Below are 288,358 nucleotides of genomic sequence, written 5' to 3' on the forward strand. Positions count from 1 at the left end.
CATACATGCAACAATGCAAAATTTCTCCTAATGTTTCCAAAACTCAACTAATAATATTTCCACATAAACCAAAAGCTCTTTATTTGAAACCTTCAAGTAGACATGTTGTCACTATGAGAGGGGTTCCAATAAATTGGTCAGATGAAGTTAAGTATCTAGGGCTTATGCTAGATAAGAATTTAGCTTCATAAATTGAGGGCATTCAAGCCAAATGTAATAAATATGTAAAATGTCTTCATTCCCTTATTAATAAAAAATCAAAACTTTGTCTTAAGAACAAGCTTTGGATATTCAAACAAATTTTCAGGCCAGCCATGTTGTATGCTGTGCCAATATGGACTAGCTGTTGTAATGACTCTATAACATTACCCCGAACACCACTACCCCGAATGCCACTACCCCGAATGGGTCACTACCCCGAACGGCATTACCTCGAATCCATAACATTTTGAGACTAATTATAATTAGGAGGTGGGGAGAAAATTGTATGATTCCTTAAGAGTATTAAACAAGTTTGGCTTAACAATGAATTTTTCAAATAGTAGAAGATAAAAAAGGAGCTAGATTTTCATAAAACAACTTTTACATACTAAGTTTCGTTTAGATTTGTCCTCTTACTTTGATGAGATCAACACAGCTACACTGCAATGTTCTGAAGAACAGCCTTTTTCGAAAAGAAGGGTTATTTTATTATGAAAATGATAGCTATAATATGCACAATAAGAATTTAGTGGAATTTCGTTTTGGACGCTGCTACCCAATTCCTTCATTTGGATTTTTTTAGATGTCGACTACTAGTATTGAGATCTTCTAAAAGATTTTGTTTAATAAACGATGGTAATAGAAGATCACCAAGATATTATCGCTGCAAGTGTTGTTGTATGGAGCCCGTTTGAAGATCAACCTGATAGACAATTGTTCCACGGTGGCATAGAAACGCCAATACACTTGTACATGTTAAAAAACCGTGGCGTCTGATCACCGTTACAGTAAAGCAATTTCATAAGAGATCTGAGTTTTAATGCAAAAAAAATTTAATTTATTATTAGATTCAGCAGGATTAACTTCAATGAATGCCTTGAGGATATCTTGCTTTCAAAAAATGAGCTGATCCATGTGGAAATATTTGTGCCTAGCATATCCAACGAAAATTTAGAAGAACAGCCTATTTCAGAAAGAAGGGCAAATTTGTGGTAGAATGCTTGCAGCAAGACCAAGCTGAGGGTTGTGGGTTCGAATCCCACCGGTCGAGGATCTTTTCGGATTGGAAATTTTCTCGACTTCCCAGGGCATAGAGTATATTCGTACCTGCCACACGATATACGCATGCAAAAATGGTCATTGGCACAGTAAGCTCTCAGTTAATAACTGTGGAAGCGCTCATAAGAACACTAAGCTGAGGAGCAGGCTCTGTCCCAGTTGGGACGTAATGCCAGAAAGAAGAAGAAGAAGAAGAAGAATAAGAAGAAGAAGAAGAAGCTTGCAGCTATGACGTGAACAATCACTGTAACAACGTGATGCTATCACACAACCTGTATTCATAAGAAAGGAAAATCTTTGTTAAAAACAAAACTTAAATATTAACACCACCAGGAAATCCAAATACAGGTGAGCACGCAGCTGTTCAGCAAGACCATATTGAGGATATGGGTTCGAATTCTTCCGATGGAGGATCTTATTGCATTGAAAAATTCCTTGACATTCCTGGGCTTAAAGGCACATGTACAAGAATGGTACATTGACTAGGAAAGCTTTTAAAGGCTTGTTTTGTTGTTTTGTTGTTCACAAATTTCATAACGCTGAAGGGGGTTGTGGGTGGTTGTCCTAGAAATGTTACACCTCATACAAAATTTGTATAATTTCCATATAAACTGGTTACGAGGTTGTGTAAAAAACGGCAATTCTTGGCGTTATGAAATTTGTGAATGAACCCTTGAACTGCGAAAGTGCCCACTGAACTGAGAAACAGGCACTGTCTCAGAAAGAAAAAGAGGAAGATACTTGCCAACAAAATATTTCGAAAGAATAGCTGACATATGAAAGAAGGGAAAATATATAAAGAACATTTTACCGACTAATGTTACACACCATTGATTACCAGTTTATATTAGAGGCGCAACAACAGTATGGTCATCATTTTTGCATGCAAAACAAGATACTGCATTGTATCTCATACTATTCGAGGTAATGGCTCATTCGGGGTAATGGCTTTCGGGGTAGTGACCCATTCGGGGTAGTGGCGTTCGGGGTAATGGGATGGAGCCGTTGTAATACCAGGAAGAAAGCTCTGCAGATAATTCAAAATAAAATTTTGAAAATGATTCTGAAGCTACCTCCCTGGTATAGTACCAATGAGTTACATAGAATATCCAATGTTAAAACATTGAAACAAATGTAAAATAAAATAATTAATAATTTTAGACAAAAATCAGTGCAATCTTCTATTGCCACAATTAATGCGTTATATATTTAGGTTAAGTTAGGTTAAGTAAATTGGAAACGTGTTTATTTTTCTCTAATAAGCAGGTGAAATCAACTCACCTGTAAAAAATCTGAACTGCTACGGCAAATGAAATATAATATGTTGTTAAAAAAATGTTAATAAAATCTTAAAATTGTTCTACCAAATTAGGATGATAGTGTTGTCTAATAACACCTAGACATAAGAAATGAACGTAATGTTTGGAATAATACTAATAAAGAAATAAAAAAAAGTAAAAACAACAAAGAAAAGTACTGTACCACACTCAGAAGTACTGCTTTATTACTTTGAGTAGTTTTTAAAACATCCGAAAGCAGAAAGAATGTGTGTACGCACAGTACGAAGGGGAAGTCAAGAAACTTTCTATTACTGATATCTTTTACCGGCCAGATTCAAACCCAATACCCCCAAGTTGGTTGTGCTGAATAACTGCGCGTTTAGTGCCACGGATATTTGGGCTCCTAATTCGTGAGTTCTGAGGTGAATAACATCACACAATAATCGAATTACGGTATTATTACATTTGTTGCGATACGGATTGAAACACAAATCTAAATCCATTTGATCCAAATTTTCTCATCATTACTGCTCGACGTATATGTATCAATACAATAGAAGATACATTGTTATTGCTAACTGCTTAAGGGGTCCAAACCGTTTTTAATTTGTCAAAAGGAATGCAACATGACCTTACCTTTGGCATTGATCCAAATTTCTGCGAAGAATCTAAACAGCAGTAAGAAGCTTAATTACTCCAAATTGTAGTTAAATGACAATTCGATTATATATGTACACTACAAAAAATAACCGTCAACGTAATTTGATCATTTATCAATCGATCATTTTCTCTAATTGATTCGATCGCAATTCGTCTCTTCGATCGATCATCTTCGTTCATCACAGAGAAACGATGGAGCGAATAAGCAACAAAATCGCAAAGAAATTTGGGGGTAGGGGTATGTTCATGTTTCTTCCAATTTGGTCATCCAAATTGTGCATCGCCAATCGGTGGTCAGTTCTGTTACAAGATTGTATATATAGCCAAGCTGGATCCCCAAAATGTATCAGTGTGCATTCAACCAGCAAATTTGTAGCGTGTAACCAAAATCTTGAAAACTTTCAGAAAAATGAAACTGGTGAGTGAAATAGAAGCTTTTGCAGATAGAGGTGCCTGTTAGAATGTAATTAGAAGATTTGTGCTAATAATTTCAAATTTTGTGTGGCATGGGTGATCTTTGTGCAATAACGAGTCTAGAGTGGTTTCATTAGTGGATCAATACCAATTAAATTTCTTTTTTTTCTTGTGTTTCTGACAGTTCATTACTCTGTCCGCTTTGATGGCAGTGGTGGCTGCCGGTGGTGATCACTATGTGGAGCACAAGCACATTCCCATCGTGCACAGTGAGTTGGCTCAGAGCAACGATGGTACCTTCAAGTTTGGATACGAATCGGGCAATGGCATTGTCGTCCAGGAGGCAGGACATGTCAAGAACTTCGGCAGCAAGGAACAGGCCAACGTTGCTCAGGGATCATACTCGTACGTTGATCCCCATGGTGAAGTAGTTTCTGTGAGTTACGTTGCCGATGAGAATGGATTCCAGGTCCATGGATCGCACATTCCAACGCCACCACCACTACCAAAGGAGCTGGTTGAGGCCTACGCTAAGGTGGGCAGTCATCCTGAGGCCCATCACGATACCCCAGAAAACTACAAGGGTCACTGAGCAGATCCGGTAATGTAGCAGCATGTTGCAGAAGAAGATCTCTCTCGATGAGTACATACCAAAATGTGATAGTCGGGTATTCGATTGTCAGCCGGATAGTGCCAAGTGATATTAGTTTTGATAGATAAATATGTTTGAAGAGATTAATATTGATATTGTAAATAAAAAATATGATTTTATTCACCTTTGATTATTTGTTTTATATGTAACAAAAATGTCAACTACACCCCTTTGCGTTGGACTCCTGATTTGTGTTGACATTTCTAAACATTATAAAAATAACAGTTTAGGCACTGAAGCGTCTTTGAACTATAATTTGAATTGTCAGTCAATTGGGTTTGAATCAAACTCTTTTATCTGCTCTCAACATAACGTGTAAATAGATTTTGTTGGAATATAAAGCCATCACTTTGGTGGGAATAAACCTAAATCTTGTCCTCTACTTTTTGTGTATCCTGCAAACGACACCGCTCTGCTCAACAGGCGAGAATAAAATTACTAAATCAATAATATCCAAACACTGAGAATGAAAATGGAGAAGATGGTACGGTTATCGCTACGTATTAGGGTGGTTCTAAAATCGTATTGCTCATTCAATTTTTGGTCAACATCTGAATTATAATAACACCGACACTGAAAATCTGACTATCAAACGGCTGGGCGATATTCATTCAAAACGTTGAACCACCCTACCAAGCATGCTGTAGCCGTCCAATTTTGTACGAGAAACGTTTATTTGCAGTAACCTTAGCTGAAAATGTGTTTTTTTATTTGACCGTTTTCTTCTCTTGTACACATGATGCTTAGAATATAGACGCTAAGCCAACATCAACAGGTCCTGTTGAGGGATGAAAAAAAAAAGTACGACCGAGAGTGTATTGCTAACCGGCGGCGCGATACAGAAGTGGCAATCTACGATTATTATCGAAATTCAAGACCTGCCTGATTCGGCAAAAGCAATTTTCGCTCAATTCTTTGATGCTATTTTACGTCGATGAAGCTACGTATAACCACGTATGTACGGTGGAAAAATCTATCAAGTTTGTTATTGATGACATCAATGTACGGGTATGAGAAGGTTGACATTTAAGATTCTCTAATATCTGAAGAGACACATTGATTTCTGATCTGATAAATGTTTATTTTGGGTACCGTGGTGAATCAAAATCCGGACGGTACCAATATCCGGACACTCTAGTTATATTAGTCAATTATAGTTAAATTAAATGGCAATATGTTTGGGTTTTATTCACTCCGTTAATCATTAACAATGCTTATAACTTTACATTTATTTTTAATCTAGTAACCGTCGTCAAATAATTAATAAAAATAAAAACAAATTATTTGTTCGTGTTGAACGTTATTTCGCCGCGGTCTGACTCCAACTCAAGTTTTTACGATCGATGACCGCGCGAACATCGTTTGATTGAAAGAAAAGTTTGTGTACTATATTTTATAGCAAGTTTCAACCAGAAGTGTTTAAGAAAAGATATTTCAAAAGTTTGGTGACTCCTTTGTGTGTGAATAAGTTAGAAATACATATTTATCGGTGCTTCTAGAGACGGTCCGGGATTACGAGCCAGTGTTTTAAGATCCGGACATCTTCTAAAAGACCCTGGTTTAATTAGTATAAGTGAGTTTTGTGCAAGAAAAAATAAGAGAAAACTTAAAAAATAGCTATTTGTAGCTTTGTGAGTATTCAAAATTTAACTCGATGTGAAATAAATAGTGCTAACTTTTATAATAACAGTTCGAGCCGCAACGATTGCAGTTCAAGTCACACGCTCCTCGGCTCAGGTAATCAAACCACTAATATTACAAACGTGCTATTCTTTTTGACATTATAGGGCAAACGCAGACATCAAGCTTTTTATATATCTATATTTTATTGTGTATTAATATGATGTTCATTAAAATGAAACGGATATTATGTGCAATTACACAGATGTCCGGATTTTGATTCATAAGTGTCCGGATTTAAAGACATCGTTTGCATCAGTTGTCTGGTTTTATGGACAAGACATGCTCAAGTATTTGAATGGTTTTCATGTTAAAATCATGGTTTTTACGAAAAAGCTCATCAGTAGCGTGAAGATTAGGGCGATTCAAATTTTAAAAATGTTTGAGAATCCAATCTCCCATATGCTCCTTACCATCCTTACCATAAAAATAATGTTCTGTGAAATTTTCAGCTTTCTAGGTGGTGATTTAAAGGTGGCCCAAAGACAATGTAGGTTTATATGGAAATTACTATGGAGAAATTTTGAGAAATGTTCCAAACACGCTAGTAATTGATGTAAGTAGAAACTTATCATCCCATATTGAGAACTCATTCTCCAAACCCTAATGAAGGATGTTGCTGAAGAAACAAATCCCTTTTGAGTTGATTTTGTTTGGGATTTTTGGACATGTTTGCAGGGCTATACTCCCATATTTAGCTAAATAATAGCAAACAAACTCATGAATATCTCTTCTGCTATCTGTCGGATTGAATTTCTCTCTTCAGCAAATTTCTTTATTATGGTTTGAAGAATGAGTTTTTACTATGGGATAATAAGTTTGTACTTACATTACAGTACTAGCGTATTTGGAACATATCTCAAAATTTCTCCATATTAATTTTCATATAAACCTACATTGTTTTTGGGCCACCTTTAAATCACCATCTAGAAAGCTGAAAATTTCACAGAACACTATTTTTATGGTAAGTATGGTAAGGAGCATATGGGAGATTGGATTCTCAAACATTTTTAAATTTTGAACCGCCCTAGTGAAGATCTTGAGTGAAACATGGTTTGAAACAATATTACATTGAAGGTATTCTAAAACGGTGGTAGGTCATTTGGCATAAAGTCGTTTGGCATAAATCCGTTTGGCATAAAGTCGTTTGGCATAATGGTAATTTGGCATAAAGTCGTTTGGCATAATGGTCGTTTGGCATAATGGTCGTTTGGCATAATAATCGATTGGCATAATGAGTCTTAAACCAAGAATTTCTTAAGATGACATTCGTTTTTACGTTTTTAATGAATCTTTCTGATGGCATCAGGCTTGTTTTGGAGTCAATTGAAACAAAATGACACTTTATTCAACAATCATATGCTCTTGAATAAACTAAGGCATATTAGGAAAGTTATTGCCAATAGTATTTTATTATTTATCCAGAAATTACCCTTCTTTCAAATATTAATGCTCCTTTTGAGTTTCGCTATAGGAATATTTTCTTGCACTGAAGATTTTTATATATTTAGCACAAATTTACCCTTCTTTCCAACATTATATGTTTTTTTTTTCTCTAAACATGATATAACCATAATTAAAAGTATAAAGGGTGTAGATTTAAAATTTAAAATAAATTTCACCTTCTTTTATACATAGGCTGGTCTTTGGAGCTATGTTGTAGATATTTTTTGTTTCCAACTGATAGAAGAGCGGCAATCGATAACATTGAACTACTCAAGTTATTGGCGAAAAGAGAAATCGATTACTGCAGTAACTTCGATGGGTTGTGTTACTTTTCCCCGAATGTCGTTTCTCTTAAGGCGGCATCCACAAATTATGTAACGCTCTAGGGGGAGGGGGGGAGTAGGCTACAGCGTTACGGCTCATACAAAAATTTGAAATTTTTCATACAAAAAGCGTTACGGAGGGGGGGGCGGGGAGGTGGTCAAGAATTTCAAATTTTAGCGTTACGTAATAAATGGATGCCGCCTAATGTCAGTTCCCTGAATATCCCGTTTCCCTGATTAGCCCACGTCCCTGAAAAGTTTTTGACACTCATAATTGTCGTAACTTTATACATTTCAAGGTAGTGAACGAACTAACCATCTAATATGCACCCTTCTTTATTTAATTGGCGGTTCTTTCGAGTTCTACCGTCCTCAGAATTTTTGCCAACATGTGTATAGCCAAGCATGTCAGAATACCTCCTTCTTTTGATTGCTTATCGTTCTTTCCGTTCACTATCCAGCCACTAAAGACTATTATAGCTTCTATTTAAATTGCACCACTTTTCGGGGAAACCGATCATTTGGGGAACTGGCATTCGGGGAACCGATGTTCTGAACGCAATTTTCGATGACTTTTCGTTATATTATGCCGCGATTGTTTTTGGCGTCCAATCTTCTATTGGTTGAATCATAAATTTTGCCTTCTTTTAAAAATAGGCTGTTCTTTATATTTATACTGTTTTAAATTTTTATTATTTAGTGAAGTTAAATGTAAATTGTTTTTATATTTTGCTGTATTATCAATTCTTGCTAGACGTGCTGTGAGAATGATAATTACTTTAGAACCTGCCATTATTCAACATATTTTTTTTCTTTTGAATATATGATTATATTTACCATCTATGTGTTTTTGACGTACACTTCAAAAATTAAAATTTATATTGAATCATTCAGAAGGTTTTCCACACTTTTTTTAATGTGTTGTTCATTTGAGTTATGCCGCGGAAACATTTTTTTTGCGTTAGAGCCTCAAACATTTTGAACGTAAAATTATATGCATTCGTATATAGGCTATTTTTGCATTATACTGGTCTTTGGATTAGAGTTTTAAATGTTATGCAAATAAATTTTCCTTTCTTTTATCAAGTAATTTTCATCAAGTGTTACGTCCGAATTGGGACAGAGCTTGATTTGCAGCGAAATATTCTACTGCGAACTTTCTTTGCCAATTTTATATTTTCAAATATGTATATCGCAACAAGCTCAAAGATACTCTATGTTCTGAGATGTAGAAAAAATTATCATTCCGAAAAGATCTTCCACGAGACCCATTACGAGTTTTATTTAGTTATGCTCGCTAATGTCACAACAATTTTTGACATTCATAGCTTGGGAAATCTCTGAACGAACACCATGCTTATTGAAAACCTACCAAATTTGTTTGCTATGGGCTCAATGGTGTTGATCTCTGTAAAAGCTTAAAAAATGCCGATATTCATTCTAAGTCAATCATTATGCCAAGCGACCATTATGCCAAATGACCATTATGCCAAACGTCCATTATGCCAAACGACCATTATGCCAAACGGGGTACAATCTTCTAAAACAACACCTTGCTATTAGCATTTGAACATTTGTGTCGACTTAAGCGTCCGGGTATTGATGCACCACGGTAATGTACCTCTCTACTTTTCGAGATATTTGATTGTAGGAAAAGTTGACCAGAGTTTTCTGTTTATTTTAAATTGTTATTCGTGGAGAAATATATAAGTTCAAAACTATGTTGAAAAACATGCGTTGTATTGAAAACTTTGAATAACAAACCATTTTTGAAACTAGGCAGGATCATGACGTAATGAAACAACCCCACAATGGTACATGGCATACATATTTCATTTTATCACATAGTCCGGACACACTATGACATGGAATGTTATTTGCCCTTTTCATTTCAAAATATGAGTGTCGTCAAATGGACAGCTCAAATGCTGTGTTGGGGAGCCGGGGAATATGACTCCTTCGATTTGATTTGGGCTGCTCAACATTCAAACGGATTGATGATGGGTGGAATAAGGGGATCAGGTTGAGCATCCAGACCCTAATCCGGGTAGTTGGGGGTTGTGCACAATTCTTACGTGGCAATAGAACGGTAACCCACTTGCGGTACATTAATTTGCAAAAAAAAAAAAAAAACACGAAACTAAACGGATCACATTTATTCAGCTTGATAGTTGAATAAATGTGGTCCGTTTAGTTTCGTGTTTTTTTTTAAACATGAAATTCTTAACACTATACACATGTGACGAATAGAGGGGCACGTGAAGGCCTCTACAATGCCTATATTCGCATAGTCAACGTAAGCGCCATTGAAGTTTCTAGCACATTTTTGTAATTTAAACGACAAATAAAGAATACTTTAAGATTTGTTCCAAGCAGGCATCTAATTAAAGGTTAGAACAAACACTCTAATAATATCACAGCATAGTATATGCAAACATACTCTGAATAATGTAGTTAAAATGCTGCAATTGTCAATGGCGCTTACATCGACTATGTGAATATGGGCAGTACAGACGCGCACGTGATCGGTTTGAGGTATCGAATCCTATCGAATCTAACTGACTGTCTACAATTATCTTCAAGATACCGAAGATCGCATCCAATGCACTATGGGCCAGAAATCAAAATTTCGCAACAAAATTCCAAACACCTTCAAAGTGAACAAAAATCAACCTGAAAGTAAACTTAAGAAAACATGAAAAAGTCGTGCTTGGGACGACTATGATGCATATTGAATTGATTTGAGAATATTTGTAAGGATTATGAACATTTGGAAATCTGTGTTGGTGGTGACGGGGTTGGTGGTCTAATGGCTACCGCTTCTGCTTCTTATGCAGAAGGTCATGGGTTCAATCCCAGGCCCGTCCCTTTCCTCGTACTTTGTATTTGTATATTTCACTTGCTTCTATCTTCCATAATTCTTAATCTATCACACTCACACCCTATCCGTTCATAGCAAAACGCTAGAACCAGTGACGGACAAAAAACCATTTCCCTACGCTTTCACTCTATCATCATTATAGCATGCCTTTCCCTACGCCTAATACAAAGGCAGTCTGCTAACCAAAGAGCGAACCTCTCTGCCATGCCTTTCCCCCAACCCCATACACTCCCGCGTGAACTGGCGTAGATGCAGTGGTATATACGGTCTACGTGGGAGCCAATTTAATGCATCATCATTTCCTCCCCCTTTCCCTCATTGGTCTGCATTCTGACGTGGCAGGCGCCATTGTTGTCTAAAAATAGAAGATCACCAGCACTTATACACTGAGAATGTCTGTTAGTCCCAAGCAGTCATTCGGTTGGTTTGTATTGTTAATACAAAAATCGATTCCTTGGTTTTAATTGTACATTTTAAATGTATGTGCATCCCAGTAGGCTTTGAAATCGTGAAAATAAAAACAAAAATATATTGTGTGCCAAATCGTCTGCTGGTTTTCAATTCGGGTTAACAGTTTCTTAAGGTTAGTGATTGGGGTTGTTTTCAAAGTTTTGAGGGCTTATGTTCGCACTTGTTCCGTGAAACATGATGAACAGACCGAAAAAAGTACATTTTTTGACAAATGGTGAAATACTCTAGAAAATAAAATAAATTTTAGTTAATTATGGTGAAATATCAGTGTCCACGATTTCAGGCACGGTTTTCAGCTGCTTCAAAAGCCGGACATCCGTGAATGTGAAGTGAAATGTGCCTTGATCTGAAACAAAAGAAGCCTAAACAACTATTAAGTAGCCGCAGAAGTGTTTTCTAAAATCTACGGCCGAATAAATGCAATACCGTGCTGCATCAATACCCGGACACTTAAGAAGCGGCTAATATTCAATCTCTCTTTTAAACAAGTTGTTTGCAAATTAAAACGAAGTTCATTTTGGAAACACGCTGTTTTATATATAAATTTGACGAAAATAACAAATTTTATCTTGAATTTTATGATAAAATTATGAAAATCATCGAAACAATCAAACTTTTTTCTCAAATATTCACTCACAAATGTAAAACAAAGTGCATTGAAATGATGTCCGGATTTAAGGCCACTTGCTCGTAATCCCGGACACTCTCCTTCAATCCCTTGTACACAAAATTAAGTGATTATTCACGACAATAGTGCTTCGGAATACTTAAACTTATATTGGTTTCACTATTCTATTCAAAACACTTTCTGAATATTGCAATTTGAGCAAACTGTTGGCAACTAAATGTTGTGCAGCGTTCGTAGCCGCTCATTTTAAAATAACTCACACTGAAGAAAAACTGAGTCCGTCAAAAACAACTTTTGTGTTTTTATTTTTATTAGTTATCAGGCAATGGTAATTAGATTATGAATGATTGTTAAATGATCATCAATGTTGAAAGTAAAAGTTATCATTAAAGTTTAGCACATTATTTTATAATTGACCCTTTAATTAATGAATAATATCAAAGTGCCCGGATATTGGTACCGTCTGGATTTTTATTCACCACGGTATGTCCTTGTAAAATGGTTTAATAATTCTAAAAGAAAGTGGTGTCTGAAGTGTGTTATGTTGCATGTCGCCGATACAAGAGAGTTGTGTAAGTTATTCTCATCTTTCACATCACATTTGAACTTTTAGTAGGGAATCTAACTTGAATTGAAATTTGGTGGAATTACCTTTAATAAAGTGTGTTGAACTCCATTTATTTAAAATACTCACCTAATGTTATAATCAAATGAAAGTGTCCGGGATTCGAAGCAAATGTGTTCAGAATTTGAACCAAAACTTAAATGCTGTCCGGATTTCGAAGCAAGACTTACCATGAAGAATTAAGTATTTTAGTGTTTTTAGCTTCATATGTTGGAATTTTCTTTGCATTACAGCAAAAAAGAAGCTATTAATGTTGTAAAAATACATTAAGGCTCAAATTATATAAGAAAATGCTGATAATATTGAAGTTCGAAGTTGAACTTTTTCTTAACTGTCTGAATTTTGAGGCAAAACGGTAAATTATAATGTAATTCTAATTAACATATCGGTTCTTTGGATCAATCTAAGACAAGACGTGTCAGGTCATAGTACAAAAACGAAACCAATTGCCTGTCAAAAAAGACCACTTCTCATTGGTCGATTTGGCAATGTGAAAGTAGGCCCATCGTTGAGTTGGATAACAACAGGGCACTTTGTTGCTAGCCTGGCCGTGTTGCTAGTACATTAATTGAAATTTTTATCAAAATTTTGGAAATTTTTCATGAAATCTTTTGCTTTAAAAATCTATTTATATTCGATTTAAGCTTTACCACATGTGCTCTAACAATACTAAAATGAATAAAAAGTACCGAATTGAGGGCATTATAATAGAAGTGGTATCATTTCTCTAAACATATCGACGTTTTTTTTTTGAATATAAACCTGATTTAAAAAAATCTATCATCCTCTATTGCACTGAATGAATGTAGCGTGCAAAACACAACCAAATTATGAGCCTTGATATATGAATTTACACCCGATTCTGTTTTTGCACGGTTTTTTTTTTACACGGCCGTGTAAAAAAAGTTTCCATACATTTTTTTCTGCCAAAACCTTATTTTTGCATGAAACGTCGAGAAATGGTGTTACTTTTTTTACACGGTTTTTGAAATTTTGAACTGAAAACTTTTTTTGCACGGTACGCATCCCCCGTGCAAAAACAGAATCGGGTGTACTCACAAGATTTACTTAAAAAGGATACTGGTACCACTGGCTTTTGTATCGTCAAGGTTATCGACTGAAAAACAACGGGGCAGTTTATGTTGAGCTGTCACGTCCTGTCCAAGGGATTAGCAAGTTCATTGTAAATGTGGATGCTTCGCAGTAGGCTGTAATGAGTAGTAGTGAGTTTTGAATCATCCGTGGATATTAATCTCTGGTAAATAATTTGTTAAGATTGGTGCCCGGTCGAAATAAAATTACATTTGATATATACTATTCGCTCCTGATTATTGAACGTCATAAAAATTTACCGTTTATTTTTTAAAACAGTTGTGTCTGCGTCCGGAAAACGAAACATGATTCTCAGCTGCTTCAAAGGCCGGACATCATTGGACATGGTGTACGATGTGCGTCTAAATGTATCAAAAAATGCGTGAAACAGCTATTCGGTAGTCTCAGAAGTGATCATAAAACCCTCAACCATAAAATTTTTGTCTTTGTTCTAGTTAAACAATCATTATATTATATTATTATATTAGTTTTATTCATTATTATTTTTCAATGGCGCGGTAAATGGCTGGGCATGGCGTACCATTGGTACCTCGCGTACCTGCAGGAATAAAATAGACCCCTTTGTGCGGTCCTTAGCACCTTGCCCAGCAAATCCTATCCTTACCTCCTCGTGGTACTGGCCGGGGTACGAGTAACCTTGGGGAAGATCGGGTAACCAACCCCCGGTGGGAACTTTGGTCGTATGCTGACAGGGAAGGGGGGGGGGGGGTTTGCAAACCTGGAGCGTCTGTACTCCACGTTAGGAGCGGCTCACAACAGCGTCTGTTCCCCATGTCAGGGGCGGCTGATCATCGTCCGAGTGCCAGAGAAGGACTCTAAGCTAAACTGCGCACTATGGCCCTCCGAACATTTAGGGGGAATGGTCCTCCGGAAATCTAGGGGGTTGGTGTCAGGCCCTGCAAGCCAGCCGTAAAAATACACCAGCACAGGAACGTCAACGAGAGAATACGGACCGGAACAATCGGCAAAGACCACAGCGACGAAAATGGACTAGCGATTGGAAACTCGGTACGTGGAACTGCAAATCTCTCAACTTCATTGGAAGTACTCGCATACTCTCCGATGTACTGAAGACCCGCGGTTTCGACATCGTAGCGCTGCAGGAGGTGTGCTGGACAGGAGCATTGGTGCGAACGTTTAGAGGTAATCATACTATCTACCAGAGCTGCGGCAACACACGCGAGCTGGGAACAGCTTTCATAGTGATGGGTGATATGCAAAGGCGCGTGATCGGGTGGTGGCCGATCAATGAACGAATGTGCAAGTTAAGAATCAAAGGCCGATTCTTTAACTTCAGCATAATCAACGTGCATAGCCCACACTCCGGAAGCACTGATGATGACAAGGACGCTTTTTACGCGCAGCTCGAACGCGAGTACGACCGCTGCCCAAGCCACGACGTCAAGATCATCATAGGAGATTTGAACGCTCAGGTTGGCCAGGAGGAGGAGTTCAGACCGACGATTGGAAAGTTCAGCGCCCACCGGCTGACGAATGAGAACGGCCTACGACTGATAGATTTTGCCGCCTCCAAGAACATGGCCATTCGTAGCACCTATTTCCAGCACAGCCTCCCGTATCGGTACACCTGGAGATCACCTCAGCAGACAGAATCGCAAATCGACCACGTTTTGATCGATGGACGGCACTTCTCCGACATAACCGACGTCAGAACCTATCGTGGCGCCAACATTGACTCCGACCACTACCTGGTGATGGTGAAACTGCGCCCAAAACTATCCGTAATCAACAATGTACGGTACCGACGCCCACCCCGGTACAATCTCGAGCGGCTGAAACAACCGGATGTCGCCAATGCGTACGCGCAGCATCTTGAGGCAGCGTTGCCGGATGAGGGCGAGCTCGATAGGGCCCCTCTTGAGGACTGCTGGAGGACAGTCAAAGCAGCCATTAACGACGCTGCCGAAAGCGTTGTCGGATATGTGGAACGGAGCTCAAGAAACGATTGGTTCGACGAGGAGTGCCAAGAGGTTTTAGAGGAGAAGAATGCAGCGCGGGCTGCAATGCTGCAGCATGGTACGCGGCAAAACGTGGAACGATACAGACTGAAGCGGAAACAGCAAACCTGCCTATTCCGGGACAAAAAGCGCCGCCTGGAAGAGGTGGAATGCCAAGAGATGGAGTTGCTGTACCGTTCTCAAGAAACGCGGAAGTTCTATCAGAAGCTCAACACATCCCGCAAAGGCTTCGTGCCGCGAGCTGAGATGTGCCGGGATAAGGATGGGAGCATCTTGACGGACGGACGCGAGGTGATCGAAAGGTGGAAGCAGCACTACGATGAACACCTGAATGGCGCAGAGAACACAGGCATAGAAGGTCAGGACAGCGAAGGCGATGGTTACGTCAGCACAGCGGACAGCGGAAATCAACCAGCTCCCACGATGGGGGAAGTTAAGGATGCCATTCAACAGCTCAAGAACAACAAAGCCGCTGGCAAAGATGGTATCGGAACCGAACTCATCAAGATGGGCCCAGACAGGTTGGCCGCTTGTCTGCATCGGCTGATAGTCAGAATCTGGGAAACGGAACAGCTACCGGAGGAGTGGAAGCAATTATCGTGCAATCACCATCCTAAACGCCGCCTATAAAGTGCTATCCCAGATTCTCTTCCGTCGTTCGTGGGAAGTTATCAAGCAGGTTTCATCGACGGCCGCTCGACAACGGACCAGATCTTTTCCGTGCGACAAATCCTCCAGAAATGCCGCGAGTACCAGGTCCCTACGCACCATTTGTTCATCGATTTCAAGGCGGCATACGATAGTATCGACCGCATAGAGCTATGGAAAATCATGGACGAGAACAGTTTTCCCGGGAAGCTCACAAGATTGATCAGAGCAACGATGGACGGTGTGCAAAACTGCGTGAAGATCTCGGGCGAACACTCCAGTTCGTTCGAGTCTCGGCGGGGACTACGACAGGGCGACGGACTTTCGTGCCTGTTGTTCAATATTGCGCTTGAAGGTGTCATGCGGAGAGCTGGACTTAACAGTCGAGGCACGATTTTCACGAGATCCGGACAATTTGTTTGCTTCGCGGGACGACATGGATATTATTGGGAGAAAATTTGAAACGGTGGCAGATTTGTTCAACCGCCTGAAACTCGAAGCAACAAGAGTCGGGCTAATGGTGAATGCGTCGAAAACAAAGTACATGCTGGTTGGCGGAACTGAGCGCGACAGGGCCCGCCTAGGAAGCAGTGTTACGATAGACGGGGATACCTTCGAGGTGGTGGACGAGTTCGTCTACCTCGGATCCTTGTTGACGGCTGATAACAATGTTAGTCGGGAAATACGAAGGCGCATCATCAGCGGAAGTCGTGCCTACTATGGGCTCCAGAAGAAACTGCGGTCAAGAAAGATTCACCCCCGCACCAAATGCACGATGTACAAAACGCTCATAAGACCGGTAGTCCTCTATGGGCATGAGGCGTGGACTATGCTCGAGGAGGACTTGCAAGCTCTTGGGGTTTTCGAACGCCGAGTGCTAAGGACGATCTTCGGCGGCGTGCAGGAGAACGGCGTGTGGCGGCGAAGGATGCACCACGAGCTCGCTCAACTCTACGGCGATCCCAGTATCGTGAAGGTAGCTAAAGCTGGAAGGATACGCTGGGCAGGGCATGTTGTAAGAATGCCGGACAACAACCCTGTAAAGATGGTGTTCGCCACGAATCCGGTCAGAACAAGAAGGCGTGGGGCGCAGCGAGCTAGGTGGATTGACCAGGTACACCAGGACCTGGAGAGCGTGGGTCACAGTCGAGGATGGAGAGAAGCGGCCATGAACCGAGGGAATTGGCGAAATATTGTAGGCGAGGCTTTATCAAGATAATTGATGTAAAGCCAAATAAGTAAGTAAGTAAGTTTTATTCTAAATACTGCATGTTGCTGAATCAGAAGCAGAGATAGAAGAGAGTTGTTCATTATTTCTTCAACTTTCACCTTTTACCACTTTTGAATGGTTATTAACAAACTGGAACTTGTACGGAAAGCTGGTGTAAGTACCTTTGATAAAGTGCATAAAATTAGTTATTTCAATTCGATTTTAATGAAATACTTACAAAATCTTTGAATATCGTAGGTAAAAAATAGTGTGTTGCTGTCTGGATTTTGAAGCAAGAGTCACCATTGAATTTTTAATATTTTAGTGATATTTGCTTCATATATTGTATTTTGTTTGATTATTATTGCAAATAAAAACCTACAAACAATGTGGAAATACAATTTTGCTTGCGTATGTACGAATTGCCTATAATATTCAAGTTTGAAAATAAACTTCTTCTTAAGTGTCCGGATTTCGAAGCAAAACGGTACAAAGCAAAATGCGGAACCGAAAAACAAAACACACTCTATGTGACTGTCAAAACTCTTAAAGCTTAGCTTAGCTTAGACTGACTACACATATCAATGGTTGCAATTCCGTGATTGACCGAAGTCAGTGAAAATGCACAAAGAATCAACTAGAAGTTCGGCTGGGATTGGCCATAATCTTCTTCAGTGTGCATAATTCAGTGCCTCCATTTATACAGGGTCAATAACGGCGCCGGCCACGTCCTTGCAGTCAGGTGGGATTGGGGGAAGGAATGTTAGTGTGTAACCTTTGCTATTTGGAGACCGTGTTTGCCTCTGCATCTCCACAAAGGTTTTTGGAAAGGATGTTTGTTAATGGGGAGGATCGTTGGGTCAAAGGATTCACTTTGATAAGTGATTAGACCATGATAAATAGTTTTTTGTCAAATGTAAATATGCTTTTATGAAAATATAATATTTTCATTTGATATGAACAATTTCTATGTAAAGGAAAATCATGCCGACACTTGAGGTGACGAACCATTCAAAGTTTGTTGAACAAATATCTAAATGTAACATTCCTACAGCTGTCAGGACGAAAGCATGTGTTATTATATTTTACTTATTTGAAAAAAAAACAAAAACTCGATTGGTTGGAACATCATAGAACACTCTTATTCTTATGCCGACACTTACAGAACCATCCAAAGTTTGTTGAATAAAGTGAACCTTTCGCAAGTCTACACTTGTAGTGTCGAACCATTCAAAGTTTTTTTTTTATAATTACAAAAATAAAGATAAAAAGAAAGGGGTGTTTTGAAAACAAAAAAAAAGTTGAACATAAATAATTCATGAATTAGAGTTTATGTCGACACTCACAGTGACGAACCATTCATAGTTTGTTGTAAAATCATATTTACGTCCTACCGTTGTATCGATTAAATGTGCAGTCATACATATTCTATAGATTAGAAATAGTAGCATGAAACGAGCTCACCAATTGATCCGTCATCCTTGACTGAGCAGCAACAATCCACATTCAGCTTAACTCGTTTGCTCGGCTATATAAAAGCACTCAGAGAAAATAGGCGCACGACCCGAGAGGGAAAACAACTGACGACTGCTCGGGCTTTCTTGACGCACTGCCAAGGAGCAATCGTCAAGGTCGAAGATCAAACAGAACTCTCTATGTGACTGTCAAAACTCTTAAACACGATTAACATAATTTATTACCACCTTATGTCTCTGACTTGACCAAATATATTAAGATTCATAACTATAAATTTTGTGCAGCTCGCTTATTAAACTTGCACGCCTTCAAAGCATATCTTGCTGAAATTTTCCTAGTATGATTTTTTCTGCAGGAACTAAAGAGATTGAAAGTGTTTTTCTTTGTCTCGCACAAAAACAATTTGTCTCCTGCACCTTGATTTGAGTTTATTTGCAAATAAGAGTAGTGAAAAAAGTGCCGTGATAGTTTGATAGTTTGTGTTTGACCGTTTGACCTTGACGCTTGCTCCTGCGGGGGCGGGCGATGAGGACCGGATCAAACATATCGCGCGTTGTTCGCGTAGTGAAATGAAAAAAGCGCCGCGAATCGTTAGTAGTGTTTGATCTGTTGATCGTGTCGCTTGCTCTTGCGAGGGCGAGTGATGAAACACTTGTTCGGCGTACAATGCTCATGCTGTAATCTGTATAAGGTACAGTAGGGTAAGTGTATCAGTGGTGTAAGTGGATCATTTGTCAATAATAAACATAAATACTTGAATATGTTGAATGTTTTCGCCACCATTGCTTCGTTATAGGTTATATTCCTACACCCACACTGATACTATTGCAAAACTAGTACTACACGTACACTAACACAAGCAAACTTGTTAGCAGCAAAAATAATTAGAAAATTGTTCTCCATCAATCAAAAATCTATTGTATCTCTGTCTAAAGTCGAAAGCTATTAGTTTGTTCGACACATGGTGAGCATTTCAGTTCTAGTTGAATGAATCACAATGAAAAATATGTGATTTCTATAAATAAATACAGATATATTGGACATGGTACACTTACCCCTACTTTTTAATGGGGTGGGGTAAGTGCATCAAGTATTATTATTATTTATTGGCAGACTGCTTACGATAATTTTAATAAGTTTTAATATCCGCAAATGTTGTTTTCCCTTAACTTTATTCATTCCCTGCCTAAATTAGTCAAAAAAAAAAAAATTATTCCACCTAAAAGTTTTTTAACCTTTCTGGTATAAACAAATATATAAGAATATTAATTTTTAAATTCACACGTAAATTTCCGTGGTTTATCTAAGCTGAGTTGTAAAAGAGCAAAATATATTAATTTTCCAATTGAAAGCATATAATCTTACCTTATTTGACCATTGTTCTAGACAGATGATACAGATATATTCATAAATAGAATAAGAGTATTTCAGTTTGTTATTCAAAAGTAAATGTAGGTAATATTTTTAAATTACGAGTGTTTTTTATAAAACATCGTCATGAATAATCCTACAATACTTCTATATTACTTATGTGTATAAATGGATGAGTTTTCTCCAAATTATTCCAGCTACAATATATTGTTCGAATTAGTGTGAACTAATGCAAATATGTATATACATACATATATTTTGATTAAATAAAGATACATTTTAATTTTAAAGCATTATCATGTAGCATTTCTAGCACTAATAACAAGAGCGAGAGTTATATTATTCGTACTATACATAATTACATCACATTTATTTTGAGAACAGATATTTGTTATTGGGGATCTACTTACCCCACCATGGTGGGGCAAGTGGATCATTTGGCGCAAATTTTCAAGTCCCTCATTTCTGTTTCTGTTCGGGATGAACCACTGCGATCAGTTTTCATTGATCTTTTGTGGTATACCCGTGTCCTTTGATTAGCGCATGTCGTTCTACTCCATTACTATTGAGAAATAATGAAGTAGTTGTTTTTTATGCAAATATCATTCTTTACCATTTTGCATAGAGCCTCTTTAGAAAAAGATACCGCTATTTATACCTTTTGGAGAAAACAGTTTGTCACCATTAAACTCTCAAAAGCGCGCCCCTTAATCAGGTTCGGCCACTAAGCTGGTTGAATGATACTGATTTTGACCATGCATCGATACTCTAGCGTATCATCACTTATAAGGTTCAAAGTCGTTTTTTGAAACAGTGAACAGGTTTCATCCCATGAAACATTTAGATTCCTTGAAACAAAAAGCTTATTTTAGAAGTTAAGAGGTCTGCTACTCCACTGATTCGGAATCGTTTCCCTCCTAGATATCGAAAGATAAACTTTTGAACTTGGAAAGAAATTGTCTCATGAGTTGAAACCAACCTCAGATGCTGATTGAGCCATTTTTTCACTTCGACCTCCTCATTATCTTGGACAAATAGGTGGGTCTTAGTGCCTTGTTACTTTCTTATACTCTTCCGACCGTAACTAATAAGTATTCACAAGAACAGATACAACAAGAGTACAATATGGTAGATCTTACCCCGTAACGCACCTCGAAAAGGTGATCTACCCGCGTTACGGGCACTGAAGTCCCTCATACTCAATACATAACAATCAGAAAAATAGAAATAAATGACGATTTGAGGAATATCAGTCCCTCATTTCTTATCCACAGAAAAAAGTTTGAATAACATTATTCACGTTAGCTGTACATAACAATGAAGTTGACTTTTGATTTTTCTGTATCCACTTACCCCACGCTACCTTACACAGATTCTTGGTCAAAAAATATTCAAGAAAAGCTGTAAAATACAGATAAATCTGTAAGGGGGCTGGGGGCAAGAAGGACACCTTAAGATATGTAGGTTCAAATCATGGTTGATTAGCACATTTTTTTGAAGATTATTCCAGTGTAGGAGCAAGCTCACCTCTTGTTCTAAATGATGTCATTGATAGATTTCAAAAATATAAGAAACACATGATGATTTGAGATTTTTGAAAATGTCCCTTCTTATGAGGTTTTTAAACGAGGCACGAGGCAAGAGTGCCACTCATATGGGGCAAGAAGACCACCAGAGCAAAATGCCACAAATTTTGTATATTATTATTTCCCCGCCTAAACGATAAGTTGTAGAGTAAGTAAAGATAAAAACTGAGGGTTAAAAGATGACTTATAGTGAAAAAGGAATTTTACGAAATTAATTTAGTTTTCATCTTATTTGACTGTAACAATAATAGTAAAATTTTTCAGAAACCATTTTGAATGTCCAAGATGGTTTATTTTGATTTTATTAAGTAGGAAACATTGATTTATTGCAATATTAAACAAGAAAAATAAAAGTACATTTGATTGAGAAAACTGCGGTGTTCCTCTTGCCCCATAAGGCATGTTATACAGCATTCCATGTAAAACCGGTCTAGTGGGTCACCGAATTCCGTGAAAATTTGCTATTTTGTTCCTTATCCGAAATAAGGATACACGTATTTTTGGATTTTTGATTAGGGTGACCATTTCCAAAATAGGGTGACCAGAAAAATCGCGATTTTGCAAAATTTTAATTTTTAAAATAATTATAACTTTTGAACCGTTCGACCGATTTTCAATCTTTTTGGACGAAATGAAGGCTATTTTTAACTGTAATATTTACACAACCCTCAATTAGTACTCAATTTATACTCATCCTGAGTTAACATCAAAATATTGACTTGAACTACGTGAAATTAGAGGTGGCTCTTTTGCCCCGGGTGTCCTTCTTGCCCCATGTCCCCCTATATGAGGCAACCCTGCTGACGTCGCTGTCGGTACATCTTTTGCTGGTGAAAATAGGCGGGCCTATAAATGTCACCGCGAAAATGTATGCGGTTTGACACTTATGTACCCAACGTGTTTTCGAGCGAGAACAAATGGAACATCAGCGACATTCGCCCTCTACAGTTTGATGTCTCTATTAGCACGCATGTTTTTTTGCAGATGTTCGGTTCAAAACCGAAGTTTAGTTTTAAGTATTTTTGTAACCGTTGAAGAGTAAACATCGAAATAAAACGCCAAGTAAAGTAGAAGCCAGCAGTTTTCGTTCCTTCCACCAGAAGAGCATCCAGTTCCCGTCTTCCACTGCCAATCGTGCCGATCGCTGCTGCTGCCAAACCACCGACCAGATACAGTCCACCGTTTGACGCTGGCAATTGATTTGTCCGTTCGTTCCTGTCCACAAATTGATCCCACCCGAGGTAGTCGATTGTGGACACGGTTCGTTTGCACGCGGAAAACCAATTGTCCAGCAGCATTCGAGTTCCGCCGCTTCTGGAACAGCAACAAGGGTTCCATAGTAGCGTTTGTCCCCTCGATTCGATCCACAGTCAGGCCTTTCCGGTAATCTGCTGTGGATACCGTTTCGACTGCACACGGACAACCTACTAGCCCTGGCCGGTTGTTGTTAGCCAGTCGCTGGAACCGATTGCGCACCCGCAAGGATCCCGTTCCCTCCCGTTTGCCACTTTGTGCACCGCACAGCAGACATTTCCTAGATCATATGAGAACAACCAGGTACCGTAATCCGGGGTAACATTGATCAGCGGGGCAACATTGATCGACATGACCCTTCTCGTTAGAAGTTCGAATCATCATTTATTGATGAAACATTTTCAAAGCATGAATGGTGCCACTCGTTCTTACATTCATTAGCTAATAAAAATTGAGGTGTGTGCGAAAATTAAATTTAGAGCATGCCTAAATTTGTGAACTTTTTAAATTAATGATTTTTATCATTATGGATGACACTACCGAAGAATCATGTCTTACGTGATTTCTGCAAATGGTAAGAGCAAGGAAAATGTGGTTATTATAAAAAATGGCATCGTCGAAAACGATTCCGTTGTCAAATCTTTCATAAGTTCATTCAATTAAGCTACATTAACGAACTACTATTAAGAATGCAGGATTCCCTTAGGAAATTGCCTACCTTTAGGCGTATTCCGTAGTTCGAAGTGTTTTTCTTTTTGAAATAACTCAAAAAGTAAATGCCTTGTAAGAGTTTGGTCTTCATATTTGGCTTCGGGGGCCATGATTTATGTAAGTAACGACATTTTCAACATTACCGAACGTTGTTTACATGAGTGATCAATGTTACCCCATATCAGCTAAATCAAAAAATCACTTTAAACATTTATTTAAACATACTTAAATCTCTTGAAACCCAAAATACGGTATATAGTCACGAGCGGTGGGTGCCAGTACTTGTTTTAAAAATATAAAACTTGCGACATTTGAATTTTCAAATGAAAAATTTGAGATATATTCCAAAAAGTGATCAATGTTACCCCGGATTACGGTAACACGTTTCTTTTGAATTTTTGCTGTGGATCCTTACCAGGGGCCATGTTGTTCTTGAGTTTTGGATAGTATGTATGTATGTGTATGTAGATAGCCACCAATCCTTGCTTGAGTCTTGCTCTGCATGCGGCTCCACTCAACAGTAAGGTCAAATTTTATTACCAATCTGCATTCAACATATCGCTGTATGAAGGGCCAAAAGGGGGGTGGCGGACCCGTAAGCAGAGACACTTACGTGAAACCCGCGGGAAATAGAGAGTTTTGGATAGTATCCAGAAAACCAGAAGTTGCATGAGAATTTACATAAAAAGTTGTTCACGTGTTCGCACTAACACAACACCGTGAATGAAATCATTTTATTAACGACGTTCGTCGCATAGAACGCTTTTTCTTTTGAGTTCAACAGTGCATTTTTTTGTTCCGTATACACATACAAACCCCTGTGTCCTTTTTGTCGACTAAGTGAACGCCACGTGTCAAGGTTCAAATTAATACCCATTTTTTTAAATTTAAGTTTAAATATGATATAGCCGTTATTTGAGCGGGAAAATTTGCCAAGTAGTAACAAGAATACGTTCTATCGTGTTATTTAATAAAATCAAAACTTTGTCCAAAATTTTAGGACCCTATTGGCAAAGAAAGCCTTCAGTCAATAACTGTGGAAGTGCTCATAAGAACACTACGCTGAGAAGCAGGCTCTGTCCCAGTTTGGACTTAACGCTAGATAGAAAAAGAATAACGCAAATGGTGATTTCATTTTACGTACATTCTGTTGTCAGGGTATCCTTAAGGTAGAGATGAATCGAAGCCAGACCTCAAATTAAAAAAAACACAAATCTAGAGAACCAGACCACCGGTCAAGCTGAAAACTTGATCGAATGTCACTCGCTGGTGATGATCAATCGATAAAATATTCAGCGTGAACGTCTACCTGGTTCTCTAGATCTGTGCTCCTGAAAATTTGAGGTTTGGTTTCGGTTCATCTTCACCTTAAGGTGAGAGTGATATTAAAAACCTCACGCGACCACTTGGTTTCACGAGTTTGTTCTTTTTCAAAGCGATAGACTTTTCCACCAAATGATGGATGAAGTTTCCAAAACAAAGGAGAAAGAAACTTGTATAAAAATATCAATATCAACATTGTCATCGTTCCACAAAAAGATCTTTCGCCGTGCTACATTCGCAAAACTTGAGTGCTTGCGTGCGCGTGAGATATTGAAACTCACTTCCCACTTGACTTCCCTTGGGAGCTGGTTGGTTTCTACTTACCGTTGTCCTTACGTAGTCAACACCTTCACTGTCGTGGCCATCTGTGTTCTCTGTACCGTTCAGGTTCTCATCGTAGTTCTGCTTTCACCTTTCAATTATCTTGTGTCCCTCCGTCAAAATGTTGCCGATCTCCATATTTCGGATTTCGGCTCGAAGCCTTTGCGGAATGCGCTTGACCTCTTAAAGAGATTCCGTTTTCTTGGAATCGATGGGACTTTTTCTTTCAGAAGAGCCGTTTTATACATAACGATTTAGCATGAAACCACCAAGCACCATATTTATTCATCTCCCATACACCTAATCTGGCCAGGCTATTCATAATTTTGCCACTCTTATAAGAAATGCATGTGATTGAGCAATTTAGGAAGCGACGTTCAATATCTGGCCAAAACTGGTGCTGGTGGCCTATTTCAAAAACGAGGTTTTCAATGTAAAAAAGGTTTCTGGGTCGATAGCTCCCATACCTAAAATTGATTGAACGCTTTCATTTGACATATTTGGAGTACATATTATATAGTAGGCCTTGCTATATTTTTTAATCATATTTTCTCATATGCTGACCAATACTACTACCCAATACGAATTCATGGAAAACAAATTTAATTTTCCAATCTAACTTTTCAATACGTAGTAGAAGAGTCGAAAGAATTGGATGCCAAAAACACCTTACATCGACAGCAGTGGATCAAAGTGTTCGCATAATCGAAATATGGTTCGCACCGGATCATTTTTCACTTTGTACCTAGGGAGTTTCTTTCACGCAAATATACAGTTGTTTTTTTTGTGTTTGAATTTCAATTGACAGTTTTATTTTTGCATTTATTTGGCGTCTTGGGCGCTGAGTTGTGATATCTTTTTTGTGGTCGAATGGCACCAGTAATGTTTTTTTCCTTTTAAATATAAAACACTTACGATTTAATGTAGCTATCTCTGACTTTGAATGGATTCACTACTTTGTATCTTACTCAGTTTGTCTTCTAGACTCGACATGCTTTGGTTAACGGCTTTGTGTGGTGTTTCCTCTGTTTCGAGGTTATTGATTGCATTCTGCGTGTGGATAACTGAAAATTTGTTTCACGCGTGGAAAGCTATGTTATGCGAAATGCTCGTTCTGGAATAATGTATGATGTGTAAATTATGACGATGAGGTAACGATGAATTATTTGCTGTTGAAGGAAGGCATGTAAAGAGAGTAAATAAGGGGGTTTCACTTCAATTCAAATCATGAGGGATAGGCCCATAAATATTGTTCTCAGTTCACTCCAAGTATTCACGTGTATTATGTACATTCGGTTTATGTTTACATTTCTGGTATTTGATTTTGTTGAATGGTTCACAACTTACTTGTTTGTTAGTGGAAGTTACACAGCCTCTATATATTAAAAATTGATAAACACGAATAAATTCGTAACTATTTTTGTGTGGTTGGCTTCTGGTGTTTTGATTTGTCTTTACTGTTTTATTTGCTAAACTACACCATGATCTTTTTAAAATACTACTTGACCTACTCACTCACCCACATCCATAAATAAGTTGTCGATTTGTTATTTTAACTTGAATAATGCCATCTAATCATGTAAATATAATTGTGCATTAGGGTAAAATTGAAAGGCAAGCAGATTCATGTAAAATTGTGATTTGATGAAAGTTGGTAAATTATTATTGAAAACTATTGAAATGATTCGAAAATATTTTCTAGTTATTCCCCGATTCGAAGAAAATAGCAAGATTATAAACATCACATAGCAAACTGAGCTACAATCTCTTGACCTATTTTTGATTTATAACTACTATATCATAATTAGCGAATGATAAATTATTCTTTTTGATTTTTCTTGAAAAAATATGATTGAGAATGAAGCTTTAGCAGTCTTTCGAATATTACGCAAAGAAAGGCTTTTTATTGATAATGCTTTTGAAAAACAAGCCTTTCTTGAAAATCAAAAATAAAGATTGTTGAATTTCGCGTCCAATTTCTGATAATAAAAGATTTTGATAACCTTTAAAAGTCGTCCGTTATGAACGTTGTTCCTTATTCGAATAAAATTTGACTAGTTAGCCACCAAACTTATTATTACAACATCGTTTAATATAACTCCAACGACGTACAGAAAACCGATTGTGATTTCATAATAAATTAAAAAGATAGATCAATTTCATATTAATGTTACAAAGTTTTTGATAATTTCTTGCATTTTTGCATAAATTTCATCAATTTGAGGCGTAACTCCGAAACCATAACTGGAAACTTCATCAAAATCGAACAAATGAGGGCAAAGGCGAAATTCTGCAATTTCGAATCTTTGATGTTGACATCCGGTACAGTAAAGGTCAATTCATGAGTAGTTCGTAGGTCTGTAGCACTGTATCGAAGACGTGTAAACTTCGCTAGACGAGTTTGGCCTCACAATTGTTTGCACACCATTAACACTCAAGCTCAGCTATGCTGTCATTAGTCCTGCTACGCCCGTTCTAAACTCGCTAGGCCCTGTTTCAATGATTAATACTAAGTTACTCACTCTTCTTACAGAAGTAGCGCTTAGCTTGCATACCACCAGTCCTACTGATGAGATTGGTAATTATATTCGTTGCCCCTTCCGGTCGGTGCCTTCCATGCGGTCTGGTCCGTAGGTCGGTAGAGTCTTTAAATCTTTTCGTCGAACGGTGTCTTCACGTAATACGTTGTGAGGATGCCCTTACCTTTAACGGGAATGGGTCCACGACACTCGCAAGAGTATCCGGCTGCCATCAGAACTTTGGCCGTGTTCTCACTCACCTGGGACAGATACATAGGAAGATAGAAACAATGCCAGAGTTAGAAAGAGAGTACCGTAATACGGGGTTACATCGATCATACATTGGTTACGTTGTTGTACTTTGCACAACACGCTTGATTTTTCATGTTCAACAAGAAATATCTCGTGATCTAGATTAAATATAGAAAATCCATCTTCGATAAAGTTGTTTATGAAATCAAGGCCTCACATGTGGTGGTCATTCAGATACAGAATTCCACCACCAGGCGGCGCTACTGTGCATGAAACTTTTGCTTTTCGGATATCTCAGGATTCTGACCACTTTAAAAGATGACGTCTTGGGTAAAGTTGTTCAGTAGCTCAAGGGCTCTCATTATTTGAGCCAAAAAAAAATCGAAATTTTGCCACTAGGTGGCGCTAGTGAGCATGAATCTTTTGTTTTGCGGATATCTCAGGATCCTGACCACTTGAGAATGATGTCGTCTTTGGCAAAGTTGTTCTGTAATTTAAGGAATTTTATTGTTCGAACTGTGATGCCGATATCGTCTCATGGAACTGTACTAGAAACCAAATTTAATAATTGCTATGAGCATCCCTTGAACCAGGTTTCCAAAGGATTTTTGTTCTATGATTTGATATTTGCATATAAGAACAATTCTCGCTGAAACCAGGTCGCCATCGGCACCCATCGTTAGAATTCCAATTTTATGTCACTGATCGTTAGATTTCGATAAAACTTAAGGGTGGGCCTTTCGGTTTTCTCGAATTGGTGGACCCCTCGTACGCCAGCTAGCTGAACAGTTTGCGAAAAAGACAATTTTTTGTTGAATCTTGGGTATTTCTTCACGTGATATGTCTCATATTTTCCTTGGAACACATAGCAAACTTAGTGAAATCGTATAGAGAAAGGATATAGCTTTCATTTGAAGTTGAAAAAATTTTGGCGGCCAATTTCAATTTGGCTGCCATCTTGAATTTTATTAGATAAATCGTTTATCGCCATTAGCGCACCGCTCGTTTAAAATTCTGAGATCACCATCAAAAGCTGAGAAAAAATGCGTAAGATAGGCTACAAAAACTAGGTGAGCAATGGTACCGTAATTTCGGGTGAAATTGATCACTTGTCACCGCTTTTCTGATCTGTTTTCTATAATGTTATTAATGCCAAACCACTTAATGCAGGAAAACAAGTACGACGATGAGCCTCGTTGGCTCATGTAATGAAATTTTCTAACAAATGTAATTTTGGTGCTAAATATTACCTTTAAAATGAAAAATCGGGGAAACCCATTTCGGGGTGAAATTGATCACTTATCAATGTGATTATTATTGGATTTGAAAACTGTACTTCCTTAATTTGGGCTCCCTGAGTCCGAATATGCTTGTCGAATTCTTAACAGTACAATATTTACGGAAACAATGAATAATCAAATTTTAAGACTACCGCGTAAAACGCCTAAATGTAGGCAATTTCCAAAGGAATTTCAAACTATCTAAAAGAAATTCTATTATTTTAACCAAATGAGCGAATTGGTACGAATTTGGATGATAAAATCTGTTTTGCGGATATATTTTAAGCATCCTTAAAAACTTTCAGGCTGCCATCATGCTTAAATCCTTGTTTACAACTAGAAGTTTGTTAAAGTCTCTCAATACCACATCTTACATGATTCTGCATTTTTATATTATTTTCATAGAAATAAGCATTCTGTAACCCCAACAATTTCAGAACACACAATTTAACCATTGTTAAGACAAACAAAGCTCATTTACTACAGGTGACATTGATATCGGTGCTCTATTAGTAAGAAATTAAAACGTGTGACACGGTGATAAATTTCACCCTACCGATCAATTTCACCCGAATTTACGGTATTTACCCTATGACATGAACGATTTTCTAAACCATATTCTACAGTTTTGACGTATATGGCGAGTGCAATCAATGCTAACATCATTTTTGTACAACAAAGATACAAGTATTCAATCGTTGATACGTTGAAGTTGAAGAATAATAGTATAATTTTGAGTGAAAACATCTGGCGGCCATCTTGGATTTTGACGCCATCTTGATTTTAAGTAGTAGAATGAGTTTTCACCTTGTTGGCACTCAACATGTTGAATCTTAATGCTAAGGTTACACTTAATCTTCTTCTTGTACTTCATTTTCCTGACGTTAGTCCCTACTGGAACAGAGACAGCCCTTCAGCTTAACTAGCTTTAAAAACAAATTTTCAAATAAGATTTTTAACGCTTATTTGCTACCTGAATGATTCTTTTGCATATCTTCGAGTTGAGGAATAGCATTAATTCTTTCATTTATTTGGTTTAAACCATTGATAGAAATGAACAATCAGTTGAACTGCTGAGATAAGATAAGAAAGAAATAATTTGATTGTTTTATTTTCAACGGAGACCTGCACATGATGAGCGATGAGATGGTAAAAATCATTCAACTACTAACAACCAAGATGGCGTCAAAGGTCAAGATGGCCGCCAGATTTTTAAACATTAAATGATACACTTGCGTTTCGGCATTGCGCCCACATTAGGACAAAGCTTGCTTCTCATCATTCAATATCGCTATTTTTCACATGTATGTTGGGCGGTAGTTAAAACGATACTCTATGGCTCAGAAAATTAACGATTTATTTTGCTTAAAAATTTAAGATTTCCATTCTAAGTTAATGTACTTTTGGCAATATTTTACGTTAAAACTACAGATATTACCCCAAGACTTATTAATGTCCCCACACGCAATCTATAAACTTCATTGAATGAACAACAATGCATATGGTTGAAAAAATGTTTGTTTCTTTCACGGACGGTTTTCATTTATAGAATTTATTTATTTATTTTTCTTGAATTCAAAGATATTCTATTATCAAAAATCGCATTACAAGAGAAAATTCCTATTTAATAACTTGTTTTTATAACTAATAAAACTGAGTAGCAGGCTCGGGGCCCAGATAGCCGTAGCGGTAAACGCGCAGCTATTCAGCATGACCATACTGAGGGTCGTGGGTTCGAATCCCGCTGGTCGAGGATCTTTTCGTGAAGGAAATTTTCTCGATTCCCAGGGCATAGAGTATCTTCGTACCTGCCACACGGATATACACATGCAAAAATGGTCAATCGGCAAAGAAAGCTCTCAGTTAATAACTGTGGAAGTGCTCATAAGAACACTAATTTGAGAAGCAGGCTTTGTCCCAGTTGGGACGTAATGCCAGAAAGAAGAAGAAGAAGCAGGCTCGGTTGGGGCCCGAATTTTTTTTTTGTTGGGAGGGTTAAGCCACTGCGTCCATTGGATTGAACTTTTGTGGCTTTTGGGGCCCAGATAGCCGTAGCGGTAAACGCTGGTCGAGAATCTTTTCGTAAAGGAAATTTTCTCGATTCCCAGGGCATAGAGTATCTTCGTACCTGCCACACGATATACACATGTATAAATGGTCAATCGGCAAAGAAAGCTCTCAGTTAATAACTGTGGAAGTGCTCATAAGAACTCTACTCTGAGAAGCAGGCTTTGTCCCAGTTGGGACGTAACGCCAGAAAGAAGGAGAAGAAGCAGGCTCGGTTTCGGTAGGGACGTAAGGACAGGAAAATGAAGAATAATAATAAGAAGAATATACGTAACCTTTATTGTCTTGATAGCCTCTAAATTCGACATCACTCACTATCAAGGTGAAAAATTCATTCTACTACTTAAAATCAAGATAACGTCAAAATCCAAGATGGCCGCCAGATTTTATTAATCAAAATAATTCTTTTATTCTTCACTCAACTCGAATAATACACCAACGATTGAATACTTGTTTCTTTGTTGTACATGAAATAATGGTTGCATTGATTGCACTCGCCATATACGTTAAAATCGTAGAACATGATTTAGAAAATCGTTCATTTCATGGGGTAAATATCATTGCTCACCTAGCTCAGACTCAGACTGATCTCAGAATTCAAAACGAGCGATTCAGAGAATTAAAAAAAAAAACGATTTTCGTAACCAAATGGCTGCCAATTTTTTTTTTTTTTACTTCGATGAAAGCTAAATCCTTTCCCTATACGATGCCACTAAGTTTGCTATGTCTCTTCTTCTTGGCATTAATGTCCTTATTGGGACAGAGCCTGCTTCTCAGCTTAGTGTTCATATGCGCACTTCCAAAGTTATTAACTGAGAGCTTTGTTTGCTAAAGTTGCCATTTTCGTATTTGTATATCGTGTGGCATGTACGATGATACATTATGCTTAGGGAAGTCAAGGAAATTTCCATTACGAAAAGATTCTGGGCCGACCGGGAATCGAACCCAGACACCTTCAGCATGGCTTTGGTTTGTAGGTGCGAATTCCAACCACTCGGCTAAGGAAGGCCCCATCTTGTTCGCTATGTGTTCGAAGTGAAATATGAGACATATCACGTCAAGAAATACCCAAGATTTATAAAAAAAAATTGGCTTTTCCTCAAACTGTTCAGCTAGCTGGCGTACTAGGGGTCCACCAATTTGAGAAACCCGAAAGGACCACCCTTAAGTTTTATCGAAAACTAGCGATCAGTGGCAATTTGGAATTCTAACAATGGGCGCCGATGGCGGCCTGGTTTCAGCCAGAATTGCTCATAAGGAACCATCGACCCATGGAGGTTTCACTGTACTTGATTCAAAATTTTGCTACTAGGTGAGGCCGGTGAACATGAAATATTTATTTTGAAAATATATCAGGAGTCTGAACACTTAGAAAGAAGGCAGAATGTAGCTTAAGGGCTATCATTATTCTAGCTAACAAACTCGAGATTGTGCCACCAGATGATGCTAGTGTGCTAGTTGGTGCATTTAGATCAGCTCAATTACAATAATACTAACTATAAAAATGTTGACAAGTAGTTTTGAGTACACAAATTTTTGAAGTTTTTGCTGGCATGCGCCTGTGATGTCGTATTCGAACTTTTTTGCAATATTTTCTTATTTATTTAGTTATTTCTGAAAAATATTCGAAACTAGCTTAAACCAGGTTGAAGACCACATGTTGTTATTTAAGTTGTAAATAAAGAACGTCAGTGTCCAAAATAGCCCCATCCGGCGGTATTCCCAAGTGTTCAGCTGAGCATGAAACGCTAGGCTAGTAAGTGGTGAGCACAGCTGTTTTGTCCGTGCACCTTGGAAATGATGTATGACTTCCAAGTTTTAAAGTGCAGTGAAATGGCGCTCCATTTCCACTGTGAGACAACATGGTCGTGAGTTCCAACGGTTGGCATGGCACGACAAGTGATAAAAAGAACGTTGTTGCTGTGTCAGTCGTTAATTAGAAAGTGCTTTCCTTCGGGCAACGGGGTTCTGGGCCTGTGAAGATAAAACGTGTGGGAGTTGTCATTGTTTCTGGGTTTAGCGGCGCTGTTGAATGGTTTGTAAGTCGTTCACAAGTTGTACAATTTGTCAAAATGTCAGTGCTTTGCCGAGTGTGGTTATTGTTATGAGTTGCGGGTAGGAGCGAACTGGCGATAAATCTTTTATTGCGAGCAGCTGTGAAAAGTGGACGTGTACTTTATTACAGCAATAAGTATTTATGCTGTTATGTCGTATGTATACGACTACAACCATACTAGTTGTACACTAATCGTGTCGAATCTATGAGAAGAGGTCGAAAGATCGTCCCACAGTCATGGATCAATGAGTTTCAAATCTAACTTAGCAAGCACATAATAAGCCATATAGAAAAATTCGATATATTGAACTCTCGATGTTGATGAAAATTTTATTCTTGTTACTTTTGTTAGTAAATGTCAATTTAAAATTGACAGAAACCTACTGCGTTTGGAAGTGATCCATAGTTGTGGAAAACTAATACTTCCTGGTCCATGTTATAGATCACTTGTTACTTATATTCAGAATTTAAAATCATGAATTGAGAAAATTATTGTTATTATTGTTTTATTAAATCAAAGTGAATTCAAGGGAACGAGCCATTTCCATTCCATAATAATTGAATTCTGCCATCTATGGGGGTTTATGAATATTGATGATACTTATCACAAATAATGACGATATTCTGATAGCTGCATAATACCGACTCAACAATTGCCAAAAACTCCATTAATTTGCAGTTGAATGTTATGCTCAATAGTACAAAAAATAGCAGACAATTAGTGTGATAATATACAAACATGTTTTTAGCCAACGCATAGGTTTCGAGAGAGATATCAGTGGTTTTCGACCTTGTTTCATTTCATGCATCCCGTTTAATACTTGTTCTAAACTTCATTGCCTCAACTGTGACAGAGCCTGCTTCTCAACTGGAAAGTCGATAGAATTTCCATTACGAAAAGATCCTCGACCAGCGGAATACGAACCCTCAGCTTGGTCTTGCTGAACAGCTGCGCGTTTAACGCATCGGCTGTTTGGGCCCCTTGTGTTCTACATATCTTCACAATTTTGCCTATTTTGGACTCATCTACTAACGAACATGTGATGTTTATGGTTACTCACCTGTATCCGACCCATAACGCCACAGGAATCCATCCGCGAGGCCACGTTCACCGTATTGCTCCAGATATCGTACTGTGGCTTTTGGGCACCAATTACTCCGGCAATCACCGGTCCGTGATTGAGGCCGATTCGCAGCCGGAACCGTTGGAATGATTCTCGATTGATTTGGTCCAGCGCTGTCATGAGAGCGATGGCAAAGTCCACCAACACCACCACATTGTGCTCCTCGGTTCGTTTTTCATCCTGTACGGTTTGGTCAGAAAAAGTGTGTGAATACAATTACTAAAATAATGGTCTCATTTGGCAAACCAACGGTTCGAAAATGGATTTTTAGGATTGCATTCAAATGGGAAATGCCGTTTCGTTTAACCTGAAGTGCTTTAAAGACATTTTTTTATCACAAAAAATCCCAAGAAGTGTTTTTTGCCGACAAAAGCTCCATTTTCTGCCCGTAGATTTGAGGAAAAGACGACAAAGCTGGCTTGCTGTCGGCCGTATTAAACTCGAGAGTACCTACCAGCTCATTATTTTTCTGCCCGGATGAACATGAAAGTAGAACGGAAGAGAGAAAAATGGAAAAGGTATTAGCCGCAAGAATGTCATTGAGATAAATTTATTTTATTTCGTACGACATGTGAGCCGAATAAAAGATTGATACCGACTGGGAAAGTGTTGAATCTGTTCAAAAACTGGCAAGAGTAGTCCTTGTCCTGCATCTACGATTGTGATTGGAGTGAGAAATGAAATGGATGAAAAATTGCTAAACACATTCCACGAAAAAATCAAAAAGGAAAAATGACTCAAATGGGTGATTGAGAATTTACTCTTGTGAAGTCGGTTTTCTTTTCAACTGACAGAAGATTGGTTTTCATCGTATAATTTATGTGTTGACCATTAAAGCATTCAGCTTGAATTGACTTTTTACTAGTACTGGTAAACTGGAGTCGGAGAGGAAGAAACACAACAAAATAAAACGTTTGTGAATACAGTTTGGGATACTAGTTATTGCATTTTCACGGTTATTAACTGTGACCTTTCATTACCGAATTTACCATTTAAGCATTTGTACGGTACTACTGCACGCCTCTTTAACTTTACAAAAAAAAAACATCAACATCGCTGTTACAAACAAGTTACCCCGTTAGTTACAGAGATATCTCAAGGTCAACCCAAGTGGAATTTGCTTAAAATATGTGGCTGGGTTTCAAAGTTAGGCTCTATTCAATTTCTACAAAAATCCACAGGTCTAGAAGCAGCTACTAGCCAAGGTGTACAAGCCACTCATGTCGTTTCCCAAGCACTTCAGTTCATCATCAGGAGTAGAACATTGGCAGGCCTCGAATTACGTTAACGCTCAACGCTCCGTCATCATCGAAATTTCAAAAGTAGTTATTCTGTTCAAAATCAAGAATTATTGGATGAAAATGTGTCCATTGTGTGAAGTTCAGAATCGTTGTTGGAAAGCGGGAGCACCACGAAGAACCTTGCATTCCATTCTGACATTACTATAGGAGTGAGGCGTCGAAGTTGTGCCATGCAAACTAGATCGTTTGATGTCCGATCCGATGTTACATTCTCGGAGTTCTTTCAACAGGCTTTTGATTGTCAACCATCATAACAGGGTTGGAAGACAAGATCTATGTCAATGTTCATTCAGTACCACACATCCTCCCTCTTCTCAGGAAAAAAAAAGTTTGAAGTGATGAGTTTTTAAAATCGTTTCCGTCATCACGAAAGCTTTCAGGAATTCATGATGTATATTTCACATCGCTAAGAACTTCACCGATGTATACTGTTTCATATCTCAACTGTTCACTTGTACATGCGACTTTGAAACTTTTTTCCGCTGTAGGATACCCACACAATCAGAACGGCATTGAAATTATTGATCGGTTGAATGTCGTTCCATACATTAGAAACGGCAAGCTAATTATATGAAATGACATATCTAAGACGAATTTTGGATAAAATATTGCTATTAATAAACTGACATATATGCGTTCAACAGAGTAGCATCAGTGTTTGACTTTCATCTTGTTGTACATTCAATCCACCGTACTTTCACAGAAATACTCACTCAAAGACTTGTTTGACTGTTGTTACTTGTTTTGATATAACATATCTACTAAGTTACTAGCCACCATTGGGCTTACATATCTTATTCTATAGATACAGTCGCGCATGCATGTGAACATCACTTTTATTAGGAACCAATTTGTGACCACTAGTCGCGATAGCAAGTGTACACCACCATTACTTAGAGCAAATATACGACCACCAGTCGAGTTAACAACATCGATAGCAGTTACTATGAACAAGTATGCGACCACTAGTCGCGGTAGCAAGTGTACACCACCATTGCATAGAACAAATATACGACCACCAGTCGAGCTTACAACATCAATAATACTTGCTAGGAACAAGTATACGACCACCAGTCGAGTTAACAACATCAATAGCAGTTACTATGAACAAGTATGCGACCACCAGTCGCGGTAGCAAGTGTACACCACCATTGCATAGAACAAATATACGACCACCAGTCGAGCTTACAACATCAATAATACTTGCTAGGAACAAGTATACGACCACCAGTCGATTTAACAACATCAATAGCAGTTACTATGAACAAGTATGCGATCACCAGTCGCGGTAGTAAGTATACACCACCATTGCTTAGAACAAATATGCGACCACCAGTCGCGCTAGCAATATCAATAACATTGATTGCTAGGAACAAGTATGCGACCACCAGTTGAGTTAATAACATATTGCAAGCATCTGTCGCGTTAAAGACAACCAAATACCAAACCAAATGCAACCACCAATCGCGGCAATAATATTTTTTAATTGCAACCACCAGTCACGTTAAGGACATTTTTTTTTTGCATTGCATACACCAATTGTGTTAAGGGCATTTTTTCCATAGCAAGCACCAGTCGCGTTAAGGATATTTTTATCAAACATGTTATTTTTTTTTAACATGGCATTTATTTAGAAATAATAATGAATTAAGTAGATTTGAATAGTTTGGATCTCATCGGTTATTGACACAAAATTCACAAATTTCACCGATTCAGTATGCTTCACACTTAACTTGTTCGTTAAACATTACGGGATACACAATGTACTGAAGCAAATAGGAAAGAAAACAATTATGTGCATTATTGGTCAAATTTGACCAAAACATCGATAATATTGAATCGATTAAAATTCGATTCGTCCTTTGTATCGATTTTATTTATATCGATTCGATTTCATTCGTAAGCAAATTTACAAGAACAACGACTCAAAATAAGATCAAATCCCTTGTATTAGGGTTTCATGTTGTTTCAACATAAAAAAATCGATTAATTGGAACGAAAAATCTACGTTTGGAACACCAATTCAAAATCGCCCATGGTTAGGAATATTTGCACACACTTACATTCATTTTTCACTTTATGTTATTTTATTGAAATTATTTTGTTTTTATTTGAAAGCAGGAGAGATAAGATATAGAAATGTGTGTATCATCACAGAAGAAACGATGAAATGATCACATACAACCAAAGCGAATTTTTATTATTATTTATATAGAAATTTGCACAGTTGATAAATGTTACGGGAGTTTTTTTTTTGAAATTTCTAATTGATAAGTTATACAAATTGATTAATATTCATGAAAACCACTAATAACTTTAACACTTCACTTCTCTTTTCCAAAATCACATAATTTTACAAATTATACTTAATTACACGATATTTTTTTTATACACGTTTTGTACGGATATGTTCAATTGACTTCTGCAAAAAAATAGTTCAGTTCCTAACGTTATTCTTTTTTCCGTTCAACCTATGCAGAAAATAGGTCCCTGATAAAAGCAGAATGCGCACTTCATAACTTAGATGAATCAGCTCGAAATGATCATAATCTTTGAATCGGATAAAATAGATGAAACACTTTCTATTACATTCAAATACTTCCATCGAAGCAATCTGTTTGAATTCAAATGCAAAACAAAATATTCACTTCAAAGCCTGTATCGCGCAACTCAAATAGTAGAGGTGATGCTGGTGTTCAATAAGAGCAACAACAAGAATAGAGAGAAACATTGCTGCTTCAGCGAGTAGTGAAGCGGCTAATGCATATTAATGTCTTATTTCCTCTTCAATCAGTTTTCTATTATTTATAGAAAATACCACATTGCTGTTTACTTACAGATGCCTTTTTTATTAGATTCAAACTTCATTCCATAATCACTTTGAATACATATTTTCACACGCGGTTTAAGAAGCACTCGACACAAACACATTTCCTAGTGGACACTCCCGCTTGCTATCGAATCTAGGCTCTCCAGGAAAAACGAAAATTTATTTAAAATTCTGGCAGGTTCGCCAAATGTGAAGTTCAGAACCGTTGTTGGCAAGCGGGAGCACCACGAAGAACCTTGCATTCCATTCTGACATTACTATAGGAGTGAGGCGTCGAAGTTGTGCCATGCCTACTAGATCGTTTGATGTCCGATCCGATGTTACATTCTCGGAGTTCTTTCAACAGGCTTTTGATTGTCAACCATCATAACAGGGTTGGAAGACAAGATCTATGTCAATGTTCATTCAGTACCACACACATTGTGTTTCAGTTGAAGAATAGAATACAGTGAACACATTTTCATGTTCCTTTTTTTTTTTTTTTTTTTATTTTGAACGAAAAACTGCTTTCGAAAATTCCGAAATTAGTTACGGATCCTGCCCCCTTAAAATCTCGTTACGTCAGTCGGTAGAGGTAACTTCTTCTTTCTGGCGTTACGTCCTAACTGAGACAAAGCCTGCTTCTCAGATTAGTGTTCTTATGAGCACTTCCACAGTTATTAACTGGGAGCTTTCTTTGCCGATTGACCATATTTGCATGTGTATATCGTGTGGCAGGTACGAAGATACTCTATACCCTGGGAATCGAAAAAATTTCCTTTACGAAAAGTCCCTCGACCAGCGGGATTCGTACCCACGACCCTCAGCATGGTCATGCTGAATAGCTGCGCGTTTACCGCTACGGCTATCTGGGCCCATAGAGGTAATACCAGATGCAAATTTCTGACAGTATAGACCTTTCAGTCTACAAGATACAACGGGCAAGTTTTTGGAGAGGTTGATCCTCAACAGGCTAGTACCGCGGCTAGTACCGCATACGAAAGGTGCGGACGGCCTGTCCAACAACCAGTTTGGATTCAGGAAAGGTAAATCTACTCTGACGCTATCCAGTCGGTCGTTCAGACAGCTGAGGTGGTAATCGAGCATAAAAGGAGCGGCATCCGTTACTGCGTGGTTGTTACTCTGGATGTGAAGAATGCGTTCAACAGCGCAAGCCCACGCACTTTACCAACTCTAGGTACTGGTGCAGTTGTGTAAGGTTCTAGAAAGCTATTTTGCTGGTAGGATTCTACTGTATGACACAGAGGAGGGGCAGAAAAGCATACAAATTACCGCGGGAGTACCTCAAGGTTCAATCCTGGGCCCGATGATATGTAATGCGATATACGATGACGTACTGAGGCTGCCCCTTCCAACGGGTGTTAAGATTGTTGGTTTCGTCGACGACGTCACATTAGTGGTATATGGCGAATCGATGGAGGAAGTAGAGTTGACAGCAACTCACTCTATCTCCATAGTAGAGGAATGGACGAAGTCTAGAAAACTAGGACTGGCCCGTCACAAGACTGAGATGGTGGTGGTCAACAAGTTCGAGCAACGGACGCTTATCTCGGTAGGTGATTGCACCATAGAGTCCAAGCGATCCCTTAGGCATCTTGGGTCAATGATCGATGAAAAGCTTAGATTCGCTAGCCACGTTGAATATGCCTGTAAAAGGGCATCTACCTAAAGTGATTGGAAAGCACGTATAGGATCATGTGCTTAAGAGAAGCGAGCGAAACTCTTGCATGCCCCAATTTTGCTGTTGTGGAGAGATCAGCAGAGCATGTCGTGTTCGATTGCCCGCGTTTCATTGTTGTGAGAGATCGCATGCTCGCTACATGACGAGGGGACACGTCCCCGGGCAATATAATCCAGATACCAAGTGCTAGAATGCAGTAACTACGGCTGTTACTCCGATTATGCTAGAGTTGCAGCGTCTATGGCGCACCGACTATGAGTTGGCTGTATAGGATTAGCCCTGCCGAGGCTGGTTAAGGCTTCGTAATCGCCAATATCAACTGTTTCATTGTATGCAGTTGTTATGCACCTCCAGTGGACAGAGGAACAGTTCAGCCAGTTAGCTGATCCACCTTCTGACAAGATGATCGGAAGGAAGCCGACACACATTGCAGGAGCCTTAACGAAGATGACGATTGTGCAATGAAGGCTCCGTTACCACATTTCGGAGAAACGGAAAGGAATCCATCCTCGACGTTACGTATTGCAGTCCTGCATTGTCGGTGAAAATGAACTGGAGAGTTTGTGAGGGGTATACCCATAGCAACCATCTAGCGATTCGCTACCGCATCGGCCAAAGAAACCCTGTGGCAAGAATGGGAAAAATAACAAGCGAGTGATAGTGGAAGACGAAATCTTTTAACAAGGAACTATTCGTTGAGGCACTTCGTCAAGACGGTGATAACGAGGATATCGACGCCACCGTGTTAGCACATACGATTATAGGCTTGTGACGCAACTATGCCGCGAAAAACAGAGCCGAGGAACAGATGGCGACCTGATTACTGGTTGAATGACACACTAAGCACGCTTTTCTTGTATCAGGGCCAGAAGGCGGGCTCAGAGAGCAGGGACGCAATACAGAGAGGGAGTGAAGGACTGCTTTTCGAGAAGGACCACACTCAAACGGGAGATCAAGCTTAGTAAATCCAATTGCTACAAGGAACTATGCCGATATACAGACACTAATCCGTGGGGTAATGCGTATTGAGTCGTTATTTATGGCAAATATTAAGGGCCCTTCGACGTCAGCTGAAATGTGCCCAGACAAGACCTTTAGCTTTAGATCGTGAAAGGTCTCTTCTCGAAACACGATCCAACATCCTGACCACTAACACAGAAGGGTGAAGACGCAGAAGCAATCGCCGAGGACCGGCAGGCGTCTAACGACGAGCTCGTAGAAGCGGCGAAACGCCTAAAATCGAAGAAGCCCCAGGTCCAGATGGAATACTGGAAATAGCGTTAAAAGCTGCCATCCTGGTATATCTGGACATATTGAGGAATGTGTTGCAGAAGTGTCTTGACGAAAGTAACTTCCCAGGAATATGAAAGATCCAGAAGCTAGTACTGCTGCCAACGCCAGGGAAGCCACTGGAAGATTCAGCCTCGTTCAGGCCCATTTCTCTGCTGGATACGCTCGGAAAACTCATGGAAAGTGTGAAGCTCAGAATCGTTGTTGACAAGCGGGAGCACCACGATGAACATTGCATTCCATTCTGACATTACTATAGGAGTGAGGCGTCGCAGTTGTGCCATGCCTACTAGATCGTTTGATGTCCGATCCGATGTTACATTCTCGGAGTTCTTTCAACAGGCTTTTGATTGTCAACCATCATAACAGGGTTGGAAGACAAGATCTATGACAATGTTCATTCAGTACCACACATCCTCCCTCTTCTCAGGAAAAAAAAGTTTGAAGTGATGAGTTTTCATATCATTTCCGTCATCACAAAAGCTTTCAGGAATTCAGGATGTATATTTCACATCGCTAAGAACTTCACCGATGTATACTGTTTCATATCTCAACTGTTCACTTGTACATGCGACTTTGAAACATTTTTTTCGCTGTAGGATACCCACACAATCAGAACGGCATTGAAATTATTGATCGGTTGAATGTCGTTCCATACATTAGAAACGGCAAGCTAATTATATGAAATGACATATCTAAGACGAATTTTGGACAAAATATTGCTATCAATAAACTGACATATATGCGTTCAACAGAGTAGCATCAGTGTTTGACTCTCATCTTGTTGTACATTCAATCCACCGTACTTTCACGGAAATACTCACTCAAAGACTTGTATGACTGTTGTTACTTGTTTTGATATAACATATCTACTAAGTTACTAGCCATCATTGGGCTTACATATCTTATTCTATAGATACATTTTCGACCGCCAGTCGCGCATGCATGTGAACATCACTTTTATTAGGAACCAATTTGTGACCACTAGTCGCGATAGCAAGTGTACACCACCATTACTTAGAGCAAATATACGACCACCAGTCGAGTTAACAACATCAATAGCAGTTACTATGAACAAGTATGCGACCACCAGTCGCGGTAGCAAGTGTACACCACCATTGCATAGGAGCAATTCTCGCTGAAACCAGGCCGCCATCGGCACCCATCGTTAGAATTCCAATTTTATGTCTCTGATTGCTAGCTTTCGATAAAACTTAAGGGTGGTCCTTTTCGTTTTCTCAAATTGGTGGACCCCTCGTACGCCAGCTAGCTAAACAGTTTGCAAAAAAGCCCATTTTTTGATAAATCTTGGGTATTTCTTCACGTGATATGTCTCATATTTCCCTTGGAACATATACCAAACTTAATGGCATCGTATAGAGAAAGGATACAGCTTTCATTTGAAGTTAAAAAAAATCCGGCGGCCATTTTGAATTTGGCCGCCATCTTGAATTTTGTTAGAAAAATCGTTTTTTCACCATTAGCGCACCGCTCGTTTTGAATTCTGAGATCACCATCAGAAAGCTGAGGAAAAATTGCGTAAGATAGGCTACAGAAACTAGGTGTGCAATGGTATTTACCCTATGAAATGAACGATTTTCTAAAACATGTTCCACGATTTTGACGTATATGGCGAGTGCAATCAATGCAAACGTCATTTTTGGTACAACAAAGATACAAGTTTTCAATAGTTGGTGTATTTTTCGAGTCAGATGAAGAATAGGAGTATTATTTTGAGTGAAAAAATCTGGCGGCCATCTTGGATTTTGACGCCATCTTGGTTTTAAGTAGTAGAATGAGTTTTCACCTTGATAACACTCAACATGTTGAATTTTAATGCCACCGTTACACTTACTATTCTTCTTGTTCTTCTTTTCCTGACGTTACGTCCCTACTGGAATAGAGCCAGCCCCTAAGCTTCAAAAATAAATTAACAAGTAGAATTTTTTAACGCTTATTTGCCACCTGAATGATTGTTCTGCATATCTGCGAGTTGAAAAATAGCATTAATTCTTTCATTTATTTGGTCTAAAACCATTGATAGAAATGAACAATCTGTTGAACAGCTAGAATAAGATAAGAAATAAAGAATCTGTTTGTTTTTTAACGGAGATCTTTAATTTATTAAACATGAAGAGCGCTGAGATGGTAAAAAACCATTCTACTGCTAAAAACTAAGATGGCGTCGAAATCCAAGATGGCCACCAGATTTTCCAAACTCAAAATGATTCACCTGAGTTTCGGCATTACGTCCACATTAGAACAAAGCCTGCTTCTCACCTTTCAATTTCGCTATTTTTCACATGCATATTGGGTGTTAGTAAAAACAACACTTTATGATTCAGAAAATCAAGGATTTTTTTGCTTAAAAAATTAAGATTTCCATTCTAAATTAATGCACTTTTGGAAATGTTTTACTTTAAAACTACAGATATTACCACAAAACTTACTAATGTCCCAACGCACAATTTATAAACTTCATTCGATGACAAAAAAAGCATATGGTAAAAAAATATTGTTTATTTCAATCAATGTTTTGGACGGTTTTCATTCATTAAATTTATTTATTCATAATAACTGAATTCAAAGATATGTCGAAGAAATATTCTGTTATTAAAAATCGTATTATAAAAGAAAATTCCTATTTAATAACCTGTATTTATAACTAATAAAGCTGAGTATCAGGCTCGGTTCCACTAGGGACGTAACGTCAGGAAAATGAAGAATAATAAGAAGAAGAGTATACGTAACCTTGTTTTTATTGGTAACCTCTAAATTCGACATGCTGAGTGCTATCAAGGTGAAAAATTCATTCTACTAGTCAAAATCAAGATGGCGTCAAAATCCAAGATGGCCGCCAGATTTTATCACTCTAAATAATACTCCTATTCTTCATCTGACTCGAAAAATACACCAACTATTGAAAACTTGTATCTTTGTTGTACAAAAAATGATGTTTGCATTAATTGCACTCGCCATATTGGTCAAAATCGTGGAACATGTTTTAGAAAATCGTTCATTTCATAGGGTAAATACCATTGCACACCTAGTTTCTGTAGCCTATCTTACGCAATTTTTCCTCAGCTTTCTGATGGTGATCTCAGAATTCAAAACGAGCGGTGCGCTAATGGTGAAAAAACGATTTTTCTAACAAAATTCAAGATGGCGGCCAAATTCAAAATGGCCGCCGTATTTTTTTTAACTTCAAATGAAAGCTATATCCTTTCTCTATACGATGCCATTAAGTTTGGTATGTGTTCCGAGGGAAATATGAGACATGTCACGTGAAGAAATACCCAAGATTTATCAAAAAATGGGCTTTTTTGCAAACTGTTTAGCTAGCTGGCGTACGAGGGGTCCACCAATTTGAGAAAACAAAAAGGACCACCCTTAAGTTTTATCGAAAGCTAGCGATCAGTGACATAAAATTGGAATTCTAACGATGGGTACCGATGGCGGCCTGGTTTCAGCGAGAATTGCTCATAGAACAAATATACGACCACCAGTCGAGCTTACAACATCAATAATACTTGCTAGGAACAAGTATACGACCACCAGTCGATTTAACAACATCAATAGCAGTTACTATGAACAAGTATGCGACCACCAGTTGCGGTAGCAAGTGTACACCACCATTGCATAGAACAAATATACGACCACCAGTCGAGCTTACAACATCAATAATACTTGCTAGGAACAAGTATACGACCACCAGTTGAGTTAACAACATCAATAGCAGTTACTATGAACAAGTATGCGACCACCAGTCGCGGTAGCAAGTGTACACCACCATTGCATAGAACAAATATACGACCACCAGTCGAGCTTACAACATCAATAATACTTGCTAGGAACAAGTATACGACCACCATTCGAGTTAACAACATCAATAGCAGTTACTATGAACAAGTATGCGACCACCAGTCGAGTTAATAACATATTCATTGCAACCATCTGTCGCGTTAAAGACAACCAAATACCACGTTAAGGACATTTTTTTGCATTGCATACATCAATTGTGTGAAGGGCATTTTTTCCATAGCAACCACCAGTCGCGTTAAGGATATTTTTTTCAAACATGTTATTATTTTTTTTTTAACATGGCATTTATTTAGAAATAATAATAATAATGAAGTAAGCAAATTTACAAGAACAACGACTCAAAATAAGATCAAATCCCTTGTATTAGGATTTCATGTTGTTTCAACATCAAAAAATCGATTAATTGGAACGAAAAATCTACTTTTGGAACACCAGTTCAAAATCGCCCATGGTTAGGAATATTTGGACACACTTACATTTATATTTCACTCTATTTTATTTTATTGAAATTATGTTTTTATTTGAGAGCAGGAGAGATAAGATATAGAAATGTGTGTATCATCACAGAAGAAACGATGAAATGATCACATACAACCAAAGCGAAGTTTTATTATTATTTATATAGAAATTTGCACAGTTGATAAATGTTACGGGAGTTTTTTTTTCGATTGAAATTACTAATTGATAAGTTATACAAATTGATTAATATTCATGAAAACCACTAATAACTTTAACACTTCACTTCTCTTTTGCAAAATCACATTATTTTACAAATTATACTTAATTATACGATATATTTTTTTTTATACACGTTTTGTACGGATATGTTCAATTGACTTCTGCAAAAAAAAAGTTCAATTCCTAACGTTATTCTTTTTCCGTTCAATCTATGCAGAAAATAGGTCCCTGATAAAAGTTGAATGCGCACTTCATAACTTAGATGAATCAGCTCGAAATGATCATAATCTTTGAATCGGATAAAATAGATGAAACACTTTCTATTACATTCAAATATTTCCATCAAAGCAATCTGCTGAATTCAAATGCAAAACAAAATATTCACTTCAAAGCCTGCATCGCCCAACTCAAATAGATGAGGTGATGCTGGTGTTCAATAAGAGCAACAACAAGAACAGAGAGAAACATTGCTGCTTCAGCGAGTAGTGAAGCGGCTAATGCATATTAATGTCATATTTCCTCTTCAATCAGTTTTCTCTTATTCATAGAAAATACCACATTGCTGTTTACTTACAATTGCCTTTTTATCAGATTCAAACTTCACTCCACAATCACTCTGAATACATATTTTCACACGCGGTTTAAGAAGCACTCGACACAAACACATTTCCTAGTGGACACTCCCGCTTGCTATCGAATCCAGGCTCTCCAGGAAAAACGAAAATTTATTTAAAATTCTGGCAGGTTCGCCAAATGTGAAGCTCAGAATCGTTGTTGACAAGCGGGAGCACCACGATGAACCTTGCATTCCATTCTGACATTACTATAGGAGTGAGGCGTCGAAGTTGTGCCATGCCTACTAGATCGTTTGATGTCCGATCCGATGTTACATTCTCGGAGTTCTTTCAACAGGCTTTTGATTGTCAACCATCATAACAGGGTTGGAAGACAAGATCTATGACAATGTTCATTCAGTACCACACAGAAAGAATCATCATCAACAAGCTTATGAAGTGTACGGGAGTGACCACGGGTTGTCGAAAATGCAGATTGGATTTCTCGCAAGGGGGTATCGACGATAGATGCAATTCAAACAGTACAGGAGTGTGCTGAAAAAGCGTCGAAGCAGAATCGAAGAGGAGATCGATACTGCGCCTTGGTTACAATAGATATATGTCAAAACGCATTCAACAGCGCCAGCTGGGAGGCCCCAACCGCTGCACTGCACAGGATTCAGGTCCTCGATTATCTTTGCAAAATCCTGAAGAGCTACTTCCAGAGCAGAATCTTGGTATATGAAACGGAGGGCAGAAGTCATTGCAAGTGACAGCAGACGTCCCTCAAGGATGGCTGCCCAGGATTGCTGGTTTTGCGGAAGATGTGTCACTAACGGGGAAGGGGCGGGAGACGCTGGAAGAAGTGGAGATGTCGGTGATGGAAACAATTGACGCAATCTAGAGCTGGATGAGCGGAGTCTGCAGATAGCTCACCACAACAGGGGTGCTTTCTAGTCAGCAACTGCAAGGTGGTTCAGAGAGAGATGGAGATGGAGGTCAACGTCGGAAGGTATGTGATTGCACCGAAGCGCGTAATGGAGCTGGGAGTAATGATCGACGATCGGATGAATTTCAACAGTCATGTTGAATACGCATGCGAAAACTCTGAGAAGGTAATGAATGCATTAGACAGAACCATGCCAAACTTGAGCTGTCCCAGCAGCAGTACGAGGCGTCTGCTAACAAATGTCTCGTCATCGATGCTGAGGTATGGAGTTCCTGCTTGGGGCGGGGCACTGGAAATAAAGCGGAACCATGGCTGATGACAGTGCGAGTTGCGAGTGCATATAGAACGATTTCGTCAGATGCTGTATGCGTTATAGCCAGTATGAACCCCATTTGCATCACTTTGACTGAGGATATCGAGTGCTACCCACAAAGAGACGTCAGAAACGTACGGAAGATGGTCAGAGTCGAATCTATGGCGAGGTGGCAGCATGGGTGGGACTGCGTGGAGAAAGGAAGATGGACTTATCGGCTCGTCCCAAACCTGTCGACGTGGATGAACAGGAAGCATTGCCAGGTGAATTTCTACCTGACACAGTTCCTATCGGGTCATAGATGTTTAAGAAAGCATCTCCATAGATTCGGGCACGCAGAGTCGCTACACTGCCTAGATTGCCCAAACATCGAGGAGACACCACAATAAGTAGTTTTTGACTGGAACGAAATGCTCGGAAGCAGCGACAGAGATCTAAACCCCGACAACATCGTGCAGAAAATTTGTCAACACGATTAACAGAGCGATAACGCAAATCCTGTCGTCGCTGCAACGAAAATGGCGAGAAGAACAGAGGGCGTCGAGCCGTGATCGGAGTAGGCTACATCGTCCGTCGGGGACTAGGCCAAGTAGTTCGAGCGTCACGTTGTACCTATGATGGGTAGTCAGGGCGCCTGTATACCGGAAGTCATTATCCAACCGGAAACGGGTGCCTGTGAACCGGAAGTTTCCCTCCACCGGAATCGCAGGACCGACCTCGGCATCTGCCCGGATAGTATCGGTTCGGGAGATCTTTCGACGTCGGGGAAACGGGTGACGTTACCGGTTTCAGCAGATTGCTTCGACGGGGGATTCTCCATCGGAGTAGGCTAGCTTCACCGAGTAGTATCGATTACGACAAATCGCCGGGTTTGGGTCGTCGGGGCGCTTCCAGACCCCTCAAACGGAATCGCAAGACCAACCTCGGCACCCAACCGGTCCGTCCGAAGAGCATGACGAACAGCGCAGTGGAGTGCAGAGAACCAACAAGCACAGGAGCATCTATCATAAAAAGTCTCACGTAGCCCAGACGTGTGGCCGGCCCCAAAATGTAGGTGACGTGACAGAGAAAATCAACAAGCCCTCAGTCCCCTGAAGTAATAACATGAGGTAGTTCCGGACTTGTAGCCCAAACCAAATAATGTTGGCGTGGTGCAGAGAAAAAATAGACGGCGACAACAATGTCCACACGGGTATAAAGCTTTATAGTCATAAGAATCCGGAATGCCTTTTTATCGGCGATGAAATTGCCAGGCAGAGAGGTAACGAAAAAGTAGCACAAAAGACAACAGAGTAAAATTACAAAATTACAAAAAAGAGTGCCATCGCAACTCCTCGGAGATTATCTTGTTCGGGCGGGACACCCAAGAGTTCTTTCAAAGCATGAGTAAAGGTGAGCATAGTCACAAGAAAGAAAGAGTACCCGAAAAAATCCTCACATTTTTTGCACTCTCACTCGTTTCGTTTAATGATATGTATTGAACATTTTCAGTTCAATTTTTACTTCTAAAAATAACGTTAAAATCGCCTTATTATTGCATTGCAGAGATGTTTCTGTCAAGCCTGCTCCTCCGTTATCATAGCAATATTAGGTGAACTTTTGAGATATCGAATTCTTGAGCACTTCCGTTGGAGTAAGCTAGGTTTAATAACGAGGTTTAGTCGAGTAGATCGCGAATTGACACCAGCAAATGATCATCGCGAATGTGAATAGGGAGGTACTCGACACCTGAATGACAGGACCGACCTCGACATCTACCCGGTTAGCATCGGGTATGAAAATCTTACACTTCCTGGGACTATTTCGATAAGTACGTAGCGTATTAAAGGCTTGAGTCATCGGGGACCATAAGACCCCATAATCGTGTTAGATTACATCGACACTCTCAGTAGTGAAAAATGTAACGTCATTAGTTTCGGGAGATATCCACCGGGAACTTTCCATTGAATTGGGCCAGTTTCACCGTCGATAATTGTTCCGGAGTACCGATTGTGACGACAGTTTCGGATTCCAAAATGGAATGAGAAATATATTTCTGTTATTTATGGAGCCTAATTCGAAAATATTCATTCAAAAGGGGAAGGGGTGGTAAAATGAACATCAAAAGGTTTCTAATAGAAAAATGATGAGTTTGTATTGTTCTACCGCAACACATCAAAAATAGGGTTGTTATCTATAGCAGCGACAGAAATTCAGACTAAAATAAATAATTTTCACATATTTTTATCGCCAGCAAAAAACGATGCAATTTTTTTTACGTGCACTACGTTGGTAAAATAAACAGCTGTTGGTGGCAAAATGAACATAATAAAAAATACGTGAGCAAAACAAATATTTTAGAAAATTTTCATTGCTTTTCCAAAAATATATCCATAAATGATTGTTACTCATTCAAAAAGAAATCTAGGTTTTAGATTTGACATCATATCATAACAATATTCACCTCACTGGAAAACTTCAGGACCTCCGAACTAAAAGTTACGTCTGTTCTAATTTTTAAACGTAGGTTTCTGAAATCATAGTTTTCGTTGATATATTCACTTAAATTGATCTCCTTATCAACCCGAACACTCTGATTTATACTCTAAATCGTCCGTGCGTGATAAAAAATCATTGAAATTTGTTTTTCCTCGGTAAAACGTACGGTGTTCGTTTTACCACCCCTGTTTATTTTTCCTCTACTTCCCCTACCCTTTTATTGGTGATTTTCCATGTTTATATAGACTCTTGATTTTTTACACATATTTGAAAACTTTAATATCACCATCGACTTTAAAATGCTATATGTGCATTTTTAATAAGCCATGCATATAATATAAGGCAGCACAGCTCTTAAGTTAATGCACGTACGAAAAACTATACCAAAATCCCCCCGTGGAAAAAGGTATGAAAATCACTTACCGTTGCACCTTCCTCCTTCCCTGGCCGCAGCCCGGACGCCACCATGTACGTGCTGCCGATGGTTTTTATCTTTTCGATTCCGCTAAATTTGGGCTTCAGCAGCAGCTTATCGAAGTCGCAGATAATCTCGTTCAGCAACCGCAAGCACTCCAGTCCCTGCTTGTTAACGTCGGTTTCGTCGTAGAATTCCTTGTAGTTGGGTATCGAGGCAAACATGACCGCCACCGAGGAGTAACTTTCGTGGTACAATTCCTGCACGGCACGTTCCTTTTTCAGAAAGTGCTGCGCTACGTGGGCCGGCAGGATGTTCTCCAGTAGAATCTGAAGTTACGCGAGATGTTGGTGGTGGGGGTGGTTAAACCAGCGGGAAAACGTAGAGTTTGTTCGAGGGTGGCAAGTAAATGGGAAAGTTATGATTGATTTAAACTTGAACTGCTGGGGCTTGGGTAGATGTCGATAGGGTTGAGTAGCTTTTGCTACCTTTGCGAGGGTTCTATCACGATTCCCTGAAAACCATTCGCCCGCATGTAACAAACACCAGAAATTCATAATATCTCAGAAAATATGGTAGTAAATCTGAGTTGTTTAGAGGAATACCTAAAAGTAACTGAAAACCGAATGCAGTACAATACTATTTTACTACAGTTTAAATCCTTTTTTATACCATTCTCCTAGAGTTCCTTCGACAGATACGTTTATTTCGACCTCAGCTGTAAGACCGTCTTCAGTGTCATGTTCGAGAAAATATATTTCTGAAAACCGAATTGACTGCTATGACATTTAACTTCAACTAGAATTTGTATGTTTTGACAGGTACGCGTATTTCGACCTCAATTGTAAAGCCGTTTTCAGTGTTGTGTACTAGACTCGACTTACAGTACATGACACTGAATACGCACACTGGGACAGGAACGAAAAAAGCGTGGAAAGCCTCTAGCTCGAATGACGAAATAGACATCTGATGTCTTCAATGAAAATGGTAATTTAAATAAGGCCGATATTTTGGAATAATGCTATAGTTTTAGTGCTATTCTCGTAAATGGCACAAACACAATCTCAGTCAAATTGCAATTTTGCTATATGGTCCCTTCGGTAAAATTGTTTGTTTTGTTGAAACCAATACTTGAAAACAAAAAAAGTTTCCGTGGCGGCCTGAAATCGAACCAAGCGATAGGCCCATGCGTACATCTCACGATTAGGAACTGAAAAATAATCAACTGGAACGAATTATTGTTCAGTATAAACGATCCAGATATCTTAGCTAATATCCCGAACAGCACTCAATGCACTGCATGAACAGTTCTTTCCATTAAAATTTCAATGTTTTCGTAAAAATTCGTGGTTGAACGATAGTATTTAGAAGGCAATAATGAACTTGCATTTCGTAAATGAAGTCGTAGTAGAACTGCAAAGCGTGGAACTATTTACAAGGGACTCATAAACAAGGTTAATTCAGTCGTAGTAAAAGCAAAAGCTGGGTTTGATAAACAGCGATTAAATGTAAACTTACCGAGTAAGCAGCTTTGGCAGAATGTGTTAAGCATGGAAATTGCAACCAAAGTTACTCGTCCTGTTGACAACGATTTCACTGAAGATTATATCAATGAATATTTTTGTCTAGTTTTTGCACTCATGACTCAAGAAGTGCTCAAATAATTGGAAATTAAGACGGATTCAAATTTCGTTTTGGATTATGAAATAATCAACGCTATATCTTCTATCTATCTTATATATATTACTGTGTGCGTTTGAAATGCAAATATCAAATGCGGGATCACCAAATGCCGTAAGATTTTTCACAAGAAATGTGGTGTCAAAGATCAATTTTTTTTTGCTAGGACGGCGGTGATTTTTATAACCGTTGCTAGGTGTGCTTTGATTATTTTGTGTTACCGCATTTGGAGGACGCTTAGTCAAGAATTGAATCTCAAGCGCAAACAGCAATACATAACAATGGAATAGTGTTTGTATCTCACGAAATAACTTCAGAACGGGACACCCGATTTGCACAATTCTTTCACTGTTGTCTTCTTGAAGGGTTCCGACGTGTTCGTGCGACGAAAAAGTTTAGTGAAGTTGTCGGAAAATTTTGTAAAACGGGGGAGTACTAATATGTCATTTTGTGTGAGGGATTCCATGACATTTTTCAACAGCCTACTTGATGGCAAGACGAAGTTTGCCGGGACCACTAGTTCGAAATAAAATCAAATGCTGTTGGATTAGACTGCATTCCTATAAGTTTTATCGGTACGGAGTACGTTTGTGCTACCCATGTTTGAACATTTTTACAGTGCTATAAATAAGATACCTAATTCTTCATCATAATTGGCAACCCGGACTACATAGTGCAGGACGATATTTTATGCTACCAAATGTCATGCTCCGCGCAAAATCAAAACAAAACGAACAAAAATAATCCCATTTTCGGTCATTTCTACGTTTTCATCCGGTTGGATTGAGTTTAAACAGTTCAACCTTGATGTTTCGGATAACCGAAATCCGAGTATCCTGATATTTGCTGATTACCAGAAAGCTAACTCATTAACAATGGAAAATCAAGAAGCTGGTTCTTCCCAACGGAAGCAAAACAAGGAACGTAGAGTGTGGTCAGCTCCACATATTGATTTGCTGTCAGATCTATGGAAAGAGAAGATAGAAGATCTCCGTGGAACACGGATGAACAGCTACGTGTTCGGCAAAATGCGGCATCATTTTGAAGAGCATGGCTACATTGTATAAGCGGCTGAGATTAAAATACGAATCAACAACTTAACCGAACGTTACAGGTAATTTGCTTCATGTTTTGAACGCTGTGTTTTTAAAAAAAAAAATTCTTTTTTTAACAAGAAAGAGCAAGCAGCAACAGGTCCTTCAGTCGAGAGAGTAAACCGCATACTTGGAAGTTTCAGGATTAATAACGTGTCTTCGGTTGTAGAAGACAGCGCGTAGATGACAGTACGTGCTAACTTATCTATTTAATTTTGATGTACTAAAATGTATATATTTTCCTCCAGATCGGTCGAGGAATTCCTCAAAGAGGATATGACTGAAGATATATCAGCAACCCAAATTACATCGTCTGTTTCGGATTCTCAAATGATTCCAGCTGAAATGGCTTCCATATCTGTATCTGACCGCCCACCAAAAATGAGAAAAACATTGAGGCCTCATGCTGAACTGGTTGTAACGTCCTTCGAATCAAATAAAAACGTAAATTATTCACCGAACTTGCTTCCACTCTTCAGCCAAGACGATTTAAAAGTGAGTAAAGATTTGAGAAAATGTAATCTTCATGCTTTAGAATGCTTAGTCATATATTCTGACAGTTAACACTTACACATACATTTAAACAATATTAGACGAGATTATTGAATTCATGGGCCATCTACATTTAAGTTACTTTACTACTAAGCTTTTATCCTAAAAAGCTTCTGTACAAAAAATATAAAATATTCGGCTGATATGTGAATGGTTCTTAAAATTATCAAAAGTTGCTATAAAATTATAGCAAACCAAAATTGTTGTACTGGTGCTTTTATAAATATTTCAAATCAGTTTGCATCGTTTATTTACATATTTACAGAAAAAAACATATTTTGAAATTTGATAAACAAAGATATATATAAAAAAAAACAAAAGACTTTTAGACGAAAAGACGGAGAACGTTACATGGTTGAGGAGTTCGGACGTACAAATGCCCGAATTGAAATACAGCTATGCGGAAAGTAAACGGAATGCTTCTGGAATTACAACGCGAAAGAATTTTTTGTAAGTTTGGTCAATTAATTAAAAATACAGTTAACCGAAAATATTTTTTTTCTCGGTGTCCATGCAAGTCCACTTGGGAAGTAGGGCACATTAGTGCGCAGGAAACCGTTTCTTTTTACCGCGCCAAAAATATATTTTGAGAGACAAATCAACACTTTCGTTTCAAAATCTGACACTTAACAATTTGAAGAACTTCTAGTGGAGACGTCAATCCAAAACGTCAAACGATATCACCGCGCTACAGTGTGAACTGTTTTCATGATAATATAGGATATCATCTCGCAACATTAAGTGATATAGAGTGCAGTATGAACATAGTATAGGTCATTTTTGATACTGGTTAAGTATGTTGTTTGACAACGCTAGCGCATGACGGCTCACCATAGTAGCAGGTCCGAAAGAACTTGAAACTATTGAGAACCAGAGCTACTGGTCCAAAGCCCTGATAAAGGTGGATGGTTGTTATGGCTATGACCGTGGTCATCATGTAAAGAACAAACAGACAATATTGTATCATGTCAGCACCAAGGAGGTAGTCCCTCTAGCACGATGTAGGTAGCGCAACCCTGGTTAGGTGGCCTACCGAAGACTCTTCACCAACTATGAAAGGCAACAGTAGAGCAAACGGAATTTACGACAACAGACCCGGCAACGAATAAAGGACAACGATTGGAAAGCTGGATTTAGGAACGTGAGAACTTTGAATGAACCCGCGCGTGTTGGCCTCCTGGCTCGTGAACTGCGCTAACACTTTATTCAAGTACCCATCGCTAACACTTTATTCAAGTACCACATCTACTACAGCGGTGGCGACAGAGCAGAACGTGGCTTCATAGTGATTGGGAAGCAGTTGAAGTGAATTAATCGGAGGAAACCGGTAAGCGACCGAATCTGTGTGTTGAGAATGAAGAGCAAATTCTTCAACTACAGCCTGATCAGCATATATGCGCCAACGAACGATAAGCCCGATGACATGAAGGATGAGCTCTATGAGAGCTTGGATAAGGCCTACGCAGAGTGACGTCAAGATAGTCATCGGCGACGCAAATGATCGGGAAAGAAGATTTCTTCCGACCCGTCATTGGAACGGAAAGCCTTCATTCCGTTCCAATGATAATTGCATGTGGCTAGTAACCTTCGCTGCTGCTAGAGGGATGGCAATCAGTAGTCATGGATATCAGGACCTTCCGAGGCCCTAATATCGACTCTGATCATTATTTTATTGTAGCTAAAATTCAAACGCGGTTATCCAGCGTCACGAGATCCAGAATAAACAGAAAGCTGCGCTTTAATATACAATGCTTGTCGACTGATAGGGTAGCTGCACAGTACCGCCAGCAACTAGACGAGCAGTTAGGAAGAATCAACGTTGCTAGAGATGTCGACAGCCCACACTGTAGCCGTCGCTGAAAAAACGTGATCGAAATTGTTTTGACCTTGAAAACATGATTTTAGTACTATAGTGTCTTCGGGAAAGTTTTTCCATAAAATAATCGCTATTTTATGAAAGTGTCAGTTTGGTGATTAATCCACCTATAAGTGAGAACGAAATTTTATTTTTCGTATTTATGAATTTAAAAATAAACTTTATTCGGGAAAGTTGTAGGTAATATTAGATGAAACAACTTTGCTGAAGACACCGTATGCATATTTTTTGATTTTCATGTACATTTGTGGAGTTTTTTGTGGAACACCCCTAAAAATCACTTTTTTCATCATAACTTGGTTGGATGATTTTGTACAATTTTCAATTGTTCTAGTGTTATTTGTTACTTGCAAAAACGCATAACTTTCTCCAAAAGAGCATATTTTTATCTCTCATACTTTTCGAGTTATTGAAGGTTTTATATAAAATTTTGCACCTTTTTGACACTAAAAATCATTTGGACGCGCACATTTCCGCAGTCTGAAACATGTTCATCCAATGGTTTGAAACTAATACTATGAAATGCAGAGAAAGCCGTTTTTAGCCTGCTTTAGCCTGACGGTCAAAAGAAAGTCTGAAAAAATGTTTACTTACATGCAGATATAATTTACACTTATTCACTACCCCCTATATTGGCTTAACTTGAATATCTGGCATCACTATATCGAATTTTATGCAATCAAATCAACAATGACATCAATCAACAACAGATCGGAATAATCTGTTCAGACAGGTTTACCAGAGACAAACAGACTAAATATCATACAATCTTTTCATCGTTCACTTTTCTAACGTTAGTTTCATTTATGAAGTAGGTGGTCAATTAGGGATTCCGGCTCCGACTACTTTTGCTGAATACCGATTCAACGGTACTACATCGATCAGAATCGGTAGGGTTCATGGACAAAAGGTCGAAAGACAAAACGTCGAAAGGACAAAAGGTCGAAAGACAAAAAGTCTAAAGGACAAAAGGTCGAAAATGATTTGCTTGGTGAGAAATTTTTCCTTCTTTGAAAAAAGATTTTCGACCTTTTGTCCCTTCTTTTTTGTTCTTCGACCTTTTGTCCTTTCGACCTTTTGTCCTTTCGACCTTTTGTCTTTCGACCTTTTGTCATAGATTCATCGGTATACTAGTAAAATACCGATAATGAAATTTTTTCCCACTAAACCAATAAAAAATGTTATAGTTTTCGTTTGTTCATAAGAAATCCCTATATTTTAGTTTTATTCACAATTATAACATTTATGCATTTTACAATAAATAGTTGATAATTTGTGGAGAATGATAAAATATACATTTGTTGAAATATTTTAGAATATTATTAATAGTTATCGTGTCATGTGATTTGCCATCACCAGAACCGCTTGATTGATGATACGATTGGCGAAGGTTATTTATCAGCATCATACAAAATAAAACAGCGGAATTACTGAAATCTTAAGATGATCATATTAAAGATCATGTAACAAAATTTGTTCATAAATTTTTCTATGATAACATTTTGTTGAATTTGTTCATTTGTGGTGATCGAACCCATGTATAAAAGGGACCATTAATAAATTACAACCTGCTTACACTGCTCATCTACACCTACTTGTCCCATTTTCTATGTAAACCTTATGAGCTGCGAGTCAAATATGCGTAGAACGGCAGTACACGAAGGCGATTGTGGATTGTTTCTTCATAATTGTGTAAATATGTTTTAATGCGAGAAAATCGGTAAGTATGCATTTCAAACTGTTTAATTGCTTCTTGGTTTATATGAGTGGCACCCAATATCAGCATCCGTACTAGCTTTGGCTGAGTTTAAATTGATATTTCGAATATTTGAGTTGTCATTACGATTAATCGATATTTTGAATCGATGTTTGGAGCATCTAGAATCAAATGAATTGTTTTTTTTAATTCGAGTTTTTGATTCGATTTATTTTCTAGAAATCGATAAATGTTTCTTAATGAATTGATGGGAGAGAAACCAAATTTTTAATTAGTGAATTTGTTGTATCGAATATGAACACTGATTTTATTGAAAGATGTTGGTGTCGACTGCTAATTCATTTGATCCCATCCCAAACTTCATAAATTTCAATTCAAATATATAGATGCAAAGGATTCGATTAAATCGATAAATAGATTCGACAGTTTAAATGTGAATCGATTCAGTAACATGGAGAAATTTGCTCAACGCTTTGTACACTGAATCCTTATACGAGGATGTGAGGTAATTGTTGTTGTTGTTGTTTGAGAGGGACTTTAACCCGAAGGTCATTCGTCCCTTTAATACTAGTGAGGTAATTTCTTTCTTGGTCTCTATTGGACAGTTGACCGAAGAGGCTCAAGAGGATGTAACAAGGATACCAAGAATTGCAGGGAGGATCTCCAGAATTGATACTGACTAAGAATTATTACACTGTTTGTTGGCGACATCAAATCCTGTGATTACATCTATTAGAGCATTCCCGAGAAAAAAGTGTTTCCTTTTCAGGATGGGAAAATCTTTTGGTTAAAAAAGATAACGAACAAACCAGTGATAGCGGAGCTAAAAATAATGATGATAATCTTAAACATTAATATTTACTGATTTATGGATTGCATATGAATTTTAAAGGAAAAAATAAATGTTTCATAGTTATATTATACATTTTAGTTTTTGCTGCGAGCTCCGAAAAATTCTCAAGAAAGGACTGAGACTTCCTGCAGAAAAATAGCAATAAGTGTTTTTCTGCACAAAATAAACAGCTAACGTTGGAAAGGTGAACGACGAAAAGTGTGTTGGATATGTTGTCTGTTTGTCTGTGATAAACTTGTCTGAATAGATTATTCCGACCTTTTGTTGATTGATTATATTGTTGACTTTATTGCATAAAATTCGATACAGTGATGCCAGATATTCAAGTTAAGCCAATATAGGGTGTAGTGAATAAGTGTAAATTATATCTGCATGTAAGTAAACATTTTTCCAAACTTTTTTTTGACCGTCAGGCTAAAGCAGGCTAAAAGCGGCTTTCTCTGCATTTCATAGTATTAGTTTCAAACCATTGGATGAACATGTCTCAGACTGCGGAAATGTGCGCGTCCAAATGATTTTTAGTGTCAAAAAGGTGCAAAATTTTATGTAAAACCTTCAATAACTCGAAAAGTATGAGAGATAAAAATATGCTCTTTTGGAGAAAGTTATGCGTTTTTGCAAGTAACAAATAACACTAGAACAATTGAAAATTGTACAAAATCATCCAACCAAGTTATGATGAAAAAAGTGATTTTTAGGGGTGTTCCACAAAAAACTCCACAAATGTACATGAAAATCAAAAAATATGCATACGGTGTCTTCAGCAAAGTTGTTTCATCTAATATTACCTACAACTTTCCCGAATAAAGTTTATTTTTAAATTCATAAATACGAAAAATAAAATTTCGTTCTCACTTATAGGTGGATTAATCACCAAACTGACACTTTCATAAAATAGCGATTATTTTATGGAAAAACTTTCCCGAAGACACTATAGTACTAAAATCATGTTTTCAAGGTCAAAACAATTTCGATCACGTTTCTTCAGCGACGGCTACAGTGTGCAACCTGTGGGACCCTATCCACAAAGGTGTGACAACAACGGCGCGGGAAGTGATTGGCACTGGTCAACGACGAAGACGAAACGACTGGTTCGATGAAGAGTGCCAGAGAGTGACAGACATGAAGAATGTCGGAAGAAGCCGTATGCTTGAGGCTGGTACCCTAGAGAACAAAGAGCGGTACAGGGCAGCGAGAGCCGAAGAAAAGCAAATCCACTGCAGAAAGAAAGGGCAGCACGAAGAAAGTGTGGTAGCTGAAGCTCAAGAAAGCATGAACCGGATGATATGCGGAGATTCTATGCAACGGTCAATGGTGCGCGGCACAATACCGTACCAGTGTCCGCCATGTGCAATGATCGAGAAGGGAATTTGCTGACCGATAAAACGGCGGTGGCTGCCAGGAAAAAGGAGCACTTTCAACAATTGTTGAACGGTGAAAATGGAAATGTAGCGAGGAACAGGATGAACATTGATGACGAAGATCAAGCTGTGGACCCATCGACCATAGGAGAGGTTAAAAAGGCTATCAGCGAGCTGAAGAGCTGTAAGGCTGCTGGGAAGGACGAGATCCCGGTTGAGCTTCTCAAGCACGGAATTTATTACGCAACTTTATCAGTCGATCCACCGAGTACTTCTGAAGGTATGGGAGGACGAAGAATTGTCCACTGGCTGGGTGGATGGTCTCATACGCCCAATCTACAAGAAAGGGCACAGACTGGAGTGTGCCAATTACAGTAGAATTACCCTGCTGAATTAGGCGTAAAAATTCTGTCACGCATCCTGTTTAACAGACTGAGATCGCTTGAGGAGTCCTACGTCGGTAAATACCAAGCTGGTTTTCGAGAGGGCCGTTCGACAACGGACCAGATGTTTGCGAATGATTCTAGACAAATTCCGGGAGTATAACTTACAGACTCACCATCTGTTTATTGACTTCAAGGCGGCGTACGACTCAGTGAAAATAAATTAGCTTTGGCAGATAATGTCTGAACATGGTTTTCCGGCGAAACTAATTAGGCTGATACGTGCTACGCTGGATGGTTCGTAATCAAGTGTTCGGATCGCAGATGAGGTGTCAACCTCGTTCGTGGCGCTAGACGGGTTGAAGCAGGGAGACGCACTTTCGAATTTACTGTTCAACATTGCACTCGAGGGTGCTATTAGGAGTTCTGGCGTGCAAAGAAATGGCACTATTATCACAAGGTCGCACATGCTCCTTGGCTTTGTGGGCGATATAGACCTAATTGGAATCAATCGCATGTCAGTGGAAGCGGCCTTCGTGCCTCTGAAGACGGTGACAGCGAGGATAGGCCTGACCATTAAATCTGCCAAAACGAAGTACATGATTGCAGGTTGATATAGAGTCAGGCTTGGTGGTGTAGGTGCTGAGGTAGCGTTTGATGGGGATGTGTTTGAAGTTGTTGAAAAATCTGTTTACCTTGGAACACGTGTGACAACGACGTTTTCGCGAAGTGAAAAGACGTGTTGGGGCTGCGAATAGGGCCTCTTACGGACTACGTAACCAGCTTGGGTCCCACAGCTTGCAAACGGAAACAAAATTCGCTCTGCATAAAACATTGATTCTCCCGGTGGCTCTCTACGGGCACGAAGCGTGGACGTTGAAAGAGGCAGACCGGAAAGCTTTCGGTGTTTTTGAGCGTAAAGTGCTGCTAGAAAATGTGTGACACAGACTAAATTACGAGTTGTATCAAGTGTACAAAGATGCGAATATTATCAAGCGTGTAAAATACGGCAGACTTCAGTGGGCTGGTCGCCTAGTGCGAATGTCGGAAGAAAGGATTGCGAAAATAATATTCAGCAGGGAACCAAGTAGAGGTCGGTGGCTTCCGGGAAGACCACGAATACGCTGGCTGTACGTAGTGGAAGAGGACCTGGCGTCCCTAAACGTTCGGGGCAACTGGAGAAGTTTCACAAAAAAACCGACAAAGATGGAGCTCTACAATACACCCGGCAATGGCGTGACGCTAAGCTGTAGCCATCAAGGTATCAAGGTAGGTATCTACTAGGATTCCTTAAGAGATTCTCAGACATTTTTACAGAAATTTTACTACAGAGTCTTCAAAACATGTTCAAGCAATTGGTCCAAGGATTTTTGCTAGTAATTCTTCAGATTCCTCCAGAAATTATTCTAGGGGGTTTCCAAGGAAAGCCTCAAGGAATTCATCCAGAGGAATACTACTTACAATTCCAGATATTCCAGCGACATTCAGAAATTCCTTGAAGCATTTATTCAGCCGTTCATCCCGGAATTCCTTTAGAGTTCATCCAGTTATAGCTCCTGAGACTACTTTAATTAATACGAAAGTTCATCTAGAGATTTATTAGGAAATTCCACAGGCATTACAGCGGGAATTCCTCTAAATAGTCCACCAAGAATTCCTTAAAGCATTCTTCCATTTGTTCCTTCTAGGATTGTTCCAGATACTCTCTCAAAGATTCCACCAGGAATTTACACAGTGATTTCTCAAGTAATTCTGCCAGAAATGCCTTCAAAAGTTCTACAAAATGTTCCAGATATTTGGCTAGTTATTCTCACAGAGATTTCTCTATGTGTTCTCCAGAGTTGGTACAGAGATTCCGTAAAAAAAAATCTTCAGAAATTCATCCACGGAATCCTGTGATAACTTTATTCAGGGTTTCCTCTAGTAATTCCTTCCGGAGTTATAATGCAGGAGTTGTTCCAAATATTCCCACATGGATTTCTCAAGCAATTCCTCCTGGGATTATCCAATAAGTACTCTTGGGACTACCTTAACATTTTGGGATTCCACAGATATTTCCCCAGCTAACTCCTCCAAAAAATACTTAAGGAATTCCTCCAGTTCTTACTCCTAGGTTTCCTTCAACCAATGTTTCTGGGTTCCTTTAGAAATTCCTTCAATGATTGTTGCAGAAATTATTCTAATCATGTCTATAAAAATTCGTTTAGACATTCCTTCAAAACTTAATCAATGAATTGGTGCCAGGATTTGTATGAGTTCCTTCAGGAATTTCTCCAAACATTACTTCATAAATTCCTCTAGGAGTTTACTACAAAAATTCCCTTATGAATTTTTCACAGCGGTTCTCTAGTAGTTTTCCCTAGGGTTGATCAATTTTTTGCTCCAAGGATGCCCTCAGAAATACTTAAATGATATCTGTAGGTTTTTTTCTGTGATTTCTCTTAGAATTATTCCAGAAATTCTGTAAGGATGGTGTAAGGATTTGTATAGGAATTTTCCAGCAATACTAGAACAGGTTGGACTCGATTATTCGGTGACTCGATTATCCAGGATTCGATCATCCGGAATTTCAGACTCGATTATCCGGAGTATGCTTTTATGTATACTTTAGTATAGCAATATTCAATATTGCTTTGGACGTAAGTAGGAAAAAAGGAATTTGAAAAAAGTATTTTTGTATTTCCCAGGAATTCCTCCAGAATTCCTCCAAACATTTCTATAGAAATTCCTCCAAAGAATTCTCCAGAAAATGTCCTTAGATATTTCTTCAAAGATTATTCCAGGAATTAGCCATGAATTTCTTGAAAATTCCTCCATTAATTTCTCCATGGATTTCTTCCAGGAGCTCCTTAAAAATAACTCAAGATAATCCCCTAAGGATTCATCCAATTATTCCTCCTGTGAATACCTATTTTTTTTTTTGGAAGTTCAACATACATTCCCTAAACCTAACCTAACCTTTTGGAATTTCTGGAGAATTTGGAACATTAGAAACATCATGTCTGAAAAAAAATAGTAAATTTATAAATTAATAAATAATTTTAATTCCTGTTTTTTCTCTGTTTCGGTCTTGTTTTTCAACCGAAAATGAGTCACATCAGATACATTCTGAACAGTCCGAAACTCTTCATTTTTAATTTTGAGTAGATCTGATAACACAGTGTAACAAAAATGACATTTTTGCGTGTTTCAAGCATCAAATAATGTGTCTCTAGTAGATTTGGGATTGCTATATCTGATGCCGTATGATCCATCAAACTTTTTTTGTGATCTAAGCCACCAAGCATGCAATATATGACTTAAACTTTCATTTTAGATATAATTTGGAAATTGCACGATTAAATTTATACTAAATCAATTTTCCTAACATGCTTGCAATCTCCATACTAAATTCTTTGTCTCTTTTATATGGCAAAATACAATAAGATCAAAAAACTACTTTTCAGCATCAAAAGTGTTATGAACTTTGTTGATAATAATTGGTATACACATGAAATTTGAATTCTGTTGAAAATTAAGCGAATAAATCGCCATACAACCTGGCAAACTTGCATGCAAGTTGGCTGAAAGGGTCAAATTTTGCATTTTTAGCAGTCAATAACTCGAAAACTGTACGTGCTATGATATTTCTGAAAACGGCAATGGGTTAACCCTTATTTTAGTGAATAGTGATATTATGGTGCTTGAGACAAAAACGTGTTCCGCAGTGTAATTGATTTATGCAAAGTATACTGACAAAAATATTTGAATCCGTTAAGTATTCGCTGAGCGGTAAGGGTTTAAGCATTGTTGGTTTCACTCAGACCTAAACGTGTTACTGAAATTACATCGCGAGATGGGCACTTTAAAGGAAAAACTAGTTTTTCCATACAACACTTTTTTGTTTTAAGTCATAACTTAGACCAGGCCTGCCCAACCTTTCTGAACCGCGGGCCAAATCACAGAAACAATTTCGTGTCGCGGGCCACATTTATAAAAAGACAAATATTCGCATAAAATCTGACAAAAGTTAATAAATGAAGTTTATAAAATCTGACAAAAATCAATGAATGACGCAAATTTCATTTGAAGAAATCGAAAAACAGATAATTCCTGCTGCATATTGTGAGAGTTGCTTTCAAAACTATATAATAATCTGTTGCACAATATTTTGAAGAGTCTACTCCAAAAATTTTGGATTCTGTGTGTATAATGCCCAAGATTTTATAAAAATCGTACTCCGAATTCTGTCAGAATCCGCCCCGAAATGTGCTAAAATCTTTACTTTTACGAAAATCTTGGTCAGAATGTCCAGGATTTTACAAGAATCGTACCTAGGTTTTCTTCGGAATCTCACTCAAAAATAATTTCGAAATGCAACCTTGACATCTTTGAGAGTGCTAAAAAGTATCTCAAAAGTAAGCTGCTCAAAATTGTATTATAAATTCGCTTAAGGTTCTAGAAAAAAGTTATAAAGTGGTATATTGTAATCTTGCCCAGGGTTTTAGAAAAATATGTATTGAATTCGAGACTAGAAGACTATGGATTTCTAGTGAAAATTATGTGAGAATCTTGCCAATGTTATCCGTAAAAGTCGTGCCCAGAATTATTTTTAAAAAATCCTGTTCAAGATTTTGCAAAAACCCTGTCTTTTTATAATCCTTTCAAGTAATCTGCGTGAATAACGCCCAGTTGTTAGTAAAATTTAATTCCAGGATTCTGTGAGAGTATTAGCCTATGGTTCAGTGTAATTACATATGAAAACATAGCCTTTCGTCCATAAGTTTTGTTCAGGCTGCATTTTCTAAATGCCGAAGGAAGTCATGGTAGAAACATTGTCGAAACACAAGGAATTTGAGATTAAGAATTTTAATCATTTATAAAATTGAGTAGCTAAGAAGATTTAATGAAAAAAAAACAATTTAAATAAAATATTAGATTGTAACTAAATTGAAAATTAAATAGTTTTGGTATGTTCTAACTTCGGGTTGGTAGGATAGGAACGGGACAAATATGAGAAGAATCTTCGAAGCCTCCGCGGGCCCCATAAAATGAGGTCGGGGGCCGGATGCGGCCCGCGGGCCGTACGTTGGGCAGCCCTGACTTAGACGGAAATTTCGAACAATACTATTTCAGTAGATACCGGAATTTGAAAGCTATTGCAGAAAACTTTGATGCAAGATTCTTTTCGGACGTTTGTCATTCGGGCGAATGGTTTTCCAGAAAATGTGATAGAACCCTCCGCGAGTGTTTTCCACTAGATAGGATGGCTAGCAAAGAGTTACAAAGTATTCACCTTATTGATTCCGCGCATCGTTTCCACCTCTTCCTGTTCGACCTTGAGTTTGGCTTTCCACAGGAAGTCGGTTCGCGAGACGTATTCGCCCTGGCGGTCCAGAGTATGTAGGACGGATGCAATCAGCAACAGAAACAGACCGCCTTGGAATGCTAGAGGCCACCTTCGCGGATGGAAAGAAGAAGCCAAGGGAGGGAAAATAATTAAATTCTGAGAATTGTTTGCTGTTATTTGGGGATTAAGCGTTTGATGTTAAAATGCATCGTTCGTGGTAAATTCTTTTGCACAAATAGCTGGGAAGATTACAACGGTTAGCGTCTAATAAAAGGCATTGTGAGATTATTGAAGAATGAATGCAAAACAAATGAAGAATGACTTGTAAAGAATTCGATTCTGGCTTGCAGTCTTATAAAGGGCTCACGAATTTATTTTCTTGGCTCCAACGTTTCGATCCCAATTTGGATCTTTTTCAGGGATTGAGATCCAAATTGGGATCGAAACGTTGGAACCAAGAAAATAAATTCGTGAGCCCTTTATAAGACTGCAAGCCAGAATCGAATTCTTTAAAAGCAAAAACCCAGTCGAATATCATTAGAAGAATGACTTGAATAAATTGATAATGTCTGCAGTTACTTACGAATTGTTCAGTATTTGATAGGTTTCAAACAGAGAACTCTGCCATAGTAGCGAGCACTGAACTCCGATGAAGAGCAACATCAACAGTAGCTTGATGATGAAGCCCGACTGAAGGAAGGCCGATACGGCTGCTAGACTGATGGCACACATGTATAAATAGACGGGAGCCAGCGGTGCGAACTGAACGTCGTACGTTACCGATTCCGTGCCATTGTTAACCAGGAGAACGTTTGCTATTACTAGATCGTCGAAGTTTATCTGAAAATTTTATCGTAATTTAACATATCTGTATTGTTTGATTTTAAGTAGATACTGTGTTCTGGTTCTGGTTTCAGGAATATTCGTTACAACAATCACGGTTTTCAAGAATTGCCTCATAAACGTAGATTAGATGTTACTTTGCGAAGTCAGTAAAAAAAATCTTATATAATGGTGTACAGTTATATTTAGAAATTCAAACGATTTAATTCTGAAATTCAATTGTAAATGTTAAAAATTCTCTGAGAAAATATCGTCAATAATTTTCGTTAAAACTCATAGACAGTACAAGTAAAATGTCTTACGCCTTCCAGAAGAATTGTTGGCAGCGTGCCAAGGAGAAACGAAACTCAGGGAAATTGTTGACGAAAATAAAGTTGCCTTGATGAAAATTGTATTGAAATGTATGCGTTAGTATTGTACCTATAGTTTACAATAAATCTCTGATGGAATATTCAGAGAATTTTTTTGGAAGAATTTAATTCAGAAATAATTTTTAAGGAAACGCAACAGATTTTTTTTTTTTTTATTTAACCATCTAATACCCAACCCCGCTTTTAGACGGGGTGCACTTAGGAATTTTGTGCATTTTTTCGTAGCTCGGGAATCAAAATGATTCTAGTTTTGGCTTAAACTTTGACTCATAACACGCATATAGGAAATGTTTTTTGTGACTTTTGAAGCTTTAATATATTTTTGAAAATTCTTTGAAAAATTGTATTTTTGTATAACCTACAAATGGCTGGAGTTCATTTAACGCGTAATATAAAAAATCGGACTTTTTATATTTTTATACGCTCAACCTATCACAGAAGAAAAGCTTGGTGGTATTAAAATAATTTCAAACAGGAACAATAGGTTAACTATAGGCGCAAGGGAGCTCAAATTTTAAGCAAAACTAATTATTTCGATCATTTTTTGAAAAAAATAATCAAGCTGTGTATAAATAGTACTTAGATTAATAGCTCCTGACCTTCATGTCAAAATATATTGTGAAAAGATTTATAGCAAAACGGCCGTAAAAAGTCAATAGTGCGACTATAGGGGACTGTCCACTAAGAGAACACCGACCCTAATGGTTTTTTTTGCCTTTTTTTAATTAATTCGGGGATTACTTAACTATTAGGAAAATGCATTGAAAATATAAGAGAAAAATTTGTTTTAATCTATAAGGGTGGATTTTGGACGGAATTTAGGTGGAATTTCTAGTGAAGTGAGTTCAGAGAAAAAAATAGAATGAGATGAGCGAAAAAAAATCTTAAAGAGTGCTGTACAAACTTCATTAAAAAAAGTTGGTAAGTTTCGATACATAATTTATTTTCAATAGTCAATATCTCAAAGACCTGAACTCTAAATTGAGCAACTAGCGTTACTTTAACGGTTGGAACAAAACATAATTGCGCTGAGTTAGTTCTTCTTCTTCTTCTTCTTCTTGGCATTAACATCCTTTGCCAAAGTAGCCATTTTTGCATGCGTATGTCGTGTGGCAGGTACGATGATACTCTATACCCAGGGAAGTCAAGGAAATTCCCATTACGAAAGGATCTTGGACCTGGGAATCGCACCCAGACACTTTCAGCATGGCTTTGCTTCGTAGCCGCGGACTCTAACCACTCGGTTTAGGAAGGCCCCGCTGAGTTAGTTATTGTTATCGAATCAAAGAAATTTCCATGACGAAAAGATGCTGTACCAACCGAATATCGAAACCAAAAACCTTCAGCATAAGTTTCCTCTGTAGCTGCTTAACACTAGGCTGAGGAAATCCCCTGTATACTTACCACACTAAATATGGCACACGCTGCAATGAGCGCTGTAGAAATAACAAATATTGCTATCCGAAGAGACCGATTGGCGGCAATTACCTGACCGGGGCCGTTGCTGGCAGGCGACGACAGGTCCGACATCTGACGGTTACTTAAATATAAAAATAGACCTAACGCTACGGTAGTCGCACTTAACGAGCCGATAACGACTACATTGCTGCGTAGGAAATCAGGAAAAAGGAAATGACAAAATATACAATATTGTAAACTCCTGTTTTTTCTATCAAATTATTCGCATCTTACCTTTTAAATACTACTATTTGAATCAGTCCAATTGATAAGAACAAAATAAACGTACAGATGAGATCGTACCGGAAGCTGCTGTCGGGCTGGGTGCGATACATGGCCTCGCGGGAATCGTTCCGGTACCACATTGTCACTGGCTGCAACTCCTTTGGTGGGCCCCAACATTTGCACTCGCCACAGTGGCCATCTTCCGGCAGTAGGTTGGACTCAATCATGGCTATACTCTGTGAAGATACGGAATTATTGCTATGAGCAGATTATATTTGTTGCTTTGAACAATCTGGAGTTGAAAAACCATCAGGGGTAGTACAAATGACCAGTTTTTAGTGTTACATGGGACGTCAAACAGAGCTGGACGGAACAGTACCATACTGGTATGACAGATAAGGTAAATATCACAACTTGCCCGCAGCACTGTTTCAATACATAGATGAGATCATGAATGGTTTTCAAGCATATAATGGTTTTATTTCTGGATTTACAGCATTTGCAAAGCTTTAACAAACGTCTCAGCTTCATGAGGTCGGATGTGTGATGTCATTCAAATCGTTCTGAAGTTTAGAACCTATTGATCTAAAACAGGGAGAATTAAAAACATCCGCAAATCTCGAATATATTTTTTGTCTTTACAGGCTTTGTTAAAATAAAAACTAATAACAAACAGTAACAATAGAGTAAGGTAGAGCACAAATTTGAGTGAGGAGAAAAATTCTTTTTGAGATTTCTACCTCAATTGAAATCAAATTTTATAGATAAGAGGTCTAGAGGCAAAGAGGTGTGGGTGACCTGGTTTTGAGAAAATCGACTTTGAAGTTTTACTGCATGTTTTCATTACATATAAATAGTATAGGAGCCAAAAAAAAGCCAATCTTCTACGATACATTAATGAATGTTTGCCCTTTACTGACGTATACCAGATTTGCTGGTATGTCTGAAACATACCTCTGGGGAACTTGTAATCAGAAGACACAGTGTGTTTGTTTGACAAATTGAGATATGAATTTGCGAATAAGTGAGACTCAAACTCGCGTCTCCGTGTACGCTAGACCGGCGCTTTAACCAACTAAGCTACAGAACACCTTATGATTCTACGGAATAGAAAGCCATACTGAATCTGAGTAACGTTTGTTCCCAAGCATCTCGAAAAAAAATCCGTGTTTGTTTTGTTTCAGAGAATTTTGGTAAGAATTTCTATCGTGATAATATATTTATATTCTTTTTTTAAAAAAATCATATGATAATAAATTTATTAATTCTACTAAAATAACTCCTTGAAATCCCTTATCTCTGATAGTTGTAAGAATGTCAAAAATGACTTCCGCAAGATTTACATTGGGATTCACTTCAATTTGATTCATCAAAAAGTATTTAGAACATTCCACTATTCTTTTGACACAGAACTGAGAGTGTTTTTAAACGAATTTGAAAGAATATAATGGAAATTTAATTATGATATATAAATCTCCCAAAAATCTCTGGGATAATTTAGAAACCAATAATTATAGTAATCTCTGTAAAAAATCATATCAAAATGTAAAATGAGTAAAATTCTTTGATACATTCGTAAAAAAAACTGTAAAAGAAACACTAAAACAGATTTCGTTAAAAGTTTTGTAAGAAACTTAGGATTTCTTTGATGAATCTCTGGAATATTACTTACAGAAATTACTAGAAAAATGTGTCGAAAATCTGTGCCTAAAAGAAACTTTGAAACAATCCTTGGCATAATCCCCAGATGAAGGAATCCATGGAGTAATTCTGAAGGAATTCGGAGAGGGATTACTGCAAAAGTCTTCTGAAAGAGTTCAAATCTAGAAATTGTAAAAATGCTCATAATTTAAAAACTGTCTTCCAAACGTCTTAACAAAATTTGAAATGTCTTCCAAAAAACTTCAGTCTTCCAAATGTTTTCCACACAACTCAAATGTTAAGAAAAAGATTAAATTCAATTAGCAATTCTCGCCCAGGTAGCCGTAGCGGTAAACGCGCAGCTATTCAGCAAAACCATGCTGAGGGTCGTGGGTTCGAATCCCACCGGTCGAGGATATTTTCGGGTTGGAAATTTTCTCGGCTTCCCAGGGCATAGAGTATCTTCGTACCTGCCACACGATATACACATGCAAAAATGGTCATTGGCATAGTAAGCTCTCGGTTAATAACTGTGGAAGTGCTCTTAAGAACACTAGGAAGGAATCCATGGAGTAATTCTGAAGGAATTCGGAGAGGGATTACTGCAAAAGTCTTCTGAAAGAGTTCAAATCTAGAAATTGTAAAAATGCTCATAATTTAAAAACTGTCTTCCAAACGTCTTAACAAAATTTGAAATGTCTTCCAAAAAACTTCAGTCTTCCAAATGTTTTCCACACAACTCAAATGTTAAGAAAAAGATTAAATTCAATTAGCAATTCTCGCCCAGATAGCCGTAGCGGTAAACGCGCAGCTATTCAGCAAAACCATGCTGAGGGTCGTGGGTTCGAATCCCACCGGTCAAGGATATTTTCGGGTTGGAAATTTTCTCGGCTTCCCAGGGCATAGAGTATCTTCGTACCTGCCACACGATATACACATGCAAAAATGGTCATTGGCATAGTAAGCTCTCGGTTAATAACTGTGGAAGTGCTCTTAAGAACACTAAGCTGAGAAGCAGGCTCTGTCCCAGTGGGGACGTAAACACCAGAAAGGAGGAGGATACCGAATGAATACCAAAGTTGAAAGAAGTGAATTGCAGCTTATCATACAGTCATCCGAAACACAAATGTTCTACTTAGAAAGATGGCGTCTTCGGCGAAGTTGTTCACTAGTTCAAGGGCTATCATTAGTCTAGTTAGTCAATAGATTCAATTTTTTTTTCACCAGGCGGCGCTAGTGAGCATGGAACTTTTGTTTTGCGGTTATGTCAGGGTTCTGAATACAAAATATTAGTTTATTGCATTACTAAAATGTAAAACGTTGGTGTTTTTTTTTCGCATAATCATATGTCGCTAAATCTACAAGGAATATGTAGTTCTTAGATTATTTGCCAATTTTTCTGTGAGAATAGATATGGCTCGAACTGTTGCCCCTCTGATTCAATATTTTGCCTCACTTCCAAGAATTACAATTTTCGAGTCTAAAACTAACAAACAGCCGTAGCTTTTGTTTTTTTTATATTTGCTGTTAAAGCATAAGCATTAGCATTCGAACCTCCAAGACCTTTCTTTATAATATTTGGTTAACATTAAGATAGAAACCATAAAAAAAAACTTTTGTTCCACTCAAAAGTTTGCCCAACCTTACTCTTAGGATAAATTCAAAACATTTTGTTTAGTATTGGTGCCCATTCAGGATAAAAATTATTATTTTTGTATTGTCAAAAAAAAAAAATGAAAATATATATTTGAGCACTGACTTTTGATTATGTTTTTTAGTACCAAATTGATCAATCTTTAAAAGAGGCACGCATTACCGGACACGATATGGAAATGGCCCAAATTTTGTAGATTTCTATTCTATCAGTTCTATTCTATTGTTTAATTCATGAAAAATAATGTCATATACTCAAATACGAGTAATTTGAAAGTTTCCAATCTGTAGCCTACGGGCTAGCTACATATCAGGCTGCACTGTCTACACACGGGAAGACCTGACGACCATGTGATAAATCTTACCCTCTCATGTGTTCGACATACGGTTCTCTTCAGTTCAATACCATCCAATGTAACGCAAATTGTTTCGCATGTTTTTGCGCCCAGCTTGCCCACTTACCGCCAGACCGATGTTTTTTGCCATCTTGGAGTCCGTAATGTTGGCGAACGGTTTGTCCGCACCCCAACACTCGACGTATTTGGTCATTTTCGAGGAGGGTCGGTTGCGCATCAGCGGTCCCGGCGTGGCCACCATCGGAGACCGTAGGCAGTCGATATTGTTAATCGACATTTTTCGCATGTCACCGAAAATAGAACTGGAAGATTTTCGGCGCTCGGCAAACGCCATCAAGCCTGTGGGAGTGATGGGAAACAGAGAGAGAAAAAAAATGAGATAATGAAAGAAAATGATAAAATTTCATTTGAAGCGTAATTACGTGTGGACGGGCAAGTGCAACGTTGCGGAGGAGAAAATTTCTCATTTAATGTTGAACACGTAATTGATTGTATCGAAAGCTCCATTGATTGGACAGCTGAATTTGTAATTGGTAATTGAATCATTCGTTCGAAAAAAGCCACAAAATCCATTTTGCCATTTGAAGAAATTTAGGTGTACGTGCTTTCTTGCAGGTTTAGCTAGTTATTACAAATTGTATTTGTGGTTGTTCGAAGGAATGTTCAAATAAATTATGTTAATTCCTAATAAATGTTAGGCTTTGCATCTTTTCTTTATTACATGGTCCCATAAATTGCAAAAATCACTTAGGTAGGTACTTTTCGTGCTCTGTTTCAGATTCTTTACGGTAGATTTGGTAGAAGTGCATCGGACCTCCGTCCTTATGAAAACTTAGATTCTTCCTTTACATTGCAGACACGTAATGATGTCAGTTAGATACTGAACTATGTTTCAAATATCAAAATAGATATTTGAATTTGGCGGATGAAAATTTGTCTTCTTAAGAAAAGGGCTTTTCAATGGTTTAGAGGTCATATCTATCAGACAAAAAATTTCTACCCCGCTACTCACCTTGCACGGACAGCTTCCGACTCCCGACACGTTCCGGTAGATGTCCATTGGTGGTGATGGGCTCGACCGGCAGCGTAAGACAGGCCTTTTTGCACTGGTCCTGCTCCCCGTCGTCGCCGTTTTCAGTCGTTTCCTCGTTAATTGTCTCGGTGGTGATTGTGATGCTTGTTTGTTTGATGAGTGGCAAGGGCGAAGGCGGCGGAGGTAACGGGCTCAACGGAACCGAAGACTGCCGCGGGAGAAGCCGTTCCTGTTCCTCCGGAATGACGCTCGATGCAATGGAAGCGTGAGACCGGCGCAAGTCTTCCGGTGTTTTGGGCGTTCGAGGCGTTTTGGGTGTTTTCGGTGGTTCACCAAGAGAAGTGGAATCGAGCAGATCCGGTTCGGTTATTTGTATGGTGGCCGTGGGTGACGGCGTGTGCGCATTTGACGAAGGCGATCGTTTCGGTGGATCATTGATAGATTGTTTCTGTGTTTGAATTATTGCGTGAAGAAAGGAAAAAATGATAAACACAATTTAGAAGCAGAATTATGTTATCGATATTTGGCATATTTGAAACACATTCAAGCATCTTTCATACCAGCCTAAAGCTACCAAATGTGTTTGCTCTTAAAGACTGCTCTTTTCATGAAGTGGACGCCTTTTTTATGATGTATCATTTTAATTTATTGAATGGTTTGCTATACTGCCGTGAATCGCTCGCAAGGAAATCAGAAGGTACTGTCCCTTCTGAATTTTGTTCAACATTGAGCAAACGGCTTATTTATTTGCACCACCGAATTGTTTTTTTTTCGGTTTTCGTATTTCATTATGCCAGCAACGAAATTAGAAGTGATTGGTAGTTGCCGAAGATCAACGATGGATTATCAATTAGTGAGCTCGTTCCATGCCTCTATTTCAAAGAGGTTATACTGCCGTGAATCGCAAGTCAGTCCCACATTTTTTCATATTTTTAGGGGTCACCCCACACTTTTGCACGGGAGTGTATGCTAACAAAATCTCAGTCTACGAGTGTCGAATATAAATTATCTACCCAAAAACGCGAAAAGAAAAATGAAATCAAATAAACCTTTAGTTCAACGGTCAGGTTTAGAGACGCGGAATTCCACGATTCTTGAATTTGCATAATTTTCGACGTTTACCATGAGGCAAACCTAATTGTGCTATGAGGAGGTGTGTGGTTACCGCGAAACCACACTGACAAGAGAAGTTTAATTAAAATTTTGCTTTATTGCTTCAGGGTAGCTACTCAGCCACTGATTGTAGACTTGGAATTTAATTTTGGCTTACAGAGTGCTTTCACTGGAGGAATCTGTTGTAAGCTTTAAGCATAACGGAATATGAATCGCTGAAAAGTTGTGTTGAAACTTTCCAATAATGCAAATACATTCGATGGAAAATTAATTCTATTAACTCCTTTTATTAGAAAAGGATATATGCGAATTTCAATAATGATAAGTGAAATAGATTTGATTTGATGACATTGCCACTTAGACAAGTTTTTTTTATGCGAATAACTGACACTGAAGAAGATTGGTAGTTGAAATCTGTCAAAGATAAGCAGTTAAGGCGAAATGGAAAGGTATAATACTCAAATCTACTGTTTTGAATCTATTTATTGAGATTTTGCTTAAAAAGGCTAAGAGAAGATTCGAATACGAAAAATAATGGTATTAATGAGGATGTATTGTAGGAATATCATATTACTGAGTGACCTTTAAAATTACTGAATCCATTCACAGGTTTAATTGAAAAAACGGTTGGTAACGCTTACTCATGCAACAATGTCTAGTTCTTACCTAAAATACAGAATTGATGGTGAATTTCGCGCTTTATAGGGGAGATAATCGGAGTACATTTTTTCGCGTGTGCTCAAAGTACGGCATCATCGTCGTAAGATTTGTAACTTGATGCTGGTCGGTTTGCTTGTTGCTTTGAGGTGGGAACAAGCAGCAGCCGCAAACGGTGGGTTTTACTGAGAGGATGTTGTTGCTAATACAACCCACGGTGCCATAAAAGGTTTCGTATCGATGATGTTGAACAAAATCATAAGGTGTGAAAGCTCGCATTAGAATGCTGTGCAAAGAAGCGTACAAGGGTGAGTGGATTCACTTTCGCTCCACATGAACCGCATATTGTCTCGACGGGATTGAAGGTCGCGGTTTGACGAGTTCATAAAAATATCGATTTAAATTACAGATACTGAAAAAGACGAAAAATCCTTTAAAAGTTGAACACGGTCTAGGATATGATTTACATCAAAGTTAAACACATCCTGTAAGTAATCTTCTTCTTCTTCTTCTTCTTGGCATTACGTCCTCACTGGGACAGAGCCTTCTTCTCAGCTTAGTGTTCTTATGAGCACTTCCACAGATATTAACTGAGAGCTTGCTTTGCCAAACTTGCCATTTTCACATTCGTATATCGTGTGGCAGGTACGATTATGCTCTATGCTCAGGGAAATCAAGAAAATTCCCATTACGAAAAGATCCTGGACCGACCGGGAATCGAACCCAGACACCTTCAGTATGGCTTTGCTTTGTAGCCGCGGACTCTAACCACTCGGCTAAGGAAGGTCCCTCCTGTAAGTACCGTAATTTCGGGTGAAATTGATCATTTTTCACGTTTTTTCTAGTCTGTTTTCTATAATGTTAACAAAGCAAAACAACTAAATACAGGAAAACAAGTACGAAGGTGAGCCTCATCGACTCATGTACCGAAATTTCCTAACAAATGTCATTTTAGTGTTAACAAACATATCTAAAATAAAAAATCAGGGGATCTCATTTCGGGGTGAAATTGATCACTTATCAATGCCATTATTGTTAGTTTTCAAAACAACTCTACATGATAAATTTGAGGTCCCTGAATCCGAATATGCTTGTCAAATTCTTAACAATGCAATTTTTATATAAATAACGAATAGTTAAATTTCAAGAATTACGCGGAAAACGCCTAAATGTATTGCATTTCCTAAGGTATTCAATTATATCTAACAGAAATTCAATTATTTCAACCATATGAGCTAATTGGTACGAGTTTTGGTGATGAAATCTGGTTTGGGGATATTTCTCAAGCATCCTCACAAACTTTCAAGTTTATACCATGTTCAAATTCTTGCTTAGAAATAGAAGTTCATAGGTGTTTGTCAATACTTCACCGTGCATGATTTTGAATTATTATATCATTTTCACAGTAATAAACATTCTTTAACGCAAAAAACTTCACAACAAACAATTCGACAATAATTACGACAAACGACGTTCACTTACTGCAGCTTACATTGATATTTGTGCTCCATTACGAATAAATAAAATCGTGTGATATGATGATCAATTTCACCCTTCTGATCAATTACACCTGATTTAACGGTAATAGAATAACCCAAAACCATGTATTGCAAGATAAATTATTGATGTAAATAGGTGGCTAACAAAAACATTCAGAAATTCATCATGCATAAAATTTATAGGAAAGTTGACCCAACAATTAATTACGTTGATCAGACTAAAAAATAGCCTACGGAAATGATGCATCGTTTCAATTGTATACTATGTACTGATAAAAAGACTTGCAAACAAACAAATAATTTGCAATTATAAAGTTCAAAAAGTAATTTGATAAAGTACACACGTTTGGCACGCAATGCGTATTCATATAATATAGCGAATCCGGCTAGGCGTGATTTTATCATGGATCTCACCTCATCCCATATCCCATACCAATATACTTTCCATGATAATTGTTGAGATGCAGTGGTATATTCGGTATCTAGTAACAATGGTTTTCTAATGGTTCTTTCCCTTCTCCGATGACCGCAGTGGGCGTGGCCAGCGCCGTTATAGACTTTTAAACCTTGAACTCTCTATTTGTGCACGTTAAGAATGGTTGGCTAATCCAAGCTCTATTTATTAAATCTCTGTGCAACTTCGATTGTTCTGGTTATTCTCGGAGTGCAACTGCGCAGCGGTGTTTGATAAAGCTAAGCAATGATAGATTGGAAACTACCATTGAAAATTATAGATATTACTATAAAAAAACAAATAAGCAATAGATCAATACAAAACAATCAATACCAGTAAAGGAGACTGTGGAGATTTCATCCTTTTTTCTTAATGCGGCTGTAAATCCGTAGGTTAATCATAATATGACAAGATGTTTACACATTTTCTCAAGTAAACTTGTATTGCGGGGTCGTACATTACGAAATGGTTTTAAATTGTGCTTAAAGCACTCAAAAATTCGTTTTTATTATGGCATGTCTTATGAACCATTTTCAAACGTTAGGTGAGACTTGACCTTACTACTTTATACCATTTCGTTTTAAAATACGAACATGACTCAAATTCCATTATGGTTCGAATTATTTCACATTCAAAGTAATCACCTGAATTATTTTTGAGTATCGATTTACAAAAATACCAAAATCCATACTGGAATCCTTGTATCCATACTGGAATCTCCGGATCGGTGCTGGGAATGGTAATAGTAGTAGGCTTGAATTTCGCGAAAATCACGTGGTTCTCTCACTACAGTAGTTTAAAATCGTGAATCTCATCAAGTACCCTATATTGGGTACATGAATTTCTCTAAATCAGTAGTGTCATTGAAGGCTCTAAATGCGGGAAATGCAGCGGGAAATAGAACATTTTTCTACAGTAATTTTGGGTTGCCCTTAGCAACGGGTGTTTTGCAATTTCCAAGGCATTTTGCCTACAGCAGCGATGGGCGTGAGTTTCACTGGCTTCGCTGACTGTGATTGGCTTTGTTTGACTACTGTAGAGTGAATTTCAGATTCTTTCCCAACCCTGCGCTGGATCAATACTGGAGTCCCAGTATCTACACTGGAGTCCCAAAATACAGGAGTTTCAGGATCCACATTGAAGTCCAAGAATCCACACTGGAATTACAGGAGTCACAATTGAGTCCAATGATCCATAATTAAATCGTAGGATCCACACTATAATCCCAGTATCTACATTGCAATTCCGTAATCCACACTGAAATCCTATGATCTAGTTCTAAAATCCATACTGAAATGCCAGGATCCACATAGGAGTCCCTGGTTCCACACTAGAATTCCAGCATCAACTCTGGAATACCAACATCTGCACTGAAATCCCAGATTCTATACTGAATCTCAGGATACACACTAGAATGCCAGGATTCACACTGGACTATAGGGATTTACACTGGAATCGCAGAATCCATAATGGAATCCTGGAGTCCAAACTGCGGACCAAGGATCCACACTGGAACTCCATGACTAACGCTCAGGCTTCCGAATTCTCACTCACTCTCACGATAATGGAGTTATCCCTCACAGCAATTTTCAGCGATAAGCTGCCTTGCGATTTTATCCGTCCACAAAACAAAGCGAAAATAGATAATTGCATACTTCCACAGCTGTGAGAAGTTTGTTTGCTCTTTCTCCGATCCATGGAGAACTTTTCCTGTGTCCATCGCCACGAGCAGCAGTTGCTTTTATGCACCAAACTAACCACTCCTTTCGTCTAGTTGGTGTGATAGCATGGTTAGCGTGCACGCATCGCGGTTGTTTTTAGCAATGTTCTAGGTTCGAATCCCATCGACGACACTAGTTTTTGTTTATCCACATAGTGATAATTCTCAGGAGCAGTTGGTGAGCGAAAATATGATGGAGTGAAAAATAAATTAACCCCAGAGTGGAGTGATTTTCGGTTATCCTCTATCGTAGCTCCAGGGAAAATTAGTGTAGTGTAAGCGATTAAAGATGTTCACGTGAGGAAGCGAAAAAAGCATTCTCCTTACGTGCGAAAAATCGTAGATTTCGCATCATTGATACGAAAATTCAGAACCCTGCTAACGCTACAATTTTAGGATCTATACTGGAATACCAGGATTCATATTATAATCCCAGAATCTACACTGCAATCCCAGGTTCCCCACTAGAATCCCAGCATCCACATTGGAATTCCTACATTCACACTGGAATTCCAGCATCTACAACTGGAAGCTTGGTGCCGGCTATACTGTCAAGCAGGTTGTCGGCCTCTTCTAGCAGGCGGGTTCTAGCATTTCCAGCAGTCTCCTCTGTAAAGGCGGCCGCCTTCGTACAAAGTGTCACAGTAATCAAGTAACGTTAAGGCAGAAGGCCGGCCTCGACGCAAGCTCATATGAAAAGTTACATAAACATGCTCTCAAAATAAGACCAAACATGATTATTAAATTCCTGCAAATAAATACCGTTTAAATTTGAACATTATACGTTAAATGATTCATGTCTCGTTGAAAACTTCATTTATGATTCATCAACCGAATAAAATATTCTAACCAATTTCATCTTTATGAATCGAAACAAAAAAATCGAATGAAGAAAATCGATTCACTTGATTTTGAGTGATCGATGAATCGGAGCGAAACATTCGATGTTCTGAACATCAATTCAAAATCGCCCATCGCTAGTTTCTAGACCGTTAAACAGCTGGCAAGTTTTTCCAGGACAAATGGTGTCCAAGTCCGGTTAAATGCCTTGGAAATGTCCAGAGAGATCATCTCACTGTGATGGTTCCTATCACTTGCCTCTTTCAGCACTTCGCCGAGAGCTGCAAAGTAGGCGTTTGAGCCATAACCAAGTCGGAAAGCGTGCTGCCGCTGGTCAAGTAGACAATATGCTGTAGATAGTGTGTTAGCCTGCGGTTTACCATTTGCTCTACTACCTTCGAGAGGCAGCAAATGAGCACAATCGGACAGTAGTTTGCTGGTTCCAGTATCAGATTTCCGGGTTTAGGGATCGGAATAACGAAAATCTCTTGCCACTCTGGCGGGTAGGTGTCACCCAGCCAAAGATTATTGATCTGTTCGAGCAACACTAATTTTCCTGGTCCCTGCAGTTCCTTTGCATTGGGTAGCCGATGTCGTCAGGGCCAGCGGATTTGCCATTACTTCGGCTCAATGCATACTATAGTTCTTCCGCTGAGAATGGCAGGTTAATGGGGAGCTGCAAATTGCTCGCAGGCACGTTAAAATTTACTATGTCGTCGGCGGTAGCGTCAGAACGACTTACGAATTCCGGGTCATAGCTACCAAAGGCAGCAAGGCTGGCAATGTAATCATCGTCACAAATATCATAACTCTAAGGATATAAAAGTTTCCAAACAAAGTTTTATTGCATATCACATAAATATAATTTCTGTATATTGGTTGAGGGATAAAGTGTCCCCAGACCATATCTTTTAACACACCAAGGACTGAGCCCCGAAAGGAAAACATGGAACGCCAAATTCATCCTATTATGTCTCAGCTATCGTTAGCCCGGATTACAAAATTTTGGCACCTACAGAAATTTATACCGTGAGGCATCAATATCCGGACGCCTAAGACAAAACACATATTTAAACACTATTTGCAGCATGCTCTAGCTCAGTTTTTGAAAAGTGATGGTATGAAACTATTGAAGATAAGGTACCCCGGGGCAAGTGAGAATACGGGGTAAGTGGGGCGTTTCGTCATAGCTCACTTAGGAAAAGTTTTTCATGGGGGTATTCTTCTAGAAAGTTGAAGATACAATGGCAAGGATTGTATTTAGTACTAAACATATTGTTATTTTTATTACCATGTGATTCATGTAACAGTTGTCAGTTCAGCGCCATTTTCAACTTGCATGATAAATTGTGACACGTTTTACGTCTTGCATTGACTCGAAAAAAATTAATGTGTTATAAATCGAATTTCCATCCTTAAGCTACAATTTTAAGTATTATTACAAGCTGCTAACGATAAACCAGTATTTTGTTTTCATTTCATATTAAATTTTCGATGGTCTATCTTACCCCAAAATATGTTTGTACCCGGGGTAAGTGGGACCTATCAAAATAAAAACCAGAATCAAAACTTTTCGTATACGTTTCATACATTTTCCTAGAGAATAACACTAAAACATTCAAACAAACGATTTTTATCGAAAAAGATCAATCTCAAATTACGTAATTGCATGAGAGAGAGAGAGAAGAAAAGTGTAATTATTCCTAATTTTTTAAATTTATTTTTTATTTTTGAAATACGACTTCAAAATTGAACAAACACAAAGATAAAATTTGAAATGCATCATGAGAACGATTACTTTTCAATTTCATTTGAACTTTATTTGTTATTTCAACCAAATTAAGAAGTGATAGAAAACTATTCCACCCCATTAAGTGATTTTCTGCCATGCATTTGTATAAATAATAAGAAAACATATTTATAATTTCGTCAATTTTTGATTGTTTATGTGCTACAATTTAACTAACAACTTATAAATGATAAGCTTTGAATATCCTCTTTACGCTTTTAATGAGGAATTTTCAGTTAATATTAAATAAGTGGTGATATATTATTAAATAAAGGTTTTCTTCCTAAAACGTTACGTATTTTATGGTTGATCCCTCATGTACATCAAATATGCACTTAAAATTAAAATTCAATGATTTATCAATCCTTTTATTTTAATGATTGACTTACTGATGTGGATTGACGTATGAAACTGGATGTGTCCCACTTGCCCCGTTTAGCGAGGTAACTGCGTCCAATGACTCATTCTAAAACATTCTTCCAAGGTTTTCACAATATCGAAATTATTCGATCAATTTCATGCACACACCAGCAAATATGTTGCCAAAATGTGATTGTGTTGTTGGATTTGAAAAATATTGACATTTAAAAATTTTATTGAACAATTTGTTTGAACTACCGTTTTTTTCGTTCCCACTTGCCCCGCGGTACCTTATATTGAGATTTGATGAATGTTACATCTTTTGTTATAAAAGTAACGTATTATTTACAAAAAAACATTAATTTATATCACTCGTCGTGTTTTTCAATCGGGACACATGAATCAAAATCCGGACACGCTGGAATCGAAATTCGGACATTGGAATAAATTATCCATTTACGAGGATTTTATTGTATACCTTATCCAATATCTTAATATTAAATCATTTTTACCGTAATTTGTGCCTCGGTAAATTTAAAAGAGCGCAACACATTTCATTAAACTTGAATTGCATTTCCTGAGTTCATGTAATCTGTTTTGTTATCTGACTTTTACTGCATTGCCGTAATTGTAGAAACATGCACAGTTATTTTTCTTAAATTCACTTCCTGTGCACTCTCTGTGCTTTAAGCAATATGTAGTCATTCAGTTTTCTTCCAAATTTCACGTTCAAACGCAGTTTCTCAGTATCAAAATTAAGCCCGATCATTCTTTGTCCGGAATTGAAAACATTCCAATGCATTGGTTTTTACTCCCGGACAGCCTTTTATACACATGAATTAACACAAATTTTCATTGTTTATAACATCGCAAATCTTCTAACTGTTGTTTCCAAAGTTGAGCACACTATTAACGTAATATAACACATTTTTTCATGTATTTCAATGTTCAAAATACGTTAACGCGTTAGTAGCAGATTTTGATAGCCACTGATGAAAAACGACTTCTGAAGCTTGTCATTTTAATTATTATCTGTTTATTACACGGATTACTAGATGATTTTCTAAGGCAATATGAGACCTTATTATTGATATTATAAGACAGATAAAAATTATATTGTAAGAAAAAACAATAACTATTAAATTTATGAATATTATTCGAATGTCCGGATATTGGTCCCGTCCGGATTTTGATTCATCACGGTAGGCTTATATAGATAGACCATCGAGATAGGGAGAGATCGAGACAAAGAACAAGTTTTCAATAAATACTAGATTGGGAACTACTCCGTTACTAAGAAAATAATAAACAATCAGACGTCATTTCGCGTTCCTAATTTGTTTTTAACACCAAAAATGTGGTCTAGTAACCTTTGATAATGATGATCATATCGACAATGGACCTATGCATGGGTTCACTATATGACGTTTTAGCGGTGCCGTGTTAGTTATGTTACCATGGAAACCAGTGAATTCGACACCGCTCAAACGCCAAATTAGTGAACTCGTGCATCGGTCCATAGACGTATAAAAATTAGACCGTTATGGACCAATGCACGGGTTCACTATTTGACGTTTTAGCGGTGCCGTGTTATTTATGGGACCTTGGCAACGCATGAATATGGCACCGCTCAAAAAGAGACGAACCAGCCAAGGGCTGAAAGTCTCTTTAATAAAGAAAATTCATTCATTCATTACCGCTCAAACGTCAAATTAGTGAACTCATGCATTGGTCCATTGATGCTGCAAACCTTGTGACCAACATCTAGTATGCGAGATTTAGAGGTGGTACTTAAAGTGTCAAATTTTCTTCAATTTAACCATAGTAACCTACTTTGGAAATCAACAAATAAACTTTGCCACAGTACCATCGTACACACACTGATAGAAAAATAGTAGTAAGTTCAACTATGCGACCGTTCTTGTTTTTACTATGCAATATGAATTGTTACCAAAACCAATCGTGACGATAAGCACAAATTTGTAATAATCGATATAGTGATCGTTACCATAAAACATAGTAGGCAAAAATTGTGTTGGCAGACTCCATTTTGTGCTACAGCTTCTATAACACCTACTTCCATTTATTCCGCTGTGGACAAAAATCGATTTTTAGTGAGTGTCGGTAAGTCAATATACACCAAATATAGAAACTATGTTAATGGGGCCCAGATAGCCGTAGCGGTAAACGCGCAGCTATTCAGCAAGACCTAGCTGAGGGTCGTGGGTTCGAATCCCACCGGTCGAGGATCTTTTCGGGATGGAAATTTTCTCGACTTCCCAGGGCATAGAGTATCTTCGTACCTGCCACAATTGTCACCTCATTCGACTCGTGTCACCTCACACGCCGCGCAGAATAGGCACGACAAAGAGTTCGCATGATACTTTGAATTTAAATAGAATAAAACAACAAAATTGCTATTGCTTTTCATATTGTTGACAGTTTGTAAACAAAACATCGAATTACCATACGATAACAATAATCGTTGGCACTTTTACCATACTCCAACCACAATTTACAATCCTCCAACCAGATTTTTGGTGAAGGTTCTGACCAGGTCCGTCCCTCTCGGGCTCAGATTGGGTACCACTTCTAGTACTGCATTTGGTCCCTCGGTAATGCAAAGCCATAAAATTTTGGGCAATAGCAAGGGACGGAGGTCTCTATTTGTCTCTGTTCTGACCTTGAATGAATGATCAGTTTTGCAAATTCGATCAGGTTTGAATCGGTCATCTCATATGATAAACACGAGAGAGAGAAAACAAAACAATCAGGTTGACACTTTGAGTACCAGTGGATCGTGTCTGGGGAAAATCAAGGCTACTGTGGTTGATTCATTTCTATCCCAGTCAATGTATGGAGGTAATAGCGCCCCTAGCGTTCTAAATCTAATATTTCTATTATATCGACATATGGAGAGAAAATTGAGAACTAAATATCAACAGGAACACATCGAGATATGGAGATATCGAGATAAGGAGGATATTGAGATATGGAGAGAGAAAATGTATGCAAAATGAAGGGACCGAAGAAATCATCGACATAGGGAGAGATATCGAGATATAGAACATCGAGATGTGGAGAGTCGACTGTATTCACAAAACTGCGTAAAATACCGAAAAAGTACTTTTCCAACTGTAACTTGAAATTTATCGCAATGACCCATTGGGCAGTGTTTCGGAAAGCCCAAGCAAGACAGTTTGTTTTCAGGACGCCAGGAGTTTGTTTTTGTTTTTAGTTTCGTGCGTTTGCGGGACGCCGGGAGTTTGTTTTTCGTTTTCGCGCGTTTTGCTGGGCAGTGTTTCGGAAAGCCCAAGCAAGACAGTTTGTTTTCGGGACGCCGGGGGTTTGTGTTTCGTTTTCGCGCGTTTTGCTGGGCAGTGTTTCGGAAAGCCCAAGCAAGACAGTTTGTTTTCGGGACGCCGGGAGTTTGTGTTTCGTTTTCGCGCGTTTTGCTGGGCAGTGCTTCGGAAAGCCCAAGCAAGACAGTTTGTTTTCAGGACGCCAGGAGTTTGTTTTTGTTTTTAGTTTCGTGCGTTTGCGGGACGCCGGGAGTTTGTTTTTCGTTTTCGCGCGTTTTGCTGGGCAGTGTTTCGGAAAGCCCAAGCAAGACAGTTTGTTTTCGGGACGCCGGGGGTTTGTGTTTCGTTTTCGCGCGTTTTGCTGGGCAGTGTTTCGGAAAGCCCAAGCAAGACAGTTTGTTTTCGGGACGCCGGGAGTTTGTGTTTCGTTTTCGCGCGTTTTGCTGGGCAGTGCTTCGGAAAGCCCAAGCAAGACAGTTTGTTTTCAGGACGCCAGGAGTTTGTTTTTGTTTTAAGTTTCGTGCGTTTGCGGGACACCGGGAGTTTGTGTTTTGTTCTCGTGTGATTCGGAAAGCCCAAGCAAGACAGTTTGTTTTCGTGACGCCGGGAGTTTGTGTTTCGTTCTCGCGCGTTTTGCTGGGCAATGCTTCGGAAAGCCCAAGGAAGACAGTTTGTTTTCGGGACGCCAAGTAGTTTTACGGTTCGCGTTGTGTGAGTGCGAAAAGATATCCGTGTTCAGTCGAGGATGAATTATTAACTGGTGAGCTCGTTTCATGCTTATAATGACACACTTTTTCATGGCAGCGTTATTTTTATGTATTATTCAAACAATCTTTGTTTGGTTCGTCACTCAAAGTGTCGGCATTATGCCTGTTTTACATAATTTCTATATACATATATTTTCTCTCTTTAACATTACTAAAAGCATCTTTTGAATGGTTCGACATTATAGATGCTGACGTATTCTTTAAAACTCCTACCAACAACGTTTCATCTCGAGACAAAAATGTACAGCGTTACTCTTCTGTAATTTTCAAACAAACTATGTATGGTTCGTCACTACAAGTGTCGGCATCATTCCTGTTATTATTATTATTATTATTATTTTTATTATTGTTATTATTATTATGATTATTATTATTATTAATATATACATATATTTTTTTCTCTTCACCATTACTAAAAACATCTTTTGAATGGTTCGACATAACGGATGTTGACGTATTTTTTAAATCTTCTACCAAAAACATCTCGAGACAAAATGCAAAACTAGCTTTAAGTTTAAGTCGTATTTTCCCTCCTTATCCATGGATCGCATCACTGACCAATGGTGACTCCCAGATCTTTTCCTCCCTCACTAATAAACACCCTTCCCGTGGTGATTGTGGAGATGCAGAGGTATTCTCGGTCTCTAGAAGCAACAATCATTACACCCTAACATTCCTTTCCCATCCCAACTGACTGTAAGGACTTGGCCGGCGCCGTTATTGATCAATAATATTAGATCTGCTAAAATTGTACTTCGAGAATAAGCGGAAACTCCCATTCCTTATTCATTTGGATCGTAGTGCAATTCTTACCATGTCCGATCAATCACAGAGTAGCAACCATTGACATGTACAGTCAGTCTATGCTATACTATGCTATGCTATGTAACTTGAAATTTATCGCAATGACCCATATCTACAATGTTACATGTACACACTAAGAATTGATTACCGAAGTCGGTAAAATTTTACTGGGTTTTTGAACAGCAGAGTTAACTCAGTAATTCACAAACGTACTGAAAACTCCGTAATTCGAAATGCTTCCCAGCTGTCAATAGTAGCCGATTTAGTCAGTAAAGTATTATGTACATTTTGAACTGAATTTCAGCATAAAATATTTGTTTACCTTAAATTGACGAGTTTTTCAGTTTTTAAAGCCCAGCCCTTCCGGGAGCTCCTTTAACTTTTCCCTACCATTCGGAGCCTTCCCACGGATAAACGAAAGATTAATGACTTCAAAGTACGGATCTTTGCTTTATCTACTGGAAAAATAATAAATCGGCAACAAACAAAGAATCAGGTGCAGAATTATATTGCCTAGGAATACCAAACAGGCAGCAAATTTCTATGGAAATAACAGCCCTAACCTCAATATGTTTACTCTGGGGGTTGTGCTCCCTAATCAGAGTAGTTTTAAAACAACGAACGCTTCACGAATTCAATCCACGTTTATTGAAAATACAAATCTATTGCCGATATTTGATTACTTACCACGTACAATAACAGGCAATAAGAACGCAGAAATCCGCTTCTAAAAAGCAAAATTTTTTTTCCGGAAAAAATCATCAACATCGCCGATCACTGCTGCTGGTTTATTTTTATTTCTTATTTCCATCATTTTACATTACCGAAAAAAATTAAGTAAAAAAAATAAGCACCGAAATTCAGTAATTAAATTTCGCTGACTTTTGAATCTTACTAAGTCGTTCCGGTAAAATTTCAATACAGCTGGGCGATCAGTAGTAATAGCTACCGAACTCAGTGAAATGGAAAAACATTTTGCTGTACATCGGTGATCTTACATCGAAAAGCAGAAAACTCAGTAGTTTTCGCGATTTACAGATGTACATCGGTAAAAAAAATTACCGAACAGAACAACTGAAATTAAGTGTGTACATATACATGATTTTGTAAAAATATTGTACTTATGTACTCGAGAACATAAAATCAGTTTTAAATTATAAAACTGATGAGTCATCGCGATATAGACCAAAATACAATAGAAAATGTGCATTTTTATTAACTTTTCACAATTTTGTGAAAATATTGTGTTGCAAACTTGTTGAACCTTAAATACGAGACTATTTGAAAACCATAAAATCTTTGAGTCATCGAGATGAATTAAAAATGTTTTTTTCTGTGTTCTATGCAGTTTTGTGAATATATTGTAGTTTTTTAAATGACTAACAGTCAAAATCTCGATGCTAATTGTTTGATTATATCCACTTGCTCTGGTGTTTGTAGTCTTACAAATCAAACATTAGATTTTAAAATAATTTCAAAAAGTCACATGAATCTAGAAGTTTAGAAATTTCTGTAGGTGCCAAAGTTTTGTAAATCGGGGTTAGGAAAACCGAGATATAGTAGAAATCCACTAAATTATTTAGCGTTTCAACTGATTTTGCGGCTTCGTCTTACGTGTAAGTGACGAATGTCGTAGGCGGACGAGTGTTAAATCAAAACATACTGAACAAAAACATATGAAAAAGAATTTAAAATTTTGCTTTTGATTCTATTTATTTAAATCGCTAATTTTTTAAAATATTAGTCGTTTTCATAAAATAAACAGAAATTATTAACTTTTTTCTTGATGCCGCTCATTTCTTAGAATCAACCATGCTTGAAAAAAATAAACTAGTCAAACGAAAAAAATAATAAATAATCACCTAAAATAGTAGGCAAAATAAAAGTAATAGTTGAAGTTTTGCACTTCAAAATAAAATACGAAAATTAAAACAAGCAGTAAAAATTTTAAAATTGGCTGATGAAGCAGTGAATCAGGTAGTTTTCATGGTTTATGTTTGTAAGCATTTAAATAGTTTTTAAATTATTTTGTTGGAATTATGTATGCTTTTTCAAATTTTTTAAGCTTCAAATCCGTGTTTGAAATATGCAACCGAAATGGATTTCAATATCATAGGCCTGATATTACGCAGTAACGAAAGGGCAAAGTTTGCAGAAGTTAATTGAATTTAAAACCTATTGGATACAAACGCCTGCAAACACTGGATCGTGCCAGATTGGATTGAAAATCAAATAATTCTTCACTACAAACACAACCCTGAGGCGGCTTTTTTCATATGGTGAAGGATAATCCCTGAACAAACACAAACTTTCCTAGCCCACACAATCAATCCAGCAACCTGCTTCTGAGTATGGTTTTTCCTCCTCGTCGTGAATTCAATCACTCCATTGCTCAGACTCATGCTTATATGTTGGTACCGTAAAACAGGGTAACATAAGTCAGATTTTTTGAGAAAATTTCAGTTCGATAATTAAATCTTCACAAGCTTTACATTTTTAAATAAATATTGGCACCCAAGATATGTTGGTACTGGCACTCATCGCTCGTGAATATAAGTAATAAGTGGAAAGTATTGTTTCGATAGTTTGAAATGTTTATTCATGATCAAAACTCTTTTCTAACAGAGTCTTCAATTTTTATTGGCTTATGAGAAGAAGAAAGAGAAACACCATTCGTGAATTGAAAATGTACCATCGATAAATGTTGGTTCGAGAGTAATTTCAATCAATGTTACCTCAGTTTACGGTACCAAAGAAGCGTAACAACGGATAAACCTTAAAAGAGAGAACGGGGTCAATTTACCTTCGGTGGCACAATAAGGTATGTTTCAATTTTATGATCCGCCAGGTATGACTCGCGGCCGGCACCTCCTCCCGGTTCCACCTCAAACCGATCGCCCAGATAGTCCAGCGTTGCCTTCGTGATGTGGACACGACTTTGTTGGGGGAAGAAAAAGGAAGAGAAAAGAATTGAAACGGTTAGTAGCGAATATAATCCTGCTTGTGACATAACGGAAATAATGACCGACAACTCTATGCTCCTTTGAAGTTGGCAGTATGTGTTGAATGTGTAGAAGACAGATATTCTTCAGATGGAGATATGTTGGAAAATCAGGACTTTATGTTTCTCGATCACAGGACAACAGTTTTCAAAAGCTTCGTTTCACTTCGATAAAATGTTTTATGTTAAATAGATAACATGATTTTGTCAAACCCTTCTATAAATTTATTTTCGGCTTTGCTTCAATGTGTAAACAATTAATTAGAATTGGTTATATGTGTTGCATATTCAAATGATCAATCATGGCTACGGGTGTAGATTTTGATGACTGGAATAATGTTGATTTTTACAACGAAGAAAGATACATATTGAAAATATGCACATTAAAAATATGAATAATATTTCATAAACTCCATCCTTATCAAAATTGAAAATCCGTGTCACATCCGTGAGCACATCGTTATGCATTTTTTTTTTCCAAGTGAATATGTCTTACCCAGCTACGCCTCCACTCTCCATGTGATTTGCTAGAGTGACATCGTCGCTCCACACGTCGAACTGCCATTTGCGCAATCCCAGCACTCCGCACAGGACATTGCCGGTATGGATGCCGATTCGCATGTCCACGTTGAATCCTGTCGCCTCACGGACGAATCTGTTGTTGGTATGACGAGAGCAAGAAAAAAGTAAAGCATTAAAATGACGATGCAATAATTGAATTCCGGATGCTATTAAAACTTGTTTTAACGAGCAAAATTTACATCGGCTGGAATAGAGCCTCGGCGAGGTTGCCTGTACTGCTCCATTCGATTATAGGAAGTCTGTAGTTTGGTAGTTGTTGCAAGTTAGAAAGTTGAACTACAGTATGCAAACAAGCAGATGACTAATGATTGGAAGCAGAAAATATCGGTCGTGGATGATGTTACGATGTTTATGTTGGCAAACAATCTAAACTGCACTGATGTGGTTCGAAAGCTTTTGCGTTTCAGTAGTAGACCGCCGTATATTTCGAAGTAACACACAGCAAAAAATAAGTAATATAGACCGACGTAAAATTCAGCTACCACATCCAATCTTCTACAATATTCCGTTTCAAATGTAAATGAGCGACATCGATATAAATGCCAACAAACCCCTCTCGACCAACAACACACAATGGGTTTCAAATTTATCAATCCTTCTTCAATGTGAAACCCCTTAGGGGGGTGAGGGGGGGGGGGGGTCGAGATAGGAGATGTTAATTTGAAGTTGACATTAATAAATTGTCAGGCAGGAAGATAGGCAAAACTGAAGTAGCTATGGACCGATGCACGGGTTCACTTGTTGACGTTTTAGCGGTGCCGTGTTATTTATGTGACCATGGCGACCCGTGAATTCGGCACCGCTCAAACGTCAAATTAGTGAACTCGTGCATTGGTCCATGGACCGATGCACGAGTTCACTACCTGACGTTTGAGCGGTGCCGTGCTATTAACGTGACCATGGCAACGAGTGAATTCGGCAACGCTCAAACGTCTTATTAGTGAACTCGTGCATCAGTCCATAAACAATTTATTTCCAAGTAAAGGAGAAGATATTAATCAAAGTATATTTTTTGAAAATTCCTGGAAAAAAATACCGAAAAAGTCACTTTAGGTGTTCCCGTAGGAATCACTGGAAAATCCATGGATTAAATGCATGCAAGCACCATAGAGGAGGAAATTGTTGAAGGCCATCCTGGATGAGTTCTTGGAGTAACTCCGGGAGGAATACCTGAATCCTGAAATTTAAGGAGGAATTCAGGAAGAAGTCCTTGACAGCAGTGTTGCGATGGATCTTCTTCGTGAACAATGATCGACGCATCTTCGCGATTCACCATTCGATCCAACAAAGCGAACGGATGCTACGCCGAAGAAGCAAAATGAACAAACCGATATGTGGTTCGCGAAGCCTTTCCACTCGTAGGATTCATTTATCCACGCGCTGTTCATTCTCGTGATTCATTGCAAGGTTGCTTCTTCTCGTAAAGTCAAGCAAACACTCCACGCTAAGCCAGCTCCACGCAGCGCTCGTGTTAAAACCAGTGCTGGGAATGGTACACTCAGGCAAAAGGAATATCGATAAACATAGGAACCCCTTATGAAAATTTCTACAGTACATTTTTCTACAGTAGTTTTGGGTTGCCCTTAGCAACGGGTGTTTTGCTATTTTCAAGGCATTTTGCCTACAGCAGCGATGGGCGTGAGTTTCACTGGCTTCACTGACTGTGATTGGCTTTGCTTGGCTACTGTAGAGTGAATTTCAGATTTATTCCCAACCCTGGTTAAAACTACACAGAATGAGGCAACCAATGCAGAACTGGCTGACTGAGTGAAAATTCTGTGTAGGTCGCACTCATTCTGTGAGTTGCCAACGTGTTGGCCTTCGGCTGTGCGGAGATCGATGGAAACGGAACTGTCAATGATATCCCGCGCGGCAGCAAACAGTTGGCCGTTGGTAAGATGGGGAGTTTTCTGAGATGTTTTCTAGCGAAAAGCCGGAGGATGGTCGCAAATGCGAAAGTTTTTTCCCCATTTGCTTCCGCTTCGGCTATTAAAATGAAAAAATCTCTGAAAACTCTTAAAATATGAATGTTTTTTTTTATGTTTTCAGAAGCAAAACAAAAATAGAAGCGAATTCCGCATTTCAAGCGTTCTTCTTTTGTGCGCATTTCAGTCATTCAGTTTTGTTTACCACCGTTTGCACAAAAGTGTATACAGACCCTTTGCACGATGCCAATTTTGTGCGCTCGGCACTCATTTTTGAGCGAAACAAGTTAAGCATGATTGTTGCGAGCCCGCATGAAGATGATCGAAATGAATATTTTCCTGCTCTTCGCGAAGAGCAGGCAGCGAGGGTTGTACCGTTCACACTACCGAGCGATGGAAAACCACCCGATAGCGTCGGGAGACACAACGATCCGAAAATGAAATACGAACGAATGAAGCGCCCGAACGGTTGTTTGTGTTTATTCACAGATTCTGTTTTGATGCTTACGAAAATTCATCGTGTCTCACGTTTCCGATCGTTGTTCAGCAACATTGCTTGACAGTAATAAGGGGCTGTCCATAAATGACGTAGCATTTTTTCACTGATTTTTTACACCCCCCCCCCCTCCCCCTCGTAGCATTTCGTCACAAACACGGGTACTCCCCCTTGGAAAATACGTAGCATATCAAGCACCCCCCCCCTTTTTTTCTGACGGGGTTGAAACAAAAAAAAAATAAATTCGGAAGTTCAATACAAAGTTTGATATTAATTAGTAAAAGTAAACAGTTTTAAATAAACATTTTCCTGTTTAAGTTACATAATTTTGGTTTCCAGTTTCATATAGGCTAAATTATATTACTTTTGCTAATGTTACCATGAAAAACAAGTTTAATATAAAAAATGTGAAATAAAATGGTTGATTAGATTGATGAAACTCGTTACTGTCGAGTTAGGGTGCAATATATTTCATAATATATTGAACAGAAATTTCGTTATATTACAGGATTGTTTTTTAGTTATTTTAGTTAGGAAATAGGTTTCAATGAAAATGATCAACAAAATATATTAATTTGAAATGAATCATTGTCATTATTATCCAAATTCAAATCCATTTAGCAATCAGTGGCCAGGTACATAAAGATACATAAAGATACGATTTATATACAAATTATTCATATCCATTGATATTTCAGCTGAACTTTATTATCGTTTCCATACTGAAATAATCTTGCACAACCTATAATGAAACAGTTAAATAATAAAAGTTGTTCAAATTACCGAGTTATTAGAAAATTTAACGATAGGGCAATTTTTATTATTCTTGTGATATGAATGTTTTGAAGCTCATTTTATAACCCAAGTTTATAAGTAAAAAACAAAAAGAAGTTTGATAAAAAACAATTGCATGCCATTTTTTTCAGCGCCTCTGTTTTTACCGACTTGTTTCAAAATGCTCCGTCCACTAGCTAGAAACCCTCCCTCCCCCTCGTCACACTTCGTCACAAATTCGTGAAGCCCCCCCTCCCCCCTAAAAAGCTACGTCATTTATGGACGACCCCTAATAGGCGGATCCCTAAAGGAACCATTGAAAATATTCCTGGCGATATCACCGATGCAATTCTGATAGGAACTCCTGAAAGATTTCGTGAAGAATATTCTGGAGGATTTTCCAGTAGATATCCTTGAGAAATCCCTGAAGAAACTCCTGGAGGAATTCCTGAAGAGATTTCTGGAAGCAGTCCTGGTTGGACTCCTGGAAGAATCCCTAAAGGGACTCATTTGAACAATCTCTGAAAGGACTCCTAGAAGAATCCATAAAGGGATTCCTTTAAGGTATTCTAGGAATCCCTGGAAGAATTTGCGTAGAAACTCCAAGAGGAATTCTCAGAGGATTTCTAGGTGCAATTCTCGGATTAATTCCTAGAGGAATTCTCGGAGGAATTCTCAGAGGAATTTCCGGATGAATCCTTGAAAAAATTGCTTGATGAACTCTCAAAGAAATCTCCGTATACAAATTCTCGTAGGAACCCTTGAAGAAATTTTCGTGGAATCATGGAAGGAATTCCCGTAAAAATCATTGATAGAGTTCTCATTGAAATTCCTGTAGAAGGTCCCGGACGAATTCACCTAAAATAAAAAAAAAATCCCTGTAGAAATTCCCATCACAAATTCACGAATATAAATTTTGAAAATTAATTTTGCTTCGGAAATTTATTTTAAACATTTCACTCAACATAATCAAAAATTTTAACGAGAAATTCCTCAAAGTACACATTTACAATTATAATGAGGTTTACACATGTTGTTCGAGTATTGTATTTGAGTTGCGTCCCAGATTACCCGGATTACCACAATAAATTACTTCGTGAATTATTTGAAGAGTTTGTCGACCATTTTCACATGATATTTTGGCGTGCATCTCAAATTCTTACAAAGATTCTTCTTTAAATGTCTCAGTCAAGTCAAGTCAAGTCAAGAAAATTTCCAATACTAAAAGATACTGGACCGACCGGGAATCGAACCCAGACACCTTAAGCATAGTTTTACTTTGTAGCCGTGGACTCTAACCACTTGGCTAAAGAAGGTCTCGTGTTATTAACCCCTAATATCTAAATTATTGTTTTTGATCTTAGTGTTTTAAACGATCTAAACACGTTTTTGGTAATGATTTATTTATATTCATGATTTGTGAATTTTGGTTGTTGATTTTTCTAATTCCTACGTCACAAGTTGGCGCCTATGTGAATCATCTATATTCACCTTTAAGGAAAATTAAAAAAAAAACTCCTAGATAAATAAACAAAATGCTGAAAAACATTAACATATCATTGAAGGAACTGCTCCTACCATTTATTGAATATTTTGGCCTAATTATCCATTCGGCCTCACATACTTCGGCCTAACGTACTTCAGCCTAATGCTTTTCGGCCTACCTTATTTCGTAAAGTACTTCGGCCTAAAGTACTTCGGCCTAATGACTTTCGACCTTATAACCGAACACCACTGAAGAATTATCAGAAAATATATGAATGACATCTGATGCTTTTGACCATCTCCTGAGCTATTCTGGGAATCTGGTGACCTCAGAGATGTGGTCTCTTCCGAATTCGAGCCATTTAAAACACAAGCGGGACGGCTTGTGGGCTTTTGAGGTTTAATTCTGCATTTTAAAGATGTTCACCGAAAAACATAATGATATTTCTTGTCGAGTTCTGATGCAGTGCTCCATATAAGTGTTGCAATACACGATTCCATGTTTATAATGGGTAGTGTGCTTAAAAGTGTCTTTTTTCTAAACGTGGTGATTTTTCTCTAGTTGTATTCTGATTCTTTTTATTTTTTATACTCAAATGATCATGACTAAACCAATTTATAAATCTCATGACTTTCTAATATGGTTTACTGATCTCGATTTTTTGTAATTATGAAAATTGTCATTGAATAATATGAACATAAATTGCACTATATATGCTCTAAAATAAAGTCATTTAAATTATTTGTATATTGTAAATATGAACCCAACAACATATCAAAAAAATATTGCAAAGTCTCATAAACTCTAATGGATGAAAAAAAAAAACAAATCACTTACCGTATCGCTTCAATCATTTGCAGCCCCATGTTGACACAGTTGGCAGCGTGTTGGGGCCTGGAGACCGGCAAACCGGATACACAGTAGTAGCAATCGCCGAGAATTTTTATTCGCAAACACTGATTTTCCTGGCGATGGATTGGGGACGAATTACGAATTTTACGCCGCGTTGAGTTTGGTTCGATGGTGCGGGAACGAGAGAAGAAACAACAAGAGAGGAAAAACAGATTCTGATGAGAAATGGGAAACTTGCTTGAAGCGCCATCAGTGCATGTCAGTGTGAACGGGTGTCGTTGACAGAGATCTCCTCTTCTTTTTTATGACGTTACGTCCCAACTGGGACAAAGCCTGCTTCTCAGCTTAGTGTTTAGCACTTCCACAGTTATTAACTGAGAGCTTTCTTTGCCAATTTACCATTTTTGCATTCATAAATCGTGTGACATCTTCAAATTTTCCAATCCGAAAGACCCTCGACCGGTGGGATTCAAACCTACGACCCCCAGTTTTGTATAATACAGCAGCGCGTTTACCGCTACGGCTATGTGGGACCCAGCGATCTTCTGAGGGCAATCTAATAGATAGAATAAATAAATAGAAAAGCATCAGCCCTGTTGGGGTGGCAGCAATTTGTTAGAAACGACCGGTGACAGCTTGTATGGTGTGATTGGATTTGATTTGATTAACGGCAAATTGGCTGACGATTATGTAGTTTCTGGCATGGGTATTCAGACGGTTGATGGCTTTAGAAGTGCACTCGAACAATTTACCTTCTAAGTGAATTCCAAGAGTATAACACGATTCTATTTGGGTTAAATATAATCTTAGAAACCACCAAGAATACAAATTTTCAATTTTCAGCGTTGTGCTACAGATTAGTCGACTATGGCTGCTGATGCCATTGTTTATCAAGAAGAGTCTCTGTCGTTCCACAAAATCATATGATGACATGCATGATGACAGCAAATTAACAAACGACCCTCCAAGGAAAGCATTTTTTCCCGTTTGGTGTACGGTGTATGCAATGCACAATGGTCCGAAATGAAAATTAAGCGAAAAAAAGCTGCTTTTTCAGCTTCCTTCGATTTGAGACGTTAGTCTTGAACAAAATTGTATATTATGAGATTTACTATAAGTTAGCTCAAGAACGCAACAACGAATAACGCCAAACAAAAAGAAATATCTTAAATTAAAATATAAATTAGGATAACACTATACAACTTTTCTTTGAGAAGATGCAAAATTCAATTATAAACCCTTTTCCGAAGAAATCGTGCGTCGAAAACCGACGAGAATAGAAAACATTTTTTTTCTGCTAAATTGCCTTTTAGGACCATTGTGCAATAACTACTTGTAGCTTCCATATTATACTTACTTGAGCGATTTGATCAAACCGTCCAAACAGTTCGTTGAGTGTCTTCACCAAGTCGGACGCCGTTAGCTGCTCTGATAGAGGCGTGAAGTTCACAATGTCGGCATACAAAATGGACACGTTGTTATGCCTTTGGACGTGCATTTCGTGAAATCTAGTCTGACTCTGACCACCGGCTGTTTGGCAAGCGTCGGCCATTTTCAGCATAATGCTGCGCTTCACTTCGGCTGCAATGTAGGCCGGTATCACACTGAGCAAAAGCTGCTCTTGCTGTTCTCGTTCGCATTCCAGCCGGACCCTTTGCTCAATTCCGATGCGAGTTCCGTCCACGGCATCGATGTGGGCTGCATCCGACATGATGCGGTAGTATAGGCCGGAGATGGACGCCGACGCCAGGAATATCATCTCCGCTACCAGCTGGGGGAAAAAGTAGGCAGGAAGGTCCTGCACTCCAGACCAAAGGCGACATCCTATGTGCACTAGACATAGAATTACCGCCAACACTACGGAAACGGGCCAGGAGATGGGCAGCATCGTGTGGACACCCTGCCGAGACAGAATGGAGAGGGAGAATTTGAATGAACGACGACAAACCGGATAATGGAAGGAAATTTAGAAGATGATTGCACGTAAATTGCACTGGCCATGGAGGAGTGACGACAATATATGCTGAAGATTGTGAGCTTCCGAAGAAGTGCTTGGCGCTGTGATAGATAGAGCGCTCAAAATGTATATGAATGTCTAGTGAATTGTACAGTGTATCATGTGATAAGAATACTATTTTAAATAGGGTGTCACAAAATTTCACCTTGTCAGGATACATGGAGGCTGAACCTCCAAATGGTTGATAAAGATGTTCCAAACATAAAAAAACTTTTGCATGATGACTCCGAAAAATAACGTTCAAAGCTTGCCCTGTTGAAAATTAAAAAAAAAAAGCCAAGTGCTGTAACTCTATTATGACCAACGAGTGGATATTTATAACGTATTATTGAAACTTGCCACATTGTATTCGTTTGTTGTAAAGATAGTGGCCCAAAGTCACCCTTATGACCCAATGTCAACCCGTACGAGGTTGATGTATAAAAAAATCCCTTGGATCCCTTGAAATCCAAATCATAAAATAAATAATTCACTGCGAATTTTTCATAAAAATTCAAACCGATTCGAATATTGGGGAATTACGTATTTTTAGAACATTCTAACTATTAACAAACTTAACGCTAGTACAAAAAATTACCAAGGAAAAGATGAAAAATTTCGAAAGGAAATTATTTAACATTTAATGAGCACAAGAATGTTATATGTTGTTAATATATGGATTGTATTTAGATAAACGAAATTTGGATTGTATTTAGATATTTATTCCTTCATCATGCAATCACCAGATGTATCGTAAAAAGGGGTATCTTTGATAATGCGGGAAATTTTGATAAATAATAAATTTAAAATGATGCGATTTTAGCATTTTTAAATCATACAAACAATCTATTTTACTATCACTATTTGATGAGTTTTTAAAGATATCGTCGGTTATTTTTTGACCATAGCTAGTTAAGGTTGTATGTGGTCTCAATTTTTTTTGGCGTAACGCATTTTTACAAATTGGGGCCATTTTTTAATCTGTCAGAAATTTCCATCTAACGTTTAACGCCTAGAAGTATGCAACGTATTATGTACTTCACGTGATTTATTCGATTTTGTTCAAAATGCACTTATTTATATAACAAAAACGATTGATTTATGCTCTAATAACAGTTTTGTATGTGATTTTTTTTGTATAAAATCATTACTTAAAATTGTACTCAAGCTCCCTACTTACATTCGTTAATCCAGTTCCAACTACCATGATCAGTAGTTTGGTTGTGGATTTCCATGTGTATTACCTCGTTTTACGGTACGAAAAATTTTAACAGTGTTGAAATGATGTTGACACAAAAGTCAAAATATCCAAAATAATTTATGTTTTTAAACGAATTCGAATGAAACCCGCATCTATTCAATTCCAAAATTAAATGTATTTTTTTAAACAACTATACAGTTTTTACATAGTATGACGGCAACAAAATTTGTGTCGTATCATATCATTTCTATTGATTAATATATTGTTTTTAAAAAGTAGATATTGAGACAGTTTTTCTGAAGGGTTACTAGCGAAAAATGAGTTTTGTTACTGATGATGTATATGGGCCACTTGTGTGATCAACTTTGAAAATCCATCATATATGCTAAAACTAACGTATATATGATTAAGGTACAGTGGGGGAAGTGTATCAGTGGGGTAAGTGGATCATTTGTCCATATTAAGCATAAATACTTGAATATGTTAAATGTTTTCGCACCATTGCTTCGTTTTAGGTTATATTCTTACATCCACACTAATACTATTGCAAAACTGGTACTACACATACACTAACACAAGCAAACTTGTTAGCAGCAAAAATCAATTAGTTTCAAAATTGTTTTCTACCAATCAAAAATCCATTGTATCTCAGTCTAAAATCGAATACTATTAGTTTGTTCAACACATGGTGAGCATTTCAGTTCTAATTTAATGAATATCGATGAAAAATATGTGATTTTTATAAATAAATACAGATATATTGGACATGGTACACTTACCCCTACTTCTTCATGGGGTGGGGTAAGTGGATCAAGTATTATTATCATTTGTTGGCAGAATACTTACAAGACATTAAATAAGTTTCAATATCCGCAAATGTTGTTTTCCTTTAACTTTGTCCATTCCTAGCTTAAAGTTGTCAAAGTGGCCATAGAAAATTTGAATAAATCCACCTAAAAGGTATATCAATCTTTCTGGTATAAAAAAATATAAAAGAATGAATATTGCAAAATTCAAACAAAACTTTTTGTGGTATATCTTTTGTTTAATTGCAAAAAAGGCAAAGTATACAAATTTTTCAATTGAAAGCATATTAAGGAACCTTAATTGACCATATTAATTGTTCTAGAGAGATGGAACAACTAAATTAATAAATAGAATAAACAGATTTCAGTATGTTAATCAAAGGTAAATGTAACTAATATTTTTAAATTATGAATGTTTTTCAAAAACATCGTTAGGAATAATCCTACAATACTTCTGTACAACTTATGAGTATTAAATGGATGATTTTTCTCCAAATTACCCTAGTAACATTTTTTTTTTGTTCGAATTAGTGTAAACTAATGTTTAAATATTTTTCATAATATTTTGATAAAATAAAGTTACTTTTTTATTTTAAAGGTATCAAAATGTAACATAAATATCACTAATAACAAGAATAATGTCATTCATACTATACATATTTACACAACATTTGTTTCGAGAATAGATTTTTTTTATTGGTGATCCACTTACCCCACCATGGTGGGGCAAATGGATCATTTGGCGCAAATTTTCAAGTTCATCATACTCATTACATAACAATCAAAAAAATCAAAATAAATGGTGATTTGAAGTATATTAGTCCCTCACTTCTCATCCACAGAAAAAAGTTTGATTAACATTATTAACGTTAGCTGTACATAACAATGAAGTTGACTATTGATTTTTCTGTATCCACTTACCCCACGGTACCTTATATAATTCAGTTTGCGGTATTAAGATATTATCTGAAGAAATATGTATAGCTGTTATTATAGAAAAAATGTTAAAACACACTGAAAAAAGGGCTCGATAAATTTGAACAAAACTATTGAACGTTAAAAAAGCAGTTGACATTTTATATGCTTACGTAGATAATAGTAGACATTTTATTTACGTAGAAATTTTATGGCAGCCAGGAGTAAAAAGCTGGATATGGAAAAAGTGCTGAAATGTGAAGCTTAATAGTTCACGATCCTTGACTTTACATCTAAAACTACTATATATTGAAAACAAGCTTTAGCCCGTGTTAACATGGCATAGAAAAGTATGGTATGTGTAAAGTACCTAGAAAAATATGAAACACCAGTGCAGTCTTGAATTTGAACGCTCTAAAATACATTCTTTAAATTTTATTATAATTATTATTATTATTATTTATTTATAATCAAAAATTTTGAAAGAGGAAAAAAAAATTCTTTAAATTTCATTTCTCTAAGACAGCTTTCTGTGTGTGTTTGTATGGAAAATACTATTTTCCTTACAAATCCAAACTGTAGTATCAAAACTATAAAAGATCTTGCTCTGATATTTCAGGGATACTTTAGTAGAAACATTAGCACTTGTATACAATGTTGTACGAGAAATGAGAATTTCAGAAAAAAAAAATCAGAGCACGTTATATTTTCGATCTTATGATATGTACGATAGTAGGGTGCCGGTACCAATGGTTGTAATGTACCAGTAGATTGGACTATGGAATAAAACGTACATTTTTCGATAAAAACGACATGTGCTATTTTTGGTGGATAGATCGCCTCTAGTTTAGTCGATTTGTCAAATTTCAGCTTTTTATCTTATCAAAAAGTCATATAAATAATTAAGTTTACGTGAAAAATGGGCTCCCTTGCACCAATAGTAGCCGTCGTGTTCCAGTAGTGGATCAACGGTTGGAAGCAGTTTTTAAAATGGATGTATACAAATGAAGAAAAGCCCTAGAGATGATCTTTATGCTTCATTCGAAAGATATTAATTGCTGTTCCGAGGGAAAAATGCTAAACCTATGTAAAAATTTACCATTTTGTTTAAAATTCCTTGTATCATTCCCGAACGTCTACTACTGGAGCACTAGCGCAACTACTGGAACACGTGTACCAATAGTGGCTCAAGCGATTTTATGTTTGAAAATTAGTTTTATCACTCTTTTTATATTTTTCCTATATAGTAGAGGTTGAAATCTTTCTGTTGATGCCAAAAGATCTCTGTTAGGGCTTTTTGTAATTTTGTTATGATTTTTTATAGCTTAGGTAGTCCACTAATGGCACCGGCACCCTAGCTGTAAAATAATTTTCATCGGAGCAACTCAGAGGCGCGTCCACGTTCGAAACCATGGGTAGGACAAACGTTGGCAAACATATATTGTGCATAGTGAATCGAAAAAAAAAACTTTAACCCTGGACTGGAAACTGAAAGTAACTATATTTGAGGGGCTACAAAGCAAAGTGTGTAAGTGACATTTTGGTCGCTTTTGAGTAAAGTAAATTCTACTATTTCTAAGCGATATAACGAGGGGCCCAGATAGACGTAGCGGTAAACGCGCAGCTATTCAGCATGACCATGCTGAGGGTCGTGGGTTCGAATCCCGCTGGTCGAGGATCTTTTCGTAAAGGAAAATTTCTCGATTCCCAGGGCATTGAGTATCTTCGTACCTGCCACACGATATACACATGCAAAATTGATCAATCGGCAAAGAAAGCTCTCTGTTAATAACTGTGGAAGTGCTCATAGGAACACTTATCTGAGAAGCAGGCTTTGTCCCAGTTGGGACGTAACGCCAGAAAGAAGAAGAAGAAGATAACGATATTTTTAGGTGATTTTTCCGCTCAGCAGAAAAACAAACATAGCTCTTAGAAGACTGGCTTGTTTTTTTTTGAACCCCCATATAATTTGTACATTTATCTTCTCATTTTCATACCAGTCGTTACCGCAAGACTAAGAAAGTTTATTGTCTTTACAGGGCTGATAGCGACCGAGTGTCTTAAAAATAGGAAATTGAAGACCTCTTGCCAGAATAAAGAGATCTAAAAGGAATCAAAAAGAGGCAAAAAGAGATCAATTAGGGACCATATAAGCAAAACGAAAACTAATAGAAGATAAAAGTTTGATTCTTCATAGCATTAGAGCAAACATTTCTCTAAGATCTAAGACTTTTTTAGAATATCCCATCACATTACGACAAGCTTTTTTCATGATTTTCTATACGAATTTCATCTGAAACTAGGGGTTATTATTCAGGAATTTGCCCAAATGTTCAGATATTAAAGAGTTCATTTAGCGATTATTTTTCAAGGAATTTCTCTACGAATTTGACTAGGGAATTTCTCCTAGAATTTTATATAGGGTACCTTACGAACCTGGATTTTTCCAAGGAGAACCACATAAATGGATTTTTTCCAAAGATTATATCTGAAACCATCTGAATACTCAAAACAAAATTTTTGAGAAATTTTTCGAGCCATCGATTTCTTTGGGATATCCTTCAAGATTCCCGGTCAAAACGTGTTTTAAAATTCAATCTATAACTTCTCCATAGATTCCTGGGAATTTCCTTCAGATTTCTACAGAAATTTCTCCAGTTATATTTTGAGATTTTCTCAAGTAAGTTTGAAAGTTTAATCTCAGGAATTCTTCCAGGAATGTCTCCAGAGAAATGCCAAGGATATTTTTCTGAACAATAAATCCGAGACGTATTTTTAAAGAAAAACTTATAGTTACTTCTGATAAAACTTGGGTAAGTTTTAAAGTCACACTTAATGAACAAGGAATTCTAGCAGGGTTTCTAAATAAGACCCTTCAACTTTTTTTTTCCAAAAACTCTGAATTAAATCTTTGTGAATTTCCTTGGAAGAAATTCTTTAGAAATCTTTGGAAGATCTTCTAGAGTAACAATTGTAATCAGTTGAAGGATTAGCGAAAAAATATCTGAAAAATAGTTTTGATAAAAAAAGTATCTGAAGATTTTTTTTTGGAGCCTGTACAACTTTGCATCAGTATTCAAAGCCAGCAGACTAAGGAAAAAAGAGACTTAGGAGACCATTTTGGTTAAAAAAGATACTCTTAACACCTTTCATTGCAAGTCTTAAAAGTATGTTTTTGCCATTACGTTCATATAAGCCTGGAAATGAATAACATAACGGCCTACTTTTGCTGACAATAAAAACAGTGCTGCTACTTTTCAGCACTCTTTTCGATACTGAAAAGTAGCACTTTTTTAGTTCTGTTTTGGGAGTCACCAACTAAATATCTGCGTCTCTTCATACGCCAACTTCCCTGTGAATCTCAATAGGTAATTCGACAATGCTTCTGCTTCTGCAACTATTTGGCGATTCGTATCCGACTAAAGGGAGCCCGGGGGCCATTTTTGCTTAAAATCATCAATAGCCGATTGATCTGATTCACGGATACTACAATGGCGCAGTCGGTATAATTTTGAGAATATTGTTACGGCGAACGGTTGTGTCGTAGCTTTCGGGCTCAATCATTCGGCTGATGGTGGAATCAGCCGATTGATCTTATTCACGGATACTACACCAGTGTTTGTGAAAGTTGCTTTAGAGTAGATTCCAAAAAGTCCGGAACCAAACTTCACGATGCTTCACGGTAGTACATAACAAATTTAATTCAAAGACATCTGTTCAATTTATAATGAAACAAATCGTTTTTAGGAGAATTAGGGCAAAAATAGCCAAAAAACTATATGCTCCCACTATCTCCTATCAATGAGGCTAATGGCGATCAATCATTTAGATCAATATCGAATCAAACTATTAACAATCATTTGGATCATATTTAGAATTTGTGATATAAGAAGGTAAATTATTCACAATAATGCAATAACACAGCCTAACAAAAATGACATTTTTGCGTGTCTCAAGGATCAAATTATGTGTCTCGAGTAGATTTGGGGTTGCTGAATCTGATGCCTTTTTCAGAAAAGTTCCAGCACGTCACAATTTTTAGCTACAGGTCTCCAAAGTTATATAGAACACTGGGTTCATCGATGTTCTTATAAAATTTAAAGTACAATTTATCGAACTTTTTTGTGATCTTATTCACCAAGCATGCAAATTAGGGCTTAAACTTTCATTTCAGACATAATTTGGTTGAAATTTCACGATTAAATTTAGATTAAACCGATTTTTTCAACATGCTTGCTGTCTCCATACAAAATTCTTCGTTTCTCTCAAATGGAAAAATACAAAACTTTTTTAAAACATCACAAAATAATTTTTCCGCATCGAAAGTATTCTAAACATTGATGATAAGTATTGTCATACGCATAAAGTTTGAATTCTGTAGCAATTTAAGCAAATAAATTGCCATACAAGCTGGCAAACTTGCATGCAAGTTGGCTAAAACAGTTATTTTTGCATTTTCAACAGCCAATATCTCAAAAACTAGACGTGCTATGATATTTTTGAAAATGGTAATGGCATGGTAATCAGCAGCCCTTTATTGAATGAATAGCGGTATTTTAGTGCTTGAGACAAAAACGTGTTCCGAAGTGTAATCATACATTTTGTACAAATTGCACTACAACTAATTTTTGCAAGCTATATTCTTGCTTATATGACTATTTTAGAATTCATTTCAATAAAAAAAAATCAATAATAAATAATAAATAAATAAATAATTTTCTAAAATATTTCATTGTACTTTTGGTCCCATAATCCTTTAAATTTCCATCTTTTTATAATGTTCTCTGTGAAACATTGTTGAAACGACTAGAAACGATGGAATTCATGGGAAATAATCTCCTAAGTAAAACAATTTTACACAAAACAACATGAAAATTCAGTTGTTATCCAGTAGCAGTAAGAGTCGGACGTATTTTGCATTACGTTCTACACGATCATCCAATTGTTTCGCTGCTCATGGCGGTGATCGGGCTTCGTGAGAACACTTTCAGAGTGGATTTTACGAAACTAAAACTCGACCTTCGTTTGAGAAAGTTCATTTCTTTCTGCATGATGTTGTCGGTCTACGCCGCGATCAAATTAAAAGACTGCTAATGCACCATGCACAAAATTGTGCCTTTGTTAAGTGCTTTAACCAGCAAACCGCCGAAAGAATAGTGAAGCGTCACAACAACCAGCACCATATAGAAGTTAATGGTGTTGACCTGGGAGGGAGAAACCAATACGAAATTTATGTACGTCAAGGTGAGCCGAGATTCTGCTGTCACGAACTGTCACTGTGAGCCCAGATCTAAAACAATGGACAAACATGATAAAAGCACGTAATTGATTAAAACTAATTTTTGCATTTTATCAAATGTGACAAAAAATCGATTGAAAAGCTATTCATGCTTATTCAAAAGTAATGTCACAATAACACCTTTTATCCTGATTGAATATAAAGTGTTCAAATTAGCATTATTTTACTTTTTCCAATAAAAACAACAATTAAATGCACAGAAAACTTTGGCCCTTTTTCCATGTTTGTCCAGAACGATCGAAGGAACACAACAAACGAAAACAAGCGATTTTCATCAAGTCTGCCTTGATTGTCGTTGGCAAGCTGGAGTTTTCTTGCAATTCATAATAACTTTGTGTCATATTTCGTGTGTAATATCGGTGCCTCCCTCCCAGGTGTTGACCTGGGAGGGAAGCACCGATACTACACACGAAATATGGCATGATTTTTTTTTCAAACTGCAAGAAAACTCCAGCCTTCCAACGACAATCAAGGCAGACTTGATGAAAATCGCTAGTTTTCTTTTGTTGTGTACCTTCGAACTTTTCGGACAAACATGGAAAAAGGGCCAGAATTTTCTATGCATTCTATTTTTGTTTTTATTAGAAAAAGTAAAATGATGCGTATTCGAATACTTTATATTCATAAAAGGTGCTATCGTGACATTACTTTTGAATCGGCATGAATAGCTTTTCAACAGTTTTTTTGTCAATTGATGAAATGCAAAAATATGGTTTGATCAGTTACGCGCTTTTTCCATGTTTGTCCATTGTTTAAGATCCGGGCTCACAGTGACAGTTCGTGACAGCAGAATCTCGGCTCACTATGACGTACAGAAATTTCGTATCGGTTTCTCCCTCCCAGGTGTTGACTACAAAGTGCGTCTAGCGTTAGACGACTCATGTATTGAGGTCAAAGTCCGCGACCTCTCGGAGAATGTTACGAACAACGATATCGCAGCAAATTTGCAGCAGTATGAAGATGTGCATGACGTGCAGGAGCTTATTTGGGGGTCTCCTACAAAGGCATTCCAACCGGGGTGCGAACAGTGAAAGTGACGCTTCATCGTCGCATCAAATCGTTTATCACCGTGCTTAGTGAAAACACACTAATCTATATAAATAAAAATGGAGTGGTGTTTGTATGTCACGATATGGCTCGAGAACGGGTGTATAGATTTGCATAATTCTTTCACTGTTGTATTCGACAGGGGATGCGACGTGTTCGTGCGGGGAAAAAAATTAGGAAAGTTTTCGGAATAATCAGAAAAACGCGTGAAAACTAATCTGTCATTTTGTAAGGAAGATTTCAGAACATTTTCCAACAGCCTACTTGATGGCAAGACGAAGTTTGCCGGGACCACTAGTTTCGTATAAAAATCAACCTAAGAGCTGCCGCTATTGTCTTCAACCTCTTCATCCAGGCAAATTCTGCTCGGAGAATAAGAAAGACACTAATACAACTACTGGAACAACTGAACGTGAGCCACCACCAGGCTTGGGAACTGTGACCACAATGCTGCGAATGCTAATGGACCCTTTTAAGCTTAGCAGGTGGTGGAATTCTTTTTGGAAACATTTCTACAATGATGTGGACCTTTTTTTCTATGGGAGGGGCATATTGCCCGGGTTGTTTTGAAACGTACACATTAGGACCGTTCACAAGAAAACATCTTGTACACATTTTTGAAGCAACCTGGAAAGAGAAAGTTGCGTGCAGAGCATGACAAACTAAATAAGCAACACCTTGACATAAAAAAAACTTTGGAAGTGATGCATTTGCCACTTCGATAGAGCAGTTTATCCTTAAGGGGGGCGTAGTACACCTTTTTACCTTAAGTCTTATTTTGCTTGGCGGATTAGATCACTAAATAATTTGATAAATTGTAGCGTAAAACAGTATTTTATTCAACTTCGGAGATTGATTGAAAGGGGTCCGCGTGGTCTGTAGGTATTTGAATTCTAAACTTGTAACCAACTCAGCAATTGGGTCACCAAGTGGCTCGGTAACTTAGTTGGTAAAGCAATCGTCTAGCATACAAGAGTCCTGGATTCAAATCCCAGCCGAGCATGTGGATTTTTTTTTCAAAATTTCACCCATAATTTGTCCATCTTTACCACGCGTAATGGGTTAATTAATACGGAGATTTGTTGTTCATAGTTGTGACGTGTTGAAACATTTTTTAGAGCGACATCAGTTTCAGCAAACCTAAATTTACTAGCGGCACATACGTTTTGATTCATATTGCAGACAGTCTCATTTTCCGGCCAATCTTCTTTAAGGTGTTTTTCCGTCACAAGAATTGTTTTAATTTTTGTCTTTCAAATGTTCTCATTTTCAGGGCTCGTTTTAATAAGCAGTTTTCATTGATATCTACGAAAATTAAAAATGCCCAACTAATTTAGACGCTTTTTTAGTGGTTTGAAGATTTTAATAGATGATTTGACCTTTCCAGGTATGACTATTATGAGCTGTCTGGACCTTGGACCTCAAACAACCCACATGAAAGCAACAGTGTTATCAAACTCTTTACTGTCCTGTATGTTCTATTGCAACTTTTGCATCATTGACTGCTCTTTTGCTGTTTGCTGCTGGCTTTGCCGGGAAAAAAAACTGAAAAAGGGAAATTTAACAGAAAATGCAAATTCATTATCCAACTTCCCTTCATTCAGAGGCGCACTGCCCACAGGCCAGACAAGGGCTCTTTCAACAGCTTGTGCCTATCTGTCTCTGTGTTCTTTTCCATCCTATGGGCTATGAGGAGGAGCAAAAAGTGACACAGTCAGTGGTATCATACAGCCAACAGGGGATCATGCTTCGAGGAAAAGCGAGATTGTTCGCATTGCAGCCAGCCTGTGGCCTTTCTCCGTCATCGGAGGGTGTAATGTGAATTGTAAACTTTGGCGGACGGGTCATTCCAATGTAGGGACTCTATCGTACTTCACTCAGAAGGCTTCCGGAGGAAAGAAGACAAACAGAACAATGAAATGCATCTGTTTGTTTATTTTTCCATGCGGATTGGAATATGCTACTCTCCTGGGCGTAGACGGTTAAAGTTATTGTCTAGTTTTAACTTATACTATGGATGGGCAAAAATAATATTAAGGTGGTGTATATTAGTGGTTTATTACTAAGCGAATAAGCTGAACACTTCAAGATAATTATCAAATCTACAAATCCCACAGACTTCCTATAACAGACGGTGTTAGCAATTTGAGATCAATATTGTAAAATATTTACACAACTGAAGAACTTCAGGGATCATAAAAATCTTCGCTGGCGGATAAATCAGGCCTCTCTGCCAAAAGACATCATAAATAGGGTAAACAGGTATAATACGCCCCCCCCCCCTAAGGAAAAACTGGTCTATCGCAGTGACAAATGCATTATTTCTATAGTTTTTGGTGTCTATGTGTTATTTAATTTATTTTCAGCTTTCTCTTGCCAGGTAGCTTCTAAAAAGAGTGCAAGACGTTTTCTGTAAACGGTTCAAATCTTGAAGTTTCAAAACAAACCGGGCAATATGCCCCTCCCGTAGAAAAAGTTCCGCAGCGTTGTAGAAATGTTTCCAAGGAGAATTCCACCACTTACTAAGCTTAAAAGTGTCCATTAGCAGTCTTTCGGTAAAAGTTTTTGTAATAAATACAATAGTAAAGGATGGGCTTCATTTACAAATAGGCTTGCCTATCGGAATTTTGCGCCAAAAAGCTGATTTTCGATATTTTTGGTATTTCTATTGGTTGTTTATACTTCCCAAAGATTTTATATGCGCAACATCATTTTTCGCGCATAGTTTAGGTATGTAATCATATTTACGTGTTAAAGAAGCCTCAATCCCCTGAAAATGAAATGGGGCGTATTGCCCGGTTGGGCGCATTATACCAATTTACCCTACTGTCTGAATTGGACGTTGAGCAGCTCAACTCCCAACATACTTTTGGAGTAGTAGATACTTGGAGTACGGTAACTCGGTGTTATACGCCCCACCCGGGCAATACGCTCCTCTTCGATATTAAATGAACCAGATTCAATATGAAATTGAAAATGATTGGGAATCCTTACTATTCATGAGACTGTCTCATTATGAAAAATTAGCAACAGAAATAATGCAAAAAGTATCAAAAGTCGAATTTTGACGTTATTTTTCACGTAGTTTGCTTAAGCATTTATTGAGTTAAATATTGTTGTTGCATCAAAGCAATCAAAGGTGGAAGGTCGACGCTGGAACTAATAAAAGAATATCATTAGTTATGACCAAAAAGAGTTAAATTATGCATATAGATCGAACACTTACCAACTTCTTTTTCTAAGCGCCATGGATATTGAACCGAAAAATATATTCCAATGCCACAATTCAATATCTAGCAAATCCGGAAATCTTGATTAGGTATCGAACATTTGAAATTGCTATTGCAATCGGTAGCACTCGGTTTCCATCATTATCATCGTCAATGTGGACCATGGTTTAGCAAGCTGTTTACGATGGATTGGTTCCCGTAATGTGTACTCACCAAAATTAGTGCAAACAAAGGTAGTGGTGCCAGCTCCGCTCCAACTGCGATGGCAACGGCTCCAATGGTCCCGGTGGTTAGCATGGCAAACGATAGGGCGGCCAGCGGAGAGTTCATCACCATGGGAAAGTGCAGTGCCACCGAAATGACACACAGCACCACCGAGGCACCGGTCAGCATCGTTAGGTCAGCCACAATCTGTAAATCAACTGGTTTTCAATTTGGGTTTATGTAACGACCTATGCCGGGGATACGGAGACTTAGAATAATTGATGTGCCGTGTGTCTGGTCCAAGTTGGGATAGGTACAGGTATATATACAGAGGTATCTATGTACAATAACATATCTGCACTAGGGCGATTCAAATCACAAAACAGTTTATCCATGAATTTGTTTGCTATTATTTAGCTCCGTGTGGGATTATCCCTCTAATACCCAAATTTTTATTTTCGATTTAAGTATTATTTTTCGTTATCTAAAATCGTTCTAAACACGTTTTGGGTATTTATTTATTTTTATTCGCAAATTTTTAAATTTTAGTTTTTGATTTTTATAATTTTTATTTTTGAACATCCCTAGCTTTTTTCATTTTTTCTTGAAGCCTTTTCTAGTTGTTGATTTTAGGCAACAATAAAAAATTTAATTGTTACGGTATTTTGAAAAAATATTAAATTTTTATTTTTTTTTCGGAGCGTTTTTTATTTTCCGTGTAACAAACGGAAAAACAGGTTTGAAATGATTTTAATACCACCAGGCTCTTCGTTTGTGATAGGTTAATCGTAGAAAAATATAAAAGGTACGATTTTTTACATTACACGTTAAATAAAGCCCAGGCATTTGTAGGTTATATAAGAATGCAATTTTTCAAACAATTTCTAAAAATACAAAAAAGTTTCAGAAGTCATTAAAAACTTTTCTTATATGCGTGTTATGAGTCAAGGTATAAGCCAAAAATAAAATCATTTTGAATTTCCGAGCTACGAAAAAATACACAAAATTCCAAAGTGTACCCCGTCTAAAGGCGGGGTTGGGTAATAGAGGGTTATAATTTAAATAGTCCAGTAAGCTTATGCAAAAACCTCAAACAGGAGTAAACAGCATTGTAAGAAATATTGTTAAAGATTTTTCATTTTATCTTCCATATAAACCTTCAAAGTCTATGGGCACTTTGAAATCCTCAGCATTATGGCTGGAAATTTGACTGAATTCTATTTTTGTCATAAGGTTTGTAAAATAAAAGATATGGGAGATAAAATTTCTAAACCTTTTTGAAATTCAAACCACCTTAATCTGCACATTCCCTCGTTGGGCGACAATTCATTGGATGCAGTGGATGCGTGTATGTATAGCCTCACGTAGTCCCACAAAATAAAAGGACGATGAAATACGTTCACCTTACCTCTTCCTGCAACTTGCACATAATGATTGATATCAGGCAAGCGAGTATCGATATTCCCAGGCCGGAGATGAATAACGACTTTCGAAGCCTCTGTCGATATCGAGTATACAAATCGTCCAGATGGGAGTTTTCTGTGGAATGAAAAAGAAAACAGTGGATGAGTGACATATTCATGTTTTTTCTTCTTTCTGTTGGTCAAATGAAATGGATGGTGTTTGATAGGATAAATTAGTCATATATCAATTGATAAACTGAAGATGTACCGAAGCCACACCTCAAGTCTTCAAAAACACGATGATAGCCTTCCGCTCCGAAAATTGGATCCATCAGTCACATTCAGAGAGTGGTTTTTCCTGGCGATCCAGTTTTTCTGCTTAAAAAAAATGTTTATTGCTTCTTCGATTTGTTTTTACTTCCGATTTTAACTATCACACTATTGGAATTATAAAAAAATCCCAAAATGTTCATAAAATATCTTAGAACATTACATGAAATTGCGTAAACAAAATTAAAATAACTTGAGCCATTCTAACTGCATTCAACTTAAGTAAATATGACAAAGTCTAGATTGTGCATTTTTTTTCCTACGTGTAGAGGTTTTGCTAAAGATGTTAAAATGGTACAGAAGAAAGGGAGAAAATGGAAACTCTCATCTTTCCATAATAAATTTTCTACGGTATCCACTATATATCCTCCTATGTATTTGCCGGAAGCGATTTCCTGTTATACCTTATCTCTAAAGAATGTGGAAAAAGCTGACTTTTTGACGAGGAAACCTATGAATAATGGTGGAGCAAACATGTTTAATCCCTACTGGCATGAAAACATGAGTGAACATGTCAGATTAATTTGAAATCGGCCAAATGAAAGACCACTAGAAAAATATAAACCCTGATTAAGTGTAATTCGATTAATCCCACTTTTTTGATAATGCTCGTCGACAATAAAATAACAAATATTATTAAAGAGTTGGCTTGGCTGCTAATAATAATATGGGAGAGAGAATCTGGTTGCGGAAATATAACCATGTTTCTTGTGAAATCGCAAAGTGATCACGAGCTACGTAAATAAATCAGGTCACAGATTTTATTTAACACGTTTTGTTATTTGCTCTTTCAATCTGCCACTGAATGGCCAAAATATATCAGTTTGATAACGTAGCTCAAGAATTACTAGTTAAGAATGAGTTGTTGTAAGGTTTCGAAGCTTACATGTACACGACAAACACGTGTTCAATGTACAAATTGAAATTGTAATTGCGAAAAGAAACCACGTGCTCTGGTAGGGATCGAACCCATGACGCCCTATTTGCTAGATGGGCGCTCCAACCTACAAAGCTGCGGAGCCGCTTGAGAGACCCCGTTGTTCAGAGGCCAACTGATCTCGATTACCTCAAAGCACATAGTATCACCATTTTGTAGTCTAAGGCATCAAAAAGCAATTCTGACGATTCAACTAGGAGGGGTAAAATTTCAAATTATAATTGGTGCGTTTTTAGCCTACTCAATAATTGGCAATTTACCCTAGTGGCTGGTAGTAGTACCTTATGTTTCTTCCGGTTTGATATCAAGTAGATCACTGAATATAACAGAATTTTCTCCCAATATTCTTGCAAGAATAATTTTTCTCCGTATGCTATGAATCAAATGTAAACAAAACCCTCTGCTAAACCACTTCCAGCGAAATATTCCAATCACATATTTGCATCTAACCGAGTCCCAAAATATCCCGGGAACGTCTTCTACACAATACTTCCGAGAATTGCCATGGAGAAGAGCATGGCAAATAAATCCGGTAGGCACTTGTCTCAAGACCTGTTTTCATCGCCCGTCTTCCAAAAGCCACCGGATTTTACCGAAAAAGATACCTGTTCGAGAAGTCTTGTGATAAAGCAACCAAACCTATACCAATCAATCATTTGTTAGGAATTATTGTTTCGTTGTACGAAGGCATACATGTGCTTAACGCAGCGGTGTTCAATCTGTGGTGCTCGAACTCGAAGCTCAAGAATGTGGATCGCGAAACAATTATGTTCTTCTTTTACCTGGAGTTACGTCCCTGCTGGGACAAAGCCTGCTTCCCAGCTTAGTGTTCTTATGAGCACTTTTACAGTTATTAACGGAGAGCTTTCTTTGCCATTGACCATTTTTGCATATGTATATCGTGTTTTGTTTACAAGGGTGAAATCTGCAAACAAACGCATGGAAATAGAGTGCGTTGCTGTCAATTATACTTCTTCCATCGACGAGTCATAGACCACTAGGGTGGTCTTAACAACTGAATAATCTTAACACCCGTCGGAAGGGGCAGCCTCAGTACGTCATCGCATTCCATAACAGCGGGTCCAGGATTGAACCTTGAGGTACTCCCACGGTAATTCGAACACTTTTCTGCCCCTCCTCTGTGTTTTACATTAGAATCCTATCTTCAAAATAGCTTTCTAGGAGCTTACACAACTGCATCGGTACCTTGAGGCGGTGAAGTGTGTGGGCTATCGCTTCCCAGCTTGCGCTGTTGAACGCATTCTTCACATTTAGAGTGACAATCGTGCAGTAACGGATGCCGCTCCTTATATGCTCGATAGCATCCAGAGTAGATTCACCATTCCTGAATCGAATCTGGTTGTTAGACAGCCGTACCTTCCGTATACGGCACTAGCCTGTTGAGGATCAACCTCTCCAGCAACTTGCGCGAAGTATCTAGTAGACAGATAGGTCGATATGCTGACGGGTCACGGCACTAATTTCCATCGCTTCCATACTTCCGGGAGGATTCCTTGGTCTATGCAGCGTTGTATCGTGGTTCTGAACATGGATCCGCGTTCACTGCCGCTTTTAAGGCAATATTCGGGGTACCATCGGGTTCCGTTGCATTGTTTGACGAGAATGATTTCACGAGTTCTGCCAGCTCTTCGTTCGTCACCCATGCCACTTCTTTTAGTTCATTTGCCATATACCGTGCTGGGGGTCATGGGCTTGTGGGATGATACGGAATAGAACATCGATTATGGATCGCAGCAACTAGTGCGACTTCTCTTGGGGCGATATGGCACCTTTGGTCTTAGCCTGGGAGGGAGGCATAGATACTACACACGAAATTGTGGGCTTCGTAGCCGTGCGATTTGCGGCGTCAGTCGTTTAGGCGTATTGCGCTACGGAGTGTGGGTTCGATTCCCGCCCCAGTCGTAGAAAACTTTTCGTCAAACGAAAAATTCTTCACTGGTCCACTGGTCGTTCCATGTGTCCGTTGTCTAATGTTAGTAATGTTAAGTCTGTGCAGCCTTTGGCTGAAGACGGTGTAAATTGCCTTTTTTAAAAAATATGACACAACGTTATTTCGAACCGCAAGAAAACTCCAGCATGCCAACGACAATCAAGGCAGACGTGATGAAAATCACTAGTTTTCTTTTGTTTGTACCTTCGATCGTTGTGGACAAACATGGAAAAAAGACCAATGTTTTCTATGCATTTCATTTTCGTTTCTATCGGAAAAAGTGTAATTATGCATATTTGAATACTTTATATTCAATTAGAATAAAAGGTGCTATCGTGACATTACTTTTGAATAAGCATGAATAGCTTTTCAATCGTTTTTTTGGCACATTGGATAAAATGCAAAAGTAAGTTTTGTTCAATTACGCGCTTTTATCATGTTTGTCCATTGTTTAAGATCTGGGCTCACAGCGACAGTTCATGACAGCAGAATCTCGGCTCACTATGATGTACATACAGTGAGAGGCAAAATAAAGTGCCCACCTTACCAGTTTTCGAATTTCTCTCATTGATTTGGTTCAAATTAAAGTTAACACACCTAAATCTTTTGTGATATTTTATTTTTGATGTTCTTTTAAAGTTGCACTTACGAAATTTTGATTAAAAAAAGAATTTTACTTAAAGAAAAAGAAAATCAATTTGTATTGAAAAAAAAGTAGTGACAAAAATAAGTGCCCACTTCCTTCTTGGCCCCAGAAAAGATGATTTAAGAAAAATAAAAAGCAAATGTGATGAAATGTGATGGTCTGGGGGTGTTTTTCATGGAGTGGAGTAGAAAACCTCGTGAAAATCGACGGAATAATGATGGCAGATTCCTACATTAACATCTTGCTGGAAAATCTGGAGGTTTCGCTGATCCAGACGGGCCTTGAAGAGAAATTCATATTTCTCTAGAACAACGACCCGAAGCATACTGGAAAGAAGACCAAGTCTTTTTTCCGGTCTTGTCGGATTAAACCGCTGGAATGGCCTCCACAAAGCCCAGACCTCAACCCCATCGAGAATTTGTGGGCGATTCTCGATGCCAGGGTTGAAAAAACTGGTGTTACCAACAAAAATAATTATTTTGAAGCCTTGGAGCGCGCCTGTGAAGAACTAGATCCACAACACCTACAAAACCTGGTGAAAAGCATGCCGAAGAGCCTCCAGCAAGTCCTTAAGGCCAAAGGAGGACACATTAACTATTAAATTGCTTTTTATTTTTCTTAAATCATCTTTTCTGGGGCCAAGAAGGAAGTGGGCACTTATTTTTGTCACTACTTTTTTTTCAATACAAATTGATTTTCTTTTTCTTTAAGTAAAATTCTTTTTTTTATCAAAATTTCGTAAGTGCAACTTTAAAAGAACATCAAAAATAAAATATCACAAAAGATTTAGGTGTGTTAACTTTAATTTGAACCAAATCAATGAGAGAAATTCGAAAACTGGTAAGGTGGGCACTTTATTTTGCCTCTCACTGTAAATTTCGTTCCACATTTCCACTCTGTAGGACTCGAATTGGCACTCTCGCATAGACTATCGAAGCATGCCCGTTTTCGAATCTTGCTTTCCTTTTTGAGAGCTAACGTTGCCTCCATGAATGCTGCACTGCTCATCTCTTTGTGCTTATGTGCGTGTGCGTTGCAATCTTCGTCTAGCCCGAAGGAAGAATTCCTCGAAGATTTGCAATTGATTCGCACCACTAGTACACCAGCGTACTGTTCTCTCTAAGAAGGGCCTTTTTCGGCATGGAAGCATCACAAGCTCGTGATATCACAGCAACTACCTCTTCACTGCTTAGGTCCAAAGTGTTCCGTTCGCGCCTCAGGGCTTCAGTGAATACTTCGCCGTCGAAGCGCGCTGTTTTCCAACCTCGGGCTTGGGTCGAGTTACATCGTACTGCCCTCCACCCGCCTATATATACTACAGCGAATCGATTGATTCTTGCTATGAGTATAATCGTCATCAACGCGCCAGTTCATAGTACCTTAAAGGTTAGGACTACAGAACATCACGTCGATAATCGATTCTGCTGATTTTTGCTATCGCAAAACCGTCATTTGAGATAGAGACTACTTCTTGGATTAGCTATCGTCCTGTTGTCCCTATACATTCCCGTGCATAAGTTTGGGTTCACCCCCTAAAAACATACAAAAGTGTTCATTCCATATCTCTATGATTACACGTCCAATTGAAACTCTCTAAGCCGCATTCGAAAGGCAAAGAGTTATTCTTACTTCGTATGTATTTATCCAAAAATATTTTTTGAATTTTGTGTACTAAATTTTTACTTAAAGTTGTGACATTTTTCAAAAAACACACTGAAAAATCATATCTAATTTCCTCAGAATTTGATCTACTAAAATTTTAAACCAAAGTGTCATTAGATTCGTAATCTTATATTCTTTGAAGAGCACTCGCAATTTTTTGTGGAAAAATCTTAAAACTATTCAAAATCAATGAAACAGTCATTCAAGTCATCGTGGGCTACGGGGCTGACAAACCAAATTTAAATTGCTCGCATTTGAGCATAACTTCATATTTTGTCATGAAATTTTGAGGATTGATTCACCATTAGTTGTAGTTTCATAAGTAATGGGAAGGTATAGCTCCGGAGTATTGTGGACAAAGTTATTCCAGAACATCTCTGGGTCAGGGAGGGTAAAAATCACATAAACGTCCTTTTAGAACTCATTTATCATTTGGAATGACTTCGAAGAATGGTTAAGAGAGTGTGCGATATAAGCTATCAATAGACCAGTCATTGGAGGTCCAAGTCCTTGGAGGTCCAAGGACATCGGTACATATTATTACAATACTCAGTATACTGATATGAACAGGCCTGTGTCATATAAATGACATCAAATGATTCTAAATACGCCATTCACCTGTTTACATTCCAGGTATATATTTCAGGAAGTTTTTGGATGAACTAGAACATCTGTTATACTCATCAAGTTATTCAAATGAGGACCTTGATGAAACAATCGATTATGCCGCAAAAAAAAACCTCTAGCGCTATAGGAGTGCATTTTTTCGGGTTGGTGTCAAAGAAGACTTATCTTGGATTTGTTTGTTCTTCAAATTGATGATAAAAGTTAGTTGGAAATTTCGTCGCATAGGTGGCGCTGCGATGCAAACTTTTTTGTTTTGCGTCTTAGAGCTTTTGCGTCTTCGGCAAATTTTTAGAACGTGTACAAATACGACAAGTTGTCGAAGAAACCAAAGTTTTAGGACTTCAAATAACAAAGTTATGGCAAAAAATGTGTATATCACTTAAGTTTTACGTTTTTCATACTTTTTACGTCAAAAGCGTAAAATGTTTCATTTTAAACACAATGCGTCGCTAAAATTCGATAAAATGCATGTACTGTATGAAAAAAAATCTTATTTTTATTTTAATAATTTATTGTTTGAACAAATTATTATAAAAATATTATAATTTTCAACATAACTTTACTTAAAAAGTTGATATATTTGAGATATCTGCATTCAATATAATTACCTTTTTCATGTAAATAGAATAGACTTATTACTTAATGATAAAATTACATTGTACTACAAGACTTTTGACACATTGCGTCAGTCAAGATTTATTCATCAAATACTTTTTGCTTGTCAGATGTTTCTGTATCTAGATATTTTAATATTGTTGTATGGCCCTTTTGTCATCTCCAGCAACTGTCTAATTAGAACTTCGCTGTGGCCTACTATTATTTTTTTTTACACCCTGTTATGACCGTGTTGAGACAGTTCTCTCTTACATAAATCACAATCCATAAATCACAAGTATCAAAATAAAAGTATTTAATTAACAAATCCTAACTGACGCAATGTGTCAAATATCTTGTAGTATAATGATAAAATTAATAATAAGTCTATTCTATTGATATAAAAGAGATGGTTATTTTTAATTTAAATATCTCAAATATATCAAAATATACATATGGCAAACTTTGACAAAGGAAATAAAGCGTATTTCGGAACATTGATAAGTTTATGCAAAAACTTGCAACTTTTTGAGTAAAGTTATGTGAAAAATTATGATACTTTTGCAATAATTTGTTCAAAAATAAAAATATTTAAATAATTCTTCACACAGTACATGCATATTATCGAATTCAAGTGACGCATTGTGTTTGAAATGAAACATTTTCCTATTTTGACGAAAAAAGTTGTAAAAACGTAAAATTTAAGTGATGTACACATTTTGTACCATAATTTTGTTATTTGAAGTCTTAGAACATTGGTGTCTTCGACAACTTGTCGTATTTTTACACGTTCTAAAACTTTGCCGAAGATGCAAAAGCTTTAGGACGCGAAATAAAAAAAGTTTGTATCGCAGCGCCACCTATGCGGCGAAATTTCCAACTAACTTTTAAGATCAAATTAAAGTACAAACAAATCCAAGATAAGTCTCCCTTGACACCAATTCGAGAAAATGCACTCCTAAAGCGCTAGAGGTTTTGTCTGGCTAAATTCTGCTCCTGGCCCAGTGTGCATTGTCAGATATGTGGAACGGAGCTCAAGAAACGATTGGTTCGACTAAGAGTGCCAGGAGGTTTTAGAGGAGAAGAATGCAGCGCGGGCTGCAATGCTGCAGCATGGTACGCGACAAAACGTGGAACGATACAAGCTGAAGCGGAAACAGCAAACCCGCCTATTTCGGGACAGAGAGCGCCGTCTGGAAGAGGTGGAATTCCAAGAAATGGAGTTGCTGTACCGTTCTCAAGAATCGCGGAAGTTTCTATCAGAAGCACATCCCGCAAAGGCTTCATGCCGCGAGCTGAGGTGTGCCGGGATAAGGATGGGAGCATCTTGACGGACGGATGGCTTGATGGCTACGTCAGCACAGCGGACAGTGGAAACCAACCAGCTTCCACGATGGGGGAAGTTAAGGATGCCATTCAACAGCTCAAGAAGGCCACTGGCAAGGATAGTATCGGAGCCGAACTCATCAAGATGGGCCCGGGCAGGTTGGCCATTTGTATGCATAGGCTGATAGTCAGAATCTTGGAAACGGAACAATTACCGGAGGAGTGGAAGCAAGGCGTTAAATGCCCTATTTACAAAAAGGGCGACAAACTGGAGTGTGAAAATTATCGTACAATCACTATCATAAACGCCGCCTATAAAGTGCTGTCCCAGATTCTCTTCCGTCGTCTATCACATTTAGCAAACGAGTTCGTGGGAAGTTATCAAGCAGGTTTAATCGACGGCCGCTCGACAACGGACCAGATCTTTTCCGTGCGGCAAATCCTCTAGAAATGCTGTGAGTACCAGATCCCTACGCACCATTTGTTCATCGATTCCAAGGCGGCATACGACAGTATTGACCGTGTGGAGCTATGGAAGATCATGGACAGCTTTTCCGGGAAGCTCACAAGATTGATTAGAGCAGCGGTTTTCATATCGTGCTATCGAGGCCTTGGCAGGTGCTCCGCGGCAGTTTTGAAAATGTGTACCATTCCTTGAAAAATATCAACATTCTGCTTTTAAATTTCGCTTTTACTTACCAAATCAAGACATATCTAGAATTTTCAATAGTTTAAATTTAAAGATGAGAAAACAATCGATTGCACTGAAAATTTAATTTCTTCGATTAGTTACTCGTTGGTTGCAACTAATCGATCGAATTTTAAATTAAGACTTCTGTTTTGTCCTCTAGATTTGTGCTAGTAACTTAATCTTATTTCTAAATTTTGACTAGAACGTGTCATATAATGTTGGTAGGCAAATGTTCATATTATGATTTGATTTATTTATTTTCCATATTTTTTATTCTGTACTAGCACGAATGTTATGAAAATAAGTTATGTTATTTCTTTAAGTTATGCCGAGGCGTCGTAAAGTCAATAGTTTCGCAATGCTGATTATATATGGTCATCATTCAATATATTGGACCAAATTTGGCGTAATTACGATTCTATACACACGGTATCAAAATCGCGATCATTATTGATGTACTTCGGATATTTTTACTGTAACGTTGAGCATTTGGGCTATGATTCTGTTATTAGAATGTTAAAAATATTCTGTCGTTGAAAATTTTCCCATTCATTTAGTTTGGGAAAGTTTTAGATGCCAAATTGGGGTTTCTAGAATTCAATATGGAAAACAATGCTTTTAGTTGAAGAAATCCGCTTTTCCCTGATAATAATTTTTGAAACCTTCAGGGTGTGAAAGTTTTGTTGGGATACTTTTTTCGTCAAAAAATCTGAGGTACAACTTCGATAATGATTGAAATTATGACACCGTTGTAGCACAGTATAAGACATATTTCACAACTTACATTTAATTTATGGTATTTTCCGAGAGTGCTAAACTAGTGGTTAACCAATACAAGCACACTACTAAAGGCTTAAAAAATAAATATTTCGCTACTGAAACTCGCTTACTTGTTCGAACTAACAACAAAAGGTAAACAATTCCTAATCATAACAATTCTGTTGTTTTCAAGCCGAAAATATTAAATACTTGATGAAAAACCAAACAAAGTTTCACATATTAGGCATATTTTTCCCAGTTTTAACCTTGAAATAAAAAAGTTTGCTCTATCAAATAAAAGAAATCTTTTTTAATAATAATTCAAATTAAAAAGCAAATTAATAAAAAAAAATGATAAACTTAAATCGTACTCCAACCCAAGCTCTAAGTAATTATTGAAAGACTGGCATACATTTTGGCTAACTAAGATCCACAAAATTAATAATATGATTAGCATACTTTTTTAATCTTAGGAAGCAATGTTCCTTGAAAAATTACCGTTGAATTTCTTACAAAAAGAGTCCAAAAGGCAAAAAATCGTTTTACGAACTAAATCCCATCGTTTTACGAACTGATTCAATCTACAAACCCCCGATCTAATTCGTAAAATGAGGTTACACTGTATATAACTTATCAATATTGGTCATATTTATCGAATCATTTCATCACCAATTCTGTGAATTTGAATTCATCAAAGTCAAATGCATATGCATTTCCGCACAAGGGGTAATCCAAAAATGACGTCCATCGTTTAGGGGAGGGGGGGTTTGCGAAAGTGTGACAGTGCATGTATTATGTATTGGAAAAAGCGTGACAGAGGGTGAAGGGGGGCTTAGAAATCCGTCATATTTGGATCTTTCCAACCCGCAGCTCTGATAAAAAACCGTGATTTGTCCCGCAACTTGAGCACCACTGGCCTTACGTGTCAATTCGGGTAAGCGCCACGCGGATCGGAACCAATAGGATTCGCGAAATTGTTTCATGTGGTGGGTAACCGAACTTTACTGTTTTGCTTGTTACCTTTGGCTGTCGTTCACTCTGTCACCTTCGAGTAGCTTGTCAATCAGTGCTCCCCCCCCTGTGAAATGTTGTCGATTGCCAAGGGAAATGGCAAATGATGACGGGAAATGTTTGTGTCAACAATTTGGAACACCACCGAAGGCGTCGTCGTCAGCGTCATCCGAACATCAGCCAAGCCGTTGGTCGATAGGTGGCAATGTTTGAACGGGAGAAATAGTTCGATTTGCTTTGATATTGAGCCAAGGTAAATATCACCGAAAAATCGTCCGTTCGACGAAGATGTGGATTTATTGGAATTGAAAAACGAGGAAGTGGATCATGCTTGAAATTTTCCTACACGATGGTCTATCTTTGTATGACTACGTTATGCAGCATACAAGCTAGCGATTCACATCTTAGAATAAGAATTGTAAAGAGCTCCATGGAAAAAAACAACAAAAGTCTAATTTGAAATTGGACTTTTAACCAGACATAGAATTATAATTTGTGACGATGTTGGGACATGTTCCTTGTTTAGTTTTATTCCACCTTTGCTGCATATTACGAACACTGTGATGCGAGGTAGCGCTCTGTGAAGGCCTTAGGAATCTAGCTCCATCAGTTTGTGGATGCTTGAATTTCCTGGTGAGCCCATTTCATACTTCTGTTTTGAATTAGTGAAATACGATAATACACTTTTTATATTCACAACGGTAGAAGATCACAAGTAAATTACAGATATTTGTTAGTGAAAATGGTTAATTTATTTCAAATTCAAGGTTCCACCAATTTTTTTTTGCCTTATTGCGTTTTAACTCGGCTATCTTCTGGCTTGCTTGTTCATTTAAATTTTCAATTGGTATTCTGATAATAAACTGATAATATCTCAATGTGTAAAATAAATATTAAAATTACTAGAACACCGCTAAGTGTACACACTTAAAAAAGTTTTTTTAATTTAATATTTTACTGAAAGCTTTTTAAACCTTTATTCAATTAAATGTTCTTGTATATTATTTTTTATCATAATTGAACGTCAGGAGGAAAAAAAACACATTGACAAAAGTTATTCATAGTCTCAAAATTGATAATTTTGTGATTTTATTAACAAAGGTCTATGATTATACTGTTACGCATTATCAAAACGAAAAACACTTATTTACAATATATCTCTGTATCTAATCAAAAGTACCCTCTTGTTGCTTTTCATTTAAATAAGACACGAGACTCTCTTGCTCTTGTTAATAAGTCCTTCTGAAAATGTCTTGATTTCAAAATGAATAAATAACATCTGGTTGTTTGAGGTGGTGTTTTACCGTTGATGCCCTTATTCGCTTATTGCCAAGCTGATCCAAGATGCTGCTGTGAGACGTGTGTGTTAAGAAAAAGCTACGACGAACCAAAAGTAAATTTTCATTATTTTCCATTTTCATGCCACATTTTCCTCCAATCACAATAAACACTAACCGAGCACAACACTCCTCAGGGGAACACTTCCAACAACCATTACCAAAAGCAAAAGTGTTTCACACATAAAAACTTGTTACCATGGCATGCATCGGTACCGTAGTTTTGAGTGAAATTGAATTTGAAATTGAAAAAAATGCAATTTAATAATTACAGTCCACGTAGTTTACATAGAGAGTCTGGTAGGGTAGGTGTTCCAGTTATGGACATAGCGTTTCCCTATTTCGCCATACAAGATTACTTGAATGTTTTCTCATTTTGAAAGATTTTGTGTGTTATAGTAGTAATATTTAAGATATATATTGATGTTCAAACATTCCAAAATATTTAAAATGTGAAAGCTTTCAAAATTTCCCGTATGGCCAAATAGGGAACCACTATGGTCATAACTGGTACACTTTCTCTACTCCATTTTAAGGAAACTAAACCATTTCACACATTGATCAATATAACCCTACTGAACAATTCAACCCAAATCCACAGTACGATGGAAACTGCGTGATTCGTTCCATTTGCGAATATCAAATGTAATTTTCTTTTTCCGTACAGTTTGATTTATGGCCCACCTACTCTCCAACCGAACTCCAACTGTCAGCGAGTGGAGGAAGTTTTCTTTCCGAAGAATATTTTCTTCGGTCGTGTTTTCCGTCCCTTCCTGATATAACATCTTCGTCTTATCCTCGATATGCTCCAGGATAATAAATGCCAAAAAGATAAACCTGTTGTAGCGAAAGTTAGTCATATTCTATTACAAGCTGCCGGTTGCATCCGAGTAGAAACTCTTCCACATCGAGCAAAACTTTCTCGCCAGATTTGTTTTTTATTCGATTGATTTATCAAGCATAACTGGTAATTGTTCTGTTCCAATCACAATGACTGAAAAATTGCAATCTCCAAAGACTGAACCAGATTACATGGATAAACTTGGAAGTGCGAAATGTGTCACAAATTTGGTCGAGATCCTCTGTAATTGATGGGAAAGGCAGCTGGCATGACACCAACTCTGTAAATCAATTACATTCTTAATTAACTTGGATTTTATGGTACATGAGTGTCAAGTCTGAATGTGCCAGGGTAATGGAAAACCTGAATTTTTCAAGCGCGACGTCAATGGAGCGAGAAAAACGTTTGCTGAAATCGTGCTTCATGAAAAAATAGCGTCATGGCTCTCTGAGTTGAAGGTGGACTGCACGCACTTTCTTCAAAGATCTTTTTCTTTTTGCGTTTTCTCGAGCACAAATCAGATCTATATAAATCTATAGAACGTATTGGACTGATATGTGGTTTTCTGTGTTTACTGTAAGCAACCCATCAACAAGTGCCATTTCCAGCATTGCAGATCGTAGATGAGCCATTTTAACACCCATATTTAAGTGCAAATGACCTTGCCCATAATTACTGAGTAGCTTGAGAGTTTTGTTGGAATTCAAGCAATAGTAGTTTATGGAACAAGTTGCAGAATGATGATTTTTACAGCACGATTCGTAAATTTATAGTGTTGTAAAAATCGAGTTCTGCAACGAGTTGCGTACAACATTTTTTGCAATTCCATAGAAGACCATTTGAGGGTATCAGAATCTATATCGGAGTGCATTGACCATCATTGTACAATTTATGAAAAACTGTTGTGTAATGATTCATTACGCAACTCAAATCAGTTGCGTAATGAGAAAGCGTTGCGTAATGAATCATTACAGCACTGGTTCCAGTTGCGTAATGACTATTCCCGCACGGCATACTTCAGTGCAGTAAAGTAGGCCGTTTGATGAAAAACAGCCTATTACGATGCGAAATTGCAAAAAATAATATACATATTCATTAGGGTGGTTTAGAAAATCGTAAATCATTTTTTTGCTTCAAACCATTCATTTAATTGTAGATCAAATTCTTAGTGACCTTCCATAATTTGAGCTCATTTGGATGAAAACTGAGATTACACAAGCCCATCAAACTTTGTATGAGAATTACTATGGGAAAATTAAGCAATTAATTCTATCTGTTTCTAAATAATTTTACAAAATTTTGTATGACTAAAAGTCTTTCTTTGTATATTAACACACGCTTAATAAAAATCTAATGGAAAAGATGTGTGATTACATATTTTGTTATGAACCTGTCAAAAATGTCTGTCCAGGACACAATGATAACAAATTTTGTTATTATTCGGTCATCATTGATAACAGAATATCAAAATGATAACAGCGATAATAAAAGTTGTTATCACTTTGATATCACCCAGTTATCCGACAAAGGGCCACGATTTTAGCAAGTACCGTTATGTGATGCTTTTGAAAATAAGGATGGTCCTCATTTTCATAGAAACAGCATCACTTTCTTATGTGTAGAAATTAAAGTATATAATGTAAATAGGGGCCCAGATAGCCGTAGCGGTAAACGCGCAGCTATTCAGCAAGACCAAGCTGAGGGTCGTGGGTTCGAATCCCACCGGTCGAGGATCCTTTCAGATTGGAAATTTTCTCGACTTCCTAGGGCATAGAGTATCTTCGTACCTGCCACACGATATACACATGCAAAAATGGTTGATTGGCATAGAAAGCTCTCAGTTAATAACTGTGGAAGCTCATAAGAACACTAAGCTGAGAAGCAGGCTTTGTCCCAGTTGGGACGTAATGCCAGATAGAAGAAGAAGAAGAATGTAAATAATACATGCTTCAGCAAAGTTGTAGACCACTCAATTTTTTTTGCAGCTCTTGAATTGATCGATTTAGAATTTTTTCCTATGGTGACATAGGGTGGTCCAATGAAAACTGTTTTTTCAGGATCCGGCTTTTTCAAATCTAATATCTCATCAAAGTAATCAAAAAAACACACGAATGTTTTTTTTTCAAAAGGATTTTCTCCCGAAATCCATTTTCCCGAATGTACTGTTTCCCCGAAAGCTTTTTCCACAGACAGTTTTTAATCATTTTTATAAAATTATGTTTTGTAATACACTATATTCAGCAAGTTTTATATTCGTTTCAAACGAATGAATCTTTTATAAATGATTTGAATTAAAGAAAAAAAAAAGATGTGATATTTGGATTGGAAATCGATGATAGTTTTTTACTGGTAGGTCTGCTTTCAAAAATTTGTTAAAAACTAAGTTCGGTGTTCAAATTTTATTATGCTAAGAATCTTAATAAAAATGCATAAAAGGTAGAAGGTAGGTTTTGAGATAATATTCAAGAGATGAACATATCTGATAAATAATGTCGTTTGTCCGAACATAATTAATCTTGACAACTGGCTGAAAGGCAACAGCAGAATTATAATATACCCAGACAACCAGAAGTCGCATAGCAGTATACGACAAAAGTCGCTTATTTGTACAAACTGCATCACTCCCGCACTACATGGTGGATAAAATTGTTTGATCGATGAGTTTTCTCGCATAAAACGCTATTTTATGAGTTCATATGTACATTCCATTTCGTCCCGTATAATTGTACAAAGTAAGTCGGATCAATCCGTAGCAGCTGTCAAAAATATTTTGTTATCATAGATTAAGTCGCATAAGAGTACATACTAATTCGCAAGAAAATCTACACACTCGCATTGCATGTTATGTTTCATCATATAAAATATGCACGTATATCGCCTCCACTTTTGTACGTATAAGGCCTTTTCGCGACATCTTATACGTGAAACTTTGCACATATTAACATCGCATAACGTAAAAGGTGATTTGGTTATACGTACATTCTGGTTGTCTGGGATAGTTTGCTTGGTTGAAAACAGTATGAATACTGCAAAGACGTGACCCGAATGAGATCTTCACTGCATGAAAGCTTAAAAAGAATAAATGAGTTACTAAGTTGAATTGGGATGCATCTCAGCTCATCGTGTTCAGGCTATCATTCGATCATTACATACACGTTAGTTTTTTATGTTTCTTAAAACTTGAGCAGATGGTTATTTTTTTTTTAACTACAATAACTAATAACATAAAAAGGCCCTCCCCTTGGTTATGCGACCTTGCCGCGATGGGAGGGCATAATCCATTAGCCCATAAGATGGAAACCAAAGGCGTAACCTGTAGTGGTGGTATCACATTTTGGCATTTTTTGCTTAAAGCCGCGTCATAATTCATATGGCATAGACGCAATAATATCTCGGATGTGATCCAACGGACATTCTGCGTCATTGATAGAATTGATGCCCATTTCAAATAATTAATCTATTTTAAGTGGACATTAATACTATTGGTGACGTTCAGTTTGCCTTTTGCTATCCAGAATGATCCATAGCCACTCTTACTATTAGCTAGCTAAATACATCGTTATCATATACGACGTAAGGAAAACTTAGGAACTTTTAGGAAAATTACTAGTAGATTCACTGAGTAGAAATAAGTGGCGACAATCTTATTTTAATATGGTTTTTACATTGCCATAATAAGAAATACCTCTTTTTTAACAGCGGTATAAATAATCTAATTCCAGCTTCATTTTCGCAACAATTACAAGTAGAAAGTAGGCGTTGTGAAGCATTGCATTTGCCACCGAAAAGTGAAACTTGTAGGAGACTGTAATAGAAGTCTAAGGTAACTTTACTCTTCAATGTTCACTATAAAAATGACTATGGAAGGTAAGACGCTGAGATCGAGTTTCGAAAAATTGTTGAACAGACAAGGAAAGCGACTTTTTTCTTTAAGGATATATGAACGTAATGACCAATAAATACTTTTAACAACCAAAAATGAAATTAACTAAAATTCTTACTAAACAGCCTACTTTTGTTAAGACTTGACGACAATTGACATTTAAGACTAATCTTACGTAAAAGACAGGAGTAATCAGAATAGCACTTGAATGACAAATTATTCAAAACCGTTTCGACTAGACACTACTATTTCAAACAAATTCTGATGGAACTGCTGATTTTCACAATGCTCCCTTTTCTCAGAAGCAAGGGAATATGGGTACTTTTCAAAAACTACCACGTCACAATAATAATAAAAAAAAGCAGTGTTCATGTGGGCGCCATTGCCTAGTCCGTCTGAGTATTGGTCCTGGTAGAGGGGAAACTTGGCAAAAGCCAGACCGAGGGTTCAGCCTTGACAAGTTAAGCTGTCAGGCAGCTCCAACTGAACACCATAAAAAAAAATTACGTAGAAAGGCTTGTTTTCAATTTAATAAATATCCCTTCTTTAGGACATATGTTGTTTTTACTTGTATTACTGGTCTTGTAATCATTGGCATTAAAATAGTTGATAGTTTTAAAGCTAGTTTCGCCTTCTTATCATCGTAGGCAGTTCTTTGAAGCTTTGCTGTGTTAATGTTGTTCAACTTGCAGCTGCTACTTATTCCATAATAAGTTTGCCCTTCTTTTATTAGAAGACTGTTCTTTAAAGATAAATATAACAATTAAAATTAAAAGAGCTACTAAAAATTCAATCAGATTTTGTTGTCTGGTTCCGCTAGAGAATAGTTTTAGTATTTCAATTTCATTGCGATTATTTCGGGAAAACAGTTTTCGAGAAAATAGATCATTCGGGAAAACGTCATTCGATGAAATTGCATTCAGGGTAATGGTTTTCGAGGAAATGTCGGACAATCGAGCTTTGCGTACTTTGGTAAGTAAAGAATCTCGCTATGTCTTTCCGTTTGGAAGTTATTGTTGTTTTTTTTTACAAAAACACACCTACTTTGAAATTAAATATCTCTGATTGGGGCTAACATAAAAAATATCGAAAAGCTAAACATTACATATAATTTGCAATTGGATTAGATGGACAAATTGATGTGAAGATTTGCGAAAAAGTTACACGTCTTCTCAGTGAGAATCGAACTCACGACTCCCCGATCTCTAGTTGGGGCGCGTTAACCACTACGCCATGAGAGGACTCATGAACGCAGAAGTTAACCTGAATTCGATTTCAGCTCAATAATCACGTGGTCCTCTTTCGCAAAGTGCACCTCTTTCGGAAGAATTAGATGCCCATCCAAACACAACGCTTTCTATATATATCCAATGCCTAGCCCGAGAGCGCATTGTTTTTTAGATATAGGAATAGCACACTACACTAGCCAGCAACTGCGCTGGCTGAGGATTCTATTGTGTGGGCTTCCAATGGGTCGCGACGTTCTCAAACGACCGGTTACGGAACATGAGTCCGTTGCTCGATAAATACTTGTTTTAATTATGAATCGTGGTTTACGGCCAACCAGCCGAGTGGAAGTTTAACAACTACCGAAAAGCTAAACATTACATATAATTTGCAATTGGATTAGATGGACAAATTGATGTGAAGATTTGCGAAAAAGTTACACGTCTTCTCAGTGAGAATCGAACTCACGACTCCCCGATCTCTAGTTGGGGCGCGTTAACCACTACGCCATGAGAGGACTCATGAACGCAGAAGTTAACCTGAATTCGATTTCAGCTCAATAATCACGTGGTCCTCTTTCGCAAAGTGCACCTCTTTCGGAAGAATTAGATGCCCATCCAAACACAACGCTTTCTATATATATCCAATGCCTAGCCCGAGAGCGCATTGTTTTTTAGATATAGGAATAGCACACTACACTAGCCAGCAACTGCGCTGGCTGAGGATTCTATTGTGTGGGCTTCCAATGGGTCGCGACGTTCTCAAACGACCGGTTACGGAACATGAGTCCGTTGCTCGATAAATACTTGTTTTAATTATGAATCGTGGTTTACGGCCATCCAGCCGAGTGGAAGTTTAACAACTACCGAAAAGCTAAACATTACATATAATTTGCAATTGGATTAGATGGACAAATTGATGTGAAGATTTGCGAAAAAGTTACACGTCTTCTCAGTGAGAATCGAACTCACGACTCCCCGATCTCTAGTTGGGGCGCGTTAACCACTACGCCATGAGAGGACTCATGAACGCAGAAGTTAACCTGAATTCGATTTCAGCTCAATAATCACGTGGTCCTCTTTCGCAAAGTGCACCTCTTTCGGAAGAATTAGATGCCCATCCAAACACAACGCTTTCTATATATATCCAATGCCTAGCCCGAGAGCGCATTGTTTTTTAGATATAGGAATAGCACACTACACTAGCCAGCAACTGCGCTGGCTGAGGATTCTATTGTGTGGGCTTCCAATGGGTCGCGACGTTCTCAAACGACCGGTTACGGAACATGAGTCCGTTGCTCGATAAATACTTGTTTTAATTATGAATCGTGGTTTACGGCCAACCAGCCGAGTGGAAGTTTAACAACTACCGAAAAGCTAAACATTACATATAATTTGCAATTGGATTAGATGGACAAATTGATGTGAAGATTTGCGAAAAAGTTACACGTCTTCTCAGTGAGAATCGAACTCACGACTCTCCGATCTCTAGTTGGGGCGCGTTAACCACTACGCCATGAGAGGACTCATGAACGCAGAAGTTAACCTGAATTCGATTTCAGCTCAATAATCACGTGGTCCTCTTTCGCAAAGTGCACCTCTTTCGGAAGAATTAGATGCCCATCCAAACACAACGCTTTCTATATATATCCAATGCCTAGCCCGAGAGCGCATTGTTTTTTAGATATAGGAATAGCACACTACACTAGCCAGCAACTGCGCTGGCTGAGGATTCTATTGTGTGGGCTTCCAATGGGTCGCGACGTTCTCAAACGACCGGTTACGGAACATGAGTCCGTTGCTCGATTTGAGAACGTCGCGACCCATTGGAAGCCCACACAATAGAATCCTCAGCCAGCGCAGTTGCTGGCTAGTGTAGTGTGCTATTCCTATATCTAAAAAACAATGCGCTCTCGGGCTAGGCATTGGATATATATAGAAAGCGTTGTGTTTGGATGGGCATCTAATTCTTCCGAAAGAGGTGCACTTTGCGAAAGAGGACCACGTGATTATTGAGCTGAAATCGAATTCAGGTTAACTTCTGCGTTCATGAGTCCTCTCATGGCGTAGTGGTTAACGCGCCCCAACTAGAGATCGGGGAGTCGTGAGTTCGATTCTCACTGAGAAGACGTGTAACTTTTTCGCAAATCTTCACATCAATTTGTCCATCTAATCCAATTGCAAATTATATGTAATGTTTAGCTTTTCGGTAGTTGTTAAACTTCCACTCGGCTGGTTGGCCGTAAACCACGATTCATAATTAAAACAAGTATAAAAAATATCCTTAAACGGAATTAAAAAGACAAAAAATGTTTATTATGACAAACAAAAATTACAGATGCGTTTTTTGTAGCTCAAGTTAAATGCTTTGAAACACAAAGAATTTTAATCAGAAAAAAATAAACAACTTTTGAACTAAAATAGATATTAAACCTGTTCACTTTTTGAGAAAAGTTTTCTGACTCTCTGTGCCACATCAAATTCCGAACTTATTTATCAAAACAAGTTATCTGTCAAAAAATGAGCCAATTTGGTAAAGTTTTGGAAGTGTATCAAATCGATTTTGTGGTTTTTTGGGACATTTTCACCGAAGTACGTTCCTGATACTCAGAAATATTATTGAAAATGGTTCGAACGCAACGGTCTTCCTCTTTGCCGACGACACTAGGGTGTTTTGACCGCTTCTTGTATTGCTTTCAACGTAATTAGTCAAACAATCTCGACAAAAGCAATATGTTGTTTCCAGTTTGACACAGAATTGCCGATAAAAATCGTATTATATTTTATATCCAATTAAACTATCTATTTCATCTGAGTGTTACGTACATACTCATGATTTATCCGTCATATCTTTGAACCCTACAGTCCATCACCATCGGCTCAAAATAGTGTTGATGCTAAGGTTTGGGGCTGAGGATCAGAAGATCCACGGTTCAATTTTAACGGATATTTTTTTTCTTTTTCTCAACATCAATCAAGCTACTAATTGTAACTATTTGACCTAAGTTTAAACATTTCCATAGAGATTTGTTTTTTAGTTTCTTTCACACGGTGTGAAATCTTTTGTTCCTTAATACAACACCGTCCTTAAAAAGCATACAGAACTACCTTGAAACATGTAAAGGTAACTATAAGTGATGTTTCAAGTTCAATCAGCATAACAACAGCCTTGAGAACTAGAGCTCACTCCTAGAAACCCAGCAATAAGAAAGCATTGATTGAGTACTAATTACGTTACAAATCTTCCAGTCTTTGTGGAGTTAACCAGCATCGTACTGAAAACCTTCTTCTTATTTTTGACATTAACGTCCTCACTGGGACAGAGCCTGCTTCTCAGTTTAGTGTTCTTATGAACACTTCCACAGTTATTAACTGAGAGCTTTCTTTGCCAAAATTGCCATTTTCGCCTTCGTATATCGATATCGGATCGTGGCAGGTAAGAACATTACCACTGGTTTTTAGGTATTTTAAGTAATACATGACGAACATAAAATTCGGTTGAATGGTTTGAACAATATGTGGGTATTGGCAGCCCCTCGTAACTTACTTTTTGTATATATATTCTACAAGTTTTGTATAAGCCATAACCTCATGAGGTAACTCACCCACCCTTCAGCGTTATGAAATTTGTGAATAAGTCCGTGCATTTCGATCATTGATGGATTATAATTATTAGCTCTATTTAGGTTTTCTTTAGCCGAGTGGTTAGAGTCCGCGGCTACAAAGCAAAGCCATGCAGAAGATATCTTGGTTCGATTCCCGGTCGGTCCAGGATCTTTTCGTAATGGAAATTTCCTTGACTTCTCTGGGCACAGAGTACCATTGTACCTGCCATACGATATACGAATGCGAAAATGGCAAACTTTGGCGAAGAAAGCTCTCAGTTAATAACTGTGGATGTGTTTATTCAACACTAAGCTGAGAAGCAGGCTTTGTCCTAGTGAGGACGTCATGCCAAGAAGAAGAAGAAGATGGGTAATTTATTGTTATGTTCAAAAGTCATTGAAGTTATTCTTATAGGAAATCTTTGTTTATCGAAGTAGTTTTATCAGAATTACAAGCACTACACACATGTATTTTTTAAAATAATAAAAAAATGTATTTTAATGCTGTCAAAAGATATTTTTTATGTTTTTCCTATTCAGAGATATTCACATATAAATAGGGCGTGTTTTTGCAAGAAAAACAACAATAACATCCAAACGGAAAGAAAGCGAGTTTCTTCACATACGATTTTTTTTTGAATTGAAAACACTGGATACAAAAAATCAGTTTTCTCTTGATCACCCTATGTTATCATAGGTAAATAGCTCTAAATCAGACAATATAAGAGATCCAATAGACTTTTTTTGGCGAGCTTGCTCCAAATTAAGTAATACACAACTTTGCTGAAACATGTACAGGGGATTGGTAAAATGATTAAGATAGGCAAAATTTTAAAAAATTAAATGCTTATAACTTAACGAAAAATTGATGAAGTTTGATGCAACCGGAAGCAGTCGACAGCAAATTTGGTCAAGTTTCAGGAACTGCATATTGGCTTCCGGACACCGCAGATGTTCCGGATTTTACGAGGTCATGTCCAAAAAGATTTTTTCCGGTGGCTTGTTTTTATGCGGTTTGAAGTTGTATACAAGTTTATAATTGTCCTAGAAACTAGAACTAATAGGAAAGTTTCACAAATATGACAATTTCCGTAAAACTGGTTCCAGAAAACATGGTCAGTTTTGAAAGAGTGATCAGTGCATCTAATAGTTCTGAATATACTGCTGAAGTATGATGCCCACTGGATACAGCTCCAGATAATATTTACATGATTCGCATTACAAACATGATTGACCATATTTTTCGGAACTAGTTTTACGGTAATGGTCACATATCTGAAGATTTTCAATGAATCTTAATGCGTCCGTTGGCATTCAACTTTCAATTAATTCTAGTTTCTAGGAAAATTGTAAACTTCTATACAACTTTCCGAACATTTCCGTTGTCCGGAGGCAAATATGCATGGCCAAGCAAGTTACTGAAACTAGACCAAATTTGCCGTCGACTGCTTGCCTCATTTTAAATGTTTATAACTTTATGAAAAATGGATGAAATTGAATGCATAATTTCATCCATTTTTCATAAAGTTATAAGCATTTAAAATGAGGCAAATTTTGCATATATCAATCATTTTGCCTTTCCCATGTATACTAAAACTTCTACAAATAAGAAAGTTAGTTATATCTCTTCTGTGAAAATGTGGTCCAGTGGATAGTATTCGATGTGTTTCAAATGCATAAGGTATATGCAGTGCCGGATTTGGGCTTCGGGGGGCCCGGGTCAGATCTCATAAAGGGGGCCCTTTTACAAAATTCAGCACGTTTGAGGACTCCACAAACCAACGTATTAAATTTGAATCTTGGTTGGTCCAAAAATATGAGGGGCCCAAATGCAAAGTGGTGTAAGGGTTCATTCAAATATTACGTAACGCAAAATTAGCCAATTTTAAACTCCCTCCCTCCCCTATGTAACAGCTTTTGTATGGAGAATTTTAAATTTTTGAATGGGCCATAACAATGTGTAAGACCCCCTCCCTCCCCCTGTTGCGTTATGTAATATTTGAACGATCCCTAAGTGACATTTTCTGTTTTCAAGCTTCCCAATAGTATTTTTAGGTGGTTTTTCCGTCCAATGGGAAAAATAAAACAATTCGTAGAAGATTGACTCGTTTCGGGCTTCTATACAATTTGTATGGAGTTGCTGATAAAATTGCTGAAAATCTTCAAAGCCGTTTTCCTCCAAAGCTCCTTTTGATTCTATTTACTATAAGATGTTCTACAGTACTTTTTTCTTGCCTGTACTGTATATTATATGGATTATATTTAAAGCTAAGCCTATACTGAATTCAAAGAATACTTCATGCACTATGGCATACGAAAAAGAAAAGTATTTAAAAATACTGACTAGCACATCACAAAAGAATTTCTTTATACTTCAAGTTTCTGATAGAATTGAAAATATGTTTAAATTTATAGCTCTGATAGGAACCCAATAAACTCTTTGAATTGAGCAGTGCTTTACAGGTTCAGCCGTATTTTTTTAGATCCTGCATAAACGTTAAGGGCATTTTTAATTCCAGTATTGTTTTAAGAGAAGAGAAGAATTTTGAATATTTTGGCTTAATATTCATGTTTTCTTGTAATATATTGAAGGATAATCATTGAACAAACCATACTGTGAGATTCAGATAAAGAGGTAAAAAAATACTTAAATATTAGAAAATTGTTGTTCAAATGTCTAAAGAGAACATATTGTAAGGTATTTCAAAATGTTTTCTGTTTTAAATTTTGGTTCCTCGGGGGGCCCCCTTAATCGGGGGGCCCGGGGCATTTACCCCCTTGGCACCCCCCCCCCCCCAAATCCGGGCCTGGGTATATGTGTGTCTATTATATTAAATATTAAAGTTCTAACAATAGATCTGATAGATAAGAAAATTGCATTCATGTATCTCAAAACCTTCTTTTTGAATATCGTGGAGTTATTTTTCACGTTACGTCCCTAACCCATAGATATTTGAAATTTGTTGTAAACAGACCTGTGCCATATTACTCTTATTTCCTCAATTTTCATCGATGCACTCTACATTTCTGGCAATACAAAGATCATAAAAAGACGAAGATAACTAACAAGAAGTCAATTGTCACGATTCTATAGCAGGTTTGTACATTTTTTGTGGTCACTTCGTACATATTTACCCATATGTAGTTGGTTACACACCAACGACGATGCCGTTGTTATAGTCATTTCTGAGCTCCAGCAACTACAGCATACAAACCGACAACATAATGAAATATCGTGCTCTATGGTGCACGTTTCAGGCGTCGTGAATGGGGATAATAATAAACGTAAATCATCGTTTCTAAGCTAACAATCCACCAGTCATCAAGAATATTAGACAGACAAACTCCTAGCTGTGAGCTTTTATACATGTAATTATCAGCATGAAACACGAAACACCAACAGCAAAGAATAGGCCTAAGGAACAAAGTAACTCATTTAGTAGCTGAAAAAAATATTAACCTGCTATTATATCCTCCATTTCGATGGCAGCATCATCTTCATCTTCATTAATATCTAAATCCAATTTATCCGGCATCATGATGTTTACGGGATTTCTTTCGATTCTATGGTTGGTTCATACGACGAAAAACGGTTCCTTTGGCACGCGACGTCGAGAACTTAGCGTCGCAAGAAAACACACCGCCTTATAATCTAAAAACACGCTCTGAGTGCTTCCAGGACCAAGCAGGGTTTGGGTGGTTGCGTTTGTGATACGCTAATGAAGAGCCGGCATTCACTTCCTTTTTGCACTTGAATTTCTTCACTTACACTGCAGCAACGAATGGTTTTGCGGGGGTGGGAAGGGTGTTCCCAGTAGTGGGGTGGGATTCTTTTCACATCCCCGTGTTGTCCTTGGCGAATATGTGTAAGCGAGTGCCGCAGCCCGATGACAACGATGAAAATAACTCTCACTGTATGCCCACACGTTTTGCACTCGCGCTGAATGTGTTGTTCCTACGTCACGGTGTTCTCCAGACAGTTAATTTCATAACAAAATCTACGTCAAATTTGTGTTCATCAGCATGATTGCATATATTTTTGTTAACTACGATTTTTATTGTTAAATTTCACTCATACATGCAGTTAAACTATACAAATCGACAGGTAAACACAGATTTTTTCTGATGATAACGGTCTGGAGAGCACCGTGTCCTACTGTATATGGTAAACAGACAGGAAGGCTTCCTATAGGCTAGAGAAGCAGTAGTTATGTGGATTTATTACACGACGTTGATGCTACGTTCTCGGAATTGCCCCAGTATGCATATGGGCTATGTAACTCGTACGACTCACGACACACATTCTAGGACCGAACGAAATAGTCTCACTGTACAAGGTATGCAGCACCTACCCATAGAGTAATGCCGGAGCACTTTGCATCGTTTGAGTATTATCGTATCGGTGGCTGCCTCTAATGGCTCACTCCTATATTCATTTCGGATGCACTTTATTTGCATACCCATAACAACTGGAATGGTCACTATTCTGTTTCGTCGTTTGATTGCCGGTATGGTGACAATTCTGAGCGGTGTGGTTAGCAGTGGTTCAAGTGGAATTAGTTTGCATGCTTTCATTTGGAAACGAATATAATGTGTATTTCACAACGTTCGTAGGGCAGTCGGCGATGGTTGCAATGTAGTACAAGGTATTGTATGGTAACGTAGCGCAACTACAGGTTCATTTTCACTTAGCCAGAGTGAATTTTCTCGATTTTTTTAGTGATAGACTTACCAAAGGCAACAATCCGCTCAAGGCGTGTCTGGTAGAACAATATTATCACTAAAAAATAGGCATCGCTAAATCTTTCACCAGATACGATTTTAGCTTTCATTTGAAGTGTTCCCCATAAAATCCGCCGAACATTTTTTTTTAGTTTTGTTCCTTGAAGTACATTATTTTAAAGTGTAAAAACAATTTTTTTTTCTCTCAAGCTCGATGGTAGCCTAAATTTCAAATTTAAATTGATAAAACAAATATATATCTGTTGTGGACAAAACTGTTCTATGTGCTCTTGTGGATTTATTAAGCCATAGGACACTTATTCGTATAGTAGAAGTACACACTCAATTGAGTTCATCTAATTTTCATTCTTATACCGAGATCTGCACAGCCGAGCGGTCAGCAAATGAATTTTATCTGATATGTCAGCATAAAAAATCAAGTTTATTTTAAGCAGCACCTTTGGGTGCCGCTGACATCAAACTTTACTTTAACTGAGATTTTAACCAGTAAACACACGATCATATATGATAAGGTATAAGCGTATAAAAGTGGAGGCGATATACATTCATTTTGCATGCAGTCTTATGTGACATGTACGTATATCGCCTCCACATTTGCACTCTTATTCGCTATTGAATACGACTTTGTGTTTACTGGGTAGCAAACGACCTTTAATCGAGATTTGCAAAGCTAAGATCGGCGTTCTGATTTAAATGAGTGTTTGATACTAGCTTCTTTTCATGGTTAGAATACGTGCACTTTCTTCTTCTTCTGTCTGGAATTACACCCCTTTTGGGACAAAACTAGCTTCGAGGTCTTCGGTTAATCATTAACTGAGAATTTGCTTCGCTAATCGTTCATTAAAGTTTTTTTTATTTATATAAGAAAAAAATTCTTGACCAATGAGATCGAACAAACCATAAAAAACGAAATGCAATTACATATTTCAGTGTTACATTTCGTATAAATTCAAGCTGAAAACGATTGATATGAAATAGAGCTCTTTTAAACAATTTTTACACATCAATTAAACTTGATGCTGTATTGATATTTTCATCTTTAACACCATAAATATGATATAAGTACAAAGATGCTTGAATTTACTAGTTTGGTAGTGAGAAAATAAGGGTGAGGAGATAAATCCGTCATTCTGTTGAAAACTGTGTTTTTTATTTTGTATAGGGGAAATCAGGGTAAAACCGACACTGTGGGTAAGATCAACACCCTTTGATTTTTCATGTTTTGAGCAGATTTTCATACAGTTTCCACCACGCTCTATCTTAACTTGTGAAATGTTGTGTTTCGAATGACATTACAACTGACGCTACCAATAAACTGCCAAAATAAACAACAAAATCATATTGGATAACATGGAAGCAACAGCAGTTGCAATATTTCGCTGTTATTCTTTTACTATTTCGCACGTAAATTTTTTTAAATGTCATTATTTGTTCTGCGTCTACATCATCATTTACTATTATTACGTTGGTACAACATGAAGGAGAAATTATTTTTTGATTTTTCGACAGCTGAAAACGCTATTGAAAAATAAATGTCCACTCGGGGTAAGATCGACACTTTCATTTGGGGTAAAATCGACACCTTTCTTTGCTTCATAATCTAACTTCAGGGAATCTTTCTAATCGAAGGACTGTCTCTGTAGTCTATGTGAGTCTTTATTTTTGAATTCCAGTGAAGTTCATGCATGGCGAACTTGTTAACATGTAAAATATGACACTATGTAACTTGTCACAAGCTATCATTAAGTACTAAAAAAAATATTTCTATGATATCACGTTTCAACTTATTTGATGAAGCTTGAACAAAGTTTTCTCATTTAAAATTGAAGAATTAACAGAAATTGAAATATTTTCACATAAATTAATCTTATTATTTATTTACAAACCATGAGGTTCGACAGTTTTTATTATCTAAAAATAATTACACTTTTCTGTTTTGTAAAAATAAAACAGTATTTATTTTCACAACCAATTATTCGCTACAACTTCATCTACGTAAACATTGCATGAACACAAAAATTATAATATCCCAACTTTATAATCTTAGCATGGGACATTTGAAATTTTCTCATTTATTTAGTGGATCTTTGGCCTATCCTCAATAATTTACGAAATATGTGTATGATCCTTTAGAGGAAGGGGTCATAAATGTCGAAAGTCATGTTTAAAGCATTCTTTCGAATATGCAATGTGATGGTGATGTTTACAACGTATAAATTTTACTCAAAGTGCATGTGTCGGTTTTACCCCAACAGGGTGTCGATCTTACCCGCACTCTCAATTGTCTCACCTAAAAATGATGCAATATCAATTTGATTTAAACCACTATATAACCTTAACGATCAACGCTCCGTCATCTTAATCATCGTCATCATCGAAACTTGAAATGCAGTTTTTTTTTGTTCAAAACTGTAAATTATTCGATGAAAATGTGTTCAATGTGTTTCGGATGGAGAATAGAATACAGTGAACACATTTTCCTGTGAATTTTCTTGATTTTGAACGAAAAAACTGCTTTTGAAAATTCCGAAATCAATGACGGATCCTGCCCCCTTAATATATCATCCAGCGATTGCAAGGATTGATAGATTTATAACCAATATGTGATTCTACAACAATTTTGGGTTCGTTTAACAAGCTAAAGTACATAAATTTTATCAATAAGCTTAGGGTGTCGGTTTTACTCAGAATTCCCCTAATGGTTGACTGCCGTTCTACGCATATTTGTCTCGCGGCCCATAAGGTTTACATTAGAGTGTCCATCCCGGGACAAAAAATCCCGGGATTCGATAAATTTCGGGATTTCCCGTTTCCCGGGATTTTTGTTCTGACATCTCGGGAACCCGGGATTCTTGAAATGTACATAGAGTTTAATGAAAACCATCGGAGTTTCAATGAAAAACAATTACATTTTTCCTCACTATCAAGCCTTATTTGATAAAAAAGAAAATTATCATGAGGAAGAGAATAATTTGTCTAGTTTCAATGCATTTCTTTTCAACATTAGCCGGGGTTATAAGCCTCAAGCTAATTTGAAAATACACCTAAACTTCATTAAATAATTTCTAGTAATTAACTTTTTGCATGATCTTCTACAATATCTTCAATGATTTGTAATCGTTAGTTTATTCTTTCTCTATTTCTTTATTCTAAAGTCAAAATATTATTTCAATTTGCTTCAAACATTTCGAAGCCATCAAATGTTCGAAGCAAATTGATTTAATATTATGACTGAAATTTATACCATACTGCCATGCATAAGAGTTGTAGAGAATTTTGAAAATGCCTTACAAACCCGTAATTCGTGAAGCTAAGTTTGGATTTATGTCAAGTTACTTCATCAGAATACATGAAATGTGATTCGTTATAATTAACATTTTAACTTTGAAAGTTACATTATCTTTTTTCTAACATTGAAAAAAGTTTTTATTGTCGAATTTGTACTTTTATTTCAACCAAAATACTAGCTTTATTGAAAATTTGAGAAATCCCGGGATCCCGGTATTTCCAGGGATAAGCTTAGATTTTTGTCCCGAATCCCGGGACGAGCAAAATGGCCGGGAAATGGACACTCTAGTTCACATAGAACATGGGACGAGCAAGCGTAGTAGGGTTGATGTGCTAGTAGATGAAAGAACGGGACAAGTGGAACATATAAGTAATTCAGTAAATTTCCAATAAAATTTTCAATTCCAAATATGTTTAATATCTAATGGATCAGTCACCCTGTGATACTATACAGGGTGCGCCATCTTTTATATCGGTTTGTGAACATTGAATAACTTTGATATTAATTAACCGATTGATTTGGTTTGATATGTTGTGGAAACGTCAATTCAATACAATTTTACCCATTAATAAATTAACACCGAAACAACATGCCAAAATAGTGATTCTTTAAATTGAAAATAGTCTTGCAGCTGTGTTAACTCAACTTTTATATCCTTGAAAATATTGTGGTCAACAGGCACCACCTGGCTGCAAAAATGCAACATATGAGGAACAGAAAATATATTCTAGATTCAAGAAAAGCCATTCCATGACCAAGGAGTAACAGTTTGGACCAACGTTGGCGCGAAAAAAAAAACATTGAGTCATTTTTTTTCAACGGTAGGAAACAGTAAATAGAATCAATATTACGAGAAACCCTTATTTTTGGACCCGTTTGCCTATAACTCAGAATTCAAATGATATGTAGTTTTCTCGGCATAAATCTACATGTAGAATTCAAGTGAATGTGTTTCAGTAGAAAAAAATTTACTACACTCAAAATTGTATTCAATCTAGAAAACAACACAAAATCCTGATTGTGTTCGACTATAATTAAAAACTCAAGGCCTTGACGTGAAGATTTTTTCGGCAAGCAATATGAATTTTCAGAAAAACGGTCTTCCACAAAGTTGTTTGTATTAGTTAAGCCATTTGTTTGGTTTTATTGAAAATAAGGGTGGACCATGTTTTCAAAGAAGTTTTTTTTGTATGTCTTAAATTGACCTATTTAGAGCTTTTTTTTCCTACGGTGACTTTCGGTGGTCCGAACAAAACTGGTTTTCTGGTTCTAGCATTTTCTATTAAAATATCTCATCAAAGTAGTCTATGAAACACTTTTAGAGCTTTGAAAAATGCGTAATTTGGCGAGTGAAGAAATTCGCTATGTCCTTCCGTTTGGGAGTTGTTGTTATTTTTCTCACAAGAACATGCCTACTTTAATTGTGCATATTTCTGATTGGGGCAAACGTAAAAAATATCTTTTGACGGCATTCAAAAGACAAAATAAAGTTGTGTATTATATAAAAAATAAACAGATGTGTTATTTTTAAATCTCTAATAATATTCTTTGAAAAACAACTGATTTTTATCACAAAAACTTAAACGTTGGACTAAAGTAAATATCAATAATCTTTTTGCATATGAGTTTTCGTTTTCTTAAGCTCGAAATATCGTTAAACTTAAAAACTTATTTTTGTTGGACCACCCTACGATAATTGGGGAAAAATGCTCTAGATTGGTCAAATTTTGCGGCACAGAAAAACTTTTTTTGGCAAAGTTGACCTTCTACTACTTTGCTTAAGAGTACATAGCATTATTTTATTATGTGATATTGTGGACTACCCTAGTTTTAAATAACACAGTATTGAAGCTTACATTTTTATAAACAATTTTGTAGAAGATCATTTTTCATGCTCAAAATGCAAACTCATCAAAAAATACATACATATAATCTTCAAAATAGTTTTATAGCCCTATCTTCCTTATTTTACATTTCTCGGCGAAGTCGTTTATGATCTTAACTTCTATTAGAACTTGACAAAACGCTTATTTACATGTCAAAATATTGATGCTTTTAGTACAAAAGTTATTGAAGTTTTTCTGAAAAAAAATCACTTGTTTTTCAGGGTTTATAATTAGAGCTACAAAAATAACACATATGTATTATTTTTATATAATTTACAATTTTATTTTATTTTTTGAATGCCGTCAAAAGATATATTTTATGTTTGCCCCAATCAGAAATATTCCCAAGTAGGCATGTTTTTGTGAATAAAAAAAAAGCAATAACTCTCAAAGTAGATAGCGAGTTTTTTCACTCACCAAATTACGCATTTTTCAAAGCTCTAAATGTGTTTCAAAGACTACTTTGAAGAGATATTTGAATTGAAAATGCTATAGCCAGAAAACCAGTTTTGTTCGGACCATCCTATGTCACCGTAGGAAAAGCTCTAAATCGGTCAATTTACGTGATTGAGAAAACCTTTTTTTCGGAAAAGTTGTTTGAAATTGAATGGTCCACAACTTTGCTAAAGTAAGTATACAAAAAATGTGCAAATGAGAAAGTTAGTTACATCATTTCTATGAAAACATGGACGACTCTTATTTTCAATAACACGAAACAAAGGACCTAACTAATACAAACAACTTTGTGGAAGACCGTTTTCGTCTAATGTTTCATTCTAAAGCTCAAAATGTATCTTTCTGCGTAAAACTGATTCCTGGACCACTGTGCAATGTTATTCGTTTGGTTTAGAAAGCTTCGTGTTTATGTTACAAGCGCGCATTGGAAATTCTAAATTTTTATGTCTGCCGATTCAAACCAATGGAAGGATTGGTGTTTCGATAGACCAAGGGCTATGCCATACATGCCTGATTAGTTGAGTTTTCGGCAACTAAGCCTAATAGCTATTTAACCAAAATAACCAGTCTGCTAACTGATCTGTATTCTGAGATATATGATTTTCATTTTTTTCAATGCTCAGTAGTGGCTTCTAGTAGCATAATATCGAACTAATCAAACAAACAATATGTAGCCTTTGATCAAATGAACAATTGTGTCGAAGAAACTAGTCTTCAAACACAATTCAAAATGGGGATATATTTATCTGAAGCGCACTAGTGCGTCCTAGCCGTAGTTTTTTTTTAAACTGAGCAGACATCCAGTGTATAGCCCTTGATTCAATGAGCAACTTTGTTAAACCGTTTGTTAATCATTCTTACAAATCTTAAGCATCTCTATATATAGGATTACTAATTGCTAATTTCGTTGAGCGTATATAAGCAATGAAGCTAAATTTTCTGAGATAGTGCTACCATGCGCTTAATTCCAAACTAGTCAATGTGTAAAAGAGTAGCCCTAAGTTAAAGGAATGTTATGTGATTTTTACCCCACCTGACCCAGAGATGTTCTGGAATAACTTTGTCCATAATACTCCGGTGCTATACTTTCCCATCACTTATGAACTACAACTACAACTGAAGGAATCCTCAAAATTTCATTGAATGATATGAAGTTATGCTCAAATACGAGCTATTTGAATTTTGCATGACAGTTCCGTAGCCTACGGGTTATTTTGACCCCGAAGCATGGGTGCTATTTTCAAGAAAATTATTCTAGAAAACTATGTTTCAAGATATTTGGGAAAAATCCATGTGGGAAACAAAAAAACATGTAGCAACGCAGCAACATGTGAAAAAAACACGAATCGATCTGCTATCAAAAGTGAAATCTTAAAAAAAATTAATTAATTGACATAACTCTAAAAATTGAAGGAATAGCTTAAAAGTACGTTCAGCAAAATTGTTGATTTAGACAAGATTAACATGTTTGCCTAAGACAGTTTTTGTGTAGGGCTTTTCTAGTTTCAGATAAATCGTTTATAATTTTTTGTCAAAAAATAACTTTAATCGAACCGTTATTACTTTTTAACTCGTAATGCAAAAAATCGTTCAAAAATATATGTTGAAATTCAAGTTATGTCTGACGTGTTATGAAAATTTCATTAAAATCGGTTTACAAATAACAGAGATCTAGCCTGCCAAATTTGACCATTTTGTATGGAAATTCGAAGAAGTTGCAAAAATTTTGTCAAACACTGTAGGCCTCATCGCGCAATATCAACATAACCGATACGATACGATACAAACGAATTGGAAGATGTCTTACCCTAACCTTGGATATCAAAGCAGAATTTAAATTCAATCATCCAATATAACTTTAAAACAAGTTGATTGCAATTCTCCCCGCTCGGTTGGTGCTGAAGCTTCAATTTCCTGTCATCGTCCCACTAGGCGAGTTGACAAACAAACAAGGGAACCAATTAAAGGAAAACCATCAGTACGAGGGAAACCAAACCTTTACAATCGATGTTGTTGATTACAGGTCGTGACGTTTGTTACCGTCATTTGCACCATCGACCGGCCAATTGCCGGGTTGGGATGACAGAGATCCGTACCCGCGAGCAATTGGAACGAAGTGGGAAAATTGTCGATAATTGCATCTATCAACGTTTCGAAAAGCCCTCTCTGATGGAAAGTGATACGATAATTAACCACCCTGTCAGTGGCGGTATTGGTTCCGTGAGTGACATTTCCCTCGATGGGTGGGCGATCGGCATACCATTCACGATTGGAACAATTCGTGACCGCCAGCTTAGAGGCACCACACTAACAGGAATGTCACATTTGTGTGGGGCAGCTAAATTGACAAGCATTTACAGAACGCTATGTGTTTCATTAACGAGTAGCAATAAAATAACTAGAAATACACAAACGGTTTAAAAATAGCTTGCAATTAAAATATCAAAAAAAAAACTCTGATAAATATATTTCTCACCAGTAGATCGATAAAAAAATCAATTAAAAATGGAAAGTGCCGATGCAAAAAAATAACAATATTCCTTCATACGATTTGTATATATTATCTATGAGAAATTAAAAACTGGTACTATGTTCGATAGAACTGTCATTTTTTTTAATACGGTGAAAATATTAAAATAAGCATTACAAAACAAAAAAAAAACGAAGAAAAGAAGAATTCAAGAGCACTTGTTATATCGAAAAATACCGATGGAAAAGTACATCGCATTTTTTAATCTTTTGGAAATTTTTCAATATTGTAATGTTTAATTAAAGTTTTTTTTTCTTGAAACGTGCGCAAATCAAAATAGCCTCATAGTCCTTCTGCTGTATCACAATAAGTTATTGCCCTTATGTTTCTGATTTCTTATCACTATGAGAGTTGATGGGTTTTGAGGACCATGAACATTTCAGTAAAGATTCATTAAAATAGGATGCGTAATAAATATAACACCACTTGAGTTTGTATTCAAGGATTGACTAAATCAATACATTCTTTCGAATGTTTGTGGTGTTGAACTGAAAAGCTACGGTTCAACAAATTTCATGCACAATATAGCATGAATCAATTATTCATAATGGAAGTTCCTATCAACACTGAAAAAATATTACTCATACAAATAGAAAGGATCATATGTAAATCACTTTTTATCAGCAGTATGATATTGAATTAAAATAGACCAGTTGTTTTCGAGTATTTAAAGATATTTAAAGACCAAAAAAGAGTCAAAATAAGATCATAATGGAATATTAGACTTGTCTTATACACAGTTAATAACAGTGGAAAACAGGGTGATGTTACTTTGAATTTGCTGGGTGCATTTAAATTTTATATGCTTTCAAACTTTTCATTCCATTTTTGTGAATTGTTGGTTGATAATTTATATCAATTTATTTGGACTTATTTAGGATTAATCACTGAATGTTATCCTTTTCCTAGGGCAAGCAAATATTTTTCCCTTTGTGTGGTCACTAAAACAACACGAATGGACGCCAAATGCCACCTAGAGTAGCGAAATTTAATGAGTACTCTCTTTCATCGGGAGAGTTTGGGCACAGTGTGTAAATATTTTCAGTTGGTCTAGCGAACCCATTGCGATGCGGTGGAAATTAATGTGGCATTATTTTCCTATGCTAATTAGTGTGGGATGGTGCGGTTTTCTTTTGAGTTGCGTATTCAAATTTGAACAAAAAGAAATCATTGCCTGCATCGGTGCGGTGACTACGTACCACAATTTAAACAAATATGTAAATGACATACTTCGGAACTCATTTAAAAGAAATTATTTTAAATGAGAGCGACATGCTTTTGTTCTAGTAGAATTGACGATTTAATTAAATGTCTTGGAACGTGCATGATTGATGTTGAGATATTTATAGCCTCTTAGAAATATTGCAAATGGTTTTTATCATGATTAACATATTGTATACATGTTAAATAATTCAGTACCTACATCAGTGGACTAACAGATTTTTCCAGCTACTTTGCTGTGAAGGAGAAGCGCGAAAAGAGAATATGACAAGACAAAGGATTGTCCTGGCCACGATTTTAAATGCCTTCAAACAAAAATGGAAGAATTATCAGATTTCGAGTAGAATTCCATAAGGGCTTATCGAAGATCGCTAAGTTCTCTTGCAGGAATATGAAACTTAGGATCCCCTAGGTGTTTTGAGTCAATCTCGATTGCTTTTTGAATTTAAAACGTCTAATTTTCCCATATAAAACCACATGAAATATTTTTTCACATCTCATAAAATATCATTTTTTTATTTTAATTAATAAAAAAAATCATCTTTGATTTTATGAAAGCAAGCCACATTTAAAGCTGTACTGTTGCCAAATATAAACAATTTGCATATGAGTAGCAAGGATTTCCATCAGGGAAGGAAAAAGCTATTTCAGAAGACTATTCACGAATCGTGCAACCTTTTTTGTACAAAACGTTTAATTATGAAGGACATCTTGGTTCAATTTGTTAACCATTCAACGCCTTGGAAAATTCCAGACTTACCTAACTTTTTATGGATATTCGATTGGCAGAGTTCCTATTGACCGTAAATTTCTGTTCTGCCAGTTGAAATGGAATATAATGACTTCATACAGTTTCTTCAAGCATTCCCTAAGATTGATTCTACCAGCATTTCTTGCACGAAAAACTCCAAAATTTCTCCAGACATCTAACAAATATTCCTTAAAATAACTCGACAGACCAAACTGAGGGTCGTGGGTTCGAATCCCACCGGTCGAGGATCTTTTCGGGTTGGAAATTTTCTCGACTTCCCAGGGCATAGAGTGTCTTCGTACCTGCCACACGATATACACATGCAAAAATGGTCATTGGCATAGTAAGCTCTCAGTGAATAACTGTGGAAGTGCTCATAAGAACACTAAGCTGAGAAGCAGGCTCTGTCCCAGTGGGGACGTAACGCCAGAAAGAAGAAGAAGAAGAAGAACTCGACAGAAAACCTCACAGGAGAATGTCGTTGCTGATTTTGCTAGGATTTGTTCTAAGTTTGCCCTCTAAATAATTTGCTTTGCCTTATCAGATGCTATGAAGTTTTTTTTCTTGTTCTCCTTAAGGAATTCAACTCGGAAATTTTTCTAAGGGTTGATTCAAGAACATTGTCAATGTATTTTTGTAATCAGTTTAATATTATTTTATGGAATTCTTTAAAATACCCTCTTACTTTTTTTCTTGAGATATCATCATGAACTTTTTTAGACCTTACTGCTGGTAATTTTTCTGGGTTGTTCCATAGATCTATTTTCTTAGGAATTTCTCTCAACGAAATTCAAACAAGAATTTTATCGAAATTTCCATCCCATCTCGGATTATTTTTTTTTAAGATTTTTTTGTTTGTTTTTTTTTTTTACAAAAAATATTTTTAGCATATCTATTAAGATTCTTTAAAAATGAATACCAACAGCTACAACAAAAATCTAAGAATTTCTTTCAGGTCACCAACATTCATACATAGATTCATATAAGAATTTCTCTTCCAAAATGGTAACATTAAATTCCACAGAAACTCTTCCTAGAATCTCTTTAAGTATTTTTAGAAACAATTTCTCCAGAATTTAAACCAGTGATTTTTGCATTACTGTTAGCAATAATGCATCAAAAATACATCCAAATGTTTTTTTAAGGAATTCTCCATGATTTTTTTCTCATATACTTCGCAGAAGCTAATGGAATACAAGTAGAAATTTCCTTTGATTTCTGGGATAGTTCTATTTTTGTATAGCTTAAGAAATATATGGATAACATTGAATGATTTTTTTTCTATCTTTATTAACGAAATTTTTAACCCTAGGCTAGTTCATCTCGGGACCAACGGCTTTACTTCCCTTCCGAAGGAAGTCGTCACTGAAATTTTTGGTGACTATCTCGGGGATGGGATTCGATCCCAGGTCCTCGGCGTGAGAGGCGTGTGTTCTAACCACTACACCAGGTCCGTCCCCTTACATTGAATGATGTTCTGAAAAAAAAAAAAACCTTTGAAATTATTCCTAATGCATGTTTTGAAGATTTTCTGTTTGAATATTTGAAGGAGTTCTGAGAGTCTAGAATGAGTCCTGAGTCCTAGAATAATAATTCCTTGACCTTACATACGAAACGTTTCAGTGATGTAATTCCCATTTAAAAAAGAAACTAAATCACTTGATATACTTCTGGTTGAATTAAAAACAAATCCGGAAGGACCATTAGATTTTTTCTATAACAACTTATTCAGAATATATCAAGAAATGGGAGGAAAAATCCTAATGTGGTTACGTAGACTAAATTCTTGAAAAACAAAAATCTGAAGGAATCCAAAAGAGTTGCCTGGCTAAATTTATGCATAAATTGCCATATATATTCATGCAATACCTAGAGTAATTTCTAATTTAGGACAATCCAAGAAGGAATTCTCAAAAAAATAACTAGGGGAATATCTAAAACTTCTAAACAAAGTACAATTATCGGACGTCTACTGGAAACTTTTTTGCAAGTTTCAAGGGTGAATTTTAGGATACTATCAAAAAACTATCTTAGGAAAATTATTTGAAGAATTCGTAGCGCAATATCTTAGGTAAACCTTTCTTAAGACAATACTTGGAGATGTTCCTAGTGCAATTCCTAATCCAGGATTCCAAAGATGCATTCAAAAATACCTTGTGGTTCGTTGAATAAATTGAAAGTATTTGTAGGCAAGTATGGGAAAATTCACTCACTCACCCGAACGGCGCCGATGAAAAATAGCAACAAATATGCTGCTACCGAATATTCAGTGATAGCTGAAACGTACTGGGTGGAGTGTAGCATGAAAGCGTCGAAACCGATTGTGTTAAAGCGAAAATCGAAGGGAAAACGAAGAGCAGTGAATAAATACGCTTGCATCTGCGAGGCAAGACTGAACGGATTTAGCATCCATTCGCCGAATGCATTGAACTGACTGAATGGATTCCGACTCACTGAATCATTCCGTGGTGTGGATTGCCAATCAGTGTACGCTCATCAGCACTCAAACTCGAGTGCCACTCGAACGGAATCATAATGTAAACAATAATTCGGTGTTGCATTCGGCTTTCAGGATCGGCAGCAACTCAATCACTCAATCAGTTGCCGTTTCTGTTTCGCTTAATGCTCGCCGAAGAAGCCGAATGGGCACTGGAAATTGAAACGTTCGGCTTGGTTAAAGAAACGGCAGTCTCGCTCCCGACTGTGCGTGGAAGCGAGTGAGGGAAACGCAATAACTGAGTGAGTGTTTCCCATGCCTGTTTGTAGGAACGATTCCTGAATATAAATTCAAGAGTGGTTGTTTAAAAATTCCTTTAAGAACGCAAAACAAAATATCGTCTAGAGAAATTTCAGGGGATCATATTAAATTTTTCGATGTATTCTTAGAAAAATTCTTGGGCAAATTCGTTTTAGGATAACTTGTCAGATCTTTGGCATGAAACTTTTGAATTCCATACTAGATTTTTTTGAAGATTTCTCTTAAGATATGTTATGGACTGTTAATAAAATCTTTGAATCTCGTAAGATCTTTGGTGGACTCCTAAAATTCTTCAACAAACTCAACAGCCAAGGAAGAGCGTGGCTACGTTAAATTCTTTGTTTAGTTCCTGGAAAAATCTTTAACAACAGTTTAATTTTCATTTGGACTTGAAGCACTATCCAAAATTGTGCCATGGCACAATGATATATAAATATGAAAGTTGAAAATAATCTTTGAAAAATTCATACAATATATTAATCATTATATTAATTAGTTGATCATGTTTTTTGTCGGCCAGGGGTTGGGAAGTAGTCAACGGCCTTCCGGAGCAAAGCTTGATATCATATTGAAAACTAATTTTGATGCTATGATGTTGCGAATTTTGATAACTCAGTTTGCTGTCAATTTGGTCGTTTTAACGGTTAAAATATCAAACCTGAGAGCAGAAAAATGTTCTCATGAAATCAAATTGAAAACTTTTTTTGCTATCAGTTACAGTAAATTCAAAACTGTTTGTGTTACCATGGAGGGCAAATTGAGAACTCATTGGGATGTACATATTTTTGATTGATATTGAAACGAATCTGCGATAAAATAAAAGCTTCATATTTATATTTTCGTAGTGTTTATACATGTAGCACGAAAAAATATATGATTATATAAAATAAAAACATTACCAAAAATTTAAAATGATAGCAGAACGAAAACAAAATATGATATTTCAATGACAAATTCATATCAAATAATGATATCAACTTAATATTTTTTCAACTTGCTTTCTTTTTTATGTTGGACTTTGCTCGGGTTTCCCACTTAATTTGATCTAAAATTGAATTTGGCTATATCAAATTCAAACATTGAGATTAACAAGACAGGTGAAAGATCTATGATCAAAATTATTTGTAAAGGTTGTACATCCGTGTACATCCGTGGTCCCGAAAGAACGTTTAGTTAGGATGCTAATAGTGGATCACCTGATCCAAAAAAAAAAAATTCATAACATTACAACCAAAAGTCGTTATAGGGAGTTTTGGCGTCAATCGAAAGATTTCAACCTTTAATATAAGGGAAAAATATGGAAAGAGTGATAAAATTATTTTTTGAACATAAAATCGCTTGAGCCACATTGGTACAAGTGTTCCAATAGTTGCGCTAGTGCTCCAGTAGTAGCCATTTGGTAGCTATGCAAGGAGTTTCAAAAATAGTTGATTTTTACATATGTTTAACACTTTTCCATCGGCTCTGCAATAAGAATCTTTTAAAAAATATAAAGATCATCTCTGGCACTTTTCTTTATATTTATACATCTATTTAGTAAACTGCTTCCATCAGTTAATCCACTACTACAACACGACGGCAACTACTGGTGCAAGAGTACTCAATTTTCGCGAAATGTTTATTATTTATATGACTTATTGATAAGATGAAAACCTGAAATTTGACAAATCCACTAAACTAGAGGCGATTTATCCACCAAAATACAGTACATGTCATTTTTATCGCAAAAATCACGTTTTATTCCATAGTCCAATCTAGTGGTACATGACAACCATCGTTACCGGCACCCTATATTACGCAATGAATGACGAATTTGTTTGACGGACGATATAACACCTTGATTGTCAAGTTTATCTTGGTAAGTGGTAACGCTCAAGAATGAATTGTGGTGATAGTGTAACTCACTGGCACTGGCTAGGGAGAATTGTAAATGGGAAGGGATATTTGAATCCATTCAGAATGAGTCGATTCAAAAAAGTATGTCCAGCACAATGATGCTGCTTCGTCTCGAGAGGGATATTCGTACACGAGAAAAATAAATCGAACAATAGAAATATGTTTGGCAACCCATCGAAACGTCAAGCAGCCAAAATCGAATGGCCGTACTGTACTAGAGAAGAAAACAGTAAAATGAAAATAATTATAAATACGGGTTTGCTATAACTTGCAATCATGGGTGAAACGGATGCCTGGATCGAAGTTTGGTGCGATATGCATTTAATTGAATTACAAATGTTCAAGATTTGGTTGAAAACGATGATGGTCGATAACACGTTTGTACTCTTTTGTGGACATTTCTTTTAGAATGACCCATTTGATATCTCTGCTGGTAGTAAAATACTTAAATTTAAAATGATTTACGGAAATTATTTTACAAGCTATCAATTTGAAAATAATGTTTCTAAGAAATGATCTCAATATTTCATAATAATTTACTTTGGAAAAATTGTAGTTTTATTGCTACCATCAATCTTGAATGTGATCTGATGAAACCATTTAGTCTCTCAAAACGTGTAGTATTCACACTCTAACTGCATAAGATTAGAAAATCTCTAAGATAATTGAAAAGATAGGGACACTACCATACTCCATCAAACTATTACTTCGTTACCCAGCAGATTGAGCCAACTAATTCCATTTAAACCCATACGATTCACCGTAATCGCTTCACATAACACCACCGACCGTCGTCATCATCACACGGTAATAAAATCGCCATAAACGTAACATAATCCAATAACACTGACTGCATCATCTGCATTTCACTTATCTAGGTTCCTTTCCAAGTGCGAGTAGTGCGCACTCCTCAAAATAGCTCATCTTCATCGTTTCCGCTGCTCGTAGACTCGGGGCACCTTGGAGCATTCCCACACGAAGATAAATATGAGCCATATACATCATTATGTGTACGAGATTGCACTTCACGTCAAGTGTATCAACTCTTTTCTTCCTATGGGCCGTCGCGTCACCGCTGTTGCCACCGTTTCGATGTGCGCTACTTGCCGTGAAGTAACCCGTTATAGATGTACATATATAGATATACATATATCACTTGGAATCACTCATCATTAGAGGTGCAGCGCATTTGGCTTCTTTCACACTTGTACCCTCGGAAGGGTGCTACCATGCATTTGAATGCACATGGGCGACTTCAGAGTTCGGAATTAGAGGAGTTCAGGGTCACTGATGGGATGAGACTGGGGTCTTTATATAACAAAATTCGTCTTTCAATGTGATACGAGACATCAATAAAATATGCGTAGTGTAGAGTCGGAAGCTAAAATGATCCATTCGTTTGCGTAAGTGACAGGAAATGAGTTTAGGTTTATAATAAAGGTTACTAATCCTGATGAAATAGGTTTTGCTTTTTTAATCCACAAATAAAAAAAATGAACAAGAGAAAATGAGATTTACGTGTTTTCAATAAGGCAGATAATAATAATAATAAGGCAGAAACTTCCATGTTTAGGCATAGACGATGAAGAAAATAGTTCGGATTTTTAGTACCGGACCCTCATGCTGTGCGTATACAAATTCTTTTTAATATCCGACGTTTTTAAAACTACCTAAATCAATAGAACAGAACTTTTCATTGCAACTATTTATACCTATCAAATACTTATCAATCCTTATTTGGGCTCGTGCCTTCGATTTTTTTTTTGGAACCCTTCGCGAAAGCTAATGGTGGTAATCCTTCTTGAACACCGTCTTTGAAAAAAATAAACCTCTCAGATGGTTTTGTCGATTATTAACTGAATATGGTTGCTGTCATAAACAAAAGGAAGGATGCACCTCTAAATTGTAAACAGCTTTCCAAAACAGTTGGTTTCAAAACTGTCACTAAACGTGGCAAGAATGAAAAAAAGGATGTTTCTCCGTAATGCGCTCTTTCTTTCAAAAGTGAAATGGTTGATGTTAATGATTGCATCGAAATGAGCAATCAGTGCGATGCTATAGACAAATTTTCGAACACCAAATCGAAGCAGTCTCTAGCCCAGGCTCTTTGATACAAGTGAGGAAACAAAGAGTGCAGCCTCGTGGTCAGTTGTTCCGAATTCGGAGAATTTAGGCAGGAGACCATGAACTCCATTTGGGGAGTCGAGGTTTCCTTCCAAATCGCAAAGAAAGGAAACCGTCGCATTTTCCCGGAAACTATTAAAGATTGCGAACTTCTCCTCAAACATCTTGAAGAGAAGAAGAACAAGTAGAACGTTTGTTCAATGTTTGTTCAAGAGATCAAAAATGAAATGAATGATTTACTTGTCTTCAATCCAAGCAATTAATAAAAAAAAACAATCTGGCATTCATCGGAAAGGGCTTTTTCAAGAATATAATTATAATTAAGTTCACATTAACAAAAATGATCTAAATCATATTGAAGCTCTTGAAAAAGCAAAAATTATGTTCGATGTCCGTGTGACATGGGAACATTTACAAAAACTTGAAGGAAATTCCCAGAACCCAACTGTGGGGTCATGGAACAAAACATTGCCGCATAGATGCTAAATGCATGATTAGTAGACTGATGCAAATTTTGAAGTTTTTGCTCCCCTATGCTTAAACGATGTCAATTATGATGCAAATGATCTTCCCAAAATTTGAAGTGATTCGGAAGAAATTTGGTTGTGCACACGCTATTTGAAGTTTATATGGAAATTACTATGGAAAATGCAAACCTTTTGTGTTCAGTCCCCTAACAGCTCGTCAAAATAATTTATGGAAAAGTGAACACACTCATCTCATGTGAAAACTTCCCAGCTACAACTTTGCCGAAGACCACATTTCGATGGGATGTAAGGATAGTTTGTTATTATTGATAACAAAGTCTTAATCATGCTGAGATGATCATTCAATTACTTTCAGAGCAACACTGCTTTTTTGCTGTAGAACATAGTAGCCTGGATTACTTTGATCTATTCTTCCCGCCAGGAACAGTTGGTGGAGCATGCTACATGCAAACCAACTTTATGATGATGAATAACAATTTATCCTGAGGTCCAATCAAAAAGTGGTCTTCGGCAAAGTTGTAGCTGGGAGGATTTCACATTAGAAGATTTTGTTCACTTTTCCATAAAATATTATGACGAAGAGATAGAGGGCTGAACACAAAAGATTTGCGTTTTCCATAGTAATCTCCATATAAACTTCAAATGGCGTGTGCACAGTCAAATTTCTTCCGAATCACTTCAAACTTTGGGAGGATGCTATTTACCATAATTAAAATCGTTTAAGCATAGGGGAGCAAACATTTTAAAATTTGCATCACTCTAATGATTAGCGAAGGCTTTTTTTACGCCATGAAGAAAGTTTGCAAAAGTTTCGTATGCGCAAATTGTGGGGGCAACCATAAGTCTTCTTTTTAGAATTGCCCTTTGCGTAAACGAATCGTCGAGGCTCGTATCAGGCAGATGAATGGCAACGCTTTTCGTAGCCTAAATTTCCCAGGCAGAATCTCCACCAATTCACACTTTTCAGTTAACGAACGCTGACTTAATAATCGGACACATTACTTTAATTTTAATCATGCTCATTCAAAAGGAAGTTTTCTTCCACCAAGTAGCCATTTTAGTGTTTTCTATTCGAAGGAAATTCCTATTTTAATAGTGAAGTGTCGCAGGTAATTTCACTTTCTCCCGTTGTAATTTTGTAGTTGCTTAAGGCAACTTCACCAGTGGTCATTTTTTTTGGTGCAAATTTATTTCAAAAAATGAAACTTTCAAAATTAATAAGATCTGTAAATATAGACCAAACCGCATTCGTATGCACCGGTGGTTGTATTTTTTCAATCCATTTCGAACGTGATCAACAAAAACAAACATGTTGGTGATGTATGGAAAAATCTCTCCCTGGATGAATTTCAGTAGAAATTCACGTAAAAATCAATAGAGGAATTCGCATTTAACATATCGCGAAATTTACAAAGAATTTCCTGGCAGACATAGATTATCCTGGAATTTCTGGCGTATTTAGGAATTCTTGGCGTTTTGTGTATTCATCTCTGCATAGTTGAACTTCTGGTGGAACTTATTGGATAGTTTCTGAAGGAGTTACAACCTAGGAGACAAAATCCTGGGAACGGATTTATCAGAAATTCTGGGAGGATTTCTTAGAGGAATTTATGGAGGAATTTCTGGCTAACTCCTGATAATTTACTAGGAGCATTCCTGAAAGAACAGCTGGCAGGATTCCTGGACGAACTCCGACAGACTTCCTGGTGGAATTGCCAGCGGGATTCTTGCAGAAAAATTCTTGAAGGAAGCACGGTGGAATTCCTGGAGGAACTCCGGAAAAAATCCGGGAGAAACTCCGGGAGAATTTTAGAAGGAACTTCCGGTAACCACCTAAAGATTTCCCAGAGGAACTTCGAGAGATTAACTGGACGAACCCAAAAGAAATTCCCAAAGGAATTTCGAGACATTCGCGGCGGAAATATGATGAAATTCCAGGTAGAGTCCAATCCCTGTAGGTATTGCTACTGGAATTCCTCTAAGAAGGAATTCCTGGAGAAAATTCCCAAAGGAGTTCTTGAGGAATATCTTCGAAGGAATCCTTGAAATTCCCGGAGGAATTCCTGTACGAATTCCTGGAGGAAATGCCAGATGAATTTCTAAGTGAAATTCTCGGAGGAATTCTTGGACGAAATCTCTGCAAAAATTGCTGTTGGAAATCCCCTGAGGAATTCCTAAAGAAAATCCCCGGAGGAGTTCTTGGGGGAAAACCCCGGCAAAATTCATGGACAAATTCTCAGATGAAAACTTGGACGAAATCCTCGGATGCTATTGAAAATCTACTGAGGAGTTAGGAGGATATCTCTGGAAGAAATCTTTAGAGAAATTCCTGTAGGAAATGCCCAAGGAAGTTGCTGTAGATAATTGTCGGTGGAATTCCTGAAGAAAATCTTCGGAGAAACTCTAGGTGAAAAATACATAAAGGAAATCTCCGGATGAATCTACTGAAGAAATCTCTGAAGGAATTTTTGTAGATAATCCTCGGAAGAATTTAATGAATTCTTGGACGATATCCCCAGAGGAATTGCATTGGAAACCCCCTGAAGAATTTCTGGAGAAAATTCCCGGAGGAAATCTTGGAAAAAACGGCGAAATTTCTAGAGAAAACCCCCAGGAATTCCTGGTGCAAATCTCTGGAGAAACTCTTAGAGGAAATGTCGAGATACATTTTCTAAAAAACTCCTCTGAGGATTTCCTGGAGGAAGTCCCCGGAGAAATTCCTGGCGGACATCCAAGAAGGAATTCCTGGTAGAAACCCTGTATGACACATCGGAGAAACTTTGATAAAACTCCTGGAGATTTATGTAGGAGGACTTTGTTGAAGAATCTTCAGATGTCCCAAGTAACCACTAGCCCGCTAATTCACCCTTTTTGGTCTTATAGGGCAATTAAACGACTGATATAGGGAATGTCAGCTGTATTATAGCACTTTATTAGCACGGAGGGCAAATTAGAGTACTATTTGGTTACTTGGGGTATTCCCGTAAAAATTCGTGATGGAATCCATTTACGAATTCCTGCAGCAATTCCTTCAGGGTTCCACGGAAAAATAAGCTGATGATTCCTGGAGGTATCTCTGTATAAATTCCTGGAGGATTCCCCGAAATGCCAGAGGAATTGCTGGAAAAGGAATAATTATTGTTTTAAAAAACAGCAACGATCGAATATTGTTCCAATTTTTATTTAACTCAAATGAGTAGGGACTAAAGATGATGGTCGTTTCAACTTGAAACATCCGATCTGGTAAACAAGAGCGTGTGCAACCAATTTGTATAACAGCTAAAATCTTGGTTCAAAACCGACCAATAAATGGAACAGGTAGTTAGCCTGTTCCAAAGAAACAGACCAGAAAACTGGTATGAGTTAAAATTGGAACATTATTTGCAAGCTCCAAATTTTAACATGGTCTAACATTTGCAACCAACCGGTGATTTGGACCACCGTTGAAGTTGCCCTATGTCGCCACAAGTTATTTCTATTCCGTCTCTTCACCTACGAAAATTCCAACAGAAAATGTACTAACTTCTTGTAACATGTCTTCATTTGAATTTGATTTTTCAACTTAAAGCCATTTAGCCAGTTATTAGTTATTTTGAATCCTGGATCCACACTCAAAAGAGATCTAAACTTCTTAGTTTATCCCAATGATCGACTGGATGGATCATATGGTGGATTTGCAATTATCATTCATAGGCTTATAAAATATCAACTTTTTTCGTCATTTGAAACCAAAGTTTTTGAAATTTTGGGTGTTTGTACTGCTATTTGCGTTTTCAATGCACTGCGCAGCAAGTTAATTTGCTTCGAACTGACTTGCTGAAATTGACGTGCAATAAGTAAATTTTTTTTGTCATTGATGACTTCAATGCCAAACATCGCGTATGGAATTATGCGCTTAGCTATTCCAACGGCAGAATTTTATTTGAGTGCTCTTCAGGATATTTCTCAATAAAATATCCTGATAGCCCTACTTGTTTTTCCTCTTCTAGAAACCCTTCAACGAGTTATAACCAACTCTAGTCACCTTTGTAGTCAACTGGTTACTCATGCTTATTTGAATTCTGATCCCTGTTATATTTCAAACATGCAATGAAGCGATTCTCAAGCCTATCAGCTCCACATTTTATTTTTAACGAGCTGACTGGAATACATATGGAACAATATTTTCACATCTGACTTGCCTGAGTTACCTCAGGGATGTCAAAAATCTTTGATTGCGGATGACACAGGCCTCTCCGCCAAAGGACGAAGCCTGCGTGTCGTCTGTAGTAGATTGCAAAAAAGTTTAGATATTTTTTCTTCACACTTTTTTTTTGTTGGGGGTTGAAACTACTGCGTCCAATATTTAGAACTATTCTTCACACTTGCAAAAATGGAAGATTTCTCCTGATGCTTCCAAAACCCAACTAATAATATTCTCACATAAACCAAAATGTTTTCAATTGGATCCTTCAAGTAGACATGTTGTTACAATGAGAAGGGTTACAATAAATTGGTGAGATGAAGTTAAATTCATGCTAGATAAAAAAATAACTTTAAAAAATTACAGTGAAGGCATTCAAGCAAAAATATGTAAAATGTCTTTACCTACTTATTATTAGAAAAAAAAAAAACGAAAATAATGAACAGCTACTTATGATTTGATGGACAGCCTCTCAATTCACAATTCACACAAGGCAGTTATACTAACAAACGAAAATTATCTCCTCTAACCCATCTCTGTCTTCAAAAGTCGCCAATGTGCACTATTATTATTATTATTATTATTATTATGATCGCACCAATTTGATATTGTCGTAGTTACCCACACTGCACTGCCAACTCATAAGATTATCTTCATCACATCTTCTTCTTGATTCTTCTCCCAAATCCAACCAACCTACAGAAGCAGCTTCGGATTGTTGTAAGTCAGCGGGAGCTATATGGCTTAGCAATTTTCAAGCACTTCCCCACATGATGCTTGAAACTGGCGGTCACACTCTGATGGCACTCGTTTCTCATACGGGTCGACGACGGTAGCTACTTGGTGAACCGGACGTGCCCACTAGGGTGGTTCAAATTTTCAAAAAGTTTGAAAATTCTAGTTCCAATATTTTTCTTACAAGCTTAATGATGGAACTAGAATTCTAGGAAAATTTTCAGTCTCTTAGGTGAGGATTGAAAGGGGCCCAATGACATTGAATGTTTATATGACAAATAAGTTATCGAACATTTATTTTAAGCTAATTCAGTTTGAGGTTATTACAGAAGTTTACTGGACTTTAATCCCACAATAATCAAAATAATAGCAAACAAATTGATAGATATATCTTCTACCATCCATCGGATTGAAATGCTATCTTTAACAGCTTGCTTCATTTTGATTAGAAGAATGAGTTTTTACTTTATATAATTATATTATTGTTCTTATATCACAGTACTAATGTATATGGAATGTTTTTCAAAATTTCTATACAGTAATTTCCATATAAACCTACATAGGCTTTAAGCCATCTTTAAATCACCACCGGGGATTTCCCAGAACACTATTTTTATCGTAAAGATTGTAAGGAAGATATGGGAGATTGGATTCTCAAACTTTTTTGTTATTAGAACCACCCTAATTCCCCCCTTTAAAGGATAAGTGCGGGGGGAGCAAAGTGCGAAGCTGCACCACCCACCGCCAACACCCACACACAAAGACCCTTGGCGAGAATCTTCCACTTGACTTTATCCTTATCACACACCCCCCGGGTGGGGGAAGAGAATCGTATACCGAGAAGGACCGAGAATTCCGAACCGCACTGAACCAAACACCGACGAAGACTGAAGCTCCGGTTTGAAACTGTTGCTTAATTTATTCAGGACGAACTGTTGAATGTTCGAAATGGAACGGAACGATAAAACGTGAATATGGGTTTCGCGACACCGGCCGACAGTCATCGCCGATGCACAGCGGCTCGAAAGCTACCACAATCTCAGAAATCAATTAAGTTTAGAAGTAGATTAATTGGATTTTTTACAATCCATTAGGTGAATTGGAGACATGATCTTTCAAGAAAATTTATATTTGTTTAATTCATCAGCTGTATTTAGCCTTTCTTAGCCTTAGAGTTCGCGTCTACAAAGCAAAGCTATGCTGAAGCTGTCTGGGTTCGGTCCAGTATATTTTCGCAATGTAAATTCCCTTGACTTCCCTGGGCATAAACTATCGCCGTACTTGCCACACGATACACGAATGCGAAAATGGCAACTTTGGCAAAGAAAGCTCTCAGTTAATAACTGTGGAAGTGCAAATTGAACACTAAGCTGAAAAGTAGACTCTGTTCCTGTGAGGACGTAATGTCAAGAAGAAGAATTATTTGAAGAGAGCTCTAACCGTTATGGTATCTCCAGAGAAAATGTTCGTATAGGGAAATATGGGCACGACTTCATCATACTGCCATTTCAAGACTTGGACAGATAAACATCTGATTTTCACACATTCGATTCCTGTACTAGATTTCCAATTGTGAGCGATACATTTTACTATTAATTAACATATTTGAGAAGCGTATCTCACCAGTTCTACACGTTACTTCTAAGCGAATTTGTTTTATTAAAGGTCATCTGGCTGGCGTATGAGGGGTCCACCAATTTGAGAAAACCGAAATGACTACCCCTTAGTTTTAGCATATACTAGCGATGAGTAACATACAATTGGAATTCTAACGATGTATGCCGATGGCGATCTGGTTTCGGCAAAAATTGCTCATTATGAATTTAGCGCCTTAGGTGTCCGGTACTGGGGATCTCACCCTACTGTGAAACTTCAAATTTGTATATAAATAACTGAGATCTACCCTGGCAAATTAGATCATTTGGTATGGATGAGTTGCGAATGTATCGTCCAATACAGTCCAAAACAATTTGAAAATAAATCCAAGATGGCTGAAGATGAAGCTTAAATGTGACATACAATACTTCAAATTAATAATTCTAATATAACAATATTTGAAAATAAAATAAAAGTTTGAGGTTTTGGCCAGCAATTGTTCTAGATTCAGCCACTGTGCGGTGGAGACGGCGATTTCGAACTCGAGCTTGCGCAGTTCTAAGTTCGAAACCGACTCCTCAACAGTTCGTTGGCAAGCGTGCATCAGGTTGGGCGTTAGAACTTGACCTTGCCCGAAGGTAAGCACGTGGTATGCATGTTAGCTTTTTGCTCTCTTCGCTGCAGTAGAGGGAAGTATTTGTTTGTTTACATTTCCTTCGGAGAGATAAAGAGGAAACCTTTTGCATCGTTAGACTGGCACGATTTTTTTTTCTTTCAACATTTTTACTCTTTCCAAGAAAATGAAAATTATTTAAGGCATTTCGCATGTTTGTCTGAAAAGATCGAAGGTATACAACAGAAGAAAAGTAGCGATATTCATCTAGCCTGCCTTGATCGTTGGGAAGCTGATTTAGTCGGGGTTCTGCTAAACCACACCAAGTGCCAAAAACTTTATTCCGAGATATTTGAATTTGAATTCTTATCGTGTACTAGTTGAACGCGGACGATTAATTTTAATTTTTTATCGCTCACATACTATTAACAGTGTCCAATAAGTAGCCCGAGATTAAATTTACAAATAAATCATGATAAATTGGTCGCCGTTAAGTCAGAGGGGACCAAGTACAAAACTTGGGAAAATTGGATTATTCTCTCATTAGATGCAAAATTACCTTACCTCCGTTACACTTTGATCAGAATTGAAAAATGCTGTAAACTGCGAGAGATATGTAATAAATTTACTTTGGATGATCAATAAATATCAATAAAAGTGTGCAGTCAGAATGGACCAAGTGCTTATTACCATAACAGCAAAAATGATCAGCGCGCTGAGGAATGCGAGGAAATGAAAAACATTTCAGGAGATTTGGCAGATTTTTCGACATCGAATCATTCTTCTACTTATCCATCCATAGAAATTTATAAATATTACTTAATTCGATGCATTTGATTTTGATTTTTGACGATTTACCACATTCGAATGGGTGGTCAGAAATTGCAACAAATTCTGTGCGGACCAACTATTGAAAAGCAATGAAATGATTGATTACTGCATTTTTTGAGTCAATTTCCGAGTCTGATAGAAGTTTACGGTAGTTCTTTGGTGTATGTTTGGCATGTCCTAGGACCCGCTTATTGGACCAGCATATTTTGGCCGGTACTCAAGATTTTCACTTGGTCCACTCTGACTGAACGCATATTTGAATATTTCTAATCTTCAATGCCCTGACCCTGCAAAACCTTAATTTTCAAGCTTACGTAATGCCACTGATTTTGGTATTTACTATTTTAATTATTTAAGAATTTACGATACTGGTGTCAAAGGATCTTGATAATCTGTTTATCTTAGAGATATGCACCCAATTTTACCATGCAAGCATCAAATGATTGTTATTTTTCAAGAAATTGTTCAGTCAGAGTGAACCAACTCACTGAACGATGGCCTTTAGTTCAGTTAGAGTGGACCAAGTACACATAGTCAATCAAAATATCGTTCTATCAGAAGTTTCACTTCACATTATATTGCTTGAAAGTTACATTAAGACGTGTAGAAATATTGAACCAAAATTTTAACGAGTTCAAAAATTACAGAGCGTTAGACTTTAAACCCATTTTTCTCAAAATATCAAAAATGTTACTTGGTCCACCCTGACTTAACGCCGACCAAGTATCTATAGAATTTGATTTTATTTAAACATATGAAGCACTCAGTTTGCTCTGGCTGAACAAAAATCGAAAAATATGGTTCTTGGTTCGGTATGGTTGGATGTGTTTCGTAGTTTTCAACAGCACAAGTAAAATTGAAGACAAATCACCATGCAAGTTGGAATCCATGTCACAAATGTTTATGTACTATGATTGAGAAGGATTCGTTTGTTTTTCAAAGGTCTGGAAACACTGTTGTGATGTGCATCCATGTAGACAATTAATGCAACGGCACTCTTACGCTTTCCATAATATATCTTTAAATAAGCGAGTTATACATTTTCATAGAACTTATGATTAGAGTAAAGTGGGGCAAAAGTTCGAGTGGGGCATTGGAAAAGTTATGGCTATTTGTTGTTTTTTGACCTAAATATTGTAATTTTTTTGTCAAACTTTTGATGCATAGATCCAAATAGAGATAAAATCTTTTTCAACATTTTATGAAGGGGCATTTCTAGGCCTATCATAAGGATGCTTTGATGTGTATTAGTTTCTGCATAAATGCTTGGAAAAAATTTTTGGCCCATAGTGGGGCAAAAGTTCGAATCTGCGGGGCAAAAGTTCGACCCATGTATAAACTCACGGAAAAAATTTACCTGCGAACTTTTGCCCCACACTAGATTCGAACTCTTGCCCCACCGGTGGGCAAATTTTTTACTTATGACGACAAAACTGAACGTTTGTTCAAAGTTGTCTTGAAAGGTCTCTCAAGTGACTATGAGTCACCTGAAGAGATCAAGTAATCATTATGAAAAAGAGAACCCAATCTGGCATTGTTCGGAAAGGGCTTTCTCAAGAATTTTATTTAGTTCACTTTAACAAAAAAGAACTAAATAATATTAAAGCTTTAGAAAAAGCAAAATTTTTGTTTGATGTCCGTGTGACATGGGAACATTTCCAGAAACCTGGAGGAAATTACCAGAAACCCACTCAGTGCCGTCGGTGCCAAAAACGGGGTCATGGTGCAAAAAATTGTCGCATGGATGCTAAATGCATGATTTGCGGAGGTTCTTCTCACGCTAAGGACGTCTGTCCTGTGAAAGAAGATACCAGGAAGTTTGAATGCGCCAATTGCAAGGGCCCTCATAAAGCTAACTTTTGGGAATGCCCTTCACGCAAAAGAGTCGTTGAGGCTCGTTCCAGGCAGATGAAGGATAATATCCGTTACGATAACGATCGTTTCCGGAATTTGCCTGGTAGAGTATCGAACAAAGCACATTTTTCAGTTAACGATCGCTTGATTAGGAATCATACCCACCAGGAAGATCATAATCATGCTCATTCACAAACAAATTTTAATCCGTCGGGTAGCCGTTCGAATCTTTCAATTTCGAATGTATCTACCCACGGAAAATCCTTTGCTGATATCGTAGCAGGTAATTTGAACTGCCTCTGATTTTAATTTTCTAACTGAACAATTGAATCTAATGATTGATGCAATGTTCAAAGCCACCACTATGACTGAAGCAGTCCAAGTTGGTGTAAAATTTACAAATCAAATTGTTATTGGATAACGTTTTTCTAATGGATCCAAATAATTATTTATATATTTGAAATTGGAATGCTCTTTCTCTGAATGGTAAAGAGGACGAGCTGTTTAATTTTCTTACAGGTAATAACGTGCATATAGCAGTTATTACCGAAACGTATTTAAAACCTGGATCCAAACTTAAAAAAGATCCTAACTTTTTTGTTTATCGTAATGGGGCAAGTGGAGGAGTTGCAATCATCATTCATAGGTATATAAAACATCAACTGTTTTCGTCATTTGAAACTAAAGTTTTTGAAACTTCAGGTGTTTCTGTTGAATCAAAGCTTGGTAAATATACTTTCATAGCTGCCTATTTGCCTTTTCAATGCCCTGGGTAGCAAGTTAATTTGCTTCAAACTGACTTGCGTAAATTGACTCACAATAAGTGAAAATTTTTTGTCATTGGTGACTTTAATGCCAAACATCGGTCATGGAATAATTCTCAAAGTAATTCCAACGGCAGAATTTTATTTGATGAGTGCTATTCAGGATATTTCTCAATTCAATACCCTGATAGCCCTACATGTTTTTCCTCTTCTAGAAATCCATCTACGATTGATTTGGTCTTAACCGACTCTAGTCATCTTTGTAGCCAATTAGTTACTCATGCTGATTTTGATTCGGATCATGTGCCTGTTACATTTCAAATATCCCATGAAGCGATTCTCAATCCTATCAGCTCCACTTTCAATTATTTACGAGCCGACTGGAATATATATGAAACAAAAATTCTTATCTTGATGTTAACATTTCTTTACAAACTAAACTTGATATTGACAATGCTCTTGAAACTTTAACAAATTCCATTGTTGAAGCCAGAAGCATTGCAATTCCAAAATGTGAAGTAAAATTTGAATCCATGTTTATAGACGATGATCTTAAACTCTTGATTCGTCTTAAAAACGTGAGGAGATTGAAGAAACAAAAATTTTGAAAATAAAATTTCTCAATTGGACCCTGGCTCTAAGCCCTTTTGGAAATTATCTAAAATCTTGAAAAAACCTCAGAAGCCAATACCGGCATTGAAAGAGGAAAACAAATTATTACTAACTAATTGCGAAAAAGCTCAAAAACTTGCTATGTATTTTGAAAGTGCACACAATTTTAATTTAGGACTTACTAGTCCAATTGAAAATCAAGTTACTCAGCACTTCGAAAATATTCTCAATCAAGAGAACGTTTTCGAAAATGCCTGGGAGACTGTTTTGGAAGAAGTGAGAACTATTATTAAAAAAAAATCAAAAATATGAAAGCTCCTGGCGATGATAGAATTTTCTACATCCTCATCAATAAACTTCCAGAAAGTAGCTTATAATTTTTAGTAGATAGAGTTAACAAATGTTTTCAATTAGCATATTTTCCTGACAAATGGAAAAATGCTAAAGTTGTTCCAATTTTAAAACCAGACAAAAATCCTGCAGAAGCTTCTAGCTATATTCCAATCAGTTTGCTTTCCTCCATCAGTAAACTTTTTGAAAAGGTCATTTTGAACAGAATGATGGCCCACATCAACGAAAATTCAATTTTTGCCAATGAACAGCTCGGATTCCGCCATGTAACAAATTTGATCCGTTCCAACAATTCTGAAGGCTATTCTACTGGTCTTGCTTTTCTAGACATAGAAAAAGCATTCGACAGTGTTTGGCATGAAGGCTTGATCGTAAAATTGAAAAACTTTAATTTTCCAACATACATGGTTAGAATAATTCAAAGTTATCTGTCAAATCGTACACTTCAGGTTAATTATCAGAACTCCAGATCTAAAAGACTTCCTGTAAGAGCTGGTGTTCCTCAAGGCAGCATTTTGGGACCAATATTATACAATATTTTCACATCTGACTTACCTGAGTTACCTCAGGGATGTCAAAAATCTTTGTTTGCGGATGACACAGGCCTCTCCGCCAAAGGACGAAGCCTGCGTGTCATCTGTAATCGATTGCAAAAAAGTTTGGATATTTTTTCTTCATACTTGCAAAAATGGAAGATTTCTCCTAATGCTTCCAAAACTCAACTAATAATATTCCCACATAAACCAAAAGCTCTTTATTTGAAACCTCCAAGTAGACATGTTGTCACGCTGAGAGGAGTTCCAATAAATTGGTCAGATGAAGTTAAGTATCTAGGGCTCATACTAGATAAGAATTTAACTTTCAAAAATCACATTGAGGGCATTCAAGCCAAATCTAACAAATATGTAAAATGTCTCTATCCACTTATCAATAGAAAATCAAAACATTGTCTTAAGAACAAGCTTTTGATATTCAAACAAATTTTCAGACCAGCCATGTTGTATGCTGTACCAATATGGACTAGCTGTTGTAATACCAGGAAGAAAGCTCTGCAGAGAATTCAAAATAAAATTTTGAAAATGATTCTTAGGCTTCCTCCCTGGTATAGTACCAATGAGTTACATAGAATATCCAATGTTGAAACATTGGAACAAATGTCAAATAAAATAATCAATAATTTCAGGCAAAAATCGTTACAATCTTCTATTGCCACGATTAATGCGTTATATGTTTAGGTTAAGTTAGGTTAAGTATATTGAAAACGTTTTTTTTCTCTTATAAGCAGGTGAAATCAACTCACCTGTAAAAAATCTGAACTGCTACGGCAAATGAAATGTAATATGTTGTTAACAAAATGATAATAAAATCTTAGATTTGTTTTACCAAATTAGGATTATAGTGTTGCTTTATAACACAGAACACCTAGATATAAGAAATAATGAATGTAATGTTTGGAATGATACTAATAAAGAAATTAAATAAAAAAGGATTGCTGTTCCATGACTCGATATTCATATTTATTTTTTTTTTTCGAAAAATTGTTGAAAACCGCATTTTCACTCATATTGGACACACATTATCACTGGATCAGCCACCCTTGTGGGTACATAAACAGTTTACCTCTGTGCTATTTTCGGAAATTATCGCGAACAGACCTATTTTTGGAGAAGTTCCTGAGTTGCTTAGTAAATCCTAGAAAGAAACTCCTGATGAAGTCATCAGTATGATCGTCACCTTATTAAGATTTTACTTCTCAGTAGGCTCCAACTCTTAAGACAGGATGGTAGGAGAAGAGCCAAATGGATTTTAAAGTATTTTATGTTGTGTTAGCTGTAGAAAACTGTTTGTAAAATACCTGTAAATATATGTGGATTGTAGTAATAAATTTGGAAGTTGTGAATAATATGTGTAAAATGTTGGACTATATGTGTATTATTGTGGACAAAAGCGGAAGTTTTGGACCCCAAGGAACGGAATGGCCTTAAACCCTGGTCAGCCAACCCCACTTATGGAAGTGCAATAAATTACCCCCTATTCGATGTTGAGAAGGGTCCGGTATTATAATAAAGATAGTTATGGGTATTATAGCTATCTAGGGTAAGACGGGTTAGGACCACCCGCCTAAGCAATTTGATCATACCGTCGAGCGGGGTGACATTGGTCCATAAGGGTGACTTTGGGCCAATATTTTTACAGCAAGCTAATGACAGAATTATTAAAATAATGTGACCAGCTTCAAGAATACGTTACAAATAGCCAAAAGATGATCAATGATTAGTTTTGTAGGGTTCTTATTAATCATGAGATGCAACGAAAGAGGCGATCAAAGTCACTCCCTAGGCCCAATGTCAACCCGCACGGCGGTATGTCAAAATCAAGAATCAATAAATCCTTTCCGAAATCCTTAAGTGAGCATCTGTTAAATTTAGATCAAATTCAATATCAACGAGCAAAAACTTTGTTTTTTATATATGTTGTGAAAAAATAATTTAAATATCACCTTAAATGCTTCGGAATGTCATAAATCTTGTGTTTATGTAAAGTGCTTGATGAACTTTTAAGAAAACTGCCATTTTCATGCCAAACTGAAGGTGGTCCGTCTTACCCCGGCGGGTGTTCTTTCATCGTCTTCCCCTCCATTTGAAATCAAACACGAAACAAACATCAAAAAAATTTAACAGATGCTCACTTAAGGATTTCGGAAAGGATTTTGTAGTAAACACATAACAATTTACCCGTCCATGCTTTAACAGAAATGTGAAGTGATGTATGAATTGTGTATATTTAGCTTTGAAATAAGGCTATATTTGTGAAATTGCGTAAGCTAGGTAAAGCCGACCACTGTTGAAGGGGTAAGACCGCCACCCCTAATTTATACCAAAAAAAGTCTAAACCATTTTGATAGTTGTAACTACGTTGAATATTACCATAGGAGTAAAATGAAATCAATTTTGTTAAAAATACTAACCAAATACGCATATTTTTTCAAAATATGGTTGTTTCAAGGTGATGATAAGTATATATCTAAGATTTTTGAGTTAATCAACCCTAAAAAAAAGTTCAATATCCCCGTTAAGCAATGTGGAATTCATAAAACATTATATTTTTTAGAATCACAGAGAACTGATATATTTTTTCGCAAAATGGTGTACAAAAATCGTGGTGGTCGCTTTTACCCTGTGGATGGGCGGTTTTACCCCGTTGCAAGACATAATCGTGATAAGACATCACTCAGGCATCAAGAAAAAATATATTTTTTACAAATACAACACCTGTGATATTTTTTGGTCATACCTAAGGCTTCAAAAAACGACATGCTGCGTCGAAAGAATCAAAACTTGATTTTGACACATTAATTAAATTGCTTAGGCGAGCGGTCTAACCCCGTCTTTCCCTAGTTAGTATTTTTAATTGTCATCTATTCGAATAATATCATCGTGTTGTAGCATTATCCAGTAATTCGCTGCTTAATCGATGGAGGTTGTATTTACATTTCTATATGAGCGAAAAGTGAAATAAATATTGAACGTTGAGTAATTGGCCAACGCAAGCTAGTCATTTGATGCTAGTTTGCTATTCGTGTTGATACTATTTGGCTTAAAGGTAATGGTTTGTTTGTAAACAAAGTGATTTTAGGTGCTTATTGTATCAATAAAGTGAGAAAAGCAGAAGGAAAAAGGGGTGCAAAGAGGGCACTACTGTATGGGCAACGACGAGCATTTTGCACATGGGTTTACGATGCCAGAGGGGCAACGCTTACTTTTTTGGAATTGATCTGTAATGACAATTTTATTAAATGGTTTTACCTGTTATATCATGATATTATTAATTCTGTGGTTAGCATAGTAGGAATATAATTTTCATTGAAGACTATGATGTTTGATATTTTTTAAATTTCATTCTTATTTATTTATTTATTTATTTATTTCGTCAATCAAATTGTAGACTACATGTTTGCTTAATACTATGTTGTATTATATCTAAGGGAATTAAAATATTGCCTAAGCTTAGTTCGCGACATGGTCAAATCAATTTCTGTGTAATGCTGGTTATAAAGAGACATCATTTGATTTATTGGTCCGAACTTGGCATAATTAGTTCGATGATTGTTTGATGCGAACAAATTCCGATTCCTCAACTGTCTGGCGGGCGTGTAGAAATTCAAACTAGATAAGAGATTGGTGGAATCAATACGATGCGATACTATATCATTGACAAATGAAATCATGGCTAATTCGCGACGCTCCTTTAAAGTTTGGATGTCAATAAGCATGCATCGAGCCTCGTATGATGGCAGTGGAAACGTTGTCCAGCCTAATTTGCGTAAGGCATATAAAAGAAATTGCTTCTGTACTGATTCGATTCTATCCTCATGTGTTTTCATATGTGGGGACCACACAATACTACAATATTCTAAAACTGATCTTACATAAGCAATGTACAAGGTTTTAATCGTATATGGATCCCGAAAATTGAAGCTAAAACGCTTAATAAAGCTTAACATATTGGTTGCTTTATGGACAATAGTATTATAATGGTCAGTAAATGTAAGTTTAGAATCTAATATAACACCTAAATCTCTAATCTTATCGCACCTTTGAACGTCTTGATTTTCTAAAAATACAGTAATCTGTGGTGTATTACGTTTTCTGCTATATGTGATTAGATTACATTTTTTGACGTTTAATTTAAGTAAGCTTTTACTACACCATTTATCAAATATACTTATTTCATTCAGATAAATGTCGCTCTCTTTTTTGCTATTGATTTCCATAAAAAGTTTCATATCGTCAGCATAAATAAGAATTTTAACATGTTTTATCACATATGAAATATCATTAACAAACAATATGAATAACAATGGGCCTAAATGTGAACCTTGGGGAACTCCTGATGTAACATGAACAGGTTTAGATAGTTTTCCCTCAAATCTTACTATTTGTTGGCGATCTGTTAAATACGATTCAATCCAGTTGAGGAGTTTCATTGCAATTCCCATTTTATTTAGCTTAAAAATCAACATAGGAATATCTAATCTGTCAAATGCTTTACTAAAGTCGGTGTAAAGTGATTCGACGTGGTTACCTCTATCCATTGCATTTAAAGTGTAATTAACAAATTCCAAAAGGTTCGTTGTAGTAGAACGACCTTTAAAGAAACCATGTTGTACATTCGTTATCCTATGTTTTATTTGGCTAAATACTTTTTTATTAATAATTGATTCAAATAGTTTTGGAATGGATGAAATAATAGCAATTCCACGATAATTTCGAATATCAGATTTTTTACCAGACTTGTAAATGGGTATAAGAAATGACCTTTTCCATTCTTTTGGAAATCTGCCCTTTTCAAGTGACATGTTGAACAGCCAAAATAATGGTGCTGTAAATTCATTGGCTAAGTTTTTCAGTAAAGCAGGTGGGATTCCGTCAGGCCCTGATCCTTTGGAGGAATCTAAATTCTTCAGTCCTGTTAAAATGTCTTGTACCTGTATTTGACTAACGCCTACATCGGTTGTAAAATCAGGAAAACTAGAAAAGTGCTCAAAATCACGATCATTATCCGAGAAGTTTGTATAAGTCTCTTGGAAAAAATCAGCAAAGAGATTACAAATGTCATCTTGATTATCTGCTACTTTATCATCCAATGTCATTTTAGATGGAAAGTTGTTAGACTTCATCTTAGTTTTAACATAATTGAAGAAATTCCTAGGGCAAGATTTTACATCATTTTCAATTTTTGTGTTGTACTCTTCAAGTGCAGTGGATATGGCCTGATTAAGTTGGTTGACAATATACAAATAATTTTCTAAACTTTCTTGAGTTTTTTGTTGTCTGTAAATTTTATGAGCCTTTTGCTTACGATTTTTCAAATTTTTTATTTGCTTATTAATCCAAACAGGATTTTTTGACCCATTCCTACGACGTCTCCTCAAGAGTGGAACATCCATCTGAATAATTTCCGACAAAATTGAATAAAAACCCGTAACTGCATACTCCAAATCTTCCTGATTTTTCAAAACGGATTGCCAATCTATACTATTCAATTTCTGTTTGATGCCGTTATAATTGGCGTTTTTATAATCAAAGAAATTCTCAAAGTCATAGTAGTCGGAATTATGATAATTATGGACAAAGATTGAGTACTCGATAGCTGTATGAAACGCTTCATTTTTCCATAGTGGAGAAAGAGATTCGTTCACACAGAAATCTTCCATTATGTTTGAGAATAAGAAGTCCAAATAACAGTTTTGTCGGTTTTTCACATGATTGATTTGATTTAAACCTAAAAATGCAGCTCTTTCAAAAATAAGTTGTAATGATTCGTTTTCACCAACAACCGGCAGCAGAACATTTTCGTTTTCGGAATCACGAATAAAATCAGCATTACGCTGATTAAAGTCGCCATAGATATGCACTTTGAATTCTGGAGAAAATTGCGACAAAATTTCTTCAGCGGTTTGAAAGAAAATTTCATATGATAATTTGCAAGCATGGTCTGGCGGAAAATACACAGAAGCAAATATATGTGTTTCACCGGCGATATGTGCTTTAACCCATACGTGTTCAAACTCTTTATATTTTGATGAAACAATTAATTCTGAATTGAATTTCGAAGATATTGCAATGAGAACTCCCCCACCAGACATTCTTTGGGTAAGAACCAGATCGCGATCATCTCTAAATACATTAAAATCGTTACCAAAAACTTCTTCACTCTTAATTTTTTCGTTCCAACTAGTTTCAGTACCCAAAACAACCGAGAAGGATGAAGTTACTATTCTTTTATAAATTTCGTTCATTTTTGATGCACTCCTCATGCGATTGAAATTTTGGCAATATACCAAAATTTCGGTAGCTTCTGAAGAAGTTTTTGGAAACACACCCCTTTGCACAGCATTACTTGAAATTCCAGATCCTTCATTAGACACATCGTTATTATTTAAAATATTACCTAGAACAATTTGTTGAATATCACCCACTATTGGATCGTCATGGTCTACGTCTGGAGACTGCGTCAGGTTGAGCGTAAACGGCTGAGAAGTCATCAGGTCCTGGTGAGCATCGGTTTCCGCACAATTATTGTCGTCATAATTTGCTTCCTCTGGAGAGAGCGTCAGTTCTGGCGAAAACACGTGTGTCTACAGGGGCACTCTACGTAGGATGATGGAGTTGAAAAAGTTCCTTGTGGCATGTTTCGTGAAGTTGTGGGGGCGCTTGGTTGGTAGGGATTCATGGTTTCCCTTTTTTCAAATTGTATCGTTGGTTGGTAGTTTAGCGGTGGACGTGAAAACTGATTTTTTGCTGCTGCAAGTAGCTCACGATCGGGTGGAAGGTGGAAAGAGTTTGCATTATTAGCAGTGGCATTCCTGCGATTGCCGAAAACAGTACGGCGGGAGTTCATAGAATTTAAGCGGAGAGGGGTATTGACAGAACTGTTGTTGCAAACGTTGTTTACATTACAACCCAAACTGTTGGTTGTAGCATTGCGTGTCACGTTCCGCTTACGTCGCCTTCTGGCCTTCTCGGCCTGCTTTTGCTGATTCAATCGGTGGAGTTGGCGTTTGTCGTATTCCGCCCAATTCGCTTTCCATACTTTCCTCGTGCCTAAGAGTCGCCAGCCAGAGTTGTCTTCTTTGTTTTTATTTGATTCAGAATTTAAACTGGGCGGTGAACCTGCGGTACCGGAACTCGAACCAGAGTTTACATCAGCAGTTTCAGCCAACTCTTGTAATAGGCTTGGCAGTGACTCATCTTCCGCAAATCGGTCTCTGCCAATGCTAGCATTGTGTTCGTTGCAATGAGCAGCCATCTCAATGGTTAGGCTACTCAAAGACTGAACCTCGGTACAGATCTTTTTTAATTCATCAGTCAGATCTACCGTCAAAGCCTCTACAAAATCTTCAATATGTTGTTTTGAAGATTTCATTGAAATATGTAATAGACCAGTCAAATGGTTTTTTAATGCAATCAAATCGTTGCTGGGCATATCATTCCTATATTCTGAATGCTTTTCGGCCACACGTGATAATACCGATACAGCATTTGACACGCTCGCCGATGTGCTATTATTAATGCACAACACCGATTCCTTCAGTTGATGCTCAATTTGGTCAAATAAATCCCCCATTGCACTAAGTTTTTTAAGATCGGCGGCTACTCGAAGATTGGCGTCAGTTTGTGCTCTAATTGAATCGATTAGCTGCTGCTGTTGATGGAGCACTTTGCGGGTGTCAATTCCGGTTTTCAAATTATGCTGGCAATCGCCGCATAGAGGTACCATATATGATAAAACAAAGTTCTCCTGATGGCGTTGCACACCAATGCATGCCGCGTGGTAATTTTTAAAGCAGAACTCGCACTTCCATAGGAAGCGATCGTCACTGATATTGCATGATTTAACACTGCACTGCATTTTTACCGGTCGCGCGCGATTGTAAACAGCAAAGAAGAAAAAAAAATTAAAATAACTACGGAGCGCTTAAAAATGCGTCTACACCCGGCGACTGACTCAACAAAATAACGTTATTCAACAATTTTAAATAGCTTAGTTATATTCTCTTTATCCTGACCCAAATAGCGCTCAGCTATTAAGCACAACCATGCTGATGGTTGTGGGTTCGAACCCCATCGGTCATATATTATGTTAGGGAAATTCTCGGCTTCCTAGAGCATAGAGTAACTTCGTGCTTGCCTATTATTTACGAATGCAAGAATAATTGATTGACAATGAAAGCACTCGGTCAATAACTGTGAAAGTACTCATATAACACTAACCCAAGAAGCAACTTCGTTCCAGTTGAGATTCATGTTTTTACCAGTTGCTAATCCAGAATAAAGCACCGGAACAATAATGATCAATAACTTAAACAAGAAAATTGTCCACTCAAGTACGAGTACATAAATAGCTGCAAAATCGTCATCATCCATCTTCATGAGCACCGTCGTCATTTAGCACCAGTCTCGCAGCTAAGAACGCCCCCGTGTAGCTCCCGCTTTCGTCAGTCAACAAGGCAACAACAACGGAACAGCGGGAGCTCTGATTATAATCGGAAGCCAGGCTCAGAACCGGCAGACGGCGGTTGGGCGCTTTTCAACAAAGAATTGCAATTTAAATAAATAAATAAACATAACAGAATTATAAGTATCAACAAGAACACACCCTAGTCTGCTCAAGTGCAACCGAACGTCGCTGATTATGATGAACAAGGGATTCACCACTGCACGACACTTGCCAACGACTCGGACGACGATAAACGTCCGAAAGGCGTTTGTCCCTTTTTTTGGGGAACTGGGGGCATACATGTGCAAAGAAGAAAGTGGTTTTAGTTGTAAAATATAGTGATCTGATATATTAAAATGTTTTCTATCAAATAGAAGAAAAAACTCGACTGCTAAAACTCTCTATTCTATCCCAAGTAACAATTTTAGTTTTTTGAATTACTTCCAGGGTGCAACAAATAAATACCCATAAAACCACGGTCAAAGGGGCCCAGATAGTTGTAGCGATAAACGCGCAGCATGACCATGCTGAGGGTCGTGGGTTCGAATCCCGCTGGTCGTGGATCTTTCCGTAAAGGAAATTTTCTCGATTCCCAGGACATATAGTATCTTCGTACCTGCCACACGATATACACATGCAAAAATGGTCAATCGGCAAAGAAAGCTCTCAGTTGATAACTGTGGAAGTGCTCATAAGAACACTAATCTGAGAAGCAGGCTTTGTTCCAGTTCGGACGTACGCCAGAAAGAAGAAGAAGAAGAAAAAACCACGGTCAAGGTACTTTTGTCTTCAGCACATGCCCCAAAACCCAAGTTATATTTTTCGATTATTACCCTTCTGATCACCCATAGTGCATTACTTCAGTAGAGTTTTAATTCAAACGGTTGTTATGGTGCCTCAAGAGTTAGTTGAAGTTAAGGTCCTTTCTTGAGAGTTTAGGGAGAAATCCAACACTTTCTTGTGTGAAATGCAAACAAAAATGGCAGTGCACAAGGTTGATAACGGTGATAGTTTCAGTATTTTGATTATTCAACGACTGTATCCCACAGAATAAGCAACGAAACGAGCAAACCTTTTTCAGTTTTTTCACGATCTATTTCAGAAATACTTATTAATATATAAAAAGGAATAAATTTTACACATTTTTCACAACCTGCAATCTAAAACATGTCGTTCGTCCAAACCGAGGGTGGCACGTGATTCCCCCTATGATCAAATTACCTCCAGTTCCCCCACCAGACCACGTTTCAAGGAAAATTGAAGAAGCAATCAACGTGGAAAACTAGTTCAATTTAAAACGTTTCAAACGTGGCGCTGAGCCATGAAACGAGCTAGATGAGGAAAAAAGTCGGTTTTTGCGATATTTACCTATCTGAACAGCGTAATTGTTTCATCAAGATATAGTTGGCGTCGTTAACGAAAACAATGCCACTGTATTTACCCGGTCCAAGTTCACACTTAGAATGCACCATATTGTCCCATCTCAGCCCAGGTTCGGTACCGGTTGCAAGCAAGCCACTTTCACTCGTCCGTGCTGTACTCAAGTACGTTGTAGATTATGTCTTAGGGGAAAATGAACCAACATGCCAATGTGAGGATTTGTGTCGTTTTCTCGTAATAAGATCCACATTTTAAGGTAATTTGAAGTACCAACAGTAATTTATACAGTATTTGCTAACTACCTTCGTGACTTTTTTCCCTTGAGCTATTTTACGGGTTTAAATTGCGTCGAAAAATTAGTTAAAAAATGGGGTGACTTCAAATGACTAAATTACTGAGGTAGAACGCTTTTCAGTATGGAGAATAAAGAGTCGACAATCAAGGATCTCCATGACTTTGCTCTGTCGCATCCAAACGCTTATGTGTTAATAAATAAAATAATGGGAAAAGCGGGGTCCAGATAGCCGTAGCGGTAAACGCGCAGCTATTCAGCAAGACCAAGCTGAGGGTCATGGGTTCGAATCCCACCGGTCGAGGATCTTTTCGGGTTGGAAATTTTCTCGACTTCCCAGGGCATAGAGTATCTTCGTACCTGCCATACGATATACACATGCAAAAATGGTCAATTGGCATAGAAAGCTCTCAGTTAATAACTGTGGAAGTGCTCATAAGAACACTAAGCTGAGAAGCAGGCTTTGTCCCAGATGGGACGTAAGGCCAGAAAGAAGAAGAAGAATGGGAAAAACTTCCGACCATGAGCATGAGCATGAGCATGATTGACCGCCCACACTTGCTACTCCGTTATTGCAAGAACAGCTGTACTTACACAGGGAACCAACAGATGCTACTCAGAATCAGTAACATCTTCAATGTGTAAGTACTGGTGCTCTCATTATTATAGCAAACAATACCGGCGTCGGCTGCGTCCGAATGCAGGTCAATTTGGGAATGGGAGGGAAATGTTGACGTGTTATTTGCTTTATGGAAGCCGAGGAGTCCTCTGCACTTCCACAAGAAAACACTGGGAGTTTGGATATGGGAAAGGATTCGTTTTGGTAAACGATAGAGATATATTTTTACATCAATACGTGAACATATACACGAATGATCGATACCGATAGTGCGATTACTAAGCGAACCGGACACGATCTGAATTCCGTCGCTCACCCACAAAGGAGCATGCAACAGATTCAACGGATCAAACACTACTCGAATGGAAAAAGCCTCCGACCAAGGCAAAAAGTGAAAAATTGGTGAACTTCATCCAAAAGTAAGAGAAAAATTAGAGGAGTCAAGCTATTTTACTGAATTAGTGCGTATTGAGCCACATTCCCCTGCTAACAACCGTGTTTAGCTCACCAGAAGGTAAAGGAGCACGGGCTCATCTTCTTTTGTGCTATCGAAGAAGTGCTTCCTTACTTATGTCAGCATTGACATGGTTGGGATAAAGTGCAATACGACTACGCTAGTTAACTTTTCATTAAAGATTAATGCTTACACAGTTTAGTTTGCCCGGGTCGGTAGTCAAGTGCTACAAGGTGGCGAAACCCATTCGCACTAGTCAAAGGAAGATTACAAGAGCTTAGTGAAGATATTTGTTAGAACGAACGATAATCGCTATCGATTGGGCTTGTACAACTGTTTTCTCTAGGTAAGCTCTGCTAATTGACATGTTGCGTGCTTCGCTAAGCGACTTAGGAAATTTTAGCGATTTTCAACCCGTTCATCAACTTGGTTTGTTGGTGGTTCTCAATTTTAATTTGTCGGCTGTTCGGAACGTTTGAATTTAATCATATTTTTTCTAAATGTCTTTATTAGTATCATTTCAAACATGAACTTAATTCATTTCCAGATGTTCTATGTTAGGCAAAACTTTCATTCTAATTCGGTGAAATAAATATATTGTTTTAGCAATATATTACATTTCATTTACCGTAGCAATTTAGAATTTTTACAAGTGAGTTGATTTCTTCTGCGAAAAGAATAAAACGCCTTAAACAAACTTAACCAAGATATATAACAATTTTTCGTAGCAATTTAAGATTGCAACGATTTTTGTCTAAAACTATTATTAATTTTATTCGACATTTTATCCAATGTTTAACCATTGGATATTCTATATAATTTGTACTACATCAAGCAGGGAGCTTATCCATTTTCAACATTTCATGTAGTATCCTCTACAGAGCTTTTTCCTGGTATTACAACAGCTAGTCCATATTGGTACATCATACAACATAGCTGGCCAAAAATTTTTTTGAAGATCAAAAGCTAGTTATTAAAACAAAGTATGATTTTCTGTTGATGAATGGATAAAGACATTTTATATATTTGTTACATTTGAAATGCCTTTAATTTGAGAGATACATGTTTTCCTAGCATGAGTCCAAGAAACTTAGCTTCATCTGAGCAATTTATTGGAAACCCTCCCATCGTGACAACATGTCTGCTTTAAGTTTTCAAATTAAGAGCTTTTGGTTTATGTGAGAATATTTTAAGTAGAATTTTGGAAGCATTAGGAAAAATCTCACATTTTGGCAAGCATAAAAGAAAAATATCCAAACTTGTTTTCAATCTACTACAGATGACACGAAGGCTTAATCCTTTGGCGGAGAGGCCTGTGTCATCTGTAAACAAGTCAACTAAAAAATAATTGAATGTGGAAGTTCATGGGATATTTGAAATGTAACAGGGACATGATCAGAATCAAAATCAATATGAGTAACTAGATGGCTACAAAGATTGCTAGAGTCTGTTAAGATCAAACCGATGGTAGAAAGGTTTCTAGAAGAGGAAAAACTAGTGAAGCTATCAGGGTATTGAATTGAGAACTATCCTGAACAGCTCTTATCAAATTAAATTCTGCCGTTGGCATTACATTGCAAATTATTCCATGAGCGATATTTTACATTAAAGACACCAGTGACAATTTTTTTGACTAATTGCGCAAGTCCGCAAGTCAGTTTGAAGTGAATTAACTTGCTATTCAGTGCATGAAGAAGCAAATAGGCAGCCATAAAAGTTGTTTTAAACAGAAACAACCAAAGTTTCAAAAAATTTAGTCAAAAAAAAAGTTTCAAAGTTGATATTTTATATGCCTATGAATGATGATAGCAACTCCCCACATGCCCCATCAAGTCGATCAATACGATAACAAAAAAGGTTGGATCTCTTTTGAATTTGAATCCAGGTTCAAAATAAGTTTCAGTAATAAGTGCTTCATGTATATTATTAGCTGTTAAAAACTTAACAGCTCGTCTTCTTTACCACTTAAAAAAACGAGCATTCCAATTTAAAGCACCGTCAAACGAGGTAACTTGCAACAATTTTCAACTTTATAGCTATATGGATGAAAAATTTAAGGATTCCGATGAGACAAAAACCATCTAGTATCCTAATCGCCTCGTGAAGAATACCACGCGGTATAAATTTTATCAGAATTTGGTTTTCTGGGATCAGAAGAGACGAAAAATATACATTTTTTATGCTACCCCTGATGTGGGGTAACATGCAACACACAGTGCTTCCTGAAGTACACTATTGAAAACTTAACTTATATCGTGATATTATGATCATATAATAACTTTATGCAATAAAAGTATAACGATAATTAGAAACGGCTACTGTACTCTAACAAAACTAATTATTATTGATTAAATTATGAGTATTAAACCAATTTGATTGATTTCATTTGATTTGATTTGAATTTCATTAGTATTGCATAGGGTGTCCACACGGGGATATTCTAGCATATTATAAGTCTTGACAATAATAGAAAGACCATTCAAACGATTTGATGCAACTTTTCTACAAATACAGTTGTAATTTAGGATATGCTTCACATAACTTATTGTTTATACAAATTCAAATCAAAGCGACGTATCACATATTGATATGTATATTTTAAAATGGTCTTAATTTCTAAAACAACTTTTAGCATACTTCATGCAGAAAGTCCCCAATGGCAGATCTGCAAGTTAGTTTTAGCACAGATTTTCATTTTTTTTCATTATTTTAATGAATAAAATAAATCTAAATCTAATAATAATGCGATTCATGTAAATTTTTCAATATTTAGTACCAAACGTGTATTAAATTAATTGCGGTACAAAAATTTTGAAGTTACTGAACAAATTTATGTTCAATTTTGCCTTTTCATGTGTTTTCGATTATAAACGGCAAAAAATATCAAACAATTGAGATCAAAATAGCTGTTGCAAGTTACCCCACAAGGGTAGTCAATAAGGTTTTTGAATTTTTATAGTGTTTAAGCATCAAATTATCAAAACTTTTATATTGTCAATTAGTACACCACTAAGTACTGTAACTGTTAGCAAATGCCTCGAATTACAAATTTTTACCGGTTTTGTGGTACGAGGAACGTTTTTCAGCATAAATTTCATGCAATTCAATGTTTAATATGATTTTCACCTCCAGCAAACCAAGAAAAAAACAAACAATACCCAAACCCTTGCCAAAATCTTCTGTTGTATACCTGAGGTCAATAAATGGCGGAATAAATTTTAAAAATTAAACTCAATGCTAAACGAAACGATAATTCGGTTACATGTCGAAGTGTTGCAAGTTTCACCCCTGTTGCAAGTTACCCCGTTTGACGGTATTTAAATACAATATTTGGACTGCTTCAGCCATTGTGGTGGTTTTGAACAGTCGTTTCATTTTCTAATAATGTTTTGTTTGAGTTATCCGTTAGTGGAGTGATGGAATAGGAGTTTCCTGCAGCAGGGGTTTTCCATATGATTTAAAACAATTAGAACCGTTATCCGTAGATAGACAATTTGAAGGGAAGGATTTGTAACTGCCAGCTACAAAATCGACATACGAGTTTGCATGAGCAGATCCATTCGAAATTGAAAGATTCGAACGGCTACCCGACGTAAGAAAATTAGCGTGTGAATGAGCATGATCAGTGTTGTGAAAAATACAATTTCTCATAACTCACGCTTGAGATTTTTCATACGTCAGTTGTCAGTCACGCAGCTCAGCAGTCAAAGAATCATGAATGATTTGGCTCACCTTTTTAACTCATTGTCTCGTATTTCCACAGTTTACTCATACACGGCAATAATTTCTTGTTAGTCTGGTACAACTATGTAACCCGGCAGCCTTACGAGTTTCCCGGATGTAAGTTAAAGTGGCTTATGCGCCACTCCGATTGGAGACCACTAACCGTTTTTGGAGGTTGCCCGACCTTTTGAGACCCTTCAGGGGAGGGTTAAAGATTTTCCCAAAGTTATTGGGCGGGAAACGAGTTGGCTGACCTAGGGAAACAAGATGCCTCACGACGGTGAAGTCGTGCGAATCAGAAAATTTGTGTGAGAAAAAGCGAACTCTGCCGGTAACTAGACAATTGTCGCGAGGGGTATCATCACGGGCAGACTTCACCAGTAAACACTTCGAACAAGCCACGTTCGATGAGAGAAAAATCCTTGGTTGGATTCAGGACCAACCTTCCCAGAAAATACTCCAAAAGAGACTACAAAAAAAAACGACCGAAGTGTGAAAATACTTCTACATTTACCGCTTCAGATTTCTTTCATACGAAATGCTGTTCAAAAACTGTTGATCTATCGTGTAACCCAAACTCCCATTTATTCAACTAATTCAACTTTTCATTTCAACATTTGTATTTACAATTCTTCTTTATCGACATCGAGTTCATTTGCTTATAGGCCTATCTATCTACTATTCATTCCCTCTTACGCTAGCTAACTATAAATCTAATATCGTGCGGTATTCTTGTGCGGTGCGGTGTTCATTTCGATGAGCGACTCAAATTCAAAACTTAAAGCCTGCTACCGGCGCTCACGCGCGGCCAAACGGTACGGCTATTTGCAGCGGCCACACTAGCTGATTTGGCTAAGGCTAGGGGCAAATCTCACCATGCGCATGGGAATCAAAAAGCATGCATGCTACTTACGGTTTGGACGCTGTCTACTGTCGTGGGGGCATCTGCGGTTTACTGACTTGGACTATTAGTACCACGTGTACTACACGCGGTCTCCTCTCCGGTGCTCGACTCTTGGTGCTACTCGCTCGCTCGCTCGCTCGATGATCTTGCCTGCCGTTCTCAACGGCGCATCCCACGCAGATTTGTGGTCTTCAACGACGGGGTACGGCCGTCTCCCAACGATCGACACTGACGGTGGTCTAGTGGATAGGGTCCTCGCCTCTCACGCTGGTGGTCACCGGATCGAATCCGGTCGGGGAACTTTTTTCCTTCACTGTTTCTCACTCGGACGTAACGTCGTCGGAGCTGAGAACCTCGCCGGTAGAAACCGGCCTCGTTGCTTGGCGCCCTGCCAAGGGCGCTGGAGTAACGTACGCTGCCCTCTCCGGCCACGTGTACCGCCGGGACTTCATTCGCAGCAGGAAAGCGGGGTCGAAAACGGTCTCTAACGATATGGGGGTGGTGCGACGGGCTCGCAACGTGCCACAAATCTAATTAAAAAAAAGGTTGATGGCGGGTGTTGAACACTGTACACTGCACCATTATGCACAAAGGTCTTACCGCTTAATCCGCAAGTCTACACTCGCACTTAAACCGCAATAAACGCACGACTACGCACTTTCTGCTAGCAACTCTACCTAATCTATTCGAGGGAAACGAAAGAAAATCTAATTAAGTAAACTCAAAGCACTTTCACACTTTTTCTAAGTTCACCTTTTGGAACACACCACGGCGCGATAACTAATTCGGACCGTTCTCGCCTCTTCCGCGGACCTGAACGAAGTGAACGAGCTAAGTCTGAAGATCCTCAGATAAGGCGCGAGATGTGAAGGTCTTCGTCACCGGATATTACGCGAAATTAACGAAGTTAATTTCGCGAAGGTCAAGACTTCGCTTTCACGCACACCAACGTTCCAAATTCGTCGGGTGAAAGCATCCCCTTTCCCCAAGATAGATCTTCCAAATCGCTTCCCTCCCGAAGATTATGAATAGGAAAGGCCGGGTCAACGATTCTTCAATACGATCTCGACAGGTCGATGTCCGAGGATCGTCACATGGTCGCTTCAACAAAGTTCGTATGGCTGCTGAGGTTTGGCGCCAGAAGGCTAGTTGGAACTCATTTAGTTTATGGACTGCGGTGTGGAGTAAATGAGCTCAGTGAGTTCATTGAGTTCTATGCTAATATTCACTCAAACTGAGCGGTCGATTTCAAGGGGTAGTTCAATGGTGAAGTTCATTACATTTGCTACTAATGCTATTTATTTACAAATTATAATTACAAATTCATGGTACTGCTACAACTATAGTAATCTTTTCTAACGTAAACAACAGCATTCGGGGTTCACGAGTTTAAGACGGGTTTTGCGACTGAATCATTTTTTTACGGTCTGAATTGATTGAGTGATTTTGCATCAAAATCAAGCTATCGTTAACTGAAAAATGAGAATGGTAGGAGATTTTACCTGAAGATCTCCAGCTAGAAAAACGTTGCCGTTGGTACCAGCCTCTACGATTCGTTTACGCGAAGGGCAATCCCAAAAAGTTAGACTTATGCTTGCCCCCGCAATTCTCGTAATCAAACTTTTTGGTATCTTCCTTCACAGGACAGATATCTTCAGTATGAGGAGAAGCTCCGCAAGTCGTGCAATCATCCATGCGGCAATAGCCCGTGTCGATTTTGGCAAATTTTCGAAATCGAAAAACCGCATAGTCACAAATGGTAGCAAATGGACCCAAATAAAACACTGCAAAGTTTAAAAATTCTAAAAAAAATCGTTTAGCTACTCGGCAAGCGACTTGAAAATTAGTATGGGAAAATAATTTAATTAGTATGGGGAAACGGATTCTTTTAAAATTAAATAGAAAAAGGTACCCTAAGGACGTACTAAAAATTCTGTTCCTAGCTGATAATTTAGGGCATGAATCAGTAGAACGCAACTTTCTAGTAGCTCTTCAAATAAACGTGTTATAAAATTTTTTAGCTTCGAAAATTTTATACACATGATTTTTCACTTTTCAATCTGGCATTATATGTAGGAAAGTGGGTGGCATTCTATGCCCAGGGAAGTCAAGGAAATTAACATTACGAATAGATCCTGGACCGACCAGGAATCGAACTCAAACATGGCTTTGCTTTGTAGCCGCGGACTCTAACCACTCGGCTGAGGAAGGCCCCACACGCTGAGAGTTGTTCAGTTGATTATAAGCTATCATCATTTTAGACAGTTGAACAGAACACTCATGCCATCAAGTTGAGAATTTTTTTAAATTTTGAATCTCTTGAGCTAGTTAGCAATTTTGCCGAAGACGCAATCAGAGCAGGATCTCCTTTTGAGTTTACGAAAATCATGCAATATTTATACAACATATGGTTGAAAACGTTACGGGAACATAACACATCGATTTCCAACACCTTCTCAACGAGCCCGTTCTGAAAATACCCATTATGCATAGTTTTTCAACTATTTTCATGGACCGAAATTCGCCATCTTGTTTTCTAGGCCACCATATTGATTTCCAAAATATTCAATTGAAAGTAATTTTTAACCTGAATAAACTTGTAAAAAAAACATGCTTCTAAGGCTATGAACCGTTTCATCAGTTCGTTTAACTTTTAGTTAAAATTTGACAGCTCGATAGTTATTTCCCCTCCAGTTAGAAATAATCCTGCTCTGGAGCATGGTTAAACTTGACAGTTCGAAAGTTATTTTCTGCTCCCGTGAATTTGAGAATAACTAATCATCTGTCAACTTTGTTCTGAAATAACTATTCGACTGTCAAAGCTCAAACTAATAGTTAAACGAACTGGTGAAACGGTTCACAGCCTAAATAATCAGGATCTTGAGATACAATAATTTTCATGAACCGGAAGTCGCTACCTTGTTTTCTAGGCCACCATATTGGATTCCAAAATGTGCAATTCAAACTTGTGGAAAAAAATCATGCTTCTAAATGATCAGGATCTTGAGATACACTATACTGATTCGCGTCGAAAAATAGGTTATCCAACATGAGAAGTTTGATTTTTAACCAACTTCGCAGCTTCGCAACTCGATTCTCAACTGTGCGCATAATGCACACGGCGGAGGGCATAGATGCGCACTACAGCGAAGCGAGTCACGACGCTGCGAATATAGTCAAAAATCGAACTTCGCATGATGTTTAACCCATTTTTCGACGCGAAGTAGTATAATTTTTATGAACCGGAAGTTGCCATCTTATTTTCTAGGCCACCATCTTGGATTCCAAAATGTTCAATTTACAACCATATTCAAACTGAACAAACTTGTTAAAAAAAATCGTCCATCTAAATAATTAGGATTTTGAGAACAGTGTTGTAAGCGGAAGTCACACGTTTTTGCTGATATTCGGCAGCGCTTCCTTTAAACATTCACAACACGAGCGATCGAATTAATGTCAAAAAGAAAAATGTCAATTGAATGCCACTGACCACGATAGCCTCACATTCGACATAACAGACAAGATAAAACTATTCATGTTGTTTATGATCCGATGTCTGAATTCTATACAAAATTTATGATTTACGCAAATGTCATCGTATCAGACGACATTCAATTGACACTTTTTTGCGTTTGTCGACGTTCATTCTAACACTCGTGCTGTGACTGCTGACCATGGCAACCAAACGAACGTCGCGCAAAGTGTCGAATGTTTACAGCACTGCTTGAAATACAAGCATATATCTTTAGAATTTGTTTACTCACTAGCTCCGCCAAGCAGTTGAATTCCTAAGAAAAGGCTCACCAAGGGGTAGTCCTTGAACTAGGTAACAACTTTGCTGAGGACACCGTTATTCTATCTAGTGAAAATCACAAGAATATTTAACATTGATGTGAAACTAGTCTCAACAACTACTTGGCACCTCCATCCAGCGGGCGGTGATGCGGAAGACGGCTTTACCACCCACTTTCCCACATAAAATGCACCGTGATGCCAGATTAAAAAGTGAAAAATCACGCCTATAAAATTTTCGGTGCTTCCAAATTTTAATTCGTTTATTTGGAGAGCTACTAGAAAATTGTATTCTAACGAAAAGACAGAATTTTGAGTACGTCCTTAAAGTACCATTTTCTATTTAATTTTGAAAAGATCCGTTTCCCAATACTAAATAAATCATTTTCCCATACTAATTTTCAAGTTGCTTGCCGAGTAGCTGAACGTTTTTTTATTTTTAAATTTTGCCGTGTTTCGTTTGGGCCCAGTTGTGACTTGAAATTCCTTCAAGTTTGAGGAAATAAGTAAAAAGTGCTTCTTCTCTTCAAGATGTTTAGATGAAGTTCGTGATCTTTAAGAGTTTCCGAAAAAACGCGACAGTTTGCTTTCTTTGCGATTTGGAAGAAAGCCTCCCTTTAAACAAGTTAAGTTCTTTTAATGGAGTTCTAGATTTCCTGCCTAAATCCTCCAAATTAGTAACAACGGAAACCTAAGACTAAGACTAAGCACTGTTTGTTTCCTTACTTGAATCAGAGACTGCTTAGATTTGATGCTCAGAAAATTTGTCTGAAGCATCGAATTGATGGCTCATTTCGATGCAATTATCAACATTATCCATTTCAACCTTGGAAAAAAATGCGCATTCCGGAGAAAAATCCTTTATTCCATTCTTGCCACGTTTAGTGACAGTTTCCAAGAAGGATTACCACCGTTAGCTTTTGCTAACGGGTCCAACGAAAAATCGAATGCACGGATCCAAACAAGGAAAAGGTCAATATGAAAAAATAATTGGGTATTTTTCTTTTTACGGGAAAATAAACCCGTGATTGAGTTTGACCTTAACGTTTTCTTGGCTCTGAGATTAATGTGACTTACCATTCAAATTTACAGATTTCAAATGTTGATGATTCTTAGTTTTGAGGCATACTTTTCTACTGATTGTGCATTATTTTAACTAGTTGGAAGCCACTGGTTGATTCAGGCATTCAAACACGATACGCACCAAAGCAGTTTTCCACTTTTATTTCATCAGAGCGCTCACAATCGACTGCTAATGTGTTTATAATTTTGGGAAATTGTAGAGCGTTCTGTTGAATGTGATTTGAATGAATTAAACCTTCTACACCTACTTACGACTTTCACAAACCAACGCTGCCAATCGATTATTCCATCCCGAGAAACGGCAGTGCCTAATGAACCTGCTAATGAACCCTTGTCGTGTGCTGGCATTCCGTCAACAGGTACGGATCTGAGGGGGTGATTAATCAAGTGAGATAACTAATTTGCATAGCAGTAAACATCAGCTGTAGCCGGCGAGGTGAAGAACATTAAGCGCCAAGTCGTTACGGATTTCTAATGTGGACGGCTACGTTTGTGCGTGCGTGCAAAGTTCGCAGCGCAATCAGAGTTTATTAATTATCAAATCTCAGACTGTGACGACATGGTACGACGATGACGTGAGCATTGTTTTAGAAGTCTGGATTGTTTACTTGTTCCAGGCGGAAGGCCATTAAGTTAGTGGAAACGAGATGGAAATGTGGAGTGACGGTCTACTTCAAGGAGTAAATACATTTCAAACTGGGTAATGAATCAAAAACTCTATTTTCGTTTTTAGTGTTCTGGCTGTTCTGAAGCCAGATTGCTCTTGCGGAAGTATTTCTTCATATTTGGTTTGTTATTTGGAGTATGGTGATTGAAATCTGAAATGGGAAGTGTTTTTAGGTTGAAACCAAAATCCATAGATGTCCATTACAACAATGACTAAATTAACAGACTGGATTTATCTTTTTACGATTTCAGCTTTTCACAGAATGAATTTGGTCTGATTTGATATACACTTCCACTTCTTTTTATGATTGTTTATTGGACCACTTTTCACGACCGGAATAAAGATAAACGACAGTGTGGATCGCTATTGTTATAAGGTATCTAATTAGATGGTAATTGTTTCGTAAAGTTGCAGAAACTTAAAGACCTTCTAATGCTGCTATTAATTATACATATTTCTATCGTTAGATCATAACACTGTTAGACTTAATTCAAATAAATTTGAATACGTTGAAACAACAATGAGACAGCAAACCTTAATAATCAGTTATGATGGTGTAGGTTACATCATTTGTATTTAATTCCATTCCACGTTGCCTAAAAAAGTCAGAGTGCATCTATAATATAATCCAAATAGAATGGTACTCCCAATAATCAAAACAAGTTCTTTACGCAAATGTATGCACGAAAAAAGAAATGTAAAAAGTATTCCCATAAATTTCACGTGGGAACAGCATACTTGTTTTGTTACTTTTGAGTAAATTGTCGGCATTCTAAAACAAAGTTCCACAGAGTTTTACATGAAATAGATCTTAACTCGAGAGGATATAACGTAGAAAAGGCAAAGGTCGACCATAAATTGCATCGTGCCTCTCCTTTTTCAAAGCAGGTTTTTAAATTTTTGTTCCTTCATTTTTTCTCAGCGACAATTGTACCTTATAGATTTGGTTTTTAGAGCTTGTCTATAAAAAACATTAAAATTTATGCGAATGTATTATTTTTGAATAAGATTTGCGGTTATTATTTTTACAAATCAATTTCTAAATGAAGCTCAATGATAATTACATCGAATAGTATAGCAAAGTTGCAACCCCGTCTTAAAAATCTATTATTGATACTGCTTCATTCCACTTCAAACAACCATATCAGCAGCCCAGCTTTTCTATTTTTGTTCCCATTGACCCCTGGTGCAGGATATTTACCTGAATCGATGTCATCCTGAATACGTTGAGCGTTGGAACGTGCTTTCCTAAATGTGACTGATTCCATTTCTGCTGCTGATTCTGCATTCCCACGTGGAAATAATTTATTCGCATCAACTTCGCAGTTCCACACAAAGCCAATATTTTTATACTTTAATAACGAACCAGTCCTGGATACAAATGGTGTTTAAAAATGATGAATTTCTTCACGTCATCAATGTTGTTGTCAGCCTAGTGACTTCACAGAATCTCATTTTAAGTTCTGCTTTCTAACTTCAAAGTCCACATACCGATTTATTCCGATTTGGATTTCAATATTTCCTGCGATACCTGTAAGTAAAGAGAAGCGAAAGACCAATTTTAAAGGTTGATGTTTTTTGTGTGACGGTTGTTATCGTGCGAACATTTTCACTATCTAGCTGAGCTGCTGTTTTAACGCACGAGAGAATGCAATTAAAAATTTTATTACATCCAGCTTTCCGATCCCTGCCAAAGCGCGGTGGGAGATGAGCCGATGTTATTAAAACTGGCTTTAATGAAAAATGTGAACCCGGGATGGCAACAATTAAGGTGCACTTATATGATGCCACTCATAGTATACACATAACACATGCATTTGAATTTGCTGGAAAGGATGCTGACATCCCGTTAATGTGAGCGAATAATGAATGAAATTTTCGGAATTATTTATTCAATACGATAACACCACAATTCCAAGTGATTGACGCATAATCTATTTGTTATTAAAACTTTATTTTAAAAGCCATTGTGCATCATTTACCAAATAATGTCTTCAATAATAAGTTTATTATTTCCTTCGAGGAAGGAAAAACGCAAACATTGTGAAATAGGGATAGGTTTCCCTGAATGTACAAGTAAATGAAAAACCGTATTTAATACTATACCATACAATTCCACTAGAGTTTGTTTTGTAGATTAAACTGGGTGTATACTATTGCTGCACACTACAAATGGTTCGGACAGCGCCTTCTATATTTTAACTCACTACTGCGTTCGAATATTCCTATTTGATCCAGGAATTAACGCGGCACTTTTTCAATGATTTCGTGGATATTTTCTGCAGCAAATAATTAAGAGATTCTTTGATACAGGGATTTCACAGGAAATATCTTCAAAGATCCCTCCAGAATTATTTAAAGTTGTTATATCATAAATTTTTTCAGAGATTTTATTTCAAGTTTCTTGCAGATTCTTCAGAAATGCCCAAAAAAATCATAAAGTATGTTTTAAATATATTCCCTCAGTGAATTCCTCATCGTTTCTTACAGCAAACTTTCAAGATGATCGACGTATATTTCTACTATGGTTCATGTCTATGTTCTTACTCCTCAGCAATATTTTCTTGAATTCTCATGAATTCTATTCACGCAAAACATCCGCAAGAAATCAGACACTTTTAATAAAAAGCTCAATAAAATTCCCTACATTTTCATCTATAATTCTCGATCATTTTTTTGTGTAATTTCTGGAAGCACTCTTAGAAAAATGCCTTTAAGGTGAAGATGAATCGAAGCCAAACCTCAAATTTTCAAGAGCACGGATCTGGTGAACCAAACATCCGTTTAAGCTGAAAACTTAATCGATTGGTCACCACCAGCGAGTGACCAATCGATTAAGTTTTCAGCTTAAACGGATGTATGGTTCTCCAGATCCGTGCTCTGGAAAATTTGAGGTTTGGCTTCGATTCATCTTCACCTTAAGAGATACCTGCGCAGTTTCTGTATGAATTCCGAAATATCTGAGGCATCGAGTAAATGACGTGTTTTATTTTTGAGAAATTCAAACATCGCTCAACAGTAAACATTTTGTCAATTGGTGATCTGCTGGTGCTCCAAACCAACTTTATCGCCTAAAATTTTCAAGCGGTTTTGTGGTTTTCCAGATGATGTGCTCTCGAAATATTGAGACTTGTGGCTTCGATTCATCTTCACCTTAACCCGTACAGGTATGAGTGAAATTAAATGAACTAAAGCTTTCGTCACTCATCCAATAACTTTGAAAATTTCAATTCTGACAGTATACTCGTAGATGTATCTAGTTTGTGGCCAGATGTCCCTGTGTCCGAAGTTATTCTGGTGGGTCATTTTCCATTTGTGTTTGCCGAAAATTAAAAAAAAAATCAAGAAATTTTGAATTTGATCCTTTTTTTAGCACAATAGTATTTTAACACCTCTTTTTTTTTTATCGTAGGCCATTGTCTTCATTTTTTTTGAGAGGCTTTAAATTCCTCTGAATTCATGCGCCTCTAGTTCCATTTGATATGCGACATCATCGTAGGACACTGTTTACATATTTCATTAGGGAGTTTCTCTCATTTTCCTTTAGGGTGCATGTTTTTCGTATAGTTTGAAACCATGATTTCTCGCAAAAGTCTCGTTCACTTTCCTTAATTATAGTGTCATTGTATAAATTTAAACCCTAATATCTACAGACCGAAAGATTATGGTATGGACTACTACATAATATTTGCGTAATGTTCGACGAAAAATTTAAAGGTAAATTAGTTAACAACAAAAGAGTTTTCTAGAAAGCCTCTCATTGTTAGAAAGGTCATTTTGAAATGTTTTGCGTGATTTTCATTCGGAATGCAACACTTCACTAAGCTGAACCAGTTTGGAGTCCTCGTCTCATACAAAATCCGCTTGCTACTTCGTGATTTCAGATGCACTCATCTCAGAGATCAAGCATTGAGCCTCAGTGACCTTTCCAATTCAGTTTTGCAAATTCCGAAGGAAATTCCAGAGAATATTCTGAAAGAAATTCTAGAGGAAATACCGAAGGAAATTCCAAAGGAAATTCCAACGGAAATTCCAGAGGGAATTACGAAGGAAATTCCAGTGGAAATTCTGAAGGAAATTCCAGTGCAAATTCCGAAAGAAATTCCAGAGAAAATTCCGAAGGAAATTCCAGATCTAATTTATCAGGAAATTCCAGAGGAAATTCCGAAGGAAATTCCAGAGGAAATTCCGAAGGAAATTCTAGAGAAAATTCTAAAGGAAATTCCATAGAAAATTCTCAAGGAAATTCCAGAGAAAATCCCGAAAGAAATTCCAGAGGAAATTCCAAAGGAAATTCCAGAGATAATTTCGAAGAAAATTCTAGGGGAAATACGGAAGGAAATTCCGAAAGAAATTCCAGAGGAAACTCCGAAGGAAATTCCAGAGGATATTCCGAAGGAAATTCCAGAGAAAATTCCGAAGGAAATACCGAAGGAAATTCCAGAGAAAATTCCGAAGGAAATTCCAGAGGAAACGAAAATTATAGAGGTACTTCCGAAGAAAATTCCGAAATAATTTCAAAGCTTCAAAAGAAATTCCAAATGAAATTCCGAATCATACTTAGCATGAAGCTCCAAAAGGAATTCCGAAGGAAACTCCAGAAGAAATTTCGAAGCAAATTGCAAAGTAAATTTCGACGAAAATAACGTAGAAAATTCCAAATCAAATCCCGAAGGTAGCTCCAAAAGAAATTCCAAACGAAATTCCAAAGCAAATCCCGAAAAAAATTCCAAAGCAAATTCAAAAGGAAAATTGCGCAGAATATTCCAAATGAAATTCCGAAGCCTGCTCTAAAAGAAATTGCAAAGGAAATTCCATAAGAAATTTCAAAGGAACTTCCGAAGCGGATTCCAAAGGAAATTCCGAAGGCAATTCAAGAAGAAATTCCGAAAGAAATTCCAAAGGAAACGCCGAAGAAAATTTTGAAGAACTGAAGAAAGAAATTCCGAAAGTAATTCCAAAGAAATCCAAAATAACTTCCTGAAGCAACTTACTGAAAGAAATTCCAAAGGAAATTCTGAAGTAAATGAGATATGAAGTTCCGAAGAATACAAAGGAATTTTAAAGGATACTCCTAAGAAAATTCCAGAGGAAATTCCGAAGGAAATTCTAGAGAAAATTCTAAAGGAAATTCCATAGAAAATTCTCAAGGAAATTCCAGAGAAAATCCCGAAAGAAATTCCAGAGGAAATTCCAAAGGAAATTCCAGAGGAAATTCCAAAGGAAATTCCAGAGGAAATTCCAAAGGAAATTCCAGAGATAATTTCGAAGAAAATTCTAGGGGAAATACGGAAGGAAATTCCGAAGGAAATTCCAGAGGAAACTCCGAAGGAAATTCCAGAGGATATTCCGAAGGAAATTCCAGAGAAAATTCCGAAGGAAATACCGAAGGAAATTCCAGAGAAAATTCCGAAGGAAATTCCAGAGGAAACGAAAATTATAGAGGTACTTCCGAAGAAAATTCCGAAATAATTTCAAAGCTTCAAAAGAAATTCCAAATGAAATTCCGAATCATACTTAGCATGAAGCTCCAAAAGGAATTCCGAAGGAAACTCCAGAAGAAATTTCGAAGCAAATTGCAAAGTAAATTTCGACGAAAATAACGTAGAAAATTCCAAATCAAATCCCGAAGGTAGCTCCAAAAGAAATTCCAAACGAAATTCCAAAGCAAATCCCGAAAAAAATTCCAAAGCAAATTCAAAAGGAAAATTGCGCAGAATATTCCAAATGAAATTCCGAAGCCAGCTCTAAAAGAAATTGCAAAGGAAATTCCATAAGAAATTTCAAAGGAACTTCCGAAGCGGATTCCAAAGGAAATTCCGAAGGCAATTCAAGAAGAAATTCCGAAAGAAATTCCAAAGGAAACGCCGAAGAAAATTTTGAAGAACTGAAGAAAGAAATTCCGAAAGTAATTCCAAAGAAATCCAAAATAACTTCCTGAAGCAACTTACTGAAAGAAATTCCAAAGGAAATTCTGAAGTAAATGAGATATGAAGTTCCGAAGAATACAAAGGAATTTTAAAGGATACTCCTAAGAAAATTCAGAAAAAACAATTCGAACGAAATTCCAAAGTAAATGCCGAGAAAATTCAAAGGAAATTCCGAAGAAAAATTAAAAAAAACAGTCCAAAGGAAAATTTCGTAAAAATTCCAATCAAAAGGTTATTCCAAAGGAAATTCCGAGGAAACTCTATAACAAATTTGAAAGAAAACTTCAAACGAAATTCCGAAAAAAAATTCAAAGAGAATTTTGAAGGAAGTAATAAAGGAATTCCAAAGGAAACTCTGAAGAAGATTTGATAAGTAGCCTCAAAGAAAACTGCAAAGGAATTTTAAAGGATACTCCTAAGGAAATTTCGACGGAAATTCCAAAGTTAATTCCGAAGGAAACTAAAAAAAATCCAACGGAATTTCCGAAGCAAATTTCAGAGGAAATTCTGACGAAAATTGCGTAGAAAATTCAAAAGGAAATTCCGAAAAAAATCCAAAGGAAATTCCGAAGAAAATTCCGAAGAAAATTCCGAAGAAAATTCCGTTGAAATTCCAAAGGAAATTCCGAAAACTCCATAGGAAATTCCATAAAAAAATTCAAAGCAAATTCCGAATGAAATTCAAAAAGGAATTTCTAAGGAAATTTAAAAGAAAAAATCACAGCTTCAAAAGAAATTCCAAAGAAAACTTCGATGGAAACTTTCAAAATATAAGGGAAATCCCGAAAAAAAAAATTAAAAAAAACTGAATAAAATTCTAAAAGAAATTCTGAAGCACATTCCAAAAGACATTCCGGCGACAATTCTGAAAAATATCCAAAGCATATTCAAAAGGGAATTTCTAAGGAAATTCCAATGAAAATTCCAAAGCAAATCTCGAAGCAAATTGCAATAAAAGAAGGAAGTTTAAAGTAAATTTCGTAGAAAATTTCTAAGGAATTTTCTATGGAATATCCAAAGAAAATTTGTGAGGAAATTCTCAAGAAAACTCTGCAGAAATTCCAAAGAAAATTCCGAAGAAAGCTCCAAAGAAAATTTCGAAGGATATTCCAAAGTAAATTCCAATGCTTCGAAAGAAATTCCAAATAATATTTCGAATACAATTCTGAAGGAAGCTCCAAAGATAATTACACAGGAAATTCCGAAACAAATTCTAGAAGAAATTCGGAAGGAAACTCCAAAGAAAATTCCAAAGCAAATTTCGAAGGAAACTCAAAAAGAAACTCCGAAGTAAATTTCGAAGAAAATACCAATAAAAAGTTCAGAATGAAATTCCGAAGGACACTTCATAGGAAATTTCGAAGGAAATACCACAGAAAATTCAAAAGGGCACTTCTAAAGATACTGAAGAAAATTCCACAGGATATTCCGAAGCAAATTCAGGATAAATTTCCAATTTTGATGAAAATTTCGTAGAAAAGTCCAATAAAAAAATTTTAAAAGGAATTTCGAAGGAAATTCCGATTAAAATTCCAAAGGAAACTTCAAAGAAAATTCCGTTGAAAACTCCTACGAAAAAATCCATATGAAATTCCGAAGAAATTTCTATAAGGAACTTTGTTACATCTTTGAAGAATAAACGAGAACTGATTGTTAAAACTGGAATTGCCTACATTGTCACAACCGAATCACGTGTACTATAGCAAGCAGAAGGCAACGTACTTTTGTTTCGGGAATGAAGGAGCCCAAGGCTGAGAATCTCTTTTGAAAATATAAACTAAACACTTTTGTTGCCTTTCATCGTCGCCCATCAAGCTATTGTCATAATTTAAATACGTCAAAAATTATTTCATTCCTTTTTTAACTGTGTTTCACTGAATTCACTGATTATTGTTGTTGGAACGTTTTACTTTAACTATTCAAAAGAAAACTTTAATGAAAATATCTTAACGAAGAGTTGCATGCCAATGAAGAATCATGATTCAAAACTATACAAACAAAGTTGATTTGTTAGATCTGTTGAGAATTTTTTTTTTAATTTACAAATTAAACGATGACCCCTATGCAAAACTGAGGACAATAGCCCCAATGAAATATCACTTATTATATGTTAACAGTGGCCTACGATGACATAGGAGATGATTAATTACTCTTGTATTTACTATTCCATTCAAATTCTCATTTTTTTTTAAAGGACCACCGTAATGGAATATAAGTGAGCCTTTCCAATGAAATATCACGAATCTAATGAAGAAAATGGCCTACGATGATGAAAGAGGTGATAAAATACTATTGTTTTTAATATCCCATTCAAATTGTGATTTTTCGACAGAAAGGCCCACCGGAACGGAAAATAAGTGAACCACCCTAATAAAATACCACATATTAAATGTAGAAAATGGCTTACGATAATGTGAGAGATGTTCCAATACTATTGTCTTCAAAATTCAATTAAAATTCTATTTTTTATTTTTTTTTTTTATTTTTTAACAAAAAGGACCACCCTAATGGAAAGTAAATGAACCACCCTAATGAAATATCACATATAATATGCTTTCAGTGGCCAACAATGATATAGGATATGTTTCAATACTATTGCCTTGAATTTCTCAGCAATTGAATTCAAATCGTTTATTTCAAATTCACTTCACTCCACCAACTCAAAAAGTCCCAAAAGGTCGATTTTTTCAAATTTTTTTTTTTTCAAATAACACCAGATCTCGACGTTTCATGCATTTCAAAGACATCTGGCATCAAAATAAAAAATTTCGATTTCGGAAATTTCATGTAATCCTTTGGAGAATTTTCATGGGTCAAAAAAGCCAAACTTTGACCGCTTTGGGGGTCCACTTAATGAGGTCCGATTGAGCTCAAATTTTGCATGGGGACTTTTTTCGAGGAGACAAAACTTTTGAGCACTACCATTTTTTGAAATTCGATGGCAGCCTACTACACATACACTAGATTTCAATCTGGTCGCATCACTCACTTATAGTGAATCCTAGACCATTACCCTTCCCATCATCCAGCTCCTTCACATCTATGAGGGCGACGGTGAGCCTCTCTTCATATCGGTTATATACCATATCCCGGAAAGACATTTATCGGAAATCATTTCCCGGAAAACCACATTTCTCGGAAAGATATTCAGGAATAATTAAAATAATCAACGTCAAAAAATAAAAAACTTTTGAACAAATGATGTTCCATTGTTTGAGGTTTGATGGATAATTTTGTACCAATATTTCTACAGCAAAATAATATCAGAATCATGGACAAGAACAGACAACGTGATTTAAATTTTGGTCCTCCTATTTGATATTCTGATTTGTTGAAAGCAGTTCCTCTTGCTAATTTAGTGGCACATTTATAAAACATATTTCAATAAATCCCCTGACAAAAAATGCAATCTTAATAATTCTATCCACCATTTTTTCAGTTAGTGAGCAAGGTTATGGGTTGGGCTAGGTTTTGTATTAGATCGAGAATTTTTAAGGATAAGATTTTTTTTTCAAATAATCCGATTGCAACCTTAGTTTAGTCCATAGGCTGTTCTTCCTAGTTATGCTGTTCAAACTGATAAACTAATTCATCAACAAGAATTCCAATTATAGCTCATAGAGGATCACCCTTTTTTTATTTTTTGAACATTTGCCGTCTGCGAGTCTGATTTTCGACCCAATCACGCAACTCAGCAGTCAAAAAATCATGGATGGAATCTCGCCCGTCGAGAATTTTTTCCGGTTGGAAAGTTCTTCTACTTTTGAGAGCATAGAGTTATTTTTTGTCAATTGGCGAAGAATATTCTCAGTTAATTACTGTGGGACTACTAATATGAGAATATTCTTCGCCATTTGACAAAAAATAACTCTATGCTCCAAAAAGTAGAAGAACTTTTCAACCTGAAAAAATTCTCGACGGGCGAGATTCCATTCATGATTTTTTGACTGCTGAGTTGCGTGATTGACAACTCACGCATGAAAAATCACAAGCGTGAGCTATGAGATATTAAGCTTTTCACAACACTGTTCGTGGTAACCTGGAATCAAACCAAGGACCTTGCGGTCAACAGGCTCGTGCGTACACCGCTCGCTTATCGACGCTTGATATGGAATGATGTTTTAGCATATATCAGGCGTGTAGGGCTCTTGTAAGCCGTTCAGTTATGACATTCACATCAAAAAGAAAAATCCGTGAAAGTTTTTTTTTGTGCATTCCCGAAAACGGCATTCCGAGATATGTCTTTCCAGGAAATGTCATAGAATCGTCATATCTTCATTTTCCTTTCCTTTCCTAGTAACGGAGAAGATGAGCGTGGCCGGCAATTATAAACATTATCCCTTAATGTATTTTAATCGAAAGGTTTCGGCTATATTTTGAAGGAATACCAGGGGAAATATTTGATAAATTATTGTTTAAATTTTACAAAACACTTGCAATGGTTGCTATAATGACAACACCCTTTGGAAATCTCGTCATAAGAGTCCTGGTTTAAAGTTTAATAAATCTAATATCCAAATATTATTTCAATCGAAGTTTAATTTTTAGCTATCTTAAATCGATTTAAATACGATTTGGGTAATAATTTATTTAGGGTGCCGGTGCCATTAGTGGACTAACTAAGCTATAACAAATCATTGCAAAATAACGAAAAGCCTTAACAGAGATCTTTTGGCATCAGCAGAAAGATTTCAACCTCTACTATATAGGAAATATATAAAAAGAGTAATAAAACTAACATAACATAACATCGCTTGAGCCACTATTGGTACACGTGTTCCAGTAGTTGCGCTAGTGCTCCAGTAGTAGACGTTCGGGCATGATACAAGGAATTTTAAACAAAATGGTAATTTTTTACACAGGTTTAACATTTTTCCCTCGGAACAGCAACTAATATCTTTCGAATGAAGCATAAAGATCATCTCTGGGACTTTTCTTCATTTTTGTACATCCATTTTAAAAACTGCTTCCAACCGTTGATCCGCTACTGGAAAAGGACGGCAACTACTGGTGCAATGGAGTGCGAAATATGGTGCAAATTATTTATATGACTTTTTGATGAAATAAAAAGCTGAAATTTGGCAAATCGGCTAAACTATCCAACAAAAAATAGCACATGTCGTTTTTATCGAAAAATGTACGTTTTATTCCATAGTCCAATCTACTAGTACATTACAACCTTTGGTACCGGCACCCTATACTCGCTAAATCGCAAAATACACTGTGTCCATTTAGCTTAAGACCACCTACATTTTAGAACAAATGAAACAAATTTTGTTGAACTTCAAAGTAGTTGTGAATGTTTTATTGAGTACTTCAGTTGTACAGTATTTTGTAATGATTAACTTACGACTAATGAATAAATCTAATTTTTTAGAGCAACTTTATTGATTTCTGCTGTCCATTTTATTTAGGACCATTGCATATATTGTTCGCTTTTACACAGTAAAAGCTATGTAAACAGTGAAATTAATGTGTCAATAATCGGTCACCTTACCATTCCTGTTAATAACCTGGAACATTCGGTTCGGCATACTGTTAACCAAGTTTTCCAGTACAGTCTTCTCAATATTTCCCCATGCCTCCAAAATAGCTGATTTGAGCTCATCAACAGTGGCGTACTGCTTACCTTCAGCATAAATCCTGCGTACAAGGATTCCCCAGAGGTTTTCCACAGGATTTAGGTCTGGGGAGCGCGCTGGCCAGTCCAGCAGATCGATTTTGTGGTCCTTTATCCACTGTTTGGTTTCCTTGCTTGTGTGGATAGCAGCATTGTCCTGCTGAAAAGTGAACTTTTTGCGTCGAAATCTGCGCAGGAATGGTAGAAGACGCGTTTCTAGCACCTGGATGTAGTGTACCAGCCTAGCATCATGATACGGTACTTTCTACGTATCCGGGAAATGATGGTTTTCTTGCACATAGCCTGACGAAGCAAAGTAACGGATGCTTCCTCGTTGCAGTGGTTTGTTGCGTAACTGCAAATAACCAGAAGTCAATTAGCTTTTGTTTGTTTTACCTTGGCCGACAGTGCCAAAATTAAAGTGACATAATTTTACCGCTATGGAGTAAAGCAAACAAACGTGCGCGAGAACTTTTTACTTACGCAGCTTTCTGGTTTGCTTAGCCCTATAGGCGGCGGTAATCGTATTGTTTTGCTTAAGTTTTTCATTTCAGCCACACCACAAACCGCGAAGAACGGTGACTCACATGCGGATTTTGTTACGCTCATCGCTCACGGATCGTTAGAACAAGACGACAAGTTCTACCAATTAACCCGAGCAGAAGAAAATAACTACAGAATACCAAAGTGAGGTATTCCATACCCAATACTTACAACCTGAATGAGGTATGAATGAGCCCTGCATAAGAGGTAAAATACCTCAAATAATACCTTCTGCATGTTCTACAAATACCAAGCTGATAATTAGATGAGGTATTGTAATACCTAAATAATACTTGATAGATTTTCATATAAAAGTGAAATTTTTCAATAATTGTTCAATACCTCCAGCAGTCCTCAATAGCTAACGAATACCAAAATGAAGTATTTTTAACCTTTTTTCAAATACCATTATAATACTAAAATAAGGTATTAATAACTGAACAATACCTAATTGTGGTATGATACCAAAATATGGTATGCATAAGTTATTGTCGAGTTATTCTTTCCTCCTCGGGAAGAGAGTGAGTTCCTCGCCAGGGGGTGGAATCAACCCTTTAAAAACCGACCCGCCAAGATGGAAGAGCCTCGGTGTGAAGAAAGTGTACGACGTCCGCAGTTCTGACGGTCCCCCAGTTCGGACGAGGTGTGCCGTTCGTTTTCGACATTTTCGTTCAAAGTTCAGTGGGCATTTTCTGCCAAATTGACGAGCGGGCCAATTCGGGTCGAGAGTGTTTGGTAGTGATATAAGGTGGATAAAGTATAGGTGGATAAAGTATATTTCGGGAAATTGGTGGAACCACCCACATACGCTATCAGAATCGAGGGTAAAGTGAAAGTGTCTCAATCGATTCCTTAAGAACGATTCTAAGGGTGGAAAGCTAGTGAATTGTGACGACCTTTTAGTAATAAATAAAATTGTTAGAAGAAAACAGAGTGATCAATATTCCGAAAAAAACCAGTGACCTAGCCGGGGGGAATGCCCGCTACAGTAGTCCTTGCTGTTCATTTTGAACGACGTGAACGCAAGGTCCAGCTTTCCAGATGCACAGAATCCTGCCCAAACCATGCATGAACCGCCACCAAAATTTCTTGTGGTAAAATATTGTTCTTCTTTCCGCAAATCTCTCCAGTATCCATTAAATCCATCGGGACCATCCAGATTGAACTTCTTTTCATCACTGAAGATCATCTGGAAGTAAACAAAAAAGAAAACATACTTTTTAATAAACATTCCTTAATCACGCTGAAAATTGCTTTAAAATAATACGCCCTTTTCACAACTTACCATGGTCCACTGTCGATTCATGTTGGCTTTTGCAAAGTTCAAGCGTCTCTCGATGTGGGATGGAGTAAGGTTTGGAGCTTTTGCCTTTTTGGCCCTTTTTATGTACGGACTTTGGACCAAAACTTGACGAATAGTCTCCCGGCAAACGTTCAAATTCAGCTCCTGCTTAATCTGCTTCAGCGATTTTTGGGAGTTCGAAGCGGTTCTAACGATTTCACGTTTCTCTCGTCCGGAAAGCTTCGATTTGCGAGGTTTCTTCCGATTTTTGCCATATTTGGAAGGATTTTTCAGATAAGTTAGGACCACTTGATGTGACCGGCCAATCCGACGAGCAATTTCTCTGATTCCAACTTTATCCCGGTGAAATGCTTCTATTTTGCCTTTCTCCTTATCCGTCAGTGCTTTTCCCTTCGACATAATGAACTTTTTCTTCTTAAAAATTTCAAAACACACGTAAAACACTTGTGGTCTTAACTTAAATGGACACCGCAAAAGTATGCGAAGGACGAATAAACACTGATCCTTCATCATCATCCACCACTACTCGTACATTCGACTGCTTACACAAATACAAGCAAAGTGTCATAGGGTGGGTCATAAATATAAGCTGCTTTCCTATTGGATCTGAAAAAAATCAGGTGCTCTTAAGCTAGCTGGACAAAGTGTAATAACCACTTGGTTAATGGACAGCCCCTAAGTCGCAGGCGAAGTAGACCTAAAGGGTGTACGGAATCAAATTGCGACACACACAAATATTAAAATTCGCACGTTCAACCAATCAAACTTTCAGGGAGTAAAATAAAACTTGTTATGAATATTTTCCCATGTTTGTTTTATTCAATTTTAATTCCATATCCAAATGCACGAACTTTTCTCTTCATACTACTCATAAGGTTCTGTACAACACTTGGACCATTTTTTTGCGTGGCAGTCCATTTTTTTCTTCATATCTTGCTCCGATTTCACTTCCTTAGGATGCTTCCGAAGTGCCTTCTTCATGATGGTCCAGTTCGGGAGGTTTAGGTGCATTGGCATGAAATTGACCTCCAAATCAGGCCAGGAAATCGTAGGACCATCATGTGACCTCAGAAGAGGAAGTAGACGCTTTTGGAGATATTCCTTTAGGTACATCTGCCCATTGACCACTCCAGTTGTCACGAATTGGGTGCTCCGCTCTCCACATTCAAGGACATTTTTTGAAGCATAAATGAAAGCAACGAAGAATGTAACGATTCACAAAATTTTCATTTAGTAAATACTATCAAACGAGGCGTTTCTTATATGACTTGAATGAATGCAACATTATTTGAATGAAAATGTGCAAGTCTAACAAAATGCTCCGGCCAATTCCGGCGAATTCAATTTTTAATGAATGTTGTCATCGCTGCTCATTATCTTCTGTATGTATTTCATCTACATGACTGCAATCGATCTTACCATGTTTTCAAAAAAGAGAGAAGTAATTGTTCATTAACCTTAAAAAATCAAACCCGTAACAGGAATTATTAACACACCCAATTCTGCGAAACAACGCCATAATGTCCAATTCTGTGGTACTTTACTTTTCCCTTCCTGATACAACTTCAACGGAATGGATGATGTTTGCACGCGTTTTCTCATATTCTGCGAAGGTTGAGTGCTCCAGCGGGAAAAAAGAAACGGATCACGAATCTTGTCTCGACTCGCTTGGTACGAAACTTCCGACCTGCTGGGGTAGCATCCGGCGTGTGGAACAACCGTTAAAGTGGAAAACTTTTCACGCCTTCAGTAATTTCATCTCTTCTACCGTATAGCCAGCTTCGTCTTCAGCTGTCATCTTATGACATCGTTATCAGCAGCTTTGAGTGGAAAGTTCTTAACTTATCCATTTTTACGAGGCTGACAATGACTGGTAGGACTCGCGTCACTAACTAACGGTACACTGATGCTCGAGTGAATGCAAAAATTAATACCGTGAACTGTGTCGAGTAAATCACTTTTAGAGTGATTGTCTGCGAAGATAACAAAGGAGTTTAGAGTGTGTTTAATCATTATCAGATGTTATATACAGATTTTGAGTGTTCTGAATATTTTATCCAGTGAAACATGTCCACAAGAGACAATATTTCTATAAGAGGAAAATAATCGCCATCGGCTTACAAATTTTCAAAACCAGTTTTTTAGCAGGATCGAAGTTTTGTTTTGGAAAATATATCATTGCACTGCAGTTGCTATCTGAAAAAAAAACTCGTTTTCAAATTTTGATGATTGAATGATGGATTCGTACATTGAAGATGGTAAAATAGTTTTCAGCTCCAAGCTCCATTTGAATGGTGCTGTGCAATATCACGGTTGATGATCACGGTTTTTGATCTTTGATTGAAAGTCACCAATGACTAAAATTTTTAACTTATTGCCAGTTAATTTACGTAAGTCAGTTTGAAGCAAATGAACTAACTGCCCAGTTCATTGAAAAGGCAAATAGGCAGCTATAAAAGTATAATTTCCGAGCTGTGTTTTTAGGGAAGCACCCAAATTAAAAAAAAAAATGGTTATCATATGACGAAAAAAATTGATTCTGTATACGCCTTTGAATTAAAGCATCTCCATCACATGCTCCATCCAGTCGATCATTGCGATAAACAAAAAAGTTTGGATGTTTTTTGAGTTTGGATTCAGGTTTCAAATAAGTTTCAGTAATAACTGCTGTATGTATGTTATTAGCTGTTAGAAAATAAAACAGCTCGTCCTCCTTTTCCATTCAAATAACGAGCATTTTTTTTTACTTTGTCATTTATTTAGCAAGCTCAAGCGCTCTTAGGCATTACGGAGTCGGATTAAAAGGATTTAAAATAACGAGCATTCAAATAGCCAAAAATAAGATGGTTAGCGCAATAAGAATTCATTCGTGTTACAATAGCTCTGATGGATATCGTAAAACTACATTTAGTTATATGAATTAAATTATGTAGTAGGTTATAGGACATTTAATTTTTCAAATTTAGTTCCCGCAATCATGATTTTTAAAGATAAAGATCTTCCAGAGGGGGTTAGAAACAGATCCTTTTATTGTATAAGATACTTTCAAAGATTCACCTAAAATCTTTAATCGCTCATGAGTGTCCATTTCATAAAGATCCGATTTTTGCAGTGTTTGTCTATAGAATAGTACTTGCGACGACACAGCAACCTAGTCGCAGCAATCTTCATTTTGAAACTTGTTGCATTAATACCTACATTTAACTTGTATTCCCTGTTTGCGAAACACAAACTGGAAACGTTATAGATCCTCAAAGTGTGCAGTTGGGCCTAAACGATACATAAACCTGGTTATTTGCACTTTTTGCATCTGAATAATTGATTCGTGTAAAAAGCTCATTAAAATTTTAAATCATTCGAACCTACCTAGTTACTTGTTGTTCGGAGCTGCTGGCGGCTGTTTGGTGCGAGTGTCTCTGTACACTGACTAACAACGCTAACTAAAGATACATGTAGGGCAGATTAGCATTTGTAGTGTGTGGTACTTGTTGCGGTAGGACATGATTTTCATTGATGGGTGTTGGGGGTTGGCACAGTTTGGATGTTTGTGTATAGCGAGCTTTTTTCTGATACTTTTGAACGAATACAATAATTTGTTATTTTCTTCTCTCGGGAACCGTAATGCAGAACAATAATAAATATTTTCTGAAACCTAACTCCTAGGTCCATCGAAGAAGAGGATGTGTAGTGAGTCTTGTATAAAACGAAAACTCGTAAAGCCAATAAGCGAACATCGAGTCTCAGTACCTTGAGATAAGAAAACAAAACAGAGGTGGATGTTGGATTGAAGTGATGTTGTACATCATCATTTATTTAGCTTTTTGATGTATATATTCGTGCCTTGCTAGGTTCTCTGAGATACTGAATGAATAATGTAGTAGTCTGATGGATTTATACCAGTGGGATTTGGTTGTATCTTATCATTGGACGTTATGATTAAGGCTCCTCTATATCAGACGACGCATCGAATTGGTCGGATCAATAATAGCATTTCTGAAGTTGTAGATATAAGCAAGCTACGATAAGACTAACTTATCGCTCGTCTGGAATAGATAGTCGGTTTGGCGCAATGATTTGCTAATTTCGGCATACATGTTTATGTTTCGTAAATCGCATTTTGATCAATCCGATAATAATGATAAGCACTGAACATATCGCCGCTTATCAACAAAATATTCTAGAATGAATGTCGTGCCTTTTAGTACAGATTAACGGTCACTGGACTTTAAATTCTACGTTTGGTTATCTTATCATTGCATGCTGAATAATGTGTGTAAAAACAGATAATGTCTGTATTGTTTTTTTATAAGGGCTTATCTGTATTCATCGATTTCTCTTCATCGTTGCTCTCTTTGCGTTATTGTAGAAAACTGATTCTCTTTTCGTAACATATTTTTGTGCTGTAAGATGAAGAATCACTTTATCTTGCTTTATTAACAAAAACATATTACAGATTTATCTAATTTAGCGAATTTATTAGCAAAAGAGAGGATCGGTGAAGAGAAAATGCTGATGTCAGTTAGGCCCTATTGAAATAACAGCACAGATATGTGATTTTTGGGGTAGGAAAAGTGTTAAACGGCTATTTAAAAAATTTATTCAGGTTTGAAGCATTTCTAGTTCTATCTGCAGTAAATAACTCACAGAACGCATCAGATTTTCAGTTTAACCGTCTAATACCCAAATTTTTATTTTCCTTCTAAATATAATTATTTGCTATCTTAAATCGTTCTAAACACGTCTTGGGAAATAATTCATTTTTTTCGCAAATTTCATAAATATTGGTTTTTTATTTTAATTATTTTTATTTTTGAACATCCCTATCGGTTATTATTTTTTCTTGAAACCTCTTCTGCTTACTGATTTTTGGCAATAATAAAAATTTGAATGTTTACGTACTTTTGAAAATATTAAATTTCAATTAATTTATGTAACATATTTTATTTTCCGTGTAACTAACGGAAAAATCAATTATTTCAATTCTACCACACTCTTCTTCTGTGAGCGACAAATGAAATGACAAAATGAACAAATTTTATTATTAGACGTTAAACTTGATCCAAGCATTTGTGGGTTATATAATAATTCAATTTTCAAATAGTTTTCAAAAAGTTTTCAAAAATACAAAAATGTAAAACTTTCCTAGTATGCGTGTTATGATCCAAGGTCTAAGCCAAAAATTTCCGAAAAAAATTTTGATTTCCGAATTAGAAAAAAACAACAGAATATAAAATTCCAAAAGGTACTTCACCCTGTCTACAGGCGGGGTTGGGTATAAGAGAGTTAAGGTTGCTTACGCCAAAAGGTATATTTTAATAATTTTGCGCTGGAAATAAGCAAATTTTTGTAAAATTTTGCCAAGCTGGAATCTTAGTGATGATTCCAATGCCCAAGTTCGTAAGGATGACGTAAGCACCACTGACGTTTTTGGCACATTTTTGATATTTGAAAGACAAATAATTAATGCTTTAAACATTATTCCATGCAGATATCTAGAGGCAGGTGGTTTGAGGGTTAGAACAACCACGCATCGAATCATATTATTTGCTGAATAATGTGATGAGAATACTAAAATTGCTTATGTCGACCTCGCGAACATGGGCAGATCATCATATTGTCTAAAACTGCTGGCTTTTCAGTGATTCCCTCTTCTTCTTCTTGGAATTTACGTCCTCACGGGGACAGAGCCTGCTTCTCAGCTTAGTGTTCTTATTAACACTTCTACAGTTATTAACTGAGAGCTTTCTTTGCCATTTTCGCATTCCTATATCGTGTGGCAGGTACGATGATACTCTATGCCCTGGGAAGTCAAGGAAATTTCCATTAAGAAAAGATTCTGGACCGAACGGGATTCAAACCCAGACACCTTCAGCATGGCTTTGCTTTGTAGCCGCGTACTCTAACCACTGGGCTAAGGAAGATCCCCAATGTTCAGTGATTCCTGCTAACTCGTAATCTGACAGCACTTTGCTGGATAATTTTAGCACAGTGAATAGGGTACTTAAATTGTTAATATTTTTTTGTTATATTCAATAACACGTTAAAGCAAGTCCTCGCAACTACTTTGGATCAATCGTTGATATATTCTCTGATAAGTTTTGTCTTCTTTTTTTAGTGAAATTCTCAAAAGCTGTTGATATTCATAAGATATAGCTCTATAGAGCCTAAAGACATTGAAGTTGGTGGGTAACGCTGTTAAATGTCATGGATATCATATGCTTTTAACAAAGCATTTGTTTCCGGATTAGTATAAGTTGAGAATAACGTAACTAACTGCATGATTTTCGTTTAAATTATAGGACTGGCGTAGGTCATATCAAAAGTTCCGGATTTTGAACAGTCGCTTTGCTTACCGGACGTGTACCTCGTTTTCATGATACACACTACAACGAACTGTCAAATGGTTCTGTTTTTGCAGCTTGAGATTGATAATTAATATCATTCATCCACGGATTCCTGGAGAAATTTTACCAGTAATTACTCCAGGACTTCTTGCAGAAATTTCTTTATGATTTGTTTTAGAATTTCTTCCAGAGATTTCTTTATGAATTCTTCCACATTCTCCACGCATTCTTCTACGGGGTTTTCAGTCATTTGTCTCAATTCATCCAATAATTCTTCAAGGAATTCTTCCGGAAAGTTTTCCAAATATGTGTGTATGAATCTCTGTTTGATTCACTGAAAGGATTTCTTCAAGAAATCGTACGGGAGTTTCTTCAGGGATTCCTCCAGGATTTTTCGGAAGTTTTCTTGAAAGAATTCCTAAAGAGGTTCCTAAAAGATTTCCTGGTGGAATATTTGATGCAATCCCTGAAAGAACTCCTAGGGAAATTCCTGAAGGAACTCCTGAAGAAATCCCTTAAGGACCTTGTTGAGGAATCAATGAAGGAACTCGTGGAGGAATCCATGACGGAAATCCTGGTGATATACCTAAAAGAGCTCCTGGAGGAATCTCTGAAGGAACTCTTGGAAGAATGCTAGTAAGAAACCTTGAAGAAACTTCTGGAATTGTTCCTGAAGATACTTCAGAACGAGTCTCTGCAGCAACTACTGGAAGATTCCATAGAGAAACTTATGGATGAATTCATAAAGGAAATCCTGAGTAAATTACTGAAGTAGCTCGTGAAGAAATTTCCCGATGAAATATCAGGAAGAACTCCTAGAGGAAGTTCAGCAAAAACTCCTAAGGAATTTAGAGGTCTTTCTCGAGGAACTCCTGGAGGAACTCTTGGAGGATTTCCTGGGGGATTTTAGAGGAATACATGGAGGAGCTCCTGGATGGATCCCTGCAGAAACTTTAAAGGAATCCCTGGAGGAAAATTTAGGGAAAACATCTTAGCAATTTCTGGCGATATTTTTGGAGGAATTCTTCGGAAACTTTTGGAGGAAGCCTTGAAAAAACTTCTGGGGCATCCCTTGAGTAACTCGTGGAGAAACTCCTGGAGTGACTCGTGGAGGAACTGATGAAGGAACTCCTGGAGAAATCCCTAAACGAACATGGAGGAACTCCTGGAGCAACTCATGGAGGAACTCATGAAAGAACTCTTGGAGAAATCCTGGAGCTTCTGGAGGAATCCCTGTAGAAACCTTAGAAGAATCTCTGGAGGAAAATTAGGGAGGAATCGCTGGAGAAACTCCAGGATGAATCCATGAAGGGAGTTTCTCAAGAAAATTAAGGAATCCCTGAATTCCTAAAGGAAATTCTTGGAGAAATTCCTGAAGGAACTCCAGGAGGAATTCCTGAAGAAAACCCTGAGGCAATTCTTGAATGAACTCCCGAAGAAACTCCTGGAATTATTCCTCAAGAAATTCCAGGAGGAATTCATGAAGAAATTCCTGGAGAAATCCAAAAGGGAACCCCTGAGAAAATCCTTTAAGGAACTCGTGAAGGAATCCCTCAAGAGGTACCAGGAGAAACATCTGGAATAACTTCTTAGAAATCTCTAGCAGAATTGTTGGAGGAATCCATCAAGGAACTCTTAAAGGAAGCCCTGAAGAATTTGTGGAGGAATCCCTGGAGCAACTCGTGGAGGAACTCCTAGATGAACTCATGAAGGTACTCCTGGAGGAACTCCTGGAATAATCCCTAGAGGAACTCCTAGAAGAATGCATGGAGGAACTCCTGAAGGAATTACTGGAGGTATTCTAGGAGTAATCCCTGGAGGTGCTTCTCGAGGAATCCCTGGAGAAACTTCTAGAGGAATTCATGAAGGATCTTCTGGAGAATTTAATGAAGGTACTCCTGAAGGAATTTCTGAAGGGTCCTGAAGGATCCTGAAGGAATTACTGAAGGATCCTGAAGGAACTACTGGAGGATCCTGAAGGAATTACTGAAGGACATCCTGGAGAAATTTCTGAAGGAACTTCTAGAGGATTTCCTGAAGGAACTTCTGGAGGATTTCCTGAAGGAACTCCTTGAGGAATTTTGATGGATTTTCTGGCAAAATTCTTGAAGGAACTCCTGGAGAAACTCCTGTAGAATTTCCTGAAGGACTCCTGTAGAATTTCCTGAAGGAACTCATGGAGGAATTTTGATGGATTTCCTGGCAAAATTCTTGAAGGAACACCTGGATGAACTCCTGTAGAATTTCCTGAAGGAACTACTGTAGGAATTCCTGAAGAAACTCCTGTAGGAATTCCTGTAGGAACTCCTGGAGCAATTCCTGAAGGATCTCTTGGCAATTCCTGAGAGTGGAATTCCTTAAAAAAAAAACCTGGAAAAGTACTTTAAGGAATTCGTTAAGGAATTCCGTAAATAATACCAGCAACTTCTAGAAGAACTCCTCAGGAATCCCTGGAGAAACCCCTGGAGGAATCCTGAAGTAATTTCGGAAGGAATTTCTGAAAGAACTTTTGGAAGAATTTCTGAAGGATCTTCTTCTTCTTTTTCACTTAACGTTCTCACTATTGTAGAGGCCTGCTACTCAGGTCAGTGTTTAATGAGCACCTGCACAGTTTTAAACTGAAAGCTCTCTTTGCCAAAGTTGCCATTTTTGCATTCGTATATCGTGTGGCAGGTACGATGATACTCTAAGCTCACAGAAGTCAAGGAAATTTCCATTACGAAAGTATCCTGGCCCAACTGGGAATCGAACCCAGACTCCTTCAGCATGACTTTCCTTTGAAGCCACGGACTCTAACCACTCGGCTTAGAAAGGCCTTAAGGATCTCTTGAAGAAATTGCTGAAGGAACTCCTGGATGAATTCCTGAAGTAACTCCCGAAAGAATTTCTAACTGCTGGAAGGGATTCCAGAAGAAACTTCTGGAAGAATTGCTAAAAGAACTCCAGCAGGAATTCCTCAAGAAACTCTAGAAGGAATTCATGAAGGTACTCCAGGAGGAATTCCTGAAAGAGCTTCTAAATAATTTCTTGGAGGAATTACAGAAGTTCTTCCAAGAATTCATCCAGGAGTTGATCCAGGTTAAAGTTCCTCTAGGAATTTTTTTGGAGATTCCCTTCTGGGACTTCCTATAAATTTTTTCCCGGGATTTCTTCAGGAGTACCTGTAGGAATTCCTATAGAAGTTTTTACGAGATGTTTTCAGAACTGCAGCAGTATCTACAAAGATTTCTTTAGGAATTTATCCAGGAGTTTGTTCAAAGCATTCCTTCATGAGTTCCTGCAGATTTCTCCACAAATTCCTTCAATAGTTCCTCAAGGAGTTTTTTCAAGGATTTCTCTAGATGTTTGTTCTCTTATGGTTGGTTCAGAAATTTTTGGAAATAATGATAAAATCTCTATGAAAACGAAGATTTGTTAGTGAAATATCTGGAAGAATTCTTTAAATGCTCATAAGTAAAATTCATGAAGAAATACCTGCATGTAATTTTTGAGGACATTATAAAAGCTATGTTTGAAAAATCTTTGAAGAATTTTTTGACGAAATCAATTATTAAATTCCATAGGCATCCTCTGAGAAATTCCTAAACGAGTCTTTTGAGCAAATCCTGCAATTCTGAGAGAAAATTCTGGGAAATTGCATGAATTGGTGAATCTATGAAGAAGTTCTTTAAGATATTTTTAGGGAAACGTTTGTAGAAAATACTGAAAATTCCTAGAGAAAGAATAAAAAATACAAAAACTCAGGAGTATTTCCAAAGAAAAATCTGAAATGCTAAAGGAAGCCTGGATCTAAATTACTAAATAAAATTTTACAGAGATGGAAGAGCTTGAGATGAACTATCCAAGGAATTTATGTAATTAATTCTAAAAAAAGGCTCTGGAAGCCTCTAGAAAAAATAAATAAATAAAACAGAGGAATGATTACCCTGGGTGGATTCTTGAAACGAATTGTGGAGGAATTCTTCGGAGGGATTTCCTAAGAAATCCTTCAAGAGATTACTGAAATTAATTCTAAGGGGCTTAGGTTGATTACGAAAAAGGCCCAAACTGTGTCTATATAAATATTTATCCAAGTTTCATCCCATTGTGCAAAACTAAGCAGCGCGTCCCTAGCAGAATAACCCAACAGACTGTTTGGAAAGCACGTCTTACCTTGCCGAGGGCTGGATGTAGAAAGAGGCACAATCTAGACATGATTGCACAGTGAAGCTGTGCTCGACAGTAAGTACACACTCACACACAGATAGCATGAGTTGTACATCGGCTGTGCCGTTCTACGTGTATGTGTGCTGCTTCTATCATCATTATCATGACCAATGATGTTGTGTAATAGGGCATGCCACACACCCATTATGCACAAATTTTCGTACAGTCACGTAAAATTGTTTGTGACCCCAAATGGAACTGCAAAAATATTTTGATCTGGTTGTATACCGTAAAATGGGGTGTGAAGGAAACGTGAGGTTTTAAGAGATTGAACTCCTCCTTCAAGTTTGACAAGCCACAAAAACGGCGAAAGTCGATATATCAGTCATCTGAAATGCTTGATTTGCTCGGAGGATTGCGAACTACATTATGTGATAGAGGATGTCTATTAATATAAAGTATTGTAGAATTAGATATTGAAATTGTTTCAAAACATTTTTGTTCGAATTTTATAGACTAAATACATTTAACTACAAAACTATGGAACAATATTAATAAAAATGTGAGTAACTTAGCAGATAAGTTAATTTTAATTAAGATCATAACGCAGAAAATAACTTTCAAAAATTTTATCTAGTTTGGGGCTTTAAATATTTTTTATGTAAAGAGTCTCTTTTTGAAAAGGTGAGGTGTTAAAAAGATTATCTTTTCTTCTATTTCCAAGTTACTGAACTCATTCGATTTATGCCGTAATGTATTCAAATATACTTTTGACTTGTTCCGTAAAGCAAAACTCCATTGCAAAAGTTAAGGGGTCTATTTGGTTAGTAACTGAATATCATCAAAAATGTCTAATTTCTAAAATCAGCAGAACTGGTAGGCAAATGTTGATGACGACGTTTTAAAGTGAATATGGGATTTTCCTTGACACTATTTTCAAAATTCGTTCGATCACACTAGTAATATATTCGGAAATAGGAATGATTATTTTATTTGGAAATGGTTTTGAAGCCATTGATCCTTTCAGTGGTAATTCTATGAAGTGGTAAAGTATACTAATATTTCGTTATTTTTAAGCTGTTTTGGGGAAACTTTGTGAACTCGTCGGACACTATGCCCATTGTGCTATTGAGTGTGCGTTAAATTTCCGCTCCATAATGGAACACTTTTCTTCAGTATTTTGCCAACTATGCTACCAAATGTGGCATGCAAATACGTTGTTCAGAATTCTACTCAATTCCCCCTAATGGCATAACCCCTAAGCCATTACACTGAATGTACTATTATCCCGAATTCCATCACCCCGAATACCATTTCCACGAATTAACATTATCTTGACATGATGACATTGATAACATTTTCCCATGATATTGGAATTTGGGGTAATGGCATTCAGGATAATGGCGTAGAATTGTTGTTTATTGTAGTGTTTTATTTACACGGAAAATTGAACCATAAACAAAAAAAATCGGTTCCTACTGTGATCGTTTTGAAAATGGTCACAAAAAAGTCCATGTTTTTACGTTCAATCGTTTTAAAATCAAAATATCCCAAATTATATGTTAAGGTTAAGGTAATCTCAAATGAATTATTTGAATTTTTATTATCAGTACCTAAATCCGATCTCATTTGAATCTGGCACATTGCCCTAAGCATTCAATGAATATTCCAAGAAAGCCTTAACAATTGCGTCAAACAAATTGCAAATATGATTGATATGAATTTCAGAATCCAGATAGGAAAACGACAAATTAAAAACTAACTGTCTAGTGTTACTCTTTTCATTGTGTGATCTTATTAGACGACTACAAAACAAGGTTGGGCAAAAAAATCACCCAAAAATAATTTGGAAGAGCTGGAAACTGAGTTATTTTCTAGTTAGTTCTTATTAACTAAAGTGTCACTATATCCCTTCGATTTCGGACTATCATCTGAAAGCATAACTTAAATCATACTCTCAGCGTGAGTATTTGCGAAACAAGTGAGGAAATGCCATATGAAATGAAAACCTGAGTGGAATTTTTGCACGTAACATTTCAGTAAGCACAAGACGCCGTTCCAAGCATTCCGCTGGGTTTTACTGACCATCTGATACAAATGGTGCGAATGAATACGTTTCGTATGATTTAATTTTGAAATGAGTGTTAATTACATCCCCTGCGAGCCCATCTCACCTGATGGTGAGTAACGTTCGTACACGTTGGAACCTACGTCAACGTCATTGGATTAGCGTTGCCTTTCGAGGGAACATTCATTGAAAATTCAGTAGAACTACGACTGAAACTCACCAAATGATAAGTGCAGATTTAGACTTATGGTAATTCAGTATAATACGTCCCAATCAAGCGATACGACCCACTTCATTTGCAAGCGTGATATTGCTTAGAAAATGCTATTGTACGTGTATTTTTTTAAAAGTATTCTTCTTCTTTATGGTATAATGTCCGCACTGGGACATGACCTGCTTCTGAGCAAAAAGTTCCTATGAACACTTCTACAGTTATTAACTGAGAGCTTTCTTTACCAAAGTTGCCATTTTCGCATTCGTATATCGTGTGGCAGGTACGATGGTATTCTATACCCAGGGAAGTCAAGGAAATTTTCATTACGAAAAGATCCTGGACCGACCGGGAATCGAACCCAGACACCTTCAGCATGGCATTGCTTTGTAGCCGCAGACTCTAACCACTTGGCTGAGGAAGCTCCTAGTTAATAACTGTGAAAGTGCTCATTGAGCACTAAGCTGAAAAGCAAGTTTTGTTCCAGTGAGGACGTAATGTCAGGAAGAAGAAGAAGATTCCTTCAAAATGTCATTGTTCTTCTTAATGAACTGTTGATCTTCATCTGGATAAATTCGAAGAGACTGCTTGGGATCTTTATTGATTTCCCGGTCTTGAATCATACGGACGTTATTTTTCTTTTCGGACCATAAACCACTGCGATCAATATTTGATCTCTTGTAGTATATCCCGTGTCCTTTGTTTAGTGCATGTCGTGGTCGATATCGAGTCATGGAACATCGACTCAAGGAGGTTTCACTGTAATTACTTGAAATATCATAGGCTAGGGGTACACCATTTACTTTGTTTTAATTTACGCAATACCAATTACCATCGCACATGGGGGATAGCTGTAGCTGGAGTCCCATAAATTCGTTGACGCAATCAGATATCGCACCAACAAAGTAACGCAAACGAATGGCATGTGGTCGAACATAGCATTTCATTATGATTAATGACGCCAGGTGCAGCTATCCGTTTAAAAATAAGTGTACGTTTCTGTCTAACGATGTTCTCATCCAACAGTGCCCATTAACCTCTCGCATGTAGGAAATGTTACAGCTTACCATCGGAAATGCTGCCTGTGCATGCAATGCAATATCTGTGCTCGAATACAGATATGCAAATATTTATTACTGGCTACCAAAACCACAACCACAGAAGAGCTGTTTTGATTTATGACCGATTGGCTGTGGACAAATGTTTGATTAGCTTCAATCAGTCGTCGGTTGCCAGATGATGAATGCATTATCTGCCATGGTGAGTGTCCACTTTGCACAGATTTGCTAATTTGGGTCGATTGATTCCACTTATAGAGATAAAATTTATTGCCTATTCAAATAATACTTCTATTCAGGAAAGGAAAGTCTAGAAGAAGATGACACATTCAAATGTTTATAAAATTTGTCATAAGAAAAAAAGAAAGTTCAGCATTTACCAACAAAATTCATCCCTTCGGATGAAAAGCGCTTGTTATTAGTTTTTAAGAAAACAAATCAAATTTATGGGAAACACTACTTCAAATACATTGTCGGCCTCATAATTTTGAAATTTATTATGAAGGAAATCGATCGAATTTATGGGAAAGACTATTCCGGTTTTATTTTCGGCTCTAAATGACGCTGTTTGTTGTTGCATTTCTTTTGTTCTTGATCTAAAAATTCGTCAATCAATGCCTACAAATGTGTGGGGTGTAACACAAGATTTTTGCATTTTGGTGATTAAGAGCCTCCCTACCCACGACGGTGGATCCCGTTATTATACAATGGATTGTGCTTTCAAAAGAACCGTGCCGCATTTTGGGACCAATATTATACAACATTTTCACATCTGACTTACCAGAGCTACCTCAGGGATGTCAAAAATCCTTGTTTCCGGATGACACAGGCTTTTCCGCCAAAGGACGTAGCCTGCGTGTCATCTGTAGTCGATTACAAAAAAGTTTGGATATTTTTTCTTCATACTTGCAGAAACGGAAGATTTCTCCTAATGCTTCCAAAACTCAACTAATAATATTCCCATATAAACCAAAAGCACTTTATTTGAAACCTTCAAGTAAACATGTTTTCACGATGAGAGGGGTTCCAATAAATTGGTCAGATGAAGTTAAGTATCTAGGGCTCATGCTAGATATGAATTTAACTTTCAAAATTCACATTGAGGGCATTCAAGCCAAATGTAACAAATATGTAAAATGTCTCTATCCCCTTATAAATAGAAAATCAAAACTTTGCCTTAAGAACAAGCTTTTGATATTCAAACAAATTTTCAGGCCAGCCATGTTGTATGCTGTACTAATATGGACTAGCTGTTGTTATACCAGGAAGAAAGCTCTGCAGAGAATTCAAAATAAAATTTTGAGAATGATTCTGAAGCTTCCTCCCTGGTATAGTACCAATGAGTTACATAGAATATCCAATTTTGAAACATCGGAACAAATGTCGAATAAAATAATTGTTTTAGGTAAAAATCGTTTCAATCTTCTATTGCCGCGATTAATGCGTTATATATTTAGGTTAAGCTAGGTTAAGAATAATCAAAGCGTTTTTTTTTCTCTTATAAGCAGGTAGAATCAACTCACATGTAAAAAATCTGAACTGCTACGGCGAATGAAATGTAATATGTTGTTAACAAAATGTTAATACAATCTTAAATTTGTTTTACCAAATTAGGATGATAGTGTTGTCTAATAACACAGAACACCTAGATATAAGAAATGAATGTAATGTTTGGAATGATACTAATAAAGAAATTAAAAAGTAAGAGGTTGTTTCCGAGATACGACCGCCAAAGTGACGTTGAATAACATTAGCTTCTTCTATTTCCTGGCTTGAAACCGTCACGAACTTATGAAAGATTTCTAAGAGAGCAGCAACAATTTTCGACCCAATACTAACTTTCGACAAATTTTCGACCGACCGATTTTCAATACGGTTTTGGCCTACTTTGTATGAAAATCCGAAAATTGGCACAGAATTCTTGTAGGTCGAAAATAAGTGCTCTTCTTATCAATTTTCACACTATTTGTTTCATGTAAATTCTGACCTATTATGAACATTTTGTGTTATTGTTTGGTTGGTTCGATTAACACTTCAACCAACCGGTCGATGGAAGAAGAAGCATGAGCGGTAACTTTTGCTCAACAAACAAATATTCCGCTTGAAGGTCCACGCATGATCCACTAAGATTGATTGCTTAAGTGGGTTCCGAAGCCTTTCGATACTCGTCGAATCCGTGGCGAACGCGCTTAAATAGCATTGAAGCACAATTTCGAACAACTGCCCTTTTCAGGGCCACAATTGATTACATAATTCATTTAGTTATCAATTATAGTTTCGGATGATTAGATTTCAACGGAGATAAATGGCAAACAAAGTTTATCATAGGTTCCCATCGCTCGGGTCGGGCAGCGGTAGCATTTTTGCAGTCTTTTCTGTGTGCGTATTTCCATTCGATCGACAATGTCTTACCAAATCGAAACGTCAACAAAGCTGTTGCTGATTAGCTTTAGCTCTGTGTTCGACGAGTTGATACTGATCGCTCTAGTATCATGTAGGTAGCGACGGTGACAACGGCATTATGCGATCATCTCTAAATGCGAAACAAACCGGGAGGGATTCTTCATTCAAGTGCCGTTCGCAATTTATCCGTCTCATGCACACACTGTCGACGATTGCCCCACGCACGCACAATGGGAAATTCATTTCCCATTTATGGTTGCGTGCAAATGACTGATCAAAATCTCAATCAATCACATCCAATCATCAGTAATGTCGCTTTTCACGGTGGAAAATTCTCACAACTCTTTTAAAATCAAATTGTCGTCCTGAAAAGGACGGTTGGTGGTAGTCACCGTCGATCAAACTGGGTTTTCATTCCATTGTTAGACAGAAACACACCAAAAGATCACCAAAGACGATTAAATTGAAATGCGGTCGCTAATTTTGCGCTTTCTTGTCCATCCTTGTATTCGATGGTTTGCTCACTCCTCCGACGGTAATTATCAAGGTTTCTGGACGAATTCTCCACGAACTCGATAGGCTAGCTGGATGCCAAGGGCCATGATGAGCGATTACACGGAACCCGCAGCTTTTAGCTTGGGAACAAACAACAGCAGCAGCAGCTGCGACGAACGTGTAAAATTTGTTCCGATATGAGTCCTTCTCCGGTTGCTGGTCAACGATTGACTGATGCGCGCGTGAAGTCGAGATTGGTTGGCTTCGACTGAACACGAGATAATAAAGAGAAGTAAGAAGAAGACCGAAAGGGGCGTTTCTCTTTGAATGACGAAAGTGGCTAAGATATCGCGCAATGATGTCTGTGTCAGGAATACACAAGAAAAATATGCTTTTCTATGAAAATTAAGACATGCTTCGGTATTTCCCAATTTTTCAATAGTTTAGTCATGAGAATCAAAAGTTTTCATTGTTGGAGTAGATTCGTAGAAAGATTTCCAATCGATTGGTGCAAGAATCTTGAAAATCTATCCGGGCGTTAGTAAGTTATTAACAGTCAAAATCTAACCACTTTTCGTGAGGCGAGCGATTTTTCGTTTTTTGAAATTGTACCCCAGTATGTTGCCGTAAGACGTTATCCAACGTCAACAAAAAAAAATGATGTAGAATCAAATATATAAATAAATAAATAATGATCACACAAAAATGATTTTTTTAGTTGAAAAAGGATAATTTTGGAGAAAATCATTTTTACTTAAGACTAGTTGTGATTTCAAACAAATTTGATGTTCTACATACTTTTCATATATTTAAAATTGAGAGAATGATGCTAAAATTGCAGGTAAGAAATTAACAAAGTAAGGAAGGTATCACTGAAGGTCATCTTTTATTACTGGAAAACTCACCTTCATGTCACTTGCGCTACCTCAAAATCTTAATATTTTTAGCTCAAACTTTGAGATTTTCTTTTTTCTTCTTCTTTCTGGCGTTACGTCCTCACTGGGACAGATCCTGCTTCTCAGTTTAGTGTTCTTATGAGCACTTCCACAGTTATTCACTGAGAGCTTACTATGCCAATGAACGAAGATACTCTATGCGAAGATACTCTATGCCCTGGGAAGTCGAGAAAATTTCCAACCCGAAAAGATCCTCAACCGGTGGGATTCGAATCCACGACCCTCAGCTTGGTCATACTGAATAACTGCGCGTTTACCACAACGGCTATCTGGGCCCCATCTTTTGTTCTTCTGTGATTTAAATTCATATGAGTACACGAATTTTTGGTTTTGCGAGCTTTCGAAAACTAAGACGCACCATAATGTCCATACATTACCTGTCTAATACAAACATTAGGATTGAGAGGGCTAATAGCAGACATTTCTGTAGTTAGGTGATCTTATTCATTGCTTTTCTAATCATACTTAATTTTAATGCTGTGAATGTGTACATGAAAGTCTGCGCAAAACAGCCACCCTTATAAAGAAACTATTTCATCAGAAGTTACTGTATGTAGAGTATAATATAACTTACTTTTTAAATCCTATTACAGCTCCCAACTTTAATCTGACGCTTTTGAACAAAACGCACGCTTCGAATATTCACACATATCACTTGAAGTCATGTCAACTTTATTCTTCACAGCAGTAGCAGCAGCAGCACACAATACAGATCACGTAGCAGATGTACTCTTCACCGACAGGCAATCTTCACACTATTCGTCGGCAGCCCCAGTAGTGCTACAACTGCACGTCGCTTCACAAATAAGGTAACGCCGAACACTTTTCCTCACGACACCCATCACGCAGTGCCATTCACAAAAATAATTATCACAACAATAGAGCGAACACAATAACACACTTGGACGCGAGACGCAAAACTGGTATTCGGATTCACTCGGTTCTGGTTTAGCTCTTCTCCGGAGCGTGACATTGGTTTCGATGGGTGGCAATTAGAACATCATCGATATTCACGTTCACATTCATGAACCGGCATAGATAGGTAGGTAGCTATGGTTCACTATGTTAAATCAGCACCTAAAAAGAGAATCGCTAATGATGCCCCTAATATTGTCTTGTGTGTCCATCATTGATTGCAGCTACCGGAGGCGCGCGTGTTCGACAATAATTCACACACGGGTGGACACATTTGTCGGGGAGATCATGTCAGCACATACAAACGTACACACACTCATACAGTGCTGTTCGGAATAATATGTTTTGCATTAATGTCACCAATAACAAAAATAAATAGACTAAGTAAATTTCTGCAAGCCAGTTTGAAGCAAATTAACTTGCAGCCCATTGCATCGAAAAGGCAAATACGCAGCTATGAAAGTATATTAACAAGCTGTGTTTCAACAGAAACACACAAAATTTCGAAAATTCTGGTTTCAAATGACGAAAAAAGTAGATGTCTACAATGATTGCAACTTCACCACATAATCCATCTAGACGATCATTACAATAAACAAAAAAGTTTGAATCTCTTTTGAGTTCGGATACAACTATCGAATAAGTTTTAGTAATAACTGCTATATGTATGATATTAGCAGATAGAAAATTAAACAGCTCATCTTCTGTACCGTTCAAAGAACTTTATAAATTAAACGTATGCTTTAATATGACGTTTCGAACACATTTCTCAAGGGTTTAACTGTGTTCCTCTATACCGTTAAAAGAACGAGCATTCCAATTCAAAATGTTAAAACATATTTGGATACGTAAGAGAAACGTAATCTAATAAAAAAAAATTATCGGTAAATTTTACACTAGCTTGGACTGCTTCATCCGTAGTGGTGGTAATGAACATTGAATCAATCATTTGATTCAAATGTTCAATTAATAACATCGAATCAGTGGGCGACATGTTACTTAAAGAGCCTCCGTTGATGAAGATGCGGAACAGAAGTTACATGAGGTGGCATTAGCAAGGGTATTTTCATTTGATTTGAAACAATTCGAACGGTTACCCAAAGGAAGAAAAGAGGAGAAATTGAAGATACCTGCTACAATATTGGCATAGAAATAATCATGGATTTTTTTCCTTTAAATTAAATTTATTAAATAAAAACCGATTAAAAAATTTATTTAAAATAAAATAAAATAAAAATAAAATAAATAAATATAAAAAAATATAAATTAAACCCCAGCGGATGCTTGTTAATGAGTATGATTACATATTACCTGATGGAATGATTCTCAAGCAAGCGATCGTTAACTGAAAAATGATAATTGGAGATTCTGCCTGGGGAACTCCGACTCTGGAAAACGTTGCCGTTCATCTCCCTAATACGAGCCTCAACGATTCGTGTAAGTAAGACTTATGGTTGCCCCCGAAATTTGCGCATACAAACTTTTTTGTATCTTCCTTCACAGGACAGACATCCTTAGTGTGTGATGAACCTCCGCAAATCATGCATTTGGCATCCATGCGGCAATGTTTTGTTCTATGACCCCATTTTTTTTTGAATCGACGACACTGCGTGGGGTTCTGAAAATTTCCTCCAGGTTTTACGATTAATTGGACTGGGTAAATTCCAAGTAAATCATTTATTCCATTTTTTGATCTCATTTGCTTGAAAGGGAACAAATCCATGACATGGCAAATTTGAAACTTTTGTGTGAAATTCGACATACGCTGCTACTACTCTGAACATCACTGTACAACTACAGGACCGTTGGATACTATCTGATGCAGGCGGCATTCTTGACCAATTCATTCGTTCGTGATAGATGGCTCATCAGGTCGCATTGCATTGACCACACACATAACGGGTGATGCCAATTTCTGGACTCGTAAAATTATAATGCATTATCCGGCAGCATAGGTTCGTGAGCACAATCGATTGTTTAGGTTTAGATGATTTGTTTTGCATGATTGGCATTTTGTTGAATGGGTGACTACGGGTGCCTGAAGAGAATCGATCAATTAGATTCATGGATGGATAAATGTGGGCAAAATGGAATGCCCCATGTGGAATGCCTTCATTCATTGAATTCAATATAATTTATACCGAACGAGTGATATCGGTTATGTATTTTAATGCATATCGTATTACAACTGCTTCATTCGAGTTATGGCTTTCAACACATTCCTCAAGGATTTAACTGGGTTCCGATTTCAAATTCTATCAATTTCCAGATTTGCCTATTTTGTTCACATCGCTGTTTATGATTGTACAACGAGTCACTTATTTCTGCAACGCCGATTTTAAAAATGACGTTCAAATGCTTCCTAGTAATAAATTCACGGATTCCTTGCGATACTAACAAAAATTGTTCCTAGATTCTTGGAAGATCAAATCCAAAATGCTTGATCACCTTAACCGTAAAGCGTTTTCTTCGCAGGCTGGATTCTTGAAAAGGTTGTTTACAGATTTCTCGTAGTTAGAATGAATAACTACTAGAGCACGTCCATGATTGACTTTGGCAAAGGGCAAAAGATCGAAAAACAAACATTATAAAGGACAGGAGGTTGAAACTTGTTACTGTGCACATGCTATAAGAGCCTTATTGCTTGCCACCACACGGGCGATCTGTGCATTGTGAGACCTTTTTTAACTGCGCCTCATTTTTGTTGAGATGTGTCTCACTGCGGTCTCATGCGCTCCGTCACATGTGTTGTTCAAAATTCAGCGCAATAATTGAAGTCGAAATTGTAACTCTTGGATCGCGAATCATCGACCATATATATCATCTAGGCCATCTAGACACCTGAATAATGAGTCGAACAAAGTTGTAGAGGCTCTTCGTTACTAAGCAGTTGTTTCACAACTTGAGTACCGATGGCGAGCCGTAGCGCCGAGCAGCGCATGAGACGAGTCTCCCGAGAGCACATCACCTAGCGCGCGCTTTTAGAATTTTCGTGAGCCTCCGTCTAGCGCAGCAGTAGAAGCATCAACCTAAGAATGCTAATGTCGCTGCTGTTCGTGTGACCAACATCTAGTTTGCTGCGATGTGACAGCGTGAGCACTGGACCTCAAAGTGTCAAAGGCCAAAACAAATCATCCTCTATTGCTTAAATAGAGATAGAAAACTTATAGTTTATTACCTCTATTATTGCTTGAGATCGATCAATTAATGAAAAATAACAATTAAAGATAATAATCAGTTAAACCAGTTTTGTGACAACAGCGCCACTAGCGTTCTACTACTAATATTTCTATTAGCGTCCTAAAGCTTTCTTCAAAGAATACATTTTTTTTCCAAAATTCCTTTTATCCATAAACCTCCCGGCCGAATTTTCTTAAAAAATTACATTAACCCGTAGGCTACGGGGCTGACAACTAAATTAAAATTGCTCGTATTTGAGCATAACTTCATATTTTTCAGTGAAATTTTGAGGATTGCTTCACTAATAGTTGTAATTTCATGAGTGAGGGAAAAGTATAGATTCAGAGTATTGTGGACAAAGTTATTCCAGAACATCTCTGGGTCAGGTAGGGTAAAAATCACATAAACTTCCTTTTAACACTTCAGGTTAATTATCAAAACTCCAGATCTGAACTTCCTGTAAGAGCTGGTGTTCCCCAAGGTAGCATTTTGGGACCAATATTCTACAATATTTTCACATCTGACTCACCTGAGTTACCTCAGGGATGTCAAAAAAAATCCTTGTTTGCGGATGACACAGGCCTCTCCGCCAAAGGACGAAGTCTGCGTGTCATCTGTAGTCGATTGCAAAAAAGTCAACTAATAATATTACCACATAAACCAAAAGCTCTTTATTTGAAACCTTCAAGTAGACATGCTGTCACGATGAGAGGGGTTCCAATAAATTGGTCAGATGAAATTAAGTATCTAGGGCTCATGCTAGATAAGAATTCAACTTTCAAAAATCACAAAAATCCAAATGTAATAAATATGTAAAATGTCTCTATCCACTTATTGATAGAAAATCAAGACTTTGTCTTAAGAACATACTTTTGGTATTCAAACAAATATTCAGGCCAGCCATGTTGTATGCTGTACCAATATGGACTAGCTGTTGTAATATCAGGAAGAAAGCTCTGCAGAGAATTCAAAATAAAATTTTGAAAATGATTCTGAAGCTTCCTCCCTGGTATAGAATCAATGGTGACCATAGAGTATCCAATGTTGATTTAATCCAACAGTTTCAGGCAAAAATCGTTACAATCTTCTATTGCCACGATTAATGCGTTATATATGTAGGTTAAGTAAATTGAAATGTTTTTTTTCTCTTTTAAGCAGGTGAAATCAACTCAGCTGTAAGTTCTTTTACTGCTACGGCAAATGAAATGTAATATGTTATTAACAGAATGTTAATAAAATCTTAAATTTGTTTTACCAGTGTTGTCTAACACAGAACAGTTAGATATAAGAAATGAATGTTTGAAATGATTCTAATGAGGAAATAATAAAAAAATCTGATGATCCAAATTCCTGTGCTCATGGAGATCTTGGAAAATTTTAGACAACCTTTTGGACTCAAGACTTGATAAACTTTTTGTAAGAATCTGCTCAAGTATAAACCTCTGAGTGATCATTGTAGATCAACCTTACCCTAAAAATTAACCAATCGTTCAGCTCGACAAATTTAGGACATATTTTCACAAGCATGTTTGAGTGTAAACTTTGTCCAAGTTTGACGATATCATCTTGTATCCAATCGAAAAACGATGAATTTGTCAAATAGGGCACGGATTACTCTTGTAGATCTGAAGGCCTATAATCAAAAAGAAAACGTTAAATAGGCATTTAATTCAAAACTTTTTAAATGTCATTTGCTCGATCTTGTCTGAGTTTAAATTACAATGACAAAGCTTTTGTTTATCACTGGCTGCCTTTTAAAAATTAGCATCTGGTATCAATGTCGTCCTCAGCTTAGCATTAGTGCCCACGGTTACAGAGCGAATTTTTGCTGAGAGTGGCAATTTCTGCGTAGATTCACAATGCCACGGATTCACATAAATGGGTTTCGCCTCAATAGTCTGCAATTCAACAGATATCAATTCGTCAAAATGATGACAATTTTGGGCAACGATCATTAATTCTCAATGTATACGATTCACATTACATTATAATGTACATTGTACATGTATGTAATATATTGCTCCATACTGACGGCTGCCACCATTGTATCCAGTGATCAACACAATAAATCAGTTTGGCAACTTCCAGAATCACTTAAAGAGTGGTGCAAAACTTGTTTACATCAATCACATTTTCGCGTTGGCATCTATTTTCGGACGCCTAAAATAGGAATGCTCATGCGTTCAAAATTCATTTAGCGCTAACGTTCCCATGTTCTTTGCTTCATTAGCTTACTCAAACCGTACAGTGGTCACAACGGTTAGAATTTGAACCACTTTGCTTACCATCTCACTGAGCAGCTTTGTTTGCAGCTCTCCATCGCGCACAAGATCGAAATGATTGACAAGCCTCCCACCTGTAAACCGCAGTATAGGTCGTGGAGCTCCCCAGACAATTATTTTCAAATAAAAAATCCGCTCTTGAAAGTTTTTAAAACTAACTGAAGCGATAACATAGTATTTTTAGTACTATTCATTCTACTTTTGATCCCTTTCGATCCTGTTTTGGACCCGTGCCTTCGATTTTTCGCCTCTGGACCCGTAAGCTAGCGGTGGTAACCCGAGGAGGAAAGAATAACTCGCCAATAACTTATGCATACCATATATTGGTATCATACCATAATTAGGTATTGTTCAGTTATCAATACCTCATTTTGGTATTATAATGGTATTTGAAAAACATGTTTAAAACAATTAAAAATACTTCATTTTGGTATTCGATAGGTATTGAGGACTGCGGGAGGTATTGAACTATTATTGAAAAAAATCACTTTTATATGAAAATACATCACGTATTATTTAGGTATTACAATACCTGATCTAGTTATCAGCTTGGTATTTATAGAATATGCAGAAGGTATTATTTGAGATATTTTACCTCTTATGCAGGGCTCATTCATACCTCATTCAGGTTGTAAGTATTGAAAATTATCTGGTATGGAATACCTCATTTTGGTATTCAGTAGTTATTTTATTCTGCTCGGGAATCATTCTTGGACATCGTCTTGGAAATAAAAAAAACCTCTTAGAAGGTCTCTTCTTCTTTCGTTTATTCACTGAATATGTTCACAACCACGAACAAAAAGAAGGGTGAATCTCTGAATTCACAACTTCCTTCCAAAAAAGTGGGATTTTAAACTGTCACTAGACGTGGCTAAAATGATACTGTTTTTCTTAGAATTTGTGGTTTCTTCCCATCAAAAGGACATTACAAAATGGGTTCTACGATTTTTTATTAAACCTTTTCAAGTTATGCAGTTCAATCATAGAAATAGTGAGCACAGATATGATGAAGATAATGGAGATGAACCAGCCACAGGCTAAAAATCTCTCTAATAAAGCTGATAATAATAATAATAATGATGGATATGTTTTTTTATAATGATTTCATTCCGGGGAGCACCGTGATAAGTGGGTATGTAAATGTAGTGCTGCCATGAAGATCACCGACCATCACATTTGCTCCAAGTCTTGATTTTGATCTTTTTTGTCACCTGCTCTCACACTTTTGTTTCGACACTGTCACAAGTTCACGGTCGCTAATGAATACTTTCCTCTCACCCTTTCCCGATCGAAGCCGGTGCGAAGTGAACGGTGAATGCGGTCAGGACACGAGACGGCTTACGCGTTTCAAAACACGGCATTGCCGGTAAGATAAGCTCGCTGGTTGCTCGACGCGTTTAGCTGTATTTCCCGTCCCTTATGAGTTATCACGATGAACGATTTGCCTGCACACTCGGATGGGTATCAATCATTACACAGGTCATCTTCGAGTGTCGACGCAGATGACAACGATTACCGCAATCGCTCCGCTGTGTTTGATGATGATTTGTTTCACAACACAAGTGTAGTAAATTATTTTCCCGCTAGAGCGAATCTCAGAACAACCGGCGGCGGCGGCAGAGTCGATGGCGACGAAATTTGAACGCGAAGGAAATCTATCCACATGTAGGTTACTAACTAAGAGACCGAAGTTCTTCTCCGTTTCGCGGATTCGACCTAGCCGTTGAACGTGCGAGTGCGAACTGACGACGATGGCGGCAACTGAATCTGAAGCAGGCCGAAAGTGGCGCCACGGTGTGTCTGAAACCGTTGTTAACGAAAAAATGTCCAACAATTTGGTACGCATCACTCGAAAGATATAGAATTCAATCATCGGGACCTTCTTTAGCCGAGTGTTTAGAGTCCGCGGCTACAAAGCAAAGCCATACTGGGTTCGATTCCCGGTCGGTCCAGGATCTTTTCGTAATGGGAATTTCCTTGACTTCCCTGGACGTAGGGTACATGTCACACGATATTCGAATGCAAAAATGAAAACTTTGGCAAAGGAAGCTCTCAGTCAATAACTGTGCACATGTGGAAATAGTATCCGTCCTAGTGAGAACGTAATGCAAAAAAGAAGATGAAGCTACATAAAAAATATCAAAATAAATGTATTTGCTACAAAGAATATTGTTTGATCATTTGCTACAAAGATTGTTTCTAGCATTCAATTGCGTCATGATAATCCTTTTGAATAAAGCTTAATATGATGTTTCGCTCAAGAAAAGTAAATAAATTCCTTGGCTGAATGGGGCAAGAAATTTCCTAGAGAGATCTTCCATTTTTGCAAGTACGAAGAAAAAATATCCAAACTTTTTTGCAATCAACTGCAGATGACACGCAGACTTCGTCCTTTGGCGGAGAGGCCGGTGTCAACCGCAAACAAGGTTTTTTGACATCCCTGAGGTAAATCGGGTAAGTCAGGTATGAAGATATTGTATAATATTGGTCCCAAAGTGCTGCCTTGGGGAACACTAGCTCTTACAGGAAGTCTTTCAGATCTGGAGTTAAGATTATTAACCTGAAGTGTACGATTTGACAGATAACTTTGAATTATTCTAACAATGTATGTTGGAAAATTAAAGTTTTTAATTTTACAATTAATCCTTCATGCCAAACACTGTCAAATGTTTTTTCTATGTCTAGTTGAGCAAGACCTTCAGAGCCTTCAAATTTGTTGGAACGGATCAAATTTGTTATACGTAAAAGTTGATGAGTGGTCGAATGTCCAGAGTAACTTGATTTTCAATTGGTTCAATTAGTTAGTAATAACTTCTTTTCCTCTTTCAATGCCGGTATTGGCTTCTGAGGTTTTTTCAAAATTTTAGATAATTTCCAAAAGGGCTTAGAGTCAGGGTCCAATTGAGAAATCTCATTTTCAAAATTTTTGTTTCTTAGGAGAGATTCAGATTATCGTCTATAATCACGGATTCAAATTTTACTTCGCATTTTGCTCCTGGCTTCCACAATGGAATTTGTTAAAGTTTCAAGAGCATTGTCAATATCAAGTTTTCTTTGTGAAGAAATGTTACCATAATCTTGATGGAGTCAATATATGTTTCAAATATAGTCCAGTCGGCTCGAAAATAATTGGAAGTGCAGCTTATAGGATTGAGAATCCCTTCATGCGAAATTTGAAATGTAACAGGGACATGATCAGAATAAAAATCAGCATGAGTAATCAGTTGCCTACAAAGATAGGCAGGCCTACAAAGATAGGATAGGCACAGTACACTGTGACTGCTGTAGTTATTGCCGGCCCGTTCGTTCTTGCTCCGTGTTGTATCGTTAATTTCTGTGTTATCACGAACCTAATACTGCTAAACCTCAATCCGGTTGAAAATTATTGCATGTTGTGATCAACACTATACGAGATAATCATTTAAGCTCCGGTTAGACTCGAAATCTCTACGAGAAAAAAATCAATATCGATACCGTGTGACAGCCATTCTTGTGGATTGATGATGGAAAAGAACTGTGAGAAATATTGTTCAATCATCAGCTTGGATACCGAACTATACACAGTATGTGAAGGAAGATGCGCAAAATACTTTCACGCAAACTGTGTTGGTGTATCTTAAGCAGACCTGTGTGCCTTTTCAAAGAACATTATTTGGCTCTGCGATCCGTGTATGAAGTTATTCTGCAGAACAAGAGAACGTACGACTGCCGATATTTCTACTAGCACCGATCAACACAAATTCATGGATGTGGAAGGTGAAATACTTCAACTAAAGTCCGCAGTAGCAGAAATTGTGAAAACGTTTGCTGATGTTCGAAAGTCAGATCCAGTTGCCCGACATCGAAACTCAACGCCTGTTTCTTCACCTAAAGCGACCTATGATGATTACAATGAGATTGCTTGCTGCTCATCGCAAACTGAGAACGGGAATGAGAGTGGAGAGTTTTCGTTATACTTGACTAATATTGACAACAGTGCCACCGAAAGTGATATCAGTCTATTGGTTTCTCGTTCGCTTCGTGTGCCATTGTCCAGTTGTAATGACGTAGTCAAGCTTGTGCCGAAATCAGGTATCAGAAGGCCGGCTCCAGAGGCACGTTCCCCGCCATTTGGGAGATTTGTGCCATCGCCACATTTGAGCCTATTTCATCATCTACCCGATGGGAAAGGAAAGGGAAGGTAAAGATGGGAGGAAATAGGAGTGGGGTCCCTTGAAGAGGGAAAATCGCATAAGCGAATTGAGAGCATGTAGCTCCATAACACAATGGGTTCGAACAGCGCCCTTAAAAGGACACTGCAAAACGCATGAGCGTAAAGAGAGCCTATAGCTCATTACCACAGCGGGTTAAGAATAACAGAATGTCCTGAAGATTCAGGTTTCTGAAATCAGTTTCACTTAATAATTGTTAACCAAATAATTGGAACTGCAGTTACGCGAAGATTACATATCAGGTGATAAGAAGTTCCATAATCGGAATCACAACTATCACACACAAATGTATCAACACACTGAATATTTGCCATGTGATAGTTGAGTCGGCAGTGGCCAGTCAAGGTTGTTACCAAGAGACTGCAATTCTGCTTTGACAGATTTGTTAAATACTTAGCCACCTTTGGGATGGCCCAGTAATGTACAATTTTGTTTGACGACATGACTCAAAATTATTCCAATATTGCTGGTGCTGAGTTGCCGCCCAAGAATTTCTGAAGCTTCACCCAGCACTTCGAAATTGGAATAGCTGCCTGATGGCCAATGAAGTCATGCGATGCTCGATTGCGAGCTAATTCATAAGCCAATTCATTCCCAGCAATGGAAAAATAGCAAGGACCTATATAAGTTTTACAGAGTTCACTGAATTCAGTTCCTCAAATTGAGTTCGACGTGCGATAACAAGCTTACACCTTGAGTTGGCCGAAGCAAGAGCTTCAAAAGCAGCCTGACTATCTGACATATTCCTTTACAAATAGCCAGACGTCAACTCGTCCCGCGAAAGGAGTTGTGAGGAACAAAGTGACAAGCAATTGTGGAATTCACTCGAAGCAAGGACAATTGTGTCCCAATTCACCGGAAGTGGAAACATTCAAATCACTAGGATTTCCAATGGACGGAGAGAATTCATAGAAATTGGTCACAATCAATTCCCAGTTTGTGGAGTATATGTTCATATAGAGATGTAGCGATGATCAGATAATGATTCATCATCTGATACATGCTAATTCGTCAACTCGTGACTGATTCTGTTCAAGCAGAGCATTATGTCTAACACTTCTTCTCTAGCAGATACCATGAAGGTTGGGCAATTCCCTAAAATAAGTAATCCAAGATTTGAACTACTTAAGCATTCCATCAGACTGGAGCTTCTCAAATTGATATCTGAGCTGCTCCAGATGATGTGATGAGTATCAGCATCACTACCCACAAATCAGCAGAAGGCCTTTTCATAGGCAGTGAACGACAACTCGTTTGAAATCATCCATTGGGGATGGTTCATCATGTGGTAAATACACCACAAAACGAAAGACGTATTTCCTATTGAGGTCATCAACAGAAACATCAATTGTGACATCACATACATCTCTGATTGTTAACTCAGAAATGAGAGTAGCAACGTCAGCGCTATTTACGACACGCATGCACGAGGTATAGCATGCGAGTTTGCCATTTCATGTTTATGAAAGTAACAAAAACTGGGTCCACAAGGTTACCTAGATAAAAGTACACAAAACTATGGGTTTTGCGCCATTTGAACTGTACCATTTGCATGAGTCTACATAGATTGATCGTTGCTGATATTTTATGCTGAAGATTGGTCTAACTAAGCTATCCTAACCGTAGTCACTACCCAAACTAGGCAGGATTAAGCATTTCGCAATCTCAGAACGAAAAAGACCAACAGCGAAAAAAACAGATCGGTATCTCTTAAAAGTCGCCAAAGGCGAAAAGCACAGACTACACTGTGTAATACGCATAATGCGAAACTATAGAGGTGAAAATTTGAACTAAATTACAACGTATTAATAATCCCACCCTTATTTAGCCTCAGGCTTGAGACTGAAGAAGGGCAGCCGATTATCTCGGAGAAACACAAGGTCACCTGCACCATTGCTCCGGGTAGCACAGGAAAGGCATAATACTGTAGAGGGCGCCCTGGTACTCCACAGGCTCCGTTTGCAGTTATGATTTATTTAGACCCCCCTAACCATTCATTCTTAGGCACGGTAAGCTTAAAGCCACATGAATTAGGGGTCACCTGATAGGTGGATTTTTACCACCGGAACAGGCAGTCCGTAGTGTTAATTCTTAGCCAATTGAAACAACCGCTACCGACACTACACGGCTATCTAGGCTGATCGGGAAAAGGAAGCTAACATTGATGATTAACTCCTGACGTGCCCAAACAGCCCTGAAAAATGAGAGATGTTCGAAAGTCAGATCCAGTTGCCCGACATCGAAACTCAACGCCTGTTTCTTCACCTAAAGCGACCTATGATGATTACAATGAGATTGCTTGCTGCTCATCGCAAACTGAGAACGGGAATGAGAGTGGAGAGTTTTCGTTATACTTGACTAATATTGACAACAGTGCCACCGAAAGTGATATCAGTCTATTGGTTTCTCGTTCGCTTCGTGTGCCATTGTCCAGTTGTAATGACGTAGTCAAGCTTGTGCCGAAATGGAAAAACGTCAACCAAATGGAATACGTATCTTTCAAAGTTGTTTTGAAATCGGACATGAAGCTGTTGGCATTGCAGGCATCTACTTGGCCAAAAGAAATAAAATACCGTGAATTCAAACACCGCATGAACGATACATGGAAGCCTCGTTAAAGAAAGCAATTTTCAAGTTGAATGATAATTATATTTGAACCTGCCTATATTATCTGGTTATTGTTTTACGTGTAGTTTAAAATTAGTGTCGTTTCTGTTGTTTTTGTATGTTTAAATTGTATGCGTTGTGAAAAAAGTATGCTATTTTGATTGTTCTGATAATTGTAACATAGCTATAAGTAGTTCAATGAGACCAATTGTCGGTCAGTTGAATGTGATAAATACAAATACAAATACAAATGACTAGAATCGGTTAAGACCAAATCAATCGTAGATGGATTAGCATCCTCGACTGAGCAACAAGAAGACAAGAGCAATATTATCAATATCCTTTCCAAAGTAGCTCCAAACTTTCATATCATAATTACTTTTGATTCCATCGTTGTAATAGTTTGAAATGCAAAGAGAAGATACTTGAATGCTATATCTTTTGAATGGTAGGTACCAAATCCTAAGACATTTTTTCGTTTTTAACGATTTGAAACACACCGTGAGCACGCGATGAGATTCAAACGGCGGGTCGCGACTAGTAGGCAATAGCATCGGTATGGTATACATATCTATCTACAGAGGGATTTTCGACTGCTCATCGTTAGAAAGTGAGAACGGTGGACCCATCTCTAAAAGGGTTGTATTGAGCGATGGGAGATAAGATAGAGACTGAAAGGAGAAGCGCGATAGTTTACTATATTTAGTAGACCTGATCACTTTTTCTAACGTACCCTTGCCACATCAAATTCTGAACATATTTATCAAAACAAGTTATCTGTCAAAAAATGAGCCGATTTGGTAAAGTTTTAGAGGTTTATCAAATCGAATTTGTGGTTTTTTGGACTTTTTCTCCGAAATGCGTTCCTGAAACCCAGAAATATCAATGAAAATGATTCGAAAATACCGTTAGCATTTTGCTAACACAATAGTCTATCACTTTGCCGAAGACACTAGGGTGTTTTGACCGCTTCTTCATTATGCTTTCTACTTAATTAGTATAAAAATCTCGAAAAAAGCAATATATTTTTCCAGTTTGCCATATAAATTCCGATAAAAATCTTATTATATTTTGAATCCAATTCAACTATCTATTTGATCTGCGGGTTACGAACATATCGTTCATACATCATTTTCATGTGAGAATTGAATTTCACTTCGAAATAACAGAAAGTGTATCACTCTATACCCTAAAATCTCATAGGGTTGCCAACACAAATACACTCTATGAAAACCACAGTTACCCATGATTTAGATGCCATGTCTTTGGACCCTACAGTCTATCCCCATCGGCTCAAAATAGAGTTGATGGTAAGGTTTGGGTCTAAGGATCAGAAGATCCACGGTTCAAGTGCAAGGAATAATCTTTTTTCCATAATCAACAGTAATCGTAGCTTATCATCACCCCCCATCGTAAAGATTTTTGCATGAATATTCTACAAGTTTTGTATGAGCCGTAATATCATGAAGTTACCTACGACCCCTTTTTAGCGTCATGGAATTTGTGAATAAGCCCGTGCAATTCGATCATTGATGCGATGCTTGATAGAATATAACTATTAGCTTCATTTAGGTTTTTTAGTACGATGTTGGTTTAGTCTTCAAAGACTGGAAGACTCATTAGAGCTCTAGTTCTCAAGGCTGTTGCTACGCTGATTTAACTTGAGTCATCACTTGTAGTTGCCTTTATATATTAAAAGGTAGATCTTCCTGTAACGTGCTTTTTAAGAATGGTGCTGTATTAAGAAACAAAAGATTTCATACCGTGTGAGTGAAATTTGAACATGCAATTGAAACATTTCAAAGGTCAAATAGTTACAAATCTTAGCTTGGTGTAAAAATAAAGAAAAAAAAGATTATCCCTTGTACTTGAACCATGAATCTTCTGATCTTCAGGCCCAAACCTTACCATCAACTCTATTTTGAGCCGATGGCGATGGACTGTAGGGTCCAAAGACATGACATCTAAATCATGGGTAACTGAGGTTTTCATAGAGTGTATTTGTGTTGGCAACCCTATAAGATTTTAGGGTATAGAGTGATACACTTTCAATTATTTCGCAGGGAAAATCAATTCTCACATGAAAATGATGTATGAACGATATGTTCGTACCACTTAGATCAAATAGATAGTCGAATTGGATACAAAATATAATAAGATTTTTATCGGAATTTATATGGCAAACTGGAAAAATATATTGCTTTTTTCGAGATTTTTTGACTAATTTCGTTGAAAGCATAATGAAGAAGCGGTCAAAACACCCTAGTGTCTTCGGCAAAGTGATAGACTATTGCGTTAGCAAAAGGCTAGTAGTATTTTCGAATCATTTTCAATGATATTTCTAGGTTTCAGGAACGCATTTCGGGGAAAAAGTTCAAAAAACCACAAAATCGATTTGATACACCTCTAAAACTTTACCACATTGGCTCATTTTTGGACAGATAACTTGTTTTGATAAATAAGTTCAGAATTCAATGTGGCACAGAGAGTCGGATAACTTTTTTCAAAAAGTGAACAGGTCTAATGATTAGTGAGTGGTATGAATATGGGAAACAGCAATCCCTTTGTGTGGGACGGAGATTAGTACCGTGTATTTGCAAAACAAGTGAATGGATTACCCATGAGATTTTGGCTAATTGATTCTAGCGCAGTGTCTTATGGAAACCATGACGGAACGTTTACTCCAACGCTCACGAAATAGAAATTAAGTGGACGCATGGTAGCTTGTAAGTAGTGCTGGATGGACCGATGCACAAGTTCACTATTTTGACGTTTGATCGGTGCCAAATTCACTCGTTACCATGGCCACATAAATAACACGGCACCGCTCAAACGTCAAAAAGTGAACTCGTGCATTGGTCCATAGTGACAGTGTCAATAGAAGGTGTCATCCGATTTTGGCAATGATTGGACGCAAAATACTCAAACACATTTTGGAGTAACTACGACGATCCATAAGATTTTTTTTAAAGTTTGTCGTTGCTAGATATTTTTTGATTTTTTGATTCATCATGAGCAGACATTTATCTATAATCTAAGCCTTTTTCCTTGTGATATAACGACAAGTATTGCTGTTGTGTTGTTGCATTATTTTCTCTAGGAATTACATCAGAAATTGATTCATGTTTTTTCCCAAATGATCAAATATTACTCCGGATATTTCGAAAGGAGATCATTTTGTGTTTATTTCCCATGGAATTTCTAAACGAATTTTGTTTGGGATACCTCAAGAATTGAGGAAATTGAAATGAAATTTCTCCAAAGATTATTATTATCTTTATTAACGAGATTTGCAGCCTGAGGCTGGCTCATTTCGGATTCTCCAAAGATGATTTCCGAAATCAACTCATTTCTTCCAACAACTCATTGAGCAGTTTTTCAAGAAAGTCCTGACTTCTCCAAGATTTTATTCAGAGATTGATCCATTGATTTCCCTAGGACATCCTTCAAGATTCCCGGTAAAAACATCTTCTAATTCGATCAAAAACTTCTCCAGAAATTACTGAGGTTTTCTTTTGAAATTTTCTTTTAAGATTTATATAAGATTTCAAATAGGAATTTCTTTACAGATTCCTTCCGCAAATGATCCAGAGATTCCTTCTAAGATTTCCACAAATCTTCCACCAGTAACTCTTAGATTTTTTTTCAAGTTAGTTTTGGAAGTTATTTTTTGGGAATTCTTTCGAAAATGCCAAGGAAATTTTTGTTAAAAATTGAATCCATGAGGTATTTCCAGGGATTGAATCCTGAGAAAATTGAGAGAATCTCTCACGTATCGCTCTCTGTAACTATCATAACATGCTGCACGTTATGAGAGACTGTTTATCGTATACTGCTACAACTTTGATCAGATTGGGGGGATAGTAGTGCATGATAAAACCCCTCTAAACATGCTCCAAGCCTGGAGGACACTATTGCTATTGAAAATTCGTGAATTGTTAATCGTGCCAGTAAAGAAAAACACCTATCCCCAACGGTACAGGGTGTCCGCAAATTATCCGAACAGCAAAAAATGAGAGAGATGATCTCGCATTGAAAACAATGAAAAATCTATGTCCATGTACCTTTTATAATACATCTATATGTTAACTCAAAATACAACTTGAAATAATTTCGAATTGATTGCTTGTTAATAAGAAAGGCAAATTTAAATTTTTCGGGGACGATTTTCCTGAAGGCCGCTAGTCATACTGGAGATGTGTTATCCCTAAAATCTAAAAGAGATGAATTCAAATGTCCTATTATTATTTGAAGTAACCTACAGTTTAGTGGCTTCAAGTTAGACTGGAAATAGACAATTATTCGGTTCAAATACAATGAGTTCTATGGATATTTCTCTTCCGTCATAAAGCTTGAAATACAGCATTTTTTAAGAAACCTCAACACATTTGGCTTGGTTTTACAAATATTTGAATTCGGAAATGTGTCAAACTTACTTCTTAAGAATATAATAAGGTAATGGTTAAAACCATGCAAGCATATTGAATTTATTATGCTTGATTGTATAGAGACATGTCTTCAAAGTTTGTACGGATAATTTGCGGACACCCTGTAAACAAGCGAGAAAAATGGATTTTATCATCGCTCTCTCTTTGGGGCTCTCGCTCGCTGCTTCCATTTATCAGACTTGTTACACCTTGCGATACAATGACGATCGTGGACCGCAACAGATGGGATGTTTTTCTTTGTTTGCTTTGATCGTGCTTCATACTCAAATGAGAGCTAATTCTGCAATACCTGGGTATTTCTAAAGAAAATCGTCTGATAAAACTTGGCTATTTTTTAAAATCTCCCTAATAAACAAGGATCTCTAAAATCACACCTGGACTGCCCATAGCTGCATATTTGTAACATTCGACAAAAGTAGGCATTGAGTAAATGGAGGTGTTGGTAGTGCATTTTATGGCAGTATGGAAAAAAAACTGAAGTTTCTAAAAATACCTAGAACTCAAAAGTGATTATTTTAGGCTGAAATTGTGTACAGCCAATATCGCTTATTGGGTGAATAGTCAAAAAATTATTCTAATAGAATTTTCATTCCTACTTTATTCCGGTGCGCATGTAAAATCCCAATGTGACTGTTATGCGGTTACAATTACCAATGTGACAAAACAACTTGGTATTTTTCTCGAATTTTATAGAAAAATTTCACATTAATTAAGTCGATCGAAAGTGTTTGTCGTTTGATGACTCTCTACGGTATTAACTCGAATTTGATAAAATTGTCGAATGTGACAAATATGCAGTGAACTCTTGAGAAAGTTTTAGAAGATATGCTAGACAATTTGCTAAGATAATCGAAAAAAAAAAATCGAACCTCGGGATAGTAGTCCGTAGGACTTTTCGAAGAGATTTCTCGAAAAACGTTCGACAGAATCTCTATAGAAATGTGTGTAAAAATGATCGGAGAAATTATTTGGAAAAACTGCTGCAGTATTAACTGGTGGGAAAACTTCAATAAACTTTTGAAGATTGCATGGGAATTTTTTGATAAACTTTTTAAGCGATGTTTGGTAAAACTTCAAGAGTTATATTTGGATGAATTGCTGGAAAAAATCTTAGAAAAAATAGATTGGTTCAAAAAACCCCGCAAGGAATTCTGGTTTTCTGCGAAAAACGTGGATGAATTTTTGAAGGAATCCACATGAATAAGCGAGGGAACTCATGTAGGGTTTTCTTGAAAAAAAAAAACAAATACACTGTGCTATTTTTTCAAACACTCTGGAAAAAAAACTTTGTATATTTTCTTGGAAAAAAAATCTGTAGAAATATTTGGAAGATCTCATAGATTAACAACTAGAAAATTCTTAAAGATTAGTGGAAAATTATCTGAATGAGATTCTAGGACATTTTTGAAAAAAAAAAAAAATATCAAAATAATAACTGAGCAAATAACTGGAGTTAGCAGTTTTGAAGTTCTAAAGGATTTTTTGTAGCATAATCTGAAGAAATTCTTCCAGAATTGCTGGGAAAATCCCTAATGAGATCCCTGTAGGAGACCCTGAGATTATTCCAAATAAAATCACTATGAGAATTCCTAAAGCTGACCCAGTTTGTATTTATATTTATTTATTTATTTATTTATTTATTGTTTAATTCCACTGAGTACAAGTCTTATTGAATGGCTTAATACTAAGCGAACAATAAAACGTCAATTACAATTACAAATTACGCACAGAATGACAAAAATCACGCTATCACAACAAACTATTACAAACGAAAAACATAAACACTATGATAAACAACAAAATTCATTTCACCGGTCATAATAAATTCACATTAATCAGAAGCAAACAATCCATAACTTAAGAAACATACAAAAAACAAATCCAAAATCTTAAACATTTACAAAAAGACAATCAAAGAGGTTTCCATGTTTCGTTTTGCATCACAATCACAAATTCTCTGAATTTTGAATTTTTTGGCCATGTAGCCGGAACTAAAGCTCGGGGTTTCCATTTCATATTTAATGCCACTTTGAATGAAACATAGTCTCTTAAACGTCGTTGATTCCAGTTTGACACCAGTTTTACAGCATCGAAGTGCTCGGGTTCGGAAGCATACAGCGCGCGAAGAACCATCGAACGAATATCCCGCTCAGTCGCACTCTCGTCGATATTCGTTAGAAATATCGAGAACCTATCGTCGTTTGTTGTGGTTTGATTCTCATCACTCTCCGCATTTAAACCACTTGCATTGGTACCATCCAAAAGTTCTCATGATGGTATTGGCGTTGAATGGAGTAGTGGCGCGTTTTTCGCAGGAGTTGCCCTTACGGTATTCGATACCATTCGTTTAATTTCAACGATAGCTTTTTTCAGGTGACTATTGAACAGAAGATAAATAATTCAGTTTATTCTTCAAGCTTTCTGCTGATCTTATTTTTTTTTTTACATCATGGGAAGGACAACCCTTTGACTGTCCTACTCAGATTTTCTTGTGCGTAGTAAATGTCCTACCTGTATTCTCAATCCCACACAGTTACGGGTCACACACGGTTATTGATCACTTTAGGCAACATTTTGGTTGATTCGTGATTCAAAACTCCGAATATTAGCACTTCCAACTAATAGTATGGACCAGGAACCAATTCTTTGCCATAATTTTAGATCACACTGCGGAACACGTTTTTGTCTCCAGCACCAAAATACCGCTATTCACTTAATTAAGCGGTGCTGAATCCATGGCCTTTTTCAGAAATATCATAGCACGTCTAGTTTTTGAGATATTGGCTGTTGAAAATGCAAAAAATGACTATTTCAGCCAACTTGCATGCAAGTTTGCCAGCTTGTAAGGTAATATATTGGCTTATTTTGCCACAGAATTCAAATTTTATGTATATAACAATACTTATCATCAAAGTTTGTAATACTTACGATGCGGAAAAGTTATTTTTTGATGGTTTAGACAATTGTTGTATTTTGCCATATAGAAGAAACAAAGAATTTTATATGGAGACTGCAAACATGTTGGAAAAATCGGTTTAATCGAAATGTAATCGCGCAATTTCAATCAAATTATGTCCAAAATGGAAATTCAGGTTCTGTTTTGCATGTTTGGTGTATTAGATTACAAAAAAGTTTGATAAATTGTACTTTAAATTTCATGTAAACATCAATAAAACCAGTGTTTTATACAACTTTGGCGACCTGCAGCTAAAAATTGTGACGTGCTGGAACATTTCTGAGAATGGCACCAGATTTAGAAACCCCAAATCTACTAGAGACACATAATTTGATCCTTGAGACACGCAATAATGTCATTTTTGTTACGCTGTGTCATTTTCAAACAAAGTATATTTCTGACAATTGCAGTATTGGACTTATTTTTTTTAGATAATAGTACTAAGGACACTCTTAAACAAACACAAGTGGTTGAAAAGCTTCAAGTAGAGCGAACTCTCAATAACTTCAATTTAGTCGCAATAAAAATAAGAGAGCAGATATAATTGAAAACAAGATCATTTTCCATGGCCTAGTGCTCAAATCTGGATTATCTATCAGTGTCAATTATCTGAAAAGCGCATCTTGGGTTTATTTATTGATCCATCTATTATTCCTTCCCCCACTGTTAATAAACAGATTTTTTTTTGTTTCCCATTAGGAATGCATATACGATTTTCTATAGGAGTTTATCCAACGGTTCTCAGGAGGATATGAACAATAGAAATATATTCGATACCTTCTGTAGAAATAAATGGATAAATCTCATCAGAAAGTTCTACTTGAGGACAAAGGTAACAACGGGAATAAGCAACATTCGGGTGGACACGTGGACAAGTGACGCAAATTTTGAAATTTTGGCTCCCCTATGCTTAAACGATTTCTATTATGGTAAATAGCATTCTCCCAAAATTTGAAATTATTTGAATGAAATTTGGCTGTGCACACGCCATTTGAAGTTTATATGAAGATTACTATGGAAAATACCAATATTTTATGTTTGGTCCTCTATCTCTTTATCAAAATATTTTATGGAAAAGTAAACAAACTCTTCTCATGTGAAATTTTTCTAGCTTCAACGTTGCCGAAGACCACATTTCGATTGGACGTCAGGATAAATTGCTATTCATAATCACAAAGTGGATTTACATTTCATATGCTTCACCAACTGTTCGGCAAGCAACACTGGTGCTCCTGGTGGGTAGAATATATCAAAGTTATCCACGATACTATGTTCTACAGCAAAATGAAGTGTTGCTCTGAAAGTTATGGAATGATCATCTCAGCGTAATTTAGACTTTGTTATCAAAAATAACAAATTATCCTTATGTCCCATCAAAATGTGGTCTTCGGCAAAGTTGTAGCTGGGAAGATTTCACATGAGCAGAGTTTGTTCAGTTTTCCATAGATTATTATTACGAGCAGTAAGAGGACAAAAGGTTTGCCTTTTCCATAGCAATTTCCATACAAACTTCAAACGGCTTGTGCACAACCAAATCTCTTCCAAATCACTTCAAATTTTGGGAGAATGATTTTCTTCATAATTGACGCCGATTAAGCTTAGGGGAGCAAAAACTTCAAATTTTGCATCAGTCTAATGGCCATTGAACTCGTACACGCTTTGCAATTTCAAATCCTACTTTAATAATGAAAAAAGTCAATACATTATTCATTTTGAACGTTTTCCCGCTCCACATACAATATTACACAATACAACTGCAGCTTTTTTGATTTTCCTAGAAAATGATCAACTGTGGATGGTTAAAGAACATATTTGAATGAATGTGGTTCATCACGTCAGACAAAACTAGATTTTTAACATAATTTTGAAGTATTTCATGAGGGGTCATTAAAAATGACGTCCATCATTTGGGAGAGGAGGGGGAGGGGGTTAACTCATCATTTAAGACCATATTTTGTTAGTGTGATTTTTCATGAAAATAAAGAATAAACTTCAGCAAACTTGTGTTTATTGACGAATTCGAAAAAGTTGAAATTGATTTGTTCAATGCTGTGTATATATTGCAAAAAATCTTCCGGTATTTTACCGGTACTACCGGTACTTAGAGTGACAGTACCATAGAACTGGTTCTCGTCAAAAGAGGTCGGTAACATTAGGCTTATGAACTTCCTTATTTATGGCAAATAAATTTATATTAGACGCAACCATATGCTCCTCTTTCGATTTATTCGAATAGTAATACAATTATTCGTCATTTGTGAAGCTTGTTTACTCCGGAAGCAGAATCTTAATATTGATCTTTCAATAATACCTCATTACGTCACAAGTTCATCCCTTTCAGTTTCTGTTTACTCAGCTTCCAACCGCCCAAACATCAACAGCAACTTCAAGCGAATATTTTTCACAACAGACGAATTCGCGTCATAAACAAGATCCGCCAAGAGTTCCGCTGCTTTGTGTGGTGGTGACTGATGTGCCTGATCCGGAGAGTGCGAAAGAAATGTGTCTACTGTCTGGTGGAAAACGTCGCTGTTGGTTTGACCATGATCGTGATCTAGACATTCACCCACCCAAATACATCCACGCTCGGAAAATGATTCTAATGATGCGATGAAGCATATTGCTTAATATACTAAAGAGAAAAAACACACAAAATTGGTGTTGGAAATGAGTTGATGGTTTATAAATTAGCACACTGGGGTGGCAATGCTTGTTAAAAAAAGAAAGCTGTTTTGGAATCCGCAACATTCTCGCTTCCAAAATTCAACAGATGCTTGCTTGTTTGTTTCAATTTTTCATCGCCTAGGACACAGGGATGGCACTCAGGGGCGACACGTGGAAAAAATCGTTTCAGATTTGGATCACATCCAGATACCTTCGTATTTGATCGTAGAGTGATGAGATTTTCCGAGGTTAGCATCCGACGCAATTAAAAATAATCGTCATATGTTTGCACGGTGGTCGACATGGTATTTTTGTGCTATAAAGCGTGTGACATTTATAAAACCATATGCTGCTGTAAACATTGTTCATCGTTTATAATGGCGTTCAAGAATAACGACGACAAAGAGTAAGTCCGACCCGTCATTGGAACGGAAAGTCTTCATTCCGATACCAATGATAATGGCCTGTGGCTCGTAACCTTCGCTGCTGCTAGAGGGATGGCAATCAGCACATAAGAATATCCGCAAACACACCTGGCGACACTCGAGTGGCGAAGCCTGCTCCCAAATAGATCACGTGCTGGTTGATGGACGACATTTCTCAGATGTCAGGACCTTCCGAGGCCCTAATGTCGACTCGGATAATTATCGCGTTGTAGCTAAAATGCGGGAGCGGTTATCCAGCGACACGAGTTCTACAACTACAGAACGCTGCGCTTCAATATCCAACGCTTGTCGACTGATGGGGTAGCTGCACAGTACCGTCAGCAACTAGACGAGCAGTTGGGAAGAATCAACGTTGCTGGAGACGTCGACAGCCTGTGGGACCTTATCCACAAAGCTGTGACAACAACGGCGCGGGAAGTGATTGGCACTGGTCAACGACAAAGACGAAACGACTTGTTCGATGAAGAGTGCCAGAGAGTGACAGGCATGAAAAATATCGCCAGAAGCCGTATGCTTGTGACTGGTACCCGACAGAGCATAGAGCGTTACAGGGCAGCGAGAGCCGAAGAAAAGCGAATCTACCGCATAAAGAAAAGGCAGCACTAAAAATGTATGGTAACTGCAGTGCAAGAGAGCATGAATCGGAATGAAAGACGGAAATTTTATACAACAGTCAATGGCGCGCGGCACAATACCGTACCAGTGACCGCCATGTGCAATGTTCCATAAGGAAATATGCTGACCAATAAAACAGCGGTAACTGCGGTGGAAGGAGCATTTTCAGCAATAGGGCGATATTCAAAACTGAAAAGACAATAGATGGCTCTTTTTCAATGGTAGTAAAAACGAAATCATGAAGCAAAAAAAGCACAACGGAAGATGAACTAAACACAAAAAGTTATGTATTCACTTTACACTTGATTTCTAATCACTATTTTTTTGATCCAGTTTCCTAATTGCAAGCAATTTACGATTTTCATTTTTTTTTCATACGTTTTGACAGTTCCCCAACTACCATTTTTCCATGCGCTTGTGTTGAAAGTTTGAAAAAATTGAGAATTCAGCGTAGCGCGATCAGTGGGTGACATACAAACAACAGTGTCGTCGCTCGGCGGCCGGTAAGAGAAACTGAATGTTCGAATGGTTGTTGTCTGTATTTTTTGCTGCTGGCGCCAACTGCACACTCAGTTGAGCTCGGCTAATTTTCATTCTTTTACCGAGATCCGCACAGCCGAGCGGTCAGCAACTGAATTTTAACTGATATTTCAGCAAAAAATCTAGTTTGTTTATAGCAGCACCTTCGGGTGCCGCTGACATCAAACGTCAGTTTTGCTGAGATGTCAGCAAACGAACTTTAACCGAGATTCGCACAGCTGATTTCGGCATTCTGATTTAAGTGTGTGTTAGCGTTTGAGAACAAAATAAACAGTCATTACCCTATTGTTAAATGGTGAAAATGGAAATCGTGCGAGAAACTATAACTTGCTTACTAACAATTCAATGAAAAGAAATGAGCTGGGGAAAGATAATGTCTGAACATGGTTTTCCGGCGAAACTAATTTAGCGTTGAACGTATTTACGCTGAATGTTTTGAAATCAAGCATTTGGGGTGCAGATAAGGTGTCAACCTCGTTTGTGACGTAAGTCTGTTTGAAGCAGGGACACGCACTTTTGAATTTACTGTTAAACATTGCACTCGGGAATGCTGTTAGGAGATCTGACGTGCGGATAAACGGTACTATCATCACACGATCATACATGCTCCTTGGCTTTGTGGACGATATTGACCTTCACTTACATTCTTCCATCATTATAGCACGCCTTTTCATCGGTGGGCCTTAGCTCGCTAACCCCACTGGCCAAGCTCATATGTTTTTAATTACAGCTCTTTTTTTTCAGGTTACATTTCAATTCTATCTTCTTCGTTCAGGTTACAACGGATACCCACTACTCTAGGATGCGGACTCGATTCCATGTAGGTAATACGAGAATTTCAACTCAGCATGTTTCTGGTCAATTTGCCGAAAATGCACTTTTAGCATAGCATAGCATAGCATAATATTAACGATTGTACAAGGGTGGCTGTACAATTCTCAGCTCTATCAGTTTTGAGAAATTTATATGTAGGGTCGCAAAAAAAAACGTCTGGGATGAACGTCTTTATCTACATTATAGAAATAAGCAAAACAAACATCACATTGTACACCTGGCCACGTCCTTACAATCGCTGTGGGAAGGGAAGGAATGTTAGTTCAACGTCTACTTAAGAAGATACAGGAAACCCAAACTATCTTCATAGTCGTCACAGGATAACGCGGTTGTGTTAGTAGGGTAGGGTGTATAGGAGGATGAGCTCAATTCGACAATTTTGAGCATTATTGATAACGTAAGTACATAAATATTAATTTTGAATTTACCTGATATATCCGAACCATTACTGAAAGGAAGGTTTTTATTAGTTAGATATAACAAAAAACATATGAATTCACTGCACTACGTTAACCATACGCTATTACAATTCCACAGCACTCCGCGAACGTCACAACTGATACGATTGATTCTGACCGCTCCCACAGGGGCAAGCGTCGTGGTCAAAGGATCATATACTCAATTTGCCGCAAATGCATTTTTATTCAAAATAATAATACAATATACAATCAAGTAAATGTTTTTCTTTTTAAGAGATAACTTCGCGAAGCACACTAAACATTCGTCACATGATCTCAACGCGAAATGAAAAACGTGTCTATCGAACAGTCATCATCACTGACAGCTGTCAAATTTGACGTCTGTCATCGCTGATATTTTATTTTAAGGCGTTTTTTCCACGCATCACATTCAAGCGCGGGCTTCACGCGTTGACGCTACTTTCACCTGTGGACAGGGTTGCCAGTTCGACTTTTTCAGCGTCGATAGTCTCGCTCCCATCCATTTCGTTGCGTCGGCTCAGCAACAATGACCAAGTCTCCAGCTTCTCACGCTTGAGTTTCCTCGATCTACTCTTGTTGCCAACGGATCACTGACATATATTCTATTCAACTAACCAACGCTTCCAGAACACATATAGTTGTCGTTGAATCACCTCCCAGGATTTCCTTAAAATGTCTCGACGGAATAGTTCACCATAAAATCCGTGCTTCTCCTTTACTGCTACATGGGTGCATCCCGTTCCAACGTTCCAGCTCAGTAGCAAATAGTGGTTGGGTGTAATTGCCTCTGACTCCTTAGCTTCAAGGAGCAGATACATAAGAGGCCTTGAGTTTACTTTTCTCTCAGCCTCAACGACTAATGTCTGAATATGCTTCCCGAATGGCTGCCTTCAGTAGGAGAGTAGGCGATTCCAGGAAGAGAAATTGGGCAAAATCTATCGAAAGTACAATCGTACAGGACCGATTCACGCATTTCTTCGCCGGTACTGGACACTGGTTCTGTGGGCTTGGTAGCCGTGCGGTTAGTGGCATCAGTCGTTTAGGCGTATTGTGCTTCCGTTGTCTAATGTTAATTATGTTCAGTCTGTGCAGCCTATGACTGAAGACGGTTTAAATTGTCTTTTTTTAAAGTATGGACCACTACCCGATTTTCTAGCTTCATCGGCTGGATTGGCCTTAGACGGTACTCACCGCCACTCATTCGACTATGATTGTTTCAGAAACTCGCCTACTCTAAATGAGACGAACTGCCAATAATTTCTAGGGTTGAACTTGATCCAGGCCAATGTTGTTCTAGAATCCGTCCAAGACATCCTTTTTGGTACGGGAATGTTGTGCTCTTCTTTGGAAAACTTCGCATATCGTACACCCAAGATGCGGCCTTGCAACTCAAGCCTTTGCGTAGATGTCCTCGCTAATTTGCTCATCCCACGCGGTACCCGCTCTGAAGCAAGACCTTTCCATGGATAACACTGCGGAACACGATTTTGTCTCAAGCACTAAAAAACTCCATATATATAACAATAGTTATCATCAATGTTCAGAATATTTCAAAACTTTTTTTTTGTTGGTTTAGAAAAGTATTGTATTTTGCCACATAAGAGAATCGACGAATTTCGTATGGAGACTGGAAGCATGTTGAAAAAATCGATTTTACCTCAATTTAATCGTGCAATTTCGATCAAATGATATCTAAAATAAAATTTAAGTCCTATTTTGCATGCTGGGTAGATAAGGGTAGATAACATCATAATATTTTTTGATAAATCATTGTTTGAATTTTATGTGAACATCAACGAAACCAATGTTTTATACAAATTTGGCGACCTGTAGCTAATAATTGTGACGTGCTGGAACATTTCTGAGAACGGCATCAGATTCGGCAACCCCAAATCTACTAGAGACACATAAGGTACCGCGGGGCAAGTGGGAACGAAAAAAACGATAGTTCCAACAAATTGTTCAATAAAATTTTCAAATGTCAATATTTTGCAAATCCAACAACATGGTCACATTTTGGCCACATATTTGCTGGTGTTTGCATGAAACTAATCGAATAATTTCGAAATTTTGAAAACCTTGGAAGAAAGTTTTAGAATGAGCCATTCCTCAAATTCCTCAATGAGAGCGTAAAGAGGAATTAAACATGTTCAAAATAAATCATTTATAAGTTGTAAATCAAAATATAGCACATAAACAACCAATAATTGACGAAATTATAAATATGTTTTGTTATTATTTATATGCATGGCAGAAAACCACTTAATGGGGTGGAATTGTTTTCCATCACTACTTAATTTGGTAGAAATAACAAATAAAGTTCAAATAAAATAGAAAAGTAATCGTTCTCATGATGCATTTCAAATTTCATCTCTGTGTTCGTTCAATTTTGAAGTCGTATTTCAATAATAAAAAAATATAAAAAAAAAAAGTATAATTACACTTTTCTTCTCCCTCTTATGCAATTATGTAACTTGAGATTGTTCTTTTTTGATAAAAATCATTTGTTCGAATGTTTTAGTGCTACTCTCTAGGAAAATGTATGAAACGTATATGAAAAGTTTTGATTTTGGTTTTTGTTTTGATAGGTCTTACTTACCCCGGGTACAAACATATATTGGGGTAAGATAGACCATCAAAAATTTCATATGAAATGAAAACAAAATACTGGTTTTTCGTTAGCAGCTTGTAATAATACTTAAAATTGTAGCTTACAGATGGAAATTCGATTTATAACACATTTATTTTTTGCGATTCAATGCAAGACGGGAAACGTGTCACAATTTATCATGCAAGTTGAAAATAGAGCTGAACTGACAACTGTTACATGAACCACATGGTAATAAAAATAACAATATGTTTAGTACTAAATACATTCCTTGTCATTGTATCTTCAACTCTGTAGAAGAATACACCCATGAAAAACTTTTCCTAAGTGAGCTATGACGAAACGCCCCACTTACCCCGTATTCTCACTTGCCCCGGGGTACCTTAATTTGATTTTTGAAACACGCAAAAATGTCATTTCTGTTACGCTGTGTAATGAATGGCGCGAACAACCCTAAAGGATCGAACAGGCTAATCACGCACCGGAACACTTGTCTTTTTGTCGGTCTCTTAGCAGTTCTGGTTAATGTTTTAACTTCCTCAATCATCAGGTTAGATACTTTGCTCGTCAGTTGATGGACTCAACAGCATTCCTCGGACCCATTCGTTTTTCACTCCGTCATTCAAATTAATCTGCTTGTCCGATTTAAGTTGTACTTCTACAAGCATTTCAAGCGCCGAAACGCTGTTAGACTGTCATTGTAGTGCACGAATCTAACGTCGTGCGCTACTTCTGCTACCTTCTCCTAAGTATGAGCTAAAACTGGTTGAATCATCGACGTAGTGGTCGTCGACGATCGCTTCCGCCACCTCCAGATAGCGTGCACTGTTAGGCTCCGAATTCCGGTTCTTGATGAACTGCGCTAACAAGTGCTGCCAAATGTGGCTACGTCCATGACGTAGACTGTTGGTTTCTCGTTCGGTTTGGCACGCAATAAGAAACACTGAGAGTCCTTGTCTTCTGAACCTGAGAGAGACTCGCGAAGACGGTCTTCTTTTTCTGTGATTGCTGAGTTTTTTCTTATTCCACTTTGTGTTTATACCAATTATGCGCATGTTGAACAGCATCCTCACATGAACCTCTCAGCAAAAAATGATTGAGTTTGCATCACATCGAATCATAAATAGCCGTTTGAGTGAAATTTCATACCAGCAAACGTAGCAGACATTAGAAATAATTAATCTTCTGCTTAGATTTATCAGCAACTTTGGAAAAAAAACTGCTCCGCCGACTGAGGTTTTTAATAACAGTTTACTTTGAATACAATACTTTTCACTTTTTCAGCCATAAAAACGGTGAGTTGCATTTGACGTTTCGTGAGAGGGGAATCTGGGCTGCATATGACGTTAATATTTTTCCTCTTTGCGAGTCTCTCTCAGTTCTGAACGTATACGGGTTTGATGAAACATTTCCTGAATATCGGAAGTAACTGCTACCTCATGTAACCGAAAGCAAAAAGAGAAGGCCGAAAGAGAAATCAGCTGACCCGAACCCCTGAGGAGTTGGATATTCAACGATGACTGTTGACTTTAGATGCTCCAATGAGCTTTGTCTTTTTCTGTTTTTTCGGGATTGGTCACCACTCTGACTGGGAGGTGCCAAACTCTCGTTGTACCTGCCGCTTCTATCTCCGGGATTGCGATCTTGTGCGCACAGCCTTTCTTTTCGTATTCTCCAATTTTCCGGTGGAGATTTTCTCTCAGCGCCGGATCGCGCTCCATCCTCCGTTCGAGGCACTCTAGGGGCCCAGATAGCCGTAGCGGTAAACGCGCAGCTATTCAGCAAGACCAAGCTGAGGGTCGTGGGTTCGAATCCCACCGGTCGAGGATCTTTTCGGGTTGGAAATTTTCTCGACCTCCCTGGGCATAGAGTATCTTCGTACCAGCCACACGATATACGCATGTAAAAATGGTCATTGGCACAGTAAGCTCTCAGTTAATAACTGTGGAAGTGCTCACACGAACACTAAGCTGAGAAGCAGGCTCTGTCCCAGTGGGGACGTAATGCCAGAAAGAAGAAGAAGAAGAAGATGGCGTACAGCCATGTTATAGCACCAAATCCGACTGGTCTCGAACTGATTCCCGATAAGCACAATTGCTAGCGCTTGTTCGTATTCCTTCACTATTAAGGAATCCACTGATGGCGTTCTGTCGCATACTCGCACTTTAATAGGTAGTGCTAGCCGCAAGTTATCCACGCCCATTATTATCTTGGGCACTGCGTTGTGATAACTGGCGATAGGAATCTCTCGCTAGTGCTTGTACGGATCAGCGGATTCATCGACATGTAAGTGTTGGCTGAGTAGTTCAAGATTGTACACGGTTTTCGCATTAAGCAGCTTGTGCCGATTCTCTTGCCCGAGTCCAGTTATCTCTATTGTTATCTGCTGCGAGCTCTTCCAAACTCGTGAGGTATTTTCGGTCCAACGGAGGCATAATTGTAGTACCCTTAACGCCTAGCGAGGCAACCAAATCATTCTCGAGGAAGGCGAATGTGTTGATTGAAGCCGTTCAGTTCATTAATTTAATTTATTTAGTAAACATCTAAACAGATAACCCACAATCAACAATTTCACGCCACAATACTCGGTTCGTGGCTGCGTCTTTTCATCCTCGGTTCTGCCCCACGCTCGCCAAATCGATACGCACTTGATCCGCCCACCTAGCGCGCTGCGCTCCATGCATTATTGTACTAACCAGATCCGAATCGAACACTATCTTTGCAGGGTTGCTGTCCGGCATTCTTGCTACATGCCCTGCTAATATTATTCTTTCAGCTTTGGCCACCTTCTGGATACTGCGTCTTTGATACTGTATTTGTCGCCACATACCGTTTTCGGGCACACCTACAAAGATCGTCGTCCACTTCGATCGTATCCCCTTCTATCGTAACACTGCTACCCAGCCGACCCCTGTCGCACTACATCCCACTAGCTAGCATGGACTTTGTCTTAGACGCATTCACTACCAGTCCAACTTTTGCTGCCGCGCGTTTCAAGTGGATGAGCAGGTCTGCCACCTTTCCAAATGTTCGACCGACAATGTCCATATCATCCGCGAAGCAAACAAATTGACTGGTTCTTGTAAAAATCATACCCCAGCTATTAAATCTAGCTCTGCGCACAACACATTCTAGTGAGATATTGAACAACAGGCACGCAAGTTCAGCAGTCGATCGTTAAACAAGTGTTCATGAACATGCAACTCCAATTTGAATTACCTTTGTAATACTTTTGTGACTGGAAAAATGTATTTTGACGTCTTGCAGTACACAATTGTGACGTTCTTGAACATTTCTGATGACGGTAACGCATTCAGCAGCTTAAATCTTACTGAAAACACATTATTTGATCTTTGAGATACGCGAAAAAGTTTATTTTTGTTACTATGTTGTGAATAGCTTAATTCAATTATAGGAAATTGGGGTGCTAGTGTTAAAAAAAGACACAAGACAACGGACTAGCATGTAAAACCCAGTGGCACAGTCGGAAAACATTCCTAACGAAAAGTTTTCCGGTCTGAAGCGGGAATCGAACCCACACTTATTGGCACGATGCGGCTAAATGCCTGGTGGCACAAACCGCACGGCCACGAAGCCCAAATGTTGCCTAACGTATAATATATAAGCTTAAAGAAATGAAAGTAATATTCAAAATAATGTACACGATTAATAATCTAATCAAGAATAAAATTTAATTTGATTACCGCAATGTGTTTATGGAATGAATTATAACTGATTAAATTTGCTTCTTTTCCGTCCTCTCATTGCCGTGCAGTGTCCATTTTCCCTTATCGCAGTAGCTTGCAGATCTCTGTTGAAAATCAATTAATCGGATAAAAGCATTTATCTGGCAAATGGAATCATCGTCCTACTCCATCCGAATGATTTGAACCCGTGTCCCTTTACCTACTCCCATCATTCTCATTTCAATCAATGCCCCCGGTAGAACGAACCTACGATGAAAAGGAATCAATCATAATTTTCTAATCGATTCTCGGAGTTGTCGCTTCATCGGTTGACCTCGAAGGGGAAAGTCCAAAGGGTATGGGAAACTGGCCCAGCCCTATAGAAAATTAACTTTAAATCCTCAACATTCCCGCATTCAAACCACAATCAAACCACTTACCCTTTCGATGGCTTTATATAGGAACCACTTGTTGCATAAAACTGATAAATTTTAATTAAAACTTTCCCTTAACTTGGCCGAGATCATCTCTTGTTTTGGGTGAAGGACAGATTCCTGCACAGATGATTGAAAAATGTTAGGCAATAATTGGGGTGAGTATCACAAAAAAAGTTTTACCGCATACATATTTTGCCATGGGGCCCTAGTTTGCCTAGTGGTAAACTACGCGGCTACAAAGCAATGACATGTCTGGGTTCGATTCCTGGTCAGTCCAGGATCTATTCGTAATGCAAATTTCCTCGTTCCTGTCACACGACATACAAATGCAAAAATGGCAACTTTGGCAAAGAAAAGTAACACAGTTAATAACTGTGCAAATGTTCATAGAACACTAAGCCAAGTTGCATACTCTGCCCCAGTGCGGATGTAATGCCAAGAAAATGAAGAATATTTTGCCATGTCGTACTGTACATACAACTCCTCCGTCATGACAGAGTGAAAATATTCTGTAGGCATAAATTTAAATTCCAACCTTCCCCAACAAAGAGCGTAGCATTGTAATTCATATAGACCAAGACGTACCTACATGCAATTTAAAAACGTCAGAAATAACTCCCATTGAGTCTAGGATTAGCTACAATCTGCCAAAAATAGACGCCCATATTCAACGTCGCGCGGCTGGGAATCGTTTGTCGGATTTGTAGGTCTAATATGCCTAAACGAGTGGGAGAGCGGTACCGTAATTTCGGGTCAAATTGATCATTTTTTATGGTTTTTCAAGTCTGTTTTCTATAATGTTAACAATGCCAAACAACTAAATGCAGGAAAACAAGTACGAAGGTGAGCCTCATCGACTTATGTACCGAAATTGATCACTTGTCAATGCCATTATTGTTAGTTTCCAAAACAATTCTTTATGATACATTTGAGCTCCCTGAATCCGAATATGCTTGTAAAATTCTTAACAATGCAATATTTATATAAATAGCGAATAGTTAAATTTCAAGAATTACGCGGAAAACGCCTAAATGTATGCAATTTCCTAAGGAATTCAATGATATCTAACAGAAATTCAATTATTTCGACCATATGAGCTAATTGGTACGAGTTTTGGTGATGAAATCTGGTTTGGGGATATATCTCAAGCATCCTCACATACTTTCAGGTTTAGACCATGTTCAAATCCTTGCTTATAAATAGAAGTTCATAGGTAATTGTCAATACTGCACCGTGCATGATTTCGAAATTTTACGTTATTTTCATAGTAATAAACATTCTTTAACGCAAAAAACTTCACAACACACAATTCGACAATAGTTACGACAAGCAACGTTCATTTACAGCAGCTTACTTTGAAATTTGTGCTCCATTACGAATAAATAAAATCGTGTGATACGATGATCAATTTCACCCTTCTGATCAATTACACCCGATTTTACGGTATGCCGTTTACTGTGAGTGAAGAAGCTCCCGAAGTTGCGCATGTAGATAGTAGAAGCATTAACCTAAGAATGCTAATGTCGCTACTGTTCGTGTTACCAACATCTAGTTTGCCACGCGCTGACAGCTTGAGTACCGGTCCTCAAAGTGTCAAATAAATTTTTAAATCATCCACTACAACATGGCATCGAACAAACAATGAAAAGATACCGTTAAAGGTGATAATAAACTAAATCAGTTTTGTGAGAACAGCGCCATTAGCGTTCTACTACTAATATTTCTATTATGTAGATATATGGATTTTTGTGCTCCATTCAGTGAATAGGCCAAGAGTGTCTACCAATTTAGCGGGATGCTTGGTGCAACTCAGATTGAATAGACTGGCCACTTAAAAACACTTCAGAAGGTAGGCACCACGCGTGATTCTGCAGCTATTAAAAACTCGTTCATGGCAGGAAATTTGATTATTGTTTTGGTGCTAAGGAGAAGAAAGCCAACAGTTGAACTACAGACAGTCCTGTCGTTGTAAAATTTAAGCTTCTTAGTCATCCCCTTTTGAGGAGGGCGTTGCTATAGTCCAGAGGGCGGTTGTATTCCCAGGCGTTAATGAGGGAGTTTCACAAGAAAATTTTATCAAATTAATATATATTCCAAATATATGAGAACTAATATACATTTGTACGTGTTTAGTTTGTGTTCAATGCTCATTCCACCTAAAAATGTGAAACGGCGAAACAACTATATTTTTTTTTAATATATGGATAATGTCGAGCCCACTAGATATATCGGAATATCTTTAAAACCAGGGACGAATGATCAAAGTTCACACAGATTCTCAAAATGAAGAGTATTTGCTTCAAGTCAATTTTTATTTCATTTCAACATGATAAGCATCGTCATACTAAATAACTCATACTTTTGCTTAAAGTCAAGATGGCGTCATAATACAATGTAACCACCAGACCCAAAATTTAATCTCATTTTACAATTAACTCGAGGAAAATACTAGCGATTGATTAAGATTACTTATTACTTTGTTGTACGAAATATGTTGTTTTCATAATTTAGAAAATTGTTCATTTCCAACGGCTAATACCATTACTCGCCTAGTTTTTGCAGCTGTTCTAACTCAGTTTTTTCTTAGGAAAGTTTCAAATATGACGTCCATCATTTTTCAGGATTTCTAGACCCCCACACCCTCTGTCACGTAAGGGTATGCGATAATGAGAATTTTCCATGGCGATACGAAACGAAACAATATGCGGAATATTCAATACTGTTCGATGCGAAACGAAACGAATAATTGAAATATTCCGTAAAACCGATACGAAATTCAAACCCGCACGAAATTTTTCCAAACGAATCGAATTTTTTTTAAATATTCCGCGATTTTTTTTTTGTGTGGTGATAATTTTGATAAACATATACATAAGGCGGTTTCTAATATTTTTGACAGGTTCATTCAATTGGTCAGGAGAGGGTGGTCTTTTTATGACCCTTACTTACTTACTTATTTGGCTTTACATCAATTATCTTGATAAAGCCTCGCCAACAATATTTCGCCAATTCCCTCGGTTCATGGCCGCTTCTCTCCATCCTCGGCTGTGACCCACGCTCTCCAGGTCCTGGTGTACCTGGTCAATCCACCTAGCTCGCTGCGCCCCACGGCTTCTTGTTCCGACCGGATTCGTGGCGAACACCATCTTTACAGGGTTATTGTCCGGCATTCTTGCAACATGCCCTGCCCAGCGTATCCTTCCAGCTTTAGCTACCTTCACGATACTGGGTTCGCCGTAGAGTTGAGCGAGCTCGTGGTTCATCCTTCGCCGCCACACGCCGTTCTCCTGCACGCCGCCGAAGATCGTCCTTAGCACTCGGCGTTCGAAAACCCCAAGAGCTTGCAAGTCCTCCTCGAGCATAGTCCACGCCTCATGCCCATAGAGGACTACCGGTCTTATGAGCGTTTTGTACATCGTGCATTTGGTGCGGGGGTGAATCTTTCTTGACCGCAGTTTCTTCTGGAGCCCATAGTAGGCACGACTTCCGCTGATGATGCGCCTTCGTATTTCCCGACTAACATTGTTGTCAGCCGTCAACAAGGATCCGAGGTAGACGAACTCGTCCACCACCTCGAAGGTATCCCCGTCTATCGTAACACTGCTTCCTGGGCGGGCCCTGTCGCGCTCAGATCCGCCAACCAGCATGTACTTTGTTTTCGACGCATTCACCATTAGCCCGACTCTTGTTGCTTCGCGTTTCAGGCGGGTGAACAAATCTGCCACCGTTTCAAATTTTCTCCCAATAATATCCATGTCGTCCGCGAAGCAAACAAATTGTCCGGATCTCGTGAAAATCGTGCCTCGACTGTTAAGTCCGGCTCTCCGCATGACACCTTCAAGCGCAATATTGAACAAAAGGCATGAAAGTCCGTCGCCCTGTCGTAGTCCCCGCCCAGACTCGAACGAACTGGAGTGTTCGCCCGAGATCTTCACGCAGTTTTGCACACCGTTCATCGTTGCTCTGATCAATCTTGTGAGCTTCCCGGGAAAGCTGTTCTCGTCCATGATTTTCCATAGCTCTATGCGGTCGATACTATCGTATGCCGCCTTGAAATCGATGAACAAATGGTGCGTAGGGACCTGGTACTCACGGCATTTCTGGAGGATTTGCCGCACGGAAAAGATCTGGTCCGTTGTCGAGCGGCCGTCGATGAAACCTGCTTGATAACTTCCCACGAACTCGTTTGCTATAGGTGATAGACGACGGAAGAGAATCTGGGATAGCACTTTATAGGCGGCGTTTAGGATGGTGATTGCACGATAATTTTCACACTCCAGTTTGTCGCCCTTTTTGTAGATAGGGCATATAACGCCTTGCTTCCACTCCTCCGGTAGCTGTTCCGTTTCCCAGATTCTGACTATCAGCCGATGCAGACAAGCGGCTAACCTGTCCGGACCCATCTTGATGAGTTCGGCTCCGATACCATCCTTGCCAGCGGCTTTGTTGTTCTTGAGCTGTTGAATGGCATCCTTAACTTCCCCCATCGTGGGAGCTGGTTGATTTCCGCTGTCCGCTGTGCTGACGTAGCCATCGCCTTCGCTGTCCTGACCTTCTGTGCCTGTGTTCTCTGCGCCATTCAGGTGTTCATCGTAGTGCTGCTTCCACCTTTCGATCACATCGCGTCCGTCCGTCAAGATGCTCCCATCCTTATCCCGGCACATCTCAGCTCGCGGCACGAAGCCTTTGCGGGATGTGTTGAGCTTCTGATAGAACTTCCGCGTTTCTTGAGAACGGTACAGCAACTCCAGCTCTTGGCATTCCACCTCTTCCAGGCGGCGCTTTTTGTCCCGGAATAGGCGGGTTTGCTGTTTCCGCTTCAGTCTGTATCGTTCCACGTTTTGCCGCGTACCATGCTGCAGCATTGCAGCCCGCGCTGCATTCTTCTCCTCTAAAACCTCCTGGCACTACTCGTCGAACCAATCGTTTCTTGAGCTCCGTTCCACATATCCGACAACGCTTTCGGCAGCGTCGTTAATGGCTGCTTTGACTGTCCTCCAGCAGTCCTCAAGAGGGGCCCTATCGAGCTCGCCCTCATCCGGCAACGCTGCCTCAAGATGCTGCGCGTACGCATTGGCGACATTCGGTTGTTTCAGCCGCTCGAGATTGTACCGGGGCGGGCGTCGGTACCGTACATTGTTGATGACGGATAGTTTTGGGCGCAGTTTCACCATCACCAGGTAGTGGTCGGAGTCAATGTTGGCGCCACGATAGGTTCTGACGTCGGTTATGTCGGAGAAGTGCCGTCCATCGATCAAAACGTGGTCGATTTGCGATTCTGTCTGCTTAGGTGATCTCCAGGTGTACCGATACGGGAGGCTGTGCTGGAAATAGGTGCTACGAATGGCCATATTCTTGGAGGCGGAAAAATCTATCAGTCGTAGGCCGTTCTCGTTCGTCAGCCGGTGGGCGCTGAACTTTCCAATCGTCGGTTTGAACTCCTCCTCCTGGCCAACCTGAGCGTTTAAGTCTCCTATCATGATCTTGACGTCGTGGTTTGGGCAGCGGTCGTACTCGCGTTCGAGGTGCGCGTAAAATGCGTCCTTGTCATCATCAGTGCTTCCGGAGTGTGGGCTATGCACGTTGATTATGCTGAAGTTAAAGAATCGGCCTTTGATTCTTAACTTGCACATTCGTTCATTGATCGGCCACCACCCGATCACGCGCCTTTGCATATCACCCATCACTATGAAAGCTGTTCCCAGCTCGCGTGTGTTGCCGCAGCTCTGGTAGATGGTATGATTACCTCTAAACGTTCGCACCAATGCTCCTGTCCAGCACACCTCCTGCAGCGCTACGATGTCGAAACCGCGGGTCTTCAGTACATCGGAGAGTATGCGAGTACTTCCAATGAAGTTGAGAGATTTGCAGTTCCACGTACCGAGTTTCCAATCGCTAGTCCATTTTCGTCGCTGTGGTCTTTGCCGATTGTTCCGGTCCGTATTCTCTCGTTGACGTTCCTGTGCTGATGTGTTTTTACGGTTGGCTTGCAGGGCCTGACACCAACCCCCTAGATTTCCGGAGGACCATTCCCCCTAAATGTTCGGAGGGCCATAGTGCGCAGTTTAGCTTAGAGTCCTTCTCTGGCACTCGGACGATGATCAGCCGCCCCTGACATGGGGAACAGACGCTGTTGTGAGCCGCTCCTAACGTGGAGTACAGACGCTCCAGGTTTGCAAAAGCAAACCCCCCCTTCCCTGTCAGCATACGGCCAAAGTTCCCACCGGGGGTTGGTTACCCGATCTTCCCCAAGGTTACTCGTACCCCGGCCAGTACCACGAGGAGGTATTATGACCCATCGTGCTCAAAATATTTTTATAATGTTACGTGCATCTCACTGCTAAAATTTAGTCGAATTGAGTGCAAATATGTCCGATGCCGAAAATTCACAAGGTCCCTTATCTGCAATAAACATCCTACTTTTCCCTCAATCACAGTATACGCATCATACATTGCACCCCTAGGGCCTGACTTTGAACATTTTTTTTAATCTTGTAAGAATGTTTAATTTCATAGCAGAACTAAAAAAAGTCGTAAGTAACTATGAAAAATTCAAACTAAGATAATATTGCAAACCATGCTGAGGGTAACAGGTTTGTATCCCAATCCGGTTTGGGATTTTTTCGTTTTGGAAACCTTTCTGACTTTCAAGGACAAGCCTACATGTCGTATGTCTTGTTAGATAAAAGCCCATTCACAAATTCAATATCGCTCAGGGTGATGTGTGCATCTAAGGTGTGGATCGAATTCAAAATATTCAATTAATCATAATATAACTTTTTTGTGATTTCTTCTAAGAAAAAGGGTTATCAAAATCGATCGAATTAATCAATTAAAATTTTGAAACTTTGATATCGGATTTGTGGCATTGATTCACTTTCAACTTAACCTCGATACCACCATGTGAAAATCAACCTTCATCTTTTCCGTTTCGTCCATTAGTTGGCTGCAAACTAACGGCTCCATCATATCGTCGTCAGTTGATCGCGATCATCGCACGGGATTTTGAATAACTTTATTTCAATAAATAAATGAAAACCGAATTTAATACTATCCCATTTCAATTTGTTTTTCGTGATAAAAACAGCGGGAGAGTAGGAGGATGAACTATCAAAGGTGACTCTCAGATCCTTACATTATCCCACTAACTCAATATCCTTTCCATGACATCTGTGGAAATGCAGACGATTCTTTGGTCTTTAGTAATAATGGTTGTATAACTAACATTCCTTTCCTTTCCCGATGACCGTAAGGACGCTAATGTGCTCTCAATTTGTGCGACATTGAGAATGGTTAGCTGATCCCAACCCCCGCTCAGTGTTCTTGTGAGCACTTCCACAGTTATTAGCTGAGAGCTTTATTTTCCAAAGTTGCCATTTTGAATTTTGCGAAATTTGGCGAAACGAAACGAAATCGTAAAATAAAAATTCCGCTAGTATGAGTTCCGTGGGATTTTGCGGAATTTCGTTTTGAAGCGTGTTTGTTTCCAATACCTAATACATGCACTGTCACACTTTCGTAGATCACCCCTTTCCCTCAAATGATGGACTTCATTTTTAGGTGACACCTTAGTAAGCTTTTTGATGGTGACCACAAAATTAACAACGAATGGTGTATGAATGATGATTTTTTTTCTGATGAAATACAAGATGACCAAATTTAAAATGACTAAAATTATTGCATATGAAATTCTAGCTAGCGTAAGAGAGATTCACTAATATGCCTGCTTCCCCCTGACGAGATTTCCGAACAAACAATTTCACCAGAGATGTCATTGATTGAAATAAATACGCCTCAAAATGCGGCTTATGTGGAGTTGCCGAAAAGATTTGCCTGCAGTTCTTATGGGAAAGGCTGGCAAAGAAAATGTGGATGCAGGCAATTGTCACAATTACATGAGATATTTGAAATATTGTAAAAACGTTTCTCAAAAGTACTCAACAAGCCTGCCGGTGTGATATTAGACAGGATTGAGCAGCGCATAAATGTAACAAACATTTAGTTTGTCTGCGTATGTCAAAAAATTACAAATGAATCGCGACATCGGCTTAGACTGCTGAACACGTAAATTCCCTTATATTACTTTATATAAAAACTAGAACCGAAAAATTAGGTTCACGAACAAATGCTCAAGGTGTCTTAAAGCAGTACAACTAGGAAGTTTGAACCTTAATTTTGGATCAAACAAGAGGTTCGAACTTTAGCCAAATATATCGCTCTCAAAGTGATACCAAAGTGCAAGAAATTTAACAATTGCCCTGGATCTCAAAATATTACGCTATTGTTTATTATAATAGTCTGGCGTTGGATCTATTAGTGGATTTTAGAATTATTTATTATTCATTACAGCAGGTTTTCAAACTCATTTCAGCAAATACCGTTTTTGATAAGAACTTTATAATGAATTTTCGTCACTATCGCATGAAAACGATTGTCCCAAAATGAACAAGAATACGAAATGATGATTTTTTTTTCTGCTTCAAAACTCCATGTATCTCATCAAACTTTAAGAGTTACTAGAGATGATTCGACCGATATTATTTCATGCTGTCGTATTAATAATTTCAACATAATTTTTCTTTTCACACGAAAAACATTTTAGTTTTCACACCAAAGGAATATAAGAATTTCAGGTTCAGTGGTCCTTGTCGGTGTGGTATCGGTCGTACAGCTCGGAAATTTCCATTGATTTTCTACAGGACGTTAATTTGCTCCTGATTACTTCAGAGTGTTTATACAGCTTGACAATATCGATTGGTGTCCTACAGTGCGTAAAGTTGTGCCTGATCTATGTGGATTAAGGTCAAATTTCTGCAGGGCGTTGATGAAGCTTTGAATTTTAAATTATTGTTCTACAGGGAATTGAGATGAGCTATCTGAGACAATATCAAATTACTCCAGTGCGTTAATACAGCTCGGGTTAATTTTGATTGATGTCATAGAGGGCGTTAAGATGCAGCTGAACAAAAATTTACTCCAAGGCATTTATACAGCTTGGCAATTTTGATTAATACCATACTGAGCGTTGATATGCATATGATCTTTGTGAATTAGGTCAATATACTTCGAAGTATTGATGCCCTAAATGACGATGAGATGCAGCCGATCTACGTAAAATAAAGTTAAATTACTCCAGAACGTTGATACTGCTTGGAATTTTCAGCTTATGTCCTACAAGTATGACCTAAATGAGACATGGTCAAACTCCATGACGTTAATGAAGCCTAATAATTTTGATTGAAACCATAAAGGGCAATAATATGCAGTTGATCTATGTAGGATAAGGTCACATTACTCCAGGGCCTTGATACAGCTTGAAATTTTCAAATAATACAGGGTGTTTAGATGCAAATGATCTACATAAGACAATGTCAGATTACTCTAATGCGTTTTAGAAGCTTGTATTTTACAATTTCATCCTTCAGGGCGTTAAGATGCACCTAATCTTCTTGAAATAAGATCAAATTATTCCAGAATGTCGATACAGCTTGGAATTTTTAATTGATTTGGGGCGTTGAGGCGCACTTTATCTACATAGGATAAGGTCAAATTTGTCGTAGGTACCACTTAGAGTTTGAAATTGATCTTAATCAGGGCGTTAAGATGCAGCTGATCCACATAACACAATATCAAATAATTTCACTGTGTTGAAGCAGCATGGAAATTTCGATTGATTTTCCAAAGCGGTTTTTATATCCTTCAGATCTCGCAAAGATATAGGTGAAATAAAGTCAAATAACTCCAGGGCGTTGATAAGGCTTACCAATTTTAATTTGATACAGGACGTTCAAATACACCTGATCTATTTAGAATACTGTCAAATATTTCCTGGGTCAATTGACGTTATGCAGGGCGTTAAGATGCACCTAATCGACATAGAATAAGGACAAATTACTCAAGGGCGTTGATACAGCAATGAATACATTAAATGATGTCCTACAGGGCGTTAAGATACAGCTCATCTGTTTGAGGCAAAATCAAATTACTGCAAAGCGTTCAATATCTCGATTGATGTTATACAGGGCTATGAGGTGCGCATGATCTACATAGAATAAAGTCAAATAACCGTAGGGGTTTGATACAAGCAAAACTTGCTATAGGGCGTAAAGATCCTTCAGATCTCGCCAAAATCTTTGTGGACTCTTACTCCAGGGCGTTGATACAGCTGGGAATTATCAAATTACGTCCTAAAGGGCTGTCACATGTACCTGATCTACATGGAAAAAGGTGAAATTAATCCAGGGCGTTGATCCAACTTAGAGTTTACAATTAATGTCCTACAGGATGTTAAGTCGTATCTGATATACATGGAATAAGCTAAAATTACTCTAAGGTGTATCAACGCCGTGGAGCACGTAGGTTTCGATTGATTTTCTACAGAGCGTTCAGATGCTCTAGACCTCGCAAAAATCTGTGTGGAATAAAGCCAATTTTTTCCAGGGCGTTAATAAAGCTAGGAATTTTCAATTGATGTCCTACAGAGCGCCAAGATGCACCTGAACATGGAATAAGATCAAATTACTCCAGAACGTTAATACAGCATGAAAATTTCGATTGATTTTCTGCAGGGCGTTATTTTAAATCTCGCAAATATCTATGTGAAATAAAGTCAAGCTACTCCAGAGCGTCGACACGGATGGATCGATTTATGTCATACAGGGCGTTGAGTTGTACCTGATCTATATAGAGCATAGTCAAAATACTCCAGAGCGTTGATACAACTAAGAATTGATAACTTCAGACCGTTAATATGCACCTGATCTACATAGAATAAAGTGAAACTACTCCAGGTAGTTAATATAGCTTGTAATAATTAAATGATATCCTACAGGGCGTTAAATGCAACTGATCTTATTGAGACAAGGTCATTTTACTCCAGGGCGTTGATACAGCTTGACAATTTCGATTGATGTTAAACAGGGCATTTAGTTGCACCTGATCCAAATGCAACAAAGTTAAATTAATTCAAGTCGATGATACAGCTTGAATTTTCAACTGATGTCCCAAAGGGCGTTAAGAAAAAAAATCTGAGAAAAGCTTCTTAGTCGTCGACTAAGCGCGACTAAGCAGGACGACAGGGCTGACTACAGAACCAATGAGTCAGTCAACAGATTGTATGCTTTTATCGATGTATTCGTCATATGTATGCTTAATTTTTTAGCCATGCAAGTATGATTTATGCGCTTCTGCTTTAATGTAGTGAAAGCAGCCTCCTGACACCGCCCATACAGCCCCATTGAAAAAAAAAACGAGCAAACATCTCTGGTTCCCATTGGGAAGTGGTTCCCACTAACAGCTCAATGTTTGTAAACAAATTTGAGGAGTAACAATCGATGATGGCGAAATCTTTTTCTGCGAAAAATTTCTTTTCTCGCAAAACAACAGTTATTCAAACAAACAAACGGTTGCAAACTATTGGATTGCAGTACAGCAAGTCAATTTGGGTTGATATGATTAGTTGAAAGGAGTGAAAGGAGTTATGAGGCAGTTGATTATAGATGACCCGATTATGTCAGCTCCTTTTTCGAAAACTTTTTCAGTTCTCCTTCAAAAAGTATAAAAGTTATCAGAATTCTTTGTTCACGATGTTACGCATATCCATAATAACTTTAACTGCGAGTTGAATAAGCTTTGAATAAAATTTAATAATAACCACCGTGAGAGAAAAGTTCTCCGTAAAAAGGCGTTGACAAAATCGGGTCAGTACTATGTCTTAATGCAATTTCTCAATTATTTCTACTAATTTTGCTGAGTTAAGTTTCCAATTTAACCATAACTCGAATAACGTACAGCTTACAACTTTCGTTACAACCTAAAAAGTGATAGTGACCAAGTGACCAAGAGAACATTTTAAAGGTAACTACACTCTTCGCGATGATCTTAGCTAAGGTATGTCTTGTTAAAGGTACAGGTTATCAGATTTTTAAAAGTAATCTATGATCATTGGGAGCATTGTTATTTCAATTCATTCTCACGCATGATCAAACAACTGTGATCTTTTGTGTTTTGAGTTCAACGCTGAGCTAAGGTGATTCTAGTACTCATTTGAATATAGGACTTCAAATATACTTACGTAGCCAGTGATTTTTTTGACGTTAATGAATGAGGAATGAACTTCCTGGAGAAACTTTTGAAGAAACTTCCTGGAGGATCTTCCTGAAGGAATCTACCTACGAGCACTAAAATTGTTTGCAGATATCCAAAAACTACTATGCGTTTGAATCTACAGTCGTAACCAGAGATTTCTCAGAAGATTATAAATAACTTTCAAACAGACATGTTTTTTTTTAAACATAATCTGCCAAGTTTTGAGGGCAACGCCTAATTTAGATCCGTTAAGTATAGGACTTCGTCTCATCATACGTAACCAGTGCACAATGGTCCAAATCGAAAATTTAGCCGGAAAAAGTGTTTTATCTGTTCTCGTTGATTTTAGACGTTTGATGTCTTCAGAGAAGTTATTCTTAATTGAGTTTTACATCTTTTAAGAAAAAAATTGAATAGGGTAGCCCTCATTTAAGTTTAAATTTTGACTAAAATTTTTTGTTTGATGAAATTTGTGCCTGCGCTCTTCTGCAAACTTTTAGAAAATGTTAAGTTGAACAACTTTGTCGAAGACACTTTTGTTCAAACTCTTCATTTGAGCTAAGTAAATTGATGTTTAAAGTTTTAACTTAGGGTGGACCCAAAAAATCAGTTATTTTGGTCTAACTTTTTTAAATTAAAGTTTACGTGAATGTGGTCTTCAGAAGAGATGTATCTTGTACCAAGTTGTGGTTGTAACTAGGCCTTCAGGTTATCATTAAACTCCTTTGAAAAATGGTCTATTTCAATAACGATCTACAAGAATAACTGATGATCGTTTGAACGTTGAGAAGCAAAAATCATACCCAAGATGGTTCAATGAAATAAGTTCCGCTCATATTTGAGTTCAACAACTGTTACAAGGTTATCTATGTACTCTATTGAGGGCGTGATTGCAGATCTACAAGCGTAACCAGCAATTTCTCGAAGATCTCAAGCAGTTTCAAATAAACATAATATCCAATTACTGAAAATTTGCATTGGAAACGATACCCATTTGATGCAAGTAAGCATGAAACGTTGTGTACAACATAGTACAGAATACGTGTGCTGCCATCTAGACGTCAAATAATAGGTATCATATTCCAATCAACAGATAGAGTTTTAATAAGCTAATCTATTACTGCATTCAATGTGGATACCACCTGGTGTACGCAACAGCAATGAAATAAAATTAAAGTTGCATGCAATATCTTGCATTTAAAGCTTAAGCCTTGATTACACTACGAGAGTTTAATACGCACATTTGACCAAACAAATCGCTCAATATTCGCGCGAACTATTCGAGCTTCTGTTAAGGTAATAATAGAACGAAGCCACACCTCAAATTTTCAAGAGCACAAGATTTGAGAACCAAACAGCGCTCTGCGTTGAAAATTTATCCATTTGGTTACCACCAGCAAGCAAGTAATTTGATTGATTTTAACGAGAACTGTTGTCAGATTCTCTAGTCTTGTGCACTTGAAAGTTCAAAGTTTGGCTTCGTTTTATAATCACCTTCAAACCAAGATTGCTAAGCGATAATTTAACGCATATTGGATAACGATAAAGATTTAAGCTATAAATCAATTTCAACATTAAAGTTCTTTTTATGAACTAACGTTTCGATAATCTCCACAGTTATCGTTACAACCGATTAAGTTAACTACGCTAACGCTAACGCAACCGATTAAGTTAACATCTGAAGACTTTGTCGTTAACGATAACATGCGTTAGTTTTACCGTTATTGACGAAAATTTATCAGTTAACAACCCTGGTTAGAACTAACTGTTTGAACATATATTACACGGATCAACAACTGATTAGCGAATGTATTCGCTTTTGATTTAAATTTTTGGTTTATTCAATTTTTTTTTGCAATGTCACTTCAATTGTTTGCTACTGCTATATTCAAAGTACCGTTTTGACTCATATTCCGAACACTTAAGGCAAACAGTGACTAAAAATGCATCGCATGGGCATAAATTAGATGATATTTGTGAAAATTTCGATTTCTTTGCAAAGCCTGACTGTTAGCTGTTAGGTGGGCCGAAAAAAATATTCATTTAAACTTGTTTAGTATTGTTTTTATGTAAAAGTATGGAACAACATTTTGATTCAAATGCCGAACACTGTGTTAATTCTGTCTCATATTCCGAACACCTTGATTCAAATTCCGAACAGCACGAATAAATAGTATTTAAATGAATAATTCAGTAAATAAATTTATCTGACCTAGTTCTACTGACCTCTAACTAAGGAATCATCAAAGTCCAAAATAGATTTGAATATGTTTAAATTGAATTGCAATTGACTGCCATTTCCTGGTAATTCGATGACATATTTCAGCGAAACATTTCAACCATATCGCCATACAAAAAGCGAGTGTTCTGAATATGAGTCTGTTCGGAATTTGAGACAAAACGGTACACACTTGAAATAATCTGCTGAACCTCGGCTTTCAGGAACTCGGCGTACTCGGCGCTCGGCATTCATCTCGGTTAAAAAGTTGTAACTGATTATCACGGTTTGCATGAGAGATTTTGCTACTGTGTAAAATCTCGGCGTCGCATAATCTGAAACTGAAATCACTTTTTATATTTTTCAGATATAGTTTCCATTAGTATTTTTTGACTATTGACGTCTATGAGGCTGTCCATATATCATATATGGATATGGTTACAATCGTTCCTAAGGAATTTTGAAAAGAATCCCATGATTACTTCTCGACCGAATGTCCGACATTGAGCATTAAAATAAAAAAAATCATTGAACGTACTTACTGCAGATTTTGTACAATGTAACTTCTTTCTCCTTTATCATTCCCAGCGTTCAACTCATTTTACAAACTTTTACACGATATGTCCACTTTTTTTTCGTATACACAAGACCGACGCACTTTTCCGGTTGTGAAAGAAAACAATATGGCAGATTGTTAAACAAAATGCTGAAAATCTAGGTAAACTTTGGTGGAAAACCGATAAATCAGCATTCAAGAAATCTGAATTCGGTTAAAACATATTTAACGTAGGTGCTCGGCACACAGTGTTGCCGAGTTACGGCTAAAAAATAAGGTTAACCGAGAATTCAATTTCTCGAGTTGGCCAAACTGGGTAACTCTGTTTTTTTAGCTGAGTTTTCAGCAAAATGTGCGGAAACCGAGTTAACTCAGCTTTTTCAAATGCCGAGCAGACAAAAAATTAAATTAAAATTTAATTTTCTAAAGATCTCAGATATAATTTTAAAACATTTCCTGTATTCATATTCTTTTGAAGATCTTTACGTGCAAGAATGTTATTAATCTTCATTATATTTTATGAAAACTGTCTCTTGGAACTTTCAAAAGACACGGACACGTTTATTTTTTTTATTAGTATCATTCCAAACATAACATTAATTTCTTATACACTGTAACCTCAATTTACGAACTAGATCGGGGGTGCGTAAATTGAGTTGGTGCGTAAATTGAATCAGTGCGTAAAACAAGGGAGCTCAGTTCGTAAAACGAGGTTTTGCGATTTGGAGTCTACTTGTATGAATTTAATTTATATTATTTGAAAAAAAAGTGCTCTCTTAGTATCATTAACATATTATTAATACATTGGGTTCTTAACAGGGATTGAATCCTGAGAAAATTGAGAGAATCTCTCACGTATCGCTCTCTGTAACTTTCATAACATGCTGCACATTAGGAGAGACTGCTTATCGTATACTGCTACAACTTTGATCAGATTGGGGGGATAGTAGTGCATGATAAAACCCCTCTAAACATGCTCCAAGCGTGGGGGACACTATTGCTATTGGAAGTTCGTGGATTGTTCATCGTGCCAGTCAAGAAAAACACCTATCCCCAACGGTAAACAAGCGAGAAAATTGGATTTTATCATCGCTCTCTTTTTGGGGCTCTCGCTCGCTGCTTCCCTTTATCAGACTTGTTACACCTTGCGATACAATGACGATCGTGGACCGCAACAGATGGAATGTTTTTCTTTGCTTGCTTTGATCGTGCTTCATACTCAAATGAGAGCGAACTCTGCAATGCCTGGTTCTTAATCAGGCTAGAATGTGTGCAAGTTAAGGTCTTTCAAGAAATCTTTGGAGTTTGGGCATATGTTTCAACATGAGTTAACGGAGATCAATTTACCATTTCTATGTAGAAGAATGTCTCACAATACTGGACCCTAGAACATTGTAATTTTTTTAAGAAGCGTTTGTATTGTCAAATCCAAGTTTTGGTAACTCAGTGAGTACAACAGATTTTCATCCAAAAACTTCCTGGAATATATACCTGCAATGTACTGGCATATTTAGCGATCCTTTGATGTTTTATTGATATGGCACTGGCCCTTAACCATCCATGTGAGTAAACGGTGTATTGTAATAATTTGTGCGGATGTCCTAGGTCCTCCAAGGACCTCATTGAATATAGGCCTTGGGATCTTCGACCGTAATAAGATATTAGAGGTTAGTTTTCAAATACTCCACAGGCCCCTAACCATCCATGTGAGTAAACGGTATATGGTAATAACTTGGGGGCTATCCATTAATTATGTAAGGGTTTATGGGAGGGTAGACTGGCCCAGCTCACTATGGGAGAAAAATAAAGTTGTATGATTCCACGGGGCACCCCCCAGGATTATTTCTTGGGGTTAGACGAAGCCTTTCTGAAAAATTCAGCACATTTGGTCGTTCCATGGGCTGGCGCATTTGAATTGAAGTTAATATGGGATTTTCAGCTCAAACATATGAGCAACAGCACATCATCTACTCACGGTGTCTTTTTCATGTAACTTTATAACAAAAAATTCGGCATGTCCCAAATTTGGACCAATGAAAGACAAGAACTTCCTCTTTCATTTGCTGCTAAAATAAAAATAATCCATAGGGGGGTCTAGTGCAATTTTTTTTTTTGAAATTTTGTTGTTTGTAATATCATTTTAAATGCATCGTAAATTAATAAATTTTGGTGAGGTGAACTGTTTAAACGGATTTATATGTAAATGTTGCAAAAATCCAGTGTCAATATTATGTAGATTATATACTAGACAGCCTACAAATTTACAGGCCAAGGCCTAAATTTAAATTTTTGAGTCACCTCTCTTTAGCTTTTATCCATTGTTGAAATTTGCATTGCTTTTAAAACTAAGTATGTCAAACAACCTCTTTTCAATTCTTATTTGTAACTCAAGAGCAATATTCATCTTTCTGACTTGGTCAAAAGGACCAAAGGTTGAAAGTGATTTGCATTCACACTTTCAGCTGTCAGTCCTATCACGAAAAGTCCTCATGGATAGCCTTATATTCCAACCCAATTGCAATAGCAATGCAATGTTGACACTATTGTCCATGTGTTTGTTGTGAGAATTGACGGAACATTACTTTTGTTTGCGATGGCAAAACAAACAGAATTGCTGACAAATATTCTCAGATTAGCAGCCAGTCTAGGGCTGAAAATCTCGTAAATAAAGATAAAACTACTAATAATAATGCTGACGAATATACACTTACTTTTTAAGTTGATGATAGAAAAAGTGCAAATGAATTCATACAAACATCGAGAGGTTTTATTCATGACAAATCTACCTGCGAAAGATTGATCGTGTGATCGTAACATTTTTCTTTGAGATCTCAATAAGTGCTGTAATGTTTAGTTTCAGCATAGTTTTATTAGAGTTGTACGAAATTCTATACTAATTCATAAAACAAATACATTCAATCAGCTTAGAAAATGTTACTCAGTATTTTTACGATTTTACTAGCTTAACAACGAAATCAAACGAAGCTTTAACAAATATATCAAGTGAATCGATTACACCAAAAAAGGTGTCAGTGCATACAGACTTGTTTGCTATATATATTCAACAGATCTCAAGTTTGGTTCCTTATTACAGATAAATTTTATGACAAAATATCCGTCAACCGAAGAGTACCGATGTGAATTACACACAAAACTGCGATGGAAACTTACTTTTCGGATGTTCCGGCTTACCGGAACCGGGTATGAATAACTGAATGATTTGAGAATCTCTATTTACAGTCCACGTAAATACCTATTCAACAATATGAGGACGCTTCAGATTACTTGTTTAGTTACGAAACTACAGGTTGTCAAAGTAAGGGTCTCTAAAGGGACTTTTTTTTCAGATGTAGCAGGTTCCCGGTGGCCACAATGACGCAACTCCAGATCTCCAGATGGGTTTCCGAAAATCGACATGTGTTTCATTTCAGCCCAACAGAACTAAATTCAGTCAACACACTGATTTTTTCAAGCTGTTTGAATTCTCTTGTCGAAAACGACCCTAAGTCACAATCTGTAACTTTTATTTTATGGAAGCTCCCTAAGAGGACATACAAAACTTTTGTTTCCGCAAAATTAAATGATCCCACAAAAAATACCTAATTGTCAGAAAACGTCAAATTGCTAGGTTATTTTAATCAAAAATTACAATGTTTTGAATTTTGAAATGGGTCGAAAACGACCCAAGGTCCTTACTAAGGTTTAGTTATATCCCAAACTCCGTAAAAAAATTAAAAAAAAAAAATATTGTTCCAGACCCCCCGACCGATTATTTTCGTTTTGGTTGCAAATGAAAGGGGCAAATCATGGCTTTTTTGTGTCAAAATTTCAGACATGCCGAAATTTTTGTTTTGAAATTGCTCTACGAAACACACCGTGCTACTGTTTGGTTCAGGAAAATTTAAGATCGCGTTCAATTGGACCCAGAATCTCATAAACACTACTTGATGTAATAGCGAAGAATATTGTAGAAGATTGTGCCATGATCAAAATTAATAAAGTTGGTGTTTTAACCATCTGAAATATATCATGCAACACTGCTTGTATTTCTTCAACATAGCTTGGAGGTAGCCACTAAGCGCATCATAGCCACCTATGACGCTGGCCGAGCTGAGGCACATGTCGCATGCATATAAGTGACTGTACGGGAGTGCTGATCTAAGCCCAACTTTCAACAACTGAAAGAGTAATGAAAATGAGATTGAATCCAGATACAACCTTCTGCAATTATGTTCATTAGGGTATCAACTAGTATATTTGTCATTCTGGGCTTATTTGAACGCGAACAATTAGTATACGGAACGAAACAGTGACAAAGGATCAATTTTCAATATATTTGAGACGAATATCCCATACAAACTTCAAATCGAATGCGCCAGCTGGTGAAGCAACCAATTGAGTTGAAATTTTGAGAGAGCGTTTTTCTTACCCTAAGGCTCATATTTAGGGGGTGCCCCGTTGAGTTTTACAACTTTTTTGTTTAAGGGCCAGTCTAATAGGAGGGTTTGAGATTTCTTACGTGCCATACAATTTATTTTGAATTTTCATACAAAAAATCTTACCATGGGGGGAGGGGGGGTTGAAAAACCCCGAAAAATGTCTTACGTAATTAATGGATCGCCCCTTGTGCGGATGTCCTAGGTCCTTCGAGGACTCCATTGAATATAGGCCTTGGGATCTACGACCGTAATAAGAGATTAGAGGTTAGTTTTCAAATACTCCACAGGCCCCTAACCATCCATGTGAGTAAACGGTGTATTATAATAACTGGTGCGGATATCCTAGGTCCTTCAAGGACTCCATTGAATATAGGCCTTGGTATTACCGACCGAAATAAGAAATTGAAGGTTAGATTTCAAATACTCCACAGGCCCCTAACCATTCCTGTGAGTAAACAGTGTATTGTATTAATTTGTGTGGATGTCCTAGGTCCTGCAAGATCTATATCGAATATACGTCTTAGGATCTACAAGCGTAACCAATTATCAATACATGCTTTTTTGATATGGCACAGGCCCTTGTCTGTATGTAGCAGAAAATGAGTATTGTTATAATTTGTACCGCTATCCTAGATCCTCCAAAGACTTCATTGAATATAGGCCTTTGAATCTACAAACGTGATCAATGGTCTATAGGTAGTTTTTTAATATGGCATAATCTCTTAACCATTCATTTAAGTCATCGGAATATTTTATTAATTTATACGGATTGTTTTGATCCTCCAAGGACTCCATTGAATATAGGCCTTGGAATCTACGGTCATAATAAGTGTTTAGAAGATAGTTTTCAAAAACTCCGAAGGCTCCTAACCACTCATGTGGGTAAACGATATATTGTATTAATATGTGCGGATGTTCGTGGTCCTCTAAGATCTCTATCGAATATGGGCATTAGGATATACAAGCGTAACAAATCATCAATAGAAGTTCTTCAATATTGCAAAGGCCTCTTACTGTCCATATTAGCAAACGAAGTGTTGTTTTGAGTTGTGTGGATGTTTTTGTATTTCCATTATATAGAGGCCTGAGTATCTACAAACGTTAGTAGTTGTACATTGATGCTACTTATTTATAGCATAGAATCTAAACTTTTAAGGCTAAGGAGTCCGTCATTCGTTTTGGTAATCATGTTGATTTTGCAGATTACAACTTTAAAATGATAAAACTCAGTCATCTTAAGTAATATTGATTCATAAATATATCACTACTTGCGCTTACATACATAAAGTATGCTGATACATTTTCAACAATGTCAGTCCAAAACCAAGTGATTTTCTTTGATTCGCAATCGTGAGACGGATTCGCCACAATCATCGATGCTCAGTACAAATTTCAATGACGGCCTACTTCGCCTTATTATAAGCAAAAGGATCAATGTACTGATCTGTACTGATATTTATGAACTTACATCGTTTAACAAATGATTTAAATTTGCGTTAAAACAGACATCGTTAATTGATGTTTTGGTGAATTGAATTTAATAATGGTCGATTTTCGTCAACAATTTTCTCCAAACGTAGGTCGCCATCTTGGATTTCAATATGACGTCGGACATCGATTTTCGTCATTCCCTCGTAGTGCTCATTCCTAAAATACCTAATTGCATGAGTTTCCAACGATTTTTCTAATCCAGAGGTCCTTCGTCGTGGCCGTTCGGAAAACACCCATAATGCAACAGTTTCCATCAATTTTTTCAATCCAGAGGTCGCCATCTTGGATTCCAAGACATCAATTTTCGTCATCCCCTCATCATACCTGTTCCGAAAATACCCATATTTCATGAGCTTCCAACGATTCTCCCAAACCAGAGGTCGCCATCTTGGATTCCAAAATGGCGTCGGACATCGATTTTCGTCATCCCCTCGTAGTGCCCGTTCCGAAAATACCTAATTGCATGAGTTTCCAACAATTTTTCCAATCCAGAGGTCGCCATCTTGAATTCCAAAATGGCGTCGGACATCGTTTTTCGTCATCCCCTCGTTGTGCCCGTTCCGAAAATACCCATATTTCATGAGTTTTCAACGATTTTTTTCAAACCAGAGGTCGCCATCTTGGATTCCAAGATGGCGTCAGACATCGATTTTCGTCATCCCCTCGTAGTGCTCATTCCTAAATACCTAGTTGCATGAGTTTCCAACGATTTTTCCAATCCAGAGGTCACCATCTTGAATTCCAAAATGGCATCGGACATAAGGGTATGCGAAATGGATTTTTTCCATGTCGATACGAAACGAAACGATACGCGGAATATATTGCGCTGATAATGACGAAACGAAACGAAATTTAAAAATGTTTCGTGTTACTCGATACGAAATCAAATATCTCACGGAATTTTTCGAAACGAAACGAAATTTTTGAATTTGTTTCGCGGAATACACGTTTAAGTTTATTTTTTCTTGTCAAAAGCTGGAAATTTGACAATTGGCATAAAAAACGTCTTTTTAAATCCTCTATCATATGGAAACCTTAGCGTTGCTCAGCGAAATCCTTACATGTTTTGGTAAGACTCTTTTCTGTTTGGTTGAAATCTTCTTAATAACATTATAAGGTTTCATTTCAATATATCTGACACTCACACAAGGCAATGAGTGGGTTAAAATGTTACAACTAAGAAGTGGGTCAAAAAGCAGTTACAAACATTTAAAACAATCTCAAAAATATTGAAAGGAGCCCAAAATTCATTTGATTTTTAGAAATGCCTTACAATTCTTTTGATCATGTGGATGTGATGTTATGCTAATATATACCGTAAAACGGGGTAACTTTGATAATGCGAGTAACTTTGATAGTGCGAGACCCACAACATATTAAACGAAATAACGAAGTTTCTGTTAATCAGTTAAGCAAAACGAATGCCAAAGTAAAGAGTATTAGTAAGGAGTGTATCGAAAAGTAGTCGCAAACTTTCAAAACAGTCTCAAAAATAATGGGTTGAACCTACAAACAATTTTTTGATCAGAAATGCTTTACAACGTATTTAAAAATGATGATGCGGTGATATTGTTTCAATAAAGTGGCATTTTGCATGATAATTTTGCAAATTACTAACAGATGTCAATGAAAATTTTGCACACCTCTGAAATTTTTTTTATACAAATAAATGTGTTAAATTTTAAGAAAAAATGGTTTTTGTTTATGCTAATTTATTCTGTGCCACAACTCTCATGACATAGTGTAAAAAATATTTTGAAAAATTCATTAACAAGCATTTGAGAGCAAATACAAAAATCGAAAAAAGTCGATTTTCAAGGACTTCGTTTTTTGATTTTTTCTTTCTACACGTTAATGGTAATATCGAACGATTGTAATGAATAAAAAATGGTTTTTTGATTGGAAAAGTTTTATGATATATTTGGTCGGCGTTAAGTCAGAGGGGACCAAGTACAAAACTTGGAAAAATTGGATTATTCTCCCATTAGATGCAAAATTCCCTTACCTCCGTTTCACTTTGACCAGATTTTATGAATGGTATAAACTGCGAGAGATATGTGACAAATTTACTTTGGATGATCAATAAAAATCGATAAAAGTGTGCAGTCAGAGTGGACCAAGTGCTTTTTACCATGATAGCCAAAATTATCAGCGTGATGAGGAATGTGAGGAAATGAAAAATATTTCAAGAGATTTGTCAGATTTTTCGACATCGAACGATTTTTCTACTTATCCATCAAAAGAAATTTATAAATTTGACTTAATTCGATGCATTTGATTTTGATTTTTGACCATTTACCATATTAGGATGGGTGGTCAGAAATTACATCAATTTCTGTGCAGACAGAGCGGACCAAGTGTTGAAAACCAATGAACTGATTGACTAATGCATTTTTTGAGTCAATTTCAGAGTCCGTTAGAAGTTTATAGTAGTTCTATGGTGTATGTATGGAATGTGCTAGAACCCGCTTATTGGACCAGTATATTTTGGTCGGTAGTCAAGATTTTCACTTGGTCCACTCTGACTGAACGCATATTTTAATATTTCTGGTCTTCAATGCCCAGACCCTGCAAAACCTTAATTTTCATGCTATCGTAATGCCACTGATTTTGGTATTGACAAATGGATTATTGAAGAATTTACGATACTGATGTCGAAGGGTCTTGATAATCTGCTTATCTTAGAGATATGCACCCAGTTTGACCATGCAAGCATTAAATGATTGTTATTTTCCTAGAAATTGTTCAGTCAGAGTGAACCAACTCACTGAACGGTGGTCTTTAGTTCAATCAGAGTGGACCAAGTACACATAGTCCATCAAAAAATCGTTCTATCAGAGATTTGGATTATAATTTTTCATGATTATCACATCACATTATATTGTTTGGAAGTAATACAAAGATGTGTAGAAATATTGAACCGAAATTTAAACGAGTCAAAAAACTACAGAGCGTTAGACTTTAAACCCATTTTTCCCAAAATATGAAAAATGTCACTTGGTCCACTCTGACTTAACGCCGACCATTTATGAAGTAACGTAAGCAAAAAATGTTACTCTATATAATTACCGCTGTATATGACAGAGCTTCAAAAGTTGATTAAACAAAAGTGACTTTCTAAAACCGACCTTGTTCCAATAATTGAGCTTTTTCAGAGCAATAATCTATTTTTTTGAATTTCTTTTTACGTGCTGTGTTAAGTAATCATATTTTCCGATAGAATAAGCTTTTCATCCTTTTTTGTTTGATATACATTTTGTTCAATACAAATCATCGAATCTTCAGAAGATACTTCAAAAATGTAATTTTGTGCAAGATTTTATTTTCCTTGCTTTATAAATCTTGTTGTATTCATATTAAGACTGCATATTATTCAATATTTTTTTAGCTGCTTCAATATTTGATGACACGATGAAATTTGCGTGAAAAAAGCTTTTAAAAAGATGAACTATGCTCTGAGATATACCGTTTTGAATGTTTGCGACTACTTTTCGATACACTCCTTATGACACTTCATGTCAAAGCTATATTCGTTGGAATCAAGTGCATTTGAGGATGCAAATATTGAAAATTTATAAGATTTTAGCATTTTTGCAACACTTTCAAACAATCTGTTCTACGATCACTATTTGATGAAGTCATAATGAGTTCGTCACTTATTCTTGACAGCCTAGTTATAGTAGAACATGAATTCAGTCTCAAATCTCTTAACGAAAAGCATTTTTATAAACAGAGACCATTTTTGTAATGTAAGTCAGAAATTTTCATATAGCGTTAAACGCCTAGAAGTATGTAACGCCCTATAAATGTTCCGTAATTCATTCATTTTTGTTTGATTTATACTCCATTATCAAAGTTACCCCAAAACAGAAAACCAACTTTCGATTATGTGAAAAATAATATATCTATTCAAAATAAATCTTTTGGCTATCTATCAAGTGCAATCGATAGCTAGGATGTCAGTACTTGTTTTAAAAATATAAATTGTAGTTCTTTGAAACAGAATGCATAAATATTGATGTTTTCTTCGAAAAAACTATCAAAGTTACCCCGTTTTACGGTACCATAAAACATGGCATAATGATATTCATTTTTTTGCTGTGCCTTATGCTTTGTGGCATGAATGAATGTGATTGGGGACACAAGTCGATAAGTGATCATTAAAACACTGAACTGAGAAGCAGACTCTGTCCCAGTTGGAACATAACGCCAGAAAGAAGAAGAAAAATAAGTAGAACAGAGGAATCACTGGAATATTTGCTTTAGTATTTGCTGGAGTATTGAATTAAATTAAATTTTTAAAAAATCCATCAACATATACCTAAGAAATCAATCAAGATAAATTTAAAAGAACTGCAAAAGTAACAAACTCCAAGAGATATTGCGACAGCAACTTAACCAGGATTGCCTATTGAGGTTAATTTAGAAGTTCCTAATAAATTTTCTGGAAAAGCCTTGAACAAACTGTGAATTAATTTTTGGAGGGATCAAATCTGGATGAATGCAAACTTTTAGAGTAAACCTTGTAGAAAATACTGAAGGTATTTCTATTATGTTGTAGAGTAAATACTGGAGAAATGATCCTATTCCAAAATCTGTGAAGGAGTTTCTGGACGATTTCTGGAGAAATTAAGGATTGTTGATATTATCTCATTTTCAGATTCTTTGTTTAAAACTAACTACAAAATCACATTTTCACTCAATTTTGAGCCTCGAGAGTACCGTAAAACGGGGTAACTTTGATAATGCGGGTAACTTTGATAATGCGAGACTCACAACATACTAAACAAAATAACAAAGTTCCTATTAATCTGTTAAGCAAAACGAATGCAAAAGTAAAGAGTATTTGTATGACACTTCATGTTAAAGCGTTGATTCCAACGGATCAAGTACATTTGAGGGTTTATATGCAAATATGGAAAATTTATAAGATTTTAGCAATTTTGAAATGCTCTCAAACAATCTGTTCTACGATCACTATTTGATGAAGTCATAATGAATTCGTCACTTATACTTGACAGCCTAGTTATAGTAGAACTCGACTTCGGTCTCAAAACTCTTAGCGAATACTATTTTTACAAACTGGGGCCATTTTTGTAATCTAAGTCAGAAATTTCCATATAGCGTTAAACGCCTAAAGATATGCAACGCCCTACAAATGTTCTGTAATTCATTCAATTTTGTTCGAGTTATGCTCCATTATCAAAGTTACCGTAAAACGGGGTAACTTTGATAGTTTTTTCGAAGAAAACTTGAATATATATGCATGTTGTTTCAAAGAATTTTAATTCATATTTTTTAAAACAAGTACTGGTATCCTTACTATCGATTCCAGTTGATAGATTTTCAAAAGATTTTTTCTTATTGGATATATAATTTTTCATATAATCGAAAGTCGGTTTTCTGTTTTGGGGTAACTTTGATAATGGAGGCATCACTCGAACAAAATTGAATGAATTACAGAACATTTGTAGGGCGTTGCATATCTTTAGGCGTTTAACGCTATATGGAAATTTCTGACTTAGATTACAAAAATGGCCCCAGTTTGTAAAAATAGTATTCGCTAAGAGTTTTGAGACCGAAGTCGAGTTCTACTATAACTAGGCTGTCAAGTATAAGTGACGAATTCATTATGACTTCATCAAATAGTGATCGTAGAACAGATTGTTTGAGAGCATTTCAAAATTGCTAAAATCTTATAAATTTTCCATATTTGCATATAAACCCTCAAATGTACTTGATCCGTTGGAATCAACGCTTTAACATGAAGTGTCATACAAATACTCTTTACTTTTGCATTCGTTTTGCTTAACAGATTAATAGGAACTTTGTTATTTTGTTTAGTATGTTGTGAGTCTCGCATTATCAAAGTTACCCGCATTATCAAAGTTACCCCGTTTTACGGTACCCCAAAACAGAAAACCGACTTTCGATTATATGAAAAATTATATATCCAATAAGAAAAAATCTTTTGAAAATCTATCAACTGGAATCGATAGTAAGGATACCAGTACTTGTTTTAAAAATATGAATTAAAATTCTTTGAAACAACATGCATATATATTCAAGTTTTCTTCGAAAAAACTATCAAAGTTACCCCGTTTTACGGTACTTTAAAAAAATATTTGAAAATTTCGAAAAAAAAGGTTTGAACCTGGACTACATAGCATAGAGGAAACGCAAATAAGATTCACAAGTTCACCCATGTTCGTTCAGACAATCCTTCTTTCAATGAGCTAAATTTAATGTTTAGCTTTTTTTTTCTCGAGATTTAGATGTGCGAAAATCTAAATAAAATGGTTGCGCTGTTCCATTGTGAAATACCCTAGGTTTTTATGACACAACAACGAAATCGCGGTGAGCCTTTACTTATTGATGCGTGCTATTAGTTTTCTCTTCTATGCTCCCGATGTTCTTATGCAGAGTTAAAAGTGACGTCATAGCGGGAAAGCAAGAGAGAGAACTAATGCGCGCATCAATAATCTGCACCACCTGAGTAAATCCAGAACATCAGGGACTCACGCTCCGCAGCTTTTTTTTTTTATATATATTTGTGTACCGTAATCCGGGGTATCATTGATCAGCGGGGTAACATTGATCGGAATGACTCACCTCATCAAAAGTTCGTATTATCATTTATTGATGAAACATTTCCAAATCATGAATGGTGCTTCTCTTTCTTATATTCATGAGCTAATGAAAGTTAATATTTTTGTGTAAATTGCGTTTACATTTTGCCTAAATTTGTCAACTTTTCGAAACAATTATTTTAATTGTTAAGGATGACACTACCGAAGATTCATGTCTCACATAAGTTCTACAAACGATATAAGCAAGCAAAATGTGTTTCTCACTAAAAATGACATCGCCGGAAACGATTCCGTTGTCAAAACTTTTATAAGTATGCTCAATTAGGCAACATTACCGAATTACTGTTAGGAATGTAAAATTCCCTAACGAAATTGCCTTCCTTTAGGCGTATTCCGTGGTTCGAGGTGTTTTTAATTTTAAAATAACTCAAAAAGTAAATGACTTGTAAGCGTTTGGCCTTCATATTCGACTTCAGGGGTCATGATTTAAGTAAGTAAATACATTTTCAGTATTACCGAACGTTGTTTATGTAGGTGATCAATGTTACCCCATATCAACTAAATAAAAAAATCGCCTAAAACATTTTTTTGACATGCTTAAATCATTCAATAAACAAAATACAGTATATAGTCACGAGCTATGGGTGGCAGTACTTGTTTTAAAAATATAAAACCTGCAACATTTGCATTTTCAAATGAAATATTGAAGGAACATTCAGAAAAATGATCAATGTTACCCCGGATTACGGTACAAACAATGTTTGCGATATATTAACGGATTTGCTCAAAAGGACACGCGATGTTCCCCGGAGGGAACCGTGGTTTTGCTCTCTTCATTCATTGCGGTAGCTCATCAAACGCTGTTGTTCCTTTGGTGGGCTATTCGCCGCGAGGAATTTAGGGCAAATGGGCGTTATTTACAAAGGCAGTGCAGTTTATCATATCCTGCGGACCAGTCAATACTACAGACATCCCAAAGTTATGTTTAGCACACAGATATGGATCAAAGTTGGATTGAACGGAGAATATCTCATCATATAGAGTAGCAATTACGCAGAACCCATTTTACCTACGCGAACCATAAATATCTTTCCTTCCCTGTTACAAATGTATTAACTAACCTTAAAACTTCCGCAATCTAACATAGTTTTTAAAATAAGTTCAAATTTCAAAATGTAAATAATGTAAAAAAGAAAAGATTTCGGCTCTGTTATGCCCTACGGCGCCTGAGCCTGCCAAATAAAGGAGATAAGTAAAAAAAACATAAATCTATACAGCATCGCAATCAACAATAACATGCTTAAGGTGATTATAGAACGAAGCCACACCTCAAATTTTCAAGAACACAAGACTTGAGAACCAAATAGCGCTCCGCAGTTGAAAATCTATCCCATTGGTCATCACCAGCAAGCAAGCATTTACATTTTAATTTTTAAATTTAAATTTTCAAAGCGAACTGTTGTCAGATTTTCTCGTCTTGTGCACTTGAAAATTCGAAGATTGGCTTCGTTTTTTAATCACCTTAAACACATTTGTTCCATTCGTAGGAAATAAAATGTCATACATATGCCTAGAAGCGTTGATTCATATTTGTGGGGCATTGAAACCCATACCACAGTTATGAATCTGAGATAAGACGATTCCCAAAGAAACGCCAAAACGTATGCTTTCACTAGCACACCATTCGTTTGCCTCGCAGATAATTTGCTGTTATAGTGTTCTGATCCATGATATGAGTCGATTTGATCCATAATACGGACCCCTTTTTGACTGTAGCTAGGAGTAGAAGCGAAAGCTTTGCTTTTTTCGTTCGAAATTAAACTCGAATTTCGCGAAATTCCGTTTTATTCCGTTTGTTTTCAATTTTCCGTGGAAATATTTTAACAATTTGGCGAAACGAAACGAAATAGCAAAATACAAATTTCGCCTGTGCGAGTTCCGTGGAATTCCGCGGAATTTCGTTTCGAAGCGTATTTGACGGAATCATTCGGTATTTCGCATACCCTTGGACATCGATTTTCGTCATCCCTTCGTTGTGCCCGTTCCGAAAATACCCATATTGCATGAGTTTTCAATGATTTTTCCAAACCAGAGGTCGCCAACTTGGATTCCAAAATGGCGTCGGACATCGCTTTTCGTCATCTCCTCGACGTGCCTGTTCCGAAAATATCCATATTACATGGGTGTCCGACGGTTTTCCCCATACGGAGGTCAATAATTTTCCACATTATTGTCTGAACTCAATTTACGCACTGCGTAAAAAAAGTGAATTAAATTGAGGTAGCGTAAAAAAAGACTTCGTAAATTGAGGTTTTAGTGTATCTAGGTGGTCTGTGTTAGACAACAATATCATCCTAATTTGGTAAAGCAAATTTAAAATTTTATTAACATTTTGTTAACAACATCTTACATTTCATTTGCCGTAGCAATTCAGATTATTTGCAGGTGAGTTGATTTCACCTGCTCATAAGAGAAAAAAAAAAACACACGTTTTCAATAAAAAAACAAACACGTTACTTAACCTAACTTAACCAAAATATATAACGCATTAATCGTGGTAATAGAAGATTGTAACGATTTTTGCCTGAAATTATTAATTATTTTATTTGACATTTGCTCCAATGTTTCAACATTGGATATTCTATGTAACTCATTGGTACTATAGTTTTTTTTTCACCGAGATGAGTCAGCCTCGGGCTGCAACTCTCGTTAATGATTGTGTTACTTTTCCCCGAATGTCGTTTCCCCGAATGTCGATTCCCCGAATGCCAGTTCCCCGAATGACCCGTTTCCCCGAATGCCATTTCCCCGAATGACCCGTTTCCCCGAAAAGTGGAGAAGTTCAAATAGGTGCTGGAATAGTTTTCAGTGGCAAGGTGGTGAATAGAAATAACGATAAGCAATCAAAAGAAGGAGGTATTTGATCATTTTCGGGGCTATACACATGTTGCCACAAATTCTGAGGACTGTAAAACTCGTAAGAACCGCCAACCAAATAAAGAAGGCTGCATATTAGATGACCAGTACGTTCACCACCCTGAAATGTATAAATATATGACAATTATGAGTTCCAAAAACTTATCGGGGAAGTGGGTTATTCGGGGAAACGGGATATTCGGGGAAATGGCATTCGGGGATCTGGCGTTCGGGGAAACGACATTCGGGGAACCGACATTCGGGGAAAAGTAGCACAACCCTCGTTAATAAAGCTATTAATAATAATAATCATTGGTACTATACCAGGAAGGAAGCTGCAGAATCATTTTCAAAATTTTATTTTGAATTCTCTGCAGAGCTTTCTTCCTGGTATTCCAACAGCTAGTCCGTATTGGTACAGCATACAACATTAGGGTGGGGCTTATTTCCAAAAATCTTTCGTAGTCAGGATTTACAAAGTGGAAAATGATCATCGGTCCCAAAATAACATCCTGTGAAAAAATGAGAATTTTTGGTGAAGATTTAGAGGTGGCGCAAAGGGCGTATGTGCAGTTTTCCCATTTTAGTGAACTCTGAAAAATTTTGGTATGCTTTTTAACTTGTTTTGGTGATTTTAAGACCCTTAAGGGCAAAAAATCACCTCAAAATTGCGATATCTCCACTCCTTTAGATGATATTTGACGAAATATATATTATGCATGCGATTTTTGGCCCTTTAATAGGTTACGCTGACTGATTAATATGAACCCGAATAAGCATATGAATAGCTGGGGAGAATTCCTATGCTAGTAGAATGGAATAAAGAGCAGAGAAAGATGAGAGAAAGAACAAAGAACACAGAAGAATGTAAGGTGGGGTGGGTTAAACAGGTGGGAGGGTGAAACTAATGATGTCTTGAGCGTAACTGAGGAATCTAGAAAACGATGATTATATTTATTGACTTCATTTTTTTTTCAATCTTTATAACCGAGATTTTTAGCTCTTTAGCTATGGGCTAGTTCATCTCGGGACCAACGGGTTTACTTCCCTTCCGAAGGATGTCGCCACTGAAATTTTTAGTGACTATCTCGGGATGGGATTCGATCCCAGATCCTCAGCGTGAAAGGTGTGTGTTTTTACCACTACACCAGGTCCGACCCCTTGACTTCTATTTAATATTACCTACTTCAGAAATATTTCGAGCATTTTTTCTTCAAGTAGGGGAGAGCACCAATTTTTTACCCATCTCTAGTTTTCGCCCCATGAATACGATTTTATTGGAACTTATTGCAACTTTATTGGACTTTATGGAAATATTTCAATAACAGCTAAAATGTCCTTAATTCCATGCGAAGTTTCATCACTATTCTCCTGGTAGATATAGATAAATGCACGTCACTTTACTGCTTTAGTTCAACAATCGTTTGCTTGTTTTTTTTTTCTGAATGATGATAGCAATTTATCGAAAGGGACCGTTGCAAAATTTACATCCTGGAAATTCAGCCTCACGCAGTATCTATTAAATTCATAACTAATTTATATAATTATTTATATATACATAGGACATCCTGTGAAAATTCCTTCATGTAGCTCTATCCTAAAAAATATGTTTCAGAACTGTGACGACTTAATTTTGGTTTTATTTGAGAGGTTTTCAACCTAAAGTGCTTTATTTCTTGCACCCTATAGAAGCTCGTGCACTAATTTGAACTTTGATTACCGATTTTTTTTCCTTCTGCTGTATAAACAACAGCGATTTCAAATACAGATGTAGAACGATGTATTGAACTTCATCTGCATTTTCGTTTGTCCGAAGTTATGTTGAAGGTATTGTGGCGAAAGTGAAGTATTGGAACCCCAAACGCAATTAATTGCTGAAATGGCATCATAATCCAGAAATTCCTGTGGAAATTCTAACAAGAAGTGTTATTGCTAAAATCGTTTATGGCTTTACCTAATACGGATATATCGTGTGGGATCAAAATCCGAACACCTAAGAAATGAATCTAAACCCTTCCACTTCATATAAAACTTCTATTTGTTTGCAGTGTACGGATTTTGAGCCTGTATGGATTTGGGCCCCTCTGTAATTTCTTTCAGATTATAAAAGCAATCGCTGGAGTTATATCAAACGGACATTCTTAAACACTAAATGAGTGTTAAACTTGCATATAATCACATCTCATACATCCAACCGACATATTTTCACGGCTCCATAGTTGATTCTAATATAATATCATCAGTTACACCCTCCCCCCTGTTTAACCCTCCCTACCTTACATTCTTCTGTGTTCTTTGTTCTTCCTATCATTCTTCTTTGCTCTTTGTTCCATTCTACAAGCATAGGAATCCTCCCCAGCTATTCTTATTCGGGTTCATAGTAATCAGTCATTGTAACCTATTCAAGGGCCAAAAATCGCACGTACAAAATATCTAAATCTAAAGGAGTGGAGATATCGCAATTTTGAGGTGATTTTTTGCCCTTAAGGGTCTTAAATTCACCAAAACAAACTGAAAAGCATACCAAAATTTTTCAGAGTTCACTAAAATGGGAAAACTGCACATACGCCCTTTGCGCCACCTCTAAACATTCACCAAAAATTCTCATTTTTTCACAGGATGTTATTTTGGGACCGATGATCATTTTCCACTTTGTAAATCCTGACTACGAAAGATTTTTGGAAATAAGCCCCACCCTAATACAACATGACTGGCCTGAAAATTTGTTCGCAGATCAAAATCTGGTTCTTAAGACAAAGTTTTGATTTTCTATTAATAAGGGGATAGAGACATTTTACATATTTGTCACATTTGGCTTGAATGCCCTCAATGTGATTTTTGAAAGTTAAATTGTTATCTACCATGAAGCCTAGATACTTAACTTCATCTGACCAATTTATTGGAACCCCTCTCATCGTGACAGCATGTCTACTTGAAGGTTTCAAATAAAGAGTTTTTGGTTTATGTGGGAATATTATTAGTTGACTTTTTTGCAATAGACTACAGATGACACGCAGACTTCGTCCTTTGGCGTGTCCTGTGTCATCCGCAAACAAGATTTTTTTGACATCCCTGAGGTAACTCAGTGGAGTCAGATGTGAAAATATTGTAGAATATTGGTCCCAAAATGCTGCCTTGGGGAACACCAGCTCTTACAGGAAGTATTTCAGATCTGGAGTTCTGATAATTAACCTGAAGTGTACGATTTGACAGATAACTTTGAATTATTCTAACAATGTATGTTGGAAAATTAAAGTTTTTTCATTTTACAATCAAACTTTCATGCCAAACACTGTCGAATGCTTTTTCTATGTCTAGAAGAGCAAGACCAGTAGAATAGCCTTCAGATTTGTTGGAACGGATCAAATTTGTTACACGTAAAAGTTGATGAGTGTTCGAATGTCCATGGCGGAGTCCGAACTGTTCATTGTGCAAAAATTAAATTTTTGTTGATGTGGGCCATCATTCTGTTCAAAATGACCTTTTTATAAAGTTTACTGATAGAGGAAAGCAAACTGATTGGACGATAGCTAGAAGCTTCTGCAGGATTTTTGTCTGGTTTTAAAATTGGAACAACCTTAGCATTTTTCTATTTGTCAGGAAAATATGCTAATTGAAAACATTTGTTGAATTTATCAGCTAAAACTGACAAGCTACTTTCTGGAAGTTTCTTGATGAGGATGTAGAAAATTCCATCATCGCCAGGAGCTTTCATATTTTTCAATTTTTTTATAATAGTTCTCACTTCTTCCAAAAAGTCTCCCAGGCAACGAAAACGTTCTCTTGATTTAGAATATTTTTGAAGTCCTGAGTAACTTGATTTTCAATTGGACTAGTAAGTCCAAAATTAAAAATGTGCGCACTTTCAAACTGCATAGCAAGTTATTGAGCTTTTTCACAATTAGTTGGTAATAATTTGTTTTCCTCTTTCAATGCAGGTATTGGCTTCTGAGGTTTTTTCAAAATTTTAGATAATTTCCTAAAGGGCTTAGAGCCAGGGTCCAATTGAGAAATCTTATTTACAAATTTTTGTTTCTTAATTGTGCAAAACATTTCATGATTTCTTTCTGCAAATCCTGCCATATAATTTTCAAAGCAGGATCGTGAGTGCGTTGAAATTGCCTTTTTCTCACGTGTTTAAGACGTATCAAGAGTTGAAGATCATCGTCTACAATCACGGATTCAAATTTCATATCACATTTTGGAATTTCAATGCTCCTGGCTTCAACAATGGAATTTGTTAAAGTTTCAAGAGTATTGTCAATATTAAGTTTAGTTTGTAAAGTAATGTTAACATCAAGATTAGAGTCAATATATGTTTCATATCTATTCCAGTCGGCTCGAAAATAATTGAAAGTGCAGCTGATAGGATTGAGAATCGCTTCATGGGATATTTGAAATGTCAGCTGAATCAAAATCAGCATGAGTAACTAATTGGCTACAAAGATGACTAGAGTCGGTTCAGACCAAATCAATCGTAGATGGATTTCTAGAAGAGGAAAACATATAGGGCTATCAGGGTATTGAATTGAGAAATATTCTGAAGAGAACCCCTCAAATAAAATTCTGCCGTTGGAATTACTTTGAGAATTATTCCATGACCGATGTTTGGCATTAAAGTCACCAATGACAAAAAAAAAATTACTTATTACGAGTCAATTTTCGCAAGTCAGTTTGGAGCAAATTAACTTGCTGTCCAGAGCATTGAAAAGGCAAATAGGCAGCTATGAAAGTATATTTACCAAGCTGTGTTTCAACAGAAACACCTAAAGTTTCAAAAACTTTAGTTGCAAATGACGAAAACAGTTGATGTTTTAGACGCCTATGAACGATGATTGCATCTCCCTCACATGCCCCATCAAGTCGATGATTACGATAAACAAAAAAGTTAGGATCTTTTTAGTTTCGATCCAGGTCAATATGCACGTTATAAGCTGTAAAAAAATCAAACAGCTCGTCCTCTTCACCATTCAAGGAACAAGCATTCCAATTTAAAATATTTGAATTATTATTATTTGGATCCATTAGAAAAACGTAATCCAATTACAATTTGATAAGTAAATTTTACACCGGCTTGGACTGCTTCAGTCATAGTGGTGGCTTCGTACATTGCAGCAATCATTTGATTTGTTCAGTTAGAAAAATAAAAACGTTTTTTTAGAAAAATGTCTACATTTCAATACTAGTAGGCCTTGGAAATTTGACGTCTTTAGCAATTATTTT

General features: G+C 37.3%; 2 protein-coding genes across 17 annotated transcripts; one reads left to right on the top strand and one right to left on the bottom strand.

Moving 5' to 3' along the window:
- The first annotated feature begins 3,536 nt into the window (after positions 1–3,536).
- LOC5571165 (larval cuticle protein LCP-17) lies at positions 3,537–4,396 on the top strand. Its single transcript, XM_001653447.2, has 2 exons — positions 3,537–3,618; positions 3,799–4,396. Exons 1-2 carry the CDS (start codon positions 3,610–3,612, stop codon positions 4,204–4,206), a joined length of 417 nt encoding a protein of 138 aa, XP_001653497.1. The 5' UTR covers positions 3,537–3,609; the 3' UTR covers positions 4,207–4,396.
- Positions 4,397–27,526: 23,130 nt separating this feature from the next.
- LOC5571159 (adenylate cyclase type 2) lies at positions 27,527–228,090 on the bottom strand. Of its 16 annotated transcripts, none has more exons than XM_021854242.1 (19): positions 227,625–228,090; positions 220,544–221,046; positions 190,094–190,423; positions 111,874–112,004; positions 110,475–110,672; positions 97,125–97,667; positions 95,753–95,880; positions 90,149–90,307; positions 89,455–89,587; positions 73,326–73,794; positions 72,420–72,652; positions 68,673–68,899; positions 68,385–68,586; positions 66,350–66,606; positions 65,713–65,875; positions 50,930–51,250; positions 35,065–35,079; positions 34,548–34,790; positions 27,527–28,091 (listed from the first exon to the last, which is right to left on the bottom strand). In XM_021854242.1, exons 3-19 carry the CDS (start codon positions 190,158–190,160, stop codon positions 27,960–27,962), a joined length of 3,621 nt encoding a protein of 1,206 aa, XP_021709934.1. In that variant the 5' UTR covers positions 190,161–190,423; positions 220,544–221,046; positions 227,625–228,090; the 3' UTR covers positions 27,527–27,959. The 16 variants fall into 16 exon arrangements, with proteins under 16 accessions (XP_021709934.1, XP_021709933.1, XP_021709931.1 ...); XM_021854241.1 differs by having other exon boundaries at positions 227,568–228,090; XM_021854239.1 differs by having other exon boundaries at positions 227,558–228,090.
- Between the last annotated feature and the right edge of the window lie 60,268 nt (positions 228,091–288,358).

The sequence above is a fragment of the Aedes aegypti genome, chromosome 3, assembly GCF_002204515.2.
Source record: "Aedes aegypti strain LVP_AGWG chromosome 3, AaegL5.0 Primary Assembly, whole genome shotgun sequence".
In the NCBI taxonomy this organism is placed as follows: domain Eukaryota; kingdom Metazoa; phylum Arthropoda; class Insecta; order Diptera; family Culicidae; genus Aedes; species Aedes aegypti.

Coding starts and splice junctions, on each gene's coding strand:
- LOC5571159 (XM_021854232.1), bottom strand. CDS start 136,833: ATGATGCCGGATAAATTGGATTTAGATATTAATGAAGATGAAGATGAT. Junction 65,876..66,349: donor TATCAAATACTGAACAATTC/GTAAGTAACTGC, acceptor CCATCCGCGAAG/GTGGCCTCTAGCATTCCAAG. Junction 51,251..65,712: donor CGATGCGCGGAATCAATAAG/GTGAATACTTTG, acceptor GCGTAACTTCAG/ATTCTACTGGAGAACATCCT.